Source organism: Delphinus delphis, chromosome 1 (genome assembly GCF_949987515.2).
Source record: "Delphinus delphis chromosome 1, mDelDel1.2, whole genome shotgun sequence".
In the NCBI taxonomy this organism is placed as follows: Eukaryota; Metazoa; Chordata; class Mammalia; order Artiodactyla; family Delphinidae; genus Delphinus; species Delphinus delphis.
In genome coordinates, this window is record NC_082683.1 from 32172312 (window position 1) to 32454830 (window position 282519).

General features: G+C 41.2%; 5 protein-coding genes and 1 pseudogene across 6 annotated transcripts; 4 read left to right on the forward strand and 2 right to left on the reverse strand.

Annotated features, from left to right (window-relative positions):
* The first annotated feature begins 12448 nt into the window (after window positions 1-12448).
* On the forward strand, window positions 12449-95508 carry RLF (RLF zinc finger). Of its 2 annotated transcripts, none has more exons than XM_060020079.1 (8): window positions 12449-12682; window positions 44552-44706; window positions 45637-45718; window positions 49386-49518; window positions 55676-55878; window positions 79720-79856; window positions 85619-85760; window positions 90401-95508. In XM_060020079.1, the coding sequence occupies exons 1-8, from the start codon at window positions 12449-12451 to the stop codon at window positions 95048-95050; spliced, it is 5736 nt and encodes a 1911-aa protein (XP_059876062.1). In that variant the 3' UTR covers window positions 95051-95508. The 2 variants fall into 2 exon arrangements, with proteins under 2 accessions (XP_059876062.1, XP_059876067.1); XM_060020084.1 differs by lacking the exon at window positions 12449-12682 and adding an exon at window positions 43909-43989.
* Window positions 95509-102078: 6570 nt separating this feature from the next.
* TMCO2 (transmembrane and coiled-coil domains 2) lies at window positions 102079-104643 on the forward strand. Its single transcript, XM_060004002.1, has 2 exons — window positions 102079-102300; window positions 104329-104643. Exons 1-2 carry the CDS (start codon window positions 102079-102081, stop codon window positions 104641-104643), a joined length of 537 nt encoding a protein of 178 aa, XP_059859985.1.
* Window positions 104644-112661: 8018 nt separating this feature from the next.
* ZMPSTE24 (zinc metallopeptidase STE24) lies at window positions 112662-161558 on the forward strand. The gene is made up of 10 exons (XM_060020090.1): window positions 112662-112818; window positions 114790-114936; window positions 122108-122194; window positions 133295-133411; window positions 133792-133944; window positions 135285-135426; window positions 140303-140487; window positions 153829-153933; window positions 155702-155845; window positions 158614-161558. The coding sequence occupies exons 1-10, from the start codon at window positions 112696-112698 to the stop codon at window positions 158836-158838; spliced, it is 1428 nt and encodes a 475-aa protein (XP_059876073.1). The 5' UTR covers window positions 112662-112695; the 3' UTR covers window positions 158839-161558.
* Window positions 161559-166779: 5221 nt separating this feature from the next.
* On the reverse strand, window positions 166780-181873 carry COL9A2 (collagen type IX alpha 2 chain). The gene is made up of 32 exons (XM_060004015.1): window positions 181743-181873; window positions 180413-180496; window positions 179163-179198; window positions 179016-179078; window positions 177943-177996; window positions 177783-177818; window positions 177667-177690; window positions 177305-177358; window positions 176900-176953; window positions 176732-176779; window positions 176419-176475; window positions 176274-176327; window positions 175886-175939; window positions 175433-175486; window positions 175282-175335; window positions 175107-175160; window positions 173894-173947; window positions 173477-173530; window positions 173213-173266; window positions 172224-172268; window positions 171794-171847; window positions 171125-171178; window positions 170788-170841; window positions 170631-170702; window positions 170324-170359; window positions 170148-170192; window positions 170039-170071; window positions 169702-169848; window positions 169366-169420; window positions 168846-169034; window positions 167996-168073; window positions 166780-167550 (listed from the first exon to the last, which is right to left on the reverse strand). Exons 1-32 carry the CDS (start codon window positions 181812-181814, stop codon window positions 167351-167353), a joined length of 2076 nt encoding a protein of 691 aa, XP_059859998.1. The 5' UTR covers window positions 181815-181873; the 3' UTR covers window positions 166780-167350.
* Window positions 181874-218781: 36908 nt separating this feature from the next.
* On the forward strand, window positions 218782-266431 carry SMAP2 (small ArfGAP2). The gene is made up of 10 exons (XM_060020098.1): window positions 218782-219277; window positions 248818-248951; window positions 250203-250288; window positions 251273-251351; window positions 257907-257993; window positions 259037-259118; window positions 260164-260273; window positions 261304-261460; window positions 261918-262234; window positions 265515-266431. Exons 1-10 carry the CDS (start codon window positions 219175-219177, stop codon window positions 265638-265640), a joined length of 1281 nt encoding a protein of 426 aa, XP_059876081.1. The 5' UTR covers window positions 218782-219174; the 3' UTR covers window positions 265641-266431.
* On the reverse strand, window positions 255798-257403 carry LOC132425278 (polypeptide N-acetylgalactosaminyltransferase 1 pseudogene; annotated as a pseudogene).
* Window positions 266432-282519: the final 16088 nt, after the last annotated feature.

The following is a 282519-nucleotide window of genomic DNA, read 5'->3' on the forward strand; positions in this document are numbered from 1 at the left end:
ATCAAGAACCACTAAACTCCTCATAGCTCTGAAAATGTCTTTGGAACAAACACCAATGACAGATAAGCTCTCTTTTTGTTGTAATAGCCTTGGGGAAAGTGGACCTGGAGGGTTATTGAGGCTGATGTCTTATGGGTAGAAACAGGGATGGGAGATCTCATAAAATACTGTCTTGGGCTTTTCAACATTCTTTGTTACAGGGATCCAGTACCACTAAGGTGTGTCTCAAAAGGGTCCCTAACTTCATGTGTGTGGCTAGTCACGAGCTTTCTAAGGAGACTCTTGAATTATAAGAATGTGTACCAGAGAATACCCTGGCGGTCCAGTGGTTAGGACTCGGTGCTTTCACTGCCATTGCCTGCCTAGGTTTGATCCCTGGTTGGGGAACCAAGGTCCTGCAAGCTGTGTGGCATGGCAAAAAAAAAAAAAAAAGGACTCCCCTGGTGGTCCTGTGGCTAAGATTCTGAGCTCCCAATGCAGGGGGCCCAGGTGTGATCCCTGGTCAGGGAACTAGATCCCACATGTCTCAACTAAGAGTTCATGTGCCTCAACTATAGATTCCTGCATGCCACAACTAAAGGTCCTGCATGCTGCAGCTAAGACCCAGCACAGCCAAATAAATAAATAAATAAATATTTAAAAATAAAGAATGTGTACCATTTCTTTCCATAGAAAAATATTTTTTTGATTTTTTTTTTTATGTAAAAAAATCATCCTGGGGACTTCCCTGGTGGCAGTGGTTAAGAATCCGCCTGCCAGTGCAGGGGACACAGGTTCGAGCCCTGGTCCGGGCAGATCCCACATGCTGCGAAGCAACTAAGCCCGTGTGCCACAACTACCGAGCCTGCACTCTAGAGCCTGTGAGCCACAACTACTGAGCCTGCAAGCCACAGCTACTGAAGCCCATGCACCTAGAGCCCATGCTCCACAACAAGAGAAACCACCACAATGAGAAGCCTGTGCACTGCAGCGAAGAGTAACCCCAGCTCGCCACAACTAGAGAAAGCCTGTGTGCAGCAACAAAGACCCAACGCAGCCAAAATTTTTTTTTAAACTAATAATTAATTAACTAATTTAAAAATCATCCTGAAATTCATATAGAATCTCAAGGAATCCCCAATAGCTAAAACAATCTTGAAAAAGAAGAACAAAGTTGTAGGGCTCACAGTTCCTGATTTCAAAGCTAATCCAAAGCTACAGTAATCAAAAGAGTGTGGTACTGGCATAAAGACAGACATATGGGCCAATGGACAAGAATAGAGTGCCCCCCAAAAAACCCTTGCATATATGGTCAAATGATTTTTGATAAGAATGGCAAGTCCACTGGATGGGGAGAGGTCATGCTGGAGGCTCTAGGGGAGAATCTGTTCCTTACCTCTTCCAGCTTCTGGTGGCTGCTGATATTCCTTGCCTTGTGGTTACACCCCTCCAGTCTCTCCATCCTGCCTTGTCATCTTCTTCCGTGTTATCCTTCTCCACCTCTTTCTTAAAAGGACACTTGTGATTGCATTTACGCTCCACCTAGGTAACCCAGGATAATCTCCCTATCTCAAGATCCATAACTTAATCACATCTGCAAAGGTCTTTTTTCCATATACAGTAACATTTACAGGTTCCAAAGATTAGAACCTGATATCTGTGGGGGCCATTATTTAGCTTACTACCTCCTCATTCTTTGACCACTTCCTTTCTTTAATGAGGAACCAGTAACATGCTTTACTGCCCCAGTCATGGGATCAGCCGTTTCTCCAGAAGTTTTTGTTCCTTTTTAGTGAAGAATGATATTTGAAAGTCAAAATGTAGATGGTAGGTGGGCTTATTGCTACTAGGGTGTCATTCTTGTACATCCTTTCACTAGGACTAGGAAATAGGACACCAACTAGGAAATAACGTATGGGTACACACACACATATACGCACACATACACACATACATTTTGCGTGCATTCTGAAGTGTTGGGCTGGAGTCAGCTTGTATGGGCTTGCAAAAGCCAATAGTTATATATTCAGGAATTCTGTGAGTGACTGTTAAACTAATGGCAGTTTGAATAAGCTATGGTGGGAATATTTACACCATGGAAATCAGCAAACATTACAAATCAGTGGGTTTTTTTCTTATTTCTTTAAAATCAATGTTTTTTTAAAATGAGAAAGCCACTTTACCAGCACACTACTACATATGTATCACACACACATACCCTCTCTCTCTCTCTTTATACATAATATTTGATATTATATACATAAGTATACACAAACACACAGATACACACACACACACACATACATACACCCATTGGGCTCACACCTCTACCTCTAATTCTAGTCCAACATCACACAGTTTGTTCTAGTCTTTCCTGTTTCTATATTTGTAACTATCTTCTCCAGTAGTAAGAAACCTGACTCCCATTATTCTCAATATATTGACTGACTTACTCACTTTCCTGACTGCATGAACCATCTCCTTGGCCCTGTCTCCGCTGACCCTGACCAAGAGAACTGCCTTCTTTGCCCTGAACATGAGGGCCATTTATCTGGCCCTGGACCTACTGGTCCTGATAGACCTTTCAAGCTATACCTAAGCCCCAGCCCTGCCGGCCCAGGCCATCGGAATTGCCTCCTTGGCCTGGGCCCCACCTGCCCTAAACTCAACAGCCAAATCTTGACCTTAGCTCCTCATATTTCCTTCTTTGTCTACCCTTCCCATTAAAAATGCTTATTTCCCTATTCTTTTTAAGTGCGTGGTGACAAGCCATCAATTTGACTCAGTCATGTGGGTTGCCATCTGGGACATGCTTGTAAATAATAAAACATTATTTATTATTTATCTGAACTGGAAATCTAACTGATGTCCTGCATTTTTATTTGCCAAAATCTGGCAATCCTAGTTAGAGAGAACTATACAAATAAGCTTCCTTTAATCCTGAAACACCATCTATAACTCAAGACTTCCCTGCCCACGCTGGGCTCCTAGCTCTTCCTGTACTGAGTTCTTTCCACCTCACACTTCTGCTTCAAAGGCACAAGGTGTGCCCCTTTCTACGCTTACTTTCTGTACCACACCTTTTCTCTGCCCTTGACCTGCACATATTGCTTTTGTTCCCCTCCAAAGAGCTGTCAGAGTTACAGACAGTTGCACGCAGTTTAGTCTACAACTAGAGAGTTTAGTTTACTAATTAGTTCATGTGTTTTTATCTCGGAATACTCATAAAGGAGATGCCATCCTCCAGAAAGCTTTACATAGTTAGCCAGTAATTTGTACACCCACAGCATTCTTTTCATTCCTCTACCAGTATTTTTATCTTCTGTTAACCAAAATTTTAGAAACAAAGACCTGATTGAAATGAAAAGGTGTTTATTTGTGGTTTGTTAGGACTGCAGCCCAGGAGACACAGATTCAAGAAGCACTTGAATTGTGTTCCACCGGACTACAAAATGAGGGAGGCTTATAAAAGCCAAAACTGCAAGGTTACAGTTAGTTACATGAGTTGTTTATCAAGAATTATAATTGGAGCTGGCAGGCAGTAAGGGTGCTTGTTAAGTAAGGATTGGTTGGGATCAGAAATGGTTGCATAGTTACAAGGGAGACCTTGAGACCATAAGGTTGCAGCTGGCAGGTGTTGTTCAGAATACAGCTGGTAGTGTTCTTGGGTCTAGTATGGTTCAAAGAAAGTTCACGTTCTCAGTGATGCAGAGAGGTGTCTGAGACCAGATCCTCAATGGTCACCTGACTTCATTTTTGTATGCCTGAACTGTGATTACCCCCATTATAATTTCAATTTGTCATCACTTCTTATATTGAAAACTATCTATTTTATATGTTTGTTGTGGAATTATCTCCAGAGTAGACTGTTCAGTGAAAAAATAAAATAAAATAAGGAGAAGAACTAGAATAAAGGGAATAAAGCTACTGTATACAAAGCTGTGAATAAAGTATCTCTGAAGGGATAAAAATAAACTGTTTTGCAGCGGTGACTTTCAAGGAGGGAAACTATGAGACTGAGATACAGGGATGTGAGGGAGACACTTTTACTATCTATTCGTTTGTACTAATTTAAAAAACTAAGTGCATATTTTAATTATTCAAAAATATTTAATTTGGCGGGGTGGCAGGGGGGGAATTCCCTGGCCATCCAGTAGTTGGGACTCCTCACTTCCACTGCAGGGGACATGGGTTTGATCCCTGGCTAGGGAACTAAGGTCGCGCATGCCGCGTGGTGAGGCCAAAAAAGAGAGAAAAATATAATTTTTTAAAGGCGAAATTATCTGCTTATGTAGGTATGCCCCTCCTTAGACAGTAAGCTATTGCTTGAGGTCAGGGACCACATCCATTTCAATTTGTACTCCAAGAGCCCAGCACTGTGTCCAGGTCAGAGCCATAATTTTGGCTCTTTATACATATATAAAAATAGCCTTCCCCCCACTGATTCATTTCCATTGCTATTACTGATATTACCTCAGTTAAATTAAACTGTATTAAATTCTTTAATGTCAAACATAAAAATTAATGAATAATAAAAATGATAAATTTCAAATTCAATTATTAAACTAATTTAAATGAGATAAATGTTAAAATAATAAAGCCTATAAAAACACTGGAATTTTTAAAAAATTAACTCTGTTGAGGAATAGTACACAAACAATAAAACACCCATTTAAGTGGGTTTGATGAATTCTGACAAACGTATGTACACATGTAATGACCACAATCAAGAGATAAAAAATTTCTGTTACCCCAAAAAGTTCTAGGTCCCCCCTTCTCAATCAATTTTAACCTCCCACCCTTGGCCACTGGCAACCACTAAATAATCACATTACCATCTATTAATAGATTTCAAATATATTTAACTACACACATTTAATTTATTAACAGAAAGTCTGTATTTTGCTATTAAATCAAAAAGCAAATGCTGGCCCACAAAAAAAAAAGTGCATAGTTTGACCATGTTCTTGTTTCAATTCATCTTTTTTTCTCATTCTTTATGAGAGAGTAAATTTGTCATGTGGCATAAGAAGGAAAAGTGGAGGGGCTTCCCTGGTGGCGCAGTGGTTGAGAGTCCGCCTGCCAATGCAGGGGACACGGGTTCGTGCCCCGGTCCGGGAAGATCCCACATGCCGCAGAGTGGCTGAGCCTGTGAGCCACGGCTGTGGAACCTGTGCGTCCGGAGCCTGTGATTCTTACAGGAAGAAGGTAACATTACATTGAACCTCTACAATTCTTCATACACTGTGCAATTTTCAAATAAAGTACTAAGCAATTAAAAAAAAAAGAAGGAAAAGTGGAAAGACTGCTGTATTTTCAAGAGCAATACTAGCAATTGCCATTTATTGAGCATCTAATATGCACCAGGCACCATACTGACCCTTTACATGAATCCATTTTCTCATTCCATTTTCACAGCCACCCCAACAGCTGGGTGTTCATTATTAAAATCATTTTGCGTGTGGCTTAGAAGTACCCCTGACCTCAACTAAGTATGGTTAACACAAATGCATCACACATTTAACAATACCCCAAATCTCCAAGCTCTAAACAACCCACCACATACTTAAGTAGCAGTAAATCCTGTTAAACCAGGTGCCCTCCCTAGTTCTCAGAAATAACCAGAACTACCACTGTCACTCTGTGGCTCAAGGATCGCTGATCTTGTCCAAGTCTGTGCTGCCCTTTCCTTGACGAGTGAACGTTTCACCTCTGGCCCAGTGTCTACTCTGGAGCCAACTCCCACAGGGCTGTCCTGGAGCCCTCCTCCCTCTCCAGGGTGTGAGGGTTGCTCACAAAGATTCTCCAGTAGTCCTGGGATTCTGAATTCACTATTCCAGAAACAAAGGTCTTCTAGGGGGCAGTGTAGATTTACTCCTTGGGCTGACCTAAGGAGGTAGCTCTGCACAAGTTGAAATTCAAGTTACACGTAAAAGATGAAGCTTGAGACTCAGAGAAGTTAAAAATCTTGGTCAAGATCACCAGCTGGTCAGCAACAGAATTAGGATTCAATCTCAGTCTGTCTGACTTCCAAACAACGACTGCTTTTCACTTTATTGGGCTATCTTCCTGACCATTCTTTAGACTAAAGGGAAAAGGACATAGCAAGTAAGGAGTAATTAAATAAATATATGCGGAGCAACTGCTCTGTGCCAGGCCCCAATCTATGACATGAACAAAAGAGAAAAGACAGAACTTGTGAGGAGAAATGTTCTTTGGGGAGAACCAGGTCTCAGTTAAAGCAGAGAGGAGACTGATGCTCTCGGGGATTTTGCTGATGAAAAATTACAAGTTCCATGCATTGTAACCCATGCAATCGCTCATGAAATATTCAAGCTCACAAGGGCCTGGGGCTGCGTTAGGTGCTGAAATGGAGTGGGGAACAAACAGATATGAACACTGTCTGCAAGTTTACAATCTCATGGAGGGGGAGGGATAAACAAATAAATGAACACTCACATGTATAATTACAGATTGTGGTAAGTGCTATGAAGGGAAAAGAACAGCTTGCTAGAAGAGAGAAAAGAAAGGAACCTACTTTAAAAGAAGAACCCCAAAGATTGAGAAGGCACTGGACAGGTGAAGAATGTTTCAGAGAGAACAGCAAGTACAAAGGCCCTGAAGTAATAAAAAAATGAGGGCTTGGGCTTCCCTGGTGGCGCAGTGGTTGAGAGTCCGCCTGCCGATGCAGGGGACACGGGTTCATGTCCCGGTCCGGGAAGATCCCACATGCCGCGGAGCGCCTGGGCCCGTGAGCCATGGCTGCTGAGCCTGCGCGTCCAGAGCCTGTGATCCGCAACGGGAGAGGCCACAACAGTGAGAGGCCCGCATACCGCAAAAAAAACAACAACACAAAAACAACAAAGAAACAAAACAAAACAAAAAAATGAGGGCTTGAGGAGTTGAAGGAAGGCCAGTGTAGCTGGGGCCGCTCAACTATCACTGGATGATACTGTGTCTCAATTCCATTTAGTGCAAGTGGGAGGGAGTTCCAGAAAGAGGTGACAGATTGAGCAAAGACACAGAGGCAGGAAAACTATAAAGTGCGGCGGAGGGGTGACATGTTTGGGGAGCTAACAAGCAACTCTGTGCTCTTAGGAGTAGCAAGCGGTTGAACTTAAAAGCCAGGTTGAGTATTTGTATTCTATTTGAAGCAAGAAGGGGCTAACATGTTTAAACAATGGAGGTAAATTTAGGAAGATGGCCAGGGAGTAAGTGGATGACCTGGAAACAGCGATATCCTTGGAGCGCTCTTGCAATAGCCCAAGCAAGAGGAAAGTAAGACTTGCCTAAGGGTAGGTGGTACAATGAAGGAACTGCCCCTTCCTTATAACCAACAGATATAAAATTCCCCAAAAGGAAGAGCAAAGAAGAGTTGTCCAGGGGAAATCTCTGGCAGGAGGGAAAAGGTTGAAACAGTGTCTGTGAGGTTTTCAGAGTTTCCACCTCCTTTGGGGGTTCTCTACCTTTGAGGCCCCTGACTCTTCATCAAAACACAGCAACAAAGCCTCCTAGCAAGGAATACCTAAGTTCCTGGGGTTCCCGTGAGCTGATGAGAGCAAGTCCAAAGGAGAGGGCCTGGGAAGGAGTGGTGACAGTCATGGGGGATAATCACTCAAAAGGAGGTTCTAGGGTATAAATACTGCTACATCATGTGGCAGCTACTCCCTCCCACCAAGCTCTTCTTAGACCTTTAGAAGATATGTTCTCTTTCCCTGGGCATGGCTAAGTGGAAATAGGTCAGACATGGGTGGAAGAAAATTTCCTAAGGACAAATTGATAGGATTTGGCATCTAACCTGATTAGATTTTGAGGAAAGGAAAGAGAGAATAGAAAATAATTATGAGAGAAGCCTGGGTGTTGGAACAGGGGTGATTTAAGATCTTTTAGCTGCCTTTACACGACTCTTACCCTCCGTAAGCAACCTTCTGATGCTAATATTTTTCCCAAGCCAACTTTTCTATAGGTATGCCATTATATTTCTTAGGATAAATTAGTAAATTGGGCTTTTGTGATTTAATCACCACCTAGGTGAAATGACACAATCAAGTTCTTGAATTTGCAAGTTAGAAATCCTAGCCTGGGACTTCCCTGGTGGCGCAGTGGTTAAGAGTTCGCCTGCCTGTGTGGCGGACGTGGGTTTGATCCCTGGTCCAGGAAGATCCCACATGCCACGGAGCAACTAAGCCCGTGCACCACAACTACTGAGCCCGTGCGTCACAACTACTGAAGCCTGCACACCTAGAGCTTGTGCTCCGCAGCAAGAGAAGCCACCACAATGAGAAGCCTGCACGCTGCAACGAAAAGTAGCCCCCACTCGCCACAACTAGAGAAAGCACAAGTGCAGCAACCTCATATCCCCTTATAGCACAACCCCATTTTTATGCCCTTTTTCACAGAAAAATCTTCTCAAAGGGGTTAATTCTCCCCACCCTATCCCTTTGCTTTTCACTTCTTCTTGAATTAATTCTTCAACCCTCTCTAGTCAGGGTCCATACCAGACAGCCACAGAAACTTCTGTAGTTAAGGTTATCAACAATACTCATGATGTCGTATCAAATGATCACTTTCTGTCCTCATCTTACCCAAACTCTTGTTAATGGTCTACACCACTGACTATTCTCTTCCTGCTACTTTATTCTTTTGTCCTCAGAAATATCACATTCTTCTGGTTTTCCCTCCACCTCTTTGGTTGCTTCTTCTCAACATTCTTTGCTGGCTGGATCCTATTCTTCTGACATGTTGATCTTGGAGTGGTCCAGGACTCTCCTCTTTTTTCTGTTTGAGGTCACAAACTGTCAACTCATCACCCAAACTGAACTCACATGTGGGTATTATATGTCTTGCAGTTTTTACAATGCGAAATTGTGTTTAAAAAAAAAACAAGCCCATACTTCCAATTTCTCTTGGAGAATTAGATCTAGCAAAATAGGGTTTGCATTCTCACACTGCTGTAATTTGCTGGAGCTGAGTACCTTCTGCCTGGGTCATTTCTTTTTGTGTGTGTGGTTTAAACAGCAGAAATTTATTTTCTCACAGTTATAGAGTCTTTAAACCCAAGATCCAGATGTCAGCAGGATTGGTTTCTTCTGAGGCCTCTCTCCTGGGCTTCCAGATGGTCACCTTCTCACTGTGTCCTCACATGGTCTTTCGTCTGTGCACATGGAACCCTGGTGGCTGTGCATCCAAATTTCCTCTTCTTATAAAGACACTGGTCAGATTGGGTTAATATCATGCTTTGTAACAGTCAGATTGAATTAGTACCCTAACAACCTCACTTTAACTTAATTGTCTTTTTAAAGGCTCTGTCTTCAAAAACAGTAACATTCTGAGTTACTGGGGGTTAGGGTTTCAACATTATCAATTTTCGGGGGCAAAATTCATCCCATAACATCTTTATGATCTTTGTTGATTATAAAAGTAATCTATGCTTTTTTAAAATCAAATTATACAGAAATGTGTAAGTAGAAAGTCAAAGTCTCCTGTCATCTCACTTCTCATGACAATATCTCCCAACAGTTAGGCGTAATCAGTGTTTCTTGAAAGAATGAGTGAGTGAGCATGGGGTGGGCTTCATATTACACCTGAAAAAAGTGAGGCACCAAAGAGGCTAAGCAACCTTTTCTAGGTTATAAAACTAGTTAATGAAAAGAGAACCAGGACTTCCCTGGTGGCGCAGTGGTTAAGAATCCACCTGCTGATTCAGGGGACAGGGTTCGAGCCCTAGTCTGGGACATCCCACATGCCACAGAGCAACTAAGCCCATTCGCCACAACTACTGAAGCCTGCACACCTAGAACCTGTGCTCCACAACAAGAGAAGCCACCGCAATGAGAAGCTCATGCACTGCAACAAAGAGTAGCCCCTGCTTGCCACAACTAGAGAAAGCCCACGCACAGCAATGAAGACCCAACACAGCCAAAAAATAACTAAATAAAATAAATTTTTAAAAAGTGAACCATACCCAGTTCTACTAATTTCTCATCCAACGTTCCTTCTACTATCTTATGCTACTCCTTTTTTATATTTGTTGTAATTTTTGAATAAAGACGTGTTCCTCATTTTTAATGTTAAAGTGGGTAAGTTGAAGATTTTATATTTCTCTTTATAAGTTACCAAACCTGGGAATTCCCTGGCGTGCCTGGGTCATTCCTTAACCAGTTCGCTACTTCCAAACATCTAATATCCAGCCAGCTTTACTCATTTAGGTCACCTGTCTAAGTCACGTAGGAATATGAGTTTATGACGCCTGATTTACCTTTCCCCAGGTAATCTCATCTAGTCCCACTTAAATACCATAAACTTTTACATTTTCTTCTTTTGTTTAACAAATATGGATTGCCCACATGCCAGGAACTACCTTACCAGACACTAGGGATATAGCATTGAGTAAAATAAGTCACCCTACTTTCAAAGAATTTACCTTCTAGCAGGTGAGACACACAAAATAGTGATAATGTAAAGCCAATTAATATGAACAAAATGAAAAGACAGCAAGGGATAGAGAAGGCTATTTTAGACAGGGTCATCTGCCCCTGTGAGGTCATACTTGAACCTGAACGAAATGAAAAAAGGAAGGATTCCCCAGAGAGAGGAAACAATAAGTACAAAAGTCATGGAGATTGTCTGTCTTGTTTAAGAATGGCAAGGTCAGTGTGGCTGGAGCCCAATGAGTGAGATGAAGTGGTGGGAAGAGCATTTGGAGAGGTAACAGGGCAAATACAGATAGGACTTTGTAGGCTCTGGTAAGGATGAGGGGGAGCCACTAGAATGTTCTGAGCAGGGGGGAGTGATGTGATCTGAACTATGTTTTGTTTTGTTTTTAATTTATTTTGGTTGCGCCAGGTCTTAGTTGTGTCTGGCGGGCTCCTTAGTTGTGGCTCACCAGCTCCTTTAGTTGTGGCATGTGTGCTCCTTAGTTGAGGCTCGTGGGTTCCTTAGTTGTGGCATGCAAACTCTTAGTTGCAGCATGCATGTGGGATCTAGTTCCCTGACCGGGGATCGAACTCGTATCCTGTGTATTGGAAGGTGGATTCTTCACCACTGCATCACCAGGGAAGTCCCTGAACTATGTTTTAAAAGGAGTTATGTGGCTATCCTGTGGAGAACTGACTGGAGGAGGGCAAGAATAGAAATAGCTAGTTTACTGAAAAGGCGTGCGGGCTTCAGTAGTTGTGGCACGTAGGCTCAGTAGTTGTGGCTCGCAGACTCTAGAGCACAGGCTCAGTAGTTGTGGCGCATGGGCTTAGTTGCCCCGCGGCATGTGGGATCTTCCCGGACCAGGGCTCGAACTCGTGTCCCCTGCATTGGCAGGTGGATTCTTAACCATGGAGTCACCAGGGAAGTCCATGTGCATCTTTAATTTTACTAAGTGTTACACATTCTTCTCCTAAATGATGTACCAATTTATACTTCCACCAGCAGTACATAAGTTCCATTTTCCTAACTCCTAACACATGGTACTAATTTAAAATTTCTGCCAATCTGATGGGTATGAAATTATATCTCACTGTTGTTTTAATTTGTACTTTGATAGTTACAGTAAAGTTAAATATCTTGTCATGGGTTTATTGGCCATTTGGGTTTCTTTTTTTGGTGATCTACCTCAATATCCTTTCTCTACTTTTCTATTGGATTGTTTGCTTTTTTCCTTTTGATTTTGGGAACTTCTTGGGATATTAATCCTTTGATGGCTATATATATGGTGAATATTGTCTAATCTTTCGCTTGTTGTGTGCCATCTTTTAAAACTTCTCTTATTACAGAATTAACAAATTTTAATGCAGTAAAGCTAACAATATTTTGCCTTATGGTGTGTGTTTTTTGGATCTTATTTAAGAAAGTCTTCTCTATTTTGCTAACATAAAGATATTTATATTTTCTTTACTCCATCCAGCATTTAATTTTTGGATATGCTCTGAGGTAAAAATCCAATTTAACTTTTTCTTCCCCCTTTTGGAAAAAAATGTTCCAGCGCCATTTATTGAAAAGTTCACCCTTTACCTACCGACTTGTAATGCCCTCTCTATTATAAACCACGTTCCCATGGGCTAGTCTTCATTTCGGCCTCACAACCTCCACTGGCTTGCTTATTTTTCTTCTACTGGGGATGCTTTCCTTTATCGCTCTTCTCAGGGCTGCATCTCTCTCGTTCTTCAGATCGCAGCTCAAATGTCATTCCTCCATATCTAGATTATATCTACAGGTATGTCCGTCTCGGGGACCCCACGACTCCAAAAGGTCTGGAAGGACTGCAGTGGGCAGGAGCTACTGCTCAGCTGTTGCCAGGCCGTTGCCCGGGCGGCTATCGGGGAGGCCGCAGAGGGGAGGAACATCCCGAGTTCGAGTGACGGAATCCAGCGGGCGCCAGAGTCGCCCAGGGGTGCGTCACAGAGCGCGGTCGACCGGGGGCGGGGCCAGGTCTGAGTCACGTGGCTTGGTTGCCTACGCGCTGCTGGGCCGTGGGAAGATGGCGGACGGAAAGGGAGACGCCGCCGTCGCCGGGGCTGGGGCTGAGGCTCCGGCGGGAGTCGGAGCCGGAGACGGAACCGAGACAGAGTCCATGGCTCGGGGTCATAGCCCTGCATCTCCGGTGCCGGGAGCCTCAGGGCTGCGACCTTGTCTGTGGCAGCTGGAGACAGAGCTGAGGGAGCAGGAGGTGTCGGAGGTCTCATCTTTGAACTACTGCCGGAGCTTCTGCCAGGTGAGGGGCGGACTGGCTGGCTGAGGGCGGCAGGGCGGGGAGGCCAGGGGAAGAGGCCCCGGACCCGTTGCTGCAGCCGGGGCCGGACTGAAAGGCGCCACCTCCATGTCTTGCCGCGCCCCCGGGCCGGGAAGGCCCAGTTCGGAAGCCCGACCGCTGGCCCCCCTCAGCCACTGCCCGACTTCGGCCACCGCCAGGGCGGGTTGCGCTGGGTTAGACTGAGAGCCCGAAGGGCGCCGGCAGCTCCCTGGAAGGGCCGTGCCCTGTCGTCGTTGCCTGTCCCCCCGGCTGGTGGTTGGAGCGCCATTGCCTCCTGAGGGATTGATTGCTCGCTCGTTCCTTCCCGGAGATGCTTTTTTGAGTAGAGTGCAGATCTCCAAATTGTAAAACCTGGGTTTTCCTAAATAATCCGGAGATATATGTTGGGGCCAGAGACTTATGTTTGGAGTCAACGTCTTCTGGGCCCCTAAAAGGTATGACAGTTGGCTTTGAAAGACGTCTAGGGCTTTCTGCTTAAGGATTGTGGAGCTGGTTGGCTGTTTGGTTTTTGCTGCCTTTTTTGGGGGGGGCATCAAAGCTGTTCTTTCGCCTCTTCTATATTCCTTTGAGAATTGTGCTGCCAGAAATGAGGCTCGTGATCCTTGTAGTGGTTATTAGGCTCTTTGAGTAGAAGAGGATTGGGAAAGATGAGGAGTGTGGTCTCTCTTGGCAGTTCTGTGACCATTTCTGTGCCGTAGTAGGTCCTAAACCTATGATTACATATTTCTTGGTATGCTTAGTTTCGTTTCCAGGATCACGCCGAGATTTTTCTTTATAAATTTAAAGATGTGCCATTATTATTTCTACGTCTGCTTGTTTGTTCTAATCAGGTTTTGGAGCCGCCCCTCTGCTTCTCACCTGGTGCACCTTAGAAAATGCAAAATAATCGTTGGCACTTGGGCTCTTAATGAGTAGTTGAGTGTGCTGAATAAATTGCGGTGTTCCACAGTTACAATTTTGAGGGACAATTTGCTCTGTTGGTCCGGAGAAGAATCAAAAATTGACTTGATTGAATGTCTTTCTCCCTCCTCTCTGCTGAGCCAGAAGCACTTCATCTCTAAATGGGTTTTGTCCTTGCTAATCTTTTCCATACGTTGTATCACTCCAGTTTTTATGTCTACAACCGTCAGCCTTTCCCTGAACTCTGAAGTACTAAGGTGTTCTTTGCTTCTTCACTAGCAGTGAACATTCTTAGTACACATATTTACTTTACAAACTTTTACTGACTCCATAGGATGGTGCCAAACACTTTACCAAGTGCTGAGGAAACGTAAATAAGACTGCACTTACCCTTGATGAGCTTACGGTTGGGAGGCGGTAGTAGAAATAACAGTATTGTCAATGCAGTTTTGGTAATGATGGAAGAGGAGGCGTTGTAGAAATACTGGGAGAGGCCAGTTTAGATGGGGTGGCCTGGGAAGGCCCTATGGCTGAAGGGATGAAAATGAGTCTTGAATATCGGGGAAGGGGGTGGTATTCCAGAGTCAAAGGTAGAGATGAGAAGGAAAACAGTGCTTTGGGAGAAGAGGGAGCTAATTGGACCCGGATTAGTGAGGAGGAGAGCAGAAAAACTGTTGGTTTTGGGTAAGCCTCCTAAGCTTGCGTTGTCTTCCTAGAAGAATAGCAAGAATGGATATAACCCATCAAATTGAAGCTTGTCAGAGGATAACATATATATATATATTCTGCTTTATGCCTACTGCTGGCAGCTCTGATTTTATTTTAACTGAATTTTAATGTATTGAGTCTTAGTGATACTTAGATATGTGAGGGCACAGAAGAATTTTAAAAAGGAAGTACTTTTGTAATTTGTCTTTCTTATGAAGTTCTTTTTTTTGGCCTGAAGTTTTCCCAAAACAATGTTTTGCAGTAACAAAATAAAAGGAGTATCTGTGACGGTATGTTGTAATAGAAAGCACATTGGATTGCGAGTTAGTTGGGTCCTAATTATGACTTTACCACTTACTAGTTAATAACCTGGGGCAAACTATGACTGTGAGATTGTTTTGTTTTCTGACCTTTATCTTGTAGTGCTTTATACGAACAGCAGACAGAAAGTTTATATTCAACCCTTCACAGTATTTATCACAATATTTTTGTTACATTTTCCCCATAGCCCAGATAAAATCAGTAGAGTATCCTTTCTTACCAGATACAGAAAAGTTTTTTAAAATTTTATGATGAAGTAGGAATAATTTCACTATCCAAATTTGGTTGAATAGCTTTTGGTTTCACATTTGAAAGGCAGAATAAAATTTATTCATCTACTGATTGTGTGTGTGCGCCTGACATTGCATTAAGTGCTGGAGATAGGAGCCTGCTCTGCAGGAGCACCTAATGAATGTGTAGAGAGATGTAGTTGTATTACATTATCATAAAGGCCTGACCTGTGCTCTCTGGGATGCTTAACTGCCACAAAATTATTTCCATCATGTGTTTACTTTAGAGATATTGTCTTAAGGACTTATACTGTGCCAAGTAGATCCCTCCTGCAACAGGCTGGGACTGTATTCTCTCTAGCTCTTGCAGCACTTAAAAGAAATGGCTCTGTCTTTGGAATTGCACCAAATCAAGAAATGAACTAACATATGAAAGGATAGAGAAGCTTGTTTCATTCTGGGCATGTTTTCAATTTTCAGAAGTTTGTGAAGATGATCAAAATGAAACTTCAGAAGTAATAGTTACTAAGAAAATGATATTTAGATGAAGTTGTAGTTCGTGAAAATTTGTTTTCAGTGATTATGGGGTGTGTGTGTGTGTGTGTGTGTGCGTGCGTGTGTGTTTTCCCCTTCCCTCAGTTCCTTTTCTGAAAACATTGTCTGCCAGACAGTCAGTGTGGATAAGATTAACTCCAGAAAACAGTCTTTCTTTGTTTTGCTGAAAAATTGATGATATCCTCTCAAATTCTTGCTATATTTTGGGAACCCAGATTCCTGAAGTTTTCCAACTGGCTGTTGTATTTGTAACACAAATTTTGAACACTTTTTTAAAGTAGACTTCATTAATAACTTGAAATTATACTTTGAGACTATCAAGCAGAGTAGTTTTATGAGTAAACCTTGTTTATGAGACACTTTGAGTTCTGGAACTAACAGTGACTTTGTAGATTTTTAAATGTTAAATTAGGTAAGTACTGAATATTTCATTTTCCCTTAGATTAGTGATTGAGTTCAAAGGGCCTAAATCAGATGGGCATACTGGCTTTACCATTTAAACTAGCTGTGTAACCTTGGCGCATGTTATTTTCTTTAAACCTTAGTTTTCTCATTTGCAAATGGAATGATAACAGTACTTACTGTTCTCTATGTAAATACACTGTTGTGTGGACTAAATAAAACAATCTCTGTAAAAAACAATGGCCCCAGAATTATCTGAGTTATCCAGATTTCTTGGAATAAAAAGTCAACAGTCTTGCCCCCAGCTTACTTTTCAGCTCTTACCTAGCCTTTCCCATCACCCCAGTTCTACTGTTACTTATTCAGGAGTACTTGGAGTTCATGGATCAAACTGGGATCTCAGTTACTCCTATGATTAAAATTTTACCTGTGAATTTCCAGGTGCATTATTTTGGAAAAGATGACCTTAATTTTCATTGGATTCTTCAAGATCCAAGACACGTTAGGTTTTCAGTAAATATTTCCCAAGTGACTGATCTACAAAAGGATGGAATTACTCCTTTAACAAAAACTCAGCTCATTAAGCATTTTTATGTCTTTCCCTTTCATTGTGCTGTTCTATCCTTTTCTCTCATTTTCTGCATGACAAGTTTTCCTTCTCTAGGGCCCAGTGCAAATGTTACCTTGTCTGTGAAGCTTTCTTTGATTTTACTAGATAGATTTCCTCTTAGTTGTTTGTGTTCTTTTGACACTTTGCACATACCTATGGTTTTAACTCCTTTCCTTGCTGTCACCGTCTTAGTTCAGGCTTCACAATGTCCTTTTGCAGCAACTCTTCACTAATCTTTCTTGCCTTCTTACTGGCCTTATCAGCAATGCATTTTGATGTTCCTTTTAAATTATAAACATAATCTTGTTGGTCACTTTATTCCCTAAAATTCTTCAATGGTTTTTTCCCCAAAGGCAAGATAAAATTCACACTTATCAGCCTGGCATGCAGAGTCTTTTAGGATCTGGACTTGCTCCACCCCTTACACCCAACTTTTTTTTTTTTTGTCTACCTTCATCCCAGTGTTCATCTCTCAGTCCACTTGATTAACCCCAGGGTCACCCCTTCCTCATCTGCTTATTTATCCTTTAAGACGTGACTCAAATAATAAGTTTTTTAGAGCATTTTCTGATTTCAGCAGACAGAATGAGGTGATTCTTTCACTTAGAATATGGACTCCAGTAGCATCTTGTACATCGGCACGGTACCTCAATGTTTTTGTCCATGTTTATCTCTTCTATTGACTAGTAAACCAACGAGTCTTTGTTGTATACCTGGTACCTAGCAATTAATACAATGCCTGGCCCACAAAACTAATCTGTTGAATGAATTATATTGTAGGAACTTCATAATATACTCAAGAGATGAGTACTTCAAAAAAAACACCTAATGTAAAATCTAGTATGTTAAAAGGCAGTTCTACCATAAGAAATTCCTGTAAAGGAACAGGATAGGAGATTTTGGTCCTTTCTTAGAGACAATACTTGTCAACTTAGCTTACATTAATATAATAAATATAATAAAATACACATTTACATGTGTGGGTTGAGGACTAGTGTTGATGAAGGGAGAAAATAGGAGGCATTATATAGTATTGAGGAAGAGTTACCAGTCTAATAGGACAACAGTTTGGAGATGTTGAGAGAGGGAGGATCAGTCTTCCTAACTCATTGAGGTTGGTGGCCGTGAAGACTCTTGAGCATTACCTCTTTCATTTATTTTTACCTTTTTTCAATTATTTATTTTAAAGGGCTTTTATTAAATGCATTAGCTTTTCTTCTTGTGCTGCCTTCTCCTGGGAGATGTCTAAATAGGAACTAAATGACAGTTATAACAGCAAAAGCTAGCTTTTCAGTGTGTGTAACCAAAACATATTATAAATGTGACCTGTGAAGCAGTGAGAACTTTGGGTGCTGTTATTTACTGTGGTACCACCCAGTCTCTTGTACTGTGGTCCCTAGTGACTTCTGTGTCTACCTGTGGATCATGCTCTTCTGAACAATGTTAGTTAAAAAGTCTAGATAGAACACACCGCTTATTTCAAGACCGCAAAGGCATTGGCAAACTAAAATGTGCTTTGTTTTCATTCAGTTGTAGACATCTGTCATCTCTCCCAGAGGTCTTCTTTGACTATCTTATCTAAAACAGCACTTCCCCATCTTCTTTACACTGCTTTATATTTCTTTTGATCACTGACTCTGTCTGATATGTGTATTTGTCTGTATCCCCACCTGGAATGTAAGCATCATGAGGGTGTTTGTATTGTTTACCCAGTGCCTAGATAGTCCCTGGCACTTAATGGCTATTCAATCAGTATTTATTGATCTTTTATCTCCTTCCTTCCATAAATCCCTGACTAGACTTCTTAAGAGTAACAAGCAAGACTTAGCTTATCTTTATCAAGAAATAGGAACTTTTCTTGTCAGCAGGTTTATGCTGCTTCCTAGTAGGGATCAGGTTTTATTGTTCTTTGTATCTTGATTAACTAAGAGTAGAACCTCATTTTAATTTTATTTATATTTTCTAAGAACTTCCCCTGGTTGCTTATATTCCACAAATATTTAAAGTAATGAATTTTTCAGCAAACTTTCTTAGCCAGATTGAAGCATTTATTTTGGATATGATTGACACCATACTTTACAACCCAAACATAGATTGCAAGATGGTATAAAAAATAGATTCCTAAAACTTTCATTGCTGACATAAGCAACATAGAAACCATATGAAAAAATAGAGGGATATTTAATTTATTGAGCATCTTTTGTGTGCCAGGCACTTGGGTAGGTGGTGGTATTTTCCTTTTACGGTAGAAAACAGACCCAGGGAAATTACGAAACTTTCCCAGGATCACACAGCTGTGGCGAAGTCTTTGACTCCAGAGCCCATGCTGTTTTTCTTATATCAGCATTTCCTAAATTATGTTTTGTTCCATGAAATATACGTATGCATAAGCACTTCTTGAAATAAGGATTATTTGTTCATATAAGTTGGGAAAATGTTGGGATAAACGTTTTTTGTTGTTGTTGTGTTCTGTTTTGTTTTGTTTTGTTTTTGCGGTACGTGGGCCTCTCACTGTTGTGGCCTCTCCCGTTGCGGAGCACAGGCTCTGGACGCGCAGGCCCAGCGGCCATGGCTCACGGGCCCAGGCGCTCCGCGGCATGTGGGATCTTCCCGGACCGGGGCACGAACCCGTGTCCCCTGCATCGGCAGGCGGACTCTCAACCATTGCGCCACCAGGGAAGCCCAGTGTTGTTGTTGTTTTTTAATTAATTAATTAATTTTTGGCTGCTTTGGATCCTTGTTGCTGCGCACAGTCCCCCTCTAGCTGCGGTGTCTTTGCCGCAGTGCGTGGGCCTCTCAGTGCGGTGGCTTCTCCCGTTACGGAGCACGGGCTCCAGGCAAGTGGGCTCAGTAGTCGTGGCTCGTGGGCTCTAGAGCGCAGGCTCAGTAGTTGTGGTGCACGGGCCCAGCTGCTCCGCGGCACGTGGGATCTTCCCGGACCAGGAACCGAACCCGTGTCCCCTGCATTAGCAGGCGGACTCTCAACCACTGCGCCACCAGAGCAGTCCCTAAACATTTTTTTAATATGACACATTGTGACTCTTCTAGAGAGACATTTAAGTATTGTACAACATTTGCCAAAATTAAGGTGTCTAAAACATTTAACATTTGGGAGATTGGGATTGACACATATACACTATTTATACCATGTATAAAATAGATAACTAATGAGAACATACTGTATAGCCCAGGGAACTCTACTTAATGCACTGTGGTGATCTAAATGGGAAGGAAATCCAAAAAAGAAGGGATATGTGTATATGTATAGCTGATTCATTTTGCTGTACAGTGGAAACTAACACAACATTGTAAAGCAACTATACTCCAATAAAAATTAATTTAAAAAAATAAATGAAACATTTTGCCATGTTCTAAACCTTATGTCAGCCCCCAAATCACATGCTTTACTTTCATTATAGTAAGGCAAATTAGTGTGGTGAGGAGTTGATTGCTTTATGTTTCTGCACACCACCGAGTTTTGATTTCCTGTTGTTAGCCTAAACATGACTGTGAGCTTTTTTTTTCCTTTTTGCCTGCATTGGGTCTTTGTTGCTGCGCGTGGACTTTCTCTAGTTGCGGCGAGCAGAGGCTACTCTTTGTTGCAGTGTGCGAGCTTCTCATTGCGGTGGCTTCTCTTGTTGTGGAGCACAGGCTCTAGGCACGTGGGCTTCAGTAGTTGTGGCACGTGGGCTCAGTAGTTGTGGCACGCGGGCTCAGTAGTTGCGGCTCATGGGCTCTAGAGTGCAGGCTCAGTAGTTGTGATGCACAGGCTTAGTTGCCCTGTGGCATGTGGGATCTTCCTTGACCAGGGATTGAACCCGTGTCTCCTGCATTGGCAGGTGGATTCTTAACCACTCTGCCACCAGGGAAGTCCTGACTGTGAGCATTTTATAAAACCAATTTCCCTCCAAAGTCTTCGCAGGTGTTAGATTATACTTATTGTCCCAAATGAAAAATATTTTAATGTATTATAATTTTTTGGAAGTTGAGAATGAATTACATTTCAGACATATTTTGAGTTCAAGTTTATTTATTCATCTAGGTTTACCTATATTTCTGCACATAGCAAGCTTGGGAACTACTGATGTATTTGTCTTTTCTCCTCACTTTTGTGCTGCGCCTGATTTCGCTAATGTGTTTTTTAGAGGACTTTTCTTATTCTTTTTTGGGGGGATCTAGTAGCTTATTGTGCTGACATTTGATCTCATTGTATTTTTACTCTCAAAGAAATAACCTGAGTGTGTCACATTAGCCAGTACAGTAATGCCTTCTAATATGGACACTTATAAGAATTATTACCAGATATGATAGAATGAATGACTTAGCTTGGGAATTGTATTTTTATGATATATGGTTGTGTAAAACAGGCATATTTTCATTTGGGATTTCATTTTCTTTTTTCCATATGTATGTTTAAAATATATAAGGTATCCTGGGCTTCCCTGATGGCACAGTGGTTGAGAGTCCGCCTGCCAATGCAGGGGACACGGGTTCGTGCCCCGGTCTGGGAAGATCCCACATGCCGCGGAGCGGCTAGGCCCGTGAGCCATGGCTGCTGAGCCTGCGCGTCCTGAGCCTGTACTCCACAACGGGAGAGGCCACAACAGTGAGTGGCCCGCGTACCGCCAAAAAAAAATATATATGTATATATATAAGGTATCTTAAAGAAATAAAACTAATTATATATAGTTTTTGTTTTTTGTGACTCCAAACTGATACATGCACATTCTAGAAGCTTAAGACAAGATGTGTAAATGCATAAAGTAAAAAGTGAAAGTACCATGTAGCCTCACTGTTAATAACTTGATGTATTATTCTGATTTTTGGAAAAGCACATATAGTATATGTGTGTATATAAATATTAAAACTTTTAGTTGCCCAAGCAACTCATGAACACATTCTAATTGTAAAAACTTAGAATAATGTAAAAGAAGAGAAAGTTAAGATGAAAACTACCATATACTCCCTATACTTCAGTACTACATTTTCTTAGGTTAACAGTTTGGGAATGTACACTTACAGAATTTTTCCATATGATATGTATTATTTTTAGAAAAATACTGTCAAGTTTATATACTAAAACTTGCTTATTTCATTTAATATATTGTAGATATCTTTTCACATGGAACACACACATATTAACTACATTAAAAAAACTGCATAGTATTCCATTGAAAACTGCATTGATTTTATTTTTATTTTTTAATTAATTTATTTTTGGCTGCGTTGGGTCTTTATTGCTGTGCACGGGTCTTTCTCTAGTTGCGGTGAGCGGGGGCTGAGCGGGGGCTACTCTTCATCGCTGTGCGTGGGCTTCTCATTGCGGTGGCTTCTCTTGTTGTGGAGCGTGGGCTCTAGGTTCATGGGCTTCAGTAGTTGTGGCTCGCGGGCTCTAGAGCTCAGGCTCAGTAGTTGTGGCTCACGGGCTTAGTTTCTCCACGGCATGTGGGATCTTCCTGGATCAGGGCTTGAACCCATGTCCCCTGCATTGGCAGGCGGATTCTTAACCACTGTGCCACCAGGGAAGTCCAAAACTGCATTGATTTTAAATTATGCAAGTAGCAAAACCTTCAACACTCTTTTTTTTTTCTAATTTATATTTATTTATTTATTTGGCTGCGTTGGGTCTTCGCTGCTGTGTGCAGACTTTCTCTAGTTGCAGTGAGCAGGGCCTGCTCTTCGTTGCAGTGCGCGGGCTTCTCATTGTTGTGGCTTCTCTTGCTGTGGAGCATGGGCTCTAGGTGTGCAGGCTTCAGTAGTTGTGGCTCATGGGTTCTAGAGCGCAGGCTCAGTAGTTGTGGCACATGTGCTTAGTTGTTCCGCAGCATGTGGGATCTTCCCGGACCAGGGCTTGAACCTATGTCCTGTGTACTGGCAGGCAGATTCTTTTTTTTTTTTTGCGGTACGTGGGCCTCTCACTGTTGTGGCCTCTCCTGTTGCAGAGCACAGGCTCCGGATGCGCAGGCTCAGCGGCCATGGCTCACGGGCCAAGCTGCTCCGCGGCATGTGGGATCTTCCTGGACCGGGGCACGAACCCGCGTCCCCTGCATCGGCAGGCGGACTCTCAACCACTGCGCCACCAGGGAAGCCCACTGGCAGGCAGATTCTTAACCACTGTGCCATCAGGGAAGTCCCAAAACCTTCAACACTCTTAATTTAAAAATTTTTAAAACTGTAAAAGCTATGCTCAAGGCAGAATATATGAAGCTACAGAAAGGTTTTAGGAAAAAGTAGAAGCCCTTTCTTGCCTTCAGTTCCTCCAGTCACTCCCCACAGCAGTTAACGGTGTCTTATGTGTTCTTAAAAATTAAAATGCACACTCTTCTGCAATTTATATTTTAATTAATTAATTTTTGAAAAGAGTTATTATTTTTTTAATTTATTTTTGGCTGCGTCGGGTCATAGTTGTAGCACTTGGGATCTTCCTTGAGGCATGCGGGATCTTTTGTTGCGGCGCATGGGCTCTTCGTTGTAGTGCACAAGCTTCTCTCTAGTTGTGGTGTGCGGGTTTTCTTTTCTCTAGTTGTGGCGCGCAGTCTCCAGGGCGCATGGGCTCTGTAGTTTGCAGCACGCAGGCTCTAGTTGAGGCGCACGAGCTCGGTAGTTGTGGCGCACGGGCTTAGTTGCCCCGCGGCGTGTGGGATCTTAGCTCCCTGACTAGGGATAGAACTCGCATCCCCTGCATTGATTGTAAGGCGGATTCTTTATCACTGGACCACTAGGGAAGTCCCTACATTTTTATTTAATATACTGAGGACAACTTTCTGTATCAGTACACGTTGAACATTACCATAATTAAATAATTTGTATTCTTTTTTGTTGTTACCGCAAATAATGTTGAAGTGAACAACCTTAAACATTAAGCATTAGTTATTTATATCCATAGCATAAATTCCTGGCATTGACATTACAGTACTGGACTAAAGAGAATGTTTTTTTAAAATTTTGATAGATACTGGCCTACGAGAAGTTGAGTATGTACTTCCACCAATAGTGTTATGGAGTCCCTGTTTCACTATATCCTTGCCAACCCTGGTATTACTAAACTTTTTAATATTTGCCCATCTGATAGTGGCAGATAATTGCTATCACACTATTAATTTGTATTTTAACAGCATTAAAAAAATTTATATATTCATTTATTTTGGCTGCGCCGGGTCTTAGTTGTGGCACACGGGATCTTCGTTGTGGCACACGGGATCTTTGTTGTGGCATGCGGGATCTTTAGTTGTGGCATGTTGGCTTCGTAGTTGCGGCATACATGCTTCTTAGTTGCAGCATGTGAACACGTAGTTGCGGCGTGCATGCGGGATCTAGTTCCCCAACCAGGAATTGAACCTGGACCCCTGCATTGGGAGCACGGAGTCTTACCCACTGGACCACCAGGGAAGTCCTTGTTATTTTTTCATGTGTATTAGATATTTACTTTTTTTTCCTGTGAGGTTTGTCTTTACCTTTTTTTTTTTTTAACATACTTCTGTTTTAAAATGTTATTATTTAAAAGTCATTAAAATTTGGTTGTGTCTAATGATCGAGTGTGACCTTGTAATCTTAAGATTCCATGCTGCTTTGAGGTTCTCAAGAAGCAGAACATACTACAGAGAGTTAGTTGCAGCCTAACCTGAGGCCATCAGAATGTATCATACAATTTAGTGATTGATTGTTGTTGTGAGAGATTTGTCAGTGTACTTATTTCCAACAAACATTTATTGATCATTACTACTTTGGGGAGATTTGGGAATCTTTGGGAAGACTGAGTCATAGCTGAATAAATGGAAAGACCCTAGTGCATTACATTAGCTAACTCTTTCTTATGTTGTTATCTTTATATGTTTTCAGATAAAGTGTCACTGAATGGATGTATTATTACCTTGCACCAAATCAGTTTGTTATGGGGCCTCAAATTGCTGCTTAAATGAGATGGCCTTTTAGGTGTGATTCTCCTCTAAAACTACATAAGTCTACTGGGAAACATTTGCTAAGGATTATTTTCTAAGTCACCTCCAAACATTTGCCTTGTGTATCCTTATTGAAATAAATAAATTTTAAATGTTCTATTTATGCAGTACCAATATATAAATTACAAGCAAACACAGAAGTATAAAAGGGATGAGACTTTTAAAACTAATTTAAATAAAAGTTTCAATATTATATTTCTGCCCCTTGATGGGTTATCATTTACACCTTTAGGGTAAGTGCCCATCCCAGTGGAAACCACTCTACTAATTTGAGCTGAAATTATTTGTTTACATTAGTTGTTATGCTCACTATCCTTATTTGACTCTTTCCTTCATAATGAAAGCTTGATTTTGGTAAATGAAAATGTTAATCCTAGAGCAAATTATCCAATGAAGTTCTAACAGTAAATGTGGGTAAAACATCATGTTTCGTCAATATTACGTTTTATTGTCTTATGAAATGGAGAACATATACAATAGAAAGTACATTTTAAGTTTGAAGTTAAGAGGTTTCGGTTTAAATCCTCATTCCAACACTTTTGTGATCTTAAACCTTGCCGTGAGTCTATATTCTTGTCTATAAAATTGGGGGTAATAGAAAGCTACCCCATAGGTTGTTGTGAGGATCAAATGGGACAATATTACAGTACCCGTAGCATAGTTTTTGGTAGCAGCAGATAGGTACCCAGCGTGTCTGTCTCCTTATTTTGTTTCTATACTGAATATTGTTTTTTTTTTGGTTGGTTTTTTTTTTGTTTTTTTTTTCCGGTACGCGGGCCTCTCACTGCTGTGGCCTCTCCCTCTGCAGATGCACAGGCCCAGCGGCCATGGCTCACGGGCCCAGCCACTCCGCGGCATGTGGGATCTTCCCGGACTGGGGCACGAACCTGTGTTCCCTGCATCGGCAGGCGGACTCTCAAAGAAGTATTTCATGTAGCGTGGTTTTCCTCCATTTTCCTGTCAATGTAGAGCTCACTGAAAGAAAAAAGTTACCTAAATGCTTTCAGAGCATTTGCTGACATAGTTTTAGATTCAGAGAGCCTATGATGAGTTTTGTAGACTGGAAGTGTAATTTACAGTAACTTTCTATTACATTGAAGCAATATGGATGCCTTTTGGGGTTTATAGTAGGTATAATGCGTTTGATGTGTTGCAACTAATAGTTTGTTCTATATGAAATATTTTTTATTCATTTGGCTGTTGGCTTTAACTTGGTTTATTGTTTGGTATTTAAATTTTGTGTTTCACTTTATTGAAATGTGCATATATCGAAAGTGATTTGACTTTGTAACGTGGATTTGAGTTCTTGGGAAAAAGTTGGCCATGTTTTCATAAAATTGTAGAATCTTATGTTTGGGGGAAGAACTTTGGAGGTTTTCTGCCCCATTCCCTTTCCAGTTTAAAACTTGTAAGTTAGAAACTCCCTCTCAGTCGAGGATGTTAGCCGAGGATCAGAATAATTATATCAATATTGTGTGATATTATATAACAGCTGTAATATCAATAAAGTTCTGAACTTTGACATATCTATTTACTATCAAGCAAAATTGATTATCATTGTAATCTGATGTGAGCACCTTTCTAAAAAATACTGTGATCTTAAGCATTTTCTTTTTAAAATTCCCACAAGTGCAGTTTGGTCAATATTATGCTGCTCTCCTCCTTTACAGGGTTTGAAGGAAGCAGTGAGAATTTGGGAGTTCAATCTACTTAGTTGAATTTGTTTTAGTATACAGGCATATTTCATGCTAATCAAAGATATGTATCGGAAAAATTGTCTTAATCGAACTTCAAAAATAAGTTAGCATATCCTTTAATAATTGGGCAAAGAATCAAAAGCAAATAATTACAAAATACGTGTTATGTGCTACTTGGGGTTCTGGTCTGCAGTGAGCTTATTGTCTAGTGGAGAAGATAAATATTAAGCAGTTTTTCCTGTTACATATGCTTATTGGTACAAAAGAGCAGTAGTCAGTGTTTGACGGTTATATGTATTTATCTACCTTCCAACTAGTTTGTCCTTAGGTAACACGAACATAAGCAAAACAATTCCCTTGCTTAACTATTACATAATAATTTTTAGGTCTAACATAAATGGTTTTGAGTAAGCAACATTATTGCTCTTTCCAATTGGTATAGATTATAAAGAAATGATTTTCCGTGCCACTTTTCTATAATCGGCTTCAGTAGTGTTTGTTGCCAAACTGAAAATTTGAAGCAAGTGTATGGTTAAGAAGGGAAGACCCTACTAATTTAAGGGAGTGCAGGAATGCCAGGAATCCGTCTTGGACTAGATGAGGGCTTTTATAAGATATTTTAGATTTGGAAATGCCAAAAAATAAGTACCCTTTGAACACCCCAGAGCCATAAAACATTTGAGCACTGGAGATTATTACAAAGAATTAGAAAGCTTTTGTTTATGTATATAAGGCATATGTACCAAATTGTATTTATTGGGGTTATTTGGCGATAGAGAGTAGTGGTAGAATTAGATGGCACTGGTGTGATCTTTCACTTCTTTGTTGCGTAGAAAATTTTAAAGTGGGGGAATTATGAGTGGATTTTCCCTTTTTGGTGTATTTCAGTATTTTTCAAATTAAATTTAAACAGGCAAAAAGGTAGTACTATATGTATTGGTATGAAAGGGTATCCAAGATCTGTTGTTTTAGAAACAGAAAACTATATAGTATCCCATTTCATAAAGCAATGATGTATAGAAAAAGTTTTGAAAGACAGTTAAAGTGTTATCATTTGTTGCATTTCAGTGAAGAATAAGTGGGACGTTCACTTTATGTTTCTTGTGTTTTTGTACGGTTTATACTTATATATTACCCTTTTTAATTAATTTTCATTTTATCAACTATTGTTTCAGTACTTGTCTTTGCTTCTTTCCTTTGTTAGATACTGTTTCCTAGCCCTCCTGTCTTTGTCTTGTTTTACTCCCCTGTTTGGGATGTGAGGAGTTACCCTCCAGTAGCTTCCTGAGGAGGTTTCCCCTCTCTTTTGTGTTAGTTAGGCTGGGTGTAGGAATCTAGGTTGAAAATCAGTTTTGCTCAGAACTTTGAATGGTATGTTACTTTTCAAAAAAATCAAATATTTCCAGGATACAGGTAGTAAAGTGCATACTAAAATGAACACAACCTAAGAAATAAAATAATTGAAGCTACCTATGTACCCTGTCACAGACATCATCTCCCTCCCACCATCATCCTGATTTTGCTATTTAATCTCTCCTCCATCTCTTTACTTTGTATTTGTGTATTTTAATATAATGTGTAATATTATTTCTTATATTTTTCAGCTTTGCTTAAATGATGTACTGTATGTATTCTGAAGCTTTTTGAATTCAACATAATGTGTCTAAGGTGTATCTAGTGTGTATGTATAGTTTTTGGTATGTATAGTCTTGATACTTTCATTTTTCACTGGTGTGTAGTATTTCATTATGTAAATATATCAGTTCATTTGTCCATTCTTTTACTGATGGATTTAGAGGCATTTACATTAACTGCTGGGGTAGATATCTTTTCCTTATATGTTTATACATGGCTGCAAGAATTTCTTTTAGGGTATATGCTTACAGTGGAATTGCTAGCTTCATATATAAGCCTATCTTCAACTATAATAAATACTGCCAAGTTACTCTCCAAAGTATTTGTAGCAGTTTATGCAGTTATCAGTGTATGAAAGTTACCATTGCCCTTCATTCTTGCCAATACTTTGTATAGTCGACAGTTTAATTGTAGCCGTTCTGATGGATAGACTGTGGTATCTCATTGTGGTTTTAATTTTTTTTTCTGTTTACTTGTGAGGAGTTGCTTATCTTTTTGGTTATATTTATTGCTATTCAGATTTCCTCTTTTCTGAATTACTTTTTCCTATTTTTTGCTCATTTTTCATTTGGGTTTTCTTAACAGTTTTTATGAAATTATATTCTAGATATGAATTTTTTGTTGGTCATTACTTTGGAATTATCTTTTCTTCTGTTTATCTTTTCACTTTTTATATCATTATTTTTAACGTAATTTTTAAACTTTTTTTAACATTTCATTTATTTTTGGCTGCATTGGTCTTCATTGCTGCACGTGGGCTTTCTCTGGTTGCGGCGAGTGGGGGCTATTCATTGCGATGCAGTGACTTCCCTTGTGGAGCACGGGCTCTAGGCATGTGGGCTTCAGTAGTTGTAGCACGCAGGCTCAGGAGGTGTGACTCCCGGGCTTAGTTGCTCCACGGCATGTGGGATCTTCCCAGACCAGGGCTTGAACCCATGTCCCCTGCATTGGCAGGAGGATTCTTAATCACTGTGCCACCAGGGAAGTCCCTTATATTATTTTTATGCACAGAATTTTTACACTTTATTGCAGTAAAAATAGTAAATCTGACAATTGAAATGTAAAATTTATTTAAATTCCTTTTATGATTTTGTGCATTTTGTGGAGCATTGTGTTTTTTTAAAAAAAGCTTTATTGAGGTATAATTGACATACAGTAAACTGCTCATATTTAAAATGAACAATTTGATAAGCTTTGGCATATCTGTATACCCATGAAACCACAATCAAGATAACAAATATATCCGTCACTCCTAGAACTTTCTTTCTACTCCCATTGTATTTCCTCTTTCTTACTTTCCTCCCGTACATAACCATAACATCCTCACTCAGCTATGCTGCTTTCTCTATATATAGATTATATTGCATTTTTAGAATTTTACATAAATAAACCTGTAAGTCTCTTTTTGGTTTCTTGCAGTATAATTATTTTGAAATTCGTTTATGATGTTGTATATATTAATAATTAATTCCTTTCATTGCTGAGTATTCATTCTATGGCTTTATCATGATTTGTTTATTCACCTGTTGGTATATTTGGCTTGTTTCCAGTTTTTAGCTAATACAGACAAAGCTGCTATGAACATTCATGTGTAAGTCTTTGTGTGAACAAACGCCTTCTCTTTCTCTTGGGTAAATAACTGGAATGGCTGGGTCACATGTCAGGTTTTTGAGAGTAGTTGTATCATTTTACATTCCTACCAACAATGTATGAGAGTTCTAGTTTTCCACCTCCTGATCAGCACTTGGTGTGGCCAGTCTTTTTAGCTTTAGCCATTTTAAAATTAGTGGCAGCTCATTGTGGTTCTCATTTGCCTTTCCCTAATGACTTCTGTTGAGTATCTTTTCATGTGCTTAGTTACCAACCATGTATCTTCTTTGGGAATGTATATTTTCAACTCTTGCTCATTTGAAAAAATTGGATTGTCTCTTTTCTTACTGTTGAGTTTTGAGGGGTGTATGTGTGTGTTTTTGGACCCAAGTCCTTTATGCAATATATTCTTCTTTTTTTCCTTCTTTAAATGTTGTGACTTAGGTGGCAAAGGGTAGACAGATTGGGGATGGTGATTTGTATCACTTTTAAGTTACACACATTCTGCCTCTGGTTCACTTGGGATCTCTGGAGGGAACACCCTTGGCTGTGACACAGATTCCATGGTGTTGATGTGGGCATGGAGAAAGCCTGAGGTGCTCTCTACCAGCTTAGAAGGAGCAGATCATGACAAGGATGAACTGAGGCAGAACAACATGGTGGCAGACACACATTGTGGACAGAACTGTTCTAAACGCATGAGAGACACTATCAAGAACTTCAGAGAAAAACTGGGTGAGACACTAACAGGAACGAAATGTCCTGCATTACTAGATGGGCATAAGAGCAGCCAAGCCATGGCTTGCTTGTTGGCATGTATTCTCCTAGGCTGTGGTTTGCCTTTTTATTCTCTTAACAGTGTCTTTTGAAGGACACAAGTTCTTAATTTTGATAAAGCTCAGTTTATTAACTTGTTCTTTTATTTATTTTTATTAATTAATTAATATTATTTATTTCTGGCTGTGTTGGGTCTTCGTTGCTGTGCGCGGGCTTTCTCTAGTTGTGGTGAGCAGGGGCTACTCTTTGTTGCGGTGCACAGGCTTCTCATTGAGGTGGCTTCTCTTGTTGCAGAGCACGGGCTCTAGGGCGCGCGGGCTTCAGTAGTTGTGGCTCGCGGGCCCTAGAGCACGGGCTCAGTAGTTGTGGCACACGGACTTAGTTTCTCTGTGGCATGTGGGATCTTCCCGGACCAGGGCTCGAACCCGTGTCTCCTGCATTGGCAGGCCTATTCTTAACCACTGAGCTACCAGGGAAGCCCAACTTGTTCTTTTATTGATTGTATTTTTCATGTTATGTCTGAGAAATCTGCCTAACCCAAGAGCACAAAAGCTTTCTATGTTCTCTTCTATAAATGTTACTGTTTTAGGTTTTACATTTAGATCTGTGATCCATTTGGAGTTAATTTTTGTGTATTGTGTGAGTGATGGGTGGAAGTCATTTTTCTAAAAATATGAACATCTCAATGTTACAGAATCATTTGTTGAAAAGACTGCTTTCCCATTGAATTGAGAAATTGCCTTTGCGCTTTGCTGAAAATCAATTAGCCATATGTATGTAGGTCTGTTTCTGGACTTTATTCGGTTCTGTTGATCTATTTGTATACCCTGATGCCGTTACCACACTCTTGTGTTGCTTTTTTCAAACAGAAAATACAATGTTATGAAAGCTATGTTACACATAGAGACAGGAAGTAGAATGGTGATTGCCAGGGGCTGGAGGGAAGGGGAAATGAGGAGTTATTGTTTAATGGGTAAGTTTCAGTTTTGCAAGGTGAAACAAGTTCTGTGGATGGATGTTGGTGATGGTAGCACGGCCGTGTAAATGTACTTAATGTCACAGAACTGTACACTTAAAAAAATGGTTAAGGTAGTAAGTTTTGTTACGTGTATTTTGCCACAGTTTTTTAAGCTGTATTGTGCAATGTCTGGTGCAAAATGAGTACTCGGTCATTTCAGTTAAGTGATTTTTAAAAATCAAGACCCAGAGAGGTTAGCTGGCAAATGATGGGGGGTAGAGGTTTGAATCCACAGCCGAAAGGCATGTTATTTCACTCTATTACACAACTGCCTCAGAATTGTGATCCTCTTCCCCCGTGTGATAAAGCTTGGATTTAAAAATCTCAAGATTTAAGAGGTATTCTAGATCAATCTCTTTAGTACTAGTGACTTACTAAAACAGAAATGTGGGGTATTTGAATTTATCCTTCTCTTTCCCCAGTCTTCCTAATCATGCTTATGCACTTCTGTTTCTTGAAAATTGCTCTTCTTAAATCTTAAGACATAAAGTTAACTTTTTTGGGTATTTTTTTATATTGTAGTAAAGTATGCATAATATAAAATTTTTCACTTTAGCTATTTTTAAGCATACAGTTCACAGTGGCATTAAGTATGTTATGTTGTTATGCAACTGTCACCACCATTCATCTTCAGAACATTTTCATCTTCCCACACTGAACCTCTGAACTCATCAGACATTAATCCCCCATTCGTCCCTCTCCCCTGCCTCTGGTAACCACCATTCTGCTTTCTGCCTCTATGAATTTGACTATGGTGCATTTTTATAAGTGGAAACCTATGTCTCTTCGTGACTTGCTTATTTCACTTAGCGTAATGGCTTTAAGATTCATCGAGGTTGTAGCATGTGTCAAATTTCCTTTCTTTTTAAGGCTGAATAATATGCCACTGTTATACCACAATTTGTTCATCTATCCCTTGATGGATTCTTGGATTGCGTCCACCTATTGTAAATAATGCTGCTATGAACATGGGAACAAATAGCTCTTCAGGTCACTGCTTTCAGTTCTTTTGGGTGTATATCCAGAAGTGAAATTACTAGATCATATGGTAATTCTGTTTAATTTTTGGAGAAACCATCATACTTTTGCACAGTGGCTGAACCATTTTACATTCCCACCAACAATGCACAGGGGTTCCAAATTCTCCACATTTTTGCAAACAATTGTTATTTTCTGTTTGTTTTTGATAATAACTATCCTAATGAGTGTGAAATGGTATCTCACTGTGATTTTGATTTGCATTTCCTACTTACTGATGTTGAACATTTTTTCATGTGCTTATTGGCCATTTGTGTATCTTCTTTGGAGAAATGTCTGTTTAAGTCCTTTGCCCATTATTAATTGGGTTTTGTTGTTGTTGAGTTTTAAAGCTTTATATATTTTGGATATTAATCCATTAACAGATAGATGACTTGCAGATATTTTCACCTGTTTTGCAGGTTTTCTTTTTACCACATGGATAGTATCCAAATTTCGGGGTACAAAAGTTTTTAATTTTGATATAGCTCAGTTTATCTGTTTATACTTTTGTTACGTGTGCTCTCAGTATCATGACTAAGAAATCATTTCCAAGTCCAATATCAGGAAGCTTTTCCACTGTTTTCTTCCAAGCGTTTTATGATTTTTAGCTCTTAGATCTATTTTTTCCCTTTTTCTTTTCTTTTTTTAATTGAAGTGTAGTTGATTTACAATATTGTGTTAGCTTCCGGTGTACAGTAAAATTATTATACATATATTTTTCAGATTATTTTCCATTATAGGTTATTACAAGATATTGCATATAGTTTCCTGTGATATACAGTAAATCCTTGCTGCTTATCTGTTTTTTTTGTTTTGTTTTTTATTTATTTAATTTATTTATTTTTGGCTGCATTGGGTCTTCATTGCGGTGCGCAGGCTTCTCATTGCGGTGGCTTCTCTTGTTGTGGAGCCCGGGCTCTAAGCGCATGGGCTTCAGTAGTTGTGGCTCGCAGGGTCTAGAGTGCAGGCTTAGTAGTTGTGGCGCACAGGCTTACTTGCCTCGCGGCATGTGGGATCTTCCTGCACCAGGGCTCAAACCAGTGTCCCCTGCATTGGCAGGGGGATTCTTAACCACTGTGCCACCAGGGAAGCCCTGCTTATCTGTTTTATATGTAGCAGTTTGTATCTGTTAATCCCATAGTACTCCTAATTTATCCCTCCCTTCCCCTTTGGTAACCATAAGTTTGTTTTCTGTGTCTGTTTCGTATATAGATTCATTTTTATTATTTTTTAGATTCCCCATATAAGTGATATCAATGTGATATTTGTCTTTCTCTGACTGACTTCATTTAGTATGATATTCTCTAGGTCCATCCATGTTGCTGCAAATGGCAATATTTCATTCTATTTTATGACTGTAATATTCTGTTGTTGTGGGGGGGGGTGTGTGTGTGTGTGTGTGTGTATGTATACACACACACACATACCACATCTTCTTAAGCCAGTTGTCTCTTGGTGGGCGCTTGGGTTGTTTCCATCTTGGGTATTGTGAATAATGCTGCTATGAACATTGGGGTACATGTATCTTTTCAAATCAGAGTTTTTGTCTTTTCAGGATATATGCCCAGAGGTGGAATTGCTGGATGGTATGGTAGCTTTATTTTTAGTTTTTAAAGGAATCTTCACGCTTTTTTCCATAGTGGCTGCACCAGTTTACGTTCCCACCAACAGTGTAGTAGGGTTCCTTTTTCTCCACATTCTGTCCAGCATTTGTTATTTGTAGACTTTTTGATGCTAGCCATTCTGACTGATGTGAGGTGATATCTCATTGTGGTTTTGATTTGCATTTCTCTGATAATTAGTGACGTTGAGTATCTTTTCATGTGCCTGTTGGTCATCTGTGTGTCTTTTTGGAGAGATGTCTGTTGAGGTCTTCTGCCCATTGTTTGATTGGGTTGTTTGGTTTTTTGATACTGAGTTGTAGGAGTTGTTGGTATATTTTGGATATTAACCCTTTGTCAGTCACATCATTTGCAAATATTTTCTCCTGTTCCATAGGTTGTCTTTTCATTTTGTTGATGGTTTTGTTTGCTGTGCAAAAGTTTTTAAGTTTCATTAGGTCCCATTTGTTTATTTTTGCTTTTATTTCTTTTGCCTTTGCAGTCTGATCTTAGATCTATTTTGAGCTAATTTATGGTATAAGGTAAGAGTCTAATTCTTTTGCATATGGATATTCAATTTTCCCAACACTGTTTGTTGAAAAGACTGTCCTTTCCCGCACTGAATGGTCTTGGCACCCTGGAAAATCATTTGACCATATATGCGAGGGTTTATTTCTGGACTCCTCTATTTCATTGGTCTGTGTGTCCGTCTTTACTTGAGTACACACTGCTTTGATTACTGTAGCTTTGTAGTAAATTTTGAAATCAGAAAGTATCAGATTTACAACTTCATTTTCTTTTTCAAGTTTGTTTTGGCAGTTCAAGGTCCCTTGAGATTCTATGTTAATTTTAGGATGGATTTTTCTATTTCTACCCCCCCAAAAAAAGTCACTGGGATTTTGATAGGGATTGCATTGAATCTGTGGGTTGCTTTGTATAGTATTGACATCTTAACAATATTGTATTTCAATCCATGGACATTTTCATGACATGTCTTGCCATTTATTTGTGTCTTCTTTAATATCTCTCTTCAAGTTTTTTTAATATATAAATTTATTTATTGATTGATTGCTGCTGCACTGGGTCTTCGTGGCTGTGCGCGGGCTTTCTCTAGTTGCTGTGAGCGGGGGCTACTCTTCATTGTGGTGTGCTGGCTTCTCCTTGCAGTGGCTTCTGTTGTTGTGGAGCACATGCTCTAGGCACGCGGGCTTCAGTAGTTGTGGCACTCAGGCTCAGTAGTTGTGGCTCGTGGACTCTAGAGCGCAGGCTCAGTAGTTGTGGCGCATGGGCTTAGTTGCTTCGCGGCATGTGGGATCTTCCCGGACCAGGGCTCGAACCCGTATCCCCTGCATTGGCAGGCGGATTCTTAACCACTGTGCCACTAGGGAAGCCCTCTCATCAAGTTCTAATAGTTTTCAGTGTGCAAGTCTTTCACTTCCTTGGTTTATTCCTGTTTTTTTGATGTGATTGTAAATGGAATAGTTAACTTCCTTTTCAGATTATTTATTGTTAGTGTATAAAACCACAACTGAGGGAATTCCCTGGCAGTCCAGTTGTTAGGACTGTGTGGTTTCACTGCTGTGGACCCGGGTTTGATCCCTGGTTGTGGAACTAAATCCTGCAAGCTGTGCGGCGTGGCCAAGAACAAAAAACACAACTGGTTTTTGTATGTTGATTTTATATCCTGCAACTTTGCTGAACTTGTTTATATGAATAGTTTTTTTGGTGTGGAATATTTAATATATGTAAAATCATGTCATCTGCAAACAGTGATACTGTATTTTTCTTTCCAATTTGGATGCCTTTTATTTCTTTTTCTTGCCTAATTGCTCTCACTAGGACTTCCAGTACTGTATTGAATAGAAGTGGTGAATGTGGATATCCTTCTTCCTGACCTTAAAGGAAAAGCTTTTAGTCTTTCACCATTGAATATAATGTTAGGGTTTTTCATTCATGGTCTATATTATGTGGAGGTAATTTTCTTCTACTCCTAGTTCGTTGAGTGTTTTTTTTTTTTAATCATGCATGAAAGATTGTTGAATTTTTCAAACACTCTTCATCAGTGGAGGTGATCATGTGAGGTTTTTTCCCTTCATGCTCTTAACGTGGTGTAGTGCACTAATTGATTTTTATATGCTTTACCATCCTTGCATTCCAGGAATAAATCCCACTTGGTCATAGTGTATAATCCATTTTAATATGACATTGAATTCAGTTTGCTAGTATTTTGTTGATGATTTTTGTATCATTGTTCATAAGGCCTATGGATCTGTAGTTTTCTTTACTTGTAGTCTTTGTCTGGCTTTTGTATCAAGGTAATGCTGGCCTCATAGAATGAGCTAGGATGTATTACCTCTTCAGTTTTTTGGGAACATTAACTGTTGATGCTGTTCTCATCCAAGCTCTCTTCCTTACTGTTATTGATAACTGAAATGAAGATACCATATGGGTGCTGTAAAGGAAACATGAAAATTTTCATTCAACCACAGTAGTAATGAAAAGATGATAAATTGAATAAACAAAATAATGTATTTCCCTTATCCAGTTGACCCTCAAAAAGTTGTATTTAGGTTGTAATGTACAATAATTGTGACAGTTCCTCAGTCTGTTACTATCTTACATAAATAATAGGAATGTAAATTGGAACAAATTTTCTGGTGCAGAATTTGGCACTATGTAGTCTTAAGAATTATGCATCCTTTGACCCAGCAATTGCATTTATAGAACATTGTCCTAAATATTATATATAATAATGCAGAGTTAGAAACCATCATGCCCAGAAACAGGGACTTGAGTAATAAACTGTGATACACACATGAACTATAAAAATACTGATGTTGAAGAAAATTTTACAAAACAATGTATAGTTTGAGTCCATTAAAATACTGCTATTTAGGCATTAAAAAGCCCTCAAACTTAATATTACCTGTTAACAGTGGTCTACTTTTGGGTAGTGATAGTGTAGATTGTTGACATTTTTATTTTTACTTCTCTGTTGATCCATATTTCTTAAACAATAAAGGATATTAATTTTATGAAAAAACAGCAAAAGATATTTTTGAAAATGAAATGAAGTTAGAAAGCATAGTTAAATCCCATGACAGAATTACTATCTAAAAATAATCGTGGTAGGCTGGGATGATGAACTGAATCCAGGATAGATGAATAGGTAGGTAGATAGAGTAATAAGTAAGTAATATTTCTAGATTTTAAAAAAACAACTGTAACCAATATAGAAAGTGTGAGGTGGGGCCTAATAGCAACATATGTAAAAGACTTAAAAGTTGTAATTTACTCTGGCCACTTTTTGAATGTAAGCAGCCAGCTGTTCTCTTCCCATTCCATCTCACATCCAGCTTAGTCTCTTCTAGGGAAACCTCCCGTGCTTCCTCACCAACGGATGTAAAGTCTTGTCACTGTTTGCCCTATCTGTTCTATTGGTGTTTTCTGACTTTGTTCAAGTTACTGTCTACTTGGAATCCTGTTCCCCTCACTTTTGAATTTTCAAACTTGACCCGTACCTCAGAAATCCAGCTCAAGTGCTCTCCCCTGCTGAAAGCCTGTCTGTCATAGTGCAATCACATTTTACTCAAATTTATGTAATTCTGGGAATTTCACGAGTTGAGAAATTAAAATCAGTAAGATTTCTCGTTTTATGTGCAAAATTTGAAATAATGAAAATCCTCCTCTATTAAAAGTCACATAATTTCCTGTTGCCATAGGACATGCAGCTTTAACAAGTACCAGATATTTTTTGTCATTTCTTTGTGAACCACCAGCATTCTGAACTGTGGAGTATTAATCAGCATTATTGCTGGAAAACTTTCCCCAGAAGCAGTCATTTTAAATGGAAATTAAATGTTGTAAACTCTCAGGAAGAAGGCCAAATGATGACCATGATACTACTTGCTGTAAAAGATTAAAGTTAACACCTGGTGGGGAAAGTAGAGTTTTAAAACATATCTAAAATAGTTGTAGAATTGTGCATTCTGAAAAGTCTTGTAGCACAGTAATTAAGTGTGGGCTCTGGAGTCAGATGACACTAGTTCAAATCCTAACATTTAATACCAGGTGTCTTTTGGAAAATAACTTAATCTCTCTGTGCTTTGGTTTCCCCATTTTAAAAATGAGCTGATGCCACAGCAATCAGAGAAGAAAAGGAAATAAAAGGAATCCAAATCGGAAAAGAAGAAATAAAGCTGTCACTGTTTGCACGTGACATGATACTATACATAGGGGATCCTAAAGATGCTACCAGAAAACTACTAGAGCTAATCAATGAATTTGGTAAAGTAGCAGGATACAAAATTAATGCACAGAAATCTCTGGCATTCCTATACACTAATGATGAAAAATCTGAAAGTGAAATCAAGAAAACACTCCCATTTACCATTGCAACAAAAAGAATAAAATATCTAGGAATAAACCTACCTAAGGAGACGAAAGACCTGTATGCAGAAAATTATAAGACACTGATGAAAGAAATTAAAGATGATACAAATAGATGGAAAGATATACCATGTTGTTGGATTGGAAGAATAAACATTGTGAAAATGACTCTACTACCCAAAACAATCTACAGATTCAGTGCAATCCCTATCAAACTACCACTGGCATTTTTCACAGAACTAGAACAAAAAATTTCATAATTTGTATGGAAACACAAAAGACCCTGAATAGCCAAAGCAATCTTGAGAATGAAAAATGAAGCTGGAGGAATCAGGCTCTCTGACTTCAGACTATACTACAAAGCTACAGTAATCAAGACAGTATGGTACTGGCACAAAACCAGAAAGATAGATCAATGGAACAGGATAGAAAGCCCAGAGATAAACCCATGCACATATGGTCACCTTATCTTTGATAAAGGAGGCAGGAATGTACAGTGGAGAAAGGACAGCCTCTTCAGTAAGTGGTGCTGGGAAAACTGGACAGGTACATGTAAAAGTATGAGATTAGATCACTCCCTAACACCATACACAGAAATAAGCTCAAAATGGATTAAACACCTAAATGTAAGGCCAGAAACTATCAAACTCTTAGAGGAAAACATAGGCAGAACACTCTATGACATAAATCACAGCAAGATCCTTTTTTGACCCACCTCCTAGAGAAATGGAAATTAAAAACAAAAATAAACAAATGGGACCTAACGAAACTGCAAAGCTTTTGCACAGCAAAGGAAATCATAAACAAGACCAAAAGACAGCCCTCAGAATGGGAGAAAATATTTGCAAATGAAGCAACTGACAAATGATTAATCTCCAAAGTTTACAAGCAGTTCATGCAGCTCAATAACAAAAAAACAAACAACCCAATCCAAAAACGGGCAGAAGACCTAAATAGACATTTCTCCAAAGAAGATATACAGACTGCCAACAAACACATGAAAGAATGCTCAACATCATTAATCATTAGAGAAATGCAAATCAAAACTACAATGAGATACCATCTCACACCAGTCAGAATGGCCATCATCAAAAAATCTAGAAACAATAAATGCTGGAGAGGGTGTGGAGAAGAGGGAACACTCTTGCACTGCTGGTGGGAGTGTGAATTAGTACAGCCACTATGGAGAACAGTATGGAGATTCCTTAAAAAACTACAAATAGAACTACCATATGACCCAGCAATCCCACTATTGGGTATATACCCTGAGAAAACCATAATTCAAAAAGAGTCATGTACCAAAATGTTCATTGCAGCTCTATTTACAATAGCCAGGACATGGAAACAACCTAAGTGTCCATCATCGGATGAATGGATAAAGAAGATGTGGCACATATATACAATGGAATATTACTTAGCCATAAAAAGAAACGAAATTGAGCTATTTGTAGTGAGGTGGATGGACCTAGAGTCTGTCATACAGAGTGAAGTAAGTCAGAAAGAGAAAGACAAATACCGTATGCTAACACATATATATGGAATTTAAGGGAAAAAAATGTCATGAAGAACCTAGGGTAAGACAGGGATAAAGACACAGACCTACTAGAGAATGGACTTGAGGATATGGGGAGGGGAAAGGGTAAGCTGTGACAAAGTGAGAGAGTGGCATGGACATATATACACTACCAAACGTAAAATAGATAGCTAGTGGGAAGCAGCCGCATAGCACAGGGAGATCAGCTCGGTGCTTTGTGACCACATAGAGGGGTGGCATAGGGAGGGTAGGAGGAGGGGAGATGCAAGAGGGAAGAGATATGGGAACATATGTATATGTATAACTGATTCACTTTGTTATAAAGCAGAAACTAACACACCATTGTAAAGCAATTATACTCCAATAAAGATGTAAAAAAAAAATGAGCTGATGATAAATCACCTAGCTCTTCAGGTTGTTGTATTAAATGTTCGTAGCATGTAAAGCTCTTAGGAAGATACCTAGTGCATACTGTGTGCTCAAAAACAATAACTATGGTTATTCCACCGGAAAAATTAGTCTTGAACCATTTGAGTTTTAAATTGGAATGCATCCCTGCATAAAATATGACCATCATGAAGAAAAGAATTCTCCTTCCTTGATAGTTTCAGAGAATAGGATGCTACCAGTCTCTTTGAAACCATGTAGTAAGGAATGTATGAAACCATGTAGTGAGGAATATAGATAGAATTGGGATAGGGAAGAGATTCTTTCCTTCACTGTAAACATAATACTTATTAAAGAAAATTTGGGAAGAATTTCAGAAAATTATAAAAATGATAGAAAATTGTTTATAATCCTACTACTACTCCAGTGCTAATAACCGTATTAGCTGAGTTCCTTCTAGTTATTTTCCCTGTGCATTAATTTTTTGGGGTACAAATACGTTATGACTACAACACATACACAGAACTGGAGGATATTTAGCCTAGAGAAGTAAACTGTTGTAGCATTCCAGGTGAGGGATGTTGGGGGCCTGGTCTAGGTTACTGTCTGTAGAAATAAAGCATAAGATCACAGACAAAGGTACTTCTGCAGTTGAATCAGCAAACTTTGGTGTGGTGGTTTCAAGGACAGGTTTTTTTAGCTCTGGCTCCTGAAAAGAAGCAGATGGAACATAGGAGGAAGAACATATTTGCTGGGGAAGATGTTTGTTTTCAACATGTTGAATTTTAGATTTGACTAGGACATCCAGATGGAAATGTCTAACAGGCATTTGAGGTATATAGCAAGGACTTGGATATGAATGAGAGCACCCCAGTAAGAATGTTTAAAATAATCAAAGATGGTACCTGATTGGGCTAATTTATCTGACCTCTCAGTGTATTTAGTTCTTTAAGGGCAGGATAAGAGTCTTCATCTCTAGTACCCAGCACAGTATTGCCACATAGTAAGCTTTTGTAGCGTAAATGCATTTACTGAAACAAAGAGAAGAGGCCATTAATTTGGTCTCTGAAGAATGCCAGTGAACTTGAGGGAGTCATAGTTATCATTTATTGCCCCTTTCTTATTCAGTTTTGTTGGTGTCTAAAATTTAAATGTCTAAAGAAAAATAAGAGACTTCCATTTTTCTTTTCTGCTTCTGATGGAATTTTGTTTACATGAGGTACTTAAAATGTCATTTGGATGGCTGTAATTCATTCAGTTTCATCTTGCATTTTTAAAAAAGATGATAATGAAGATTGTTCCAGTGATTCTTCCAATGTCCAGAGTATGCTCATAGTGGACATGTCAAGGACACCTCCTTAATGTGATTAACATGTAAGGGGGGAAAACATTTAGGAATATAAAAAATATATAAATCAGTATAGGGAAAAACGTAAACATAAATAGTCATGGGGTATTGAATCTTTGAAATTGTGTAACTTGTTGGGAGTCTTATTGGATTGTCTGTGTCAGAAGTTACTAGATTGGTGGCAGGAGCTTCTGAGTGGGAAGGTGGACTGTGGAAAGAATAACCTCATCTGTATGCACTATGCCCTTCTGTTTGCATACTTTAGCCAGTAGTTGGTTAATTTGCATGTGTGGTTTCAACTATCATGCTGTGTTGACTCATTCTGAAAGCTCCACGAGGATAGGCCCCCATCTCTTTCCCCCCAGTACCTAACTCCTTACTAGAGTAGGCGCTCAAAAAAATTTGTCAAATGAATAGAATGATGAGTTTATTCAGTAAAATGGTAAATTTATTCAGTAAACATTTAATGAGACTTGAATGTCCTATGGAGATGGAAGGGGGTAGAAGAGTGTTAGGCCTGTAAAGATTGATAAGATAAATCTGACCTCCGGAGCATAAAATCTGCTACTGAATATAAATTTGTAAAGCCCTCTGGTTTTCAGATTAACCAATGCAGACAGTAAGTAATTTGCTGATCTAAAACAATCTCTTTCTGACATAGATTTTAATAAATTTCTTCAGAGAGATTATGTGAAATCTTTTTTATGTAACTGATAAGCACATGATTCTGCATTCCTTCTCTTCACTGTTTTAGCTAGAAAGGATTGTTGTGGGGTCAGTTTTATGATCCTGTTATTATTTTTTTTTCTTATTTTACTAAAATTTGGGATTTGATTAGATGGGGACATAATGCTTTTCTGAAAATACAGAAAGAGCCCACTTCTCTAAAGTGACTGTGATAAAGCAGCAAGATACTGAATTGAAATGGGTGTACTAAAATAGCTTAACTGGCTTGATCAGTCAAGTATGCAAAGATCAGATAATCCAGTGTGTTAGTTAAGAGAGCTTTTACTGTATGTGGTATAATGGTTGATCATATATTTCCCTGTTAAGTTTGTTTGTTTGTTTTAAATAATCAAGACTAGTCAGTTCTTAATTATCAGAACAGATATAGGGGCTGTTATTGTGAAAACTGCAGAAAAAACTGCAGAAGATCAGTGGAATCCTGCAGTGCCACCACAGCTATTGGTAGTTTGCTAAGCAGAAAAATCAGAAGACAGGAAAAAACTGCAGAAGATCAGTGGAATCCTGCAGTGCCACCACAGCTATTGGTAGTTTGCTAAGCAGAAAAATCAGAAGACAGGAAGTTAGAAGAAATTATTATTGAAGTAGCCTTAACTCCCTAGCCCAGTCAGAATGTGTGTTCTAGGGGGGGAAAACTTGCACAATTCAAGTCTTAACCTAACGAGATGTATCAGTTAAGCATAAGCAAAACCTATTCAGTTGTTAGAGGAAAGAAATATATTAATAGTAGGGAGAGCAACTTTGTGGAACCTAGAAAGAGAGACCCCAAACCAGAATTTGGCAGATTTTCCACACTGTCCAAAGAGAACAGAAGCCAGCTTTCTGTCGTCATTTGAACACATGTAATTTATCAGGCTTTATTGTGGTTTTCCTTTTTTTAGATTTTAAACTCACCAGATAACCTCTTATGTCAAAGTATGGGGAATGGGGACCATAGGTGGTAATATGACTGTCCCCCATTGTAAACAAATGAACTGGCATTTGGCATATATATTAGTTTTTGAAATAAACTTCATTAAAAATAAAAACCTCAACCTTTTATAAATTGGTAAGTATAAATTAAGCCTAATAAGTTCTACGTGTGTAGAAAAAAGAGCTGAGAGGGCTACACTCAGCAATAAGTCTCTTGTGTAAGTCAGGGATCATATTCTTATCCTTGTATACCCAGTGTATTGGCACATGGTTGGTGTTCAATTTAATGTTGTATTAATGAAACGCTACTGAATTTCAGAGATGGTAACTCCAGACCTCTAGTGAGAACAACTATAGGCGTTTTATGGCTTTATTCTTAGATTTATTCTCATGTCAAAAGAGCAGTCTGCCTTTTCTTTAACTCAGCAGAAACAATTCATTAAGTGATGAAAATAGAATCCTCTAAACAAACCAGATGCGAATCAAAACTGCAATGAGATATCATCTCACACCGGTCAGAATGGCCATCATCAAAAAAATCTACAAACAGTAAATGCTGGAGAGGGTGTGGAGAAAAGGGAACACTGTTGCACTGTTGGTGGGTATGTAAATTGATACAGCCACTATGGAGAACAGTATGGAGATTCCTTAAAAAACTACAAATAGAACTACCATACGACCCAGCAATCCCACTACTGGGTATATACCCTGAGAAAACCATAATTCAAAAAGAGTCATGTACCAATATGTTCATTGCAGCTCTATTTACAATAGCCAGGACATGGAAGCAACCTAAGTGTCCATCAACAGATGAATGGATAAAGAAGATGTGGCACATATATACAATGGAATATTACTCAGCCATAAAAAGAAATGAAATTGAGCTATTTGTAATGAGGTGGATGGACCTAGAGTCTGTCATACAGAGTGAAGTAAGTCAGAAAGAGAAAAACAAATACCTTATGCTAACACATATATATGGAATCTAAGGGGAAAAAAAAAGGTCATGAAGAACCTAGGGGTAAGATGGGAATAAAGACACAGACCTACTAGAGAATGAACTTGAGGATATGGGGAGGGGGAAGGGTAAACTGTGACAAAGTGAGAGAGTGGCATGGACATATATACACTACCAAACGTAAAATAGATAGCTAGTGGGAAGCAGCCGCATAGCACAGGGAGATCAGCTCGGTGCTTTGTGACCACCTAGAGGGGTGGGATAGGGAGGGTGGGAGGGAGGGAGACGCAAGAGGGAAGAGATATGGGAACATGTGTATATGTATAACTGATTCACTTCGTTATAAAGCAGAAACTAATACCATTGTAAAGCAATTATACTCCAATAAAGATGTTAAAAAAACAAAAAGGCAAATAAAAGGTGTAGGCATCTGTTAGACAAAAAGGAAGGGGTAGTGCATTTGAGAACAAATAGTCTTGTTTGTTTCATTGTCTTTATTTTTTTTTAATAATTAAAACTCTAACTTTATTTTTTAGACCTTATTGCAATATGCAAGCAGCAAGAATGCATCAGAACATATTGTGTATCTTCTGGAGGTATATCGACTTGCCATCCAAAGCTTTGCCAGTGCTCGCCCATATTTAACTACTGAATGCGAAGATGTCCTCTTAGTGCTTGGCAGATTAGTACTGTAAGTTTAAGAACTTAAATCCCTCTTAAAATTGAGTATTTTTGGTTGTAATGTTTGCCTGACTTCTCTTTACTATGGCATCACATTGTTCAAAGCAACATCAGGGTCATACCTTTGAATGAAATTTCCTTAGCTCTGAGCCTTTATATTCACGTTTTCAGGAGATAAAGTATAAGTGAAGGTCCAGCCAAGCAACATAATCTTTAATTGCCTCGAGTCTCTTTTCCTACTCAGGCTTAGAATGATGCATTTTCTCTCTGTCCTTAGGAATAGATCAAGTGAAGTGACAAGAGTATCTGGAAGCTGTGGTGGTCTTTGAGGAACACTTTGGGGGGAAACGCTGTGAAATTCTGCAATACAATTATATTATTTGAACTAAGAATTATACTAGCAGAAAATATCAGGGTACAGTATAAGATTACCATCCCAAGGGTCCATGATAATCTAGCTGCTGTTTTAATATTTGGCTGCCTAATAGCAGACAGAGTTACACCTTTAATGTATTTATTTGCAAATTGAAAAAATACAATGGCTGTTAGTTTTTAGTTGTGGAATCACCTTGATTCAGTTTGCAGATTGTTTGGTGGGATAAATTCTAGTCTGGGTGGTCCATTTTATTTTTCTCTGGTCTTACCTGTTTTCCTTCCTATTTTCCCAAACCCCAAACCTCTAACTTTATACTTTTTTTTTGCCACATAAACATTCCTGGTTTTATAATCCCATTATTCCTCCTCTAAAGCCTCATAGTTTTTCTTTTTTCTCTTTTTTGAAGTTGAAAATATAACAATGTTGAATGAAAATTTGAAGAGTGAAAAACAAATTTAAAATAGTCTAAATAAATGTAAAATGTATATTCAGTATCACTGTCATACTGTACTTGATTATGACTATAACCACCGTTATATACTGACTTAGTTATTCATATTCTAGGAGTTGCTTTGAATTACTGCTTTCAGTGTCTGAAAGTGAACTGCCATGTGAAGCCTGGGTACTCTTTCTTCAGTCTTTACAGGTGAGTTGATGTGGCCTCAAAAAAGGTCTCTGTTTAGGTATTCAAGACATGTAGTTAATTTCTCCCAGCAAACTAAAATTGGAAACTTAGAACAAAAACAAATTCATTATATATTGGTAGTAAGTTCATGAAATGAGGAGGCCTTCCAGATGAAGGGAGTGTGCTAAAAGTTTCTTTTTTCCTTATCATTTGGTTTTGTTAGCCTTTACATAGCTTAGAAACAACACAAAAAGTTTTCATTCTTCAGACACAAAGTTTTAGGCAGAATAAAGCTATTAAAAATGTAAAATTGTATATGTTTATAAGGTAGCAGTATTTGCTTCATTGATAGTACACTTATCTAGTAATTTCCCCCTAACACTTCAGGGACTTACAGTGCTAAGTCTCTTAAACCGTCAAAATAGTCATCAGAGATTCTGTGCATGCATTTTCAACAGGAGAGCTACGTTGGCTCTTATATTGGCTTGATTATCAGAATTCTTAGATGAGCAGATCAGAAAGTAGCAAGTTGGGGAGGGGAGAGTAAGGTAGGAGGAAAAACAATAGGAAGCAAATTTGCCTGTTACCAGTAGAGATAGAAAAACTATTTAAAGAAAATAGACATAATTAAGTAAATAGCTACCATTCATTTATTATCATTAATTATGTACCAAACAGTACTCTACATTGTTTTTACATTTTGTATCTTTTAATCAAATTGCAAACCTTATACCATAGAGATCATTTGAATCTCCATTTATAAATGGGGAGACAGGCATAGAGAGGTGAATTAGCTTGCCCAAAGTTACACCTAGATTAATACCTAGAGCTTGCTTTGTTTAACTGCTTCCTCGAGGACACAAACTCCATAGTAGCTTGCACTTGTTTCATGAAGGCATAAGTAAAGATTTGCATGTTAACAGACACACCTCGTTATCTGGAAGTTTCTTTCCTCTAGGATAAAAAATCCAAAATGAAATGATATAATGTTAATCTAGATTTTCTGTTTGAGGAGAAGAATTCTTTGTCATGCTCTTGGCCTGATTTAATCCCTGTAATGTCCTAACTCTTCACATATTCATACAGCTGCTGTTAAAATCATCTTTCATACAGAGCATATTGATTTTGTCATTCTGCCTGCCAGTAGTTTTGTCCTGGCATACGACATTCTAGAAGGGCAAGTGTACTTATTTTTATTAAGGCTGTTACTATTATTATTAGTAGTATCCTTTGAAGAGAGAATACTCTCATATTTCTTCATTCTTTTCTTAGATTGTATGCCTGAATAAAATAGTTGCCTTCCCTCCGACCTGTGTAACTTTGCCCGATATTTATCAGACATTTAGGATATATATATTCACATTTCTGAATATGTGTTTAATAAATGCAGTAGAGGTACAGATAAATATAAGACATGGTCCCTGTAGAAATCTGAAACATAAAACCTTGAGGTTTTCTTATTTTAGGTGATAAATGGGTAAGGCAGCAGGTAGTTTTGAGGATACTTTTGGTAAGAGAATAGTTTTACAAGAGCAGGCCACAGAGAGCATTCTCAACCACTGTTTATAGCTGTGTAACCCTTCCAGACCTTTTCATTATGGATATAAAAATACGTTCTGAAATGAAATTTTAAATAAAGAAAAATGAAATCCTGTTTTTTTGCAACTTTTTTTAACTTAATGATTTTAACATGGACATGTATCTAGGATTGCATATGTAGTTCTCCCTTGATGACTGCCTGGGATTCTGTTATGTGGTTGCACCATAAATTATTTGGCCAAATCTCTTTGCTGTTTATTGTAAACAGTGGTAGAGTGAACATCTTGTGCTAGTATTTCTGTATTGTAGATTTCAAGATACGGATAGTTTTACCTTAAAAAAGAAACAAATCTAAGTTTTTTAATTACTTTTAAAATTCCACCATAGTTTTTAAGGACTCTATTTAATGTTATTTTTTATTTTTTTAAAGTGCCTGCCTCCCTGCCTCCCTCCCTTCCTTCATTCCTTCCTTCTTCTCTCTTCATTCATTCATTCATTTATTCATTCATTGGCTACACTGTGAGGCTTGTGGGATCTTACTTCCCTGACCAGGGGTTGAACCCATGCCCCCTGCAGTGGAAACGCAGAGTCCTAACCACTGGACCACCTAATGTTATTTTTTAAAAGTAACTTTGCTATAATATATATATGTGTATGTGTATATATATGTAATAAAGGATTACACATCATTCTTACTCAGAATAAACTGTATTTTGAACAGATGAAAAATTAGAAAATTGTTTTTGTTTTTAACCCAAACAGTGGCTTTTTATTTTAGTTGCTATGTATCATGGGGGTGACAGTGTTCTGCTAAAGTGTAATGGTATAGGGCTGTTAGGTATTACAAATATGTTAACCAGACACAGCACATTCTGACATAGAATCTTCATCTTCACTGCAAAGTAAATGCCTGTTGTCCTAAGTTAAGGAAAAAGAAGCCTGAGGACAGGTCAAGCCATTAAAGGAAAATTATAGCATTTAAATATTGCTGTTAGTTAACTGTTATTTGGAAATATCACTTTCAGTGTCAGTTTTAAAACCTTTCTTAGCAGAAGATAACTCAGTATATGGTGCGTGTGTGTGTGTGTGTGTGTGTGTGTGTGTGTATTAAAACCCTGTCGTTCTGACATGAAAATTAAGGGGAAAAAAGCGAACTTTATTTTTTATATTTCATTTAGGTGAATATAAGATTATAGTCTTAGGTCTGTGAACATTTTTAACCTATATTTTATTTTCCAAAGAAATACTGCTACCAGTGAAAGCTTATGTTCCTTGAGAATTTCAGCAGTCTAAAATAAGGGAAAACAAGTTAAAATTTTAGAATATGGAAACAACCAATAATCCTCACTAGTAATAAAGGACAGTGAGATATATGCTTAATTATTTACGTCAAGTTAAATTTCTGACCCCTTACCTCCCCGCCCTTTGTGTATATAAGTATTTTAAAGAATAAACTTGACAATTATATTTTGTTTGTTTTCTGAGGAGATAGAATGACAGCTAATAACTTGCATTTCCATGACTTTTAGCTAGAGCCATCTGTCATTTTTCTGTGTACTTTTTAAATTTTTTGGCTGCGCAGCATGTGAGATCACAGTTCCCCCACCAGGGATTGAACCTGCGGCCCCTGCATTGGTAGCACAGAGTCCCAACTGCTGGACCTCCAGGGAAGTCCCTGGAGCCATCTATCATTTTAAAAGTCCTTTGATAGAAGAATTTAAACAATTAAAAAGATATATAACAATAGATGTCATTAAGTCATACTTCTGTTAGAAGGAATAGGTTGCCTGTGTGAATACTGCAGAATCTTTTTTAAAAAAAAGAAATCTGTGCCAGTGGCCTTAAAATAATTGAGTAATTCAAGGATGGAAATTGAATTGTGATCATTTTACCTAGGAGAATTCAGGAAAACATTTTAAAGGTACTCTTTAACTTAGTGAAAATGCCCTAGTTTCATTTTTTAAAAAGCAGCAACAGAATTTCACAAAACTTTGAGGATAGTTTTTTTTCTGCTTATTTATTTTTAGGAAATCCAAGATATAGGTCTTTTCATAGACATTCAGATATATTGAAAGGGCAAAATGACTTTTTATATTGTTTATATTGCCTGTTTTCTGGATATGCTTTTTTTTTCTTCTTTTTTTTAAAGGAGTCACATGATGCATTATTGGAATTTGGGAATAATAACCTACAAATACTGGTTCACGTTACCAAGGAGGGGGTGTGGAAAAACCCTGTTCTTCTTAAAATTCTGTCTCAACAGCCAGTAGAAACAGAAGAAGGTAAGCTTAAAACTATACTGACTATTGAAGGAGGATTTAGTTCTAAGAGAATTAAAATTTTTTTCTCTGTTAAAATTTTGTGAATTTCACCTGTGTATCTATAACCAATCGTTCTCTTATCCTTTGAATAGTAAAAACTAACCATTAGCACTTAATGTTTTGCGTAAGGATTCTTGAATATTTATGTAGTGTTTTAAAAGTATCCCTTTATACTTGTTTTTAAATGTTGCATTGACTGACAATGTTTATGCAGAGTTCCTGAGATAGAAATTAATAATCTGCTTCCAGTCCTTGGTATATAGTAGAGCTTTGCTTATAATGATATTTTGTTTACTGGTTACTACAGCTGAGGATTATGAAAAAAAATTACTTCTTATTTTAAATTTATGAAACATTGGAATTTAGCGTTTTTATAGAGATATGCAAAGAAAGAAAATTCTTACAAAGTTGTCAGTTTAAGTCCAGAAGATTTATGGGTTTGAGTTGACATAGTTGACATTTGCATTTTAGACACACAAAATATCTCATTTTATATGTCCAACAATTATGATTTCATTTGCTTTAAGTTAGTGGAAAGTTAAAAAAAAGGATCACATTCTGTTAAGTATGTTTCTGGGATAAGAATGAGTTTCAGAACAGTTTTTATTTACACTTTAGATAGATCTTTTTTAATTTTTATTTTATTAAAAAATTTTTTTTAAATTTATTTTTGGCTGCATTGGATCTTTGTTGCTGCGCGCGGGCTTTCTCTAGTTGCGGCGAGCAGGGGCTACTCTTCTTTACGGTGCATGGGCTTCTCATTGTGGTGGCTTCTCTTGTTGCAGAGCACAGGCTCTAGGCATGCGGGCTTCAGTAGTTGCGGCACGGAGGCTCAGCAGTTGTGGCTCGCGAGCTCTAGAGCACAGGCTCAGTAGTTGTGGTGCACGGGCTTAGTTGCTCCACGGCATGTGGGATCTTCCCAGACCAGGGCTCGAACTTGTGTCCCCTGCATTGGCAGGTGGATTCTTAACCACTGCGCCACCAGGGACGTCCCATTTTTTATAGATCTTTAGTTCAGTTCTCAGGACAGGCCTTTTGAATGTTGATATCTTAAAATATTACAGTTAGCTTATTCATTCACCAAGTTTGATCACCTATTATTGTATACATGCTGTTTGGGTTTTTCTGTATAGTCAGAAGATTGATAATAAGAGTGTTTAGATTTTCTCTTGGTCCCTTTCCTCTGATAATTCTACTGCTTATCAGTTACACGGACAAGAAAAAAAATGCATAAGGAGAATAGCTGTTAAATAGAAAATAGATTGCTATTTATTGTTTTCTGTTGAGGTTCCCAGTAAATGGCATCCTTTTGTAAATATAGGCAGGTGGAGGCTAAATTATTGCCTTTATTATTATTAAAAGTTGTTAGAGGACAGGGCCAAATAGTTGCAAAAGGATCCCAGAATTAGGCAGATCCCACTCCAGATAAGGCTCCAGGAGTGAAGAATGCATGACCTTTGTAGATAGGCCCAAGCCCCAGAGGGAAAAGATGGAGTTGCATTAAATGTCCCCAATTTATTTTCCCCAACGTACTAATCAAATATATCCCTCCCACCCCAGGAGTTAACAGTACTCAATTTCTTTTCACATAGAAAAAAATCAAGAAATGGGGAGAAGCACTGTTTACCTAATATCCCATGGTATCCTATATATTCAATAAAGATTAAGTTAAGTACCCACTATCTATAAACTGAATGGGTATAGGTTACCTACATATGTAAGGAATTTTTCTGAGAACCACAGCATAAGTTGTGGGCAGCCTGTTGCCTGCTTACTTCTGCAACTGGCCCTTACTAATTTCAGGTCAACAGATTTAGAAAGCCTCCTTTATAGCTCCATTGCCCTTGCAGCCCAGATATCAACATATTTGATGCTAGAAAGCAGTGACTATCATTTCATTAATTGCCTTTTTTCAATAACATAGTAATCAGAAGCATAAAAGTACAAAGTGTTTAGCCTCCCAAGTAACTCAATAAATGCTTTTTGGTTTAGTTTTTTGAATTAAAAAAAAAGTGTATAAGAATTTTATTTTTCCTGCCACAAATTCTTGAATTTTGTAACCCCGTCCCCACCAAAAAACAGTTATTACTGAAGTACGTAATAAGTGCCAATTGTTGACACTTCTGCCTGCCATGATCGTCAGGGAAATGAGCAGGTCCTCCCACCCAGGTATCAAACACCTTTCTACCTCAGGTCACCCCAGCAGCCTACCACAAAACATAGGGCTGGCAAGACCAAGCCCAGCCCCACTGATGGTTCCTGACTTGAGCCCCAGTGCCCACAAACCACCCCTGGTTCCAACGGTGATGGCAGCAGCCCACAGCCCTAAAGACCTCAGGCCCATCAACCTTGGAGACCCCCCTTCCACTGTACTAGAGTGGTTCCAACTAGAGGAAACCCAGAGCTACCATCTGGTATCTGCTAGTTTTTCCAGCTGACCTGTGCCCTACCCAGCACCCTCCTTCCCCCCTTAATTCATGACATCAAAGCACTGGCTTTTCCCCATTTTTCTTGAGACTCAGGAGGGCCAAAGCAGCAGCCTTTTGTTCTTTTTTTTCTCTCCCCTACCAAGGGTTGAAGGCAGAGATCCATCCTAATTGTTCAGAGGTACTAACTTCCTCCCCTAAATCAAGCTGAGAAGGAACCAGCCAGCTCTTACTTCTTCCTGGTGGTTTTTCTTTCCCACCCCAGTTCATTTTTTCCCTTCTACTACCTACCTCCGAAGCCATTTTATGAATTATCATGTGCCACCTGAGCCTTCAGTAAAAACAAAAACACTCTCTTCTGTTAAAAAAGAAAACAAAATTTTTAGCTGGACCTTAAATGTTACCATTTTTTACATGTTGAAGTATATATGAGGTAAACTGTCATGATGTTTGCACCTTACTTTTAAGTGGCTGAGAAAAAGAAAAGCTAGATAAAGAAATATGGCAAAACAGTTCAATTGTTGAACCTAGATGGAGGAGAGGGTATATGATTAAACATTTTTTTTGTATTAAAATGTTTAGAAAAAATAATATACAGAAGGGATCACAGTTGGGAGTGAGACATCTTAGTGTACACTTCATTGTGTCATTTTAAATATTGAAATGTATGTATGGATTTCCTTTTTAAAAATACAGTTAAGTATTGATTTTAACATACCTTAAAATGATTTTTAAAATGCAAGTCTGATCTGTGTGTTAAAAATTGATATAGTGGTTTAACTGTGGCTGTAATATGTTGAGTAAAATAGTTTTACCTCATAGAAATAATAGCTGCAATTTATAGAGTGCCTGCTATGTGATGGGCACAGTATTAGTGTTTTCTATCTCCTGTAATCCATTAAACAGGCAAGAGATTACACATGCCCAAGGCCGTGTAGTTAAAACTGTGGAGGCAGGATCTGGGCCCAGATGAGGAGATATCTAAAAGTTTTTGATTGACTAAAGTGATAACCATTGGTTGCTAAATACATGGTTTTATTAAACATCTGTAATATATAAAGCATTGTGCTTAGCGCTGTAGGGAATACAAAAGTTAACAAGGCATGGTATTTGTACACAAATTGCTGACAGTGTAATAAGGGGGATATCAGGGACAAATAATAGCAAGTAGTATTGAGCATTTACTCTGCACTGGCCCTGTGCTTCGTGTCTTACTTGCATTCCGGTATTTCATTTATGATTCTTTCATCTCTTTGGGGTAGATATTACTAACCTTTTCATAGATGAAGAAACTTGAGGCTCAGACAGGTCTACTAATTTCCAAGGGCTTCACAGCTAGTATATGTGAGAGTCATGATTCAGCCTCAGTTTTGTGATTCCACAACCTGAGATCTTAACCTTCATACACTCTAATCATTTATTATTGTACTTAAAGAGAAAACTAAGTGTGGCAAAAGAAGTAAAATGCTGTGGGAATTTAGAAGGGAGTGGCTTGTATAGATAACGTGCCTGTTTTCAGGTGTGAGATTTGTGAAAATGCATACAAGTTGGTAGAGCAGATAAATAGAGCATAATCTGATATTAGGCAGTTTAGGATGTAGGGGACAGATGTGGCAGGAAATAATATGGAGGAACTAGGTTGGAGAGAATTTTAAAAAGAATTGCTAGGACACAGTAACTAAGTTGATTTCCTTAGGAAAGGAGTTGGCAAGGAAGGATAATGCCAAAATTTCATTTCTTTATGATTGAGAGAATACCATTACTGAAAATAGAAGTAAGGAACAAGGAGCTATTTGAGATATGATTGTGAGTTCATTTTGTGGGATTTAGTGCTTGTGGGACTAAAATAGAGAAAAGTCCAAATGCAAATGATCTATTTTCTGTCCATGCCTTTTGACCTTGACTGTGTATTAGAGTATCTATGGAATTTAAAACCAAAACACACACACACACCCCCAAGGTCCAGGCACTACCTGCTAAATCAAAATCTCCAGGGTTGGAGCTCTGGAATACAGACCTTTTTGAAGTGCCACAGGAAACAGGCACCTTCCACCTATAAGTGCTGGGAGTGTAAATTGGTACAATCTCTGGAGATTAATTTGGCAGTAATTTCACTTCTAGGAATTTTTGCTATAGATACAGTCGTGCATGTGTGAAATGGCCTTTGTACAGGACTGTAGATTGTAGCATTATTGACAGTTGTCAAAGATTGGAAACAACTTGCAAGTGTATCAGGAGGGGATTGGTTAAATTAAGTATATCTCTACAGTGGAACAATGCTTATTTGTTAAAAGTATTGAGGTAGCTCTCAATGTACAGTGATGTGATAGAATGACCTGTATGATATAGTAAGTGGGAAAAGAAATACGTCTTCTGTACTAAGAATGTTTCTGGAAGGATAAACAAAAAATGGGAAATGATTATTGTTTCAATCTCTACAGTTGATTCTGATGTGTAGTTAAGATTGGGCCAGTGGTCTCTCCCTCCCCTCCCCACCGTCCTGGTGGTTTATCATTAATATTAATGATTTCTATTCCACATGTGGCCTGTAGACCTAGTAGCATGGCTATTACCTGAGAGGCTTATTAGAAAAGCACAGTCTCAGGTCCCATCCCAGACCTACTGAATTAGCATCTGCATTCTACTACAATTCCCCTGGTGATTCAGAAGGCACTTTTGAGTTTAAGGAACACCGTTTTAGGTGAACCACCTAAAGCAGTTTGTTTGCTTGCCACTCATCTTGACATGTATATTCCCACCTCTGTTCTTTAAATAATACTGTGTAACGATGCCACACACTTGTTAAGTATTTACTATTTGTAAATCGAGGGCTTGTCCAGAACACTGTACAAATCTGTGTTCAGGTGCTTAATATTGAGTACTGCTCAGAGCAGCATTTTCCAAAGTGTGTACTGAACCAGGAACGTAGATTTTACGTTGTGCTAATGATATGTGTAAAAGGGTTCTCTGGTCAAATCAGTTTGGGAAACCTTGGGTTAAATAAAAGTGAACAGTTTTCTTCATTGCAGGACTGTTCAGAGATTTGACCAAGGAATCCTTTTTTTTTCTAGGACTATCTCTCAGGTCTTTTGGTCGGTGGAACACACTTTGAGAAATGCCTGGTTTAGAGGAAAGACCACCACTGGCTTTGGAATCCTTGGCAAGTTACCTAATTTCTCTGAGTATTAATTTTCCTAACCTTAAACTGGGGATAACAATACTTGCCTTGGTGGTGGTGTGAAGAATAAATGAGAGGTATATAAAAACAGTCAGCTTAAAGCTTGGTACCTCGTAAGTGTACAAGTGGTAGTTGTTAATATTACACAGGATACTTGCCTTTTTGCCTTGTACTTAAGTTTATAGTTCATTTCATTGTTCCTTACTATCCTTATAAGAAAGTGAGGGAGGAGAAGGTGAAAGAATGAATTTTGATGAAATGTTAGTAGTAGCTTTTTTAAAAGGTATGGTGTTCAAAATAAAACTACTAAGTAATGTGGGAATAATTAGCAACATTAATTTTGCTCTTTGCTCTGTTAGATGAGTACTGAGATCAGAATAAACTTCCAGTTATATCAGCTGACTTTTTGTCCACTAAAAATAAGCAACAACAGAAGATATCGAACTTTCATCTTTACAACCTTGACATGTAATGTGGTATGTTATCAAACTGTTTTATTTTTCCTTTTTTCTAGTCAATAAATTGATTGCACAAGAAGGACCTTTCTTTCTGCAAATGCGAATAAAACATTTGTTGAAATCTAACTGCATCCCCCAGGCTACTGCTTTATCAAAACTATGTGCAGAATCTAAAGAAATTTCAAATGTGTCATCTTTTCAGCAAGCCTATATGACGTGCTTATGTTCCATTCTTCCTAATGAAGATGCTATTAAGGAGGTAAGTAAAGCAAATAACTGCTGTTGTCATTCACACTAACTATGAATTTAATAGATTTTAATAATTGTTGTATGCCAGGCTGAAATTCCCAAGACTCATTTTCTTTCAGGCTATGAAAAGTACCATTTTAATTGTATATTTAACTGTTCAACAGATTGGATATAAAGTTATGTCTTGTAGGTGGATTTGAAAAGTAGATAATTAAAGAATATGCAGATGAATGTTTATATATTTGGGTGATGGTTTGCTTTGAAATCTTTAAATATGAAAGTTGCTTTTTCTTCTTAAACTAATGATTTCTCTCTGGGAAATGTGGAAATTATTAATACTGGTGTCAAGAGATAAACTAAAGAGAATGGCAGTTAACTTTATTTAAGTTAGTTTATATATTTAACTCTAAGCAGAAAGGTGTAGGACTTTAGAAGCCATGAATACATTTTGAACAATGATTAAGCAGACAAACAGGGTTTTTTTTTTTTAACCTGAATCATTGTTTTCCTTAGAAAAGTTGGAATTAGTTTTCTCTAAGAGTTTTTGATAAATTATACAGAGAAAATGAGGAATTCCAAGGCTATATTCCATCATCTACCTTTAATTCTCTTACCTGCCATTCAGGTCTTACATATAGATTCTCATTTTACCTTTACACTGAACTTTCTTATTAAATGTGGGAATCCCAAGGATCTGGTTCTATGCTATAGTAATTCTTAACCTTTTATGACAATTTCAGATGTAAATATCTTACTCTCCAAATGAAACTCTCCACCTTTCCACTTCACTCCCTTTAATATTCAGACTCCACCAGGACCAACAGTCTATCAGTCTGATCAGCTTTTCACTCTCCTTACTCTGCTTTTCCATAGTCAATCATTATTAGCACTCCTTTGCATACACCCTCAATTCCTCTGCTGGTCTCTCCCTTAATTGTACTTCTTTGACTAACCTGTATCCTCATTAACCCTTCATCTCCACCTGTTTTGTATCTTTACCTGCACCAGTGGGGCCAAACTTAGGTGGAGAATAACCTGGCAACTGATTTTACTTTAATTCAGTCACACTGTGTTTCTTGAGTTCATTCACTCTCCTACTCCCTTAGATTACTATTTCATGCTTTTTCCTTTTTCTTTAAACCTATACTACAATACCTTCTGTCCCATCTCTGTCTCCACTGATGAACTTTCTGCCTATTTCTCTGAGGAAACTGGGACAGTTGGAAGAGAATTTCCATGACATCTATTCACCTACCTGCATTTATGCATTTACACGTTCTCTTCTGTTACTAAGGATAAACTATATCTGTTTTCCCCTGCTAAGGCCAACAATCCCCTTGACTTCAGTATCAGATCCCGTCTGCGCTTGCCCCCTCAAGTATAGTGCTGCAGCAGTTTTCCCTTTCTCTACTGCATTTATCAGTTTCCCCCTCTGCTGTCACTATCTCATCAGCATTTATGCTGTTATTTCTTCCATTTTTAAAAGAGAAAGACTTCTTCTTCCAGCTACCACCCCATTTCTCTCCTGCCCTTTCAGTGTAATTTCTTGAACCATCGTCTGAATTTACTGTTTAACATTTTTCTCCTTGAACGTATTCTAATATGGCATTGACTTGTGCCAGTCCACCACATCACTAAATCCACCTGCAAAAGTAGTTCTAAGAGGGAGGTTTATAACATCCTCAGGAAACAAGAAAAATCTCAAATAAACAACCTAACCTTACACCTAAAGGAACTAAAACAAAACCCAACAAAACCCAAAGTTAGTAGTAGGGAAGAAATTGTAAAGAATCAGAGGAGAAATAAATGAGGGACTTCCCTGGTGGCATAGTAGTTAAGAATCTGCCTTCCAATGCAGGGGATGCAGGTTTGATCCCTGGTCAGGGATCTAGATCCCACATGCATGCCGCAACTAAGAGTTCATGTGCTGCAGCTAAGAAGCCCACGAGCTGAAACTGAGGAGCCCACCTGCAGCAACTAAGACCCGGCACAACCAAAATAAAAATAAATAAATAAATGAAATGGAGATTAAAAAAACAATAGAAAAGATCAGTGAAACTTTCAATGAGCTGGTTCTTTGGGGGAAAAAAAACAAAATTGATAACTTGTAGCTAGACTCATCAAGAAAAAAAGAAGGCCCAAATCAGTAAATTCAGATATGGAAAAGAAGTCACAACTGACACCAGAGAAATACAAAAGATCATAAAAAATTACTACAGACAGCTATATGCCAATAAAATGGACAACCTGGAAAAAATGGACAAATTCCTAGAAATTTACCATCTCCCAAGACTGAACCAGGAAGAAATAGAAAACATGAACAGACTAATTACCAGTAATGAAATTGAATCAGTAATTTAAAAAACTCCTAACAAACAAAAGTCCAGGACCAGATGGCTTCACAGTTGAATTTACCAAACATTTAGAGAAGAGTTAACACCTATCCTTCTCAAACTGTTCCAAAAACTTGTAGTGGAAAGAATACTTCAAACTCATTACATGAGGCCAGCATCACCCTGATACTAAAATCAGATAAAGACAGCACAAAAAAAGAAAATTACAGGCTAATACCACTGATGAACATACATGTAAAAATTCCCAACAAAACATTAGCAAACTGAATTCAACAATACATTAAAAGTATCATGCACCATGATCAAGTGGGATTTATCCCAGGGATGCACGTATGGTTCAGTATTCACAAATCAATCAGTGTGACACACCACATTAAATTGAAGAATAAAAATTATATGTTTATCTTAATAGATGCAGAAAAGGCTTTTGGCAGAATGCAACATCCATGTATGATAAAAACTCTAAAAAAGTGTGTATAGAGGGAACATACCTCAACATAACAAGGGCCATATCTGACAAGCCCACAGCTAACATCATACTCAGTGGTGGAAAGCTGAAAGCATTTCCTCTAAGATCACGAATGAGACAAGGATGTTCACTCTCACCACTTTTATTCAACATAGTATTGGAAGTCCTAGCCAAGGCAGTCAGACAAGAAAAAGAAATAAAAAGAATCCAAATTGGAAAGGAAGTAGCAAAACTGTCACTGTTTGCTGATGACATGATATTATATGTAGAAAATCCTAAAGACACCACCAAAAAACTAGAAGAGCTCATCAATGAGTTTGGTAAAGTTGCAGGATACAAAATCTGTTGCACTTCTCTACACTAACGTGAACTATCAGAGAAATTAAGAAAACAATCCCATTTACAATTGCATCAAAAAGAGTAAAGTACCTAGGAATAAATCTAACTATGGAAGAAAATACCTGTACTCAAAAACTGTAAGATACCAGTGAAAGAAATTGAAGATGACACAAACAGGTGGAACGATATACTGTGTTCATGGATTGGAAGAATTAATATTGTTAAAATGACCATATCCAAGGCAATCTACAGATAAAATGCAAACCCTATCAAATGCCAGTGGCACTTTTCATAGGACTAGAACAAAGAATTCTAACATTTGTATGGAAATATGAAAGATCCCGAGTAGCCAAACCAATCTTGAGAAAGAAGAACAAAGCTGGAGGTATCATGTTCCCTGACTTCAGACTATACTACAAAGCCACAGTAATCGAAACAGTGTGGTACTGGCACAAAAAAAGACACCTAAATCAATGGAGCAGAATAGAGAGCCCAGAAATTAACCCACACATATATGGTCAATTAATCTATGACAAAGGAGGCAAAAATATACAGTGGGGAAAAGGCAGCCTCTTCAGTAAATGATGTTGTGGCGCATGGGCTTAGTTGCTCCATGGCATGTGGGATCTTCCCAGACCAGGACTCGAACCCATGTCCCCTGCATTGGCAGTGGATTCTTAACCACTGCACCACCAGGGAAGCCCCATCAGGGAACTTTGAATTGAAACTACAATGAGGTATAACCTCACACCTGTCAGAATGGCTGTTATCAAAAAGACAACAAATAACAAGTGTTGGCGAGGATGTGGAGAAAAGGGAATGGTGGTGGGAATGTAAATTGGCACAGCCACTATGGAGTCAGTGTGGAGGTTCCTCAAAAAAACTAAAAATAGAACTACCTTACGATCCAGCAGTTCTACTCCTGGGTATTTATCTGAAGAAAACCAAAACACTTATTAGAAAAGATATATGCACCTCTATGTTCATAGCAGCATTATTTACAGTAGCCAGGATGTGAAGCAGCCTAAGTTGATGAATGGATAAAGAAGATGTGATATATATATATATATATATATATCTCTCTCTCTCTCTCTCACATTGTGTGTGTATACATATATGCAATGGAATGTTACTCAGCCATAAAAAGGAATGAAATCTTGCCTTTTGCACCATGGATGGACCTAGAGGGTATTATGCTAAGTGAAATAAATCAGACAGAGAAAGACAAATACTGTATGATTTCATTTATATGTGAAGTCTAAATAAACAAAACAAGTGAACAAACTTAAAATAGAAACAGAGTTCTAGATGCAGAGAACAAACAGGTGTTTGCCAGAGGAGAGTGGGCAGGGAGGAGGAAAGAAATAGATGGGTGAGATTAAGAGGTACAAACTTCCAGTTGCAAAATATATGAGTCATGTGTATGAAATATATAGTATGGGGAATATAGTCAATAACCATGTAATATCTTTGTATAGTGACATAGCATAACTAGACTTATTGTGGTGATCAGTTTGAAATGTATAGAAGCATTGAATCACTGTGTTGTGAAACAGGAACTAACATACTGTTGTAGGTCAATTATACTTCAAAAGCAAACAATGTCATAGAAAAAGAGATCAGATTTGTGGTTACCAGAGGTGAGGAGTGGAGTGAAGGGGAGTTGGATGAAAGCAGTCAGAAAGTACAAACTTCTAGTTAATAAGTAAGTACCGGGATTGTAATGTACAACATGATAAATATAGTTAACACTGCTCTGTGTTACATATGAAAGTTGTTAAAAGAGTCAAGCCTAAGAGTTCCCATCACAAGAAAAAAGTTTTTTTTCTGTCTCTTTAATTTTGTGTCTGTACTAGATGATGGATGCTCACTAAACTTATTGTGATAATGGCCTCAAGATGTATGTAAGTCAAATCATTATGCTGTACACCTTAAACTTATACTGTGCTGTATGTCAATATTATCTCAATACAACTGGAAGAAAAAAATGCAATGATGACTTCCCAGTTTTCACCTTACTCCATCTGACTTATTAACTCTGTCTTTTAAACTTTTAACAGATTTTTCCACTTGTCTTCTAGGGTACTATACTCTGTTGGTTTTCTGTCTACCTGGCTGATTGATCTTTCTCATTTCTACTTGCTCTTCCTCCTCCTCCCTCTGATGATTGAATGTTATATTACTCTAGGACTCTTTTTGTGTCCTCTCTTTTCTATTTACACGTATTCCCTTGGTGATCTCATTTAGGCTCACGGTCTTAAATGCCAATTATGGCCTGAATCCCAGATGTTTTATCTCCAGCTCAGTCCTCTCCTCTGAGCTCCAGACTCATATATTCAACTGCCTAATCACCATCTCGACTTGCATGGCTAATGGCATCTTAAACTTAACATGTCCATAACTAAGCTCCTGATATTCCTGGTATTAGGGCTTTGTTTTGTTTTTATGAGCTTTCCTCTAAATGAAGTCAATTGTAAAACAACTATACTCCAATAAAAATTAATTTTAAAAAAAGACAATAGTTAAGAAATAAAAATATAAGAATAAATATAGATGAAGTCAATTGCCTTCCAACTATATTCTCATTGTTGGAGGGGGAGGAGGTGGGTAGAGAATAACCAGCTACCACTTTTTTGAGCTTTTACCATGTATTAGGCACTATGCTAAATGCTATGTATACACTGTCACATTTAGTTCTCACAACTCTTAGGTAGCTCCATTTTGGTAAGGAAGTGAGGCTCAGATTAAGTAATATGTTCATGGTTATAAAACTTAAAGTAGATAAGCTGAGATTCAAACCTGAGTTTGGTGTACTACCACTAATATTATATTAAAGATATGGGATGATAAATACTATACTAGGTGGTGTATACCTAAGTGTCTGTATGTCATATGCTGTCTTAGGCATTGGAGATACAAAGATGAATCTAGAAGCCTTTGAACGGTGTACTTGCTTTTACTCTTGCCTTCTGCATTTTATTTTTCCCCAAAGTAGCCAGAATAATCTCTAAAACGTAAATCAGGCCATGTCACTTCCTTGATCAGAACCACTCAATAGCTTTCTGTCTTGCTCAGAATAAATCCAGAAGTCTTTATATTCTGTGTGCCGTGGCCCCTGGCTACTTGTCTAACCATCTCTGACTATATCGCTTTTTTTTTTTTTTTTTTTTTTTGGCGGTATGCGGGCCTCTCACTGTTGTGGCCTCTCCCATTGCAGAGCACAGGCTCCGGACGCGCAGGCTCAGCGGCCATGGCTCACGGGCCCAGCTGCTCCACGGCATGTGGGATCTTCCTGGACCGGGGCACGAACCCGTGTCCCCTGCATCAGCAGGCAGACTCTCAGCCACTGCACCACCGGGGAAGCCCTCTGACTATATCTTGTACAGCTTAATGCTCACTCCTCTCCAGCCCTCTTGTCTCTACTGTTTTTTGAACAAGCCAAACATATTCCTACCTTAGAGTTTTGCGTTAGATCACTCCCTGGAATGCCCTGCCACAAGATAGTTTGGATAGCTCATTCCCTTACATCATTCACAACTCTCCTTAATATTGCCATATCAGAGAGTCCTTCCTCACTGTCCCACCTAAAATAATACCCTATCTCCCCCTACTCAGTCTTGTTTTTCTTTAATAAATATCTCCTGTCAGTTATTATAAATATATACAAATCCATCTAAAATGGCCCCCATCACTCTCTGCCCCCTTACCTACCTGTTTTTATTTATAGTACATACCACTGTTTCTGGACATAATATTTGCTTATTCTCTGTTTCCCCCCACTAGATTGAAAACATTGTAAGGACAGGGACATAAGTTTGTCCATTGCTGTATCTCTACATCCTAGACAAATACGTAGCCACATAGTAGGGACTAAATATAAGCCTGTAAATTTATTTGTTTGCAATATTGGGAAGGGTAAGGAGATGGGAGACTGCTTACCTCTAATAACAGCTGCAATATCATGTGTTTGGGAAGCTTAACCAGAATAAGATGGAGTAGTGGTTATTCTCAGCACCTGATATATGCCAAAAGAATTCAGAAGAAGCAAAAATGCTAGACCTTGGATTTGATTCCTCTCTCTCTCAACCTTTGTTTATTCAAAACCTATTTTGTTTTTAGCATTGTATTAAGCATTGGCAAATACATAAGGGTGTACATGGTCTAGTTTGGTTGCCAGAAACAGTAATAGGAAGATAAGTACTAAGCCATACGATAGTGCCTCTGAATTCTGTAGAAGTGTAGAGGTAGAGAATATCTTTGTGGACTGGCGTATAAGGCTTTATAAAAATTGATCCTTGAGTTGGACCTTGAAATAATGGTGGGGTTTGGGTGGGTAGAAAGAATGGTTTGGGGATAACTGACTGTGGTAGTAAAGGCACAGAAATGAATATGCACTTTGTAGGGAACCACTAGGGAACACGTTGCCTGGGGCAGAGAGTGGATGTTTAGGTCTTGTGAGAAATAAGACCTGTTGCATAGGGAAAAGTAAGGCCTTGGAAACTCTACTGCATTTGAACTTAGATTCAATGCAGTAGAAATTAGGAAGGTTTTGAAGATAGGAAGTGAAATGACTGAAACAGTGTTTTAGGAAGCATAGACAGAAAGAGTATATACTAGATTTAGGAGAAGAGATTGGAGTTAGCAAGAGGAGAAAGGATGGGACTTGCTGACAGGACAAGAATAAGGGATAATGTGCAGAGATCCCTTTAAGAGACTCTTATAAGACCTGGGAGACTGGAAGAATGGGGTTGCTCTGCTACTGACAAGAATGGCAAAGAAGAAGGGGGTATGGGAGAACAGGGAGGATATGGGATGCTTTGTACAGGATCTTTGCTGGTTTATTAATAACAAATCAAGAAAACAGGATTTCTTCCTGAAGTTATAGAATTAATTCCTTTCAACAGATTTGTGGAGAATGCAAGGAACTGGGTTATTGGAAATGTGATCTGATTTACTGTGGTCTGTGGATCAAATCCACCCAGCTACTTGTTTTTGTAAATAAAGTTCTACTGGAACACAGTCACGCCTATTTGTTTATTGTTTATGACTGGTCTTGCTCTACTATGGCGGAGCTGAATAGCTGTAACCAAGACCATCTGGCCCGCAAAGTTGAAAATATTTTCTGTCTGGGTGTTTACAAAAAATGTTTGCTGACCTTTGCTATGCAAGATTCAGATTTCCTAGTGTATTAAAACCATTAAATATCATTTAGTCTAACCTTCCATGATTTACCAATGGTGAGACTGAGGCCAAGAGGTAATGTTTCCAAGGCCCTACCTTCATTAAGCTAATTATTAAGTCCAAGCCCATGCTAGAACACAGATCTCCTGGCTCCCTGGCCAGCTCTCTTTACACTGTACAGCTTACTTCTAGTTGGTAAACACTGATGAGTCATGTTCTAACAGGAAACATTTTGGTGGTATTTTCATTCCATTCATAGTTATACATTTATGTATAGGTGCAACTTAAAATATTTTTATAATGATTGGGATTCATTTGTTAAATATGTCAATGTGACAACATTGGGCACACATCATAAAATTATTTTAAAAGGAACACCGGTAACATCATAATTAGTCTCTTATCCAGCGATGCTTTCTTTTGCAAGTGAGAGCAGAATTAAAGAAATCTTTAAAAATTTGCTTTGGGAAAGGACCAGTGAATCACTAGATGTTCGTTAATTGGAGTTTAAAATCAGCACATGTTCTAAGGCAGCAAAGTTATACACAACGTTTGCCATCTACTTCAGCTGAGTTCAGGAGAAGAGTCAAATTAACTTGAGTAACAACTGGGAATAAAAGTACTTATATTTTGGCACCTGTGGGTATCACAATAATGGGTGTGTGTAATAGGAAACCTCTGCTGGGGAAGATTTAGCCAAACACGTACAATTAAGATTAATTGATGGGGTCAGCTTGAAAGCCAGAATTCAGAACCCCAAATTTAGAACTCCATGGAATCCTCAAGTTCTAGGTTGTAAATACCTTATTTAGAATTGGATGAGATGACACTGTTATTCACTTTACATATGAAAGGATTTTTTAAAAAATATTTATTTATTCATTCATTTGGCTGCACCAGGTCTTAGCCGTGGCACAGGCGATCTTTGTTGCCGCACGAGGGATCTTTATTGTGGTGTGTGGGATCCCCAGCTGCAGTGTGCCAGCTCCTAGTTGCGGCATGCGGGATCTAGTTCCCTGACCAGGGATCGATCCCGGGCCCCCTGCATTGGGAGTGTGGAGTCTTTAACCACTGACCGCCAGGGAAGTCCCTACATATGAAAGGATTTTAAGGAAAGTTACAGACTTGGCCATGGCCTAGTGTCGCAAGTGGATGTTTCCTATGTGTATATTTTTTATTACTGAAAGAGGAAATCTTTGCAAAGGTCAAGTTTCCCACATATAGTATAAAGGATAATGATGTTTTAGACATGAAGCACTTCTCTTATTATGAAGAGCAAGAAATCTGTCTGCAGAGTTCTTGGCACAGATAAAGAAGTGGTTCATTTCAGTCTTGATCCCTGAATGAACTGCATCTTCAGTGTTTGATGTGGTTACAAGGCTTGCTTCTTCTCTTGATGAGGAAAGGAAAAGACAAACAGGACCCGATTTACTCACCAGTCTAACACTGTTGGGAATTGACACAGTCACTAGGTATATAAATGATAAACAGAGCAAAGACACTTAAACAGGACCCATTAGGAATCCAGTTTGGGAGTAGAAGAAACAGTAAACAACAGCATAGAGATTCCAGGTGTACCTTTTTTTACATTTTTATTTATGTATTTATTTTTGGCTGTGTCGGGTCTTCGTTGCTACGCGCGGGCTTCCTCTAGTTGCGGCGAAAGGGGGCTACTACTGTTTATTGCAGTGCACGGGCTTCTCATTGCGGTGGCTTCTCTTGTTGCAGAGCAAGGGCTCTAGGCCTGCAGGCTTCAGTAGTTGTGGTGCACAGGCTTAGTTGCTCTGCGGCATGCGGGATCTTACCAGACCAGAGCTCAAACCCGTGTCCCCTGCATTGGCAGGCGGATTCTTAATCAATGCACCACCAGGGAAGTCCCCAGATGTACCTTAAATAAGAACATTAAGATGGATCCTGAACAAGGAATAATAAAGTGTATAATTAAAATTAAAATCGATAATATTACTTTATGTATCCTTATGGTCATATGGTGAATGAGATGTACTTTCAGAAAATACACTAAAGGTAAAAGCCTTTATGAAGAAGTGGAAGATTTGCCTATTTAAATATTTTATCTCCGAAAGCAGAGTTCTTTTAAAAAGCTTTGAAGAGACATCTTCCTAAAACTTAGTATATATTTGGATCTCATCTCTGCTGTTACTTTCATGGGTTATGTGTGGGTGTTTTGGTTGATATATGATTATATTGGAGGGGTCATCATGGAGAGTTAGTCAGACACAGTCATTTTCAAGAATTCAGTAGGACAATTCAGGCTTCTCTCAGATACTCAGAGTCATAGGATTTAACTAGAAGCATCAGTGACCATTTATATCTTTAGGAAACATACAAGTGACCGCTCAATATCATAGTGTTGGTCTGTGGTATTGCTGCAGTTTAAAAGAAACTTGGTTTTTAGAAGCACAACCTTTTTTCCAGGTGATGTCTTTGAACCTAACAGGGATGATTCTCTCCAAAGTAGACCCAGGGTTACATGAAATGGAGGCTTGCTAACTGACTCCACCCTTTCTCCTACTCAGGGATGCAAGTGAGAGAAATCTTATTATGTGGATAACTTCCACTTTGATTCCTTTTTGAAAAAACCATTTACCAGCTTGTTTTTTAAAATCCATTATTAGGAACAAATTATTTGCATTATACCCCGGAACTGATCAGGAAAATAATAGATTGAAAACCATAGTTCTAGAGAAAGATAAATGTTAAAATATTCCAGTAATGGCACTGGCCAGAATACTAGTTTACCTTGGTTAGCCTAAGCATGAAGATAACTTAAGAAGACAAATAAGCCATCTCTACCCACCTTCTCTTATGCCAGTTGGCTACCTGTCATACCATTGCTGTTTAATTCGCTGATTATTGTGAAAGCCTTCTAACTGCATCTGTTCTTGTCCCCAAAATTCATTCTCTGCAATAGCTGAGGTGATCTTTTTTCTTTTTTAAATGAAATTAGGCATTTTATTTTGAGATAATATTAGATTTGGATGTTATTGTAAGAAATAATACAGTCATGCCTTCCAGTCATTTAATATATATTCACTGGAGACTGTGTTAGGCACTGGGAATACAGAGGTGAAAAGACACAAAGGAGAGCAACAGCAGACAGTATTCACACAATGTGAGGCTTGGGGAAAGGCCTGTGCTAGAAATTGAGTTCCAAGTTATCAGCATTTGAAACCAGAGAGTGGAGGGCATTAACTTTGTAGAACTCTGGAAATTAACTAAAGGCTTACCATAATCCTGGAAGTTTTATTCAAGAAAAACGCATGAATCTCAGAACAGTGAGCTTGGTGGCATTTTAACTTGCTCTACTTCTCATTTCCCTCTCCCTAGCTTCACAGTAACCTTGAAAACCAGCAGCCTAGCAGCCACCCGAGGAAGCAGAATGGTTTTGGAACTCTGCAAAAGCCCATCCCCACAGAATTGTCACTATTTGACCTACTTGGCAACTTTCTGAAAAGCTATGTTCTCAGGATTTGTCTTTATTTGACTCAGAGTTCACTCTACCAAAAGTTCTGTCCCGGGGCATTTATCAAAAATAATGATTGGTAATTGTTTAACATGACAGTTGTCTGAGGAGGAATTACCAGTTGGGCTTAACAAGACTGACAAAAAAAATTAAAAAGAAAAACTGGGATATAAGATGTCCATAGAGGACTTAGAAAACCTCTGATATATTCCTAGTACTCTGGCAGGTAACACAAATGTATAGTGCTGTATGTCTGTCAAGGAATGACCCGAGAAGGCTCTAATCCCTCACCTCTTGGTTACCTTGAGGCTTCACACAAGTAGGAAATGAAGGGCAGGTTAGAGCTTTAAACTGCCTTCTGAAATATTGAAAGGATTCCCCAACACACACACACAGCTGCTTGGCAAAAGCAGAGAGACTTGCTTGTTCAAGGCATTTAAGCAACATATTCAGCATCTTGAATTAAGCTAACCAAGCAGACTGTAGTGGCCACACATGACAAAGAATACAGGCTTTACAGAATTATTCCAAAAAAGTCACTAAACAAACAGTAACAATAATAAACCCCAAAGAGGTGAAAGATTCTGATTTCCAGAGTTGCCACAATATATTATTTAAAATATCCACTTATCATTATAAAGAAATATGGTAGTCCATACACAGGGAAAAAGGCAGCCAACAGAAACTTAGGATGCCCAGGTGCTGGACTTGCTAGAAAGGGAACTTTAAATCAGTTGTTGCAAATACACTCAATTTGTGGTAGTTATGTTCTATATAGTCACTGCAAACACTGCATTAGCTTATATTGAATCCATTCCTCCTAGGGGAAATACAAGGTTAGGTTCCTGCAAGCCTCTCGTCACATATGATCAATACATAACCTTGTTATATGTGTGCTTCCATTTAAAGATACCTTATTTAATTTATATTATTGATTTATTAACATTGAACTCATAGCCAACAGCAGTGTAACTCATGCCTGCATGAAACTTTTGCTGTACGCAGACCTCTCACCGTTGTGGCCTCTCCCGTTGCGGAGCACAGGCTCCAGATGCGCGGGCTCAGCGGCCATGGCTCACAGGCCCAGCTGCTCCGCGGCATGTGGGATCTTCCCAGACCGGGGCACAAACCCGTGTCCCCTGCATCAGCAGGTGGACTCCCAATCACTGCGCCACCAGGGAAGCCCCCTGAAACTTATTTAACACATGTATTTTCTCCATAAGGCACATCACAGTCTCTTGCACTTAGGAAATTAGGCAGCACTTTGGCACTACAACTAGGGGCTATTCTAAACAGTGAAATCACCAGTGAAAAATACAAAAACATTAAAGAGTGGCACTAAATAGAACATGAAAAAGATACTTGTTACAGTATGAGAACTGAAACAAAAAGGCAGAGCAACACCTTGTTTGACCTTAGCTGGGAACATGCTCAAGAGAGGATTCAAATTTTTTGCCATTATATGCATGTTAGTGAATGACTGTGATAGCACTGTGAGTATTGAACTTGGGGGTTAAAAATAAATTTCATCAAGTAGGCTAATTTATAAGTACAGAATCTGCAAATAATGAAGATTAACTGTATATTCAAAGAACTAAAGCAACTAAAGAAAAGTATGAGAAAAATGTCTCAAGACGTAGACAGTAGCAGTAAAGAAATAGAAAAAAAGAACCAAATAGAGACTGCGGAGTGAAAAAGTACAATAATTGAAATTAATTCACTGAAGAGGCTCAACGTCAGATTTGAATTAGCAGAAGAAGGAATTAGCAAACTTAAGAGAAAGAAGTCAATCGAGATTACTCAGTCTGAGGAACAGAAGAGCCCCAAAATACATGAGCTGGCAGCGTTGAAGGGGGAAATAGACAATTCAAATATAGTAGTTGGAGACTTTAATACCCCACTTTCAGTAGTGGATAAACCAACTAGACAACAAGGAAATGGAAGGCTTGAGCAGTACTATAAACCAACTAGACCTAGCAGACATTTATAGAATATCCAAGAGCAGCAGAATATACATTCTTCTCAAATGCACGTGGATCGTTCTCCAGCATAGACATATGTTAGGCCATAAAACAAACTTTGATAAATTTAAAAGGATTGAAATCATACAAAGTATGTTTTTTGGCCACAGTGGAATGAAATTAGAAATCAGTAGCAGAAGGAAATTTGGGAAAGTCACAGATCTGTGGAGATTAAACAACACCTCAAAATAAGCAGTTGATCAAAGAAAAAAAACGGGAAGTTAGAAAACACATTGGGATGAACGATGAAAACACAACATATTGAAATTTATCGGATGCAACTAAAGCAGCACTTAGGGGAAATTTACGGTTGTACAATGTCAATCTTAAAAAGAAGGATCTTGGGAGTTCCCTGGTGGCCTAGTGGTTAAGATTCTGGGCTTTTACTGCTGTGGCCCAGGTTCAATCCTTGGTCGGAGAACTAAGATCCCCCTGCAAGCTGCGCAAGTGTGGCCAAAAAAAAAGATCTCAAATTAATAACTTAACCATCTGCCCTAAAAGACTAGAAAGAAGAGCAAACTAAACCCAAAGCTAGCAGAAGGAAGGAGATAATAATGATTAGAGTACAAATAAATGAAATAGAGAATACAAAATCAATAGCAAAAAGTAATAAAAGTTTGTTTTTAAAGATCAACAAAATTGATAAACTTTTAGTTAGACTGAACATGAAAAAAAGAATACTCAAATTACTAAAATCAGGAATAAAAGGACATGACTAATGATATTACAGGAATAAAAAGGATTATAAGAGCATACCATGAACAACTATACACCAAAATGTTAGATTTACTTAGATGAAATGGACAAATCTTAGAATGAAACAAACTACTGAAATTAACTCACAAAGAAATTGAATATACTTATGACTAGTAAAGAGATCGAGTAGGTAATTTAAAAACTTCCCACAAAGAGAAGCCCACACCAACATGGCTTCACTGATCAATTGTACAAAACATACAGAAGAATTTACACCAGTCCCTCGCAAAGTCTTCTAGAAAATAAAAGAGGACGGAATCCTTCCAAACTCATGCAGTGAGGCCATTATTATCCGATAACCACAACCAGACTAAGATAACAAGAGAAAGAGAGGTACAGACCAATATCTGTAACAAATATGGATGCAAAAATCCTCAACAAAATCCAGCAAAACAAATCCAGCAGTATAGAAAAAGGAGTACTGTCTGCCCTCTGTATCCATGGGTTCCACCTCCAACTGTGGATTGAAAATCTTCAGGGGAAGTTTCCAGAAAGTTCCAGAAAGCAAAACTTGAATTTGCCCCCTCCAACAACTATTTCTATAGCATTTACATTGTATTAGGTATTATAAGTATTCTTGAAGTAATTTAAAGTATACAGAAGGATGTGCGTAGGTTATATGTAAATGCTGTGCCATAGAATAAAAGACAAAAGCTACATGTTTGTCACAAGAGACAGAAAAAGCATTTAACTAGATCCTACACCCTTTCGTGTTAAAAACACTCAGCAAACTAGGAATAAGCTGGAAACTTCCTCACCCTGATAAAGAGCATTTGTGGAAACCCACGGCTGACATAATACTTAGTGATGAAAGATTGAGTGGTTTTCCCCAAAGATCAGGGACAAAACAAGAATGTCTGCTTTTGACACTTCTATTCAATATTGTGCTGGAAGCTTTAGCCAGAGCAGTTAGGCAAGAAAATAGTTAAAAGGCATCTAGATTGGAAAGGAAGATGTATGAGTATTTCTAAATTGCATATATCACGATCTTGTATATAAATGATCCTAATAAGATCAATATACAAAAATCATTTTTATTTATGTACATCTAACAATGAACAGTACAAAAAATGTAATTAAGGAAACAATTCCATGTACAATAGCATCAAAAAGAATAAAATATTTAGAATAATTTTTTTTTTTTTTTTTTTTGTGGTACGCGGGCCTCTCACTGTTGTGGCCTCTCCTGTTGCGGAGCACAGGCTCCGGGCGCGCAAGCTCAGCGGCCATGGCTCACGGGCCCAGCTGCTCCGCGGCATGTGGGATCTTCCCAGACCGGGGCACGAACCCGTGTCCCCTGCATCGGCAGGCGGACTCTCAACCACTGCGCCACCAGGGAAGTCCAGAATAAATTTTTTAAAAGAAGTACAAGACTTGTTTGTATACCGAAGACTTTTTTTTTTTTCTTGCGGTACACGGGCCTCTCACTGTTGTGGCCTCTCCCGTTGCGGAGCACAGGCTCCGGACGCGCAGGCTCAGCGGCCATGGCTCACGGGCCCAGTCGCTCCGCGGCATGTGGGATCTTCCCGCACCGGGGCACGAACCCGAGTCCCCTGCATCGGCAGGCGGACTCTCAGGCACTAGCGCCACCAGGGAAGCCCAGAATAATTTTTTTAAAAGAAGTACAAGACTTGTTTGTATACTGAAGACTTATTTTTATTTTTTATTTTTTTGCGGTACACGGGCCTCTCACTGTTGTGGCCTCTCCCGTTGCGGAGCACAGGCTCCAGACGCGCAGGCTCAGCGGCCATGGCTCATGGGCCCAGCCGCTCCGCGGCATGAGGGATCTTCCCGCACCGGGGCACGAACCTGAGTCCCCTGCTTCGGCAGGCGAACTCTCAACTACTAGCGCCACCAGGGAAGGCCCTGTATACTGAAGACTTTAAAACGTTGTTGAAAGAAGCTAAGTATATGGAACAACATCCCATGTTGTTGGGCCAGAAGATAGTATTGTTAAGATGGAAGTGTTCCTCAAAATGATCCTCAGATTCAGTGCTATCTCTGTCAAAATTCTGCCTTCCTCTCTTGCAGAAATTGATAAGATGATCCTAAAATTCATGTGGAAATTCAAGGGACCCTGGATAGCCAAAACAATCTTGTAAAAAGAACAAAGTAGGAGGACTCACTTCTTTATTTCAGAGCTCACTAAAAATTTTCAGTAATCAAGCCGGTGTTTTCCCGGCAAAAGGGTAGGCGAAAAGATCAATGGACTAAAATTGAAAGTCCAGAAATAGAACTCCCTTGGTGGTCCAGTGGTTAAGACTCTGTGCTTCCAATGCAGGGGCATGGGTTTGATCCCTGGTCGGGGAAGTTCCGCATACTGTGTGGTGCAGCCAAAGAAAAAAAGAGAGAGTCCAGAAATAAGCCCTCACACTTACAGCCAATTGATTTTCTACATGGATGCCAAGATAATTCAATGGGGGAAAGGATAATCTTTTCAGTAGTTCGTTCTTTAACAAATGGGTATCTACTTGTAACAGAATGAAGTTTGACCCTTGATACCACACGTAGAGATTAACTCCAAATGACCTATAGACTTAAATGTAATAGCTAAAACTGTAACATGTTAGAAGAAAATATAGGAATAAATCTTTAAGACCCTGGATTAGGCAGTTGTTTCTTATATGTGACACCAAAAACACAGGTGACAAAAGGAAAAGTAAATAGGACTTCATCCAACTTTGTCACAGTCAAGAAAGTGAAAAGTTGATCCACGGAAGGGGAGAAAATATTTGCAAACCATATATATGTAATATAATCTGATAAAGGACTTGAGCCCAGAATACATGTAGAACTCTTTAATAATCAGTAATCAAAAGACAATTTAATTTTTTAAATGATCAAAGGGTTTTTTTAATCGTTAGATTTTTTTTTTGAGCAGTTTTAGGTTTACAGAAAAATTGAGTGGAAAGTACAGAGTTCCCATATGTTTTCCCTCACCCCCAGAGTCGCCTATTGACGTCTTGCAGCTGGTGTGTTAGATTTATTACAGTAGGTGAGCCAGTACATTATTATTTACTAAAATGCGTAGTTTACATTAGGCTTCACTCTTGGTGTTGTACATTCTATGGCTTTTGACAAACGTATAATGACATGTATCTACCATCACAGAATCATATAGAATAGTGTCACTGCCCTAAAGATTTCCTATACTCTACCTATTCATCCCTCACTCTCTCCTCTCAGGCCCCTGGCAACCACTGATTTTTTTACTGCTTCCATAGTTTTACCTTTTCCGGAATATTACGTAGTTGGAATCATATAGTATGTAGCCTTTTCAGATTGGCTTCAGATTGGCATTGAAGGTTCTTCCATGTTTTTGTCTCTGTCTCTCTTTTTCCCGAGTTATTATCAAACTCATATTGCCCTTATTTAATTTTTTTTTAACCAACCAAAGTCCATGGTTAGGGTTCAGTCTTTGTGCTGTGCATTCTGTAATCTGCAATTCTCAGGCGTCTGATCTTGCTGTTTATTGTATGTGCTGACATTTTCTGGAGTGGCTTGTTTATTTGTGCTTTGTATAGTTTGGGATTGTGAGCCTCAGTTTTGGCGGGTTGAGTGGGGGTAGGGAATACTTTATGTCTTAGAATTCTCATAGGCCTTAGTTAGCATATATCTGTATAAATCATGTTTATGTTTGCTTCTGCCGGGTGATTTAAAGATATTACCAGCCAGAATCTTCTTTTTATTTTATTTGTTTTTCTCAGTTTGGGTTTTTTAGACAATAGTATTATATCAGACTCCAAGTTTGAACGAGGAAAGATTATAAATTCTCAAAATTTTTTTGATCCCACAAGAACCCAGGTTGAGGTGGACAAATACATTTTCCTGTTATATCCCTGCCCCCCCCCCCCGCCCACCTTTTTTTAGTCTACACTTTCTCTGAGTTTTTAGTTCTTCAGGGGTTCCAACTTTATGCCAAAGGGCTCAGTGCCAACTTCTCAGGTTCAGGCTTTATCATCTCCTAACCACGACTTGTAAAACCCAAGCCTCTTAGTGAAATTATCTATAACCCAGCAAGTTAAGGCAGTTGTCCATTCACACTTAAACTTCTTTCTTGAGTTTTCAGCTATGTATTTAGGAAACATATTTGTTGTGTTTTATCCAGGATTTCTAAGTGCTTTGTCACAGGAGAATTTTAAGCCATTATTCTTTTTTTTTTTTTTTTTTTGTGATATGTGGACCTCTCACCGTTGTGGCCTCTCCCGTTGCGGAGCACAGGCTCAACGGCCATGGCTCACGGACCTAGCCACTCCGCGGCATGTGGGATCTTCCCGGACCGGGACACGAACCCGTGTCCCCTGCATCAGCAGGTGGACTCTCAACCACTGTGCCACCAGGGGAGCCCTTAAGCCATTATTCTTGTTAAGTCCAACTCTTTGTTTTTATTCCTTATTCAGCACCAGGGCTGGCAGGAAAGTATGTAACCATTATATATAAAATTCATAGGGTGGGGCTTCCCTGGTGGCGCAGTGGTTGAGAGTCTGCCTGCCGATGCAGGGGACACGGGTTCGTGCCCCAGTCCGGGAAGATCCCACATGCCGCGGAGCGGCTGGGCCCCTGAGCCATGGCCGCTGAGCCTGCGCGTCCGGAGCCTGTGTTCCTGAACAGGAGAGGCCACAACAGTGAGAGGCCCGCGTACCGCAAAAAAAAAAAAATTCATAGGGTAAGGTGATATGTTTTCATCTTTGACACCTGAGTTCCCAGCATTAGCCACTTCTTGTCTGTATCCTAAAAATTTTTGATTCTGGTGAATTCCAATGTCATTGATAGTGCTTACACATGATTTATATTTTTGTATCATTAAGTTTATCAGACTTTCGTTATGAGGTAGACCTTGATAAGGAAAGATCTGAGGGGACTGGTGAGGATTTGAAAGAGGCTTAAGGTGAGAACATGGTGTGGAATGAATGAGCCTGAATAGTCTTTCACATGCTTCTGAGTTCTTGGCTGGTTCTGCTCACTATCCATTCATTTTGATTCAGTAAATGTTTATTGACTACCCTTGGACATAGAACAGTCACCATATTCCAAGCCTTCAAAGAGCACACAGTAATAAGGTATTATCATTTCCACTGTTAAAGCATCTCACTGTAGCATAGTGGCTAAGAGTATGGACTCTGGAGCCAGATTATCTGGGGTAGATCTGGGGATGTTTATGTGAATTTGTAGAACAGTACCTGACATATAGTAATGCTGTATAAGATGTAGAAGTATTATTATCATTATTATTACTTTTTCACTGCCTTTTTTTTTTTTTTTTTTTTTTTGCGGTACGCGGGCCTCTCACTGTTGCGGCCTCTCCTGTTGCGGAGCACAGGCTCCGGACGCGCAGGCTCAGTGGCCATGGCTCATGGGCCTAGCCGCTCCGCGGCATGTGGGATCTTCCCGGACCGGGGCACGAACCCGTGTCCCCTGCACTGGCAGGCGGACTCTCAACCACTGTGCCACGAGGGAGGCCCCATCACTGCCTTTTTTTTTTTCTTCTTCACATCTCCTTATTGCTCTCTTTGCCTCGACAATCCACTTACCCTCTCCTGTCTATCTTGTGGACTGATAAAAACTCTTGCTTAAGTCACACCAGAATATTAGGGTAAAATAACAGGTATACAATCAACACAATCCCACCTTTCTTTAAAATAGGTACATATTTGCAGTAGTCATATATTGTTTGCTATACAGTTAGTGTGTATAGACAGAATACTGGAGTAAAACTCACATTGGTTATTATTGAGTTGTAAGATCTAAGGCTAATTTTTATTCTCTATATTTTTCAGGTTTTCTATTATAAACATTTTTATAATCAGGAGAAATCTAATAAATAGAAGCTAATCAAACTAAAAACTATACTGATTTCAAGTCATTTCTTTCAGATATATATCCAGAAAGCCTTGCCAGTCTTACAGATCTTACCATGTTGATAAAATGAGAAAATACAATAAAAGTTATTTGAAATGGATAAAAAATATTCTAGAAGTATAAGTTGTGTGTTATTTCCATTCTGATTTATATGTCTGGCATAGAGAGCTGCTCATGCTATTTCTCAGCTTGGAGATGTTATATTGCTGCCAAAATTGAATTTTAGAATTCTTGGTTTTCAGCAGGAGCTTTAACATGCTGTGGATGGTAGGTGGTGTTTGTTCTGGAACAGCTGGTTTTACTTGCTGTGAATTCTCACTTTGGTCCTTCAGTCAGTACAATTTGAAGTGGCTCTGTGGTGAGCATTTCCTCTCTGCATGACCCTTCTGATTCATTCAGCTATGGATGAGGATATGGTTGTTTAGGGCATCAGTATAATTCCATCTTCATAATGTATGATGTTATTCTTTTCCCTGAAACCTGAGCTTAACTTTAATTATGTTTAGGCTTTAACAACTTAACTTTCCCTCCCAATACTCGTTAGATACAAATTTACATCGAGTGATTTTGCATCTGAGAGTGATCTTTTGAAATACTTTCTAGTATTCTTTTTTTTTTTTTTTTGGCGGTACGCAGGCCTCTCACTGCCATGGCCTCTCCCGCTGCGGAGCATAGGCTCCGGATGCGCAGGCCCAGCGGCCATGGCTCACGGGCCCAGCCGTTCCACAGCATGTGGGATCTTCCTGGACTGGGGCACGAACCCGTGTCCCCTGCATCGGCAGGTGGACTCTCAACCACTGCACCACCAGGGAAGCCCACTTTCTAGTATTCTTAAGGTTCACTTTCTTTTTTATTTTTTCTTTTTAAAATTTATATATTTTGTGAAAACAATTTTTTTGTCTAGCATTTTATTTATTACTTTTAATGAAAACAATTTTCTTTTTTTTTTGCGGTACGCAGGCCTCTCACTGTGTGGCCTTTCTCGTTGCGGAGCACAGGCTGCAGCCGCACAGGCTCAGCGGCCATGGCTCACGGGCCCAGCCGCTCCGCGGCATGTGGGATCTTCCCAGTCCGGGGCACGAACCCGTGTCCCCTGTATCGGCAGGCGGACTCTCAACCACTGTGCCACCAGGGAAGCCCAATGAAAACAATTTTTAACAGCACTTTTAAAGTGCTTCCTTTTTGCCAATCCCTTTTTTTTTTAATTTAATTTTATTTATTTTTGGCTGTGCTGGGTCTTTGTTGCTGCGCGCGGACTTTCTCTAGTAGCAGCGAGCGGGGGCTACTCTTCGTTGTGGTGCGCCAGCTTCTCACTGCGCTGGCTTCTCTTGTTGTGGAACGTGGGCTCTAGGCGCGTGGGCTTCAGTAGTTGTGGCTCGCGGACTCTAGAGCGCAGGCTCAGTAGTTGTGGCGCACGGGCTTAGTTGCTCCACGGCATGTGGGATCATCCCGGACCAGGGCTGGAACCCGTGTCCCCTGCATTGGCAGGCGGATTCTTAACCACTGCACCACTAGGGAAGCCCTGCCAATCCCTTTTAAAACATATATATTTTTTAAATTTAGCTCTAATAGGTACACATAGCACATTTTTAGAAATTGAGGTATAATTGACATATATTAGTTTTAGGTGTGCATCGTGATTCAGTACTTGTATATATTGTGAAATGATCATCACAATAAAGCTAGATAACATCTGTCACCATACATAGTTACAAAAAATTTTTTTCTTGTGATGAGAACTTTTAAGATAAACTCGGCAACTTTCAGATATGCAATATGGTATTATTAACTATAGTCACTGTGCTGTACTGAAACATGTTAAAAATTCTTATAATAACTATGAGGAAGGTTCTGTTATTCCCATTTTAAAGATGAGGAAACTGAGGCACTAAGTTACTGAGAAGTTACGTAACTTATCCAGGATCACACAGCTAGTAGCTATAGAGCTGGGAAGAGAATGTATATATAGTCTGGTTCTACAATAATTGCTTTTAACCACTGCACTACACTGCTTATTATGTCATTGCATTGTCTTTCCAAAGATTAGAAAACACAGTATTAAATAAGTTTCACTTTTTAAACATGAACTTTTTACCTTTAAATTAAACGTGATTCATTTATTCCATTTATCAGCACGTATTTACTGAGTGTCTTCTATGTTCCAGACACTGTGATAAGTGCTGAGTTTTGAACAAGATGTACATAATCCTGACCACATGGATTTTATATTCTAGCAGAGAAGACATGCTAATAAGTTGTTCAACTAATGATTGAATTGCAGCTGTGGTAAATGCTACAAAGGAAAATTTGAGAGTAGAGTTTTTGCCAGGGATTCAAACGTGCTTTTAGCAGTTAGGGAAGGATTCAGTGAGAAAATGGCATTTGAGCTAAGCTGAGAAAGAAGCCTTTCTTTGCCTACCTGAGGGTGTAACTAAAATTAGAGACTTAGAACCACCAGAGTGGTTCTGCATAGCACTCTGGAAGGAGATGAGCTAAACTCTGTATGCCTCATTTGCCCTGATACACACTTCATTTGTCCTGAAAGTATCACTGTTTTGTATATTTGGTGCCTAGTATAATTGACATTTATAATGCTGACACAGTCATGAAATAGACTCTGTTCTTCATATTCTGTTTATTAAGACAGGGAAATGATAAAATAGAGAGTGAGAAAGGGTCTTCAGAAGTCTTAATCTACTGTTTTACCACTATACAAAAAGAGCCCCGGAAAATTCTACTGATTTGCCCAGAGGTTGGTTGTTTTTGTTTTTTTTTTAAGATTCCTATAAATAGTGTAAATGAAAAAGATGTGTTTCGAAAAGTGTTTTAGTTGTGTGAAAAACTCAGTTATACGAAATAGTTTTTCCTTAATTACATGAGAAAATGATATGTTGATATAGTATTTATATTTAAAAGTTTCTCAGCTGGCCTCCTTTAGCCCTACTGGGAATAAGGGTAAGCTTGTTATTTTTCTGTATAACTAGAGGGACTTGAATTAAATTGAAAAAGAAAGAAAAAACAGGGGAAAAAAAGTTGATGGTACTAAAGGTGAAAATAACCTGAAGTTATACATGATTTGATTCTTTTATATAGTAACAATGTTCATGAGTAATTTTTTTAACTGTACAAAAATGTTTTATCTGTGTTGGGACTGCAGTGAAACTTCCTCATAGCATCTGTTCTCTTCTCTGTTTAATAATTTCTTATATGAAATTTTTATTCCAGAAGACTCAGCTATTAGTTAGTAGAAGAAAATTATATCTCCCTTAATTCTTGCCTCATCAATTACCAAAGATAGAAAATGTTACAAAGAAGCTTCATGTTATATAACAAAGTTTACAGAAAAGTCACCATTTTCTTTTTGACTTAGTCATCTCATTTTTGATAGATTGCAAAGGTCGACTGCAAGGAGGTACTAGACATCATATGTAATCTGGAATCCGAGGGTCAGGATAACACAGCATTTGTTCTTTGTACGACTTACCTTACCCAGCAGCTCCAAACTGCAAGTGTATATTGTTCTTGGTAAGTATATTTAGTTTTTATTCCCTTTATTTGTTAGTACATAGTATATAGCATTTAGGGTTTATGTAAAATGTTGGTTTATTTCAAACTTGAAGACTAAGCAGATTAAATGATGACATGAGAATTAAATCTTTCTTAAAAGCTAAACCATTCAATTAAAAATATTATTGGTTTAATCTTTTCCAGGAGAGTCCAAAAATAAAGAAAGAGTAAAAAGTCTGAGCTCCTCTTGATTATTCCATGGAGAGTTGTCTGTTAACTTCAATATATATCTTCTTCTTTGAAGATAAAATTATGGCCGTGTAAACCAAATTGGCGTTAGGTTGTTTTCCTTTACATTTATTACATCTTCTGATAGTCACTTTTCCCGTCTTATTTGGAAACTCACTAATTATCTAGGTTTCTAGGTCAAACTTGCACTAGAGAAGGAAACCCATTTGAATTGTAATCTTTTTTTGCAACTTTGGTACTATTTAGCACAATTGCATTATTTGGTTTTAATTCAATTTATATCTTGTTTGCCTACAGAGTACTTAGTTGCTAAAAAGGTCACAGTAAGTGTAACCCTTGGTTCTTTCATCCTAACTGTATTGAAACTATTTAGGACAGCAGGACAAATGTGGTACACAGGAAACCTCTAAAATGCAAGACTCTATGGATAAGTATCAGATTAGTGGTACAGAAAACACTGTAAGAGATTAGAGAAGGGTGCTCACTGTACACCAGTGTTTAAGGAAGGTGTCAGGGAGGAGGTAGTATTTGAGCTTTAATTCAAAGAATGGGTTGGATTTGCATAACCTTGATTAGAGGAGCTTCTAAGAATGGCTTGAAGTTGGAAGTAAGCATTTTGTATATAGGAAAACCTAATAAAACCTTTCATATACTTCAGCCCTTATTGATCTTCCTTTGGAGCATCTGTGTATATCTATAAAGTTTTATAATTATTAGTATTTTTTATGTTGCTGTATTTCTTTTTATTTACTAATTTTTATACAAATACTATTTGAGTTCCTTAAATTATCTCTCCCAATCCTCCTAATAATCATTGTACAGATAAGGCAGTGGAGGATCAACAGGATCTGAGAAGTCTTATAATTGCCCACAGTCTCAGAGCTAAAGTGGTAGAGAGAGAGTAAAGCCCAGGCGTTTTGACCCCTAATACAGTGCTTTTCTTCTGTGCAGTTGTTTTCTTGGCACAGGGACAGAATTCACATCGCAGTCTTCTGCTAAGTCCTCTGTGCCAGACTTATATCTCCTCTGAGAAAGGAGATACTGGGATAGGGGCTTAAATATCATTGTGGGCATTTTGTTAGCTAACCAAAAAAAAAAAAAAGGTGCTATAAGTAAAAAGAATTTTAGCAGAGCAGTGAGATTTTTGATCATTATCAAGTAGAAGAATTTGTTTTTCATTCATTAGAGATTTAACCTCAGTAAAGCAGATGTATTTACTTGTGGAATAACCCCTATTTTTTCTTTTTACAGTTGTTTTCTTTGCCTATAATGAAAAAAATATCTGCTAGCTATAGCGAGGTTTTTAGTGCAAAGAATACATTAAATCACATATGGGATGTGTTACAGATTATAAAGTGTTTTTCAAACTATAGTCACACAGTTCTTTTAATATTCTTGATATAGCTTCCCTTTTTTTTAGTGAGTCTAGGATTAATGCTGTTCTCCTGCAGCAGGAAGGGATTAAAAGGGATTTCCCTCTTATTGGCCTCCTGAGGAGCTATAATGAGTAAAGGAGAGGAAAGAAAATCTTAAATCACTTCACACTTTGTTAAAAGTAAGCTTCTTCCAAGCAATTCAGAGGGAAATAGAATATAAAATTTTAGAATTTTAAAACATTTTTTTTGCCCTTCTGTTGTTTTCAAAGGCTTTGGGGGTGGGTGGGTGGGGAGGCGGTGGTAGTGGGATATTGGAGTTAGCATAGCCATAACATAAAAACAGTGAATTTTACTAAGGAAAATGAGTCCCAGGAATTCTGTTCAAATAGGATAGATTCTTTTGTTGTGCTAGAGGTGTCCTGTGTTGAAGATAGTAGGCTATTTGGGAGTATTTGTCTAGAAAAGAAAAAAATTTTTTATTAATTGGTATTTTATTGATGACAGTAAAGTTGGAATATGATAATAAAAGCAGGCACTTATTTTAAATACACATATTAGAATTTATTAAGTGTCATTCTCGAATTTGGTCACCATTGAAGATATTTGAAAGGGAAACTATGTAACTATCACCCAAAACAGTTTTTTATTCTTTTAAATTTCCTTCAGAGATATTTACAAATTACAATAAAATATATCATTACTTTATAGCAATTACCATATTACTGATCTCAAAATGTATATCACTCAGCTTATTCATTAAGCTTAACCCCGAAAGATTTTTGGCTATTTGCAAAAATCAAAGAAGTGCTGGAGGAATGAGTTCCCTATATTTGTCTAGCAATGGTAACATAATTAGAGTAGCCATGCAAGTGAGAAAGATAACCCTTTTGAATGGGACAGTGTATATACAGATGTGTAATTGCTGCTGCTTCTTTAAAATAAAATGATACAGTTGAACCTTAAACCTCTACACTAAGCTTTCAGTGAGTATTTGATAGGTTGACCTTTGGTTTCTGTAACACCTCTGAGCTTTAAATCTTTTATGTTGTATGTTTGTGTTTCTTCAGATGTAATTTCGTGTCGCTTCTCTCCCAACTAGACTGTGATATACCAGGGTCGTCATGTATGTTGTCTAATTTACAATTCAGTCCCCAGCACCTGGCGAAGACCAGATCCAGATATCCATTCATGTTTTATTTAACTGAATTTTTTAGAGGAAAAATAAAGTCATGAGAATCATCTGTATTTGCAGGAGCCCTCTTTAGGGAGTGGTCATTCCTTAATTCCACGAAGTTTTCTTTGCCTCATTTCTAAAATACCTAAATTCTAGATCACAGTTTGACATTGTGGGCCTCCTGCTTTGCAGAAACAGTGCAGTTTAAGGTTCTTGCTTGGTAGCTAGATGTCTACCAAAATGTGTTTCCTACTATTAATAGAACTAAATTTCCTCTCCAATTTTTATGAATTTGTATATAATTTGTTGTCTTGAGGTAGGCGGTGGGCTAATTTGAGGGTGCAGTAAATCATCTGAAGCATCCATATAGTAGAATCATTTTCAATACATTCTTTAATGGTGGTCCATTTTTTAAAAAATCACATCATTGTAGTGGTTGAAGAAGTATTGTCCTAGTGCATGTATGATCCAGGAGGCTATAAGTTGCTGTTGGTGGTTTCATTGTTCCAGTGTGCAGATTTGAATGGATGATTAAAGTGACATCTTGGCATTCTCACTAGTAATCCACCGGTTTTCATGGTGTCAGGCATGTTTGTATGTTTGGGTGGGTAATAGTAGTTTTAGTTTGTTTTGGTAATAGTTTTAAATCGCTCAGTTGTAACTGTGGAAATAAGTGTACAAATATAAAACACGTGATAGAAATGTTCTTTTTTGATCGTGGTTATTTGGAGTTAACTAGAGTTTGAAATATTAAATTTGGAATAAATCAAGCCCTAGACATTCTGATTTTTTTTAAAAAAATCATTTTGAGAGACTTTAATTCTCAACCTGCCTTTTATCACTTTATCAGATTTGCCTAACTTTAAACTTGTAGCTAGCTGGTGAATTTTAGATAGTAGATATCCTTTACCCTTTTATCTTCATAATCAGGTTTTACTAGCTTTGATAATTTTGTTCTTTTCAGATAGCATAGATTTCACATATATTTTGGTAGGTACTTACTTTATCTGAGAGCATATGTAATTCTCCATTTCCTTTGTTATTCAGAATTTTGCATTATTCTCTAAAGTTTTATAAGTAACATGCTTACATGTGAATGAAGCAGTCTTCTAAGTTTAAAAATGAACAGTCACCCCAGTTACTTGCCTGCCTGGTAGCTGTTCTCAGTTTTTACTTTTTCTGGTTAGGAAAGCAATTCTAGTCACCAAACACAAATATTTAAAGGCATTTTAAGTTAATTTTACTTGTTATATATAGCTCAAATTTTCCATCATTAAATATTATAAGCTTTAATCATATATGTCTTGAGACATATTTATTTCAATCTTTGAAGCAAGTTTTATATCTACGTAAGAATTTTACCATATGAGAATCCCAGTTACCTCCTTAAAAATGTAAGAAAATACGTTCTGTTAAACATGTTTGTTTTTAAATCTATTATAAAAAGAGGTGTATTCATTTCTTAAGCTTTGGGTTTGTATCGTTTCCTGGAATAGTCTGTGTTAATAGCAATAATAGGATATTAGTGTTCTAAAACAGGCTCATGAAAATAATATTATTTTTTAATGGAAATCATTTAACAAATACACAGTATCCATTGAGGTTGTACAGAAAAGAGTCACGTTAAAACTTTTTTTTTTAAATAAATTTATTTATTTATTTTTGGCTGTGTTGGGTCTTCGTTTCTGTGCGAGGGCTTTCTCCACTTGCGGCGAACGGGGGCCACTCTTCATCGCGGTGCGTGGGCCTCTCACTGTCACGGCCTCTCTAGGCTCCAGACGCGCAGGCTCAGTAGTTGCGGCACACGGGCTTAGTTGCTCCGCGGCATGTGGTATCTTCCCAGATCAGGTCTCGAACCCGTGTCCCCTGCATTGGCAGGCAGATTCTTAACCACTGCGCCACCAGGGAAGCCCTAAAAATTTTTTTAAAATAAATTTATTTATTTTATTTTTGGCTACGTTGGGTCTTCGTTGCTGCACAAGGGCTTTCTCTAGTTGCAGCAAACAGGGGCTACTCTTGGCTGCAGTGCGCGGGCTTCTCGTTGCATTGGCTTCTCTTGTTGCGGAGCACGGGCTCTAGGTGTGCAGGCTTCAGTAGTTGCGGCGCACAAGCTTGGTTGCTCCGTGGCATGTGGGATCTTCCCGGACCAGGGCTCGAACCCGTGTCACCTTCATTGGCAGGTGGATTCTTAACCACTGCCCCACCAGGGAAGTCCCCAGTCACGTTTTTTAAAGTGATAGCATTCTCTTCTGTTTTGCTAAGGAACTTTCCTTGAATTCACATTTCATATTAACATTAGCATTTCTATTCTGGGCATTTGTTGAGTTTCTAGTGCTTTTTTCCTTTAGAGTTTTCTCTTAGCCCATTCAGTACTTTTATTTAACTTATTCTTTTCAAGCTTTTCTTAGTTTTCATAATGAATATTTGTGGGATTCTTGTATTTTAGCCATTTCCAAAAGTGCCATTTTAATAATTTTATTAGTAATATTTAAGATATTATCATTCCAAGATACAGGCCTAAGTAGCATCATGACATTTTAGAGATGTAAAGGGCCCATGAGATTAACGTGGTGAAGTACTATACCATTAGAATATTTCATAGTTGTATACACTTTGTTGGCAGCGTATTGATGTCTGATGATCCTTGCGCACTAGGACAGGGCTTAATTCAGTCAGTATAATTACCAGTGTAAGGGGTAAAACCTTTTGGAACAAGATGGGATCTAAGTAAGTCTTTGAAAATGTCAGCATAAAGGAAGTAGTCTTTTGTTGTTTTTATTTTTGCGCAGGTACAAAGAAGAAAGAAGTGGGGGAATTTTCAAGGAGGATTCTTCTTAATAATTTTACTAGTTTGAGAGGAAGCAGAATATAGAGTTTTTTTCTTCTAGGTTTTACTTACTGTCACTTTTTCACAAACCAAAAAATTGGGGTAGCAAATACCAGTTGCTTTAAATGTTTTACCATAATCTTTCTTTTTATAGGGAATTGACTCTCTTTTGGAGTAAACTGCAAAGAAGAATCGATCCTTCTATAGACACTTTTTTGGAGCGCTGTCGTCAGTTTGGTGTCATAGCTAAAACACAGCAGCATTTATTTTGCCTGATTAGAGTTATACAAACTGAAGTGAGTAATTTATGCTTTTTATGCTGATTGTTGTGGAGGGAAGAAATGAGTGGGGAGATAACTTCTCAGGAAACTCCTTTTAAATAAGGGAAAATGAGAAATAATGGGGTTTAATAAGGTTATGGAATGGGACATATCTAGCTGTTTCTACAGACTTACTTCCTAGGAATCTACAATTTTTTTTCATGGGAAATAGTGATTGACTTGACAGACCACTGGAGGAGGGAAAGATTATGTTTCTTGGTTGTCACCTCAACCACCCTATATCTCCTTTTCCTAGAACAGTGTTCTGTATTTTATACAGGCATGTTTGTTTGCAAATTAACATAGTAATTATAAAGAAAGAAAGTAAAATTGTATTTTTCAGCTCCTTCAGGATGGAGTGATAGATTCTAGGTTTTAGACTAACAGAACATTTCCAGAATCGACTGTACACAAATTATAAACTGTGCAAATTAGGAAACAAGTTAGGTTTTTTTCGTTTTTTGTTTTTCTTAAAGAAATAAATATTTCCTAAAATGAAATGAAGTGCCTTGTTTTTTTAGTTCAGCCCCATAAATGTATGCTAAGACTGCCAGCCTGGAGATTTGAGATGATTCTTATGCTATGTTCTGTTTCTGTTTTGTTTTTAATACCTACTCATGACTGAGATCTCTATATACCCATATCTATAATGGTTTATGCGTATGTTTTATGGGTTACATCTTTGACAACATCCAGGGATTGTTTATACTAAAGTCAAGGCACAGTTGTATCTTTGATACCTCCCATCTCCTTTAATGTAACCTTCCATATCCTATACTTTATTTGAAATACGTGTATCTAGTCTTCTCCGGTGAAGACAGGAAAAGGTAAAAGTTGTCTGAAGCAAATTCATGGTCAGATAAGCTAGGTGATAATTATTTCTAATCACTGCAAATGAAGTTGTGTCTCCTATCTCATAGAGAACATGTTCAAGTAATTACAGAACTTGCCTTGTTTAAAAAAAATTAGTGGTACAACTGGCCTTTAAAAAGTTGTTGTTTTTTTCCCAATCTTTAAGGGAAGTATGAATTTTCTGTTGCTGCATAACAGATTACCACAACTTAGCACTTCAGTTAACACCCATTTATTAGCTCACAGTTTTGTAGGGCAGAAGTCCAGCACAGTGTGGCATGGTTCACTGCTCAGTATCACAAGGCTGAAAATGAGGTGTTGGCCAGGCTGAGTTTTTATCTGGAGGCTCTGTGGAAAATCCACTTCTAAGCTCATTTTTATTGTTGACAGAATTCAGTTCCTTTCAGTTATAGGGCTGAAGTCCTCATTTTCTTGCTGGCTGTCAGCCACAGTCTGTTTTCAGCTCCTAGAAGCCACCCTCATGCCATTCCTTCATTTTCAATCCAGCAAAGGCACTAGGAGTTCTTCAAATCTGACCTCCTCTACCTCTGACTTCCAGATCTAGATTTAAAGGGCTTGAGTGATTAGGTCAGGTCTAGGTAATCCACTTGTCTTAAGATCAGTGGATTTGAGGCTTTAATTACATCTGCAAAGTCCCTTTTGCCATGTAACGTAACATAATTATAGGAATGATATTTATAGGTTCTGCTTATACTCAAAGCAAGGAGATTATACAAAAGTGAAGGTCAGTGGGGGTCATCTTAGATTTCTGTTTACCTCAAGGAACCACAAAAAATGGGAAAGATGCTAGAGGATTAGGGAAGGTGGGCTTCTGACACAGACCAAGGAATTTGCTGTCCATTTGTATAACCAAAACCCATTTCTTTTTCATCTCAGTCTAGGACATTTTCCACTGTAATCCTTGTTTATATTTGTCCTGAAGGGTAGGAAAGTTATGGACTGGTAGGTGGAAGGGGAGTGAATGTGGAATTCTTTTCAAATTGAGAGACTTAACCTCTAGCTTTTTAAAAGAGAGGTGATCTAACCTGTATCAGTTGGGATGTAGTTCTGCTGTGAATGGTAGATATCCCACAGTGATAGCGGTGTAAAGAAGATAGAAGTTTCTCCCTCTCCTATACAGGTAGATAACCCAGGTAGACAGGCCAGGGTTGCTCTCATGGCTCCACATATCAGAAACCCAGGTTCCTTTTATCTGCTGTTAACACTTAGCTTCCATCTCATATTCCAATCCCAGCTATAATGTCTCCATTCCAGATAGCGAGAAGTGGAGTGGAGAGCAAACCACACTATGACACACCTTTTCCCCCACTCCTTCCAACACACACACACACACACACACACACACACACACACACACACACAGACACACAGACACACACACACACAGACACGGTTACATCTAGCTGCAGGGGAAAGCTAGGAGATATATTGATTATTTGATTATTCCAGGTGACTTTGTAACCAGATAAAACCAGGTGTTCTGTTTTTGTAAAAGAAGAGGTGAAATGATATTAGCACAGCTAGCAACCTTGCGAAGGAAAAGGTTAATGATGCTGAAAAGCTTTTGTGGGCGTTGGGTCTCTTGCGGAAGGAGGGCCTTGTAATAGAACCTCCTTATGTTCTGGGCTTCAGTTTTCTGTAAACAAAGAGCTTAAACCAAATGATCAATTAAAAGTGCTCAGAGTTGTTAAATTTTGATTCTGTGACTTGAGAAAGTCATATTGGAAGGGATGACTTTAGAGAATCCAGGGTCTCTCTCAAGACTTCAAAAGTAGTATGACAGAAGAAAGGATGTGGATGTGGTTATATTTGAAGTAGAAGGCATAAGAAGAGGGATAATCTTGAAGCCAGTTTATTTGGCCTTAGGGCCCTTTTTGGTGGAACATATAAGTAGTACTGTTTTGCAAAACATGACTTTATTTAGTTTAATCCTTTCTCTTTAGTAATAAAGAAGCTGAAAATTAGAGATGCATGACTTTTGGAGAAAGTCTGTTAAGTTTTAAAATCATAGGTTCTTAACAAGTTACTTAACCCCTTTGGAAGACTGTGAGATAAACAGCAAAGAATGTGTGTTGTTTCTTAAACAGCCTAATGTAGTTGAAATGGTAAAATTTGTGAAATCATTAAGAACACTTTTCAAAAAAAAAATAACTACCATTATACATTCTGAACAGATATACCAAGAAGTTACTTGTTAAAGGAGTGATGAATAAATTAGAATTAGGATATGGAATGTGGAGCTGAATTTTGAAGAAACTGATAGATATGAATAATTTGTTAGGTTTTAAACCAGGAAGCTGAAGAAGTGCCTTGGCGTATTGTATCAAGGGCACATGGGATATCGCCAAGTCAATTAACTTTGGAGTTGGTATAGAGTGTAAAGTGGTTAAGACTCAGACGCTGGGAAAAGATGCTTTAAGTTTAAATTCTTGCTCCTCTGCTCACTAGCTGGTGACATTGGCAACTAATTTTCTGAGCCTTGGTTCCTTCATCTATAAAATGAGGATGATGTATGCAAAAAGTTTATTTAGAATAGTGGCTAGGATGTAGTAAAAGTTTATTTAGAGTAGTGCCTAGGATGTAGTAAGGAGTCTGTAACTTGATGGTAATTATTTCTTTGTGTTCTCAGCATTTAGAATGGTGCCCAATGAGAATAATTGCTTAGCAAATTGATGTTTGAACAGTGGAATTTATCCTCAAATATTTTATGGGGTTCTGTTGAATATTTACTATGTTCCAACATTGTAATACTCATTTTGTGTTACCTTATTTCATTTTTATAACAGCATTAGGAGGAAAATCCAATACTGCCACTATAATTATCATTGTACAGATGAGGAAACTGAGGCTTAGAGGAGTTAAAAACTTCTCACTGTAGTGAAGCTGGGGTTCAAAGTCAGTCAGAGTCATACTCAAAATTCTGTGCTCTTAAGTACTGTATTTTAAACCACTCTGCCATAAGATCCTCCTTTTCTTGGTTTATATTATTTTCACGCACGCTTTCAGCCTCTCACATGAAAGAATCATCTTAAATGCACTTACCTTTTATCATATACAACCAGATCTTTTTTGTGATTTTTTGACTGATTTCTGAGAACCTCCTGCTATAGAGAAATTTTCTGTTGTTTTTCCATGGGAAACTGAGATTTCAGTACACCTGTAACTATAGAGTATTAATTCTTTTAGGAGGAAATGGAAAGGATCGTTTATTCTAAGCCTTGAGGTTTTGAAAACACCCAATTGTTCATGACATAGACATATGAGTTTTTTAAATTTAATTCAATCTTAGACCCACTTTTATGCATGTGTTTCCTCTTGCACCCATTTATTTAAGCCCTATCCTTCCTGCCCAGCTTGAGACAATTCTTTTTTGAATCCTTCAGTGACCTTATTTATCCTGACTGAGCTCCTTTGCATTTATGTGCTTTTATACATTTGGCACACAGATAAATTCCTTGAGGGTTAAGGACTGCTTTAATATGCAGTGCCTTATAAAGTTGGATACTCTATAAATGTACATTGTTGTTGTTCATGGTTGTAACATCTAATCCAGTCCTTTGCATGTTGAAAGAAGGAGGATCTAAATGTAACTTGCAGGAAGAAAGATTTCAGAACTTTAAGTTTTAAGAAGTAAGTGTGTGTGTGTGTGTGTGTGTGTGTGTGTGTGTGTCTTATCAGTGAAAGTTATGTAATGTTTCCAAACTGGGGAAAAAAAACCTTTTCTTCCCTATTTTTCTTAACAGGCACAAGATGCTGGTCTTGGGGTGTCGATTTTACTATGTGTCAGAGCTCTTCAACTCAGATCAAGTGAGGATGAAGAAATGAAGGCATCAGTTTGTAAAACAATTGCTTGTCTTTTACCAGAAGATTTAGAAGTTAGACGAGCCTGTCAGCTTACAGAATTCTTAATTGAACCCAGTTTGGATGGATTTAATATGTTGGAAGAACTGTATTCTCAACCAGATCAAAAATTTGATGAAGAAAATGCACCAGTTCCGAATTCTCTCCGATGTGAGCTTTTACTAGCTTTAAAAGCCCACTGGCCATTTGATCCTGAATTTTGGGACTGGAAAACTTTAAAACGACACTGCCACCAACTTCTGGGACAAGAAGCCTCAGATTCTGATGATGACCTAAGTGGCTATGAACTGTCTATTAATGACACAGATGTTTTAGAGTCATTTCTTAGTGATTATGAGGAAAGTAAAGAAGATAAACAATATAGAAGAAGAGATTTGACAGATCACCAAAAGGAGAAAAGAGACAAAAAACCCATTGGTTCTTCTGAAAGATACCAGAGATGGCTTCAGTATAAATTTTTCTGTTTGTTATGTAAGCGGGAATGTATAGAGGCCAGGATTCTTCATCATTCTAAGATGCATATGGAAGATGGAATTTACACCTGTCCGGTTTGTATTAAAAAATTCAAGAGAAAAGAAATATTTGTTCCTCATGTGATGGAACATGTTAAAATGCCACCAAGCAGAAGGGACCGCTCTAGAAAGAAGTTACTGTTGAAAGGCTCTCAGAAGGGAGTTTGTCCCAAGAGCCCTTCTGCAACCCTAGAGCAAGGTCAGTCATTGAATGAACAAGCCAAAGGAGAGTCACATGAGTATGTCACATTCAGCAAATTAGAAGATTGCCACCTGCAAGACAGAGATTTGTACCCATGTCCTGGCACAGACTGTTCCCGTGTGTTTAAGCAGTTTAAATACTTAAGTGTGCATCTTAAAGCTGAACACCAAAATAATGATGAAAATGCCAAGCACTACTTAGATATGAAAAATAGAAGAGAGAAGTGTACTTACTGTCGACGACATTTCATGTCTGCTTTTCACCTGCGAGAGCATGAACAAGTGCATTGTGGTCCTCAGCCTTATATGTGTGTATCTATAGATTGCTATGCTAGGTTTGGATCAGTGAATGAACTGCTTAACCATAAACAAAAACATGATGATCTGCGTTATAAATGTGAATTAAATGGCTGTAATATTGTTTTCAGTGACTTGGGACAGCTTTACCACCATGAAGCACAACACTTTAGGGATGCGTCTTACACATGCAACTTCGTTGGCTGTAAAAAGTTCTATTATTCCAAAATTGAATACCAGAATCACCTCTCAATGCATAATGTTGAAAGTTCAAATGGAGATGTGAAGAAATCAGTGAAACTTGAGCCTGCAGCAGGTGAAAAGCAAGATTGTATTGATCAGCCCCATCTACTTGACCAAACTGATAAATCACATTTACCAGAGGATCTTCTTTTCTGTGCAGGATCAGCTAGTTCTCAAATAGAAACTGCAGAAAATCTGAAAGAAAACAGTGACAGTAATTCTAGTGATCAGTTAAGTCACAGCTCTTCAGCTTCCATGAACGAAGAGTTAATTGACACACTGGATCACTCTGAAACCATGCAGGATATATTATTGTCTCACGAGAAAGTCTTTGTGCCCTCCGGTTTAAAAGAAAAATGTTCCAATGTGGCAGTTTGTTTTGATGGGACTAAGTTTACCTGTGGTTTTGATGGCTGTGGTTCCACGTACAAAAACGCAAGAGGCATGCAGAAGCATCTAAGGAAGGTTCATCCATACCATTTCAAACCCAAAAAGGTAAAGACAAAAGATCTCTTTCCCTGTTTGGGTAATGAACATAATCCAGCAACTGAAAAGTTTGATACAGAACCTAAACCTAGCTCAGATACAAACAGTGACTCCCCAGATGAAGGTCTAGATCACAATATTCATACTAAATGTAAACGAGAACATCAGGGTTATTCCTCAGAAGCCACCATTTGTGCTTCTAAAAGGCCGTGTACAGAGGATACCATGTTGGAACTTCTGTTACGCTTGAAGCATTTAAGCTTGAAAAACTCAATAACACATGGATCTTTCTCAGGGTCATTGCAGGGGTACCCATCCAGTGGTGCTAAGTCTCTTCAAGCGGTGTCACCTACAATCTCAGACCTTAATTTTCAGAATCAAGATGAAAATATGCCAAGTCAGTACCTGGCACAGCTGGCAGCCAAGCCTTTTTTCTGTGAGCTTCAAGGATGCAAATATGAATTTGTGACCAGAGAGGCTTTGTTAATGCATTATCTTAAGAAACATAATTACTCAAAAGAAAAAGTCCTTCAGCTAACCATGTTTCAACATCGGTATTCCCCGTTCCAGTGTCATATCTGCCAAAGGTCATTTACAAGAAAAACACACCTTAGGATTCATTATAAAAATAAACATCAAATTGGCAGTGACAGAGTAACTCAAAAACTATTAGATAATGAAAAATGTGATCATGAAGGTCCATGCTCAGTAGACAGGTTGAAAGGTGATTGTTCCGTGGAACTTGGAGGTGATCCCAGCAGTAACTCTGAGAAGCCACACTGTCATTCTAAAAAGGATGAATGCAGTTCAGAAACAGATTTGGAGTCATCGTGCGAAGAAACAGAAAGTAAAACATCTGATATATCATCACCAATAGGTAGCCATAGAGAAGAAGGAGAAGGAAGAGAGGGGAGAGGTAGCAGGAGAACTGTTGCTAAAGGAAATCTCTGCTATATTTTGAATAAATACCACAAACCATTCCATTGTATCCATAAAACTTGCAACTCCTCATTCACCAATCTAAAAGGCTTGATTCGCCATTACAGGACTGTACATCAATACAACAAAGAACAGTTATGTTTAGAGAAAGATAAAGCGAGAACCAAAAGGGAACTTGTCAAATGCAAAAAGATATTTGCTTGCAAATATAAGGAATGTAACAAGCGTTTCCTGTGTTCTAAAGCTCTTGCTAAGCACTGTAGTGACTCTCATAACCTAGACCACATTGAAGAGCCGAAAGTGCTTTCTGAAGCAGAGTCAGTGGCCAGGTTTTCCTGTAACCAGCCTCAGTGCCCGGCTGTTTTTTATACATTCAGCAAGTTGAAGCACCACTTGATGGAACAGCATAATATTGAAGGAGAAATACATTCAGATTATGAAATTCATTGTGATCTTAACGGCTGTGGCCAGATTTTCACCCATCGCAGTAATTATTCTCAACATGTATATTATCGACATAAGGACTATTATGATGATCTGTTTAGAAGCCAGAAAGTGGCAAATGAAAGGCTACTAAGGAGTGAAAAGGTGTGTCAAAAAACTCACCCTCAGGGGCATGAACATCAGACTACCAGGAGATCGTTTAATGCTAAGGCTAAAAAGTGTGGCTTAATCAAAGAAAAGAAAGCTCCGATTAGTTTTAAAACAAGAGCTGAAGCCCTCCATATGTGTGTGGAGCATTCTGAGCACACGCAGTACCCTTGCATGGTTCAAGGATGCTTATCTGTGGTGAAGTTGGAGAGCAGCATAGTGAGGCATTACAAACGTACCCATCAGATGAGTAGTGCCTATTTAGAGCAACAGATGGAAAATCTTGTCGTTTGTGTTAAGTACGGTACCAAAATTAAGGAGGAGCCCCCTTCTGAAGCAGAGCCCTGTATAAAGAAAGAAGAAGATAGAAGCTGTGAATCAGAGCTCACAAAGCACAGCCATTCCCCAGGTGACAGTAGCATACCTGTCCAGACCGCCGATTCCCTTTATCCAGGTGAAAGGGATGGAGGTCAGAAAGGATGTACAGAAAGCAACCCAGTTTTTGATGCAGATACTCTGCTCTACAGAGGAACTTTGAAATGTAACCATAGTTCAGAAACCACTTCTTTGGAACAGTGTAATACAGTTCAGCCGCCTCCTTGTAAGATAGAAAATTCCATACCTAATCCTGATGGGACTGAAAGTGGGACTTATTTCACAAGTTTCCAGCTGCCTTTACCAAGGATCAAAGACTCAGAAACCGGGCAGCAAAGTTCAGGGCAAGAAAACACTGTAAAAAATTCAACCCATGTCCCAAAAGAGAATTTTAGGAAGCATCCACATCCCAGATCATTTGATTTGAAGACTTACAAACCCATGGGATTTGAATCTTCATTTCTGAAATTTATTCAGGAAAGTGAAGAGAAAGAAGATGATTTTGATGATTGGGAGCCTTCAGAGCACTTACCATTAAGTAATTCTTCACAACCCAGTAATGACTTAACAGGGAGTGTTATGGCAAATAATATGGTGAATGACAATGACCCTGAAGTTGACATACCTCATTCTTCCAGTGACTCTGCAATTCATGAGAACCTGACTGCAATCCCACCTTTAATAGTAGCTGAGACGACAACAGTTCCTCCCTTGGAAAACCTGAGGGTCGTATTGGACAAAGCATTAACAGACTGTGGAGAACTTGCCTTAAAACAGCTTCATTATCTTCGGCCAGTGGTTGTCCTTGAAAGATCTAAGTTTTCCACACCAATTTTAGAGTTGTTTCCAACAAAAAAGACAGATGAGCTTTGTGTAGGAAGTTCCTAAATAGCAATTTTGTTTTAGAAACAGACTGGCTCCAACACTGCAACATGGGGACAATTGCCAACTCGAACAAAGGCTGAGAACCAGCCACACCATTGTTTAGGGTAGAATAGGCTGTGTATTTACATGAATGTATAATATCTATGTCAGCAGTATTGGCTGAGTCCATTAGCTCTCCAGTTGGTTTATTGATTGGTTTTTTTTTGTTTGTTTATTAAAAAAAATGGAACTGTATTCTTGTTTGGTGCTAATTAATACATCAAAATATATTGGGGCTTCCTTTTTCAAATTAAGTGTGCATGATTGTATATGGAACAAATACTAAGATCCCAGGGTGGGAGGGCTAGGGAAAGGGATATGTTCTTACTTGACTTGAATGTGCACCTGAGGGTGCTCTGTGTAATATATTGTACACTACAGCATCTTATATTTTTTGAGTTGAGTTTCAATAAATTACAATTTTTCACCCATTTTTTGTTTAGTGATAATGAGTTTTCATGCCACACATAAATTGGAATTGCACTTATATTTTCTGGAATGTGCACTTATATTTTACCCCAGTAGTTTTTTGTTTCTTATTAACCAAACCATTCAGATGAAGCTTCCTTTTGAATGACGATTGTCTTAAAATTTTTGTGGAAAGAAAATTCCGAGATAGGATAATTAACTCTGGGAGTCAAGATAGCTCCCAGAAGAGGATGTCCAGGAGTTGTCCAGGTAGAAAGGAGAGCGTATGCTGAACATAATGTGAAGGGCACAGCAAATTCAGAGATGTAAAGTCATGTTTCCAGGCAACTACAAATAATTTGATAGGCTGTCAGTAAAAGGGGAGCACTGGAGCGGATGAGATTATTGTAGAGATAGGCAGGAACCAAACCATGAACACTAAGGACTTTGGACTTGAGTCCATAGGCAGCTGAGAGCCTTTGAGGAATTTTAAACAAAACATTCATGTTAATAATCTGTAGATCACTTGAAATGAGTGTGATTTGAGGGGCGGAGAATGGAAACAGTAGATATTAAGATTGTTGAAGTAATTGAGGCAAACTTGGTGAGAGTCAGTACTGACAACTGCAGCAGAGGGATGAGTAGACGAAATTGAAAAATTCAAGAGGATTATTGGATGTTGGAGGGTGAAGAAAACGTTTTGAGGAAAACTTAAGGTTCAGTAGTGATACAACCAATTGAGGTGGGACTACGAAAGGAAGAAATGGATTTGGGGGAAGAGGATGGAAGGTATTCTTATAAATACAGCAGCTTTATTCTCTGTTCCTTTTAAAGTTTGCAGCCACTTTCATTAGCTAGCAATGGAACGACTCATACTCCTAATATCCGTTTCTTATGCCTCTGGTTAAGATTTTAAGATCTTTTCTCTAACCCTTAAACCTTGTTTTATCAGCTCTTCAGGGATTTCATTCTGCCACCTCCTCACCCTAAGAGTCTAAAGCACCCCCCAAGCCCAAGTCATTTCTTGGCTCAGGTCGTAGTAGGTAACAGGATTCTCAAACAAGATTCTGTTGAAAGAAAAAGTGACAGAGTAGAACATCTTAGAGGTTGAGGTCACTCCTGACTCCTTTGGGATCTTTGGCTAATTTCTTCTGTGGGCTTCAGTTTCCTCACTTACGAAGTGAGGCGGTGTAGGTGATGATTTTGAAAGGTCCTTATCTGTGATCTGAGCATGAGAAATAACCAGTGGCCTCATTTAAAAAATTCCTAATACTAGAGATTTTTAGATCAGACCAAGAGAAAGCTGCTAATTTGTTTAAGACTCAACTATATCCAGCCAAAAAAAAAAATTGTAAAAATTTAAAAATAAAGGGGAGGGCTTCCCTGGTGGCACAATGGTTAAGAATCCGCCTGCCAGTTCAGGGGACATGGGTTCGAGCCCTGGTCCAGGAAGATCCCACATGCCGTGGAGCAACTAAGCCAGTGAGCCACAACTACAGAGCCTGCGCCCTAGAGCCTGCGAGCCACAACTACTGAGCCCATGCAGCACAACTACTGAAGCCTGCATACCTGGAGCCCATGCTCCACAACGAGAAGCCCGTGCACTGCAACGAAGAGTAGCCTCGGCTCGCTGCAACTACAGAAAGCCTGCACGCAGCAATGAAGACTCAACGCAGCCAAAAATAAAATAAATTTTTAAAATAAATAAAAATAAAGGGGAATTCCCTGGTCGTCCAGTGGGTAGGGCTCTGCACTCCCACTGCAGGGGGCAGTTTCGATCCCTGGTCAGGGAACTAAGATCCCACATGCCGCCCAGTTCGGCCAAAATAAAATACACTCAACTATATCCATTCAACCACCTCTAACTCCTACCTCCTGGAAGGACCAAGTGAGTCCATTTGCAGTGGAACCAAACCCTAATTTTCAGAACCCAGTTGAAGGTTTGCTTTAAGGTGACGCTAAGATCATTTTCTGTTCCAGTTGTAGTGGCTTGCTTCATCTGATCTTTATTGAAGACAATGTTCTGTTAAAAACCAGCATGTGTGATTATATGATAATACAGAAGATCAGAGGGCTATTTTTGAAGTTTTTAGTACTGTCATTTTTACTTGATGTCTCTTTGGGGTTTGTCCCCAACCCCTGACACAGACCTGGAAGCACTGAGTTTGTGCCCCCTAAAATGATATGTGGAAGTCGAGAATGCCAGACACTTTGATTCTTGAATTTTACCCAGAATTCTCTTGCTTCCATGTTTCCCCATGTTCATGAGCATATGTGTGAAAGAGACCAAGTCATTAGTGATTAGCCTTCCTAGGGATTTCATCCCTAACCTATCCTCTTGGTCCCAGGTTACCTACTTTTTTTTTTTTTTTTTAAAGAAGATGTTGGGGGTAGGAGTTTATTAATTAATTAATTTATTTTTGCTGTGTTGGGTCTTCGTTTCTGTGCAAGGGCTTTCTCTAGTTGTAGCAAGCGGGGGCCACTCTTCATCGCGGTGCGTGGGCCTCTCATCTCACTATCGCAGCCTCTCTTGTTGCGGAGCACAGGCTCCAGACGCGCAGGCTCAGTAGTTGTGACTCACAGGCCTAGTTGCTCCACGGCATGTGGGATCCTCCCAGACCAGGGCTCAAACCCGTGTCCCCTGCATTAGCAGGCAGATTCTCAACCACTGCGCCACCAGGGAAGCCTGTCCCAGCTTACCTACTTTTGACCTGCACTGTGAAGGACAGTCACTGGAGAACAGAGTTAGTCATTAGCCAAATATTTAAAGATAATTCCAGATGTTTTGGGAGATAAAAATAACAAAGCAGATTTGTTACAGGATCTGCCATCATGGAGCTTTAATGTGAGAGCCGGGGTAGCTTAAACATTTTAATCAAAGTGTGGTCACAGATCAGCAGCATGGGCATCACCTAGGAGCTTGTTCAAAATGTAGAATGTCAAGTCCAGACCTCCTGGTCCAAAATCTGCATTTCAGTAAGATCTCCAGATGATTTATAGGCACAGAAAAGTTCTAGAAGCAGTGGCCCAGAATACGAAGTGGGAAGTGCTGTGAGAATGCAGGATAATTACACTTTTTTTTTTAGCACTTTACATAAAATTACCTTGTTGAATTTTCATAACTCCATGAAGTCAGTACTGTTAGTATTCTTATTTGACAGATAAAAACTTAAGAGAGGGATGAAGTGTCTTGCCTAGCTGATAAAGCTAGGAAGAGGTGGAGCCCAGTTTCCAATCTCATCTGACTGGAAAATTGTCAGGGAGGGGAACTTAATGTGAAAGAAGAAAGATGGAAAGTGGCAGGTGGTATTTAAAGTACCACAAATACCACAGTTCTGTAATTAAGCTGTATTTTTTGTGAAAGTGAGTAGTGGGAAATAAAGTTTGAAGCATAGGTAAAAGCCAGGTCATGCAGATCCAACTCCAGTCATATGTCCAGTGTTGACAGTTACTCATTTGAGAAAGAGGTGGAAAGGAGAAACTATTGTTTCTGTGAATATCGTGTGACCTATGGAAAAGTCAGTTTTTCTTTCGGAAAGAAACTTCTGAAAATCAGAAAAGTTGCTTGGTGTCCCCTCTTCACCCCCGTGGTAGACTGTGAGGCCTCGCGGCTTTATACTCCTGATTCGGGACACAACCTCCTATTATGTACAGCTGAGTCTGCAAAGAGTGGCCCACTGTGCTAGCAGCCCTGCTTTGTCTACACTTGCAGAAATATAGTCTGTGACGGCCTGCATTTGGAGGCCTGAACCTCTCTGAGGAAGTAACTGGGATAGTCAGGAGATTTAAAACCCTGTCAACCTGTATTTGGCAGGTTTAGCCTGGAAAAGAGAAGACAAGAGGCAATAGGAAAGCTATAGCCAGATATTTACTAAGCACACACCTTCTGCCAGCTTCTGGGGAGAACATTGAACATGACAGGGTAAGTTTCCTGCATCCTGGAGATTAGAGTCTAGTCAGGAAGACAGACATTAAACAAAACACTACAAAAAATTAGTTAAGTAAAAGTGCTACAAAAGATGCCCTGACTGAGGGAACCAAAAAAGAGGACAGGAAAATCTTCCTTAAAGGAAGCAATGTTTAAACCTAAAGAAATAATAGGAGTTAGGATAATCCAATTATGTGCCAAGGCTTTGTGGTACAACAGCTTGGTGTGTTAGTGACATTGACAAATCTTGTAGAGCTATAGAGTTAAGAGAATAAAAGGGAAAGGGGTAGGAGAGAAGATTGGATAGGTCAGCAGGAACCAGGTATTTTAGTGCCTGTCACTATGGTCTGGATTTTGGATTTTGTTTGAAGGACAATGAAGAACCTAGTGAAGCTTTGAAAGTAGGCACTGCATAAATCATAAGTTGCAGTGTAAGTCAAGAAGTCCTAATAGGGCACAATGTGGAAGTGACTGAGGGATGGATGGATGGATGACACTAAAGGTGGGCTGAGATGCCTCGCATGGTGATAAATTCATCACTGGAGGTGTTCTGGTGTCCGAGAGGCGAGTCAAACAATAAATGGGTTTTCAGACTAGATTCTCTTTGAGGAACTTTATACTATTGAGATCCACAATACCTTGCATTTGGTCATAAACATCACTATAAATAATAGTTGCCCTCTTTTACACAAATTATCGAGTTCTCATTACAGTAGCCCTACAAGGTAGGAATTACTCTCACTTTACCAATGAAGATATTGAGCCTCAAGTTAAGTAACCTGCCCAAGGTAACAAAGTTAGTGAATAGTACAGCCTAAATTTGAACCCAGATCCATTATACTCCCAAAGGCCTATCCTCTTAACAGCTACTCTATAAAGCTTCTATAGAAACGAGTATACAAATATGGTAATGGGCACTTGATGATTGAACAGTTTAGGCTATAAGGATATTTGGAATTCTTCTAGGAGACTTTGTATTTACTTAAAAATATTTGAATGCCTGCTAAGTACCAAGCACTAGGGATACAGTAGTCAATAAAATGGACAACCTTGGTCCCTGTCTGCCTTGAGTTTACAATAGTCAGGGAAGATATATTAAACCCAAAATTGCACAAATAACCTTAATCGTGTTAAGTGCTTTGAAAGTAAAGTCTAAGGTGCCATGTAACAGGGGGATCTCATCTAGTATAGGAAGTCTTGGGTAATGATTCGGTTGTCACAACCATATTTTTCTCCAAAAAGTTTTTGGTTATCATTCTTTAATGGTTTCTGACATATGTTTAACTTGTTATAGTAAAATCCCAAGTCTTATCTGAGTAATTTGTATTCCTTTCTAGAAAAGATTCTGGTTGTGGTCAGTCACTAGCAGACTATGGGTTTAACATCATTAGCAGTCGCTCCTAAATCAGTAGGTCATTTTGCCCTGACATGGTACTATATATCCAACAACATTCTAGACTCCGCTTCCTGGATGTGTCCCTGACACCTCAAGCAACTTGCCATACCTCTGATTCCTGCAAGAACAAAACAGTTATTCTTTCTCCACCAGGCTTCCCTATTCATCTTCTTTCTTTCAGTCAACCAGATGAACAAATCAGAATAGCATCAGACAATATTTTTCTAAAAGTTGTCATAACTGACCCTTTCTCTCCTTACTTACCATGCCCCTCCCCTCCTCTTGGTGCAAACCCTCTTTTGGATTCTTGCTGTCTTGGTAAATGATCTCACAATTTATATTATACGCTTGTGTGTGAACTACCTTTTTTTCATGTAAGATTTTTGGGAACAGACCTTATATTTTATACTTCCATACCTCCTTGTTGAGTAGATAGGTACTAGTCAGTAAATAATGGACTTGATAACATGGCATATAGGTTATGGTACAGCATGCTACTGTTTACAAAGTGCTTAGGAAATGATACCATTTGTTCCTAATGTAAATCTTACGAAGGAGATGTAAACAGATGAGCAAAATGAGGCTCAAATATGTCAAAAGCTTTTCCAAAGATCACGATTTCTAAGCAGTAGTGACATATGAAAAAGGAAATGCTACAAAATGATCCAGTAAGAACCTCCCTCCACATTTACCAAGTAAACTACTCGCTCTTTAGGAAAGCCCTTTTTAAATCCTGTCTCCTCTCCTCTCCACTTAACCTCAGTTTTCTCAGTTGAAATGTGAAAATAATTGCTCTCCGTCCCACGGATTATTGGAAATGTTCTATACACTGTTTAAGAGGGTAGCCACTAGCCACATGTGGCTACTTAAATTTACATTTAATAAAATGTAAAATTCAGTTCCTCAGCCACACTGTCCACTTTTCAAGTGACTAGTGGCTTCCATGTTGGACAGAGCAAATATAGAACATTTCCATCATTGCAGAAAGTTCTGTTGGACAGTGCTGTGTTAGAGCTAGGACTTGCCGAAGATTAGAGAGAGTGCTATGACTGAACTGAAAATTCAGACCACTGTCTGCTTGGTTTTGAGTGAGAAGGTTCAGTGGGTGAGTGGGAAACAAGCTGAGCTTCAGAACAGTGATATCACAAAGCACAGCTCACAATGGCTTCAGAACTGGACTCCCAGACAACTCTTCCTAACTCGTATCTAGGTTCCTAAAGCCTGTGCACATGCAGTTCCTGGAGCTGCTGTTATGTTAAAATGTCACCTTTGTCTTCTATCTGGGACATCATCTCTCTGAGCTCGATATGGAATTATCTACAAGCAACTTTTCTGGGAGAGACTAGTGTGTCTCAGCAAACAAGTTTGGGGCTACTAGATAATCTTGCTCCGGCTGTGCAAGTTATCCTGGAGATTTCCTTTTTGATTTTGTTGGGAATAGGAGTATATGCCTTATGGAAACGAAGTGTTCAGTCAATTCAGGTTATACTCTTTCATTACAGAGAAATTTAAATAGTTTTACATTGAAATTTGGTCAGTTCCCTCCCATATTGCTGCCACCCAGTTTTAAGACCATGCATATAAACCAGAGTGAACCTTTGTCTCTGAAGTTGGTTGAAACTACGTTATCCTTAAAAACTTCCATCAGTTATGTTTTTGGCATAAAAATGGTCTTTCTCACAATGATCTTTGGCTTGTCTTATGATAAAACACATTAAAGAAGTTCATAATCTGAGAAGGCAGCCTGACCTCCAAATTTATTTGATCATATATTTGTATTCATCTTTGAGTGTCTAACTGTGTGCCAGACACCATATGGAGTACCTCTTATAGAATAGCACTGCAAGTATAACTGGGATCTTGGGTTTCGCCTTTCTGTTCTTACTGTGCCTTTTGCTCTGTAACTGATGAGGAAGCGTGTATATTGATTTAGTCATCACAATGAATATACAGGGGCTCTTTTGGGGAGTAGGAGTACAATTGGCTGGGATTATGAAAAACATTTAGGATTTTACAAGCATACCTCTGTTTAATTACCAATTATAGCTATATTGACAATATAGTTAAAATGCTTTGAGAATCCCAACAGTTCCATGAAATAGAGGTTATTTTCATATGACGAACTAGGAAACTGAGGTGCACTGAGGTTCAGCCTAAATTTAAGGAAACGGGACTTAAAGAGGGCTTTGTTAAAGGGTGACTGGTTTACTTGGTAAATGCTGAGATAAGTTATTACTGGATTATTTTGTAGCGCTCACTTATTTTCATGTCACTACTGTTGAGAAATCAGTCACATGCATTCTCTTAATCTCTCAAAACCTTGCATGGTAGGCAGGGCAGGGATTATTATCTCCATTTTGTAGGTGAGCGAACTTGGTTATCACTGACCCAAGGTGACATAGATTGTAAAAGCTGAGATTTGAACCCAATTTTTAGGATTCTAAATTAAATTCTTCTCCAAAAATCTCATTTAATATAGTCCAACTGACCTAAATCCCCAACAGGGATTTGTGTGTCTACATATTCATGTACATGTATTTCAATTAGAATATAGAAGAATAGAAGGCAAAACACCAAACTCCTATCTGTACTTCTGGGTTCTGCTCTTGTTTGGTTATTGTTTAATTCAATCAGAAAGATGAATTCACAGCCCTCCAGACACCTCAGCCAAAAAGAGGTAGTATAACAGAGTGGTTAATAAGCTCTGGAGTCAGACTGCGGGGGCTTCTTCATTCTATCACTTGCTGTGTGATGTGAGAGCAGTCACTTAGCCTGTAAACCCCAGTTTCCTTATCTGTGAAATCGGTTTGCTAACAGTGCCTCCCTCAGGGTTTTGGTGAGGATTAAAGGAGATCTTGTATGTATAAAGCTTAGCACACAGTAGTACTCAGTAAGCAGTGCTAGTTATTATAAGGAAAAAAAGTTGATTTTTTCTCTTTTCCTACCAGGACTCTGTCCTAGCACATTAAAAAAAATTTTTTTCTATGACCAGGAAATCCAGTGTTTCAGACCACTGAAACACTGGTCTGAACTGAAAATTCAGGAATATATGGAAATCAGAATTATATGGAATATATGGAAATCAGAATTCCTGGATTCCAGTCCTGGCTCTACCATTTCCAAATATATGACCTTGGACAATGACAGAGTCCGAACTGGAAGGCATCTAAATGGTTATCCAGCTCTGTTTTTTTCTACATAAATAGGTCCTGCATAGGGAAGGAAACTCCTAGCACAGAGCCTTGCATGAGGCAGACTTTCAGCAAACAGTATCTACTATTATTTTTTTAATTATATTAATTATAATAATCCCTGACCTGCCTACCACTCCATTTTGTGATAAAGATCAAAAGACAAAATAGGTGTGAAGATGTTTTGTTAGAAGCCTTGGCATAGGAATGAGGGATTATAATTACTTTTAGAGTCATCTTTTGTTTTTGCATCTACAGTAAACTGTGGCATTTCACATTTATAAACAAGTAACGTTCAACTTCTGTTGTTTTATTTTAGAAAATATTGTTGTTTGCAATCACACTCTACACACTTTACAAGAAAGGCTCAGATTTTTTTCAGGCTTTGCTGGTCAACCCAGAAGGGAATGGTCTCCCATTTCAAGACAATAATATCTTCCTATCTTTGGGTCTGCAAGAGAAAATTCTGGAAAAACTTCAGACAGTGGAAAACAAAATGAAGGACCTGGAAAGGATGATCATTTCCCAAAAACCTGCCACAAAGAGGGATTGCTCCTCTGAGCGCAGCTGCAGCTGCTCTGACTGCCAGAGTCCCTTGCTTACATCAGGGTTTACATCCGCATCTGAAATGTGATGGACTCCAATCTTTTCTAGAAAAGCACTGTTTCCCTCATGTGTGCAGTGGTGTATCAATAAAGACGGAGAACTATATTGAAATTACCCAGCCAGGACTGGCTCTCTATTCAGCAGGGCCCAGCTTCCACTTGTGTGTGTGGTGGGGTTACGTGGGGGATTGTGGTGGTTAAAAATGTCTGAGATTGTGGTGCCCACTTGGCAGGCTGGAGACCCTAAGCAGCCATATAGAAAAGGAATCATGGGAGTGGGAACAGAAGGGAGAGTGGTCAGGGAGGTGGCCTTGAGCTCCATGCTGAAGAGGTTGGATTCGATATAATAAAAACAGCAAGAAAGTGCTGTTAAGGGTGATGCTGTGGACTGTCCTATAGAGAGGGAGGCTGGCTCTTGTGCTGGTTTTTGGCCTAAAGATAAATATGTGGCCTGGAGTCTCCCTGCATTAATTATTCAGAGGTGGGCAAGGGTGGGGCTGGACATAAAGGAGATTGTTTGATTTTATCCAACTTTTACTAATTCTTATTCTGTGCTAAGAAAGCATTGTGATCATCCTTGGGAATCTGTTCTGAGTGCTTCTGGAGCACTCAGTTTGGTTGGTTGGACAGGTCATTTCAGAACAAGGAATTATAAAAATAATACAGGGAATTCCTTGGCGGTCCAGTGGTTAGGACCCCGCGCTTTCACTGCCGAGGTCGTGGGTTCAATCCCTGGTCAGGGAATTAAGATCCCGCAAGCCGTGCGGCCAAAAAAAAAAAAAAAAAAGATAATACAGAACAAGGGTCATATCTTAGCTTAGGTGAATTCTCCTCATGTGAATCCTAGCTTAGCAGGGAGGGAAGAAGGGAAGGAGGCACCTACCTGCCATTCCACTCAATGAGTGTGTCCCCTGCTGAGAAAGATGGTGTACTGGGGAGATGGTGGTAGATGGTTGTCTCAGTGGGTCTCAGATTCCACAAGCCTTATAGTGTGCGCATTTTGCCACAGTAAATGTGATTACAGTCATTGAAACACTTTGTAACCATCTGACACCTAAATGAAATACTTTATAAACAGTGGTTTATTGCCATGCTGGAGGAAAACTGGCTGCCTTGTTCCACAGGACACAACACAGCAGTCTCCCAAGTGATGCCAAGCAGGGCCCTGTGGGGTTCCCGGGCATGGAGGGGTTTTTGTCCCCCATTTCTTGTAGGCAGGACTCCAGCCTCCATGACCTTCCCTGAGTGCCAAAGGGCAGATCTGAACAGTTGCTCATCTAGGGAGGAGCAGCCAGGAAACCACCTGAGGCAGGATTAAAGGGACCAGAGAAGCTCATCAAGATTAGGAGACCACCAGAGACCCTGCACACACCCTAATCCTGTCAGCAGCCCCACCCTTTTGCAATTTTGCTGAAGAAAGAAGAATGTAAGACTGTCGCTGCCTAGATCCTTACCACATACCTCTGACCACTACCCCGGACGAGGGGGGCACAGTTCTTGAGGCACTAGCCTGCGGTGTTCCCTCTCTGCCTGGCAAAGAAATAAAGCCACTCTTTCTTTCTCCTCCATAACTCTGTCTCTGTATTTCTGTTTGGCATCGGTGTACAGAGAACCAAGGTTTTGGCATGACAAGTGACATCTTCCTAAGGGATTTCTGCAGGTAATTCTGGTCATAATTTTTGTCCAGTGCATGGGAGTTAGAATGCAACTCCTGAATAAAGATGAGACTTCACTGTGTAGTGCAAAAACAGGCTGGTGAATACAGGGCGGGGCCAGGAAAGCCTTGGCAGAGGAGGTGACACTGAGTTGTCCCATAAGGGGTTACACAGGCAGACACTGAAATGGAAAGTATTCCTGCTGGTGGGCTTACCACAGAGCCATGTGAGAAAGAGGATGGCTTACTTGGAGGGCAAGGAGAGTTTCAGGGTGACTGAGAACTGCCTATTTCCAGAGCGACAAATGAAGGACTTTGGCTTCAGGGAAGGACACACTAACCTCATCCTCAGATCAGCTTTAATTTCTGATGTGAACAGAACAGACCGGAGTTATCAACAATGTGCATTATCTGACAGTGTAGGTGGGAAGGTTTTGAACTGTGCTGCTGAAGGAGTGCCATGCAATCTTTTAAAGTCAGTGTCTCAATTTTTTGTGCTAAATTTCAGTGTCTTCGTGCATAGTTCCAGTCTTCTTGTCTTGGTTACCACTCTGGGGTATATCAAAGGAAAGTGTCAGAAGAAGGTCTAGAAGAGTAGAGTGATGTCAGGTAATGAAGGGCCTTAAAGTTCATGCCATACTGTTGGGAATGGCCCAGTGAAGGTTTTTAAACAGGGGAGTAACATAGATTTGGTAGTCTGTGTGGGAGACAGGGGATAGAATGAGCTAGATGCAAAAGAAACTGATGGGGTTGAAACAGTAGGGAAGGGGGCAGGGCACAACCTTTAAAAGAATGACATAGCCCAAGGACACGACATAAACTGATTAGAAACAGATAGGTCCAAGATGGCGGACGAGTCGACTTCCACTAGACCTTGAGCCTCAGTATACACTCATTGTAATACAGCGTGCTAAATGACACAGCCAGAGGCACCGTGACCGTTCCAAGGCCAACCATAAAGGTCAAAAAGTGCTCCACAACAAGAGAAGCCACCACAATAAGAAGCCCGCACACCTCAACAAAGTAGGCCCTGCTCACCACAACCAGAGAAAGCCCGCATGCAGCAACGAAGACCCAACGCAGCCAAAAATAAAAAATAATTAATTAATTAATTAATTAAAAAAAGAAACTACAATGAGGTATCGCCTCACACCAGTTAGAATGGGCATCATCAGAAAATCTACAAACAACAAAAGCTGGAGAGGGTGTGGAGAAAAGGGAACCCTCTTGCATTGTTGGTGAGAATGTAAATTGATACAGCCACTATGGAGAACAGTATGGAGGTTCCTTAAAAAACTAAAAATAGAATTACCACATGACCCAGCAATTCCACTACTGGAATTCACAGAGAAAACCATAATTCAAAAACACATGCACCCCAATGTTCATTGCAGCACTATTTACAATAGCCAGGTCATGGAAGCAACCTAAATGCCCATCGACAGACGAATGGATAAAGAAGATGTGGTACGTATATACAATGGAATATTACTCAGCATAAAAAGGAACGAAATTGGGTCATTTGTTGAGACGTGGATGGATCTAGAGACTGTCATACAGAGTGAAGTAAGTCAGAAAGAGAAAAACAAATATTGTATGTTAACGCATATATGTGGAACCTAGAAAAATTGTACAGATGAACCGGTTTGCAGGGCAGAAATAGACACAGATGTAGAGAACAAACGTATGGACACCAAGGAGGGAAACTGGTGTGGGTGGGTGGTGGTGGTGTGATGAATTGGGAGATTGGGATTGACATGTATACACTGATGTGTATAAAATGATGACTAATAAGAACCTGCTGTATAAAAAAATTAAATTAAAAAAAAAAAGTGGGCAGTGGCCCAATTCCTGGAAATCCCCACCCCTTCCCCAAAATAGCTGGAATACTCCTCCCACTCGTTAGCCTACGAAATCACCCACCCTATAACAACTGACAACCCCATACCCTGGGGCCACTCTCACCTTCTGAGATGGCCCACACTGTCTGTGGAGCGTGTTTCTCCCTAAATAAATCCACTTCTTACCTATCACTTTGTCTCTCACTGAATTCTTTCTGTGATGAGACATCAAGAACCTGAGCTTCATTAAGTCCTGAGACCAGGTGTGATCTCAGTTAAAAGACCGTGGGTTCAAGTCCCAATCTGAGTTACACGGTTTTGGGGTCACCTTGTTCCTGGCCCTCAGTTCCCCAGAAAAGATAAATGATTCTCACCACAATCATAAGAGATTGATACCAAGTATTCATTCCTAGTGGGGGGGGGTCATTCTTTTCTTGCGATCAGATCACTTATGTCCAAGGCATCAATTAAGAGATCTTGGATGCTTGGCAAACAGAGAATCAAGGCAAAATAGGAAAAGGGTTTGAGAGCCATTTTATCATTCAGGTTAGATGGGGTAGATGAACTACCTTACACCAGTGGCCACACTCTAGGGAGGAGCATCCGTATCCTCTTCTTTGGCAAAACCCTGACAATAGCCTGTTTGGAGGCTCCCATGTCAGTCTCCACACGGACCAGCCCATCTATTAACACTATCTTTCTGCAAAGGGGAACAAGTTATTACTTTCCATGATTCCCTTCTCCCTCTACCCCTACCACCCTAGTCCAGGCCACCAGCATGTCTCACCTGCATTTATGAACTGGCCTCCTAACTGGACTCCCTGCTTCCATCTGTGTCCCCTTTCAATTTATTCTCTACAGAGTAGCTGAAAAGATCATTTTATTTCTCTGTTCAAAACCTTTCAATGGCTTATTATTTCCCTCTGAGTAAAGGTCAAGTTCTTAACTAAAAGACTTTGCATTACGGCATGATCTGCATACCCCTCCTTCTTATTTTTTCCACTCTTTCCCCACTCTCTTACTGCTCCTCAAATATGCTAAGCATTGTCACACCTCAGGGCCTTTGCTCTTGCTGTTCGCCGTGCATGGCACACTTCTCCCAGACCCACACGCCTTGGCTTCTTCTCTTACTTTCTTTGGGTCTGTACTCAAATGTCAGCTAAACTTGTAAGCAGATAGGGTAGGGGTCCCCAGAGAAAAAGAACCAGGCATGGCTTTCTTGATATAAGAGAAGCCATTTTAGGCCTATGCCATTTTGTGATCTAAGCCTGGCCACAAGGCTTGCCCTTGAACAGGTCTCAGTAATTAATGAGTTTAAGGGAACAAAAAGTCAAGAAACAATAGTTCAAAATATCATATATTAACGCATATTTGTGGAATCTAGAAAAATGGTACAGATGGACTGGTTTGCAAGGCAGAAATAGAGACACAGACGTAGAGAACAAACGTATGGACACCAAGGGGGAAAAGAGAGGTGGGATGAATTGGGAGATTGGGATTGACGTATACACACTAATATGTATAAAACAGATAATTAATGAGAACCTGCTGTATAGCACAGGGAACTCCACTTTGCTGTCCAGTAGAAACTAATACAACATTGTAAAACAACTATACACCAGTAAAAAAAAAAAAAAAGAAAGAAAGAAAAGAAAGAAAGAAAGAAAAGAAACAATAGTTCAGTGCTAAAACAGATTCCTGTAACAATCTGGTACATATCTTTGAGCTGTTCTTCAGGAACTTAAGTCCCCCCCAGGTGAAGGATGGTAACTACATGCAAAGATCCCAAACTGGGTGGAACCAAAGGAATGATGATGTTGACCTTTTCTGATCCTCATGACTTCAGTCAACTAGAGCTTGGGCTCTGGCAACCTTTGCCCCAATTCTATGCTGAATTCTCCTCTGCTCAAGCTCCTTCACGAATATGCTTAAACTTCCCCAATTTTGCTGTTCGGGGAGACGCTGCTTTGGGAAAGATCCTTGGTGTTCTCCTTACTTGCTGCAAGTAGTAAATCCTTCCTTCTCCCACTCTTTGGCTAGGTTGTGTCTTTTGTTTTTGTTTTTGTTTTTTGGCTGTGCCATGCGGCTTGCAATATCTTAGTTCCCCGACTAGGGACTGAACCCAGGCCCTCGGCAGTGAAAGCATGGAGTCCTAACAACTGGACCGCCAGGGAATTCCCATTGGTTGTGTGTTTTGGCTTGATACCCACCAAGAGGTGACCCAGTCTTTGAGTAACAACCTGAGAGGTCTTCCTTGACCATCTTACAGCACCCCTGCCAACACACTACATCCCTCTTTCCCTGCTTTTTCTTCATAGCACTTATCACCTCCTCTGCTTTTACTGTTACGTATATGCTTCTTATCTGTCAACTCCTCATCCACCCTAGCCCACTAAGAATGTTAAGTTTCAGGAGAGGAAGGGGCTTTGGGTCACTGCTATATCCCCAGCACCTAGAACCCTGTCTGGTACTTAGCAGACACACAGTATTTGTTGAATAAATGAGTGAATTCCAGTTTTGACTTTTAGAAACCTCATACCAGCTTCCTGATCCCTTATCTCCTCAGACACATGGTGACAGATCAACTATGGTGCAATTCTCCCAAGTATGGTGAGCTAGTAGCTAATCCTTATTGGACACTTATTCAGAGCCAGACACATGACTAAGAGTTTTATATGATTTTTCTCATTTGATCCTCACAGTGTGAGGGGGTAAATACTATTATTCTCATTTTACTGATGAGGAAGTGATGCACACAGGGGTTAAGCTGTTAATATGTGGTGCAGCTGTGACTAGAACGTAAACAATGACTCTAAACCTGTGCCCTTAGCCACACAGTTTGGGTGGCAGGGGCTTTGTGAGGATTTGGACTAACTGCAGCAGGCTGGGTGGACCCAGACAGGAGAAGACAAGACTGAAGAGGACATAGCAGTGATAGTCCAAGTGAGCATTCTGAAAAAATGTTTATCCCCGCTTATTTTTAAGTTGATATCTAAAAGTTTTCATCATAAATTGAAATAGTTGCAATGGATGTAAATTCTGGCAAATTGTAAATAATGACAATATAAGATAAAACTGTTAAATCTTTCTTCATAGTGTGTCCAACAGAATCTACATAACAATTGAATAACCATCACCCATTTAAAAGTACATGAATGAGCTCTTTAACATTCGATAATTCTACACTGTTCCTTTATAACTTATATTTATGTTCCACTTCCCCATGTTATCCAAATGTAACACTTTTTATGTTTGAAAAACATTTTATAGATCACATCTTTGCAATAAAAATATGTATGTATTAAAGTAAAATTTAATTTTTTTCCTGTAATTGTATGGCTCTACATATTAGAATTCTTCTGAACTGAGTAATTTTACAATTACCTTTAACATGTAGCTGCTCTTTTGACACGATTACAAATTCGATAACACATAAACATAAAAGGTAAAATTCTACTGGAAATGCATCTCTCAGTGAGATAGATGGGGCTTCTCCACCAATTAATTCATGTATCTGAATGACTATTTCTTACTGTTAGATAAGCAGGGTCCACTTTCAATTTTATTTCTTTTTTGTTTTAGTAGATACGGTGCCAAGAAATATTACTCACATTAATGTATGATAATACTTGTAGTTTTGTTAGAATATTAAATCAATTCTTTGGTTTTGTGGACAAAAAAAAAATGCTGCCTGCCATTTCAGTAAACAAAAAATGTTGCCTACGGGACTTCCCTGGCGGTCCAGTGGTTAGGACTCTGGGCTTTCACTACCGCGGCCCCGGGTTCAATCCCTGGTGGGGGAACTAAGACCTGCAAGCTGCACGAGGGGTTCAAAATAAAAACAAAACTCATTACCCACTTTCTAGTATGCCTGAATTCAGAACAGCCCAATATAGGCCAAAACACACTTATAATGCCTAGTCCCGCTCTTAACTTTAGTCTTAAGGTATCCCAGGGATGAATACACCACAGTCCGAGAAGCACCAGTTCAGAGGAATGATTTCTAGAGCCTGGGAAGCCGGCTCCTCTGCTGTTCTTCCCAGCGACCTCAGGGCCGGAGCGGCGGCCCACTCTGTCCGTTCCCGCTTAGCCCGAAGACCAGTGGTCCTGACCGCGGAAAGAACGGCGCAGGCTGCAGCCCAGCCAGGGCAAGCCCCGTAACGAAGAGAAGAAATTGCCACTCGGGAGGCTAGAACGCGGAGAGTCCGCGGCTCTGCCAGGCCCAGGAGGGAAGCCGGACCCTCAGCAGGAACACGCCGTGGAGGAGAGGGGAAAGATTGTTGGTGCAACACAACTCAGGGGAGCAACGGCTGGCGGAGGTCGGAACTCGGACTGTGGGCCGGAAGTGAGGAAGGCGGAGCTTATCCTGTTCCTGTAGACACTAGGCGGCCCTAGGGAGCGTCAGCCGGGGGAAGAGTGTCTGTGTAACACTGCGGGCTGAGCAGAGGGCGTGGGATGGGACGGGTGTCGGTATAGGAGCTCTCGGGAGGGACGGATATCGCTGTGACACTGTGGGGATGCTCTGAGGGGACGGGTGTCGGTGTGGCACCAGTGCTCGCTGAAGGAGCCGGCGGAACGGGGTGGTCATGGGGATGTGGGCGTCGCTGGACGCGGTGTGGGAGATGTCGGCCGAGAAGCGTATCTTCGGGGCCGTGTTGCTCTTCTCCTGGACAGTGTATCTCTGGGAGACCTTCCTAGCACGGCGGCAGGTGAGCCTAGACAGGGCCCACCTGACCCCGACACCCGGCCAGCTCTAGGCCAGCCTCGGTCTCGACTCCAAGTCCCTGGATGATTGCTGCGGCCCCAGCACCGGCCTCGACCTTATGGGTCTCTACTGAGCCTCCTAACTTGGCCCGATGATGGGGTAGGCCTTGAGGGGATCTGGTGCTTCAGGACGTTTTCCGCAACGTGATCATGGGCCCCAGGCCGCTTAGGATCTGGTGAAAGGGAAGGCAGGGCTGCCGCCTTTTCAGGCCTGAGCTCTTGTACCTGCCCCACAGCTTCCTAAGGATTCTCGGGCCCAGACTTACTTCCTTTATTTTTGGCAGCAACTCATAAACCTTCAGAAAGAAGATACTAAAATTTTATAATCACAACTTGCCCACGATATTTGTGTCATGTTCAACCACAGCACTGGGAAGCCATTTTCTGAAAATGAAGATTTCTCAGTCCTTCCAAAGACCTGAACTCTTTTCCCTTTAAAAAATAAAAAAGAAAGAAAAAAAAAGTGTATATTGTTGTTTTTGCCCAAAGAACATTTTCTTAAAGGCTTCTTTATTGTTTTTATTCAAACAATTAAACAATAAAGTAGAAAGTTACTTAATAACAGTTCCCTGGAGATAATCACAATTAACAGTTTGATGGATTAGAGATATGAACTTTATTTATTTATTTTTTGGCCACATCATGTGGCCTGCGGGATCTTAGTTCTCCCACCCTGGCGGGCAGTAGAAGCTCGGAGTCCTAAACACTGAACCACCAGGGAATTTCTGAGATCTGAACTTTTAAATGAGATAGATTTGAAGTTTAATTGACCACTTTATGGCTGTCTTTCACTGCTGGTTTTCTTCTGTGTTGGCACTGAATCAAGTCAACTGTAATGGTTAGGAAAACCTTTCTTTTTTAAACTGCTGGAACCTTTTCCTTGAGCACTACAATCTTTTTCCTCTGCAAATTTCTCCTCTCAGATTACATTCTGTATGAATCTTTAAATTGAAAATTAAAAAATTTTCTATATCTGTCATTGTCTGGGTTATATCTAGATTTCTTTTTTTAGTCCAGGATATTCAAAGAGGTGTTAAGCTGTATAGCACTAGGTTCTCTGACTAGCTCTTAAGACAGCTTCATTAGTACAGAATGCTGTAGGCCTAGAGAAGATCCTTTGCAGAAAGTAAGCACACCGTATGTACTGTCTAAATTGGAGATGGGGTATTGAACATCTACCTACTTGTCTTACTTTAATAATAAGCCTAGTTACAGTAACTACTTTTCAATAATGTCTTCTTTTTTCAGTTATGCTTTCATGTAATGCCCTTTATCAAGGGTTTGGTAAGGTATCCAATAATAAATAGGGAATAGAGATTTATTGTAAAACCATTGTAGAAAATGCTGTCCGTTATATTGTTTGGTATCTGTTCTCTGTATTATGTACCATGGGCTGAAATTACTTTCTAGAATTTGGTATAACGAGAAAGTTTGTCTTTCTTGAAGACCTGATCTGTTTCTGTCGTTCCTCAAATTTCCCTTAATTTGTCTTTTAGAATCAAATTTAATGACTAGCCACATTATCTGTTAAAACTCATGATTAGCATATTTACTTCCTTCTGTCCATGAATTTAGTTTCTATATTATAGGATGTATGCTGTACCTGGAATGAGTAGTACTCTTTGTAATGTTACAATTTTGGTTTACCTCTGCAAACCAAAGTGTGTGACAGCTTTGATTTTAATTTCACCTAGTCAACTAGTTGCAGGTTCTCTCATGCTTTTACTTTCCTGCACGAGTTGTTTTAGTGGTCAGTGTACTTCATCAAACGCAGTATTTGTGTATGTATAAAGCAAATTCAACAGGCTTAAGTGACAAGTTAATGTTATAAACCAAAGTTTGATCGTAAATGACTTGTAATAAGTAATGAGTTAGCTTGACTGTTTCCTTAAGATGTTTTCTTCAAAATATTTCAGAGACGGATATATAAAACAACAACTCATGTACCACTGGAGTTAGGACAGATCATGGATTCAGAAACATTTGAGAAATCTCGACTGTATCAGCTGGATAAAAGTACTTTCAGCTTCTGGTCAGGACTCTATTCAGAGGTTGAAGGCACTGTGAGTAATTTACTTCTTGGGGAGACAGTCTGTCAACTTATTTAATACTTTGGAATGTTTATTTTCATTTTTGTATTTTTGTGACACAAAAGAGGGTACCACACCTACAAATCCCAGAATGCTTTCTTAACCTTTGTTATTGATGGTAATGAGTGTGGAGCAAAACAGGCAGAAACATAACTATTTAGGCAGTTGAAAACTGTAGAATATGATAACTGTCACCCTGAGGCCAGGTATGAAAAAGAACTTTTTTTTTTAATATTTATTTATTTGGCTGCATTGGGGCACGTGGGATCTTCATTGCTGCGTGCCGGGTCTTCCTTGCAACGTGCGAGATCTTTCAGTTGCAGCATGCGAACTCTTAGTTGAGGCATGTGGGATCTAGTTCCCTGACCAGGGATTGTACCTACCTGGGCTCCCTGCATTGGAAACGCAGAGTCTTACACATTGGACCACCAGGGAAGTCTCAAAAACGAACCTTTTGTTGTAAGTTATTCTTGTAGCAATCCCAGCTCCTCTTCCTGCCTCTCAACTCTGTAACCTGTCCTCTACATTGTAGCCCAAGGAATCCTGAAACACGATTCTGATCATGTTATTCTCCTACATAAAACCTTTTGCTGGCCCGCTGTTTCCTTCAGGGTAAAGTCCAAATTTCTTGGCACGCTTTATGAGGTCCTTTTGACCTGGCAGTTGCTTACTTGAACCTCATCTTTTTATTCCTTCCCCCAAATTCTTTCCGCTTCTTTATTGTCCATCTCGTACCCAGCTTGGTTTCTTATGACCTTGAGTCTTTTCACATGCTGGTATCTCTGTCTGGGGTGCCCTTCCTCTCCCACTTTGTCTCCACTCTCTCACTGGGCCTGATAAATCCCTACTGTTCCATTAGGATCCAGCTGAGACATCATCTCTTCTAAGAAACCGTTTGAAACTTCCCCATCTCTCAAGTCTGGATAAAGTAGCATCCCATTATTATTCCTATCAGAGTGCTTAGCATATTGTATTGAATTTGCCTGTTTAGCTGACAGACTGGTAGTTCCCTAAAGATAGGGTACTTTAAAGTCTTGTTCATCATTTTATACCTAGTACCTGACATATAATAAGCACATAATTCATATGTATTGAATGAAATAATGAGTGACAGATAATTTTTACTTAGTACAACAGGGCCAGTCTTCCCCCATGCTAAAAGAAGAGAGGCTGTAAAGTACAGAGCCATGTTTCTCAGTCTTCTTTTCATGATCTCCCCTGGCCCCTGACCCTGGTACCTTTTTAGCCAATTTTCCTAGTTGCCCCTCCATGAAATTTTAATACCAGAGATATACTGTATGTTTGTTTCTGTACTGTATGTATACATATATATATGTGTGTGTGTGTGTGTGTGTGTGTGTGTGTGCTTTACACATAAAATGAGTAAGACTCCTCCTGCCACCACAGACCAGTTCTTGGTTTTCTACCCCTAAGAACAACTGAAAGTGCATGGCGTTGAGGTTGAGAGCTGACTCTGAATTCAGGTGGCTTGCGTTTGAGTCTCAGCTGTACCATACCAGCTATGAGACCTCAGTCAAGTCACTCAACATTTCTGTGCCTCGGTTTTCTGTTAAAATCATATGGTAATAATAGTTCTTCATTCATAGTGTTGGTGAGAGGATTGAAAATTAGTTAATGTATGTAGGACGCTTAGAATAGTGCTGGATCTGCAGTAAGTGCTCCAGAAGCATTGGCTATTGTGTTTTTATTTATTTATTTATTTTTGGCTGCATTGGGTCTTCGTTGCTGTGCGGGCTTTCTCTCGTTGGGGCGAACGGGGACTACTCTTCGTTGCGGTGCGCGGGCCTCTCATTGTGGTGGCTCCTCTTGCCGCGGAACACAGGCTGTAGGCGTGCAGGCTTCCGTAGTTGTGGCTCGCGGGCTCTAGAGCACAGGCTCAGTAGTTGTGGTGCACGGGCTTAGTTGCTCCTTGGCACGTGGGATCTTCCTGGACCAGGGCTCGAACCCGTGTCCCCTGCCTTGGCAGGTGGACTCCCAACCACTGTGCCACCAGGGAAATCCCTTGTTGAAATTTTTAAGGGCTACAAAATAGTGCAATATAAAGTGATATAAACATGAATAGAATCCAGAAGTTTATATTAATGAAAAATGGGTATATATTCTTTTTAAAAAATAAACTATTTTTTAGAGCAGTTTTAGGTTGACAGCAAATTTGAGCAGAAAGTACAGAGCGTTCCCATACACCCCATGCCCCCACATATGCGCAGAACTCTCCCACTGTCAATGTCCCGAGTCACAGTGGTACATTTGTTAGAATAGATGAACCTACACTGACACATCATTATAACTCAAAATCCATAGTTTACATTACCATCGCCTTTGGCATTTTCCATTCTATAGGTTTGGACAAAAATATAATGACTTGTATTCACCATTACAGTGCCATACAGAATAGCTTCACTGTCCTAAAAATCCTCTGTGCTCTGTCTATTCATCCCTGCCTCCCCGCTAATCCTCGGCGTCAACTCACCTTTCTGTCATTCCCATAGTTTTGCCTTTTCCAAAATGTTATATAGTTGGAATCATATAGTTTATAGCCTTTTCAAATTGGCTTCTTTCACTTAGAAATATGCACTTAAGAGTCTCCCATGTCTTTGCATGGCTTGACTTTATATTCTTTTTGAAAAAATGCTCTGTCATAATTCCTCCAGAACTCTTTTAGGTCCCTCAGTACCACTAAGAGAAAGATTCCTAAATTGATAATAAGGTTTAGGTACTTTCACTGTAAGCATGTTTGCTGTAGACAGCTTTGCTGTAAGCATTTTCACCACATAACCGATTGACTGTAAGGCAATTTTGCAGTAAAAGATAAAATAATGAAAAATAAAAGAGGGACATTAAAAAGGACATAAACACGTAAAATGAATAACAAAATTAAAAAGACTATTGCAAAATACAAAACATTTGAATACATTTAAAATGTGTGTGGATTCATGACAATACTGCACAAATAACTGATTTTATTTTGTGAATTGTACCTAAGCACTTGTCTTCCAAGTCTTCTGTTCATAGTATTTTATACAGTTTTTTTCTTGTTGATTTGTCTCATCGTTCAGCATTGCACTTTTTCTTTTTTGCTAAAACTTCTTCCTTTGTTAAGAGAAGTATCAGTTTTCAAATACTAAGAGGCATATTTGTAACTGAGTTCTGTATTGCGTTGTGAAAGCCTCTATACCATAGTTCGTTCTTGGTATGTAGTCAGATGTCCACTGATAGATGTTCCGAAGCTCTATGGGAAATGTGGGTTCAACTTTGCACCTTGGAGACCTCTTTCTCCTCCAAAGTAGTGTGTTTCAAAGTAAGAAACCAACTCTTGGGGCAAATCATCTGTCAGCTCAATAAAGCCATCAATAACATCGCTAACTGGAGGATATACTAACCAGTTGAAACCAAACTGTCAACCCCAAAACTGTCAACCAGTTATTTTATCTTTCACAGCAAAATTTCCTTACAGCCGTTTGGTTATGCAGCAAAAATGTTTGCAGCAAGGTATTTAAGGCAAAGAAGCTTATGGCAAAGATACAGACATGTAAAAATAATTGAGATTGGCTACCATAATTGCTTCCTCACTTAAAGAGAAGAAACTGGCTGTTTGTAGCTTTGTTAAATGATTACAAAATTGTCTAGTTAGTCACAAAATTTGCATTGACAAATATTGAATACTAAGACTAATGTGGTTAAAGCAAAGACTCAGAGAAATTAAATGGCTTGCCCATATAATGTCCAGGTGACACTCACTGCTAAATGGGAGAACTGAATTTCAAACTCTGCTCTTCTGAGTCTTTAAAATTACACAGAAGAAACCATTTTTGATACTCTAGGGACTGCAACATGAAGGTGCTAAATTTATCCTTGGGGAATTAGTAAACTACATTTTTTCCATTAGATAGGAAGTATTTTGTGTTACTTTGAAATCCTGTTCTGTTTGAAAACAATTTCATTAATTCCTATTTTGTGTTGATTAAAATTAATTGGTTTGTAAGCTTTGGTCACAAAGAACAAGTGCAAAGATTAACTTAGACTTTTTTTTTGCCATGGTACTTTCTACCTGAGGGAACATAAGAGGCCCTTGTGACAAATTACAGATGCCACCGTTCACACAAATGTGACAGAGCACCCAGAGATAAAATGTCCCCCCTTTCTGAGACAAACTTTCCTGATATCTCATAGGTGTCAATAAAGAGCCCTCTCAAGAAATGGAATGACTGGGGAGTAGAGTCGGGCAGAGTGGAAAAGCTCAAATTACAGCTTCTCCAATTTCTGCTTGTTTCTGAGTCAGCAGTTTAGCCTCTTTGAGTCTCATTTTTTCTCCTCTTTAAGATGAGAAGAAGATAGATATTAAACCATATTTCATATGTTTTGTGGCAGGGACTGAGTAAGATAATGTAATGAAGCAATTAGTATAGTACTCAACACATAGCAATTACTTAGTCACTGGGTTTCTCTGGGCAAGTTACTTTAACATTTCTGAGTTTCAGTTGCCTTATCTGTAAAATCGAGATGACTATGCTCCCTGCCCTGCCTGCTTCTCAAGACGTTAGTGAAATAATATATGTGGAAGCACAGGACTTGTTTTCGCAGGCATCATTAGTTCTTTTTACAGGACATCCTATCAATACAGAGAAACTTTACTGTTCACCGTGTTTTGTTTTTTATTCCCCAAAGCATGCTAAGCAAGTTTGCAATAGCAGTTTCCAAATGCATTCAAAGTTCATATTAAAGGTACCCTTGATACTTACTTAAAAGCTGGACTTTTGGAACTTCCCTGGTGGCGCAGTGGTTAAGAATCCACCTGCCAATGCAGGGGACATGGGTTCAAGCCCTGGTCCGGGAAGATCCCACATGCCGCGGAGCAGCTAAGCCCGTGCGCCACAACTACTGAGCCTGTACTCTAGAGCCCGCGAGCCACAACTACTGAAGCCTGAGTGCCTAGAGCCCGTGCTCTGCAACAAGAGAAGCCACCGCAATGAGAAGCCCGCACACCACAACGAAGAGTAGCCCCCACTCGCTGCAACTAGAGAAAACCCACGTGCAGCAAAGAAGACCCAACGCAGCCAAAAAAAAAAAAAAAAAGCTGGACTTTCAATAGTAGGTGTTCCAGCCTTTCCCCCAAAGCATTATAAATCCTTAATTCTGCATTATTTATTAGTATTGAGAATAGGATGAAGGAAATGCCATCCCAAGTCAATTAGTTCAACAAGTGGAGCATATACCACATACAGTGGTGCCAAAGCATGTCTTCTGGGAAAACAGTTTATATCCAAGATTGAGTTAAGCTGGATGTAGAGTTAAGGGGCCTTTAAAAAGGCAGTCTATTAAAACAGTGATTTTCAAACTTTGGTGTACATCACATTTAACTGGAGACTGACTCTTAGGCCCCACTTCCAGTTTCTGATTCAGTAGTTCTGGAGTGGAGGCCGAGACTTTTCATTTCTAGCATGTTCCCAGCAACGCTGATGCTGCTGTCCAGAGACCACATTTGCGACCCATGGTATTGTATCAATCCCCTGCATACTGGTAAAAGTCTAAGAGATGAATAGCATCAAATATGAGTGTGATTGTGGGGAAATAAGAATGCTCAAGTATGGCTAATGGGAGTGTAAATTGATGTAAACACTTTAAAGAAAAAGCTGATAATACCAAATAGAGTTAAAACTCACCATATATTGGTCTAAAAAGGTGTAGAGTGTAAAAAGTAAGTTGTAGAATGATAGATACAATAAGATGTCATTTATATGTGTATATATATATATTCTTTTTAAAAAAAATTTTTTTAATAAATTTATTTATTTATTTATTTTTGGCTGCGTTGGGTCTTCGTTGCTGTGTGCGGGCTTTCTCTAGTTGCGGCGAGCAGGGGCTACTCTTTATTGTGGTGCACAGGCTTCTCATTGCAGTGGCTTCTCTTGTTACGGAGCACGGGCTCTAGGTGCTCGGGCTTCAGTAGTTGTGGCATGCAGGCTCAGTAGTTGTGGCTCGTGGGCTGAGAGTGCAGGCTCAGTAGTTGTGGCGCACAGGCTTAGTTGCTCCGCGACATGTGGGATCTTCCCGGACCAGGGCTCAAACCCATGTCCCCTGCATTGGCAGACTGATTCTTAACCACTGCGCCACCAGGGAAGTCCGTGTGTGTGTGTGTGTGTGTGTGTGTGTGTGTGTGTGTGTGTGTGTGTGTGTGTGTGTGTGTGTGTGTGTATACATATATATATTCTTAAAAAGCATATGTAAACCACTTTATTATTTATGGATACATATATAAAAATGGAAAGTAGATTGGAAGGACACCTAAGAAATATATGATAGTGCCCAAACCCCTCAAAGCCACAAGGAACCATGTCTGAACGGATGGGAATATTGTGCTTCTAACCAAGGAGTGTGATCACACTCCGGGGCTCCACAAGTGAAGAAACAGTACGTTGACTCCTCTGGGCAAAATGATTCCACGAACTTGGTATCTGTTGTGAGAAGTCGTGTTTTGTAAGCATGTATTCTTTTCACATTTTAAGAGCTGCGCTGTTGTTCATATGTCTTATTGGTTTGGTGAATATCTGTGTTCGCTTTATCTGCCCAAGACAAAGGGTGGTGCTGAGAAAGTGCCTTACTCCTATGATACCCTGACTCCTACCTCAGGATTCACTTTTTCCTGACCCAGAGAAGGCTCTGATAGCTCATTCTGTCCCCCAACATGGTAGGTGGACATGACTCTGTACTTATATCGATACTAATACTTTGTCCTAACCAAGAGGCTATTTCCTTTCAAGGAAAAGCCAGCTATGGAGCCATAAAGCCTGGCTCAAATTCCGTTTCTTTCACTTGTTAGCTGTGGGATTTTCGACACGTTGCTTAGCCTTTCTAAGCTTAGTTCCTGATTATTAAGGTCTTTTGACAAAAGTTTTTTTTTTCTCTAAACAGCTTTATTGAGGTAAATTAACAAATCATACAGTTCATCCGTATAAAGTGTACAGGCAAAAACCTTTTAACAGTGTAAACTTAGTATCTCAATTGGTTTGTATCTGTCTAAATGCATATTTTATCCTAAATAAGATCTCTCTTTTTTTTTAACATACTTTCGTATGATAGTTTCTAGTACTGCTTCAATGTGACCAACATGTGCTTTGTTTTATAGCTTATTCTTCTCTTTGGAGGAATCCCTTATCTCTGGAGACTCTCTGGGCGGTTCTGTGGCTATGCTGGCTTTGGACCAGAATATGAGGTATGTCATTCATTAGCATATATTTGTCAGTCTTTCTTTTTCCTTGACCAGCTTTCTACTAAAGTTAATTTTTTGGCTTCTACCGTTATTAGGCTTCTCTGTCTCTGCAGTCCTTGTTGACCTGTGTTAGCATAATGCAAGTTACTGTAGCAAACCCCAGAATTTCAATGGCTTATTACAGTAGTTTATTTCTTAATCACATAATAACCCAGTGTGAGTATTTTGGGTGTCAGCAGGTGACATCTTTTATGTGGTAAGTCAGAGACCCAGTCTCTTCTTATATGGCTCTGCCATTCCCTAAGTGCCCCTAAGTTCTCTGCATCCAACAGGCAGATGGAATGAGAGGGTGAAGAAAGTACATCCCCTTCTTAACTCCCTTGGCTCCGAAGTGATACCTGTCCTTTGCATTCACATTTCATTGGTGAGCCAGTCATTTAGTCTCAGATGCAAGAGAGCTGAGTAATGTAGTCTCTGGTAGGCAGCTGCTTCTTGGGAACAACTCTATGAAAGGGGAAGCATGAATTATGTTGAACTCACGCTAAGCAGATACCCTGTGCCACACATGCTTAGCAGATACTTTCAACAGAGACAGAGAGTATACCTCTTAGAATCTCCACTGAGCTGCTTGAGTTGACTGCCCACTCTTCCAGGAATTCCAGTTATTGGAATCAAAGCCTTCGACCTGAGACTTTCTGCCTGTAACGGATGCTGGGACACTGCTTTTGATTCTTTCTTGGAAATTGCCAAGTCTGTTCTCTCCTTCCTGATTGTTTATTTGAAATGTTGGGTCTTATCTATACATGTAGGTACCTTGGACTTTAATTCAGCTCATCCTGTATCCCTTTTCTGTGTACCGTTTTCTAAAGGAGCCAAACTCTTTAAGACCTCTTCTTCCTGTGATATCTCTGTATCTTTATAGACTCTGTCCTGACCTGCTATATGCGCTGTTAGAGTTTAACTGCATGTTCTCTGTATTGTTTCATAAAAAATTTAAGGTGGTTTTGTATAAACATGACTGGCTCCTATTTTAGTTCCCATCTTCAATGTCACTTTCTCAGAGAGGCCTTCTCTGACCACTCTCATCTAGAATAGCATCCCTCTGTCACTCTTCTTTTTTTTTTTTTCCCCAGCCGAGCCATGTGGCTTGTGGGATCTTAGTTCCTTAACCAGGGATTGAACCCAGGTCCTTGGCAGTGATGGCGCACAGTCCTAACCACTGGACTGCCGGGGGATTCCCCCTCTGTCACTCTTTAGTGAAGCATATCACCTTATTTTATTTTCTTTATAGAGGCACTTACCACTATTTGCATTTATCTTACTGTTTATTCGTTTACTTTTTATCTGTCACCCTGACAAGACTTTTAAGCTCCAAGGGGACAGAGACCTTACATATTTTCTTCACTGCTGTGACTTGTGCCTAGAACAATGCCAATCATGGTGTAGGTATTCCATAAGTATTTGTTGAACGAATAAACCCAATTTATATACATACATATAAAAATATTCCTTACGTTAATGGGACATATTTTATATAATGTTCTGAGACGTTATTTTTGTATTTAACAATGCTTTAGAGATCTCTTCCTGTCTGTTTATATAGATCTTTGTTTTCTTTAATGGCTGCATGGTACTGGCAGTCCTCACTCTGCACAGTTCTGATATACACACATTTCACTTACCATGGTTTAGTTAGTAACACCAGTCCCTCAGCAGGTTTAAATTTCAGTTACCACAGTATGTTACAGGCATAAAGTACAAGTTCCCTGCTAGCTCTTCAGTTCACAGATCACTGTGCAAATAACAGATGCTCATGCAGTGACCAATCATGTCAGTCTTTTCAAATTCTGCTGGTGACTGGTCACTGCACATCTGCTATTCAGTGATTCAGAGCGTGCAGTCGTCTTGCCTCCTGGTCTCCCGGCTATACATCCACATGACATTTTACAAAGATGGATCACTGAAAGAGGGAATTGGCCAACAAGGATGAAAGTGTAGCAAAGAAATAGAAGATGATAACACTGGAATTGAAATTCAAATCTAGGAACTTCCCTGGCAGTCCAGTGGTTAAGACTCCACGCTTCCACTCAGGGGGCATGGGTTCAATCCCTAGCTGATGTACTAAGATCCTGCATGCTGTGCGGCGCGGCCAAAAAAAAGAAAAAGAAATTCAAATCTAATGTACATGGTACAGAGGAAACAGCTGACCACATTCCCACCTGAAACAAGCTTTTTTGGGTTTTGTTGTTTCATAATGTATGAAGCACTAAAATACCCTTTCCCTGGATCCTCACCAGTACTTATTATATACATGATTTTTAACTTTTGCCAGTCAGGGAAAAAATGTTATTGTGCTGTTATTTTATACAACTTATTGAATGGAACTTGTTGAATGGAAAAGTCACTTATGAAGCAACATAAGTAAGTAAAAGTGTGTGTGAATATCCATACAGATTTTTAATATAACTAGTGTCCTGATGATGAACATTTAGATTGGTTCAATCTTCCTTCCTCCCTCCCTCCCTCCCTCTCTGCCTTCCTTCCTTCCTTTCTTCCTCTGCCCGCCTCCCCCAGCTCCCTTCCTTCCTATGTTGGGTCTTCGTTGCTGCATGCGGGCTTTCTCTAGTTGTGGCGAGCGGGGGCTACTCTTCATTGCAGTGCATGGGCTTCTCATTGCAGTGGCTTCTCTTGTTGCGGAGCACAGGCTCTAGGTGCTTGGGCTTCAGTAGTTGTGGCACACGGGCTTAGTAGTTGTGGCACACAGGCTTAGTTGCTCCGCAGCATGTGGGACCTTACTGGACCAGGGATCGAACCCGTGTCCCCTGCATTGACAGGTGGACTCTTAACCACTGCGCCACCAGGGAAGTACAGTTCAATTTTTCTTAATTGTATACACTCGTGCCCATCCTTGTACACATGTCGTTGTGCACATATTCCACATCTATAAGAAGTCTGAAATAGTATATACCAAAATTCCAAAAGTGGTTTTCTCGGGAGAGAATTTTGGCAATTTTTATTTCCTTATTTTTGCTTATCTCTTAAGAAAATTCATCAATGAACATCTACTTCTCATATAATTAAAACCAATTTCTTCACTAGAAAAAGAAGAAGAAAACTAAGTGGACCTCAGCTTATCCTTAGGCATAGGCAGTGTGTCTTTTGGCAGGACTTTCTGCTTTCCAAACTACCAACAAATGGTCTTATAATCAGTGTCCTTATTTTTTGACAGTGATATTTGGCCCAGCCTTTTTCAGCAGGTAATCAACTTAATGACTCAGGATGCTCCAGAGTTCTGTTGCCACATTATACATATAAGATGGAATGAATAGGTTCATCTCAAACAAGAGGTGAACTGTGCCATCAGGATGTTTTGGTCTGGATCACTCTGCCCTCATGGCGCAGCACTTTATAATGTTCTGTGTCCTGGAGTCTTCAAGTGTTCACTGATAGGGCTAGAGCCCAGATCTTGTTGCCTTTGAGAAGCTATGAGTCAAAACCCCTTCCCCTCACTGCCCAGTAGATCTTATTCCTAGGATATTTTCTCCTTCCTGAATTAGAATTAGAGATCTTCTGAGAAAAACTCCTGGAGGTTTGTGTATTCTCCAACTTCCCCAGTGTGACTGTCACAACTCCTTTTTTTCAGATAGAATATCTTCCTTAACTCAGTCACCTGTCTAAACTCCAGCTCACAGTTGTCTGTTAGGAGTAGAAGGGTCTTAGAGAAGAGTAGTGAAAAGTAGCATTTTGGGGTTGGATTATGAAAATCTTTAAAAGTATAATGAGTTTGCAGTCTTATAGAGCAGTGGTCCCCAACCTTTTTGGCACCAGGGACCGGTTTCATGGAAGACAATTTTTCCATGGATGGGGTGGGGGGACAATGGGGAATGGTTTCAGGATGATTCAGGAGCATTACATTTTTTAAAAAAAATTAATTTATTTATTTAGATTATGTTGGGTGTTCGTTGCTGCGCATGGGCTTTCTCTAGTTCTGGCGAGCCGGGGCTACTCTTTGTTGTGGTGCGCGGGCTTCTCATTGTGGTGGCTTCTCTTGTTGCGGAGTACAGGCTCTAAGCACATGGGCTCAGTAGTTGTGGCTTGTGGGCTCTAGGGCGCAGGCTCAGTAGTTGTGGCGCACGGGCTTAGTTGCTCCTTGGCATGTGGGATCTTCCTGGACCAGGGCTCGAACCCATGTCCCCTGCATTGGCAGGCGGATTCTTAACCACATTACGTTTATTGTGTACTTTATTTCTATTGTTATTACATTGTAAAACATAATGAAATAATTATACAAGTCACCATAATGCAGAAACAGTGGGAGCCCTGAGCTTGTTTTCCTGCAACTACATGATCCCATCTGGGGGTGACAGGAGACAGTGACACCCGAAGTGTGTTGCTTATGTCTCTGTGGTCTCGTTTTGGTTGCTGTCACTGCAGAAAACCCTGCTTCACAAAGACAGGATGTTGGAAATGGAAGCAGGCTTTTCAGTGCTTTTGTGTCAATCTCAGGATATTCCACCTTGATTTTCATCCAGAATGTATGGATATTTGAAGTTGTCTTAAACACACTTTTAAGGCCACTGTCACTTACGATCTCAAGCAGTTGATCCTCTTCTAGCACAGACAAAGTTAGTTCACCTGGCTTATTCACAAATGGGTCACAGATCCATTCCTTGCCAGTTCGGGGGTCTTTTGTGGTTGGGCAGTAATGCTCAAACTCTTTTGAAAGCTGAGATAGGTGATCATGCACCAGCTGGGAGAAAGAAGGCCCTCGCTCAGTCTCTTTCAAAATCTCTGCTAATGTTTGAAACATGTCAGAAATCCCAGTGTTCACTTGTCGACCCCATAATTCCAGTTTGGCTCTGAATGCCGCCACTTTATCTGTCGACTTGAGCACAGTTGTTCTCCCCTGAAGTGACAGATCGAGTTCGTTGAGCAGGTTGAATATGTCACACAAGTAAGCAAGTTTTGTGACCCATTCTGTGTCAGTGAAATGTGCTGCCAGTGGTGACTGTTTTTCTAAAAGAAATTTCTGGAGCGGCTCTCGTTACCTCAAAAACTCTGGCCAGTGATCTACCTTTAGAAAGCCATCTCACTTCTGTGTATAAGGGAAGACATGGGACTTCCTTGGTAGGCTAGTGGTTAAGAATCCACCTTCCAGGGCTTCCCTGGTGGCGCAGTGGTTGAGAATCAGCCTGCCAATGCAGGGGACATGGGTTCGAGCCCTGGTCTGGGAAGATCCCACATGCCGCGGAGCAACTGGACCCGTGAGCCACAATTACTGAGCCTGTGCATCTGGAGCCTGTGCTCCGCAACGAGAGAGGCCGCTATAGTGAGAGGCCCACGCATTGCGATGAAGAGTGGCCCCCTCTTGCCACAACTAGAGAAAGCCCTTGCACAGAAACGAAGACCCAACACAGCCATAAATAAACAAATTTAAATAAATCATATATTTAAAAAAAAAAGAATCCACCTTCCAATGCAGGGGACGCGGGTTTGCTCCCCAGTCAGGGAACTAAGATCCCACATGCCACAGGGCAACTGAGCCCTTGCACTGTGGATCCCATGTGCCACAACTAGAGAGAAGCCCACACGCCGCAACTAAGACCCAACTCAGCCAAATAAATAAAGAAAAAAATATATATATATTTTTTAAAAAGGAGAAGACGTGTGTGCTCTGCGTCCATCTCCTCACAGAGCTGCACGAACAGATGTGAGTTAAGGGCATGTACTTTAATGTGGTTGATAATTTTAATCACATCCTGCAAAATGTTGTTAAGTTCAGGTGACATTTTTCGGCTAGCCAGCAGTTCTCTGTGGATGACACAGTGCGCAGACTCACATTCAGAAGTGACCTCTTTGACCCGAGTAGTGAAACCAGAAAGCCGTCCAGCCGTGGCAGCCGCCCTGTCCGTGCATATACCGACACAAAATGACCAATTCAGTTTTCCTGACATGTAATTGTTCAAAGACTTGAATAGTTCCGCAGCTGTGGTGCTGGTTGGCAACAAAAGTGCACATAACATATCCTCATGCACAGCTTCCTGAAAAATATATCGCACAAAAACAAGCATTGTTGCCTTGTTGTCAACATCGGTAGACTCATCAACCTGGATTGCATACCGTGGTGACTCATTAATCCTCTCTAACAATTGTGCCTCAATATCCTCTGCTATTTCATCAGTTCGTCTAGTTATGGTGCTAGCTGAAAGAGGAACACGTGTCACCTTTTGAACTGCAGTCTCCTAAAAGTTCATGACAAATGTCCTCAGCAGCAGGCAGGATCAGCTCTTCACCAGTAGTGAAGGGCTTCTTAGCTTTAGCCATGCGGTTAGCCACTGAGAATGATGCTCTCAGTGCAGACACATTTGATGAAGTGGTGGCCTTCAATAATTGCTTCTGTTCTTCGTGTTCATGGTTTTTTTCCTTTGAAAAACTCCAAAGGCTTGTCTTTCAATGCAGGTGCTTGGTCTCCATGTGGCGAAGCAGTTTTGAAGGTTTCGTGGCTTCATTGGATAGCCGGTAGCCACATATTATATAAAGCAGGCTTGGAGAATGTGAATCCCCTGTTGCAATGAACCCATAATTTAAGTAGGACTCTTGGTATTTTCTTTTAAATGTTGCTTTCTTTTTGTTGGCAGTCTTAGAGTCTTCTGCTGTCTCATCACTGGGTCTTTCCCCCTTTCCAAAGAAGCTCTCCAATGACGTTTGTTTTTTTACTCATCCTGGCTAGGGTTAGCTTGTGGGCTTACCAAAACGGTGGCTGAGACAAGTGTGCAGTGTGGGAAAGAGGCACGGATGGAAGTAGATAAATTAATGGGCGGGCCACACGCAGACTAAAACGTGTCGGATTCTGACTTAAAGCCTGCCACTAGGTGCAGCTGTACAATTGATGTACATCAACTCACTTGCCACAATGAAGCCTGCCACCAGATGCTTAATTGTTGCTTGCCACTCACTGATAGGGTTTTGATATGAGTCTGCAAGCAATTGATTTATCATGGTCTCTGTGCAGTCAAACCTCTCTGCTAATGATAATCTATATGTGCCGTTGTTCTCCACTGCTAGCATCACTGCCTCAGCTCCACCTCAGATTATCAGGCATTAGATTCTCATAAGGAGTGCACAACCTAGAGCCCTCACATGCGTAGTTCACAGTAGGGTTCGCTGCTCTGGGAATCTAGTGCTGCAGCTGATCTGAACAGGAGGCGGAGCTCAGGCAGTAATGCGAGCAATGGGGAGCGGCTGTAAATACAGATGAAGCTTCGCTCGCTCCCCCGCTGCTCACCTCCTGCTGTGTGGTCTGGTTCCTAACAGGACACAGACCAGTACCGGTCTGTGGCCCCGGGGTTGGGGACCCCTGTTATAGTGCCATTACGAGCTTTTAAAGTTGAGAAGTGGAGTTTTAGATTCATCTGGTGTGTATGTAGGATGGATCGAAAGGGGAGGGATTGATATTAGGCGGGGGGACCATTTAAGAGGCTATTTTACTGTTTAAGGCAAAATAATTTACAATGCTCTTGGAATCTTAGTGTTTTAAGGAGGAAATAAGCCTACTGATTGGGGAATTAGACTTACTGTTCATCTTCTTTAAGAAGAAAAATGGTTTATTGATAGAATTATTCATTTTAAGTGGTATTTATGCATAAGATAAGTGAGATTAAGAAGAAGTCAAGTTATCTTAAATTAATTCAAGGCTCCATACGTAGATGATTTATATGTTAGTGTGCAGAAGGAACTTGAACTTATGGCATATGTTGATAAACTAGGGAGAATGGAGAATGTTTCAGAAGACTACAGGTGAGCAAAATCTAGACTTTCAAAAGGAGAAAATGGTACATTCTGTGCAGAATGCTAAACTTGATAATCAGTGCCTTATCACAATTCTTCAGTGAATTATTAAAGAAGAGATGTATAAACTTTAAAAAAAAGAGTAGAGGGACTTCCCTGGTGGTCCAGTGGTAGAGAATCCACCTTCCAATGCAGGCGATGCAAGTTCAATCCCTGGTCGGGGAACTAAGATCCCACATCCTGCAGGGCAACTAAGCCCGGGCGCCACAACTACTGAGCCCCCGCACCTCAACTAGAGAGCCTGCGTGCCATAGACTACAGAGCCCACGTGCTCTGGAGCCTGTGCCACAACTAGAGAGAGAAAACCCACACGCCACAACTACAGAGAAGCCTGCACACCACAACTAGAAAGAAGCCCTCATGCCTCAACGAAGAGCCTGCGTGCCACAACTAAGACCCGATGCAGCCAAAAAAAAAAAAGAATAGAGCCCAGGTATAATCCCAGAGCAGCTTGTGAAGGGCACATGATAAAACATTTTATAGTTAATCTGAAAGACTAAAGACAGAGAAATAGCCAGAAAGATTCTGAATAAGTAAAATAATGAGTGGTAACTTTTAGATATTAAAATGTATCATAAATTTTAAATAGTGTATTGGTACCAGAAACAGGCCTAACTAAGTATATGTAATCTTGGTATATGATAAAGGTGGCATTTCAGATTGGTGAGGAATATATAGGTTATAAATTTTCTTAGGACAACTGAGAAAAAAATAAATTCCAATTTTATATCCTCCAAGAAAAAGAAAGACTTAGTTGAATTGAGTATTTAAATATAAACAAAGATACATTGACAATACTTAAACAAAAAAAATATAATTTTTTTTAACTTTTTATTTATTATTGGAATATAGCCGATTAACAATGTTGGGATAGTTTCAGGTGCATAGAAAAGGGACTCAGCCATACATATGCATGTATCCATTCTCCCCTAAATTCCACTCCCATCCAGCCTGCCACATAACACTGAGCAGAGTTCCCTGTGCTGTACAGTAGGTCCTGGTTATCCATTTTAAATATAGCAGTGTGTACATGTCAATCCCAAACTCCCTGACTATCCCTTCCCCACTTCATTCCCCCTGGTAACCATAAGTTCGTTCTCTAAGTCTGTGAGTCTGAAGAAACTATAAATTTTAATATGATCTAGAGTTTTTAATTAATTAATTAATTAGTTAGGCTGTGTTGGGTCTTCGTTGCTGTGCACGGGCTTTCTCTAGTTGCGGTGAGCGGGGGCTACTCTTCATCGCAGTGCACGGGCTTCTTATTGTGGCGGCTTTTTTGCTGTGGAGCACAGCCTCTAGGCACGCAGGCTTCAGTAGTTGTGGCTTGCGGGCTTTAGAGCGCAGGCTCAGTAGTTGTGGCGCAGGGGCTTAGTTGCTCTGCGGCATGTGGGATCCTCCCGGACCGGGGCTCAACCCTGTGTCCCCTGCATGGGCAGGCAGATTCTTAACCATTATGCCAACAGGGAAGTCCCGAAAGAACACTTTAGAAAAAATTGAGTACCTCAACACAAAAATGGGCAAAGGAAGAAATTCGTATGATCATAAAATACATGAAAAATATAAATCCATACTGACAATCAAAGAAATGTGTTTTAGTACAACAATGAAGAATCGAGGAGTTGTGCTTCTTTCTTTGTTTTGACCTATCATATCATATTGGGTAAAAAACAGTTAAAAGAATCATAGGACAGAATTGTTGAGGGATAGGGAACTAGTCTCATGGTGCTGTCAGACTGAAAACTAGTATAGTTTTTCTAGAGGACACCTTGGCAGTTTGTATCAAAAATCTTTTAAAAGTTTGACACCAGGGCTTTCCTGGTGGCGCGGTGGTTGGGAGTCCACCTGCTGATGCAGGGGACACGGTTTCGTGCCCCGGTCCAGGAGGATCCCACATGCCGCGGAGCGGCTGGGCCCGTGAGCCACGGCCACTGGGCCTGCGCGTCCGGAGCCTGTGCTCCGCAACGGGAGAGGCCACGGCAGTGAGAGGTCCGCGTACCGCAAAAAAAAAAAAAAAAAGAGTCTGACATCAGACATTTCACTTTTACAAATTTATGGGGAATGAATGAAACGGGTTCATTGTAGCCTTGGAATGAATGCTACATACATAATGGAAATATATGTAATGGAGCCGTTAGCAATGAAGTAGATCTATATTTATTGATATAGAAAGATGTTTGTGATATGTTAAATGAGTAAAGCAGGTATTCAAACAATCTATACAATATGGTTGTATTTTTTGAAGATGGGATTCCGATTCAGTAATTTTGAGGAAGGTCCTGGAATCTACTTTTAAAAAATTTCTCATTTCCCATTTGGGGACAGATGCTGGCATAAACCACCCTGCATGTTGTAGGCAGACAAACCTCCTCTTTTCCTCTTCCCTTCTCCCTCTTCCTATGTTTAGAAACATAGTGGCTGCATCTTTACTACCAAGTCAAATATGCTTTGGTGGTGTACTCACACTTAAAAGAATTCAGTTTTACACTGGGGAGTAAGAGGGAGAGTGATGGTGTGGTGGGAGGGAGAGCGAGGGTTTTATTTGCTTCATTGCCTTCCCCTCCCCCCAAGTCCCTTCATACCAATTAGCCCTCATCCTCCACTGTCATAGGAAAAGATATTTGTAAAGAAAAATGAGGCAGTTCTTGGCTTTTGATCTCCTAAGGACCTGTTGTTAAGGCAATTAAAGGAGTTCTAGAGGGTTATTTTCTCTCTTGAGTTTTGGCTCTGTTAAAACTTCAGCACACTCTGCCCCACCTGCCCTGGCCCAGCTTTCCTGATGCTCCATTATGTTTCTCTGCCTGGTCCCAACTAGGCCCATCATCTTGTCATCTTTCACCTTTAAGGTGCTCTTTTCTTTCTCCTTGCTTTTGCAAATTGTGTGGAACTCCTCCTTGCCTCTTCTGTCCCACTAATTTATCTCTTTCTTCAGAGTAGCATTCCATTTCTCATCAGTGTTGTAAGCCTTTCTTGAATTCACCAGCATATGTGGCTGAATTTAAGTTCTTTTAACCTTTTTGTCTCTATGACTTCAATTAACTTTCATATGGTGCCCGTGTAATAAAAGGAAGTGTTTTAGTGCCTCCCTGTCTTGCAAATAAACTCTGAGGGTAGCAGTGATGTTTCAGGCCCGTAGAATCAAGCACATTGCTTGAGTTATAGTAAGTACTCAGCAAATACTCGTTGATTGGTTCCCTAATATTTCATTTGAAGAATGACTTAATATTAAAAAACTGCCTCTTTTTTTCTTGTGTTTAGATCACTCAGTCCTTGGTGTTTCTGCTGTTGGCTACACTTTTCAGTGCATTGACTGGTTTGCCGTGGAGTCTTTATAATACTTTTGTGATAGAAGAAAAACATGGTTTCAATCAGCAGGTAAAATAGAGAATGCAAATGTTCTCTCTTGTGCTTTTGTCCTCTGCTGGGAATAATTAAAACGTAATTTGCTATTTTAGAGCATGAATTAATTGAGGGAAAAGGAACTGAAGATACGGTAAAGATCATAGTTTAAGGTCTTGCCATAAACTCTTCTAGCACTAATGTCTAGTGTTTTTTCAGCTAATAACATTTAAATGAGTTTATTTTAAACTATAAAATGCAAGACATTGACTTATTGTCTTAGGCTACCTGTTGTCATGTAGTCTCACTGCCTTTTAATTTTTAAAATTGCTTTAATAATGTATCCTTGCTATTCACTTATTTGTTATTTTAAAAGCAGTTTCTTAGTTTCTCATGATGACCTTTTATTTTTTCAGACTTTGGGGTTCTTCATGAAAGATGCAATCAAGAAGTTTATTGTGACTCAGTGCATTTTATTACCCGTGTCTTCACTTCTACTTTACATTATTAAAATTGGGGGAGACTATTTTTTTATTTATGCCTGGCTGTTCACACTAGTTGTGTCTCTGGTAAGTGAAATCTTTGTTTCGATTTTCTTTTACAAAATGTTCCTTGGTGAGATAACTGTCATTTAATCTTCATTAGCATTTAAATGATTCTTAAGAAGCAGAAGAAATATAAATAGGTGCTCATATAAATTCCCCTTCTGTTTTCTGCTTTTAGCTATAGAAATGGGAGAGTTGACTCTGACCATAGATTTTCTTCTCCTTATACTGGCTCTTATAGATTCTAGAAGCTAGTTGTTAGTTACCTTTAATGATGCAGTTGTCAAGCAGTTTGGGGCTGTGCATTTGTGAGTTGCCACCAGAGTGATGACTAAGTTTGACAATTTGATGACTCTTGACTGAGCTCCAGTGTCTAAAAACCATGGATATTTTGGAGAGAGAATAGATGTAAGCGGGATAAGAAAAAGAAAGCATAAACGTGTCTGCTTTCTCCTGCCCTCCTTCCCCTGCCTTTCCCTTCCTCCTCTCCCCTTTGCCCTTTACCCCTTCTTCTCTGTCCCTTGCCCCCTCCTCCTGCCCCTCCCCCTCACCCTGCCTCTTCCCTTTTCCCCCCTTCTTCCCTCTCTTCCTTCTCCCTCCTTTTTCCTCTCTCCGCTTCCCATTGTCCCTTCTTCACATCTTCTTTTCCTCTTCTCTTTCCGATATTCCAAACTGCTTCACAGCACAAACACTACAACACAATCAAAATGGCCTGTTAACAGCCCCCAGAAAATACGTCCTATCAGCTCTTCAGCTGCACTGATGGTGAGGTTTCTTTTAGTCTGAATTACCATGATGCTTATTGCTTCACCTCCTGCTGGTGGGATCATGACTGGAAAATGGGTGCTAATTGGACTTACAAATATATGTTGTATGGCAAATTGAAGTGACAGGAGAGAGAGCAGAGGAAATGCTCCCAAAATGCTTAAGGAAGTACTGTTTCAACCAGTGTGTATAGTTATGAACTGCAGGTCAGTAATATTAGCAGGCAAACCAAATAATAGCACACAGTCAAGCTCTAGTAGTTCTTTTTTTAGCAAACACTTCAAGTCTATTATGATTACCTTGAAAGACAGAATTCGAAGTTATGATGGGCTCATGAAGTGTCAGAAATCCCCAAGATAGTTTTGAATGGACCATTTGGCTTTTCAGTTATTACCATATAGAGACTATTCATTTTGATTTAATTCATCAAACAGATATTGAATGCTGTACTGGTACTATTTCGGGCTGGGAATACCAGAGCAAATAAGATAAGGTCCCTGTTCTCAGGGCTGGGATCACATAGTTTTAATACTGAATCTGTATAGAGTAGTTTCTCTTTAAGGACATATTCATAGGTTGTTCTCATATTTGCGTTTCAGGTGCTTGTCACCATCTATGCTGATTACATTGCCCCTTTATTTGACAAATTCACACCTCTTCCTGAGGGAAAGCTTAAACAAGAAATTGAAATCATGGCAAAGAGTATTGACTTCCCTTTGACTAAGGTGTATGTTGTTCAAGGTAAGGCTCCCTGGGGTAAGAAGATTTTATTTGAGTGATTTGTTTTATTTGATTAGTTTATTCTTAAAACTTTAATAAAAGAACAAATCAGTTGGTTTGGGGTTTTGTTTGTTTGTTTGTTTTTGTTATTTAAAGATTAGGATTTTACATTTTGGCTTTTGAAGATTTATAAGAATTGATGACATAGTCCAGGGATAGAAACTGGTGGCCTGATGCCAAGTCCTGCTCTTGCCTGCAGCTATGTTTGGTTGGTTTTATTGTTTTTAATTCTGCACCAAGGCCTTTATCACTCCCTGCTATGTCATAATATTAGACTGATTTTTTCACTTCTATTACCTGCCTGGCTCCTATATGTAACTGAGTTGGACTCTTGCTTAGTTTCCATTTGGCAGTGGTTTGGGGGCTCAAAAACAAAACCAATGTTATTGGCTTTGTCTCCACCAAGAAAACTTCCAGTGTTCTGCAGGACTCTGATTTCACCTGCAGATTACCCAAGATTGGTGCCACTTGGTATTTTGGATTAGTTATACTCTGCTTTTCTGATGATTGCTTTTGAAAATTAAACTATCTATCTGTTAGCTTGTGTAAGACTACTAAAGTCTCAAGGAAACCTACAAATGCAAAGAAAAACTGTGTGGTACCATGACTTTCAGAATCTGTAAATTAAAATCCATGTAAATGAATGAGTGTAGTTCTGCCTCTGCCACTTACCAGCTGTGGGATCTTGGACAAGTCACTTTGCATCTCTGGGTTTCAGTTTTGCTTCCTCTGAACTGTGGTCTGGCAAATGCTTTCTGTAAAGGGCTAGACGGTAATTATTTTAGGCTTTGCAGGTCACATGGTCTCTGTTGCAGCTATTCAACTCTGCCATGATAGTACAAAAGCAGCCATAGTAATACATAAAGAAACAAGCATGGCTGTTTTCTAATAAAACTTTATTTATAAAAATAAGTGGCAGGTTTGATTTGACCTGCAAGCCATAGTTTGCCCATTCCTCCTCTAAAGTAAAAATCACCATTGAGAAGTAGCTATGGCAGATGAAGGAGTAGAAACTGAGAAGTAATTGCAGGGTCCAGGAGGACAGAGATGGTCACAACTGGAAAGAATGAATTAACAGCAACGAGAAGAGTATAGAAATCTCAGGCATTTGGCAGCCAACTAAAGGCACAATTAGAACATGTCTATGGGGAAATAGTAGAAAAAGAAGCCAATTCATGCTACTGCTTTGGCCTCTGAGATTACTAGTCTTTTAATAATATTAAACTAGTAGCACAATGATCAGTATAGTAGAACAATCTCTGAGGCGCTTTTACTGAAGGGGCAACCTAAGTTGCCGATCACTTATAATCAGATAACGTGAATGCTAATGCTATGCCAGTAGAGGTAGTCGAGAAGATATGTGATCTATACCATCAGTGCTATATGATTTTAGCTGAAATAGTCAGGGAAGGCTTTATGGAGGGTTATAACATAAGCTGGGACTTTGTGGAAAATCAAGATTTGAGTAGGTGGAGGGTAGCATTTCAGAGGTCAGGCTGTGGAGCCAATAGGTTTGCGTTTAAATTCTAGTTCTAGCACAGATTCCCCGTGTGACTTTGGACAACTTACCTCTGCTAAACAGAAGTTACTCATCTGCAATGCATGTTTCTGTTGTTGTTAATAATGTTGTCAAAAATATTTTGAGTAAATGAATGTTGTTAATAACAATAACAACACACATGATGGATTTGTAAATTGAAAGGAAAAACCGAGTGAAAAACCAAGAGTCTTGCTCTCAGAAAATATCAGATAGTAAGTACTGTGCAGAGAATTAAACTGATGTGAAGTGATAAAGAATGGCTGAGTAGATACTTTCGATTAGGTCATCAGACAAGACATCTCTGAGCAAATGAATTTAAGCTGAGATCTGAAGGAAGGAGCCATCCGTGCCAAGATCAATGGAGAGACCCTCCAGAGCTTTGTATCTTCAAGAAACAGAAAAAAGTCCAGTGTGGCTACCTCATGGCAGGAAAGTGTTATGACATGAAATCTGAGACATAGGCGAGAGTCAGACCACATAGGCCTTTGTAAATCAGAGTAAGGAGCTTGGATTTTATTTTAAGTCTAGGGTTAAAGCTATTGAAGGTTTTAGGCAGGAAAGTGACATGGCCTAGTTTGTAATTTCTACCTATTTTATGTTGCTATATAGAGAATAGACGGTAGGGGAGGCAAGAGTAGAAGCAGGGAGAGCAGTTAGGAGGCCAGTGCTGTTCAGGAGGAGATAATGTGGCTTAGACTAGAATAGTAGTAATTGATGGAGAGAAGTGGATATACTGGGGATGTGTTTTACAGGTAGAGTTGATGGAATTTGCCGGTAGATGACATGTAAAGGAATAAGAGAGAAAGAGGCATCAAAGATAACGACCTAGATTTTTGGACTAAGCAGTTGGATAAATGGTAGGTTACTGAGATGTGAAAAAACTGGGAGAAGAGCAGGTCTGTGAGGGTTTAAGTTCTGATGGGTGTGTTATATACCTATTGAACATTGTACTAGAGTTCTACAAGCAGTAGTTAGTTGCATGCCAGCCATAGAAACCAACTATAGCTGATTTAACCAGAGAAATTCCTTATTGAAACAATATTTGATAACTCACAAAGTCACCAGGAAAGTTAAATTTACCAAACTTGGGAAGTGGACTCTCCATCGGGAGACCAGGAACTCAGAATCGTCCTGCAGAACCAGTCTGGGGAGGACACTGCTAGTGGCTCCTGATGTTGGAGTCAGCAGTGTGTATCCCTAACATCCCTTCCACTAGCACCTGCAGAATTCATTCCTCACTGCCCTGCTTCTTTATGTAATTAGCTAACTGTTTCAGAGTCCCCAGTGGGTGCATCTGACTGACTGAGCCAGGGCACTGGGCTAGCTGCCAGGAGTGCTTGGGGAAGCAGATAGCTAGCTTTTTAGATTTCTCAAATGAGAAGCAGTCTCTCACAAGACTTGCATGATGTGAAATTCCCTAAACTCTGCAAGGGAATTCTAATACTGGTCAGGGAAAAAACTATGCTTGAGAATATAAACAACAGATAGGCACTTTAGCCATCCATGTGGAGATGTAGGCCTGTCAAATAAGCAGCTACATATATAAATCCAGAGTTCTAGGGAGAGGTCAGGTCTAGAAATAGTGATATGGAAGTACCTGTATCTGGCATGTAGATACCTCCTTGGATGAGGGCACTTAGAGAAGAGAACGGGGCTCAGGTCAGAGTCAGCAGAGGAGGAAGAGCCAGCAAAGGAGGCTGAAGAAGAGAGACCACTGAGGTAGGAAGAAAACCAGGAGAAGATGGTGTTTCTCTTGAGATAGGAGAGGAAAGTGTTTCAAGGAGGGAGTGGTCAACGGTATCAAATGCTGCCAAGAAGTTGATTAAGATAAGACATCACAAACGAAAGATGAAGAGACAGCTGGCCATGCCTTACAATCTCATAGAACGTTTTGGTTTTCAGAGTTCCCAAATACATTACTTCATACCTCAAGTGGTACGATAAATCCATTCAGTAAACAAGCATTATTGAATAAATACTACATGCAAGGCATAGTGGTACAAAAAGCTTATGGTCTAGTGCAGGGACTCTTAAAACTTCAGTGAATATAAGAATTCCCTGGAGAGTTTGTTTAAAGATTCCTCGGCTCCATTCTCAGATATTGGGTGTTTCTAGTATTTACGTCTAACAAGTACCCGTAGGTGATTTTGGTGTAGGCATTCTTTGGGCCACACTTTGAGATACTTAGACCAGTGGGAGATACTAAGACATTCATTTTGTTTTATTTATCTGCCTACTTCCATAGGTAACTTCAGGTAGCTTCTAAGAAATATTTTTAAATTAATTTAAAAATTAGAATCAGAGAAGATAGAAATGAGATAGAAGTATAAGACCTAGATACCCAGCTTTCCAGATCCTAAGGTCCTATATTATTGATAAAATTGGACCACATATTTGGCTCTTAACTTCCAGGCAACCAAACCAAAAAAGTCCTCTCCTCATATCATAAATGGGAAAATAAAGCTTAAAGAAATTAAGAAAGTTTCTTACATTTACACAACTAATACATGGCAGAGCCAAGATTTGAACCTAAAGTCATTCTTAACCACTAAATTCACTGCACATGCTAGAACATAAAATATAAAGAAAATAAAGTATAGAAAATAAAGAAAATTATGAAGAAGAAGATAAAAATCAACCATAGTTCAGCTACTGTTAGCCACTGTTAAAAATTTAGGGGTTTTTTTTTCAGTCTTTTTAAGATAGTTTTAATTTTTTCTGATTAAATAAGTATACTGACTTTAAAAGCCTTGGAACAGAGCAAAGTGTAAGGGAGGGAACAAAAATCCATATTTCTAGAAGCCAGTGATAAACACTTCAATATTTTAATGTATTTCTTAATAGGTTTGTGTTTCTGCTTTTCTATTTACATGTACATTTTTTCATGACAATAATGGAATTTTATATACATGAAGTTTTACATCCTTTTCAGTTATGTTGGTGAGCTTTTTCCTATCTTGTTAAAATATTTCAAAAGTATACTTTTTATCTGGCTGCTTAAAATTCCATTTCATAGCTTTACCATAATTTAATCATTCCATGACTGTTGGATATTTAGGCTTTATTTATTTACTTATTGCTATAAAGCTGCAATGAGCATAAATATTTGTTGTCAAGACTGCAAAGAAACAGGCACTTTCCACTGCTGGTGGTGATTTATGTTGATATAATATTCTTCAGGTGTTAAACAATTTGAAAATGTTAATGTCCTTTCCAGTAATTCAGTTTCTAGGCGTCTCTCCAAAAAACCCCATACTTTTTAATTATTTTCCATGCTTTGAACTGTCTTTTCCTTAGGATCTAAACGCTCTTCCCACAGCAATGCTTATTTTTATGGCTTCTTCAAGAACAAGCGAATAGTTTTGTTTGACACTCTACTAGAAGAGTATTCTGTACTAAACAAAGACATCCAGGAGGAGTCTGGCATGGAACCCTGCAATGATGGAGAAGGGGACAGTGAAGAAATAAAAGCTAAAGTTAAAGTGAGTTCTTCTCTTCCTAAGAGACCCTGGCTTAGTTTTTATGAACAGTTCCTGTGACAACTCAAAATAACATTAATTTCTATGTAGTGAGTGTTGAATTCAGGGAGACTATCAAATAAAAACACACTGGCCCCTTTATAACTGTGGTATTTGGGAGAGATTATCACTATCGTTACATGCTAACTACCTTGCAAGCTTTCACAGAATGTACACAAGTATAAGGTAGGAAAATTCTTATGATTATAAGCTGTCTTTAAAACACGGACTTTATATATAATTCCTGACATGTTTATGATTGAAGAATTCCCACAGGCAAGATAAAAAGGTGATAAACATCTCATTTTTAGCTTCATTGAGATATAGTAACTATAGGCTTTGGCAGTGGAGAGACTTGAATTTGAATCCTGGTTCTGTCATTTAGTAGCTGTGCATTCTTGGGTATACTATGTAACTTGGTCAGTTTTCTTTTGTTTGTTTAACAAATATTTATGAAATGTAAACTCTGTGCTGAGATACTTTCCTTGGCACTAGGAATACAAAAATAAAGAGGCAAACCTTGCTCTTAAGGAGTTTATAGTCTAAAGGGGAGAAAGTCATACAAGCACAGTACAATATGGTAGTTGCTGCATTGAAGCTGTAAATACTGGATGCAGTGAGAGCACAAGAGAAGACGTTTGTTAAATCTGACCTTTTAGTCTGAGAAAGCTTTTTCTGAATCTTCTCCTGGATGAGGTCAGCTAATGCTGACTAGCAAAATCTAAAGTATACCAAGACTAAATGGGGAGGGGAAACACTGATAAGAAAACAGTACATATTTCATCAGAAACAGTCTCCAGTAGTTGTGTGTGTGATGGAATGTGCCATTGGCTTTGGTGTCATTCAGAGATGATTTGGGATCTGTGTAACTCTGGGCAAGTAACTTAAGCTCTCTAAATCTTTGAGTTCTTAACTGAAAGACAATGCCATCAGGGTTTCTCATCTTGGCACTATTGACATCTTGGACCGGGCAATTTTTCATCATGGAAGGCTATCTTGTGCATCATAAGATGTTGAGCAGCATCTCTGGCCTCTCCCTTTAGATGCCAGTATCAATCCCTCCTTTCCCAACAACTGTGACAATGAAAAATGTCACTGGACGTTGCCAGATGTCCGCAGGGTTGGGGGGTGCTGGAAGGAGGGGGCAAGATCACTCCTAGTTGAAAAACACTGGGATAAAGATGCCTACCTTTTAGGGTTGTTAAGATTAAATGAAATAATATATGTGAATAACCTTGTACTCTGTGTACTTTAAGTACCAGAAAATAACTTTTATCACTGAGCATCTCTTTTGACTCTAAAGAGATGGTCTAATAGAGTGCCTAGCCTGTTATAAATATGTAGATGGAACAAAATTCTGTGAAGGGGTTAAACAGTATTGGGTGAAGGTTAACTCCTTTGATTATATTTATTTTTAAGTGGGTTTATCAGATTTCCCCGGCGGTCCAGTGGTTAAGACTCCACGCTCCAAATGCAGGGTGCATGGGTTCGATCCCTGGTTGGGGAGCTAAGACCCCACATGCCGCATGGTGGGGCCAAAAAAAAAAGGGAAACAAGTGGGTTTATCCTGTCCAGATATTGTAATAAAAGTCATTTTGGTCTGACCAAGAGTCATAGGATTTTAAGCTAGGAAGAGCTCTTAAGGTCATCTTATAGACAGGAAAACTGAAGTCCAAAAAGAGTAACCAGGTGACAACAGTGGCGAATCATACAAGTTCAGCAAGTCAACCTGCTGAAGAGGTATCCACATGCAGGGTGGATTACTTTATAGCCAAACCTGGGTGTTAGATAGTGGTCTGCTGATTTCAGTAATGAAATAACTGACCTTTAGTATCTGTGAGAACAGTATTCTTTGGCTTAAATCTTAGAAAAGATTAGTCTTTTGAACCACGTTGAATGGAGTTTGAGTTATTTTGTTGGCTTCTTGAAGAGTAGCTGCAAATATTTTAGCATCTATGTATAAGTTACATAGTCCTACCCTAGAGAACCTGTAGTAGAGGAGAGTAGATATGTATACAAATAGCTCATAGTTTAAGGCAGAGGGTGGTAAGTGAGTGGCTGAAATAGTGTGGCTTTTAGAAATTAAGAAATTAATGCAGATGCTAATGGTCAGACAGGTTTCTTAAAAGAGAGGATATCTGAACTAGGCAAAATTTTGACTTGGGGATGGAGCTTTTCAGGTTGAAGATATGGAATGAATAAAGCTATAAAGACAACTACACAATGGCTATTCTGAGACTAATGAATAAACGGATTCTTGTAGAAGGGGATAGAAAGGTAGGCCAGGACGAGTTTGTAAAGTACTTCTTCCTGAAGACATTGAGTGGTTGTTTTCAGTGGCCTGGAAAGTTTGGATTGATTTGGGTAGAGGCCAAAGCTTGTTTTAGGAAGTTTAAAATTTGGTGGCAACATATATGATAGAGCAAAGATTAGAGGCAAGGGGGACTTCTAGGGGCCTATTGCATCAAGATAACCAAGATAAGCATGAAATAAGGGCCTACACTAGAGTGAGAGGTGAGAGTAAGTGTGGAGTCATAATAAAAGATGGATTTAAAGTACTTGGGTGATTGCTATTATGGGGAGTAAAGGAGGAAATCAAAGATTGACGCAGAACGCCAGTGCATGTACCACAGGTGAGGTGATTTTAGGTAGTATATCAGTATTTGAAATTTGAATGGCTATATGTGTATTAATGTATATTAGGAAAAAGATAAAACTAGCTTATCATGATTTCATGAAAATTGTCATTTAGGATAAGGTTAAGTTTTAAAAAGTGAATTGATTTTTTTAAAAGATATTAAATAATCACACAGAGAATACACAGGTGTGGCAGAAGTTTAGGAAATAGTGGTTTGTTCAGCACCTGCTACTGAACACCTACTATGTACAACACAGTGGGGGATGCAAAAATGGTTTTAAGTCTGGATCACATAGAAAGGATGAAGTGTTTCATTTTGAACAGAAGAAAACTAAAGTTATCTGAAATCCCTCCTCTTAGAGATAACTACTATTAACATTTTGATGAATATCTCCATACTGGCTATTCACATTTTATAAGATGACTAGGAAACTTACTCTCTGCAGTTTTATCCTTCAGAAGACAAATTCGATCATTGGAACAACCTGTCTCAAAAGCAGTTTAAGTAAAAGGAAAACTTTTAATATATAAAAGCTGTACTTTTATAGAAGAAAACAAGTATTTCCCCAGCAAGTGCTAGGGTCATGTGAAAGTATTCCCAGTTGATAAGTATAGTAGAGGACAAGATCCAGAGATGTGGGTTTGGCTTTTACCCACTACTTATTAGCAAGATGGTCTTAAGACATTTTAACTTCTTGGTGTCCTTTATCTCTAAAATGAAGATATTACTTCCCATCTTGTGCAGCTTGGTGTTGTGAGGATCAAATGAATCAGCATATGAATTTTATGAAAAGTGCTATAGAAAAGTGAAAGATATGTGGTACTTATTTTTGTTATTGTATGTGAAAGTTGCATGGGAAGAAAAGAAAATCCAGTTTTGTCTAAGAATCTACCACCAATAAACAAGTCTCCTTTCTGCAGAAAGTGACCCTTATTTAAGCTCTTTTCATTCCATATCTTTGAATGTGACTCCATGCAGTTCTGAATAGCTTCCTAAACCCAGACATCAAACCAAGAGACAAGAGCCTATGTTATCTAATAGAGACCTGCTTGTTTTATAAAAGAATTAATTCATAGTTCATACTGGGAGGCAGGTAACTAGTGAAACTAGAAGCCTAAAGACTGTGTACTTTATATAAAATGATGATAATGATAGCTGCCTTGTAGTAGTGGAGATTAACAAACTGTATGTAAAATATCTAATAATACAGTGTCTAGTACATAGACCATTTAATGAGTGGGAGCTGTTATCATTATTATTAAACAAAGCAGCCTATTTTGCTTATTATTAAACTAATAGACAAATTAGAAAACATGAATAATCCAACTAACCGTAAACATCTTACTATATATATTTCTAATCTTTTTAAATCATCATTTTTTAAAATCATTCTCCTCGGGACTTCCCTGATGGCACAGTGGTTAGAATCTGCCTACCAATGCAGGGGACACGGGTTTGAGCCCTGGTCTGGGAAGGTCCCACGGGAAGGTCCCACATGTCGTGGAGCAACTAAGCCCATGTACCACAACTACCGAGCCTGTGCTCTAGAGCCCACGTACCACAACTACTGAAGCCTGCGCACCTAGAGCCTGTGCTCCGCAAAAAGAGAAACCACTGCAATGAGAAGCTCGCATGCTGCAACGAAGAGTAGCCCCCGCTCGCGGCAACTAGAGAAAGCCTGCACACAGCAACGAAGACCCAAAGCAGCCAAAAATAAATAAAAAAATAAATTAGTTAATTAATAAAATAAAATCATTCTCCTCTTATTGGGTGTATGGGTTGTTTCCAGTTTTTTGCTGTTAAAACTATTCTTGCAATGAATATTTTTGTATATAAATCTTCAGTTGCACCTCTTTATTTCCCCCTTAGAATACATGTCCATTAATTGGTGCTTTGTTCGTTATTCCCTCTTGATGGCCATTCCCTGAAGGTACAGGTACACATGTCTCTTAGCCATTTAAGAAACTAGGCTAGTTATCTCATTCTTCACTTTCTCTACCAAATGTATTCTGACGTAAATACTGATGTTTAAAAGGAAAAGAGATAATAAATGTAAATGCTATCTTGCCAGTCATTTTAATCTGTCCCTCTACCCAGCCTCATTTTGAAGTGGTCATTTTCCTTCAAAATGAGGAATTGGTGAAGGAGTGGAAAAGTGGTAGAATATCTAGATTCCAGTATCTTGCTGCCTGTGTTTCCATTAGGTTGCATTTTTCTAAGGTCTATAAAACAAAATAAATTCCCTTTTTGTCTATTTTTTTTTTTGTACGTCACTCTTTTAAGTAGCTGGAGTTTATTTCAAAACCGTTAGCCTTCACTTTCTAGGGTATATATTGTGTAATTGTTGCGGGATAGATATGTGTCCCATAGATGAAGCTTTTTTATTATTTTGTTTATTTTTTTAAAAACAAGAATATTTTTTAAATATTTATTTTTAAATAACAACATACTTTATTTTTTTAATTAATTAGTTAATTAATTTTTGGCTGCGTTGGGTCTTAGTTGCTGCGCGCAGGCTTTCTCTAGTTGCAGTCAGCAGTAGCTACTCTTCATTGCAGTGTGTGGGCTTCTCATTGAGGTGGCTTCTCTCGTTGGGAGCACCGGCTCTAGGCACGCGGGCTTCAGTAGTTGTGGCTTGCGGGCTCTAGGGCACAGGCTCAGTAGTTGTGGCGCAGGGGCTTAGTTTCTCTATGGCATGTGGGATCTTCCCGGACCAGGGCTCGAACCCGTGTCCCTGCATTGACAGGCGGATTCTTAACCACTGAGCCACCAGGGAAGTCCCGAAAAATATTTACTTTTTAACTTTTTTATTTTGGCTGCTCCAGGTCTTAGTTGCGTCATGCGGGCTTCTTAGTTGCGGCATGCAAACTCTTAGTTGTGGCATGCGTGTGGCATCTAGTTCCCTGACCAAGAATTGAACCCGGGCCTGCTGCACTGGGAGCATGGAGTCTTATCCACTGCACTACCAGGGAAGTCCCTGATGTGGACCATTTTTAAAAAATCTTTATTGAATTTGTTACAATATTGCTTCTGTTTTATGTTTTGGTTAAGTGTGCAGTTCAGTGGTTTTTAGTATATAATGTGCAACCATCACCATATCACATTCATCCTTTTACTTTTAACCTTACAGTTTTTATATTTTAGATGTCTCATACATAGATAGACTTTGTTGTTACGGTTGCTTTTAAATCCAATCTAACACTCACTGTCTTTTTTTTTTGACAAGCTTTATTTATTCATGTATATTGTGATTACTGATATATTTGGAATTATTTTTACCATATTATTTTATGCCTTTTTTCCCCTCTATCCTTTTCATATCACCCCCACCTCCACCCCAAACATATACACACACATCCTCCTCTTGCTTTATTTTTAGAACTTATTGAAGGTTTTTAAAAAATGATATTTGGGTTGTCATTAATGTTTCAAGGTTCATATATGACTATTCTTTTAATGGTTGCTGTTAAAAATAAATCATGCCCATATAACCTAAAATCTTAATATATACAGTATCTTCACTGCTTCCTGAACAATCCAGGAACCTTAAATAAACACTTTGATCTAATTATACCCCCTTCATATTATATTTTAGTTTTATCTTGTTTATTTTTTACCCCTAAAATTAGCATTATTATTATTTTATACAGTCATTATTTAAGTTTACCTATGTGCTTACCTGTGTCTTTGCTTACCATTCCGTATTCATCTCACACCTTCCTTTTAGAAATTACCTTGCTTCTTCCAGAGTATATGCTTTAGAAGTTTCTTTGGAAAGTTGTTTTTGTTTTATTTATTTATTTATTTATTTATTTACTTACTTACTTATTGGCTGCGTTAGGTCTTCATTGCTGCGCGTGGGCTTTCTCTAGTTGCGGCGAGCGGGGGCTACTCTCCGTTGTGGTGTGCGGCCTTCTCATTGCAGTGGCTTCTCTTGTTGTGGAGCACAGGCTCTAGGTGCATGGGCTTCAGTAGTTGTGGCACGCAGGCTCAGTAGTTGTGGCTCGCAGGTCCTAGAGCGCAGGCTCTGTAGTTGTGACGCACTGGCTTAGTAGCTCCGCGGCATGTGGGATCTTCCCCGACCAGGGCTTGAACCCATGTCCCCTGCATTGGCAGGCGGATTTTTAACCACTGTGCCACCAGGGAAGTTGTCCCTGTTTTTGTTTTTATATCACTCTCATTCTAGATATCAATTCAAGATTGACCGCTATTTATCCTAGCATCCTAATATTTGTTTATTTTTTTCTATTCTGTTCTGATTTCCTTTGTTCCTGTTGAAAAAGTCAGCTCTGTGAGAATTCCCTGGTGGTCCAGTGCTTAGGACTCTGTGCTTCCCCTGCAGGGGCCATGGGTTCGATCCCTGGTCGGGGAACTAAGGTCCTGCCTGCAGCATGGCCAAAAAAAAATTCTTCTCTGAGCTTATTGGGTTTTTTTTGTTTGTTTTGGTTTTTTTTTTTTTAGTTCTTTCTGGTTATTCTTAAGATTTCTCTTCGATTTTCGTGTTGTGAAAGTATGGACTTCTTTATCCCAGTCCTGTTTGGGATATACTGTGGTTCCTAAATCTAGGGACTCATGTCTTTCCTGAAGTTTAAAAAATTCTTTGCCATTATCTAAAGTATTCCTTCTTTCCCGTTCTCCCTAGTCTATCTTTCTGGAATTCCAATTAGATGAATGTTATACCATCTCATTCTGTCTCCCATGGGTGCTAACCGCTCTTCTATATTTGTCTCTTGGAGCTGCATTCTGTAATTTTTCAGCTCTACACTCCAGTTCATGGATTCTTCCTTTAGCTATATTTAATCTGTTCTTTAACCAGTCCATTGTGTTTTAAAGTTCTAATTGGTTCTTTTTCAAATCAGTCATTTCTGGTAGTCTCTTATTCCTTCCTCATGTTTTTAGTTCCCTTGTTTGTATAAAACATGCTTCTTTTTATTCTGTATCTGATAATTCCAGTATCTGAAGTCTTAAGGAGCTAATACAGCTAGCTCCATATTGTTTCTGCTAACTCTTACTCATTGTGGCTTGTTTTCTGAAGTATTTGGTAATTTTTATTGTGAGTTCATAATAGGTCAATGATCTTAATCTTCGGGAATCTTGAAGTGTCTGAGTTTAGGGTACATTCCTCAATAGAGGATTTGTATTTGCTTCTATCAGTTGGCCCCAGTGCTACCAAGCCAGAAGCACTTTAATATCTCATCTTGGGGTTTTCTGGACCATGCAGATAATGTTTTTGAATTTTAATGGAGACTTTTCTTTTTTTTCCACTTTAGATGAGCTTGACACAGTTGGGCTACTTCACCAGCATTTTTTTTTTTTTTTCTGGCTCACTCTTTGACTCAGAGTATACCCCTTCATGGGATTAGGCAAGGGATGTTAATTTCAACTCCTCACCTTTGGCTTTTTCTTACTTTAAAATAAACTAAACTGTATGTTTAAAGATATTTGTTTTACCTTATTAAGCAGGTTTTTTTTTTAAAAGATATTGGGGATAGGAGTTTATTAATTAATTAATATATTTTTGCTGTGTTGCGTCTTCGTTTCTGTGCAAGGGCTTTCTCTAGTTGTGGCAAGCGGGGGCCACTCTTCATCGTGGTTATTAAGCATTTTTAGATGTTTTTCAGAGTATGTGTGTGTTGGTGAGTGAATGTGGGTATGCACATGTGAGAGTGTGTGTATAAGATTAAATTGTTCATTGTGTCTTGGCACTATTTAAATTTAATCTGGAAAGTTTATAAACAGTGAGAATTTTATTTGGCTTTGTAAACATTATATTTTATCATTCATATGACCACCTACCATTTAGGTTTAGTTATTTTATTTAATTAATTTATTTTTATGCGGCGTGCAGGAACTTAGTTCCCAGACCAGGGATCGAACCTGTGCCCCCTGCAGTGGAAGCATGGAGTCCTAACCACTGGACCACCAGGGAATTCCCTATGTTTAGTTATTTTAAAACCAGTACTATAATAATATGCAAATGATTACATATCTGTTGACTAAAAAATTGTTTATTAGATAAATGTTGAATAATTTACTTTTATAGTTATAGCTGTGTGAAAGTTGAAAGCACAGGTCTCTGGCATCAGACTACTTGGCTTCACATCCCAGGTTTTCTGTTTATTGGCTGTGTGGCCATAGGAAAATTAGTTAATTTCTCTGTACCTAGATTTTCTCATCTTTATATTTTTATTTTTTTAATTAATTTTTATTAATTAATTGCTTTACAATGTTGTGTTAGCCGCCACTGCACAAGAAAATGAATCAGCCATACACATACAGATATCCCCTCCCTTTTGGACCTCCCTCCCATTTAGGTTACCACAGTGCATTAGGTAGAGTTCCCTATGCTATACAGTATGTTCCCATCAGTTGTCTAGATTTTCTCATCTTTAAAGGGCAGTAATAAGTGTACTTATCTAATATGGTGATTATGATGTATAAATGAGTTATAATACAGTATTTAGCACAGAGGACCTGGTACATAGTCACTGTTTAATAAATGTTAGCAACTTTGTTGTTACTTTTTTAATCTTTCCTGGCCTATTCTTCATATGTGTTGAAGGAAAAAAAAATATGTATGCATGTGTATGTATATATTTTTGTGTGTATATGTGTGTGTGTGTATTTACATATATATTTGTAATGTTGGTTTAAGAGGCTATCATAAAGTTAGGGAAGCAGAACTCCAATAAATTTTAACATTAAATTTTACTTTATTAAAGTAACACAAACATACTGTTTAGAAGTTCAGAGTACAAAAAAAGCATATAATAAAATATAGCAGTTTCATGTTTCTCGCTTCTCTGTGCTGCTCACGTGCTGCCAGGGCCCTTTCCCCACAGACTGCAACTCTTTTAGCTTCTTCTGACATTTACACATATCATTTTCTATATTGTATGTGTACTATTATTTATTGACCCTATCTCTTTTTTTTTTTTTTTCCTGCACCGCATGGCATGTGACATCTTAGTTTCCCCAGCCAGGGATCCACCCCGCGCCCCCTGCAGTGGAAGCACAGAGTCTTAACCACTGGGCCGCCAGCGAAGTCCCTGACACTATTATCTCTTGACTTTCACTTACGGTAGATGAGGATTTAGCTCTTGTCCTAACATCCGCTCTGCTCCTCCCTTCCCTCAATTCTTCCAATATAGTCCTGTTACAGTTCTTGGTTTAATCAGTATCAAAACATTTTTGTAAACATTATTGTAAAACAGTGTTGTACCTATTCACTGCTGAGCATGCCTTACCTTTTTTCCCTCTTGCTTAATAATTGCTTTTTTTTTAAGTGTGCTTAGTTTTCCTTTTATCTTTTTGCTAATTCTTCTCACAACTTCTGCTGTCCTTCAGTATAATTTCCTACAAGTTTAATTGCATCATTAACCTTATTAGTTTTAGTCCCCCTCATCCCTGCCACACCCCAAAAGAGATCTCTATTTTCTTTCTTTGGGGTGGTTTCTCTGAAGCCCTGCTCTTCAGTTCTCATACTGGACTTCCCTTGTGCTCATCCTTGATTCCAAGTTGATTTGCTGTGTTCTCTTGATAGTGTACATCCTCTACTAGTTTCATCAGGTTAAAAAGATGGTATGGTGACTGAGAGTGTGATCATGGCAGCCCTTAACAGATTTTCTTTCGAGTCACACTGTTCAAATCTGGATGGGTTACGCTCTCTAGCTGGTGTATAGATGTCATTCTGGGGTTGCCCTTTACCATTAGAGATTTCCTTCACTTCTCTCCTACATTGGGTCTCCTGTGTTCTGTATTCCATGACTTTTTGTTCCTTAATTTACTCCTTCATTTTGGTAAAGAACATCCTCAATCCAGTACCTTCCTGAGAAAGACTGCATAGTAAAGTTTTTGAGTCCTGGCATCAAAATGCCTTCACTTTTCTGTCACATTCTTTTCTGTCACTTTGACTGGGGTTTAGATTTCTAGATTGGAAATACTTTTCCTTCAAGATCGTGAAGGCATTGTTCCATCGTCTTTTTTTTTTAATTGCTTTATTTTAAAAAATTAATTAATTAATTTTTTGGCCGCACCACACAGCTTGTGGGATCTCAGTTCCCCTACCAGGGATAGAACTTGGGCTGCAACAGTGAAAGCCCGGAATCCTAACCATTAGGCCACCAGGGAACTCTCTCCATTGTCTTCTTGATTTCAACATTGCTGGTGAGGTGTCTGAAACCATTCAGTTTACTTATCCTTAGTATGTTACCTTAATTTTTATGCTTCTAGGAAATTGTTGGCTCCTTTCTCTGTGTTCTGAAATTTCACATGCCTTGGTGTGAGCCTTGTTTTTAAATTGAAGTATAGTTGATTTGCAATATTATATTAGTTTCTAATGGACAACATAGTGGGTCTGTTTTTACCCATTGTGCTGGGTATGCATTGGGCCCTTTTAATTTGGAAGTTGAGGTTCTTTGGTACTAGGAAACTTTCTGGAATTGTTTTGTTGATGATTTTCTCCTCTCCATTTTTTTATTCTCTCTTTTCAGAGTTCCTATTATTTGAATGTTGGCTTCCTTATATTGAACTTTCTTAGCTTTTCTCTCCTGCTTTTCCATTTCTTTATTTCTTCTATTTTCTGGGAGATTCCATCATCTCCCAACCTTTTTCTTTTTTAAATAAATTTATTTATTTATTTTTGGCTGCATTGGGTCTTCCTTGCTGTGCGTGGGCTTCTCATTGTGGTGGCTTCTCTTGCTGCGGAGCACGGGCTCTAGGCGCGTGGGCTCAGTAGTTGTGGCTCGCGGGCTCTAGAGTGTAGACTCATTAGTTGTGGCGCAAAGGCTTAGTTGCTCCACAGCATGTGAAATCTTCCCAGACTAGGGCTCGAATCCGTGTCCCTTGCATTGGCAGGCGGATTCTTAACCACTGTGCCACCAGGGAAGTCCTTCCAATCATTCTATTAAGCTTTAATTTCCAAGATTTATTTTTCTCTGAATTTCCCATTTTTACACTATCCTCTGTTTTTCCACGAATATAATATCTTATCTCTGAATTTTCTCCTTCTATAATTTCTGTTTCTTCCATACTGCATTTTTTTCTGTATCTGGTCTTCCATCTTAACAGCTTACTTACCTTGTATACCTGATAATCCTTGTTCGTGTACTCCTTAGTAAAGGAATGGGACTGAAAACCTGATTGGAATCTCTGAGCCTGTAGATAAGGCTTATCAACTTTGAGCTTCACTGTAGCTTGGCTTGGATGTGCTTGTAGTTGAGGAATACCTGCTGTTAGTATCTTCAGGTCTTTCCTGGTAGAATGGTCAGTTCCCAGGGAGTACTCTTCTAGTCTTTTGCCTGGTGGGTAGTTATCTGGGAGCCAGGTATGGGGAGAGGACTAGTTTGGGAGAGGGTTCAGTGTACCATACCATTAGGTAAGCAAACACATGGTCTGTTGCTAGTGTACCCAGGCCCTCAACTATGTCGAACTCCCAGTTGAAGTGTCCTATTCTTTTGCCCTATCCAGGGAGAATGAGCTTTCAGGCTTTTGCCAGAACGAGGAGGAGCACTTGCCTTTTGGTGTGGAGTTGGAGAAGAAATCTGGAGCTTTAACCATTTCTCACACAGCTCTCAATTCTTATTTCAGCCACCACCTCCTGTTCCCCAGTTCCAGAATTACCTGGTACTGTTAGTTCTCGAGCCCTTTAAAGACTGTCAGTGTTACTCAGTGTTCTCAGCCAGTGTAAATCAGGCTGGTTCTCTTTTCTCCACTGCTAGCTTATGATGTAACTTCCTTTGGCCTGCCTAGTCTATTATCATTTGTCTGTCTGCTTTCCTGCTTCCAAAATGTTGTTGCTCTTGCCACCTCACCTGTTTTCCCTATCCTTGTGGGTTTATATCTTAAAAAAAAACAACTCTTGATTGTAGTTTTACTGGAGTTTTTAGAGGGAATAAAATTAGATGTGAATGTTCCCTCTGCCATCTTAGCTTGGAAGTCTCAGTTTTTTAAAGAGCATTTCCTGGTGTTTTTGGGGGTCATAAGTGACATGTCCTTATTAGCAGATAATTTGGAAAATAGGAAAGATATGAAATAAACATCACTGTAATTCTACCATATAGAAAAACTATTGTTGACATTTCGATATACTTTCAGTCTGTTTTCTATATTTGTGTATTTTTACATACACATTTGCATTTTTTCATAATTGGAATCATACTATATATTTTTAGTTTTGTTTCCTGCTTTCTTCACCTAATGAGCCATTTTCCCATGTCAGAACATAATCTTTGAAAACATCTAGTGGATAGTCATCTAGTGGATGTATAACATAAATGTTATTTGGCACTATCATGAGCAGTTTCCCATGTTGCAACATAATCTTTGAAAGCAAAATTTCTAATGGGTTTATAATATGGCTGTCACATGACTGTGTCATGATTTATTTAACTATTGTCCTATTGATAAAGATTTATATTTTTTTTAATCTAAAGTAGACTCATGAAGTCAGAATATGTCTGTCTTGTTCATGATTCTGTGTTCAAGCTTAACCCGGTGTTTAATGTGGAGTGGTTCAGGGAATGTTTTGTTAAGTGAATGAACAGTTCTGCACAAAAGTCCGATTGTTTTCTTAAGTTAGAATCTAAGAAGGTCTCTTTCTGGGTTAAAAGGTATAAACTTTTTGAAGTTTGTTGATAATTTATTTTCAATTTGTTCTTCGATTCAGAATAAGAAACAAGGATGTAAAAATGAGGAAGTGCTTGCTGTGCTAGGCCATGAACTGGGGCACTGGAAGTTGGGACACACAGTCAAAAATATCATTATTAGCCAGGTAAGTTTGGAGTGACAGTTCTCTTTTTATGACAGGATAGTCAAATCATAAATATAGCAGGCATGAGAGTTCATATAGTAGAGAGGTTAATACAGACTCTGTAGCCAGGCTTCACATCACGGCTCCCTGACTTGCTACCTGTGTGACCTCAGGCAAGTTCCTGAGCCTCTCTCTGCCTCCATTCCCTTATTGAGTGATGATATCTCATAGGACTGATGTAACAATTAAATGAGTTAATATACATAAAGAATTTGGAGTAGTACCTGGAATATGGTAAGTACTATAGAATATTTATTGTTGTTATCATCATCGTCATCGTCACCACCTCCTGAGTCACTCAGCTAAGGAGCTGTGAAGATCAAAAGGAGTGGGCCCAGATAACTTGGGTATTAAAATACTTTTTTTTTTTTTTTTTTTTTTGCGGTACGTGGGCCTCTGACTGTTGCGGCCTCTCCCGTTGCGGAGCACAGGCTCCAGACGCGCAGGCTCAGCGGCCATGGCTCACGGGCCCAGCCGCTCCGCGGCATGTGGGATCTTCCTGACCGGGGCACGAACCTGTGTCCCCTGCATCGGCAGGTGGACTCTCAACCACTGCGCCACCGGGGAAGCCCTAAAATACTTTTTAAAGAACATTTTTTCTCTTTTAAAAAAGTCATTATAGGGGCTTCCCTGGAGCGGAAAAAAGTCATTCTATACCCATAGAAAAAAAATTGGAAAAGGTAGTAAATATAAAGCACATAATAGTTTCTGTAATATTCCTCTTCTGGGTATTAATACCACTAAACCAACAGAGTGACCACAGTTTTAAGGCTCTAAGTGAAGTAGCACTGTGTTTTGTTGACCGGTTCTGAGCATATATGGCCTCAACTGAGACTTAAATGGGTCTTTGTACCTTTCTAAAAGGCTAGCTGGTTCTGGGTGATGGATTATATGGGAAGACTTGTGTACCCCTGTACGTACCTTCCTGTTGCCTTACATCTATAGGTATAAAAATGAATTCCTTGGCGGGAAGCTATGTTGTACAGATACATGGCAGTGAGTAAGACATTAAATAAGTCCAAATCCAAGTTTAATGTAAGTTATTCAGTTTAATAAGGAAAATCACTGCTGCTTTCATGAAGGAAGGGGTCCAATAGAATCAGCCTACCATGAGGGTGGTGGACTGGTCCCTGAGGTACCTCATCAGGGCCGGGGTTGATTGCCTCTTCTGAAAAATTGTACACTCAGCAAGAGCCAGTGGGGGGATGTCTGAGTTGCTGATTAATGCATTCATTCCATCCCTATCACCATGGCCACTCTGTTCATGAGCCCTTGACCAAGTCCTAGAGTGGCTAAGGAAAGAAGCTGGCTAACATCCACAGAACAGATATCTTCTCCACCTGATCATTGAGAGGGCCTCCTCTACCGTGGAACGCTTTTGGTGAACATTCACGTTAGACCTAAGTATTATCATACTCTGCGCTAATTTTGGAAGTTTTACCACATACGCCTTTCCAGATCTTCTTGTTAGCCATCCACTAGTTTGTTCCAAGGTCCTAGTCATCCAGCTAAACCATTATTTGTCCACTAACATGAATTAGTGTATATATCCTCAGCTCAGGCCCTCTCTCCTTCTAGAATAAAAGTAAAACTGTAAAACTACCTAAATAACTTTTTCTGTGATTACACTAACATCATTCTTAAAATCACATCATGATGTCTTGTTCTACTGATCCCACAGTGAAATCAGCTTAGAAATAACTTAGAAATTTTGTATCCTTCTTTCTAGATGAATTCTTTCCTGTGTTTTTTCTTGTTTGCTGTATTAATTGGTCGAAAGGAGCTTTTTGTTGCATTTGGTTTTTATGACAGCCAACCCACTCTAATTGGACTATTGATCATCTTCCAGTTTATTTTTTCACCTTACAATGAGGTAACGTATACTCTTTAAAATTATCTCACATATGCCCTTGTCTATTTCAAATCTAGAACCTTTAGGGTAGTGAAAAAACAAAACAAACCTATAGTTTTAACAAGCAGATGAAACAAAGTTTTAGTCGCTTGATTTACTAGCTAGTATAAGAAAGTAGCAGAAAAACCCAATCCCAAATAATAAGTGCTTGCATACTGTTAGGGGAAAAAAAAAGTGGAGAATTAGACTTTAGTGGTGAAAACCTTGATATAACAGGTACCTAGAGACTTGGTAGATGGAGATTAACTATTGGAATGCTATGTCCTAAACCACATATTCACCAGTGCTTGGGTGAAAACCTTCTGTGTGTGAAGGGACAAAGCAAATATAATTGAGTGTAAGTATGACTGGATAAGGGAGGCTGTATGACAGTGTTCCTCTGATTGTATTCCCTGACCACCTGATACATAATAGCCTTAGCATCCCACCCCAGACCCTCTGAATCAGAATTGGGTGTTTTATGATAAGTGTAGTTTAAGAACCACTCAATAGGGGGACTCCGTATATGTGATAAGACATAGATTAATGAGACTGTATATGAATAAATCCAGTGATGGCAACATGTCCTGATACTAATTGATTAGACTTCCACATTAAGCCAAGAAATAGTATCGGGGATCTCGAGGTGTCTCCATTCAGAAGAATTCTTTCTTGGGACAGGTTGTAGAGTTAAGGTTTTAACTTTCTCCGTAAAAGGTGGGGCTGGGCTGGGGTGTAAGGCACCAGCAAAGAAAAATGGAGAGGAATAGATCATGTTTGTATAGCGTTGTCCTCAGAATCTACATTCATTTTCCAGAGAACTGAGATTTATTATCTTTAAACTCTAAATGTTTTAATTTTTTATTTTACCTTTTGCTGAGAGTATAAAATGCTGTATATAGACTGTTACTTCTTAAAGAGGTTATAGAACACCTTATAGTGGTAATTGTCATTTCTGTCTTCAGTCACAATTCAGGAATGCCTTAAGGACACTGAGTTATGTATATGAAATGCCCCAGACTGCTTTGCTCTTTAAGCAGTTATGCTGTTTGTTTGTTTATTTATTTGTTTAACTAATTTTCTTATCTCTTCGCTCACTGTCAGGCTGATAATCCTTGCTAATATCAGTGTAACTTTCTGTTATGGTCATTATCTGTTTATAATTTTCTTCTTCAACCAATCATAGACTGGGAAATCAGATAAACTCATTAAGTAAAAGTTACTAGATTTTGACTGAGTATAAGTGTCCTCTTATAAGGAAGGCACCAGTAACGTTAGTGGTTCTCCTTTGGGCATCTAATTTGGCCTCTCAGTTTTTGTCTTTGTCTCCTTATATTGAGTAGTTGCGTTCACTTCAAAAAATGTCTAAGTAAATGTGGGGTATTAGAGTAATTTGAAATGTGAGATATTAGCAACTGTTGTAAAAACTTTGGTGAGCCCAGGAGATTCATTTCAAAAAGACTAAGTATTTAAACAGAAAATCTTATGTTTAATGTCAGCATTTAAGAGGTCATTATAGGAAAGACATATTTTCCCAGAAACTGGGGAAATTGCCCCATCAAGAAGAGCTTGGAAACCTACAGCAGAGTAGGTAGGTATAGGTTATATCTGCTTATGTTTCTATTTATGTCTTACAGTGAGATTCAAGGAACAGTTAGCCTGGGACACTTGAAATCAGGAGATAGATACATAGATAGATAGATAGATAGATAGATAGATAGATAGATAGATACTAGTTAATGATTCTGTCCCAAAAAGTACATTCAAGATTTGGAAAGAAATTTCAGGTAGAATTCAGATATTAGCTTTGAACATATCTAAGAAGGTATCAGGAACTCCCAGCCTTTATGTTGAAACTCTATATCTGCTAGTGGCAATAAGGGGTACAGAGGAGAGACTTTTTAAACTTTTTTTTTTATTGCTGACATATTTTAAGGTAAGAAATAGACATCATGTCATTCAACCTGTAATACTTCAATATGCAAATAAATTACTTTTCCCTCAAAATTTATATTTTCGGATGAAATTTGTCCTCTTCATAGTTGTCACCTTCAGGGACTGAACATTTATTCTGATGAAGCTACCATAGCTCAGAACGCTTTAGAAAATTCTATTTTGAGATTGTCATTAGTGGCTATAATATATATATACGTGTGTGTGTGCGTGTACACACACATATATATATATTAGAATGTCCTCAGTTATCATTTAAAGGTGGATAAGTGAGCAAGAATTTTTTTAAAAAAGAAAAAGAAGAGTCTGAATATAAATCACCACATCTTACCTGTATCTGAGGAAGGTAGTGTCCATGGGCTTTGGAATCATCAAGAATTTCAGCACTGCCACCTTCTAGCAGTGTGACTACAAGCAAGTTACCTCACCTCTCTGAGATACACCTTCCTCATCCGTAAAACAGGAATAAGAGTAATTACCTTGTAGGATTGTTGGAGAATATGTAAAGTGTCAATTCAGTGCCCAGCACATGGCAGGTTCTCAAATGTTAGTATTTCCTTGTTAAGACTGACATTCCTTTGGACATATGTCTGTTTCTGGTCTGTTGGCTTGCTGGGGAAAAGGCTCAATTTTTAATAATTCCCCCACCCTAGGTCCCCTAAATATGAGTGATCTTTCTTTTGGCCTGCTGTTTCTCTTATCCTGAGCCAAACTTCCTCTACAGTTTTGGCTCATGAAACCTTTAGTGACAACAAAGAGGGGAGCAGTGGTTAAAACACTTTTATTTACTTTTTCAGGTTCTTTCTTTTTGCCTAACAGTCCTAAGCCGCAGATTTGAATTTCAAGCTGATGCGTTTGCCAAGAAACTTGGGAAGGCTAAAGACTTATATTCTGCTTTAATCAAACTAAACAAAGATAACTTGGGTTTCCCTGTTTCTGACTGGTTGTTCTCTATGTGGCATTATTCTCATCCTCCGCTACTAGAGAGACTCCAGGCTTTGAAAAATTCAAAACAAGACTGAGTTGCCCAGGGTCTGCAACTGAAGACGTTTCTGATCATTTCTGTCCTGGCAGCATGTTCTGGCTCTTGATGTTTTTAAACTTTTTTTTTTTTAAGAAAAATTATTAAGTATGGAAAAGCCAAGATTTAAATACATTTAATATCTCATTTCAAAAATGATTTTAATAATCCATTTCTTAAAGAAAACACTGGATGAAATTTTGAGGCTTAATGTTTTTAAAGGCTTAGTTTTATCTTTAAAATCTAGTTTACCGTCAACTTGTAAAATTACTTGAGAAAATACAGAACTTGTTTTATTTACATGCTTATATGGAACCTGCATATAAGGCGTTTGGGGGCGTATGTTTAAAAGGGAACACACCTCTGAATCCTCTCTGTAAGGCAGAAACAGTGGTCCTGAATCACTGTGCTCATACCTAAGTTGAGACTTATTTTTACTTTCATGCTGTTATGATTTAAGCTGGCCAATCAATGTTTTAAATAAGGAAGAAAGCTAATAATTGGTAAGGCTGATGTTTTGTAAATGAAAGTAGTTAGAAATATGCTCTCTCCTGTTCTATCAAATTTCTCTGTTCCCTCTCTTGCTATACACTGTTCAGGAGTTTCTAATAATGCTTTGAAATTAGGAATTATGTACAGAATGTTTTAAATCACTGGGTTTTGTTTTTGTTTTTAAGAAAGTCTTTCTCTTTCTTTCCACCTGGTGGGTATGATCCCATTAGGGGTAAACGAGTATTTTTCTAAACATTCAGCTTTTTCTCATTCATACTCTTGTATTCAATAAATAGTGCATCCTTTTACTTAGCAAAAATTGCCATGTTGAACAGGCTTTGCTCTTTTAAAAGTGGGAGAATGTGGAAAGAAGAAGAAATGACATTTTAAGAGATGTAAGATTGAAATACTGATGATTCTCTTATGATGTTACAGGGAAAAAATATAATTTTCTATTTCTTTCAAGGACAGAAGAGTTTTCGTTTTTATTTTTCTAATTTTTGTCAGTAAGTCTTAAGTGCTATTTAATCAGGCCTGATTCCATTTTAGAAAATTATAGTTCTTGATATGCTGACAAGTTTTATTTTCAAAACAAATGTCATGAAAGATTTCCAGTTTTTGAAGCTGCATGTTTGACTGATTCAAATCTCTGTCCACTTTATGAATGAGACCCAACTTTGTGCCTGGAGCTCCCACCCGCTGGTGATGTGTTCCTTCTGGGCATTTATTCCAAAGTGGGATCAACTGTGCGTGCTTGGTATCTGGCCAGAAAGTCTCTTGCTCAGCTGATATTTGGGTGATGTCTTTACATGGAAATATAATAAAAATAAACATCTAGTTTAGTACCGTATTATTTATTTTCCTAAGGCTGAAGAGGAACAGTGCTATGATTTGATCCAGCATCTTTCATCTGTGAATTCATGCTGTGATAACTGCCTTTCCTTCCTTCCGTGCCTTTAAATACAAATTTCAGCTCTGCACAAGTGAAACATTAAAAATTGCCAGTGCATATTGATGTTCTTTGTCTTTAATTTGACAAAATTTGTCTGTCATTTGTTACCTAGTAGATATATGTTTATTACCCTAGAGGAACCAAGTGCTAGTACTGGGTTGGCCAAAAAGTGCCTTCGGTTTTTAAGTAAAAATAAAAGACACATTTTTCATTTTCACCAAGAACCTCTTATTGAAAAATGTATTCGCCCTTTTGTTCCACTACCTTCTACCATTTTTCAGGCAACTTCATAATTCCATCTTCCCAAAACATTTTATCTTTTTGAGCAAAGAACTGTTCCAGGTGCCTTTTACAGTCTTCCAGGGAATTGAAATTTTTTCCATTAAGAGAATTTTGTAAAGACCAAAATAAATGGAAATCTGAAGGTGCAATGTCTGGTGAATATGGTGGATGAATCAGAACTTCCCATCCAAGCTATAACAGTTTTGCCTGGTCATCAAGGAAACACGTGGCCTTGTGTCATCCTGATCGAAGGTTATGCGTTTTCTGTTGACTAATTCTGTACACTTTTCTCATCGAGTGCTGCTTTCAGTTGGTCTAATTGGGAGCAGTACTTGTTGGAATTAATCGTTTGGTTTTCTGAAAGGAGCTCTTAATAGAGGACTCCTCTCCAATCCCACCATATACACAACATCACCTTCTTTGGCTGAAGACCGGCCTTTGGTGTGGTTGGTGGTGGTTCATTTCCCTTGCCCCACGATCTCTTCCATTCCACGTTCTCGTACAGTATCCACTTTTCATCGCCCATCACAATTTGTTTTAAAAATGGAACTTTTCGTTACATTTAAGTAGAGAATCGCATGTGGAAATATGATCGAGAAGGTTTATTTCGCTTAACTTATGTGGAACCCAAGCATCAAAGCGATGAACATAACCAAGGTGGTGCAGATGATTTTCAACGCTTGATTTGGATATTTTGAGTATGTCGGCTATCTCCCGCGTGGTATAACGTTGATTGTTCTCAATTAATGTCTCGATTTGATCGCTGTCAACTTCAACTGGTCTACACGACTGTGGAACCTCGTCCACCGAGAAATCTCCAGCACGAAACCTCGCAAACCACTTTTGACACGTTCGATCAGTCACAGCACCTTCTCCACGCACTGCACAAATTTTTTTTTTTTTTTGCATTTCGGTTGCGTTTTTACCTATCTTGAAATAATAAAGCATAATATGCTGAAAATGTTGCTCTTTTCTTCCGTCTTCGATATTAAAATGGCTACATAAAAATTCACCAACTTTGATAAGTCTTTTTTTAAATGCACACTGATATGACAGCTGTCACGTACAGTCTAACAAAATTGTTTTGAATGAAGTTAAAGACAACTAAGTGCTACTAGAGCCATCTGACGGAAAAAACAGAACGAACCTTTTGGCCAACCCACTACGTGAAGAGTAGTGTGAAGGAGCGGCCTGAGTGCCGAGTGGCAGCAGGACCATCACTGCACCTCACTCGGAGTCCTCTTCAGTGCTCCACTCCAGAGTGCCACTTGCTGGTGTTTTCTCAGAAGTGTCATTCAGAACCATTCCTTCTCCATTCCCATAACCTCTCATTGTCTTAGGCCTGTTTGGTCTGCTCCAGCTGCCTCTTTAGTCTTCCTTTCATGCGGCAGCAGTAACTAGCTTTTTTCGGGGGGGCATACCCCGTGCCATGCAGGATCTTAGTTCCCTGACCAGGGATCGAACCCGCGGCCCTTGCAGTGGAAGCGCAGAGTCTTAACCACTGGATCACCAGGGAAGTCCCAGTAACTAGCTTTTTAATATGTGATTGTTTTGACCTGGTCACCTACAGTTTATGGGAGGTGTAGGGATGGCCAGAGGATACTGGTAGGTTCCTGAGGTATTGACCAATCAGGGGAAGGAGTAAAGAGGCCAGCCAAGGAGGGAAAGAGGTGGCAGTCTGCACCCTAATATTTGGTGGGTGTGCAGGGGGCAGAGTGAAGTAGATCAAGGCCTCAGATTAAATGGCGTGACCTCAGCAGGGTTTATCTCTGAATCTAAGGCAGAGTCCTTGTTGTGTGTACATACTGCCTTTATCTGACTTGGCTTTTTGCTGAAGTCTGAGAGCTGCTAGTAAGTCCTACCTCTGTTTAGGATAGGAGCTGGGATTAAATCAACGACTTTAGTATCAATGGTGGTTCCAGCTTGCCCTTGACCTGTATATTCTCACGCTCACCCCTAATCCTTTATGTGGTACTTCCCCTCCCTGAGGACTCGTTCTTCCACTTGGTCTTTGTCATCAATATTTTGGATTCGTTTGTACATATATACTTTATGTAGCTTTGGCTGTTTTGAGTTTTCTATCATCATTTGCAGAAAAGCTTTACCTTAGCAGAAAGCTTACCTCGAGGGCCTTCAGTTCTGTCATAGATGCTATACAAAGAAAAGTACAGAGAACTGCTTTCCAGAAACTCCTGATTCAAGATCATGATGATGTGAGCAAGTAACTCTTGTGTCAGGCTATGTACAGTTTGGTGGAAAAGCAGGAATAATGCATAGTGGGATGGTATGGCCCTATTCAGACAATATGGATAGGGAAACCTCTGGCTCTTCTCTTATTATCCAGGATAGTTTCCAGGGAGGAGGGTTTGCCAAACAATATGACCAGAGACAGATAGGAAGATACCTCCATGTGTTCTAAAAACCTGTGAAACCAGGACTGTTCTTACCCAGCGAGCAGGATGAAGCTGGCATCTCAGTTAACAAATAACCTGTGCCTTCAGGTCAGAGCTCCCCTCTGGCTCTCTGCCTGATGATTGACAAACAGGGAAGCATAACTTAGGGTTAAGATCCAGGGCAGGGCTCTAGAATGCAGCACACCACTTACTGTGAAGACCTCGGGTAAGGAACTTGACTGAGCCTTTATTTCTCCATCTGTCATTTAGTCAGCAAATACTGTGCCCACGTGCTGTACCAAGCTCTGCTCCAGGTGCTAGGGAACACGTTAGTAAGTAAACGATAGAAAATCCCCGCCTCGTGGAGTTTACATTCTAGTGTGGGAAATAGACGGTCAGAATACACAAAACAGGTATCAAATGGTGACACATGTCTTAGAGAAAAAGGAGGACCTGAGGTGTCTGTGGGTTGGGGGGAGGAGGGGAGTTGATAAAAGGTGTCACTGAAGGTAATGTTTGAACAAAGACCTGGAGAGAGTGAGTGGGTGATCTCTGCAGGTGTTTGGGGAAAGAGCATTCCAGGAAGAGCGAACAGCAAGTGTAAAGGCCTTGATGTGGGAGCAGGCCTGCTGTTTGAGGAACACCAGAAGGCCAGAGAGGCTGGGGTGGGATGTTCTAGGAAGAAATGGTGGGAGATAAAGTCTGACAGGTAGGGATGCAGCAGATTTACAGGGTCTTGTAGGCCATTGAAGGGACTCAGGCTTTTATTAGACTACAGTGGAAGTCATTGGAGGGTTTTGGGCCAGGGAGTGACATGGTCTAAGTTTTAACAGGATCACTGGCTGCTATGTTGAGGAGCAAGGGTACAAGCAGGGGACTAGTTGGGAGTCTCTTGCAATACTTCCACAAGGGACTTCCCTGGTGACACAGTAGATAAGATTCTGCACTCCCAAGGGCAGGAGGCCCAGGTTTGATCCCTGGTCAGGGAACTAGATCCCACATGCATCCCACAACATTCTACTTGAGACAACAGCGCTCACAGAACGAATGAATATTTGCTAAACAAATGAGTGAAAAGGTGGAGATTGGAGATGAATTAGCAAGAACAGGTGAAGGCAGAAGGAGTTAAAGGTGATGCAAGTTTCAGGCCTGGGTACCGGGTAGATGGTAGAACTAGTTACTGAGATAGGAGACCCTGAAGGAACAGGTTAGGGGCAGGGAGTGACCAGTTTGGGATGAGTTGAGTTTGAGGTGCTTATCAGAGAGGGTGTGCAAAGGGGCAAAGGACACATTTCTTCTCATCCACTTGACTTTAGTTGGTTGTAACCTCATGAACAGCAGGACAGAGGCCCATTAACCAGGACAACTGGCTATGGGTCCTGTCACCAATGGAAGCCTTCCTTTACAGGTAAGATACAAGCCCACCATTTATCCTGGGGAAATTTCTGCGCCTACCAGGATCTTTTGGATTAGCCTTTCTACTGCTGCTCCACTGCTCTTGCCAGTGCTTACCCGGCCGAGGGTTTGTCAGCTTCTAAGCCCACCTGGTGCCATCATATGGTTCCCATTCCTGGCGGAGGAGGGAATAACCCGGATGCTCTGGGTCGTCTTGGAAAATGCCTCAGCCACACACAAGCTGAGACCAAATCCCTTCCTTCCTGGTTTGACGATTGGTGGGGTCTTCTTTGAGCACCCTGAACATATTATTCATTCACTTAACAACTATTTTATTGAGCACCTGCTATGTGCCAGGCACCGTTTTGAGGTTTTGTTTTTGAAACTTTCTTTTGTTTTCTCTTCTCTTTTCAAATGACTTTTTTCTTATGTACAGAGGTACGTATGTATATATCTCTGGTGAAACATTTAAGTTCTACCCTCTTAGCAAATTTCAATTATATAGTCTTATCAACCAGAGTCACTTACGTTTTACCAGGCACTGGTTTACGTGCTGGGGAATGGAGTGGCAAACAAGACCACAGTTTCTGCCATTATGGAGCTTATATGTTGTATGTTGAATAGTGATAAGTGCTAAGGAGAAATAGTGAAACCCAAGGTGGGTATCAATATTGGGGTAGGGGTGAGCAGGTCACTTTTGAGTAGAGACCTGACGTGAGGTTGCTGACCGTGATATTTTGAAAAAGAACATTCCAGGTAGAGAGCATAAATAGCATGTGTGTTGGCGCAGCATGTTTGAGGAGCAGCACAGGGGCTGGAGTGGCTGGAATGGAATGTACCAGGGTCCAAGCGTGGACCTGAGGTCAGAGAGGCTTCTGGGAGAATTGTAAGATCAAAGTAAGGACGTGTGTTTTTCCTGAGTGAATCACCCTCCAGGAAGTATCAGAAAGGCTACCAGCCACTAGTTCCTAGGAATCAGCCCCCTTTTGGCTCCTTCAAATGCCTGAGTCATAAGGAATGAGGTGTAACTCTGCATAAGATCTGTGAATCGTGTAATTGAAATCCTCCAGTGGAACTACTCTCAGGGAAAGTCACGGAGAAGGAGAAGGAAAGAGGCCAGGGCCAGCGCATGAGGAAACCTCAAGGAATAGACTGGCTCTCTAAGCCCAAAGTTTCAGGCACCGGGACAAGTGAAGTGACATGGCCTGGGGAAGGAGAGCCCTCCCCCAGCAGGTAGGAGATGCCTGAGAGCCTGCTGCTCAGGGCCAGGGTTCAGCTGCCTCCTGTAGCCCTCACCCTCTCCCCTGCACTGAGCTCTAGATGCCGCATTCCAACAGCTCCCCTGGCAGCCACAGCAGCAGCGGGGCCTTCGGAGGGGCCTGGGATGCTGTGACTCCGGATTTGCCAAAGCTCTGAGGGTGAAGCCACCTCTGTGGCCCTTAGGGCTACCCTGCCTTCTCCTTCCTGTCTGTCCCTGGATTGAGGTAAGGGGGCTGAGAGGTCACCCATGGGGTATATGTGTGTGTGTGTATTGGGGCAGGGGAGGCTACTGAGGGCAGTTCTCAGCATCTGCTGGCCAGAGGAAGAGAAGCCTGCTCCAGCGTAAGTGGAGACTTACAGGCAAGTTTAGGGTGAGGTGTAAGAGAGACCAAGCTTCACAAATGCTGGGACCTCAGGCCAGAGTCCTGTGTCTCCAGGAGGAAGCTGGCAGAATGCTTCATTTGGGGGAATAAATGCCCAAATCAATAATGGCGCAAAGGGATTGGTCACTCCCTGAATTTCAAAAGCTCCCATCATTGCATGGGTCAGAGGTACCTGCCACGCCCTTTCCTGCTGCTGCTGCTTGGAGTGGCCTTGCTGGCCTACACGGCTATGAGGCTGGGAGCCCTCAGGCTGACACATCAGATCTGAGTCAGTCTCCCCTAGATGTTCCCTCAGTGAAAGTGGCATGAGTGAATGTCACTTCTGCCCTCATCATCCAGGTCCAGGTCTGTTTTTCTCACAGGCCTAGAAGCCCCTGGAAGGCAAGAGCCAGGTCTTCCAGTCTTGGCTGCCAGCTCCTGCCCCAGGGCCAGCACACGGTGGGTGCCAAAGCTCACAGAGGACCTCCTGTGTGTCAGGCCCTGGCAAGACATTGGGTGCGCCCTACTGAATAAATGAGGCAAGGCCAAGTCCTTGCCCAGCTGTACAAGGGCTGGGAAGGATCTGCCCAAAGTTAGACAGAGGGTCACCATCCTAACTCTACCTGCAGGTTCATCCCACAGGTGTTCCTCAAATATGCTGTACCGTCCTCATAATTCAGGATGTGCCCAGAGGCAGGTACCCCGCCCTCCACCCTCCCCTTCTGGAGCCCTTGACCATCCTGCTTAGGTCGTGGAGGCCCACCCCTAATCCACAAGAAATTAAGCCCAACATTTGCATCCTGGTTTGTACCCAAGTCAGGGGCTTTTATTTACAGAAAGGCCTGGGCGGATCTAGCGGTTTGGTGGGAGAAGGTGATGCCAGAAAGGGAAGGGAGATGGGTGTTTAAATATCCAGATGGGAGGAATGCAGGGAGGAAGTAGTGGACTGGCTTAAGGATGGCCACCTCTGGGCAGTCACCCAGTAAGCCCAGGGGGTGAAAATGGAATCAGGAACCAGCAAAGGGGTCAGTCCACTTGCCCCAAGGACAAGATGGCCAGTGGAGGATAGTGTAAATTAAGGAGACATTTGTTTTGGTGACATCTGAGCGGTGCTCCGGGAAGGAAAGCCACCCCACCCTCTGGGCCTCGCACTCTCCGGTGCCACTTGCCCTGTGTTAGCCTCACCTTTTCACTCCGATGTCCTCCCTTCCCTTCCCCCATGTTTTAGAATTTCCTTTTCCTCAAGACTCCTGGGTCCCAGACAGAGGTCCCGGGAAAGCTAGTTTCCTGGGCAGAGGAATGGGATGCATGTCCACCCAGAGGACATCCAGTCCTTTCCCCCCAGGATGCCCACTGGGCTCCATCTTGGCCTGATGCTCATGGCCCCTTGATGGATCCAGGCTCTGTGAGGCGTGCAGACGTGTAGGCTGAGGCTGCAAGGCAGGCCGCAGGCTCACAGAATCCTGGCAGCCCCATGGGGCCTGGCAGGCCCGGTCGGCCTGCCTCTCCTGGGGCCCCTGCGACCCCTCGATCTCCATCTTTGCCGTTGATCGCCTGGCCAGACCGGCCAGGCAGTCCTGTGAGAGGGAGAAGGTCAAGACATCAAGGCCTTCTCCTGTCTCAGCTTTAGATTTCCTGTCTCACTTTTCAGGTGGGGAAAATGAAGCCAAGGACCCCACAGAGAGAAGGGACTCTGCCCCAGTCACAGAGGTTCTGAGAGTCGTGTCTGATTGTCCTTTCCTCCCAACTCCCAATCAGTGTCCGTGGGGAGCACATGCCCCTTCCTTTCCCTCCACGAAGCAGATTTTTGTGCAACCCAGGAAGTCCTCAGAATCCCAGCTGCCCAGTTCTCAGCCAGACCCCGCCCAGAGGCTCCTGGGTGCTCCAAAAGTATCAAAAACCGGCTGTGTGGGACTGAGTTGGCCGAGCATGAGGCCTCCATGGAAGAGACCCAGTTGTCTCTGGATCATTAATCCCAGAGCTGAGGGACACAACTGCCACTGGGCAGTGCCAAAATCTTACCTGGGATCCCTGGGGGCCCAGGCATCCCGGGATGCCCTCGTCCAACTTCTCCCCTATCACCCTTCTCTCCACGTTTTCCTGCAGAGAAAGAATGAAGCCTTAGTTTTTCAGAAGAGGAAAATGCTTTTTTTCTACTCGGCTTGCTACTTAATTTCTATTTCACACACAACAATTATTTGTTTTGTGCTAGTTCATAATAGGGGAAAGTTGGAAATGACTGCAGAACTGATTAAATAAAGGCAAGTCCAAAGGATGGAAGGCTATACAGCTGGTAAAGTTCTTTACAGGAAAGTGTCTAATAATCACAATAGTTGGCATTTACTATGTGCCAACTCTATGTAAGTTACCTATAAATGTAATCTTCATGACAACTACGAGGTTGTTGCTATTAATATCCCCATTTTACAGATGATAAATCTAAGGCCCAGGAAGATAAACAGGTAACTTGTTCAGGAGCCACAGTGAGAAAGTGGCAGAGTCTGGACTCACACCTGTCTTGTGACTCGAGCTTGCCTTCTTGAGTATTTTGTTAATCTGCCTCCCCACTTTTAGAGACGTGGAAGGAGGTTTATGGAGTACCACTAAGTAAATTTAAAACAAACAAAACCCCCCAAAAAACCCAATCTGTAAAACAGTACATTCATTTCTATCAATTTGCTACTGAAAAAGCAAGCGCAGGAGTCACATGTGGGAGAAATGGGTGCACGTGTCTATACCTCACCCTGGGAAGGGGAATGATGAAAGACAAAACAGGAGGCAGGGCAATCAACTCAGTAACTGAGGACCCCCCCAGGGGCTGGTCTTGGCCAAACCCCCATCCCCTGGCCACCACAGACAGAATAGCACTCACCCTTGGGCCCGATGTTGCCAATCTGACCCACGGCTCCCACGATGCCAGGAATGCCCCGAGGGCCAGGGTGCCCAATGGGTCCCTGTTTGCCTGGGTACCCAGGAGGCCCAGGGGGTCCTGGGAGACCCATCATCCCAGTCGCACCCAGAGCCTCCCGCTTGGCACTCACAGCTATCTCTGCCAGTTGCTCTGGAGGGAGGGAGGGAGACAGAGAAGTCTGTAAGCTGGGTGTCAGCTCAGTAAAACTGGGGAAGGCAGAGCATCCTGGCCCCTGGCCCCTGGTCCCTACGTGTGCACGCAGAATAGCCTGGGGGTTAACCTCCACCTTCCTCAGGCTATTGTACGGATGTCAAAGGTCCTGAGAGGGCAGGGATGTAGGTAAGGTCCCCAGCCCCTTGGAGGCAGAGCTGGAATGGCCGCCCCTGACTCCAGACACTCCAACAAGGCCACTTGAAGAGGCTCCTGAAGGATGGCGATGCCCTGGCTTGTGAGCAGGAGTTGTTGCCCCTCCGCCCCTCACCTTGCAGCATCTTCAGCACCACATCCTCAATGTGCTGGTCACTGGCATCTCGGCCCTGAAAGCAGAGGAGGTCTTTCAGGAAGAAGCCCCTGGCTGCCAGGGCTGACCGCTCCAGCGCGATGACCCCCTCCTGTTCCCGTTTTCTCACCAGAAGTATTTTCAGCATCTGACTGAAATCCCTCCTGCACCCACACCCATCCTCTCTGACCCTGAGGTTTGGAACCAGCCTCAGGGAAGCCAGCTTCCTCTGGGAATTCCCAGCCTTTGGAGCGATAAGCAGCAACCCAAAGAGATGTCCTTCCAAAGAGATGACTCCTGCCCTGGAGGCCAACTTACCGCCACGCCCTGCCTCCCAGGCTGTCCGGGCAAGCCTCGGTTTCCAACCAGTCCTCGAGGGCCCGGGAGCCCGGGGTAGCCCTGCACCCCCGGGGCGCCTGCATCCCCGCTGGGGCCCGGATAGCCGGCTTCTCCGCGGACTCCTTGCTGCCGAGTGGGGTCGGGGCAGAGCCGGGGTCAGAGGACGCACGCGCTGGGAGCAGCGGGGGTCGGGGTCGGGGAAGGATGGGATGGAGGGGAGGGAAGCCTGGGGAGCCGCGGTCCTGGTCCCCAGCGGCGCCGAGGGAAGGGGGGTGGCGGGAGAGGGGGAAGGTGGTGTCGCGGCTGCAGGACTCACCTGTCCCTTGGGCCCCGGCTCGCCAGACTCGCCCTGCAAGCACAAGGAAGCGCGGTCACGAGGCTGTGGGGTCCCAGGGCCCGCCCGTCGCCCCCCGCAGCCGGCTCACCTTCTCGCCTTTCTCTCCTGGGAGGCCAGCCACCCCCGGGTCGCCCTGCAGATTGAGACCGAGTCAGACCGCGGTGGCCCCGCGTGGCGTGGGAGCAGGGGCGGGGCGGCTGTGCTGGCTTGTGACACCCGCGTCCCCCGCCCCGACGCGGGGGAAGGGGACATGCTGGCACTCACCACTCCGCCGCGGGGCCCGGTCTTCCCTGGGAAGCCCTGGAGAAAGCGGGGAGTCCAGGGCTTGGTGAGCTCGGGTCCAGGGGAGGCTGGGTCCACAGGGTCCCCCCAACCCTGGCTCCTGGCCACACGCCCCTCTGCAGCTCTGCCTCTCACCGCCACCCCCCACACCCCGGGGTCCCTTGGGACCCGCAGGGAGAACTTTTCCCACGAAGATTTGCGGTGCTCAAGGATCTCACTGCCCTCCACCGACTCCTCCCGCAGAGTCTTAAGGCGTCTTTCCCTGGTATTTTCCAGCCCCATTTGGTACCTTGTCTCCCTTGATGCCTGGCAAGCCTTGGGGCCCTGGAATTCCGGGGGGACCCTGTTCCCCCTTGGGGCCCTGAGGAGAAAAGAAACCAGAGGAATAAGTCAGATGAGGTGCCCAGACAGGCTCCCCATGCCCATCCCAGCCACCCTGCACTTACCTGTCGGCCTTGAGGGCCTGGCTGCCCCACTGGCCCCCTCTCACCGTGGTCACCCTGAAATGGAAAGTGAACGTCACATCCTGGCTCTCAGCAGGGGCAGCCTCTCCCTGCCAGATACCAGAGCCTGTGGTCAGGGTGCCCTCCATTCCTGCTGTCACCACCGTGGAGGTCCTGGGCTCCACTTCAGACCTGCAGACTGAGGCCCTGACTGGGAGGCCTCATGCAGGCTGGGCAGGATGGGCGGGCACTGGACCCTTGAGAGGACCCAGATCCTGGGTCCAGCAGTGCCAGCTGTTGCAGAGGACCCCAGGGAGGGGCCGCTGTGCCAGGCACTTACCTTCTGCCCCATGATGCCCGGGGGACCGATTTCTCCTCGAGGCCCTGGCTCTCCCTGGGGGACAGAGAAATCAGAGGTGAGCAATAGCCTGGAGGATCCCTCCCTTCCGCACCTGGCCAGCCCCTACCCACCCTTGGGGCTCAGCTAATTTGCTTCATCAGGAAGACTTCCTTCACCTCCTCATCTTCCGGTCCCTGTACTTTTCCTTCATAGGACCAAATACAGTTGTAGTCATCATGCGATCATTTATTTAATTTAATGTCTGTCTCTCCCACGAAACCGTAAGCTCCATGTGAGTAGAAGACTGTCTATCTCAGCGTCTAGCGGGTTGCAGATATTTGGTGAATGTTTATGGAATGAATGAATGAATGACTTCCTGCTGGATTCTCAGCCCCAGTCAGCTGGGCCATCTGGAGAGGTCCTACCCCAGGACAGAAGCAGCTCCCACCCTCTCTGCATTGTACACAGGGAAACCGGTGCCCAGAGAGAGAAGAGAGCTTCCCTGCGTCAGTGGCAGAGCCTCGACTGGCACCGAGGGCACCCCTAGGCTAGGGCTCCACCTCACAGTCTCACTCAGGCCCCATACAATGTGTGCAGGGTCCTCAGGCCTGGGGGAGCGGGGGAAGGGAGCAAAGCAAGAGGCCTTGTGTCAGAAGAGGGGACACTCACCTCCTTCCCAGGGGAACCAGAGACTCCTGGGAAGCCTTGCCGGCCTGGCTCACCCTGCAGGAAAACAGAGTTCTGAGGTCAGTCTGTGTAGCCCAGTCAGGCCCTTGGCCTTGGAGAAGCCCAGGGAACCTTAAAAAGACTCTGGAACCAAATGAGCTGGGGAGAGGAGAGGGTTCTTGGTGAAGTCCTCTGGACTCCATTGATCTTCCTGTTTCTCATCTAGATATGCAGCCATGCCATCCTGTCTCCTCTAGCCAGGATGAGGGTGGGAGGGAGGTGACAGGAGGGAGGTGGTTAGGCCCAAAGGACTTGTGTCCAGGCCAAGTCTCTGAGCTTGGCCTGAGGATGGCGCCTTGCAGTCTTTAAGCCGTGTCCCTGGTCCCTGCCCCCAGGCTCGCTTGCTCAGATGAAGCCAACTCTGCCCTCTTACCTTGTCTCCAGGGCCTCCTTTTGTCCCAGGCTGGCCGGGCACACCCTGTAGAAGGAAGCTGATGTCAGTTTCTCCCCTGGCAGGGGGAGCCCTGTGCACCTACTGCTTTGCCTCCCGGATTCCTCCCCTGCCTTATGGGAGCTGAACAGCAGAAGGCCCAGCCATGAACTTGACTGTGCCTAGCCGCGAATCCCTGGTGAGAGAGGAGATGGGTACAGAAGGGCCTGCCTACAAGTGCCTGTGGTCCATGGGGAGAAGAGGGCCACATGTGAGTGCGCACAGGAACGCAGTCTGCACGTGGACATGTTAGCAGGCCTCGGCCTCAGTACCTCTGGCAGGGAGGGACGGGGGTTCCCAGAAGGTGTGGGCTGGAGGTGGGCCTGACAGTGAGAAGGCACAGAGAGATGGGAAGGGCATTCCAAGCTGAGGGACCAGTACAGGCTTGAATGTGTGGAGGCAGAAAAGCCAAGGCCATGTTGAGAAGGGAGAGGATGAAGAGAGGCAGTGGCTGATGAGGCAGAGGGATAGGCTGGGGTCAGATTATGGTGGTCCTGAGATGCTAAGATGAGCTGTGACGACGTGGAGTGTAGCTGTCCTGTTCGTAACTTTCCCTGCCACTTACTGTACCTCAGTAACTCTATTGAATGACTGGACAGAGTGACTTTCCTGGAGGCAGCAGGGGAGGGGGAGCACGGAAGGTGTTTAGCAGGGAAATGGTCAGATTCCACTTAGCCAACATGGACGGTTGGAACGGTCAAAGAGAAAGCCGGAACAACTGTCCAAATGACGAAGCCTAGGCCAGGCCAGACTTGGTGAGGAGGCCTGAGCTGGGTGGGGACAAGGACTAGAGCACAGCCCTGGCTGTGTGACTTCCATCTCATCAGTCACTCACACCACCTTGGGGAGGTGGGCCACAGAGTGCCTGGACTCCTGGAGGAGGATAAGCAACTGGCTGTGTGGCAGCCCCCATGGCTCCGCCCCATACTCACCACTAGGCCCTGGTGGCCCGGGTTTCCTGGCCGCCCCGCCTGACCTGCACTGCCCTGCAAGAGACAGAACCAGAGACACAGATGAGTCTCCCACCCGAGTGGAGGCAGGGAAACTGAGGCCCCGAGGCAACCAGGAATGTGTCCGTGACATGTGTGAGGATCCCAGGCTCCTAGGCCTCCAGGCTCAGTGTGACGGGACTCAGAGCCTCAGCTGGAAAGGCCCCTGACCCTTGCCCCAATCCCACCAGCCGTCCCCCCTCCTACCTTCGTGCCAGGTGTGCCTGGGGTCCCGTCCTTGCCGTCAATGCCTGGTGGGCCCTGCTCAGGAGGAAAGTGAAGGGACACTCACAATGGGGAGATGCCTAGGGTCAGGCCACCCACCCGTGTCCCTGTGTGGGTCGGGTCACCTTGGGAAGCCCCACCAGCTAATTGGGGGTGGGAGAGTGGAAGTGGGGAGGGATATCGTGGAATGGACCACAGTCCTTCCCTTGTGTGGGTGATGAGTGTCCCGGGACCTCTCCTACATCACCACCCTATTTACAGGTGAAAAAACTAAGGCGCAGAAAGAGGGCATTTCCCGAGGTGACAGCCCACCGGCAACAGAGTTCAGTCTAGAATCCCAGGCTCCTCCTCCTCTGGGGGCTTGCAGAGCTGCCTGGACCCCGCCCTCTGTCCACTTACGGTTGCTCCCTTTGGGCCTGTTATTCCCTGGGGTCCTCGGATACCTTGGCTACCCTGCAAAGCAGACAGAGATCAGATCAGCTTCAGGAGGCTGAACTCCTGTCTGGCTGTTCAGAGAAGGGAACAGCTAAGAACAGTGGCCTCCGGGTCCCAGGGTCCCTGTGGCACAGGCCATGCTGTGCAGGGGCTGGAGGAGAGGGGCCTAGTTGTATGAGTTCGCCCTGGACCTAGTGGGAGGGAGTAGAGGTCAGCACCAAGCAGGCTGGGCTGGAGCAGGACAGGGGAGGAGCCAGCGCTCCTGAGACCCACCAAGGCCCTGAGTGACACTGATGTGAAGAAACACAACTAAAGACAATGTGTGGACTTGGTTTGGGTCTTGCTTTGAACAAGAACCCTGAAAAGACATTTTTGATATCACTGGGAAAAATTGACTACAAGCTGATGATTAGATGATGTTCAGGAATAATTGATAATTTTGTTGGAGGGATAATGATATCGTGGTTATGTGAGGAAAGAGCCTTATTTGTAAGAGATACATTCGGAAGTGGGTAACATGACGTAATGTTAAGAATTTGCTCGAAAATATCAGCAAAGCAATGAAGTGAGGAAAAGAAAGGAAGAAGAGGATGGATGAAGTGAGAGCGGTAAAAGGTTAATTTGGGGAGGTGGGTACATAAGGGATCACTATATTATTCTCCCTACTTTTGCGTTTGTTAAAAAACTTGCACAATAAAAAAACTAACAAAAAGAAAAACAACCCTAACTTTACTTTCTGCTCAATTTTTCTGTAAACTCAGAACTGCTCAAAAGAGATAGTCTTTTACTTTAAAAAAAAAAGAGAGAGTTAAGAGAACTGGGATCTGGACCAAATCCCATTAGCCCCATGACTGATTCCCTGGAATTTCATTGTCTGGCCCCAGTGACCGTGGGACTGCATTACACGGTTCTCCCGAAGTCTGAATTTGATCAGCAACAGGCTGGGCTTGGAGGAGGGGGCTGGCTGGGCTCTGGGCACAGACGTTCCTCCCTCACATCAGTCACCCACACGCACAGACACGCAGAATAACATATGCACACACACACACACACACACACACACACACACACACACACACACACACACGTTTGTGCGCGCACGTGAGCCTTGGGTGGAGCTGAGTCCACCCAGTTCTCCCCAGGGGCCGTGACTGGACAGGAGTGCCTGAGGACTCACCACGTCACCCTTCTCCCCAGCTCGGCCTGGTGGCCCCTGAGGACCTTCCTCACCCTGGCAAGAAGGACAAACAGAAATGCAAGTTATGTGGGCTCAGGGGGAGCCGCAGCCCTCCGCAGCCCTAGGAGCTGTGTCTGGAGGAGGTGGGTGTGGGCGGAAGCAGGAGCAGACTCACTGGTGACCCGGCGGCGCCGATGGAGCCCACCATGCCTTTGTACCCTTGAGGACCCTGGGGAGAGCAGAGGTCGCGGGTCAGTCTTGGCTGGACCCCAGAGGCCAGGGGGCTGGTTCCAGCAGCTCTTGCAGGACACCCCAAACCCACTCACCGTCTCTCCTTTGGGTCCCGCCATGCCCGGGTAGCCCCTGACGCCCTGGGGACCCTGTCAAGACAGAAGAATGACAGCGATGGCAACTAGAAGGCCCACTTCGTGACACCTTCCCTGACCCCCACCCAATTTTCTCAGTGCCTCTCTGAGGCAGGCACGGAGTCCCTATCACAGATGGTCACTGATGCTCGGAGATGGGAGAGACTCGCCAGGGTCACTCAAAAGGGACAGTGGCCGAACCTGGGCCTCAGGTGAGTCTTCTGGCTGACAGCCTTTGTTCCTGTCCCCCAGCCTCTCACAGTCAGCCTCAGCCTCCCTCCCCCCCCCCCCCACCCAGAGACACACCAGCTGGACACAGGTGTCTCTTTCACAAGTTAGAACCCAGAGCACGAGAATGACTCCACTAAGGTCTCCCAGGAGAGGTGAGGAGGGCCCTTGGAAAGTGTTCCTTACCGGCGGTCCAGGGATGCCTTGCTCTCCAGAGGCACCCACATCTCCCTTGGGACCCTAAGGGGCAGGAAAGAGCAGTCAGATAGGCAGGCAGATCGAGAGACAAACAGACAACCAAAGACACCATCCTCTTCCCAGCAAAAGCAGACAGGAAGCCCTCCTAGAAACCATACGGTCCCATGTGACGAACGGATGGGGAAATGGAAGCACAGCAAGGAGAACGGACTTGCCCAGGGACACATTGACCTAGAATCTAGGCCTCTTGCCTCCCAGCTCAAGGCTTTATCCCCAGAGCCCCACAGGGGAAGGGGAAGGGAGAAGGATGGGGGGCAGGCTCCTGTAGGCCCCTCTCCACACACACCCTCCCAGGGCCCTCAGCCCTCACACTCACCGGCTTCCCCTGGCGGCCGGAATCTCCCAGATGCCCGCGCTTGCCAGGATGCCCCTGCAGGGAAGGAGAGAGCTCAGAGTAGGTCCCTCCCCCCCCCACGCCCCCCACCCCCCCCCGGCCCCCAAGACTTGGGCCAGGAGCTCACCTTCACTCCCTGCAGCCCCGGGGGCCCTTTCACGCCCGCTGGACAGTTGGTTGGACACTGGAAAGGAAATCCCGCAGGGCTCTGTGGTCACTGGCCAGCCCCAGGCCAACTGGGCCTTGCTTCCCCATCTTGCCAGCTCCGATTCCCCCCTCCCACCGCACCTGGCTGCACCTCTCAGCTGCAGCCCCTCCCCATCTCCCTCTGACCCTACCTCCTGAAGGAACCTATCTCCTTGCCCGCCCCTCTCAAGATGACCCGCCCCTTCCCCGGATTAGCCCCGCCCCAGGCCCCCCCAACCCCCGCCGCCTCTCACCAGGAAGTCCGCGCTGCCTTCCAGACCCTGAATGGTTCCCGGGCGGCCCTGAGAAAAGATGTATGGAGACGGAGTCTGAAGCAAACTGTCCCCACCCCAGGCTGGCGCCAAGGACTCTTGTCCTTCCCCGGCCACACACTGCCATGTGGGAGGTCTGAGGACACTTACCGGTTTCCCAGGGGGCCCTGGGGGCCCTGCTGGTCCGTCTGGTCCAGGATCCCCCTGGAAGCAAGAAGGACCCAAATCATACCCTTGTCCAGTCCTGCCTAGGTCACCCCTGCCCCCTCCTCCAGTTCCTGCTACTGCACTGTCCACCCTGCCCTCCAGGTCACCTCCTGAGATCTGGGCTCTTGGGGAGATCAAGGCCTGATCTTCGGGGGATGGCCCCAGCCCTTGGCCTCCCTGGAAGACCTACCACAGGGTGGGCTCAGCAGGAGGGGTTTCTGCCCCAGAACTGCAGGAGCTCCCTTGTGGCCAGAGGCAGACTCAGGAAATCCTGGAGAGATACTGAACTTGCCAGCTTGAAGGCAGAGGGCAGGAGGCAGGGTGAGCAGAGGGCTAGCTGGGGCTCACCTTGGGGCCCGTGAGTCCCATCTCACCAGGGAGGCCAACAGGTCCGGCTGGTCCCTAGGGACAGAGACATCAGTGGCTGGGATGCCTCAGAGGGTCAGCCCAGTCCTGGCACAGAGGGACCCAGAGCCCTCTTCCCCACTTTCACTTTGCAACCAACACCAGAGAAGCTGACAGATTAGGACTTTAAGGGCCAGAGAATCTCAGAGCCAGTGGATACTCCCAGAGTTCTCTGACAAGTCTGCCCATTTCCAACACCATCACAGAATGCTGGCCCCTCCCCATGCTGGTCGGTCCCCTGGAAGCCCTCTGTACCCTCCTTCCCAGAGAGTCCCAGGAACTCTGCCCCATTCCTGCAGACTTACAGGAGGTCCGGCAAAGCCAGGGCCCTGGAACAGAAGAAGAGATTAGGTTCATGGCATCTTTTACAAGTCCCTCTCCCCACAAAGGGTCCTTTAAAGCCCTTGCCAGTTATACTCACCGGCAGGCCGGGGGGACCTGGGAGCCCAGGCTGCCCCTGCAAGAGCAATGGGAGAGGCTCAGAGGCTAGGGTCTCCTGGGTCCCTGCTCCTGTCTGCCAAAGCCCCTCCCAAACTCTGGCGCTAGATTGCCCCTGCTGAGGCCCCCAGCAGGCTACTTACCTTGACTCCAGGGATCCCCATGGGACCAGGCTCCCCCTTGGCTCCAGTTAGACCCTGGCGAAGAAAGAGAAGGTACATCCGTGAGGGGCGAACCTGCTCCCTGACCCGCGGGGCAGGGCGGGTCCAGAGGTCTCTCCTGGGTGGGCCCAGGCTGCCTTTCACCACACTCCATGAAGGCCTAAGGGCGGCTACACCTCACTTTCCCTTCCCCCAGTTCCCACCATAGTCCTTGACGATTATTGTCTTTTGGAAGATGAGAAACCAAGGCCCAAAGATTTGTCAGCCCAGACCTCATGCCTCCAGTCTAGGAGTCTAGAAAACCTAGATAGACATAGGTCTGGATTAGCCATTTTCTTGATGTCTGGCCCTTGGCAACTTTTTCTGAGCCTTAGTTTTCTCATCTGCAAAATGGATTAATAATCATGCTTGCTTCTCTGGGTGGCTATGAAAACCAATGTGGAAGGCAATATATTTTGTAACCGTGGACGAGTTGGAACGGCCCTGGTGGCTGGTCACAGCCCTAATGGGCACCTCTTGCACCAACAGGGCAAAGGCAACTCACGGGGGCCTCTTCTTCCTCCCATCTTTCAGTGACTGACTCAAATGTATGCCCCAACAAGAAGACTTCCCATTGCCCCTGGCTGTGTCCAGGAGCCTGTGACCTTGGGGTCCCCGGGAACTCTGTGCTATCAGCCAAATACCGTTCCTCTCCTGAGTGGTGCCTGGGGCTGTGACGGGTGGAGTGGGGAAGGGAAAAGGAGAGGAAGGGAGAGGGAGCATAAGGACAGCTCTGCCCAGAGTATTCAGTTTGATACTTAGGGCCAGAAATGTGAGACTAAACTCTGGCTGCTGCCGATGACCAGAACCCCTCTCTGGACCCCCATTTGCTTGTGATTCAATGCTCCTGGGGTGGGTGTGAGGCCACAATCTCATATGAAGGTGAGGGGGGCTCACAGCTGTAGAGTCTCCATCTTGCTCTGAATAGCAGATCAGGGAAGATGCCAGAATTGGGCTCTGGAAGTCAGTGGGTGGAGCCCTCACCTGCCCTACCTGACGCTCAGGTAGGTACTCACGTCAATCCCGGGCTTGCCGGCTGGCCCATCTGGCCCCGCTTTGCCAGGCTCTCCCTTAGGTCCCTTGAAAACAGAAGTGGAGCAAACATGAGACACAGGAGGGCAAGACCTGGAAGGGTCAGAGGTCAAGGAGGAAAAAGTACTCACCGGAGGGCCAGCTTTCCCAGGGGGCCCCTTGTCACCCTGCAAGATACAAGTTGTTGAGACAGCACACTATGGCTCGTGCTCCCCCAGATGGGCACACAAGCCCTGGCTGGCCCGTCCCACGTGCTCCTCTCCTCACTCTCCTCTCTTCTGTCCTGGGTCCTCTCAAGCCTTGTGCTTTTTAGGAAAATAGCTCCCTTTCCCTCAAGAAAACCATAGGTGGGTTGACACCAATCCCAGACAGGCTGGAGAGGGTGATAACAGCATGCGAGTGGGTTCTAGTCATGCCAGTGTTGGTAAGGGGCCAGTTAGGAGACCTGCGAACAGGGTTGTTGGCTCCAGGTTACCTTGGAGAGCAGGTGCCTCTTGGATTTGAGCAAGTGTGGGGAGAAACGTGGGGCTTTTAGGAAAACATGAAGGGGAGGTAAGTGAAGGGGGCAGTGGCGGCCTTCTGGGTTAGGGTCAGGAAAACGAGATGGGGCAGGGGCAAGGACCAAGGGGACAGATTCAATGTGTCACCAAGGCAAGAAGGACCTCCTTCCCCTATGACAAAGGATCCTTGGTGGAGGACAGATATGGGCTGTGGAATCACATTCAGCCCCAGAGAGGCTTCCAGGCATTTCAGAGCCTGTGGCGGCCAGAGAGCCTGGCAGGGACCCTTCACCCTGTGTTTGGAGGGTGGGGCACCAGGTTGAATAGAAGGCTGTCGAGATGGGTAAACATGGGGCTGACCTCCTGGGGGAGCATCCAGAATGAGCTATTTAACCCTCACTGTGGTAGGGAGAGCAGGGAACGAGACCAGCTAAAATCGGGGAGAAAAATGCAAAGGGAAGAGACCGGAGTCTGGCCCTAGCGGGTTAGCGGTCTGGCCAAGGCTTCCAAGCTACCCTGAAGAAGCATCCAGACGTGCCAGGGGGCAGGGAGAGGAGGCAGGGCGTCTCCCACCCGAAAAAAGAAGGGAGGAGGGGGCGAGGGATAAGGAATCGCTGTGAGCTGTGGCGGGCAGACAGAACAGCAGCTCCTTGTCCACCGGCGGCTATAAGGGGCTCTGCCTCTCGGGGCTGGTTTGAGGTTTTTGTAGAACAAACGGTCTCCTTGTGGTGCAGGCTGGCGTCGCCTACTGGCAACAGGGGGCACTGCATCTCCAGGCGTCAACCTCACCGCCCCGCCCCCCGCCCCCCACTCCCAGGGCTCACAAAGTTCCCCTTTGTCCGCCGCCTCTCTCCCCCTCCCTTCCCAGGTTAGAGACTCACGTCGATTCCGTCGGATCCAGGCACTCCCGGTGGCCCCGGTGGCCCCGGTGGCCCCGGTGGCCCCCGCTCTCCTGGTGGACCTCTCTGAAAACACATACAGGGGTGCAGCCCTCAGATAGTGCAGGGAACTGGGCATCCAGGAGTGCACCCCTCCCTAAGGAAAGGGAGCTCCTCAGGGAGCCGCGAACTCCCCGTTTATTGAGAACCCACTGTGTACCATATACTGTACACCATTACATATATTATCTTCTTGAATGCTCAGAACTGTGAGGCCGAAACTAGCAAGCCCCAGTTTGCAGTTGAGGAAACAGGCTCAGAAAGATGAAGGGGTCCGTGATCGCCGGAAGTAAGCGGTGGAGCCAGAATTCCGTCCTCGGTCTGCCCACCTCCTTCCACTGTACCATGTTGCCCTTGCGCTGTCGTGGGTGAGAACAGATGGAGATGCTGATGGCTCAAATAAATAACCGATGGTAAGGAAGATGGTGCCTAGAGACGCTTGGTCCTCAATGGACGGTTGCTCGCATTATTTTTAGGTGAACAACAGATACTGAAGGTGAGTAGGTACCCCTTCCTCTCCCCCCGGTGCGGATAAAGTCCGACGGGACAGCTGGGGAGGCGCAGAGAGACGGGGCGTGAGGGAACCCAGGGAAGGGAAGCGTGTTCTCTCCTCCTAACTCAGAGCACCCCTCTCGCAGCAACGCTCCTCCGTCCTCCCTTAGGTGGCTCTCTTACGGGGCCACCCCCGACTCGGGTGGGGGTCCCCCGCCTGCCAGGTGCCCGCGCCCTCCCCAGGCCGAGAAGTGCCAGGCTGGCGCCCGGGCCCTGCTCCTCCGCGCCCGCGTCCCGTTAGGCCCCCCTCCCCCCAGCCGGCCCTCGAAAGTGAGACGCGAGCGGGCGAGCCCGGCAGAGAGGCAGCAGCCAGCGAGAGCGGCGTCTGGCTGGAGCCGGCGCCCCCTGGGAGGCGGCGGGGGCGGAGAATCCGGAGCCCCGTGAATGGGCACCATTGTGTCCCCCGCCACCTGGGCTCTCCGGGCTGCCAGGACCCGGCGCCAGCTCTCGCCGCACGCTGCCCGTCCCAGGCAGGGCCGAGCATCTCGGGACAGGGTCCCTCTGGCTCCCCGGCTTATCCACCTCCTTTCACTGTGCCGAGACGCCCCCCGTTTGTGCCCCTCCTAAGGGGACGTGCACCGCGGGACTGTTCGAAGCTGCCCCTCGCGCTAGGGAGTGTCAGCAGAGGGTGGAGATCAGGCAGAGGGAGCCCTTGACTAGACCGCGGGATCCTGAACCCCGGACCCAGACCCCGCACTCCGGACCCCGGCGCGGGACTTACGATCTGCGCCAGGGCGAGCCCGAGCACCTGCAGGAGAACCAGGAGGCTGCGGCGGGCGGCCTCAGGGGCCATGGCGGGCGGCGGACTCGAGGAGGATGGGTGCCGGCTCCACGCACGCACCGACCGCTGAGGCTCCGGCGCGGCCGCGCTAGCTGCTCTCGGACGGGGCGGGTCCGGCCTCCTGAATATGCGGCGGGGCGGGGCAGGGGACCCGCGGGGGTCTGTCACCTGAGAGGACCCGGGGAAGGAGGCCGGCGCCGTCGGCCCAGCTCCGCCCCGCTCCGTCTAGCCGCCAGCGCCCACCCTCCATCCTCGCCTCGGGCTTCCCCGAGGCATCGGCCGGGTAATCCAAAGAGCCGCCAGGGTGCGGGACGGGGACCAAGCCTCCGTTTCTCTCTGAGGAGGCAGAGGGCCTTCCCAGGTTCCTGTCCAGCCTGATCTCCAGGACCCAGCCCCTTTCCCCGACCCACAGTCTGCGTCCCATCCCCTGAGCCATTTCTTCGGCCACTTCTGCCTGCGAGCCCCGGCCTGGGTGCTCTACGCCAGGGCCCAGGCCCAGGGTGCCTCAGGTTCTGCAGACCTTGGAGCAGGCTCTGCCCCTCCCCACCCACCTCGTCCCTCTCCACAAACAATCAATCAGGCCTCTTCCGTATTAAAACATACCCTTCCTGGATCAGCCATCCTGTGAATACCCACTCCGCCTCCTCCCTCTGGCTTCACTAGCGCTTCTAAACTTCCTCATCTTCCTCTCATCTCCCTGCTTCTGCCCCTGCTGGAGGTCACCAGTGAGGCTTAACCCCTCTTCAGTCCTCCGGTCATGAAGCTATTGGCACCTGGGTCTGCCTTGGCCATTCCATTCTTGAAGACTTCCCTGTCCAGGTGTCCACCATCCAGCCCTTCTTCTATTGCTTTTTCTTCTCTGCAGCTCCCTTAAGCACCAGAGTCTGTGGGATTGGCCAGCTCTCTCCCTCCAAGTGATCTCCTCCATGATCATGGAAACAACCATCACCTTATTTACCAGAGTTTCCAAAACCAACCTGTCAAGTATAGCCTCTCTCCAGAGTTTCTTACCTTCCCTTTCATTCACGTAAGCAATGTTGGTAGAGTGCTTTGGAATCTGACTCTGTCACTGAGTATGACCACAGGACCTAAAACCATATGAAGTCTCAGTTTGCTCATCTGTAAAAAGAAATAATAATAGTCCCTATCTTACAGGTTTTTGTGAAGACTGAACGGGATGATGCATAGGATGTCCTTACCCTAGCAAGCAGCACATAGTAGGTGCTTGATACACTTCTGCTTTCATTATGATTTATTGAGGACTCTCTGTGTACCAGTCCTGCACCCAATGTGGGGAAAACAACCACAAGCAGGTCAGCTAAAATAGCGAAGGAGAATACTCTCTGGAACCTGGGAAAGTTCAGCTCCATTGGGCATGTTGGCAAAGGGCCTTGGGCTTTGAAAGGGGTTCCTGGAGCTGAGTTTGGGAGAAAGGGCTTGAGAGAACTTAATTGCACTGCCTAACAGAGTGAAGAAGGATTTGGAGTTTGTAGGAAGTAAGATGAGAGGAGGAAGAGGTGAGAGAGGGCTGATGGGCACTGCCTGGGTGTGCGGAACTATTTGTAAAGGACGTCTAAGAAATGGGATGTCCAAAGTTGTTGGTTTTATGTTGTTTATTTCCTCCTCTCTTTGTAGACTAAACACACAAAAGCCTCCGAGGAGTAAGTGTTGTTCTTTTGTGTGTTTGTGAAAAGGGGATGAGCTTCACATTTGGACAGCACACATGAGTGTATTCATGGTTTATTGCAGCATAACAAACCATCTGAAAACTGAGTGGCTTAAAACAACCATTTCTTGGATTGGGAATTCAAGAATGGCTCTGCTGATTGGTTCTGACTTGAGGTCTATTATAAGTTTTCAGTCAGATGGTGACTGGAGTTGGGGTCAGCAGGAGGCTTCTTCACTCATGTTTCTGGTGTGTGTACTGGGAAGCCTTCAATAGGCTGGAACAAATGGAATTTCTTGGGCAGCTCTCTCCTTGATCCCGTTGTGAGCTTGCCACAAGTATCTCCCACATGGCAGCTTCTAGGTAGCTGAACTTCTTACACAGCAGCTCAGTGAGAGCAGGACAACACCAGACTAAAGCAGAATTGCCTCCCAGGACCCAGGCTCGGAAATCACACAGTGTCAACTTCACCACGTTCTTTTGGTGCAGGCAATTACAAAGGTTTGCCCAGTTTCAAGGGGAAGGAACAGAGACCCTCAACTCCTGATGGATGAGTGTCAATGTCACATTTCAAGAAGAGCATGGGGGCCCAAACAAGATGTCAGCCTTCGGGTGAGTACTCCCAGGTATGTTCGCCACCAGCTTTCATGTCCCAAGAGAAGGCCCCCCTCCCACCTCCCCAGGAGACCCTCCAAGACCAGTAGGAAGAAGCAGAGACATGAGGAATGCACATGCATAAAAGAAAGACCGTGTGAAATCACAGCGACAAGGCAGCCACTCGTAAGACAGGGAGAGAGGTCTCAGGAGAAACCAGCCCTGCCAGCACCTTGATCTTGAACTACCAGCCTCCAGAATTGAGAGAAAATAAACTTCTGTTGTTTAAGCCAACAACAACCAAAAAAACAAAACAAAACAACCCCCCCCCAAAAAAAGAAGAAGAAGAGCATGGAGGACGGGACATATATTGGTGCAGCCATCTTTGGAAAGTACAACCTAGCACACTCGGGCTTATAAACTGAACCAGTCCAGTGGAAGCTTAAGCTCAAAGCAGGAGCTGATCAGGAGAAATCTTAGACACAAGACATGGATCAGAGGTTCCAGCCAATCTCATATAGCTGTTAAGGAACAGGGAATAAATGGAGAGTCATATATCCACATTCCTGGAGAGGAAGTCTCAACGTTGCAAAGATGTCAACTTAGTCTATAAATTCCAAGTTAGTTTTATACCGAGTTTAAAATTAGAAAATCTACTAATGTAATTCACCACATTATTAAAGAAGAAAAGTTTAAGATCACCTCAAAATGCCAAAAAAAGAAACTCAAATGTCTGCTCTTGTCTTTCCACCTACCATAGTAATTACCTCTGCAAGAATAAACCTGAAAATGGTGGCCCAAGAAGCCAGGAAGGAAACATTGATCAGAAGGAAACATTGACATCACACCCTACCAACCTCATCTCTCCCAAAGAATGCACAGAGCCTGGATGCAGCATCATTAGTCATTAGGAGAATGCAAATCAAAACCACAATGGGTAGCACTTCACACCCACTGGGGCGGCTATAATAAAAAATCAGGTAATGAGGGCTTCCCTGGTGGTGCAGTGGTTGAGAGTCCGCCTGCCGATGCAGGGGACACGGGTTCGTGCCCCGGTCCGGGAGGATCCCACATGCCGTGGAGTGGCAAGGAAGCCCCCACTAACTTTTAAAGAATTTAGAAAGTAAAAAAAGAAATTCTGGGGCTTCCCTGGTGGCGCAGTGGTTGAGAGTCCGCCTGCTGATGCAGGGAACGCAGGTTCGTGCCCCGGTCCGGGAAGATCCCACATGCCGCGGAGCCGCTGGGCCCGTGAGCCATGGCCACTGAGCCTACGCGTCCGGAGCCTGTGCCCCGCAACGAGAGAGGCCCCAACAGTGAGAGGCCCACGTAACGCAAAAAAAAAAAGAAAGAAAGAAAGAAAAAAAAGAAATTCTGGGGCTTCCCCGTTCAAGGAACTGCCAGGCTGTTTCCAAATCAGCAGTACCATTTTACATTCCTATTAGCAGTGTATGAGGGTTCCAATTTCTCCTCATCCTTGCTAACATTTCATTACCTGATTTTTTTTTTTTTTTTTTGCGGTACGCGGGCCTCTCACTGCTGTGGCCTCTCCCGTTGCAGAGCACAGGCTCCGGACGCGCAGGCCCAGCGGCCGCGGCTCAGGGGCCCAGCCGCTCCGCGGCACGTGGGATCTTCCCGGACCGGGGCACGAACCCGTGTCCCCTGCATCGGCAGGCGGACTCCCAACCACTGCGCCACCAGGGAAGCCCTATCCTTCATTATTGAAGTTTATTTTCACTGATTTTGGGTTGATAGTCTTTTCTTTCAACATTTGAAAAGTGTGCCACTTCCTTCTGGACTTCATGGTTACTGGTGAGAAATCAGCATTCACATTGCTTCTTCCTCCCTTGAGGTAACGTAAGTGTTTTTTCAACTGCTGCTTTCAAGATTTTATAAATGCCAGTTAGGCGAAGTTGACTGGTAGTGTTGTTCAAATTTTCTATATCCTTACTCATGTTTGTTGGTCTATAAATTCTACCAATTATTTTAAAAGAGGTGTTAAAATCTCCTGCTACAATTGCGGATTTGTCTAATTTTCAATTTCACTTTGTCAATTTTTGTCTTGTGTATTTTGTAGTTCTGCTATTAAATGTGTTGATATTTAGGATTGTTATGTATTCTTGATTAATCTGTTTATCATTATAAAATTACCCACTTTATCTTTGGTAATACTCCTCGTCTTGAAGGCTATTTTGTGTGATGTTAATATAGTCACTCCAGCTTTCATGTGTTTAGAGTTTGCATGACACCATTTTTTTTGGCTGCTTTGGGTCTTCATTGCTGCGCGTGGGCTTTCTCTAGTTGCAGCAAGTGGGAGCTACTCTTCATTGCAGTGCGCAGGCTTCGCATTGCGGTGGCTTCTCTTGTTGTGGAGCACAGGGTGTAGGCACGTGGGCTTCAGTAGTTGTGGCACGTGGGCTCAGTAGTTGTGGCTTGCGGGCTCTAGAGCACAGGCTCAGTGGTTGTGGCACATGGGCTTAGTTGCCCCGCGGTATGTGGGATCTTCCCGGACCAGGGATCGAAACTATGTCCCCTGCATCGGCAGGCAGATTCTTAACCACTTCACCACCAGGGAAACCCCTGCATGACATCTTATTTCATCATTTTACTTTAAACCTTTTGTGTCTTTATATTTACATTTCACCTCTTGTAAACAGTACATAGTTGGGTCTTGATTTGTTTTCCAGCCTGATAATCTTTGCCTTTTAATTAGAGTGGCCCACCTACATTTAAAGTAATTATAGACATGATTGGGTTTAATTTTATCAACTTGTTATTTTCTTTTATCTTCTCTCTTGTTTCTTGGTCCCTTCGTTCCTGTCTTCTTTTGGTATAATTGAGTATTTTTTAGCATTTTATTTTATCTCCTCTACTGGCATTTTATTTATTTTTTTTAAAAAAATTATTTATTTATTTTTTATTTTTGGTTGTGTTGGGTCTTTGTCGTTGCGTGTGGGCTTGCCGTGAGTGGGGGCTACTCTTCATTGTGGTGCGCGGGCTTCTCATTGCGGTGGCTTCTCTTGTTGTGGAGCAGGGGCTCTAGGCGCACCGGCTCAGTAGCTGTGGCTCACAGGCTCTAGAGCGTAGGCTCAGTAGTTGTGGCGCACGGGCACAACTACTTAGTTGCTCCACGGCATGTGGGATCCTCCCAGACCAGGGCTCGAACCCATGTCCCCTGCATTGGCAGGCGGATTCTTAACCATTGAGCCACCAGGGAAACCCCTCTACTGGCACCTTAATGATATCTCTTTGTATTCTTTTATTAGTGATTGCTGTGGGGATTTACAATATGCTCCTCTATCTTATCACAGTCTACTTAGAAGTAATATTATACCACCTCATGTATAATGTAAGAACCTTACGACAGTATAATTTCATTGCCACCCGTCCTGTTCATTGTACTGTTTTTGTTGTATATTTTACTTCTACATATGTTATAAACCCCACAATATGTTGTTATTATTTTTTGCTTTAAGAAGTCCATTGACCTTTTGTCCAAGAGAAATAAAAATATTTTATCTTCATAAGAACCTATAACGTTTGTATTTTTAGAATTAAATTCCACAAATAGTTTAGGTACTATCTTCTATTACTGTTTCAACATGGCTGTTCTTGGCTTTGCATTTGCCTGGGGTACCGTGACTTCTTAACTGGTTTCTGAGTTCTCATAAAGGCATTCTGAACTGTATATTGTTGTTAAGTCTGTATCTTTGTTGGGGAGCAAGGTCTGGACTTCCTATTGCACCATCTTGCTGACATCACTCTCCAAAAGTCCACTGACTTTTGTTTTTTTAATTAGTTTATTTATTTATTTATTGGCTGTATTGGTTCTTCCTTGCTGCATGTGGGCTTTTCTCTAGTTGCAGCGAGCAGGGGCTACTCGTTGTTGCCGTGTGTGGGCTTCTCACCATGGTGGCTTCTCTTGTTGCAGCGCATGGACTCTAGGCGCACAGGTTTCAGTAGTTGCAGCACGTGGGCTCAGTAGTTGTGGCTCACGGGCTTTGTTGCTCCGCAGCATGTGGGATCTTCCCAGACCAGGGCTCAAACCCGTGTCCCCTGCATTGGCAGGCAGATTCTTAACCACTGCGCCACCAAGGAAGCCCCCACTGACTTTTAAAGAATTTAGAAAGTAAAAAATAATATATTTCATGTTTATCAACATATTTACCATTTCCAGTGCTCTTCCTTCTTTTGTGTAAATCCAAAGTGACATTTTGTATAATTTCCATTCAAGCTGAAGTCCCTTCTACATCATTTCACACATTTGGGTCTTTGGTGACAAATTCAACTTCAATCTAACTGAAATTTCTTCATTTTGCCTTCATTTTTGAAATATATTTTCATTGGACCTTGAATTCTAGATTTGCAGGGGTCTTTTTGTTTGTTTTGTTTTAGCACTTTAAAGATATTGTTCCAGTGTCATCTGGGATCCACTGTTTCTAGTGACTACTCAGTTGTCATTTTTATCGTTGTTTCCCTGTATGTAATATGTTTTTTGAAAATCTCTGGTCACTTTTAAGTTATTTCTTTATTTTTAAGTTTTCAATAGTTTGACTGTTATGCATTCTGATGTGGTTTGATTTGTACTAATCATACTTTGTGTTTCTGAGCTTCCTGTATATATAGATTGCTACGGGTTTTTTTTAAATTAAATTTAGAAATTTGTTAGCAATATTTCCTCAAAAATTTGTTATTTCTCATAATCTCTCTCTAACCTTTCTGGAACTCTAATTATACATATATTGGACCCTTCAATAGTGTCCCATAGGTCGTGAAATTTGTGATTATTTTTTCCCAATCTTTTATTTTTCTCTATGATTCAGGCTGCTTGATTCCTATTATCTTGTCTTACATGTATGGATTATTTCTTTAGTTGTGTCAAATCTGCTATTAATACATCCAATACATTTTAAAATTTCAGATATTGTATTTTTCATTTCTAGGCTTTCCATTTGGTTCTTTTCTACTGTTTCCAAGTCTCTCCTGAAGTTCCTCATTTTTTTACCTAATATAAAATCCATCTTTTCTTGTAGACTATTAAATGTATATTTTCATGGTTATTTTAAAGTCCTTGGGTGCTAATTCCAATATCTGGATTGTCTATAGCTCTGTTTCTTTCTCTTTTTTTTTGAATTTTATTTATTTTTTATAGAGCAGGTTCTTCTTAGTTATCTATTTTATACATATTAGTGTATATGTGTCAATCCTAATCTCCCAGTTCATCCCACCACCCACCCCTGCCACTTTTCCCCTTTGGTGTCCATATGTTTGTTCTGTACATCTGTGTCCCTATTTCTGTATGGCTCTGTTTCTATTGACTTATTTTTCTATTTGACTATGAATCACATTTTCTTGGTTTATATATATATATATATATATATATATATATATACTGGACATGAATGATGTGCTATAGAGACTCTGAATTTTGTAATATTCCTCTGAAGAGTGTCAGAGTGTCAAAATATTTTTCAGCCAACAGTTAACTTACTGGTGGATCATCCTGAACCTACGGATGTTAGCTTTTTGTTGGGGTAAGTCTACTTTTGGTTCTGCTCCTAGATCTAGGATATATCTCTTAGTTATAGGATATAGAGGTTTTTCCTAAGCTGTGGTTTTTCTGGGATTTTAATAGAATCCTGGGTATTTACCAAGCATTTCTAACCTAGCATAATTTAAACTCCAAACTGTCTTTCTTGCAGTGGACAGCAGCTAAAATCTTTGCTGAGTTCTCTCATCCTTCATTATGGATTTCTCCGTGGGGTACTTGGAGTCTTGTTTGTGCATGTGCAATTCAGAAGTTAGCCAAGGATTAGAAGGCAGTTTATGCACAAATTTTTGGCCATCCCTCCTTTTGGCTCTTTTGTTTCTGGTGTTTTCCCCTAAATTTTTAGTCACTGTGGCAGCTCTGAACTCTGTCCTCTGATTCATCAAACCGATAGGATTCTGGATTTCTGTTTGAATTTTAGTTTCCCTGTGCTGTGAAAATTGAGAAATACCTTTGGCAGAAAATCCACATCTAGCATGGCTCCCTTATTTTAAATGCTGAATCCTCCTTCAGTTTGTGCCTGCTTTTGGTCACTTTCCTGTTCCATAATTCAGTTTTTTTGTTGAATATTTTGACAACTTCCTCCACTGTTACCAGAACTGGAACTCAGCCCAATTTAGGAATTTAACAACTATTTAGTGAACACCTGCTTTATACTGGGTAGGTATAACTTTGAATAAGGTAGATGCTTCACAGAGCTCACACTTGGGGGTGGGGGGGTCAGATAAAAAAGAAGCATGCTGTAGGCTGTGTTATAGGAAACTTGGAGGACTATGGGGGCCAAGGGTATATTGATGTCAACTCTCTAACAAGGATTTTGCTAGGGGTCCTATTTGTAGTTCCTTCTCAGATATGCTTAGCTCAACCAAAAAACTTCCTTGAATTTTTCTTTCTTTTTGCTCTTCCTCCCTCATTTCCTTCCCTCCACTCATCTTCTTTCCCTTCCTTCTTTCTAAAATATTCGCTGCACATTTTTTTCTATACCCGGGCACTGTTCTGTGTACTACAGAGGGTGTGGTTATCCTTAGCTGTTCCTTAAAGACTCCCCCCTCCAGAAAGTCTTCCTAGCCTCTACAACCTGGATTAGCCAAGAGCACATGACTGAAATTCATTAAAAAAATTTTTTTTCCACTATTATTTCCCACGGACCTACTTACTATGTTTCAGGCCTATAGTGTGAAGAATTAATTGACAAAATCATAAAAAGGATAGCTAAAAACTACTGTTTATTAGGAACATTTATCATTTATATATTTGTATTATTATAATATAATTATATATTTATAATAATACATATTGAGCACTTGCTAGATGACAAATATTGTACTAGTGTGTTATGTGCATTTGGTTGTTAAGTCCTCACAGCCCCTCGATGAGGTGGGTCCCTTGATTATTCCCATTTTATGACAAGAAGACAGACTTAGAGGAATGAAGTGATTTCCCCTTGAGCTCTGCACAAAAGTGGGTGACAGAGCAGGGAGTGGAATGAAATCCAGCCCCGCCACAAGCCTGCCATCGCTTTTATTTTGCTGCTCCTAGCCCTTCTTTTTTTAAATTAATTAATTTATTTATTTGTGTATTTATTTTTGGCTGCATTGGGTCTTCGTTGCTGCGCGAGGGCTTTCTCTAGTTGCAGAGAGCGGTGGCTACTCTTCGTTGCGGTGCGCGGGCTTCTCATTGCGGTGGCTTCTCTCGTTGGGAGCACCGGCTCTAGGCGTGCGGGTTCCAGTATTTGTGGCACTCGGGCTCCAGTAGTTGTGGCTCACGGGCTCTAGAGCACAGGCTCAGTTCTTGTGGCACACGGGGTTAGTTTCTCCGCGGCATGTAGGATCTTCCCCGAAGAGGTCTCGAACCTGTGTCCCCTGCATCGGCAGGTGGACTCTTAACCACTGAGCCACCAGGGAAATTCCTCTTAGTGAATTCTTAGACTTGAGGCCTGTGCCACTCCAGTTTACAATACTCGGATCTCTAATCTCTAATCTTCCAATCCCTGATCCTTTCTCTGCAATTCTGATGGGAAGGAGATGTGGACCTGGGTCACGAATAAAAGGTCACGCCCCCTTCCCCACCCATTCCTCCCTCTCTGTGAGAGTCCAACTCCTGGCCTGCAGAAAATCAGGGTTCTGGTCCTCTGGTGTCACCTAGTGGTTCTCTGCCGCATAACACCATGCTGAAAACTTCACAAGGTGAATAAAAGCCTTTTTCTCAGGTGGAAAAGTTCCTAGGGAGGTGGAATGGAGAGAGAAGATAAAACACGGTGGGAAGTCACTGAGGGAGAGATCACAGCTTCTGGGGAATTACAGCTTAGAAATTGTATTCAGCTAAACTTGGGTCCTGACTCTACCACAAACTAATTGTGTGACCTTGGGCAAGTCACTTTACCTCTTTGAACCTCAGTTTCCTCATTTGTAAAACAGAGGCAACACTAATGCCTCTTGATGTCCATGAAGTGCTTAGCACGATGCCCTGCAAGCTTTGGATATTTATTTTAGGTAGAAGGAACTTTGTAAGTAAAGACAGGGAACAGGACGAATGTTCAGAGCACAGGGTAGATAACAAGAGCCCTCCTCCCTGCTGGAATGGGGTGGGGGTAGCGGAGCACGGGTCTCTTAGCCACAGCACAGTGAGAGGAGCTAGAAGCCCTTCTTGGAACCAGCTGCCCATTCTAAGCAGAGCCCCAGCCTTAAGTAGGTTTGCTCCCCTGGACTCTGGCTGCTGTCATATGCCTAGCAGAAAATGCCAACCACCATGCTTCCTTCTCAAGCCAGAGCAGAGCTCCTCCAGACTCCTGTGAACTGCCCAATCCTGGTCTTGGTTCCATATTCCCCCCTATTTCTTGCATCTGATTCTTTCCCAGTTCTGGTACAACATTGGTAAACCCCAGTGCTGGCTTCCATGAGTTATATTCTCCTTGTTTTCCTCCTGCTTTTCTATAGGTGTCCCTTCTCAAGCTCCTTTGTGGGTTTCTTTTCTCTGCATACCCTTATTTACCACTCCAAAGGGTCCTGTCTTGTCCTTTTCTTCTTAATGCATATGTTCTTCTTGGGCCACCTAACCCACTCCACTGACTTTAGCTATCACTTAAGTTTTCCCCAGAGCCTCAAAGTACTTATCCAACTGCTTCTTGGATGTTCCCCAGGTACCACCAACTTGATATGTCCAAAATGAAATGATCCGCTTGCCCCCAAGCTTGCTCTTCTTCCTGTGTGGCCTACACAGCCAATGGTTCCTTTGCCCTGTTGCTTAAGCCAAAAATCTGGGTGTCAGCCTGGACTCTTCCCTCTCTTCTCCCCCAGAAGTATTATCACCATGTTCCAGTCACAATACCTCATATATGTTTATCAATCCATCCCCACTGCAACTCTGGACTCCAGCCTCTTTTGCTTGGATTACAACCTCCTCTGAATTTGACTCTTTGCCTCAGTTTTGCCCCTTGTTTGTTTGTTGTGTTCCCTTCTGGAGGCTCTATGGGAGAGTCCATTTCCTAGCCTTTTCCACATTCTAGAGGCTTCCCACATTCCTTGGTTCATGATTCCCATCCTCCATCTTCAAAGCCAGAAGAATTACATCTCTCTGACCATTCGTTCAGAGTCAGAAAAATTACATCTCTCTGACCATTCGTTCAGAGTCAAATTTCTCTATGCTTCTCTCTTCTGTTTTCCTCTAATTAAAAAAAAAATCACATTTCCTTGTGATTGCATTTGGACCCACGTATAATCTGGGGTAATCTCTCCATCTCAAGATCCTTAACTTCATTATATCTACAAAGATCCTCCTACAAATTCACAGATTCTGGGGATTAGGATGTGGACACGAGAGCTCTTATTTTACCCACCATAGTCATCTCTCTGCCCTCCAAGTATGTCTGTCTTACATGAAAAATACATTCACCTCATTCCAAAAAGTTCCCCCAAAGTCTCAACCCACTAAAGTATCTACTCAAAGTCCAAAATCTCATCAGCTCAAAAGTCTCAAGTCTCACCACGGAAATTGTCTGTGTTTGTTAGGTATTGGATGACACTCAGTATAATCTAGTGAAGTTTCTCTCCATCTGTGGACCTGTAAGCTCTCTGCTCCCCAAATAGAATGGTGCTACTGGCATAAGGTAACAGTTATAGATATTCGTGTACAAAAAGAGAGAAAAAGAAGAGATAAAGGAATCACCAGTCCCAAGTAATTTCAAAGTTAAGTTGGACAAACTCCAGTAAGTTTCAAGGCCTAGGAATAATACACTGTAGCTCAAGGCTCAGCTCTCCAGGCCCACAGATCTGCCTCCTGAGTCATTTTTCTTTTTTCTTGAAAGATAGCAGCTGTTTCAAGGCTAGTTTTATCAGCCTGTTTCTTGCCTGTAGAATTTTGGGAGTCATGTAATCTTCTTTCATTTCATCCTCTCTGTCCCTTTCAGTCCAAGTTCCACTGTTTCTCCTGGTATAAAATTCTCAAGAACCTTGTAGGTCTCTCATGTAAGTCCCAAGAATTCACTCCATTAGACAAGAGGCTCCTCCACAGATCTTCCCTAGATCGTTTCATTTCTATTTTTGGCTTCTGTTGAGATAGCTGAGGGGAATCTCTGGGTCACATACTTAATCTCTCCAAAAAGCCTTTATGTGGCTGAATGCGCAAATCTTTGGATCTTTCAGAGAAATTAACAAAAGATTGTCCAGCACATCCTCAGCTTTTCCCCTCAAGCAGCTTTCCTGGCTGTGAATCTCTTCATTTTAATATCATGTGCAATTTAGATAGGCTGAGAATTCCCCAAATCATCAAGTCCTGGTTCTTTTTTGTTGGTCAGTTCTTCTTTCAATTTATGTTTCCCCTCTCATTTTACCGTAAGTGGCAAGAAACCAGGCCACACCCTTCAACTCTTTGCTTGGAAATCTCCTCAGCTAAATATCCAAGTTCATTGTTGATAAGTTCTGCTTTCCACAGAACTGCAGGGCACACAGTCCTAAGGTTTGGGGGTTTTTTGTTTGGTTTTTTTTTTGGCCACTGGGTATCACCCTTTCCTCCAGTTTCCAATGACATGTTCCTCATCTCCTTCTGAGCCTGAGGCCTCACAGGCAGCACCTCTAGCATTCATGTTGCTACCAAGTCTGTTCATGCTGATTTAGGTATCCTGCAAGTCGATTTATGTTTTCTCTGCCATGCTTCTTTCTGAGTCCTCACTGGCAGAGTCATTAGTCTCCATATTTCTACTAAGGTCTGTTCAAGGTGATCTCGGTTTTTTTCGTTCATACCCCTCAGAGTTTCTCCCGCCTCTTCCCACAGTCCAATTCCAAAGTCACTTCCACTTATTCAGATATCTGTTACAGCAGCCCCAAATCTGTATTATTAGTTCTTATTGCTGTTGTAACAAATTACCTCAAACGTAGTGGTCTAAAACCACACAAGTCTGTGCTCTCAAAGTTCTGTGGGTCAGAAGTCCGACACTGGGCTAAAATCAAGATGTGAGCATGGCCGTCTTCCTTTCCAGAGACTCTAGAGGAGAGTCTATTTCCTTTACTTTTCTACCTTCTAAAGACTTCCTAGGACTTCCCTGGTAGCACAGTGGTTAAGAATCCGCCTGCCAATGGAGGGGACACGGGTTCGATCCCTGGTCCGGGAATATCCCACATGCTGCGGAACAACTAAGCCCGTGCGCCACAGCTACTGAGCCTCCACTCTAGAACCCGTGAGCCACAACTACTGAGCCTGCGTGCCACAACTACTGAAGCCTGCATGCCTATAGCCTGTGCTCTGCAGCAAGAGAAGCCACCACAATAAGTCCTCTGTACCCCACTAAAGAGTAGCTAAATAAATAAATAGGACCCAATTCATTATTTAATAAATAAATAAATAAATAAATAAATAAATAAATAAATAAATAAAGGCTTCCTATATTCCTTGGCTCATGGCCCTCCTTTTCCATTTTTCACAGCCAGCCATGATACATCTTTCTTATCATTCTTCCATAGCAAATCTCCTCTGCCTCTTCCTCCTGCCCTCCCCCCACTTCCATAGAGCCCATCGGCTAATCTAGGATCATCTCCTCATCTCAAGAGCATTAATTTAATCATGCCTGCAAAATCCCTTTGGCCACGTAATGTAACATATTCACAGGTTCCAGAGGTTAGGATGTGGAAATCTTTGGGAAGCCATTATTCTGCCTACCACGCCCCTGCAAATTTTAGCCAGTGTGGTCTCTCCAAACAAATTCAGTCATGTTAGTTCCCTGCTTAAGATTCTTCCTTTTTTTTTTTTTTTGCGGTATGTGGGCCTCTCACTGTTGTGGCCTCTCCAGTTGCGGAGCACAGACTCCGGATGCACAGGCTCAACGGCCATGGCTCACGGGCCTAGCTGCTCCGTGGCATGTGGGATCTTCCCAGACCGGGGCACGAACCTGTGTCCCCTGCATTGGCATGCAGACTTTCAACCACTGCGCCACCAGGGAAGCCCCAAGATTCTTATTTTTTTAATTAAAAAAAATTTTTTTTTAATTTAAAAAATAATTATTTATTTTTTGGCTGCATTGGGTCTTCGTTGTGGTGCGCGGGCTTCTCATTGCAGTGGCTTCTCCTATTGTGGAGCACGGGCTCGAGGCGCACAGGCTTCAGTAGTTACAGCACGCAGGCTCAGTAGTGGTGGCTCACGGGCTTAGTTGCTCCGTGGCATGTAGGATATTCCCGGACCAGGAATCGAACCCGTGTCCCCTCCATTGGCAGGCGGATTCTTAACCACTGCGCCACCTGGGAAGTCCACTGCTTAAAATTCTTAAATGAGTTTTGTCTTGGGGGAAAACATATCATGTTGTACACCTGAAATTAATATAATGTTATATGTCAATTATACCTCAATTAAAAAACTGAAAAAACAAACCTAAAATGAATCTTGAATGGCTCCCCATGGACTTCAGGATACAGACCAAATTCCTATTGTAGCTGTTATAAAGCAACTTTTGTGGTCTGGCCGTCCTTACCCACTGGACAGTCTCTCACCGTCCCCTGCAGTCCTGCCTCAAGCACCCTGCAATACAGCCTCATGCAGCCACATAGTTCCCATGCTGCCATCAAGGTCATTGTTCATTGAGTTCAATATCGAGTTTAGTTGAGCATCATCCTCTCTTGAAAGCCTTCCCTGTGTTAGGTGTTTCCCTCCAACACCTTCCAGCACGTTTCTCAAGGCAGGGTGTGTCCTATGGCATTGGAATGACCTGTGGACTTTTCAGTCTCCCCCACTAGATTGTAAACTCCATGAGGGCAGGGAATGTGTCTGCCCCATTGCTGTGTCCTCTATGTGTGCCCCGCAAGGGTCCACTATGAAATAGGCTCTTCATGAGTTTGCTTTGAGAAGTAATGGACACGATTCCTTCCAGCTCACACATTCTGTTCTGTGAACTCTCACTGCAGGATGTGCTGGAGGATTTTGGCAGAGGTGTCCAAGGCAATCATCATGCTCGTGGGAGTGATGCTGAGCTGTGAATGACAGAGGCAGAAGTGAGAGCCTTGAGTGGCCAGACCGTTGCCTCGCTAATAGTTTCTGCTGATTCCCAGCTCAGAAGGCAACACTTCTAGACCCAACTGTCACACCCCAGGGTAGTCAAGGAGTTTCCCTTCTGTTGATGGAAAGGAGACTCCTCAGCTTTAAAGGTTCATGTTTGCTTTTATTTTTTATTGTTTTCTGTGAAAAACAAAATAGTAAGTAGCATCCAGACTCCCACCTCTTAAAAATGCTTTCTCTCTCAAGCTCTCTCTCTCTCCCCACCACCATACACCCAATCTGCTTTTCTTCAACATATCAACGTATCATGGATTTCTTTGATCAGTACATAAAGACTCTTCTTTTTTTAAATAAGTTTATTTATTTATTCATTCATTCATTTATTTTGGCTGCGTTGGGCTTTCTCTAGTTGCAGTGAGCGGAGGCTACTCTTCGTTGCAGTGCGCGGGCTTCTCATTGCACTTGCTTCTCTTGTTGTAGAGCATGGGCTCTAGGCACGTGAGCTTCCGTAGTTGTGGCTCGCGGGCTCTAGAGCGCAGGCTCAGTAGTTGCGGCACACAGGCTTAGTTGCTCCGCGGCATGTGGGATCTTGCCAGACCAGGGCTCGAACCCGTGTCCCCTGAGTTGGCAGGCGGATTCTTAACCACTGCGCCACCAGGGAAGTCCTTTTCCATTATAGTTTATTACAAGATACTGGATATAGTTCCTTGTGCTGTGCAGTAAATCCCTGTTGTTTATCTGTTTTATATACAGTAGCGTGCATCTGTTAATCTCATACTCCTAATTTATCTCTCCAACTCCCCTCCCCCTTTGGTAACCATAAGTTTGTTTTCTATGTCTGTGAGTCTGTTTCTGTTTTGTACATAAGTTCATGTTATTGTTTTTTTTCAGATTCTACATATAAGCAATATCATATGTTATTTGTCTTTGTCTGGCTTACTTCACTTAGTATGATGATCTCTAGGTCCATCCATGATTGCTGAACATCTTTTAATGTGACTCCATGTGAAGACTGGACTGCCTTGGATGTGTTAGGATTACATAAACAGTGGATGACACTGAATACGCATCTTAAGGTGCTTTTGCTATTATTTCTGCAGGATCCATCCCCAGAAGAGGAGTCCTTTGTTCAGTAATATGTGCATTTAAATACCACTCCAACTATGTATCAAACCACTTTCTGAGAAGTTTGTAACCTCTTTTATGCTCCCACCATGGTTTGTGAGCCTGCCATTTTTCTACACCCTCACTAATACCAGACCTTACCTATATTTCATGTGTTTGCGATCGTGATAGGAAAAACATGCGCTAGCCAAGTAATTCCTTTTCTTTTTATTAGTAGGGAGGTTGTGCCAGACATTTTGATAACACCATTTTGATCTGGTTGACATTTTCACTCTATGTTTATGAATATAAATGTTTTAATCAGAATTGTACCCGGTATTTTACAGACCTAATATTTTCAACACCTCTACTGTTCCAATGAGTTACCCAAAGGTATACCACAAGTGGCAGAACTAGGTTCAGAAATCAGCTCTCTTAAACTCTAATTCGAAAAGATACATGATCCCTAATGTTCACAGCAGCACTATTTACAATAGCCAAGACATGGAAGCAACCTAAATGTCCACTGACAGGTGAATGGATAAAGAAGATGTGGTACATATATACAATGGAATACTACTCAGCCATAAGAAAGAATGAAATAATGCCACTTGCAACAACATGGATGGACCTAGAGATTATCATACTAAGTGAAGTAAGTTAGACAAAGAAAGACAAATATCAAATGATATCAGTTATATGTGAAATCTAAAATATGATACAAATGAACTTATTTACAAAACAGAAACACACTCACAGGCATAGAAAACAAACTTATGGTTACCAAAGGGGAAAGGGGGTGGGGGAGGGATAAATTAGGAGTATGGGATTAACAGATATACTGTTTATACTATATATAAAATAGATAAATAACAAGGTCATACTGTATAGCACAGGGAACTGTATTCAATTTCCTTAAATAAGCCATAATGGAAAAGAATATGAAAAAGAATATATATATGTATGTATAACTGAATCACTTTGCTGTACACCAGAAACTAACACAACATTGTAAATCAACTATGCTTCAATTTAAAAAAAAGAAAGAAAATCAGCTCTCTTGAATCCCAGTTCCACACTATTTCCTCTAGCTCATGCCCACACACCATGGCAGGAAGCAGCTGCATGAAAACAGAAAACCCCAGGTTACAAACATGGGCTTATTTCACAGTTTTCTTTCTCTGGTTCCGAGTTTAAGCTTCTCTGAAAGAACCAGTCATGTCACTATTCTACTCCATCACATAATCTATTCATTCTATAATTTTTTTTGAGTGCTCAGAACTGAGAAAATGATGTTTAGGCAACAACCTGCAGATGAGCAGAAACACGCTAGATGATCCCTTGAGTGTTTTGGGCAGAACACTAATTTGTCACCCACTTAAGCCAATAGTCTTTAACTATTCATTCAAAATGTATTCAACTGAGAGCAGAATACTGTATAAGGGAAGGTTGGAGAGGGAGACCTATTGAGGGAAGTATTCTTTTACTCCTCCATTATCCTAAGCAATTCAACTCTAGCCCAAACTTGCAAAACAAAAGCCCTACTTTTAACCAAATCCACCTATCCTCTCTAAAGGCAGTTGCTGGAACACACGCTAGTAGGTTTCAAACCCTCCATCCCACCCAACAGTAGTACACATTATTCTTGAAAGGAGTTTGTTTGGTTTGGTTTTTTAATATAACCAGTCTTTATGTTTCCAGGGTTTCCTCTTATGATTTGGGGTCTGGATATGTGTGGGAGCTAGCCAAGTGAAGAGGAGGGATGGAGTGGGGATGAGGGGTGTGGAGTAAGGCATGGTCTTCCGAGCAGCGGGACCAGCCAATGGAGATCCAGAGGGGAAAAGAATCCTGACCTAGAAGGACCAAAATTATGTCAGGCTGGAGGGGAAAGGAGTGGGGGAAAGTCTGACATCAGAGTTTTTTCCTTCTCTTCTACATACTATATTAGAAAAATATCTTCAAATCTGTTATTTCTATCACATGTCATACTTTTCAACTCATTTTTATATCTCTCAGTATATTTTTGTATTTGTTATATCATTTTTATATCAAATCATTTATATCTGTTATATTTGTGGTGTCTTCTAGAATATGCATCAAGGAGCTAGATGATGAGATCAATGCCAATGGTCCCCTTACTCTCACCCTCCGCCCCTACAGAAATACGTTACTTAACCAGTCTCTATGTTTGCAAAAATAGTAATGCTGGGAAGAAAGTTACAATACATAATTAATTGTGGATTTACCGGATTGTCTCCTTTGTACAGTGCTAGAATGGGAGCTCAAGGTCTGATTTTTTGGGGAATTCCCTGGTGGTCCAGTGATTAGGGCTCCGAGCTTTCACTGCCGAGGGTTCAGTCCCTGGTCAGGGAAGTAAGATCACACAAGCTGCATGGTGACTAAGATCCCGCAAGCAGCGCAGCTCGGCCAAAAAAAGTCTGATTTTTTAAAGTATTTAATATACTGCTGGTGGTTTTCCAGAAGAAAAAATTAAACCAATTTAAATTTCTAACAATAGTAAATGAAAATGCATAGTCCCTTATATCTTTAACAATGCTGGTATTATAATTAAACTTCTTTTGCTAACCTGGTAAGTTTTTAAAAACCTCGTTTACATATGCATTTCTTTCATTACTAATAAGGCTAAATATTTTTCTTATGTTTATTAACCATTTGTACATTTTCTGTGAATTGTCTTTGAATGATTCTTTGTCCATTTTTCTATTGGAGGGCATTTTATTCATTTATAGTGTAGTATTAGGATATTATCATTTTGTCAGTTTTGTAATACATATTTTTCCAGCTTGTTGCTTGCTTTTATATATAATTTATGATTTTTATAGCATATAGATTTACATTTTTTGTACATGTGAAATCTTCTATGGTTTTCAGACTTAGATAATTCCATGGAAACAGCCTCTAAATAGTCACCTTTATAAAACTCATTTTGAGGGCTTCCCTGGTGGTGCAGTGGTTGAGAATCCGCCTGCCAATGGGAAGGGACACGGGTTTGAGCCCCGGTCCGGGAAGATCCCACATGCTGTGGAGCAACTATGCCTGTGCGCCACAACTACTGAGCCTGCGTGCCTAGAGCCCATGTTCCACAACGAGAGAAACCACCACAATGAGAAGCCCACAACGCAGACCCAACACAGCCAAAAATAAATTAAATAAATAAATAAATAAAACTGATTTAATGTGTTATAAATTGTGCTTAAAGATATCCTTGCATTCAACTATATTATTCCTTTTGAATAAATTCATTAAAGTGGAATTATCATGACTGAACATGCAATATTCTAAGACATTTAATATATATTTCTGAATTGTTCCCCAGAATTGTGTTAACAAATCTGTACCCCTCCCCACAGCAGTATACAGGATTACTGGTTTTCTACCTCCTAGACCAAATGAGGGTATCATAATTTTAAAAGCTTTGCCAATATAACAGGTGAAACCAATTTTATTATTCTATTAATTTGTATTTATTTCTAGTGAGAGCAAATTTTTTTCATATGTTTATTGATCATTTTGTTTTTTAGTGGAAGTCCCTGCACATATCACCTACCCTATTTTTCTATTGGGACATTTAATGTATTAAATGCTCCCACAATTGCATTTCTCTGAATTTTTCTTAGATTACTATTTTTGCCTCTTGTTGGTGCTATGTTATTTAATGCATGAAGTTTTGTGACTTCAGTTATAAAGTGGGGTCAAAAAATAGGCCTGCTGCTCATAGTTAATAATAAGGATAGGCCCCCTTTGTTGGGACTTCCCTGGCAGCGCAGTGGTTAAGAATCTGCCTGCCAATGCAGGGGAAACGGGTTCAAGCCCTGATCCGGGAAGATCCCACATGCCACGGAGCAACTAAGCCCCTGCACCACAACTACTGAGCCTGCGCTCTAGAGCCCGTGAACCACAACTACTGAGCCTGTGCACCACAACTACTGTGAACCACAACTACTGAGCCTGTGCACTACTGAAGCCCATGTGCCTAGAGCCCGTGCTATACTACAGAGAAGCCACCGCAATGAGAAGCCTGCACACCGCAACCAAAAGTAGCCCCCGCCCCCATTCGCCGCAACTAGAGAAAAGTCTGCGTGCAGCAACGAAGACCCAACGCAGCCAAAAATAAATAAAATATATAAATTTTATTTTTTTAAAAAAAGGATAGGCCCCCCCTTTGTTAAATACCTACAATATCCCAGATACTTCTTAGGTACTTCTCATATATTATTTCAAATGTTCATAACCACCACTTTAATCCCATGTTAGAGATAAGAACACCGAGGCACATGAAGGTTAAGTAGGTTGAGGTCACATAGAGAGCAAGTGGAGAGCTCTTCATTATTTCTAATCCTCATGACAACTTGTGTGGTGTTATTTTCTCTGCATTCCAAGCACCCATTTTCCATTCTTTCTAAGGTCACTCACAGGAGCCCCTTGTCCAATATGGTATCCTGTAGGTGGTTTTTGGAAACAGCAGAGGGCTGGTGAGTCAGATAGACAGCAAGAACTGTCTCCAGCCTTTTCAGAGGGCAAAGGTTGGTGGAGTGGACAGTACTCTCCAGCCCTCTCAGAGGCTGTGCAGGTAAATCCCCCACCAGTAACGAGGAGCAGGTGTGTGGCCATGTGATCTCTGTCTCAAGAAGCCATGGAGTGGCTGCCCAGCTGGGTTCAGTACCACAGACCAGGCCAGAGGAGCCAGGGGAGAAGTCACGAGCTTCTCCAGCCACGACCTTCAGCAGGGTACCCAAACAGAACCAGCCGTACCTCAGGGTACATTAGCACCAGATATGTAGGGATCAGATCAGACCCATCACACCGTTTTGGAGATTAGCAAAAGGCACAGAAGACAATGTACAAACCTGAGGTCCCTACTCCATGACACCATAAGAGCATGACCAGAAGAGGTCCAGGAATCAATGAGGACTTCAAGAACGGAGGAAAGTGGGCTTCAAGAATGGGTGATACACCTGTTTCCTGGTAAGAGACAAATCCAAGAGAAAGACTGTATTATTGGTGAAAAACTGAATTTGTGTGGCAATTTGCAAATCTGGGCTATGTCCTGTTCAGGCACTAGTTGTATAATATATTTGGGTAATAGGGTCCCACCTTGCTGGATCAAGGGAAATTCCTTACTCGAGGGTACTGACAAAGTTATTTGGAGGTCTGTTGAGTCTACCTGGATGAATATTCCAAGTATATGGTACTTAAAGGGCTGAGAACCTAAAAGCCTTCTTAAACTCAGGAACTTATTGGAAAGAACCAAAAGAACACCATTGTCGAATAGGTTTAGTCATGTGAAGAACATTTCTGTATCATCTTCTAAAACATTTTTTTATAAAGTCATTTCTCTTTAAGAAAAATAAGCAATAATATTCTGTCCTACTATGCTTGTTCATTCATTACAAATAATGGTTGCAAGCCTCCAGAGTTGAGAGACTTCTGAAGACACAAAGTAGGGAACAGATCCAACTGATCCTACACTTTACCAGGAATCACAGGGACAAGTCATAGATGAGGAGTTCCTTTGCACTTGTCCCACTCTCCTTGGAAATATCCACTCCTGTTCCATTTTTCTGGTGACTTCTTGGTGCAGGGAGTGCCATTCTGGAGTGTCCCAGCTTTGGTGGAGAGCAGTGGTTCTTGCATCATAGATGTCCCATCTCCTCCCTTCCCATCATTTGGAAGAGGTGATAGAGGGCAGGACTGAGAGGTTTATGGAGAGAGGAGGAACTCTATGACCTCGCAAATGTTTCACACACACTGGAGCAGTACCCATCTCTCTCTTGGCATTTGTTGGAGATTGCCCATTTCAGAGATTTCACAGGAAAGGGCTCTGGACAGGAAAACAGAACCCTGGTTCTAGTCTGAGCCCTGTCCTTTTCTAGTTAACCTGGAGCTAGAATCTGGTTGGAGTCTGCATTTATTCTGGTGATACATACAAAATTTAATGACTAATTCTTTGATTCCTCAAAGAAGTGATTCTTAACCTTGTTTGGGTTATGCATATTTTTCAAATCTAGGACCCACTCCTCAGAAGAGTGAACACACCCACACATCCATGAAATTTGTCTTATAATTTCAGAGGGTTGACAAGGCACTAAAGTCCACCTATGGACCCAGGTTAAGATACCCTCCAAGCTTTAATGATATTAGGAACATTGTGAAGTTCAACCTCCTCAGCACAGCAGACAAGGTCCTTTATAATATGGCCCTTTGTTCCTTCTCCAGCTTTTCCTAACACTCATCACATGTACCCTTTCTAACAATTCACAGTTCTCCTTTTCCACTTCTGCCTTTTCATGAATACGTATATCTCTGCCTGGAATGTCCTCCTGCTTGATTGCCTGGAAACTTACTCTATTAAGACAGAGTTAAGCACTTCTTTTTGTGTGTTATAGGTACCAAAACAGGGTATTTTGATGGGCTGTTTGATCAATGGTATCAAACAGTCACTATGTCAAATCTCCATGTTAACATGTAAAAACGGTGTTTCTTTCAGCCAGTGTGACTGGAGAGGATTTTCTGTCCCCTCTTTCCTCTATTCCTTCCCCTGCTTATTTCTAATGGAAAGGGATTCTTTCAGCATAATGAATTATGATCAGAACCACCATTCCATGAGAGGCAGATAATATTAATAAGAATTCGATTTCTGTGTCTTGTAGATTCTCCCATCTGAAGAATTCGCAAGTTCTAAGGCTACTTTTGCAGAAGAGTGACAAAATCTTCTGCTGCTTTTCCAGGATGGGGTCAGGAATGATGTTATCTATGACTCTGACCATCATAAACCCTGTGGCAGATGCTGTCTGCTGGCTGTCCACAGCCATTCCCAGCCCCCTTCTCTACTGTTGCTTTCCAGTATAGGACCTGGAAAACCAGTCACACACTTTCCCCACCACCTTTGTAGTTAGGGGTTGAGTCATGCAGCCTGGTTCTGGCTAAGGAGCCTTAAAGGAAAGTCTGCTGGGAGGTTCTGGGGAAAACTTTGCTTTCTTGATAAAAGGGATTGAAGGCATTCTTTCTTCCTCTTTCTGTCTTCAAAGATGATGTGATATTTGGAGCTGTGGCAACTATTTTGTGACCATGAGGTGATTAGCATGAGCAGTGGTTCTCAAACTTGAGTGTGCAGCAGAATCATGCAGAGGGCTTCTTAAAACACAGACTGCTGGGACCTATTCCAGAGTTTCTGATTCCTAGGTCTGAAGTGGGCCTGGGAATTTGCACTGCTAACAAATTTTCATGTGATGCTGATGTTGCTGGGCTGGGGACCACTCTTTGAGACCCACTGAATGTGAGAGTGGGAATCCAATAGCCTAATGAGGGCAAAGCAGAATGATAGAGTCTGGGTGATGATGGCCTTGTCAGGTAGCTTAATCAATGTAAATAACTGCCCTGCCTGTGGATTTCTTGTTCTGTGAGAAAATAAACCACTGTTTGTTTAAGCCATGGTTATTTGGCTTTCTTATGACTCACATTCAAAAGCATTCAGAACTTACAGAGAGCTGGACTCTGTGGGGAGGGCAGATGGAGAGAAAAATCCAGAAGGATGCTTATTTGAGGCTAACTTAGCATGGAGTAAAAACCGCCTCAACAGGAAATATTTTGAAACATTTCTCAGAGTCCATGGGTATGATTATAGTAAAATTGTGGTTTTTAAAAAATGTTAGGTTAACTAAAATTTTTTTTATCAAACTAAAATGTTACAATATATTAAAAGTCTAATTATGCAAGGCTTATAATGACAAATGATAATGACCTGCCCTACCCCTACCCACCCTGCTCCTACTCCTCTGAGGCAACTGTTTTCAGGGGGTTTTTTGGGGTTTTTTTTATCTTTTTTTTTTTTTTTGGCAAGCATTTTTTTTAATAAATTTATTTATTTTAGTTATTTATTTTTGGCTGCGTTGGGTCTTCATTGCTGCGCGTGGGCTTTCTCTAGTTGCTGTGAGCAGGGGCTACTCTTCATTGCGGTGCGTGGGCTTCTCATTGAGTGGCTTCTCTTGGTGTGGAGCACAGGCTCTAGGCGTGCGGGCTTCAGTAGTTGTGGCTCGCGGGCTCTAGAGCACAGGCTCAGTAGTTGTGGCACACGGGCTTAGTTGCTCCGTGGCATGTGGGGTCTTCCCAGACGAGGGCTTGAACCCGTGTCCCCTGCATTGGCAGGCGGATTCTTAACCACTGCACCACCAGGGAAGTCCCTGGCAATCGTTTACAATGCCTCTTGTTTCTTCTGGAATTTACAAATTTACCTAAATGACATGCTAATACTACCATTATATATCTTTTTGGCTTTGTTTATTCGTGTCCTGCTATGGAAGATGAGCATTTAGATTTCTTTTTCTATATCCTTCCCCCCCACACACACCACCTACTTCCTGTCCCACATCTTCCCAATATAGTTAAATAACAATATTTTGCTCAATTAATACTCAATGTCTCTCATATTATGACTAAATATTATTGACTGCTGAGCCTTGTATTCACTGATTACATTTTTTCTGGCTAAACTTTTTTTTCCTCTGGAGTCAATAATTGCTCCATTTTTTATTTGCTTAATTCTCTATGAATCTATGATTAATTCATACCCCTTATCCTCTGACAGAAGAGAATTTCCTCTTGGTTCCAACACATCACCTAATCTATAAATTTCATTTTTCTTGGCACTGGCCATTCTACTGCTCCAATCTGGGGTAGCTACTCTGCTATATAACTGTCACCCTGGAATTTCCCTTCTCCATCACACTGGGAATAACCTCTATCTTTTTCCTGTTGAATTCTCTCTTTTTTGGATTTGGTGTTTCCCTTTTCCTTGATTTACTCTGTCATTTTGGACAAAGTATGCATGGGAGGTGAATCAGTTAGGTTCCAACAGGAAGCATATGGCCAACACAAAGAGGGCAATTGAAAAGAGTTTAAAGAAGGGACCATTTTACAAAATGTGGGCAGGGTTAAAAAAATTCAAGGGGCATGATGTACCTCGGGGCTAGCAACAGCCGAAAGCTGCTACCCTCAAAGCTGAAAGGGGCAAAAGGAGCTGGTGTTCCCAGAAGGTGGTGAGAGCCACAGCCACAGGAGAGGGCCACCCCATAGGCACTCTGGCTGTCACTTAGGAATGTGGTGGTTCTGCCAGCAGGGAGAAAGCAGGGAAAATAAATAATTCAACTTCTATTCACTCCTGCCCTCTGATATCCCACTCATGCCTCCAACTGGCTGAATTCAACCAGAAGCCAGTGTGCAGGGGAGCTGAGCTGATACCATACACAGAGGTTGCCTCTTCGGGCACAGAGCAGGGTGAAGGGTGGAGAGTGGATATGGGGGGTGGGTGCAGTGGAGCACAGCCAGCATAGGAGGTAAAATTTTGAAATCTAGTGTATCTGAAAGTGTCTTTACTCAGTGCTGCCTCTAGAGCAATAGTTCTGCTGGTATAGAATTCTGGGCTGGCAACTCTTTTTTTTTTTTTTGCTTTTTGAAAACATTCTTATTGGAGTATAGTTGATTTACAATGTTGTGTTAGTTTCTGCTATACAGCAAAGTGAATCAGCTATACATATACATATATCCACTCTTTTTTAGATTCTTTCCCCATATAGGGCATTACAGAGTACTGAGTAGAGTTCCCTGTGTTATACAGTAGGTCCTTAATAGTTATGCATTTTATATATAGTAGTGTGTATATGTCATTCCCAATCTCCCAATTTATCCCTCCCCCACCTTTCCCCCTTGGTAACCATAAGTTTGTTTTTTACATCTGTGACTCTATTTCTGTTTTGTGAATAAATTCTCTTGTACCATTGTTTTAGATTCCACATATAAGCAGTATCATATTTGTCTGTGTCTGAATTCACTCAATATGACAATCTCTAGGTCCATCCGTGTTGCTGCATGTGGCATTACTGCATCCTTTTTTATGGTTGAGTAATATTCCATTGTATATATGTACCACATCTTTTTTTTCTTTTTGAATTTTATCTATTTTTTATACAGCAGGTTCTTATTACTTACCTATTTTATACATATTAGTGTATATATGTCAATCTCAATCTCCCAATTCATACCACCACCACCACCCCCGCCACTTTCCCCCCTTGGTGTCCATACGTTTGTTCTCTACATCTGTGTGTCTATTTCTGCCCTGCAAACCGGTTCATCTGTACCATTTTTCTAGGTTCCACATATATGCATTAATATACGATATTTGTTTTTCTCTTTCTGACTTACTTTACTCTGTATGACAGTCTCTAGATCCATCCACGTCTCTACAAATGACCCAATTTCATTCCTTTTTATGGTTGAGTAATATTCCATTGTATATATGTACCACATCTTCTTTATCCATTCATCTGTCGATGGGCATTTAGGTTGTTTCCATGACCTGGCTATTGTAAATAGAGCTGCAATGATATTGGGGTACATGTGTCTTTTTGAATTATGGTTTTCTCTGGCTGTATGCCCAGTAGTGGGATTGCTGGGTCTTATGGTAGTTCTATTTTTAGTTTTTTAAGGAACCTCCATACTGTTCTCCATAGTGGCTGTATCAATTTACATTCCCACCAACAGCGCAAGAGGGTTCCCTTTTCTCCACACCCTCACCAGCATTTGTTGTTTGTAGATTTTCTGATGATCCCCATTCTAACTGGTGTGAGGTGATACCTCATTGTAGTTTTGATTTGCATTTCTCTAATAATTAGTAACGTTGAGCAGCTTTTCATGTGCTTCTTGGCCATCTGTGTGTCTTCTTTGGAGAAATGTCTATTTAGGTCTTCTGCCCATTTTTGGATTGGGTTGTTTGTTTTTTTAATATTGAGCTGCATGAGCTGTTTATATACTTTGGAGATTAATCCTTTGTCCACTGATTCGTTTGCAAATATTTTCTCCCATTCTGAGGGTTGTCTTTTCGTCTTGTTTGTAGTTTCCTTTGCTTTGCAAAAGCTTTTAAGTTTCATTAGTTCCCATTTGTTTATTTTTGTTTTTACTTCCATTACTCTAGGAGGTGGATCAAAAAAAATCTTGCTGTGATTTATGTCAAAGAGTGTTCTTCCTATGTTTTCCTCTAAGAGTTTTACAGTGTCCGGTCTTACTTTTAGGTCTCTAATCCATTTTTTAAAATTTATTTATTTTTATTTTTGGCTGCATTGGGTCTTTGTTGCTGTGTGCGGGCTTTCTCTGGTTGCAGTGAGCAGGGGCTACTCTTCGTTGTGGTGCGCGGGCTTCTCATTGCAGTGGCTTCTCTTGTTGTGGAGCACAGGCTCTAGGCGTGTGGGCTCAGTAGCGTGGCACATGAGCTCTAGAGCACAGGCTCAGTAGTTGTGGCACACGGGCTTAGTTGCTCCGCAGCATGTGGGATCTTCCCGGGCCAGGGCTCGAACCCATGTCCCCTGCATTGGCAGGCGGATTCTTAACCACTGTGCCACCAGACAAGCCCCTCTAATCCATTTTGAGTTTATTTTTGTACATGGTGTTAGGGAGTGTTCTAATTTCATTCTTTTATATGTAGCTGTCCAGTTTTCCCAGCACCACTTATTGAAGAGACTGTCTTTTCTCCATTCTATATCCTTGCCTCCTTTGTCATAGATTTTCACAGTACTGATTCTTCCAATCCAAGAACATGGTATATCTCTCCATTTGTTTGTTTCATCTTTGATTTCTTTCATCAGTGTCTTATAGTTTTCTGAGTACAGGTCTTTTATCTCCTTAGGTAGGTTTATTCCTAGGTATTTTATTCTTTTTGTTGCAGTGGTGAATGGGACTGTTTCCTTAATTTCTCTTTCTGATATTTCATTGTTAGTGTATAGGAATGCAAGAGATTTTTGTGCATTAATTTTGTATCCTGCAACTTTACCAAAGTCATTGATTATCTCTAGTAGTTTTCTGGCAGCATCTTTAGGATTCTCTCTATATAGTATCACGTCATCTGCAAACAGTGACAGTTTTACTTCTTCTTTTCCAATTTGTATTCCTTTTATTTCTTTTTCTTCTCTGATTGCCGTGGCTAGGACTTCCAAAACTATGTTGAATAATAGTGGTAAGAGTGGACATCCTTGTCTTGTTCCAGATCTTAGAGGAAATACTTTCAGTTTTTCACCATTGAGAATGATGTTTGCTGTGGGTTTGTTGTATATGGCCTTTATTATATTGAGGTAAGCTCCCTTTATGCCCACTTTCTGGAGAGTTTTTATCTAAATGGGTGTTGAATTTTGTCAAAAGCTTTTTCTGCATCTATTGAGATGATCATATGGTTTTTATTCTTCAATTTGTTAATATGGTTGATTTGCATATATTGAAGAATCCTTGCATCTCTGGGATAAATCCCACTTGACCATGGTGTATGATCCTTTTAATGTGTTGTTGAATTCTGTTTGCTAGTATTTTGTTGAGGATTTTTGCATCTATATTCATCAGTGATATTGCTCTATAATTTTCTTTTTTTGTAGTATCTTTGTCTGGTTTTGGTATCAGGGTGATGGTGGCCTCATAAAATGAGTTTGGGAGTGTTCCTTCCTCTGCAATTTTTTGGAAGAGTTGAGAAGGATGGGTGTTAGCTCTTCTCTAAATGTTTGATAGAATTCACCTGTGAAGCCATCTGGTCCTGGACTTCTGTTTGTTGGAAGATTTTTAATCACAGTTTCAATTTCAGTGCTTGTGATTGGTCTGTTCATATTTTCTATTGCTTCCTGGTTCAGTCTTGGTAGGTTATACCTTTCTAAGAATTTGTCCATTTCTTCCAGGTTGTCCATTTTATTGGCATAGAGTTGCTTGCAGTAGTCTCTTATGATGCTTTGTATTTCTGTGGTGTCCATTGTAACTTCTCCTTTTTCATTTCTAATTTTACTGATTTGAGTCCTCTCCCTCTTTTTCTTGATGAGTCTGGCTAAAGGTTTATCAATTTTGTTTACCTTCTCAAAGAACCAGCTTTTAGTTCTATTGATCTTTGCTATTGTTTATTTTGTTTCTAATTTCATTTCTTTCTGCTCTGATCTTTATGATTTTTTTCCTTCTACTAACTTTGGGTTTTGTTTGTTCTTCTTTCTCTAGTTCCTTTTGGTGTAAGGCTAGATTGTTTATTTGAGATTTTTCTTGTTTCTTGAGGTAGGCTTGTATTGCCAAAAACTTCCCTCTCAGAACTGCTTTTGCTGCATTCCATAAGTTTTGGATCATCGTGTTTTTGTTGTAATTTATCTCTAGGTATTTTTTTATTTCTTCAGTGATCTCTTGGTTATTTAGTAATGCATTGTTTAGTGTCCATGTGTTTGTGCTTTTTGCGGTTTTTTTCCCTGTAATTGATTTCTAATCTCATAGCATTGTGGTTGGAAAAGATGCTTGATATGATTTCAATTTTCTTAAATTTACCAAGGCTTGATTTGTGACCCAAGATGTGATCTATCCTGGAGAATGTTCCATGTGCACTTGAGAAGAAAGTGTAATCTGCTGTTTTTGGATGGAATGTCCTATAAATATCAATTAAATCTATCTGGTCTATCGTGTCATTTAAAGCTTGTGTTTCCTTATTAATTTTCTGTCTGGATGATTTGTCCATTGGTATAAGTGAGGTGCTGAAGTCCTCCATTATTATTGTGTTACTGTCGATTTCCTGTTTTTTTTTTTTGCGGTACGTGGGCCTCTCACTGTGTGGCCTCTCCCGTTGCAGAGCACAGGCTCCAGACACGCAGGCTTAGGGGCAATGGCTCACAGGCCCAGCCGCTCCGTGGCATGTGGGATCTTCCCAGACCGGGGCATGAACCCGTGTCCCCTGCATCGGCAGGCAGACTTTCAACCACTGCGCCACCAGGGAAGCCCAATTTCCTGTTTTATAGCTGTTAGCAGATGCCTTATGTACTGAGGTGCTCCTATGCTGGATGTGTATATATTTATAATTGTTATATCTTCTTCTTGGATTGATCCCTTGATCATTATCTAGTGTCCTTCCTTGCCTCTTGTAACAGTACTTTAAAGTCTATTTTATCTGATATGAGTATTGCTACTCTAGCTTTCTTAGATTTCCATTTGCATGGAGTATCTTTTTCCATCCCTTCACTTTCAGTCTGTATGTGTCCCTAGGTCTGAAGTGGGTCTCTTGTAGACAGCATATATATGGGTCTTGTTTTTGTATCCATTCAGCGAGCCTGTGTCTTTTGGTTTGGAGCATTTAATCCATTCATGTTTAAGGTAATTATCAATATGTATGTTCCTATTATCATTTTCTTAATTGTTATGGGTTTGGTTTTGTAGGTCTTTTTCTTCTCTTGTGTTTCCCACTTAAAGAAGTTCCTTTAGCATTTGTTGTAGAGCTGGTTTGGTGGTGCTGAATTCTCTTAGCTTTTGCTTGTCTGTAAAGCTTTTGATTTCTCCATCGAATCTGAATGAGATCCTTCCCGGGTAGAGTAATCTTGGTTGTAGGTTCTTCCTTTTCATCACTTTAGGTATATCGTGCCACTCCCTTCTGGCTTGTAGAATTTCTGCTGAGAAATCAGCTGTTACCCTTATGGGAATTCCCTTGTATGTTATTTGTTGTTTTTCCCTTGTTGCTTTCAATAATTTTTCTTTGTCTTTAATTTTTGTCAGTTTGATTACTATGTGTCTCTGCATGTTTCTCCTTGAGTTTATCCTGCCTGGGACTCTCTGAACTTCCTGGACTTGGGTGGCTATTTCCTTTCCCATGTTAGGGAAGTTTTCGACTATAATCCCTTCAAATATTTTCTCGGGTCCTTTCTCTCTCTCTTCTCTTTCTGGGACTCCTATAATGCGAATGTTGTTGCATTTAGTTGTCCCAGAGGTCTCTTAGGCTGTCTTCATTTCTTTTCATTCTTTTTTCTTTATTCTGTTCCACAGCACTGAATTCCACCCTTCTGTCTTCCAGGTCACTTATCCATTCTTCTGCCTCAGTTATTCTGCTATTGATTCCTTCTAGTGTATTTTTCATTTCAGTTATTGTATTGTTCATCTCTGTTTGTTTGTTCTTTAATACTTCTAGGTGTTTGTTCTTTAATTCTTCTAGGTCTTTGTTAAATATTTCTGGCATCTTCTTGATTTTTGCCTCCATTCTTTTTTTGAGGTCCTGTGTCATCTTTAGTTGTTTTTCTGGGGTTTTATCCTGTTCCTTCATCTGGTACAAAGTCCTCTCCTTTTCATTTTGTCTATCTCTTTGTGAGTGTGGTTTTCCTTCCACAGGCTGCAGAATTGTAGTTCTTGCTTCTGCTGTCTGCCCTCTGGTGGATCTGGGCTGTCAACTCCTTTTCCTTGGGAATTTGGAGGCAATTTCCATTGTTCCCTGTCAGAGTTGCTGTTGAGAACTCTGTGCCATCCTGATTCTTGATCCTTTTTATGTGACATGTTTTTCCTTTCTGGAAACTTATGATCTTCTCTTTGCCCCAGTGTTCTGCTATTTGATGAGGGGTAAGTTTCTGTTATTATACAACAGGGTCCACAGAGTAGGCCAGGCCAGGTATACTTGCTGGATCCCTCCTAGGCCTTGAAAATGCAAGAAATATGAATATCTGTGCCCACTCCCCTGCATCATTACATAGTTGCAATGCAACTGCTCACATGTGATGTCTGGTCACTGTTATGCACCTGCAGGCAACATAGCATGATTGTAGTGATGGTGAGTTAGGCTGGGATTCAGACACTGCTAGTACAGACAACTCTGCCTCCCCTCCCAGATTCGTACTGGTTGATAGTCATGGGAGGTTTTATTGCGAAACTAAGAGAGAGAAGGGAGAACAGAGATGTTTAGTAGCAGTAGGGAGCTCAAGTTGTCTTGAGGAAAATGGTGAGTTTATATGGCATTGAAGTCTGTTCCCCTCAGACTCTTCAGGTCCCTGGGCAATGGGCCTGAGCCCTTAGGTTAGAGGGAGAGGTTCAAAGCTAAGCTGCCTTTAAGAAAGACTTTGTGAGGACTTCCCTGGTGATGCAGTGGTTAAGAATCCGCCTGCCAATGCAGGGGACATGGGTTCAAGCCCTGCTCCAGGAAGATCCCACATGTTGCGGAGCAACTAAGCCCGTGTGCCACAACTACTGATCCCGCACTCTAGAGCCCACAATCCACAACTACTGAGCCTGCATGCTGCAACTACTGAAGCCCGCGAGCCTAGAGCCCGTGCTCTGCAACAAGAGAAGCCACCACAGTGAGAAGCCTGTGCACCGCAACGAAGAGTAGCCCCAGCTCGCTGCAACCAGAGAAAGCCCGCATGCAGCAACGAAGACCCGACGCAACCAAACATAAATAAATAAATAAATTTTAAAAAAAGAAAAGAAAGACTTTGTGAGACTGCACACCAGTCATATGGGGCCCAGATGAAAATGTGTGACGGAGCTGGGGAGAGGCCATCCTCTCTGTCCTTGCAAGGAACCACCACTGATCACCTGGAGTCCTGAGAAATGCTATGGACAGCAAGACATAGTGCTGTTGACAGAGACACAGCTTTCTCACAGTGCGCTCCATCAGCAATGGAAAATCGAGGCTCTTCCTAAAGTCTCAGGTTGTGGAAATAGACAAATGGGAAGTGGAGCAGGAGAGGAGGGGCGTGTAGCTCAGCCTCAGAGCTCAAAGAGTTGGCTTATGGAGCAGATATACATTTGCAAGGCAGTGGATCTGCAATCCACTGCAAGGCAGGGGAAGCTTTTAAATAATCACAAGTTCTCTATACTGAGAAAAAAAATTGAGAGTTGGCTGAAGAGAGTTATTGAATAGACTATGAGTTCACTTGAGACCCTTAGTTCATTTACATGTGACAAATAGTACAGAGCTAGCAATAAAATGGAGAACCTAATTATCCAGCTTTTTTTTTCAATTTTTATTTTACATTGGAGTATAGTTGATTTACAATGTTGTGTTAGTTTCAGGTGTACAGAAAAGTGATTTCATTTTACATATACATATATCTATTTTTTTTCAGATTCTTTTCCCATATAGGTTATTATAAAGTATTGAGTAGAGTTCCCTGTGGTGTACTGTAGGTCCTTTTGGTTATCTCAGCTTTCTTGATGAAAGTCATTTATTGAGTATTACCCTGAATTGGTAAAGTGTCTGACCAGTGGATTAGAAACTACTTTATTTCAATATGTGACTCAGAAGATGTGATCTCTTAGCAAGAAGATATACTAATGATATTCTCCCATAGCAACAGTCCCAAAATATTCACCATACCATTTTTTTGGTAGTATTCTGGGCGTTTTACCACAGTGACTATTCTAATATAACAGTTTAAAAACAAGTTTCTATTTTGTACTTTTATTTATGTGAGTTGGGGTTTCAAAATATTCTGATATAAAGATCAAGAAGAGAAATCACCTGGCAGTTGAATATATGTGGTGTCAGGTCTCTTCAATTCATCCCAATTTTCTGAATTCCATAGGTATAATGCAACCAAACTGTATCCAGTAGCCACTGAGACAGAGAGGGAACTCTTCTCTCTGGCAGTAGCTAATGTGAAATAGTTTTATAACAAGATAACACAGTCAGATTATGGAATAGAGGGAACATTTTTGCAAGAATTGTCAAGGAAAAATTCAAGACTTCAAAAACAAATATATGTCCTTGGGGAGAGAAGAAGTTTGCTTTGGCCATATTCTCAGACCCTGGGATATGCATTCACTTTCCTCTGCTTTTTTTTTTTTGCCACGCCACCTAGGATCTTAATTCCCCGATCAGGGATCGAACCCATGCACCCTGTAATGGAAGCATGGAGTCCTAACCACTGGACTGCCAGGGAATTCTCTCCTCTGTTATTAATAATAATAATAATAGCAGCTAATACTTGATGTATCAGTTGGGATAGGCTCCGTTATGCCTGGGGGTAAACAAAATTCAGTGGCTTAACACAAAGAAAGCTAATTTCTTGCTCATGCTACATATCCTTTATGGGTTGGCAGCGGGCTCTCACTTATTAGCTACTCAGGAATTTAGGATAATAGAGCAACCACTGTTATGGACTGAATGTTTAAGTCCATAATTCCCCAAATTCATATGTTGAGATCTTGTCCCCTAACATGATTGTGTTAGGAAGTTCAGCCTTTGGAAATTGATTAGGTCATAAGGGTGGAGTCCTCATGAATGGGATTAGTGCCTTTATGAAGGGACCCCAGAGAGCTCTATAGCCCCTTCCACCATGTGAAGACACAGTGCTAAGTCCCCTGCTGTGAACCAGGAAGCGGGCTCTCACAGAATCTTTTGGTGCCTTGATCTTGTACTTCCCAGTCTCCAGAACTGTGAGAAATAAATTTCTGTTTATAAGCCACCCAGTCTATGGTATTCTGTTATGGTACTAAGACAACCACCATCTTGAACGTTGATGGTTTCCATGCCAGAGGGAAAAAGAATCTGAGACGTCTCAAAGCAGTAAATAAATGCTTCAGGCATGAAGTGACACATATCCTTTCTGCTCAAACTCATTGGCCACATCCAACCTTAAGAGGGCCATGAAATAAAACCCTACCACGCACCCAGAAGGCAGAAAGCCAGAGATACTTAGTGAAGAGCATTAATTGTCTATTGCTCACTGAGTGCCAAGAGCTATTCTAAATATATTACAGGCATTACCTCAGTTCAGCTTCACAAAAATCCTATGAAATAGGTGGATTTAATATCATTATCATACACATTTTACACAGAGAGGTTAAGTTACATGATAAAAGTCATACAGATAGTAAGTGGTAAAGCTCTTTTAAAGCTTTAAAAGATTTAAATCCAGTCATTCTGGTCCCATAGTCTGTGTGCTTAACCACCAGACTAGGCAATCTCTCTCTAGATGGGAAATTTTGAGAAGGATTGTCATAGATCATGGAGAGCCACTAAAGGGTTTTTAATCAGGAGAGCTAGTCAACCAGATTTGCCATTTAGAAAGCTCTCTCCAAAAAGTGGGGTCAAGGATCAAATTAACTAAGGTTAGACTATAAGGCAAGAAGGCTATTTGCATAGTGCAGGGATGAAGATGAGAATTTGAACAAAGGCACAATGATCACAATTAACTGGGTAATCTTGAGCCTTTCTTTCATCAACTTGAGACTCTGTTATATCATTTTTTGAAAAATGATTATGTTAATACCTATCCTGATGGGGTTTTCTGAGGATTATAATATATAACATAAGCAAAAACTCTGATAGTACTAAGGCTCTTGAATCATAGAGATCTAGGTTAAAAATCCCAGCTCTACTACTCCCTAGATGAAGGAGTTTATTTTTCTAACTCTCAGTTAGCTCATTTGTAAAATATGTGTTAAAATAAGAAAATTTAAGTAAGTTAAAGTAAGAAAAATTATTACAAATGGGATATAGGTTGAGAAAATTAGCTTAGGAGGAAGGCAGAATTCCTTCTAGAGAAAGAACTGAGAGTTTGTTTAGGAAAAATACCTTAATGAACTTTTTTGTTTATGAAAGTCAAATCTCCTCAGGCATGGCTTAGAAGGAAAGAGCTTTAGACAGAGAATCAAATTGTTTTGATTGATAAAGTAATAGAAAATTTTAGTTTTTCTCTGATGAAAGTTTTCAGGGCATCCTGATGTTTGGGGGAAAGTAAAGAGATGGAGGAGAGTTTGCCTAGAGATAAGATAACTCTGAGCATCTGGTCTTACCAGCTTCCCTGAACCATTCTTCCCATAACAGCAGTGACCTTTTAAAACCACTAATTGAATCATGTTATTCCCCTTCCCCCCAGGACAGTGCCTGATACTTAGAAGTTTCTCAGTAACAATCTGCTAAGCGAATGAATGAATGGAATGAGTGAACAAAAACATTTGCCAGATGGCAGGTGGGTCCCTAAAGAAAAGGACAGCCATTGAGAAATTCTGTACTTACTACACTCTGTAGTGAGGGTGGCTTTGGACAATGGTGTTTAATAATCATTTTAAAGTAGTTACCTCTTCTTTTACTGTAATTACCCCTCCTCTCCACCCCACCTCCCCAAATAACCTTCAGTAAAGGTCTGCTGCACAAAACTGCACTATTTTGGGAGGACTGAGGAATGAAACAAGAAAGTATCTAGGCACCAGGCAAAACAATGCCCAAAGATGTCAGTAATCACAAGAGGAGACCTAATGAATAGGGGGACCAGGAATTCGGCAGGAGCATGCATTCCAAGTGAGAGGTAACCAGAATCCTCTGAAAAGCTGGGGAGGTTGTGATGTCCTCTTATCCTGGGTTAGGAGGTTGGGCCCTTCTATTTGGCTGTTGAAGGAAAGAATAAGCTGGAGGACTTTGGAGTATTCACAACCACCACGTTACATAAGGATGGTAAATATTTAACTCGTAGAGAGGTTTTGGGATTATATTGGGATAATGCATATAAGGCGCTTAGCACAGCGCCTGGCACATAGTAAGAGCTCAGCTAATGTTAATTGTTGTTTCCCTTCGCTTGCCTCTACTCTCTCCACTCGCTTTCCTCCGGCTCCATTCATTCTTTTCCAAGGACATGCAGGGGCGGGCCCACTTCCCCCTCCGCCCCACCCAAGCTCCGCCCCTCACTTCTGCCCCGATTGGTTCCTGAGAGGCGGAGCGGAGGGAAGAGCCCAGTCCGAAGCGGTGGGGGCGGGGCGCATGCGCGGGCTGGGAGGGGTGGAGGAGGAGAGGAAGAGCTGCCGGAAGTAGGCGGCAGAGGTGGTGGCAGGGCTGGCAGCAGCTGCCAGGGAAACCGAGGCGCGGGACGCACGGCTCACAGACAGGCAGGCCTGGGAGTCGTCTCTGCGCCCGGCACGCAGGAGGCCTGAGCGCCCCCCTTGCCTGGGCTGAGGGTCCCTGCCTGGTCCGGCAGCGTCGTCGGGACCCGGGTCTTTCCCTAAGCCCGCCAGGGGGCGCCGCGCTGAGGGGCTGCAGAGTGGGGGGCGGGCGCGGCTGACCCGAGAAGGGGTGCCGGACCGGGCGGTGGGAGAGGGCTCTTCCCCGCTCAGGAGGCGCCCCTGGGCGGGGGACCAGGAGTCCTCACCTCTGGACTGAGGCAGGGGTTTCTGGGGGCGAGGAGGGCGCGTCGCCCTCTGCCCCCGCCGGCACCCTGGCCATGACGGGCAAATCGGTGAAGGACGTGGATCGGTACCAGGCGGTCCTAGCCAACCTGCTGCTGGAGGAGGATAACAAGTTTTGTGCGGACTGCCAGTCTAAAGGTAGCGCATCCCTCCTGGCGGGCGAGGGGTCCAGCCTCCGGGCAGCGCGGGGGAGGCGGCCTGTGTGGTGAGGGGGCGGTCTCTGGAGCTTAGGTGGCCCGAATCATCTAAATGGTAACGCGTGCTACCGTTGCTGATGAGGCTGCTAGGTGTTCTGCCGCGCCGGGATTGGTGTGGGGAGAGGTTGGGAGGGCGAGTGTGTGTGGTTGGGGGGTGGGGCGGTGGTGGTGTGGGTGGAAGTGGCGTGGTGTGTGCAGGTGAGAATGTCTGTATTTCAGGGCTCTGAATGAGTTCTGGGCCGACTGTCAGTCCAGAGGCAGCCCAGAGCTCGCAGCCTTCCGCTTGCGAAGCTGGGGGCGAACTGCGGTGGTGCGCGCTAGGGTGGGGGTGGGGGCGGGGAGAAGCGAGATGACGGGGAGGAAAACTGCTTAAATGATTTTTAAAGGTGGTGAGCGTCGCTGCCTGCTATTTGGTTAGTAGTTCCATCTGTCATTTTACAGCCTTGCTGAGATCTGACAGAGCGCTTAGGTGGCTTTCCTCTTTCTGGATGTGTGGAGGGGGAACTGCCTTATGCAGTGACACAGTGCGGACTTCTAGACAGCCTAGCCCTGGCTTGTGGAGTGTGTTGGAGGCCTGATGTGTGTGTGGTGGCAGAAACTAGCAGACTGTGTCTGTAGTGCAGGATTGGTTTAATCAGTGCGGAGGAGGAAGCAAGGGATACATCGAATTTGTTGCTTTCATGGCCATCACCCTTCTAAAGGTGAAATATGACCATTGTAGATTGGCAGAGCCATTTAGTCTTTGTTTTCTGTGCCCTCAAAGATTCATGATTTGATACAATTACAAATCAGTATGCTACGAAAGCTTGGTTATTAGTGAAATATTTGCACTCGAAATTGATAGATTATAAATATTTTGTTTCCTTATTTTCTTTCTGAATTCTTTGGAATATAAATTGGAGAAGTTGGGAAAATTCTTTTCCTTTTTGGTTTGGGTAGAAAGGGATATATTTTGGGAGCTATTGTTAATTTACTTTTGTTCATAATGCAGTGAATTTGCCTGGATTGTTTGCCATATAGCGTGTTGGGCGTATAGTACACAACAAAGGTTCAATTGTATTTATCAGTATCGAGAAAGGAAGTACATGCTTAATTGTACTTAATTACCTTTTATTTTAGAGAAGTAAGGTTTTGTTTTTATTTTTTGTTTTTATTTTTGGCTTAATTACCTTTTATTTTAATTCACTTAATTACCTTTTATTTTAGAGAAGTAAGGTTTTGTTTTTATTTTTTGTTTTTATTTTTGGCTGCGTTGGGTCTTCGTTGCTGCACGCGGGCTTTTCTCCGGTTGCGGCAAGCTGGGGCTACTCTTCGTTGCGGTGTGCGGGCTTCTCATTGTGGTGGCTTCTCTTGCTGGGAGCACGTTCTCTAGGCACGTGAGCTTCAGTAGTTGTGGCACACGGGCTCAGCATTTGTGGCTCGCGGGCTCTAGAGCGCAGCCTCAGTAGTTGTGGTGCACAGGCTTAGTTGCTCCATGGCATGTGGGATCTTCCCAGACCAGGGCTCGAACCCGTGTCCCCTGCATTGGCAGGCGGATTCTTAACCACTGCGCCACCAGGGAAGTCCGAGAAGTAACGTTATTTAAGGAGAACAGGAGACAGATACTTTAATTTGGACACCTCGTAGGATATTTTAGTACCTTTACCAATGGATAAATGACATGTGCCATTAGGAAAGCAGGTCCCCAGACTTCTCTCCTGAATTTTTGCATTGGCAATAATTCATTTTAAAAAGTACTTTAGAATCAATTTACATTGAGTAAGTTAATTTCTTATAGTTGACTCTTGTGAGATCTTGTGCTAGATCTATTGGAAGATTCGGTTTAAAATTTAAGAGTATATCTCTTGGTTTTACTCAAATTCCCTTGTGTCCTCAGTTGACAGATCTTAAGTCACAGTGAAGCAACCCACTGGAGTGAGCATGGCTACATTTGGGGAGTCAGATGCCATTCTGATGATTAGTACCACCCCATCCCCTATTTTGCATACCACTCTTATACTTACTCATATTCCTATAAAATATAACACATGGAAGAGAGGTTGATTCATCACTTCTTCCTCCAAATTTTCCGTTGCTCTTTATCAACAGAATTACTGGGGATCAGGTAATAAAACATTAGTCAATTCATTCTTAATGAGAGCTAGTAACTGCTGGTTTGTAAACTTTATTAACTGCTCTTGATAGTAGAATTCTGGTTTCTGAAACAATTTCTTTTCACAAATTAGCTTTACATTTTGGCTTGGTGGCTTCAGTGACTCGGCCATTGTATTAAAAAGGAGATGACAATGTGTCAGTCAGTCATCTTTCAGTTAAGACATTTGTTGTGGCCTCAGTTTATCCAGTTTGTGAATTAGCTAGCCCCTTCCACTCTTTCAACTCCTTTTACTCATTTTCCATCTCCTTTTTCCTGATTTTAGTTGTTGTAATCATCATGTGGACAAATGTCAGACCATGGAAGGAAGAGACACTTGAATCTGTAGATTAAGTTAGCTGTTAAGCTCTGGTAAAAATAAATAATAATAATACACTTAGTGGGAGGAGGAATTTTAAAGCTGTAAGCTAAAATAAGGTTTGTACTTGAGTATTTATCTGTAGGTCTCATGTCCTTTCTTCCTTAGAAAACTGAGAGCTTAATTGTATAGGACCTGGTGAGTGACTGCTTGCTAATCCATTAATAAAAAATCAGATGATGTAGCCCTGAACTGCAGACCTTTGAGCAGGTATTTTTGTAATGTTCCAAAATAACTCTGGCAATAAATCTTTTTTTAAAAAATCTTAAACTGATTTAAGAATGATATTATCTTTAGATATGTAATTTGAACATCAGAATAGAGAATAAACATGTGTTCTCTTTGTATACTACAAGTTTTGTTGGTCCTGGGGTTTTTTAACTCTCTTGAGCATAAGACTCACCAGTTTCCGGTACCTCTAATGCATTGAAATAATTTCTGTGTGGGAACGGAGGCTGCTTTGGTATTGCCTTTAAAAAAAATGCTGTGACTTGCTTTAGGCTGAAAGATGTGGTTTCATCACCCAAAACCCTTAAGTTATTGTGACCTTTAGGGTAAAATTTTGGACTGACTTAAGTTGTGGAAGAACAGAGGACAAACATACTGGAAATTTCAGATATGTTAATGGTTAATTCCATCTAGTTGAGGCCAGGTCCCGTTTTTGGATAGACCCTTGGTGGGGTTATACTGGTCTAGGGTTTAGTCTTTAGCTCTGCAGTTGCGTATTTTATCAGTGTGCCTGGAATAACCCCTAATCAACCTTGTCAAAGACTGGTTTAGGACTTCCCTGGTGGCACAGTGGTTAAGAATTTGCCTTCCAATGCAGGGGACACGGGTTTGAGCCCTGGTCCAGGAAGATCCCACATGCCGCGGAACAACAAAAGACTTGTTTAAACTGGACACTATCTTATTTACGATGAAAGGATCTACCTTTCTGATGACCTGAATACTTATATACACTGTTGGGACACTCCTTTCTCAGTATCAAGGTTAGTGAAAAATTGAGAGCTGTTTAATGAGCAAAGAATTAGAATGGAAGAAGTTTGATGGTCTTGAGGAATACTTACTTCTAACTGTGAAATACCACACGGAATTCTGGAGTCTGACAAAAACTTTGTAATACCTTTTTACTTCTCTGTTCTTCTGCTACATCCCATTTCTGAAATGTTTCACTTTGAATCACCTAACCATTGCCTTTGTGCCAACTCCCATTATGTATTCTTAAATTTCAATTCACTCTTTGCAAAACCACTTTCATGTGGTTCAAAATTCAAAAAGTTCAAAAGGGAATATGTACAGTGAAAAGTTGTGCTCCTGTCCCTGATCCCTTAGCCATCATTTTCCAGTGCTTCTGCAAGTTACCACTGTTAGTAATTTCTTATGTGACTTTTAAGAGATAGTATATGCATGGACAAAAAAACTACATTTAAATATATTTCTTTTCAGTGTTTTTATGCAAATAGTAGCATGTTACCCACAGTTCATGGCACCTGGCATTTTTCAGTCCACAGTATAACGTGGAGGGCATGGATAGTCCCTCTCCATGCACATTAAAGAGCGTCCCCATTCTTTCAGGGTATTAAGTTGAAAGATATGCGTAAGTGATTTGGAAACGGCTACTCACATTGAAGTCATCTTAGAAAGTGTCCTAGGCCCATCCATAGCACAGGTAGGCTCACCTTTCAGGTGGCAAAGAATCAGAGCTGTAGACTTTTGATGTTGGAACATACAGTTAAACTCCATTACTCTGATTATTTTAGCTTTGTGACCTTCAGCACACTACCTTTCTCAGTTTAATTTTCCTCATTTGAAAAATAAAAATGCGTCGTAAACTAAAGTGTTACACAAATGTAGGCATTATTTATTATTACCATTGCTGAACTTGTTTATTTTATCTTGATTTTATTCATTTCACTTTCAGACTTTATTCCCTTAAATACTCTAGTTACTGGAAGCCACAGTTAGAATGACTCACTGAATAACTCACCAAATAAAAAACCACCTAGTTTTTAAGCCAAAACCATTTCCTATAGGACTTTATGGTACCCTTGAGGATGGTCTCTGGATGTTTCCTGACTCTTCAAAGTTGTATGAAAGGTTAGACCAGGGAATCTTTCTGTAGACATTTTTTTTTAATATTAGTCCCAAATTTTAACTCTGGTAAATTAATCTCTAGCTTTGCTTTACTTTTGTTTTCTGTCAATAGCTAAATCATTGCTTGTTAAATATCATTCCTTAGAAATGAACTTTCCTATCAATTTCTAATTATTTTAGCTGTATCTGTGGCACCTCTTAAGAGGTTTTTTTAAATTGCATCAGATCTGGACAACAGAAGGAATTTTCCTTCCATCTCTAGTTGTTAAATACCCTTCTCCAGCCAAAATCAAATAACTTTCCGACTTTTTATAGTTAATGTACCTTAACTCTGACGGTTGTAGTCAGGTTGACACAGTTTTACTGAAAGTAATTTATAAAAGTCCCCATTAGGTTGTCTTTTTTTTTTTTCCATTTGAAACATGAATTATTTTATTTATATTACTCTTTAGTTCAACAAATTTTAACAATATTTAAAAATTATCTAAATTCATAAAAGTAGTTCATAAATTTCAACATTTAATTATTATGTACATACTAGGTTGTCTTTTAATATTAACTTGTTAAACCTGTTCCCTGGGAGATACTTTCCTATTCGTTCTCCTCGCCATTATCCAGTGGCAGTGGGATAGATAGAGCGTACAAAATGCCTTATCTTTTAAGAACTCTTTGCAAGCCTGAGAGTACAATCCCACACTATATATATTCATTCAGAAAATAGTTCTTAAGCACCTGCTTTGTGTCAGACACTGTACCAAGACATGTAGATTAAAAGATAGGGCCTTTGGTTTCAAGGATTTTATAGTCTAATGGGCAAGCAGATGTGTAAGCAGATACATGATGCAATGTAGTAATTATCATTGTAGGATTGTGTACAGGGAGAAATGAAAGCATTGAAGAAAGCAAGAAAGTCTGCCTAGGAAGTCATGGCTCAGAGAGTCAAGTAGGCTATGTCTTGAATGATAAGCATGACTTTGTCAGGTGAATTTAGGGCATTCCAGGCAGAGGAAGCAGAATGTGCAGTAGGCAAGATGTGCTGTGCCGTGTGTGTGTGTGTGTGTGTGTGTATGTGTATGTGTGTGTGTGAGATTCTTTAGTATATTCTCACTACATGTTGGGGATTGGCAAGGGATAAGGTAGGCAGAGACCCATAAGGTTAAAATCCTAGCTCTGTAGTTGACTTGCTGTATGGCATTGAGATTATGAATATGCTTTAGACTCCCTGTTGTGTAAGAAGCCCCTAGTATTGGAAGCCCACCTGCTACTCAAATGGAATTATAAATATTGCAAACATGCAATGTTCTCTAACTGCTGAGTAGTAAGGAATGTCTGAGTATTGTGCCCACTAGATCTCCATGGAAGTGTACCCTCATGGGTACATTAAACTATCTTAGAGAAGTCTAGTGAAATGTCAGCAGTAGATGTCATGCCATTTCTGGAGTTGATGACGTTGAATTTTGAGGCTGAGCGTGCTCTCATACTCAAGCAGTCTAAGAGTGTTGAATATTCGAGTGTGCCCTTGGTTGTTCAGTGTATAGGATGTGTAAACAGGCAGTTGCAGCCACATCTCTCAGTATACCTTTCAACAAATCTATTGCTTTTAAATAAATCAGAAAATTTCCTTCCTTCTGCATTTTTCATCTGATGTCATTATGGTATGTAGGTGGCAGCTTTCTTGGGCACAGTTGTCTATATTACTGTTCACCACATGAGTCATTGTCGGTTTCTGTTCTGCCTGAAAATTCCATCTTGGAAATAATGTCATGCAGCTGGAGACCACAACACGTTACTCATTATGAACATTGCAGCTGGCTTTGTATGTTATGTTGAAAGCTACCTGTGCCATAAGGAAGAGATAAAGTGACTTATTAAGTGGACTCAGACTCAATTCCTCCAAATGATATCCCCTGTGAAAAAGATGCCCAACAGGAATCTGCATAAAACACAAATGTGTTTTACATTCTAAGCATACAGTGCCTAACTTTTGTCATTGTGTCTGCTTAAATCCTTATCACAGTTATACTTCTGTTTGAGCAAGTGGCCAGTTTAAGTAGATACTAACTTTGAAGAAGTTCTGTGTTGGCCCCTGGAGTGTGACAGTTCAGCATACCACATTGAAAAGGTAGGAACCAAGTCTATGTAGAGTAGAACCCCTTAAAGTTAATTCACTTTTACCAAATTCCTCTATTGTTAAAGAAATATTCCTCTGCTAGTTAACTTCTTAAAATTGTAACTTGCTACAGTTAACACATCCACTAGAATGTAAGCTCCATGAGGGCAGGGGTTTTGTGCCTGTTTTGTTCACTATAGTATTCCTGGCACCTAGAACAATGGTTGGCACAGGTCAGGCTCTCAGTAAGTATTTGTTTGAACAGTATAAATCCTTTGTTTCTTATTAGAAGAAATCCTTTATATGTTATCTGAATGTTTGTGTAATTCTTAGGAAAGCTAAGTTTTAAAATGTATTTTAAAGGTAGGGACCCTTCAGAGAGAAACAGAAAGCACTGTAGGTAGTACAAGCAGAGGGAATTTAATATGGAATAGTTTCCATAGGTGATACAAGAGCCAAGAAGGTCAATGGGGTGGTGAGACAACCCAGAGATTGGCAACACCTGGGAGCTCCTAGGGCCCTAAGGAAATTAGAAGGTGCTGGTGTCACCAAAGGCTAGAAGCCTGAGCCATCTGCTGTGAGCTAGAAGCCTGGAAAGAAGAGCTGTCTGGTGGCAGCTGGAACTCGGACCAAGTAAGATAGAGAGCATTACCCTGGCTTCCCTCCTTCTCCTGCCTTTCCTCATCAGTGCCTCCCATTGGTGGAACTTACTCATAAATCAGTTGGCAAGGGAGCCTGGGGGATGTAGTTCCCTGTGATAGTGTAGAGCAAGGGGAGGATCCAAGCTGAGACAGGCAAAGGCACAAAGGCACTTAAATCTCCAAGATGTAATTCTTTCTCCTTGTAAGTAAACAGTTATTTTGGACAAGCAATAAGAAGGATTTTCAGGCAGATAACCTCTTGTGCTTCAAAAGGATCTAGGATCTTAACTGTTGCCAGAACAGTAATTAGTCCTGGGAAGTAATGTAACTTTGTATAGTCACGTAACAAGTAATGTAAGTTTTATATAGGCATTGCCTATATAATTAGGATGTGCGGATTCTGTGGGATCTGTATTTGACTTTTGGTCTCCACCAGGACAATTTATCGTTTGGTTACTCAGAAAATAAGTTCCCACCCTGTTAATTCTGGGAAGGCTTAAGCATGATGTGTATGCACTGAGCTTGTCCCATCTACAACTAAAAGCTTTGAGTAACAAAGTAACACTTAAGATGTACAAAGAGAGTTTTGAGGATTGCAGCCTTAAAACGTGGTACAGATTAGACTTTCCTTGATAGTTAAGGAAGTTTTCCTTGTGCCACGTATTTTTTTAAATAGTTTGATCGGTTTGCCTGTGCCACCCGCCTCCTGATTCAGTCCAGTTACCACTGGGTGAGAGAGGTAAGATCACTGGACATACTATCTTCTATACTGAACCTGAAAAATAAAAAATATTTTGTCTTATTTGGAAGGTTGCTGCTGCTCCATTTAAAGACAAAGCTTCTCAAGTTATGGCTACTAGTTTTCTCCTTGATTATAAAGTGTTTAATGAGTTACGTGATACAAGTTTAGCACTTTCTAGAAGTGCTTTTTTTGTCAATCAGGTCACCTGCCTTTGGGCGCCTGCCACGTTAATGGAATTGGTGGAACTAGGCCAACAAGGGTTTTCAGTGGAGTGTGAGTATGTTTGCTTTTAGGCTGTTATTTTCCACAGAAGCTATGGATAAGGAACCTTCATTGAGTAAAGTTACCAACGGTAAAAAAAAAAAAAAAAAAAAAAAAATTGCATAGGTTTCATTGTTTTTCTGTTTTCTCCAAAAATTAATTTCCTCTTAGCAGGTACTACTATAATTCACAGATGTGATTGAAATGTAATTTGGTATTGTAAAAAGCGTATCAGCCTGCTTCCCAGTGTACCAGTTGTTCCCATGCAGTCCATTTTACCTTAAGAGGTACATCTATGCGTTTTTGAAGCCTCATGTTTAATAACTACAATATTTCACTACTGTATTTGACTCTTCCATTTTCCAAACTTTCTCCTTCCCTACCCCACTCTTCTGGATCCTATATTTCCCCACAGGCTTTGTGGATGCTGGTCCATTGATGGCTGAACTGCAGGTCCCTTCCCAGTGAAAAACCCCAGAGATGAGCCAAATCTGCCTTCATCTGTGGCCATCCATCAGTGTAAGGTTGCCCTGGAGGTTGTCTTCAGTTTGTCCACCACTCGCCTTGACCCCCATGCTCCCTCCTGTGTGGCTGAAACGCCCTGGAATCCCACCTTTGTAACATATTGCTGGGATTTTATTATTGCTGCTCGTTTTCATTTTCAAGTAATGTTAAGTAGTTTTCTGACCATTTTTGTTGACCGTAGCCCTCTTTTCCCCATTTGTATATTTCCTATGGATATTCTGGTTTGATTTTTACATACCTGTAGGATATGGTTTATTTAGAAAGTACTGGACTTCATAAGCCCACTTGGAAAATGCTCTGTTGATCCTTATTTAATTTCAAGTCAAAACTTTCAAAAAGAAATGTCTTAATCGGAAACAATGAGAACTGGATCCCTCAGGCTTCATGTCATTTCTCCACACCCAAAAAACAAATGTGTAACTTTCTCATTTTATCATGTGTTGAAAATAGTAGAGCAAATACAGGAGGAAGAGAGACCTACTGTCAGCTGTAGCTGATAAGCCTGTCCCAGCACAGAGATGTGAGAAAATAGAGCACCTTTTCTTTTCCTCTATTGCAAATAGCCATACTGTCTTTCACAGCAGTTGCTAGTGATGGGAAGACCATAAATCCCCATGCCTCTGTCTCAGAGCTTATACCTTTAGATGTGAGTTTACATGTTAATCCTACAATGTTACTTCCTGAAGTGCACACGAAGTAAATTTTAACTTCTTCCTCTTTTCTTGTCTTAGTGGAAGTCCCCTCTGTGTGTGTGTGTATTTAGAAATGAGATCTCTAGTGTTTCAAGCCTTGAGTTAAAAACTTTGTCTTAATATTGTTTAGACGGTTTTTGTTCTAATGCCTTTGAAAAATAATTTCGTACAGAATTTTCCATGTGAACTGGTAATATCATATGCTGGTGAGGGAAGAGGCATTGGTGTCTTTTCTTGTTGATACTTTACCACTTGGGTTATAACTGACCCAAGCCCTCTGATGAGAAATAGGAAGGAAATTCCCTGTTCTTATCATGATGCTTGTGTTCAAAATAGCTGGCAACAACGGACCTAATGGAAACCAATTTGTGTGACGGCTGATTTGAAAAAGAAAGAAAGAAAAGATTCAGGCTCTTCTGCTGTGCTGAAAGCATTTTTATTGAAATAATAGCTGTAAGGACTGGGGACTTTGTCTCTCTGAAGGTAGATGTGAGGGGTTGGGTTGGAGAAACTGTTTCAGACCGAGGAGAATTTTGAGCAAAGGTCTTTCGTAGAGTGTGAGTGCTATTATTAACGTTACTAGCTTTTATGTGAGAGAAAGGAAGCATCATTAAATACAACATTGGAATCAGGAAGATTCCAAATCACCTCCTCTGAGCATTCTGACTTGGTGTTGAGCCTAGTCTGTGAATAGGCACCAGGCACAAGTGACTCAAATCAAGGGCAGAGTAGAAATAAGGCTCAGTTTCATTAGACTTCTTATGCATATAAGGGGAAAAAAGGGACTTCCTTGGCGGTTCAGTGGTTAAGACTCTTCGCTTCCACTGCAGGGGGCGGGGGTTTGATCCCCAGTCGTGGAACTAAGATCCCACATGCTGGATGACCAAAAAGAAAAAAGAAAAAAAAAAAATTTGTTACCATAGGAACAGACTCCCAGACCAGTTGTGCTTATTAGCTAAACATCATTAAATGCTTTTCTTTAAAGAACAAAAACTTTATTTTTTCTCATTATGAAAGTTATTCATATTTGTGATGAAAATCATTGGAAAGTATGAAAAAGTATGATGCAGAAGGTATTTCATATAATCCTTATCACCCATTTTTTATTTCAGCTTATACTATTAGAATTTTGTATCATTATTGTTTTGCTTAACATTTATCATAAGCATTTTTCGTGACATTAAAAACATTTAAATGCCTTTATTGTATTCCATTGTTTGAATATATCATTACTTAACTCTTGCCCAATTGTTGGACCCTTGGGTCTTAATTTTTCAGTGTTATAAGATAATGAGACATTGTGAATTTTTGTGCTGCTGTGAGACTAATGGGTTATTTATGTGTTCAGAGTTGAGTAGTTATGTGGGCCCTCTAATTTTAAGGAGTTGTCAGGGAGTCCTCTGGGTTGAGCCCATGTAGGGATGGCCTTGCCGTGGGGGCAATTCATTTTGAACTGCCTCATGGCAGTGGACATTTGAGACAAGGAGCACAGAGAGCTGGGGAGAATCCAGGCTTGACCGTAAGGAACAGATTTATGGGACATGATCACAGCAAGATGGGCCAAGATATATTCTTATATCTCACGTGCAATTTCCACGTTATATACTTGGTATGTGGAAATACCGTTGGGCCGTTGATCAGCATCTTATATTGTTCATACAGGCCTCCTTCACTTAAACTCAGTCCACTGAGAAGGAGGATTAGAAGCCCCACATTGGTAGAAAGGGGAATAACAGCTACTGTGTTTTGTTTTTGTTTTACAAAGCTTTCCTTAGACTGTGAATTCCATGAGGAGAGGGACTGAGTCCCGTGTTTTCCTGTTAGCTAAAGCACAGCATCGGGTACATAGTGTCTGTGTCTCCGTCGTGAACACTATTCTAGTTATGCGTGTTCAGATCATAATCTTGTTTAGTTTTTTGAAAGTCACCCTCATACTCTTAACTCAGAGATTTGAAGCTCTGTGACGTTGCAGGAAGCCGAGCAGGTGAATCTCAAGGTTGCTCCGTGGCAGTTGCTTCTGTGCACCATCTCTTTTGTGTGCTCTGGCATCTGTACCACCTTGAAAGCTGGAGCCAGTCACAGAGCTGGTATTCTGCCCTTTCCGTAGGAGGTCTCAGTGAGACACACCATTTTAGGGGAAATGGAGCAGGGAGTGTAAAACGGGAGGCTGAAATAGCAGTCCTTTAGCCTTTTTGTGGGCTGGGAGTAAATATTTAGACACTGTCCTCAGCTGCCATAGAGATTAATCATAACCTTGCAACACTTTTAGAAGCTCCCCTTGTTCCTGCTGGAACAGGTTTGTCTAATTTGAAGAACCTTACTTTGGCTCTTTTGAAGCCGCGATTTTTTTCCCCAAGAGACCTGCTCTGAGTTCCTCTGCGTAATGTCCCCTTTGCAGGAACTTTCTATCCACACGGCTGGCATCTTTGCGCCACCCACTTGCACCATACCTTCCGACCCGTACCTCATTATACCCAATTCTGAAACACCTGGCTTTTGAAACATGGTGAATATCTTCTTTTGAAAGGGCAAATCTCCACTTTTTGCTCTGCTCCCTTAAGCCAGGGCTGTTTTGATGACTAACATTCTGGGTGTCCCTGGACTAACCATCTGTATTTTGGTCCCAGAATTCATTTCTATTCTGCTGTTTCTGTAGCGATGAAAGTTCTCTAGCTTTTGGATACGGTTGTGATTCAGTTAAACTCTCACTGGTTTGCCATCTGTTTGCCATTGGTTGGGGCTCCTCTGATGTGTTGGGAAAGCTGCACACGGTCGTGGAAGGAAGAAGTTCACATGTCTGTGGTCTTGTACAAGAGTTCATTTGCTGACTCGGAAGGTTTTGTGTAAAGCCTCTCTCTGCCTGTGTGAAAAGCACGAGCTCCCCTTCAAACAAGTGAAAAATGAGTTCTGCCTGGCTTCTTGTTCTTCGCTCTCCTCCACTTCTGGGCTTCCTCTGAGGAAGAGGAACGTGGCTGCGAAGGGGTGTGGATGAGCCTTCACACACAAGCTCAGGCCTTGGGCTTTCCAGCAGCAGCGAATGTGTGTGTGAGAAGAGAAAAGAACCCCTGAAGAATAGGATATCAGTTTAGGGACTATTATTGAGCATCTGCTATGTATAACACACATTTGGGGTGTAGAAAGATGATTCTCATTCCAGTCCAGCTGATGATTTCTTCTATGAACTTGGGTAAATGACTTGACCTCCCCGGGCCTTAGATTCTCCAGCTGTGCTTGGACTAGATAATCCTTAAGGTTCTTTCCAGTTTGGGAATTCTGTATCAAAATGTTTATCTCTTTGTTACAGAACAAGAGAAACGGCTTTTCCACAGGATTGGCATATTCTTATGTCTCACATGCTTCAAACTAAGTGGCTTCAAGATGGTTTCTCAGCACTATTGATGTTTCGGATACTTCTTTGTTGAGAGGTTGTCCTGTGTAGGAGGTAAAGCAGCATCCTTGGCCTCACCTACTAGATGCCAGTAGCACCCCAACTTTCTGCCACTTGTGACAACTAAAAATGTCTCCAGACATTGACATTGCCACTTGTGGGGAAAATTGCTTCAGTTGAGAAGCACAGCTCTAAAGAAAGAAGAGTGGTACTGTTTGAATGTGGCTATTTTTAATATCTATTTTCATATTGGTCCTCTGCTGCTTATTACCTGTCCTGGGGTTGGAGGATGAAGAGCAATCTCATTGGTCAAGAGCTCTATCACCTTTCTTTGGTAGCTTCTTCTAAAGATATGCCTCCCCTCAGTGGGCAGGCTTACTTTGCATCTTCAGTATTTTTTTCAGAATATGAGAAGCTATTGGTTGTTGCAAAGAGGAAGCTAAGGCTTTAACGGGAAGTAACTTAAAAAACATAAAGAACTAAATGTCCCCAGGGAGTGAAGACAATAACTTCTAGAGAATCGAGTTAAACATCTGTTTCCTGAAGTGAGGTCACGAGTGATAGGAAATTAGTTTAATTATAATGTCAAGTTTTGAAATATCAGGTCCACCTGGCCAACTTTGAAATAATTGCCCAGCTGTTAGCTCAGCGATCCATCTCTACACACCTCCAACCCCCAGCCTGATGAAAGCCATTGAGGTAGTGATTGAAATGTTCTAGCTCTCTTATAAGATCTGGGTTTTATCCTTATTGCTTTTGCTACAAAATGTTGGTTTTATTTTATATTAAAATTTTTTTGAAGTATACTTAGTTTACAACATTGTGTTAGTTTCAGGTGTACAGCAAACTGATTCAGTTTTTTATATATATATATATATATATCCTTTCTCAGATTCTTTTCCATTATAGGTTATTAAAAAATATTGAATATAGTTCCCTGTGCTATACAGTAGGTCCTTGTTGTTTATCTATCTTATATATAGTAGTGTGTATATGTTAATCCCAGAGTCCTAATTTATCTCTCCCCCACCCCCAAAATGTTCTTTTTAGGTTGAATTACTTTACATTGTCCCCAGTGTCATCTTTTTCTTTTTTTTTTTTTTTTTGGTCATCATTTTCTCATCTCTTTTCAATCCACATTCTGGACTGGGTTGGGTGCAGAATGATGCTCTTTGCTGATTGGGGTAGAGTGTGTTCTATGAGCATCCTTGCTGGGATGCTCTGGGATCCCAGAGCCATGACTGAGACACTTGAGCCTGTGTCAGTCTCTATCCCTCAGTCCTGGCAGGCTCTGTGTTCTATTCCAGCTGAGCCTTTGCCGGAGTAATTGGCCACATGGAGCCTTCAAGCCAAACAATTGTTTGTACTGAGATAGTCTCACTGTTTGGCTCCTAATGAAATAATCTCCTTCCTGCCCCCAGTGAAAGCAGCTATTTTTTATTTCCTCCCTCCCCTTTTCAGAGAAGCCATGCCTCGGCTACCACTCTTCTCGCTTATTCATGAATGCTTTAAGCAGGGTCTTTGTGCAGAGGAAATTAGCTAGAGACAAAATATCCGAGCTAACCAGGATACAAGGAACATTAAGGACACCCTTCCTCCTAATTTTCTATGTAGGATATTTAAATCACCTTTGTGTGGTTTTCTGAGTAATAAGGGATTCAAACCTCAAGTCCACATAAGAAAAATACTCATTCTAGGTTTTTAAAAAGTATGCTAACTTAGGCAGTTGTTACCTAAAGGAGCTCACAGAATAAAAACAAATATAAAACCCAGCGACAGAACAAGCATAGCTGAGTGCCACCGGAGAATGACACAGTGCTGTGAGAGTCAGAAGAGGAAGGAAAAAAGGCTTGATGGAGACAGCAAGATTTTCACAAAATGAGGTTTTGAAAATGGAAGTAATAGCCCACGTAGAGCTATTTGTGAGCAATATTAAGTTGATCCAGAAAGTATAAGTAGTCCAGTTTTCCTTATTTGTCAAACCTGTGAACCTCCAAAACATGAATTCAGGAAAGAGAATCCACAGGTAGAGATAGAAAGTTGCCCAGGTGGCCCCAGTGTGTCCTGCTTCTCTTTCCCTCTTTGGGTGCTTCTTCTGGCTTTCATCGTATTGCTTGCTGCCTCTGCTCTAAAGCTCTGGCTCATATATAGACACAAATCACTTCCTTTGATTCTTTTCCCTTAGCCCTGTTAACACCATTCAGAACTTTGAGTACAAAGAGGGAACAAAAAAGGGAACTTATCACAAAATATATGAAACTAAAAAACAGCCACCCTTTTCTTTGAAGGTTTAACTTTTGATCCTACCTCGCTCGGCTTGTTCCCAGTCCCTGTTCTGTTTCAGAATCCTGAGGTCACGTGCCTTAGCTTCACAGGACCAGTGTAGATTCTTAGTTACCTTGCTTGATTTTTTTTTTTTTTCAGCACCAGGTCCTCCTGCATGTGAAAGGTACTGTCTAAGGATCCACCACCAGCAATTTTCTCTCTAGAGAACTTGACCCAGAGGATAAAGCCAAACTAGCCTTCTTGTGCTGCTGCGCACTTAGGGCTCTTTTACTCATTTCTCAGTGGATAGGCATCCAGGCCTCTTCCTGAGGTTACTGGCATAATCAGAGACCTCATCCTCCAGGCTGAACTCAAGATTCTCCAGAAAGAGAGGGGCTTCCCACTTGGAGGCCCAGCACTGTGTACCACAACTTTCATACTGATCTCTCATGGGAGCATTTATTTAACAAGAGCTATGAACATACTGGTTTTTTTTAGAAGGGAAAACTTTTATTTTGACTTCATAAAAATTTAAAACATTTAAACAGCAAAGCATTTGCTAAACAAAATAACAGAGGTTAAAGAGAAATTTAAAAACAAGAAACAAAAAATTGCAAAATGTCAATTCCCCTAATCTATGCATTTAGGGCTAAACCAATAAAAATAGTACTGAGATTAGCTGGGGATGTTGTTATTTAGTTTTTGTTTATTTTTAGATTGTTTTTAAAACCAATCAAAATTTATAGGGATAAATATTGTTACTTGTATAGATTTTTAATAACAGCTTGTTGCATTTCCTGTATTGTTTCAAATGCCTCCACCTGGTCACATCAAACTTCAATTGATGCTTTAAGTAATAGAGGATCTTTTATTGCAGCCAACGTATAGCAGGTATGCTGTCTAATTCTAGAGAGTCCAGTGAAGTGGAAATAATATATTCTTAAGCATTATATTAAACCCTATCTTAGGAATTATAGTAAAAGCAAATGTAGCATCAATTGAATAACAGCCATTAACTAAAGAGAGAAATCAAGAGGACGTTTAAAGACAGAAAACATTAGGCAGGTGTCCTACTATGCTTGTGGATATTTAGGAGGTGGCTGCTCTGGAATTAAACCTGGACATGACCCTGGGTCCCTCAGCCCTCACGGTTTGACCTCCTTCTTCCCTGGGAACCTGATGAGGGAGAGGGATTCCCTGACCCTCTTGCTGAATAGCAGGGCAGAGGAGCCCCTGGGGGAAAGCTGGAATTTAAACCCTGCTTTGGCCAATTTTGTCTCCTGTGACGATTTCTTTTCTTAGCTTGTTGAGCTTTCTCTCAGTCAACAGAAATGCCAGCCAACTTTGTTGAGGGTTTTTTCTCATGGGACATGATCCGTCTTTGATAGAAGGAAGTGTTTCTTTCCAATTCTCTCTCTAGGTCTTTGGCCAGCTTTCTGTAGGAGTTGCACTTGGGGAGTACACTGCTGATATTTTCGTACACTTTGGGAAGTTTCTTCTTTACTTCTAAGCAGTAAATTCCCTCCTTGATAAACTTTGTGCAAAGTTTCATTATATGTTCTTGATGTAGTTCAGTCACTATTTGAAGTTTCAGCTGAAGCTTTTGAATTTCACTTTCAAGCTGTGAATATTCAAATTGCAAAGAGGGTTGCTCAGTTTGGAAATTTCTCATTTGACTTGTAAGCTCCTTTTCATTTGATTGTCTTCAATAATTTTTTTTAAATTAATTAATTTATTTGTGGCTGCATTGGGTCTTCATCGCTGCGCCTGGGCTTTCTCTAGTTGCAGTGAGCAGGGGCTGCTCTTCGTTATGGTGTGCGGGCTTCTCATTGTGGTAGCTTCTCTTGTTGCGGAGCATGGGCTCTAGGTGCTCGGCTGCAGTAGTTGTGGCATGCGGGCTTCAGTAGTTGTGGCTCACGGGCTCTAGAGCGCAGGCTCAGTAGTTGTGGCACACGGGCTTAGTTGCTCCGCGTCACGTGGGATCTTCCTGGACCAGGGCGCGAACCCATGTTCTCTGCGTTGGCAGGCGGATTTTTAACCACTGTGCCACCAGGGAAGCCCATCTTCACATAATTTTTAAAATGTTCCTTGCTTTTCTTCTTCGAGCCTTTTTAAGGAAACATTTAAGTAACAGCATGGATGGGTTTCTTTGAATCGACTTCTGACTCATAGTCTAGGTGGTCTCCATTTTCTGATCCATTCTTTTTGTCTAATCCCAAATTGCCGTCATCCACATAATCTCTAAAGAGAGCAGGTAAATTTGTCCTCTCCAGCACAGTTTTTGTCGTAGATCTTTTTAGCTGGCTCTTTTTATGATTTACAACCTATTTCACCCGTGTAATTGAGTTTTCAAGCTTTTTTTTTCTTCACTTCCCACACTCTTTGCCCCCATCCTGCAGCTTCTCGGGAAAGCTATCCTAGGCTTTCCTGAAAATGAGTGTTTTCAACCATACCATCCATTCTTTCCCTCTGAAGTTGTTCTGCATTCTTCTGAGGCGCTTTTAGGGTGTTTTGGCACCAGTCACTAAGGGTTGGAGAGAGTTTGACATATCTTTGAGTAACCATGTATGTCCTTGAAGGCAAGCCACCATTCCTCCATGAAATGAAAGTTTAGGGGCTCACTTCTAGTTATTTTTCAAGAAAATCTACTGTGTTCTCAAGTAAAGAGGTGGACATGTTTAGATTATTACGTTTTGCCATACTCAGGGTTTGTAATGTCAGAGGACTGGCCTCTGCTGCAGGCATCAGCTTGTGTAATCAGTCTAATCTTCTCACTGACTTTATGAGATTCTTCAACCCGGGCAGAAGATGTTTCGGCTAGCTCTTTTCCCCTCTTTAAAATATATCAGCTCTCTACTATGAAAACAATCATAGCATCACATACCAGAACCTCCCAGGGAAACCCCAAGAGACTTGGGCCTCAGGCTTTTAGAGAGCACCGCCAGCAGTACTGCACAGCTGCTGCTCCAGGACTGGCTGGAAAGACACCTCTGTGGCAGTCAGAGGCCCTCTGTGTAGAATCAGGGACTCACCTTGTCCGGGAGTCCCTCAGTCTGCCTCTTGTTCCCAAATCAGAGAAAGGCCTCTGGGTGTCTGTGGGTGAGAGTCACCCTCTCAGATTTCTCTGTGTGGCTGGAACCTAGCAGCTGGCAGCTACACACACCGTTTTAGAGGAAGTGATGTCTTTGTTGGTGTATAGAAGTAAGAAGAGGAATAACAAGAATTGATTCTAGAAAGGCCCACATCATGGAAGAATTTAAGCCACACTTAGTTTGGAGTTCAGTTGACAGTGGGGGTCTAAATTACATGTCTTCAAATGGGGCAGTGACATCGTCAGCACATACCTTGGCAGAATGTCCTTTTCAGAGGCAAAAAAAAAAAAAAAAAAGGTCAAACTAGGACCTGGTCCTTTCCCTTCTGAAGTATTCTGGGAAATAGAGTTGAGTAATAAAGATACAGGTTGTTTGATTTGGCCGTCTTTATTACCAGAAACATCACCTAAGTATACATTAGTTACCGTCCACTGCTGGGATAGCCAGGAAGGAAGAGTTAGAGCCTAACCTGCAATAAATCTTTACCTTCCAATAATAAATAAGGCAAATAAGATTGATGTGGAGCTAAATTTACTAAAAGTTAATTGCCCTTCCTTCAGTCTTTTCAGAGTAGTTTAATTAATTTTAGAGATACAGTTATTATCTTTTAGCCCATAGCTTTGTGGCTAGCAGGGGTCAGGTAAATACCATGAGATATGTACAAGCATGTTACTGGACTAATTCAGAGCAAGTACCGGTTTTCCTAGGATTTAAAGGAAATGAATAGCCAGTGTATAGAGAAACTGAGAAAGCTGCTGCCCCCAGCAGTAGACATGTGCCTTGTTCTAGCGCTGGCCCTTTGGCTGTTTTATTGTTTTAGTTTTATTACTTTCTGTAGGCTTTTTAAAAATTGTATTTAATTTTCTCCACCACCACCCCTGCTCCAGAGCAGAGCAAGGTCAAGGCCAATCCATTGTCTGTAAGCACTGCTAACGGCAAGAGAAAGATTAACAATGTCTCCTCCTTTTTTCCCACTAGCCCCCATTCCACTTCCCTGTTGATTTCCTAGTGTTACAAGCTTTAATGTCATTAGAGAAAGACCATTTTATTTTATTTTAAAAAGAATTTATTTATTTATTGGCTGAGTTGGGTCTTCGTTGCTGCGCGCGGGCTTTCTCTAGTTGCGGCGAGCGGGGGCTACTCTTCATTGTGGTGCGGGGGCTTCTCCTTGCAGTGGCTTCTGTTGTTGCGGAGCACACGCGCTAGGCGCACAGGCTTCAGTAGCTGTGGCACTGGGGCTCAGTAGTTGTGGCACGCGGACCCTAGAGCGCAGGCTCAGTAGTTGTGGTGCACAGGCTTAGTTGCTCCATGGCATGTGGGATCTTCCCAGACCAGGGCTCGAACCCCTGTCCCCTGCACTGGCAGGCAGATTCTTAACCACTGTGCCACCAGGGAAGCCCCAAAGACCATTTTAAGTTATCTGCTGAAATGGGTTTAGATGTAGACTAACTAATTATTTCATCAGTGAGTGCTCAGCAGTGTTCTATTTCACTAACCACCTTTTTCTGGTTACCTGGTAGGAGGATAACGTTGCTTTGCTTTGTCTCCATGGATATCATAGCAGTTTGTTTGCTACATCTGTTCTGTCATTGACCTCCTGGATTAAGTTGGCTCAACTGGCTTGTATTTTAGTTGAGTGTAGAATAGCTGCTCTCTTCTTCTAGAATCTCCAAACCTCTATCTGTATCTTGCATTTTTTGTTATTTTATATAAATATGGGAGTAGTATAGAAGTAGCACCAGGAGGTAAAAATGGTAAGAAGGCAGATTAATGGGACTCAGTGTAAAGAAGGCATCTCTAGTATTCAATGCCATCCAACAGTAGAATGGCCTTCCTTTTGAAATGGTACATAACTGACTTAGTACCAGAGCTGTTTAGGGAGGAACCAGATAAAAGTATCTCAATGACTAATGAGAAGGTTAGACTCACCGACTTCTAATGTTCTTTCCACCTCTGATTTTTCAATTTTAAATTCCTTGGTGTAGTATTTACCTTTATTCTCTAATCAATCTCAGAAATCTTTCAATTTGTTTGGTCTCAAACATTTAAGAAGATAACTTTTAGGGCTTCCCTGGTGGCGCAGTGGTTGAGAGTCCGCCTGCCGATGCAGGGGACACGGGTTCGTGCCCCGGTCCGGGAAGATCCCACATGCCGCGGAGCGGCTGGGCCCGTGAGCCATGGCCGCTGAGCCTGCGCGTCCAGAGCCTGTGCTCCGCAATGGGAGAGGCCACGACAGTGAGAAGCCCGCGTACCGCAAAAAAAACAAAACAAAAAAAGATTGACTTCTGCTTTTTCAAATATACAAACGTGGACAGTGTCTCTTTTTGACAAAAGGAAACAACATTCTTACAAGATGTACCGGATGGAAAGGGACTTACTTCTCTTGCAGAGCGTACTCAGAGCAGAGGTTGATTGAGTAAGCTTTTATTTTGGCCTCATGGTTCCTTAAAATGTTTGTACTTACAGAGGTTCAAAGTTACTGTTTATTGTTATTTTGGAATAGGGAACTAGGTGAATTCTCTTTTGTGTAGATGGAAATAGGCTGATAAACATACCTCTTAGTAGCCCTGCTTAATTTCTCCAAGATGCCACTGGTGTTTATGTGTATTCTTCTTTGTAGTGAATCAAGGGTTGAAGGGATATAATGAGTGGAACTGAGGTACCTAGCGTTAGAATTGTTAAAATAAATACTGCTGCTTCTTTGCTTTGATTCTCGAATTTCATGCTGGAGTTAATGACAGGCCAAGTTCCGGAGAAATTTGCTTCTATTTTCAAATCAGAATGTGTTGATGGAGGTTCTTCCTTATGTGTCTATCACATTTAAACCAGCTTTCAGTGCCAATCATAGGCTCCATGAACTGAATTTGATTTCATGTTTTTAGACTCATCAAGATCTAACATCTTCAGGGAATTCCCTGGAGGTCCAATGGTTAGGGGTCCGTGCTTCCCCTGCAGGGGGCACAGGTTTGATCCCTGGTCAGGGAACTAAGGTCCTTTATGACTCATGATGTGGCCAAAAAAAAAAAAAAAAAAAGACCTAACATCTTCATAGATTATTTCACGTTGTACCTTCAGAACCACTGAATTTCAAGCAGGAAGGGACATGAAAATTTCCTACAAATCAGCCAGTAGAACAATGGTACTAGAAGGGACTTTACAGCTCATGGTTTACCCCACCCACTGTGCAGGGATCATTTCTCCACCATCCCTGAGAGTTGATCATCCAGCCTTTTCTTGAACATTTGCACTTACTGGGATTCCACTGTTTTTGGATATGCTGCATTTGTTTTCACGCAACCTTAATTATGAGTTAGGAAATTCTTCCCCGGAGTGTGCCCAAATCAACTTCTACTCACTGGTGCTAGTTATGCCTTTGGAGCCTCACCAAAGTAACCTAATCCCTTTTCTGGGTAATATCTTTGCCTTGAAAGTGTTTGAAAAGTTCTTCTCCCTTCATTTTACAAGACAGAAAAAAAATTGTATGCTTTTTATCTTGTTAATTGATGACTTCATTTAACAAATACTTACTTTGTATGTACTACTTGCAAGTATGGTGGTAAATGTTTGGGATAAATGATGAAGGGACAAGGTCCTTGCCTTCCAGAGCTGATAGTCTATTTAGGGCAAGAAAGTTTCGTAAGCAACTAATTGTGATAAGATATTAAGTATTGGAAGAGCAAAGCAGGCAATGGACTCTTAGCCATAGCAAAGGTCAAGATTTATTCCCTTGATGGCCTCACAGAAAGAGGTGACATTGGACTAGATTTTGAAGTTTTCGAGCAGGGAATGGAGGAGAAAGCCATTTCAGGTAGGAAGAAGGTGTAGGCAAAGAGGCGTGAGTCATGACATTTTTCAGAATGATGACTTGCTCATCCTGTGTAAAGCACTGGGCTCTTAAAGGGCTTTATTATCATGCTAAGGAGTTTCAACTTATCTTTCAGCCAGTAAGGAGCCATGGATGGCTCTGTTGTTTTGTTTTTAAAATACCTGTACTGTTTTTTCTCATTACAGAAGTAATGCAAGTTCATTGCAAACAATTAGGAGAGTATGTTAAAAAATAGGAAAATAAATATTTCACAGTCCCACTACCCAGAAATAATAGCTTTTAATATTTTACATATATTCTTCTAGACATTTTTTTCTGTGCATACATATATATTTATTCACATTCTTAAACAAAAATGATTTGATTTCTTCTGTTTATACTGTTTAAAATTGTATTTTATAATTAATATAACATGGACATGTTTCTATATTAAATAAAGAGCTACAATTTTCTTTTCCCTAACTGAGTAGTGATATCATAGTTCTTTTATGGAATCTGTTGATGTTTTTTGTTGGAACATTAATATATTACTGAACATTCTTAATATATTTCTTTGTGTACTTGACCTGTTGTTTCCCTGATGAATTCTTACAGCAGGGGTGGGTGGTGTTCAAAGGATTTACTTACTTTCAATTATTATTATTTTTATTTATATTTTTTTGCGGTACGCGGGCCTCTCACTGTTGTGGCCTCTCGCGCTGCGGAGCACAGGCTCCGGACACACAGGCTTAGCGGCCATGGCTCACGGGCCCAGCCGCTCCGCGGCATGTGGGATCTTCCCGGACCGGGGCACGAACCCGTGTCCCCTGCATCGGCAGGCGGACTCTCAACCACTGCGCCACCAGGGAAGCCCTCAATTAATTTTTAAACAAATTTTGCCTCCCTGCTGTGTGCGAGGAACTGTGCTGTGTCCTGGGAATGTAACAGTGAACATCACAGATCTGCCTGCTCTTGTGGCACTTATAGTTTAGTGGAAAAGACATGTTCAGCGATCACATAAATAAATATATGATAAAATATGGTACAACTTAGAAAGAAAAAGTAAAGGGTAAAATAAGTGAAAGTCTATAACCTTTGAAAAGTCCTTATTTTTAGAGGTATATACCAAAGTATATACAGATTGCATGGTATGATATTTGGGATTTGCTTCAAAATATTCCAAGGTTGGGAGTTGAGTGTGTGGGAGTATAGCTGAAGTAAGATTGGCCAGAGGTTGATAATTGCTGAAGCTGCTGGTTAATTATGCTCCGCTTTTGTGTGTTTGAAATTTTCCATAACGAAATGTAAAAACCAGAAGAAAAGATGGAAGAGAGAATATAATCTGGTTTAGATTGGGGGACCAAGGAAAGGCTCCTTTGAGGAAGAAGCTTTTCAGCTGAGACCTTCATGATATATAGGAGTTGACCAGGCTACAAGGGGTGGATAGTGGTTGGGGAAGAAGCTCTTTAGGCAGTGAGAGCAGCGTGTACAAAGGCCAGAAGCCCTAAGTAAAGAACATGTTGGTGTTTTGAGGAAACGAAAGAAGGCTGGCGTGATTGGAGTTGAGAAGCTGGGGAAGTAGCCATGGGCCAGATCATATAAGACCTTGGAGACCACGTTAAGGATTTTGTTCTTTAATCCAACAGTGACAGAAGGCAGGCTTCCCTAGAAAGGTTTTAAGCAGCTGAGTGACAAGGTCACTTTTGCTTCTTTAAGAGCTCAAGCTGACCGTTTTGCAGAGAATGGTTTTGGTTTGGTGTTGGAGGAGAAGGGAATGTAAAAGCGGAGAGAGACATTAATTAGGAGGTTATCGCACTAGTCCAAGAGATCTGGTGCGTTTGGATTAGAGAAATAGTGTTGCAGATGGAGAGAGGAGATACTGATTTGAGAGATATTTGGTCTTGGTGATGGTGTAGATATGGCGATTGAAGAAGAGAGGTATAAAAAGTGATGTATAGGGCTTCCCTGGTGGTGCAGTGGTTGAGAGTCTGCCTGCCGATGCAGGGGACACGGGTTCGTGCCCCAGTCTGGGAAGATCCCACATGCCGCGGAGTGGCTGGGCCCGTGAGCCATGGCCGCTGAGCCTGCGCGTCCGGAGCCTGTGCTCCGCAACGCGAGAGGCCACAACAGTGAGAGGCCCGCGTACCGCAGGAAAAAAAAAAAAAAAAGAAAGAAAATGATGTATAAATTTCTGACTGCTGCGTTTGAACGGATGGAGGTGTAATTGATTAAGATGGAGAAGAATGGAGGAAGAACAGGTTTTGTGGCAAGAGATTGAGAGTTCAGTTTGGAATATGCCATTCAGAAAATTAGCACCAATTTACATTTTCACCTCTATATTTGAGACTACATGAAAAGTTTACATTTGGGGGCCTGATCTGTACAGATTTGTGTTTTGGAGAGATTATTCTGGTGGGAGTTTGTTTAGTTGTTACTCTGTGAGCTCTTTGAAATAGGGGATCTCATCTTTATCGTCTCTGCCTTTGTATTCCTGGTACCTAGCAGGCAGAGTGCTTGGCACATAGTAGGTACTCAATAAATAATATTAAAAGAATGAATGCTTAATACAACATTGTAAATTAACTATATTTCAATAAAAATTTTTAAAGAAGAGCTAACAAAAAAATCTTACGCCCATTTTAAAAAAATGAATGCTTATAGGTGAGCTATGAGAAGGTCTAGGTAGAAATGGATAGATTCTGGGAAAGTTTCCAAGGTAGATTCAACAGGACTTGGATGGAAGATGGAAGAGAATTTCTCTCCCTTTCTTGACCCTTCCTGCTGAAGAGTTTTTCAACAGCTCCAAGATGCTGGCAGGTCTAACTTATGGGTATCCATTGATTTAGCAATGTTTTTTTTTTCCCCCTTAACATTTATTTTTTGGAACTCCATAGGTTAGAGATCAACAAGTTGTAATTATTATAATAGTAGGTTCAAGCTATCTGTAACTCTAGTTCTTTTCTCTCTGCTGATTTCTCAAGCCCAGAACCCTCCTAGGCCTAGTAGCTCTGGTGATGGGGGAAGTTTCAGCAGCAAGAAGAATTTGCAGCTGGGCATCAGTAGTTAACTCGGTTATGCAGAAGCCATCCAGTAGTTGAATGTAAATTGGATTTATTTACATGCTTTCCATTTTACAAATGGAGAAATAAGCCCTGGAGAATCTTGTCAAAAGGCGTGTAACTAGGCAGTATAAGCCCAGATTTCCCTGATACTGGGCTGGTACTTACTAGAGCTGATTTCTTGGCAGATTAGCCAAATCCATATACTTTCTTCATTTTTACTGATCCCTCATTGCAGAGTGATTATTTATTAATTTTAATATTGCTTAATGCTTCCTGAGCCTGCTTGTAGGCCCCTGATGAATATGTTCACTTAGCCATGACCTTGCTCTTATGTTGTGCTAATCACTACCAGTTTATATCGCCGTCTATCATCCTCTTTGCTTTCAGAATGGTTTGAAACATTGCCTCTCAGAGTCTCTTTCCATTTTCAACTTCAAAATGGTATCTTTTATATTTTCTCCCTGGTTGCCATGGCCAATGTGTATGGAACAATTGGATTATCTTTGCATGTATCCCATGTTTAAGTAGGCTGGCCTTGTAGCAACAGTACCAGGTACTGTGGAATCCAGGCACATCAGATGGCTGTCAGCTTCCCACCTTCCTCTGTGTGTGCAGTGGAGGCGTGTATGGACACCAGGGCAGGGTGGGGGCGTATAACAGAAAAGGGGAACAGCTGGGGGTTTAAGTAGTATATTCTCAAGGAATATTTTGAGGGAGATAAAAGAAGCTGCTTAAAATTTCATGTTTTCTAGAAGACTTTGAAATTGTATCAAGGGTAAGTTTCTTTCTGCTCTTCAGTCCGTTGATTTTGATTCTGACGTTTTAGGACTAGAACTCACATTCCTGTCTAACAAGCAGCATTCTGTGGTGTTGCATAGTGTTGGCTTATACATATGAATTCATTAACATGCCCTTTTCGGACTTCCCTGGTGGCGCAGTGGTTAAGAATCCACCTGCCAATGCAGGGGACACGGGTTCGAGACCTGGTCGGGGAAGATCCCACATACCACGGAGCAACTAATCCCGTGCACCACAACTACTGAGCCTGCACTCTAGAGCCCGCGAGCCACAACTACTGAGCCCACATGCCACAACTACTGAAGCCCGCATGCCTAGAGCCTGTGCTCTGCAACAAAGAGAAGCCACTGCAATGAGAAGCCCATGCACCGCAACGAAAAGTAGCCCCCACTCACCGCAACTAGAGAAAGCCTGGGCGCAACAATGAAGACCCAACACAGCCAAAAATAAATTAATTAATTAAAAAACAAAACAAAACATGCTCTTATCATGAAGGAGATGAATGGAAAATGGGTTCCAGTAATCTCATTCTATGCCATGTTTTTATATGTAGCTCTCTTTTATTATTACCCCTCCATATTCTCAGCACTGTGAGGTGAATATTATTGTGCACATTTTGTAGATGAGGAAACGGGTTTAGGAAGCTTAAGTATCTCTCTGAAGGTCACACAGCTAATCATTGATGAAGCTGACCTTCGAAATGTAAGTTTTTTTCTGGCTGCAAAGATTATGCTTTTAATAACAACACCATTTTCCCATATTTTCAGCCATAGAAGTATCTCTCCTGTGTTTTCCCTTTCTCCAATTTCAGAATCCTTTATGGAGCGTGCAGTTATTGATTAATAAATCTAGTGGCTTAAAACTAAAGGAGGCTGAGTGTCTGAGATAGAATTGTCCGTGTTTCACTGGGAAAAGGTTTTAAGAGGGATGTGGGAGGGGGAGCAGAGAAGGCTTCCTCTGACCTTTCATGACCTTTCATTGCCTATGTTTCTATACTGAGGCCTTGTTAGTGGCTCCAGAATATCAGGATTTAGTCTTGTATTCCTCCAAGGCAAAGAGACGTTAAATACTCTGGAACGGGATCTGGAGAAATTCCACAGTTGTGACAGTAGCTTAGATGTTTGGGAATCACCTTCTCCAGACTTAGGGTCAGGAAGCAAATAGCATAACATTCCACAGGTAACTTTTTACTTTTTTAATTTTTAATTTTATTTTTGGCTGCGTTGGGTCTTTGTTGCTGAGCACGGGCTTTCTGTAGTTACAGTGAACAGGGGCTACTCTTCATTGCGGTGCGCGGGCTTCTCACTGCAGTGGCTTCTCTTGTTGTGGAGCATGGGCTCTAGGCGTGTGGCCTTCAGTAGTTGTGGCTCGCGGGCTCTAGAGCGCAGGCTCAGTAGTTGCGGCACACGGGCTTAGTTGCTTCCCGGACCAGGGATCGAACCCATGTCACCTGCATTGGCAGGCAGATTCTTAACCACTGCACCACCAGGGAAGTCCCACAGCTACCTTTTAATTAGTGTTTTTGGCTTCTGATTTTGTTAGCAAGCAAATATAATGTAACTATCTTATGAGTTCTAGAATCTCGAGCAAAGGGAAAATGGTAAAGAAACATGAAATATTAACTTTTGGTCCCATTTTAAATCCTGTATAATTTAGATTTTATCTGAGTTCCTTTATGAAAACTGTAACCCAAAATAGACATACAGCATGCTAAGGAACCTCATTCACATCTATTTAGGTTTTCTGTTTTGTGTTTATGTTAACTCCCACTGGAAGAAGTGTGTGGATCATTTGTGTGTTTATTGGCTACATAGCAGATCTACTGTGCAAATCTGGGGATTTGAAGGGACTGAAGGTCTTTTTAGAAGACAAATCTGAGCCTAGCAAGATTAGAGCAGTAAGAGGGTATTGGGATAAAATTTGAGGCAGAGAACACCACCTGGTGGTTATAAGGAGGACTTGAGCCTTCTGTATTTGTAGTTTTTGCCATAGTATCAGTAATATCTTTGTCCAAAAATTACATTCTTACTTATAGTAATTGCAGATTCAAATTTCTAAGAATAATTTTCTGCCATATGATTTTAGCATTCCCTTATTAAAACTGCTGCCAAAACCCTTAGACCAACCAAACTATTATCTGTGTCCAGCAAAATTGAAACCTCATGTCCTTTGTTGCTCCAAATGCAGGTCCTCTTTATCTCTGTAGAAAATCAATTAGTGTCTTTTCACCTCTTTATCAAAACCTCTAACTTTGACATCATCCTTCTTTATGTGGTAAATTTCTGCTTAGTGGAATGATGGCAGAGGAAATATTAGTGATTTTTCAGCAGGTGTTTGGCAGGCGTCATATAAAAGTAAGTCAGTTTCATCCTGTATAAAAATTATGAAGAAGAGTTTGAAAATTTCCCAGAGTGATTATTAGGGTGAGCAAAGTTGGCAGGGGATGGGAGATTATGTAACAGAATTTTACTGAAATACATATCTGAGATTTCTTTTTTATTGCTATAAGTGTCTTTATTATTTGACAATTGTGAATCTAAATAATTCTGTAGTTGGGTAAAGTAGGGACATCAGCCCGAGGGGAAAGGATCCTAGTAAGTGAATCTGGATGCATATTTTATAGGCCTGGTTGGGAGGGGAAGATAAACAAAGTTTTAAATTTCAGGCTGAGCCTTGAGCTGGCATGGCATGTCTGTATCTTTTTTCCTGGTAGGAAAACTGAATCCAGGTCTCACTACCATTGAAATGTTTCTTGAGGGAGGGCTGTTCGTGTAAGATACTAAATAGAATGTGACATGACTTCCCATTGTTCTCCTGGGATTTTTAAAAACCATGAGTAACAGTATTATAATATTTGCATTTCAACACTTATATTATCAGATACTGTAAAAAGCTGCTCCCTAGTCAAATGCCCACACATTATATAATCCCATTTATATAAATGTCCAGAATTGGCAGATCTACAGAGACAGAAAGTAGATTTGTGGTTGCCTGGGTCTGGGGTGGGGGGAAGTTGGGAGGAAATGGGGACTGCTTGCTAATGGGGTTGAGATTTCTTTTTGGGGTGTACACCATCACCAGAATTAGATAGTGGTGATGGTGTACCACTGTCTGAGAATACTAAAAACCACTGTGTTGTACACTTAAAAAAATTTAAACTTAAAGAAAGCTGATTCTTGGAGGAATGAACAAAACCAGTTTTTTAAAGAAAGGTGATTATGGGAATTCCCTGGCAGTCCAGTGGGTAGGACTCAGCACTTTCACTGCCAGGGCCTAGGTTCAATCCCTGGTTGGGGAACTAAGATCCTGCAAGCTGCACAGCACAGCCAAAAAAATTAAAATAAAATCTAAAAAAAAGTTTTTTAAAGATGATTGTGGTAACAGTTCTCTCACTTATGTTCTAGCAGAAATGTTGTCTGATAACCTAAATATTCCACTTTGGGTCTTGAATGTTGTTTTAACTGGTACTTTATTGCCCTGTTCCTGACCTTCACAGGACCACGATGGGCCTCCTGGAACATTGGTGTGTTCATCTGCATTCGATGTGCTGGAATCCACAGGAATCTCGGGGTGCACATATCCAGGGTAAAATCAGTTAACCTCGACCAGTGGACTCAGGAACAGATCCAGGTATTTACATAGCCCAAGAGTGAGTCAACTGCTCCCATATTTCCATGTAAAAGTAGTTCCGGATGAATTTCAGTCAAACTGGGCATAAAGGTGAAGGTAAAGGACAGTTTAGTTGTTAAACACGTATGTCACATTTAACATTTTTAATCTTTGTATTTAAGACACAGGTTATTCTACTTATATTTTGCTTCCTTCAAAGCACTAATAGTCTATGGACTAGGACCCCATGGATCCGTGAAGGTATAAAGGGGGATCTTTGGATTATTTTCTAAGGGCCTTGGCATTTGCAGATCTAACATTTATAGTTTTAGATACTCACTTAAAAGAAGAAAACCCTCCAACACATAGACTTATAATAGTGTTTTATTGCAGAAATGCATATATGAATCTTGCTTGCTGTTAGGTTGGTGGGCTGGGCATGAGACACTTAAGTTAGTGAGTCCAGCCTGGCCCAAGAGCTGCACCTCGATGTGGCTTCATTGTTCTATATTCTCTTCCTGCATTGAAACTTGTTAAAGTAATTTAAAAAAAAAAATTTTTTTTTTCCTTTGTTTTGGGGGAAAGAAGCTCCAAACAAAACGAGTTGCTAAAGTTGGTGTTAGAAATAAGAGGTTATTCCTAATAGAAAATGGCTTTAGAAGTTACTTTAGATTATTTTTATGGATTCACTAAAGGACTAAAAGGTTAGTTATATTTTCCAGTTACACTTTACTGTATCTTATGAAGGAAATTACATGCCATGGAGGTATTTGGAAATTTGAAGATTTTTTAAAATCTTGGAATTTCTCTCTCACAAGTGTTAAAGAGTCTTTCAAAAGCCTAATGAGAAGCACATTTATTGGTACTACAACGGAATAGGTTAATTACTGCTATAAACTCAGAATTGTAGTTGTTCCTGATTATTGCCTGCCTGATTAGGCACTGATTATTGCCTGCCAAGTAGACATTTTGATTGGCAGCTATGTCTTGGACTTTCACATGGGATCTTGAATTATTATTGAATTAAATGTATCCTGTCAGACAAATCTTTCAATAAAAGGAGGAGGGGTGGCAGGAAAGACAGCTGTGAAAGTAAATGGTTGGGAGTAGAGCAGAGAGAATCATGGATTGGAAACCAGAAGACAGGCTTAAATCTCGGTTCTCCCACTCCCTAGGTTGGTTCTTCAATTGTAAAATGGTACAATTGGGTGAGAAGTTTTTCAGTTCTTTCCTGATGTGACATTCCTTGTTTCCACATCTTTTTTATTGCAGTGCATGCAAGAGATGGGGAATGGAAAGGCAAACCGACTTTATGAAGCCTACCTGCCTGAGACCTTTCGGCGACCTCAAATAGACCCGTATCTTTTCTGGAGCAACTCAGAAGGCTGAGTGGTTTTTTTGGTGTTTTGGGAGAGTCACACAAGACTCAGAACCCATGATCTGACTGGGCCATATTTATATGTGGATTAGTCGAAGTCTGGCTTTTCCTCTCTCCAGCAACCAAGACACACAGGAAGTCCACATATACTGTCTAACGTCAGAATGGTGGTGTCACGTGGGGAAAACTGTTCAGGAATTAAGACTGCAGTGGTTCACTGTGAATTCTTCCATAAAGTGACATCTCTAATAATTTTTGGATCTCTGAAACCATTGTTTGATAAAAAGAATATTTATTGTGCTATGTTGAGTTAGCAAAACAACCATTCATTTTTAACACCCTTTTATGTCCTAGCTCAAAGAATTAACTGTTGTTGACCAGTTAATCCATAACTTTCTTCCCCCATCCCCTCAAAAGGAGATAGCACCCAGCTCACAAAACCAAACCCCCTGAACACAGTGCTTCTCAAAATGTGATTTGTAGACCATCTTGTTAGAGTTTGCTTTTGGTGGGTGCAGGTGGAACCTGTTAAATGCAGATTTGGGGCCCTCAGAGGATCCACTGATCAGAATCTGGCAGTGGGGCACAAGAGGTTATAAGGGGCACTCGGGTGCCTTTGTTTAAGACTTGTTGACTGAAGGACTTTAAAATAGATAACTGACTGCTTTACCTGTATTCTAGAACAGCCACAGGCTCCACTGATGTCAAAATGAAGATTGATCCCATTTTCTGCTATCATTACTCTGAAGGAAAATCCTAGGAAATGGTGATTCCCTGCAGTAACCACGAAGGAGGCATTTAAAGGTTTTGGTCAGGGAAACCCCACGTGAAGAGACAGGAGCCATATGGGGAAACCAGGCAGGAGGGAGAGAGGAGAACAATGTTCCATGAGATACAAATTGACCTTTTATAGTCATTCCATGAGAAAGATTTGTTTGATTTATCCTTAATAAGCTTTTTGCAGAGCTGTCGAGGGATTTATTCGAGATAAATATGAGAAGAAGAAATACATGGACCGAAGTCTGGACATCAATGCCTTTAGGGTTGGTTGTAAATCTTTCAAGTTTTGTTCATAATAAGTAATTTGCTTATTAATCAGCCCAGGTGGGAATTTGAAGAACAGCTACCAAAATACTCTAAGTCCATAAAGAAAAAAAAAAGCCAGCTATAGAATCAAGACCATGAGGTATCATGGAGCAAACTTTTGCCGCAGGGATGGACCAACCACCAGTGAATTCTTTACCATGATTTGGATTTAGGTGTTAGTGATTCCCAGTTCCAAATTCTTCAAATGGACATGTTGGGCATACTAGACCAAACAGAATAATATGTGTGTGTATGTATATACACGTGTGTCTGTGTGTGTGTGTGTGTGTGTGCGTGCATTTTTTTGCTGTAAATGCCGTCAACAAAATTAGGTGTAATTAAAGCACCAGAGTTTCCTTCAGTTTGACCAGCATATTATTTCCAGTGTGTCGACAGACTGCCAATGGGACCCTTGTTCTTGAGAGGGGGTTTTAGGAGACTCCCAGTCGCCAAGTACACTTTTCATCCTAGGCGTGTAGTTAGAATCTGAAATACAGTGTATGATAACTGGACAAGTATAACATATGGGAGGAAATACAACACGGTTTCTGGAAGAAGAAAATATGCCTGACTAATGACAACTAGAGTGGAACCAATCAATATGACTATTTAGACCTTCAAAAAGCCTTTGACAAGACTCTATAGTAAATTTGCCTTGGAATAATTAACTGTTTCTCTAACCAAGGAAGTATGGAGAATATGGGATTCTCCAGTTCTAGCCAAGGACCTATCTAGCTATCCTCTATCTTCTATCTGTTATTTATTTTAATGGAAGATATACTAGCCAGTGAAATCATTAAGTTTACACAGGGCTCTAAGCCCTTCCAGGTAATTTAAAGTCAAGCTAATTGGAATCAGCTCCAGACTGATCTTTTGAGCTTGTGTGAAAAAGGACACTAACTGGGAGGTGAATTTCAGTGTAGGCAAGTGCAGGGTAATACGTGTAGTTAGGTAAAGATAATTCCTTCTCAACTTAGTATGAAGGACTCTTACCTCACAGTCATCCAGAAAAGGGACCTGGAAGTTATTGTAACTGTCCCAAGAAAGAATTAACCCAGTGCACAGCTGTGGCTTGGATGGCATCATCAAAAAGGGTTTGAAACCAAAGCACAAACGTTTCCTTTCACTAGAAAACTATGGTCTGTTTCCTTAGCTCTATTCATTGTACCAGACCATATGAAATCAGACAAGGTCAGAAAAAGGTATCAGATAATTCAGAAGGTGGGAGAAGAGGAAAGAGTAGCCATATGGAGATAGATAGTGTTCATTCGTAATTAGGTTGCTGGTGTACCGTACCCATGAAAGCAGCCTGTTTTACTCACTGAATGTTTTCATTTAGGAAGGAAATATTTCCTATGTGCCAAAGAGCTATTTCAAACTTTTTTATTTGATGTACTTAGATTTTTAAAAAATACTCTTGCAAAGATTTATATGCCAAGAATTAATATTTGCTAAGTGAAGGCATTTATTATCAAATCTAAAAGAAACTGGCTTTGTTAATTAAAGAGTATTCTTTTTAAATGGACAGATAAGACATTTTTAACTTCAAGAAATAGTGTTCTGTATTAAAGCATTACACTATGCATGAAACAGACATAGCTGCATGTGTTCTTCATGATTATAATACCACTTTATAGATAATATGAAAGTTAAAGTGGAAAATCCATGCCTACTCTTATCTTTACTAATGATTATCGTTTTGGTGTGTTCCCCCATTTTCTCCTACTTTTTGGAGGCGTAATTATAATACAGTTATATAGAATGTCTCCTGCTTTCACTCGACTTAACAGATCATTTTTTTTGTAACGTTACTTGTTAATTTTCACAACTTGTAATTGTTGAATCTTATTCAGTGAGTAACTAGATCACAGTTTATTTTACTATTCTCCCCTGTGGCATAAAGGTTAAGTTTTTCTTCAGCATATAAAATTCTGGGATGAAGTTCTTGGTGTATATAACCTTTTCCATGTTTTGGATTATTTTCTTAAGATACATTACAAAATACCGTATTATCTAGGGTAAAGGGTTTCAGTATTTATCTCTTTGTACTTTTGCCAATATACTTTCTAGAAGTTGTGCTATTTTATACTCTCTTCTCAGCATTGGGTAAGAGTGGTAGTTTTACTCAATCCCTACCAATATTAGATATTATCATTAAGATTTTTCTCCCTCAAAAAGTGCTTTTTTTGGCTATGCCTTGCAGCTTGAGGGATCTTAGCTCCCCAACCAGGGATTGAACATGGGCCCTCAGCAATGTAAGCGCAGAGTTCTAACCACTGGACCTCCAGGGAATTCCCCCCAAAATGAATTTTAAATTTCACTTTTCGATCATTAGCAGGGCTGACCATTTTTCATGTGTATGCTATACTTCCTTTTGTTTTTAGTCAAATTTTATTTTTTAAAAAAGCAGCAGATCAACATTACAATTCAAGAACCTAATGTAAATATGCACTTGACAATGAAGCACATCTGAGTATGCAGTGAAAAAAGTTTTCCAAAAAACCATCAAATGTATCATCTCCAAATACCCAAATAATAAATCACTTCTACAGGCCTTTTGTTGAGTGGAATCATAAACAAAGAACAGAAGATTTATTGCTGCGAAAAATCTGTAGTACAGTAGTATGAATCTTGGGTATTAAGCATAATCAGTTGAATCAGGTTAGGAAGTTGAAAATCTAACAAGAAATTTGTGTGTATGAGAGAAGGTCTATAAGCCAGTTGACCCAAGAGCAACTGAGATATCAAACTTGTTCAGTGAGACCAGACGTTATTTTAAATCTCCATATTTTGAAGGCAATTAAAAATTACAATTCCAACAGCCCACAAACTAAGTTAAAAAAACTGTAGAAAGCATTAAAACTATGTTCAAAGAGCCACTTTTTCAGCTCAATTTCAGCACCCCAAGGGAAAAGAAAAGCATCCATGACTATCACAGGTGAAAACAGAATGAATGTCATCGGAATCGGTTATTTTTCCCCACTGAGGTATAAAATCTATATAGAAATTTGATACTATAACAAATTGTACTTCTCATAGTTCTGTTTTAATTTCCTTTAAACCCTGTTTAATACAGTTTTTTAAATTGTTATAAAAATGTTTTCATGATTCTGAATCTGGTTCCAGTTCTTTTTCATTTTTTTATATCAATATTTAATACACTGGCTACCAGTTCTAATCAGAAAAAAAATCTTGAACGTCTCTTCATTATAACAGCATATTCAGCAGAAATTACTGATGTGCAAGCAAACCATAAAAGGTACAGCTCTCTGGAAATCACATTTCGTAGATTGTTTCAGTCTGAATATTCTTTACAATGATTCTTTTTTTTTTTTTTTTTTGTGGTACGCGGGCCTCTCACTGTTGTGGCCTCTCCCGTTGCGGAGCACAGGCTCCGGACGCGCAGGCTCAGCAGCCATGGCTCACGGGCATAGCCACTCCGTGGTACGTGGGACCCTCCCGGACCGGGACACAAACCCGTGTCCCCTGCATCGGCAGGCGGACGCTCAACCACTGCGCCACCAGGGAAGCCCTACAATGATTCTTGATGGAAGACTCTTCCAATCTTGTAAACATCAGTGTGCACAGTCTTGCTACTACGTAGTTTCGTATCCTTGGACAGGAGGGCCGGTTCACAGCTAGTGAAAGCAAGAGCAGTCTAAGTTTTAATGGCTGATAAACCCTACATCCTACAGGAGGAAAGCACTTTTCCTTTTTTGCTACTTAAGAATGTGGCAGAAATGGATGCTGAGGTAGCCCCGTCAATCCTTATTTTTTTCTTTCTTTGTAAATTTGGTCTCAGAATTCTGGAAGGGTGACATTTCAAAGAAGCCACTGCTAGGACTGGCTTCCATTGCAGTCTCTAATGCTGGACACCTGGCTATCCTCTTCTGTGGCTTTATCTAGGCACTGATTACTGTTCGCAGGCTGCAGGGTTAATTTCACCGGGTCATACTTCCAAAGTTGGTTGCCTTTTAGGTGGTAGCATTTGAGCATTGTGACTGGGCCATTAAGTTTGGAGACACCCAAGCAAAGGTCATCTGTTCTAATTTCTTTGTTGGCAGTGTAAGAGAAAACCTGATTACCTCCCATACCATGACAGTTAAAAATTCCAGCTTTTTCATTCTCTTTTCTAGCCATGTTATCCAGACACTGATTTGTTTCCACATTTCGTATCTCTCCCAAAGAGAAATAGTGATGTGGAATCTGAGAATCTGCATAAATATTCTCTAGGTACCAAAAGAAAGGTCTGCATTGGGGTTTGCGTCTTAGACCAAGTCTTGGTGATATATCTCCATAATCTACCTTTGTAACACCTGGATAAATTATATAGAAGAAATGCTTGAATTCATCCATACACACTTCTGCAAGTCATCTGTTATTTTTATTGATAATCTGCCCTGTGCCTCCTGGAAACGTGTAGGGTGTAGCTTTCTGAAACACATGTCCAACATGTGAGCAAGTAACAATCTCCAAAGTTCCTCCACACTGCCAAATCCTAAAGGAAATTTCTAGGTTTTCTCCTCCCCAAATATCCATTCCAGCATCATATGTTCCAATTTCCTGAAAGTAATCTCTGTCTATTGAAAAAAGGCCTCCTGCCATTGTAGGTGTTCTCACAGGAAGAATTCAATCACCTTTCCTTCTGTCCATTTCTCTTTGGGGAACAGGATACCAGCGAAAATTAAGCTTCCAGTTGAATCCGCCATAGGTCATGTCAGAACCCACCTTGTACTCAAAAGTATCATCACTGATCACATCAGTGATAGGATAGTCCACTGTCTTCCTGTCATGTTTGATCCTGGCTAAGAGAGGCTCCAGCCACCCCACTGTACACTCACAGTGAGCATCTTAAAAGGTGATCACTTGGCCTTTAGACACTGCAGCTCCTTTTAACCTAGCTCTGATCAATCCAGAGCATGGCTTCATTCGAATGACATGAACTGGTAATTTAATTTTTTCACATAACTCTCTAGAGGTCTTTTCAAAAAGTCTCTTTCACTGGCCTCATCTACTAGAACAATTTCATCTCGCATGTGTCTTGGTGAGCGATTAATGACACTATGGACAGTTCGCAGAAGTGTGCTCCAAGCCTCATTGTGGGAAACAATCACCACACTCGTTGTGATAATATTCCTTGTATTCAGGAATATTATCTGGATCCACCTTTGTTTTACACCCTTCTAACCTAACATCTGGTAAAGATCTGTTGAGTGCAGTCATCTCACTTGCCGTTAAATTGAACTGATAGATTTTAAACATGTCTTTCATCTTTTCTTGACCCTCTTTAGTAGGAATGACGACTGGTTTCCCCATTTCTCCAGGACTTTCATGAGGCTTTTGTACTGGCTCTAGAACATCCCCAGCAGGAAGTCCTCCCTCTATTTTTTCATCACAGTTGTTGCATTCACTGAAGTAACGCAGCAGGAACATATCCAAGAGCACCCAAATCAAGGAGGTGGCTAGCACCACCTTGCAACACGCAGATTCTCTCACGGCACTTTAAGTCAAATGCAAAATTTTAAAATATATATAAATACACAAAAATCATGAAAATTATTCCAATCCAGTTTCATCAGAAATCACGTTCATAACCTTGGTACGCGCTCGGCGGCGGCGGCGGCGGGCGCTCCTCGGCGCCGGCCCGGGAGGTCGCGGCGCGGTCCCGTGGGCCGCAGCGCGGGCGCTATTTGTCGGGCTGCCGTCCGCCGCTTCGCCTCCTCGACCACTGCCTGCGGCTCGCCCGACGCCAGCCCCGCCTTCGCCGCCTCTACTTCCTTTTATATGCCTGTGTTCTTGTTTACTTTGTGGCTCTGTTATGCATTGAGATTTGATGATAAAAATGTGACCAGTAACGGTATAATCTGTGAAAGTATTATGAAACTGCCTCTGAAAGTAACAAAAACTGAGAAAGACTTTCTAATATTCTGGTTTTGATGTGATTTTTGGTTTTATACAGATGATGCATTCAGGACACCCTAAAAGGGATACTTGAATCCTTTTACTCATTTTTGCCTTATTTTCTTGGTTTTTGTTTTTCTAATCTTTAAGCTTGGTTTATTTTCTTATTTTTAAGAAAGGAGATGAAGTGGGAGAAAACTTCTGATGGAAGTTAGAAAATCACAAAGGCTGTATGCCGAGTAAGATGAACAGTATTCACCCCTGTGCCAAGTTGAGCAAGTTAAACTAGGGTCAAAAGGGGGCAGCAAAACCGGTGAAATGGTTTAACCCCTGTAGATAACCCCATCTGCACACTAGCGGTCATAAGTGTGTTAGACAGAACAAGGAGGGAGGTGCTTAAGAAATTTGAAAGATGCCTCTTGCAGTCTTGAGGCCAGGGTGGAAGAGGCTAACGCTCATGCCCCACACCAAGAAACACCGAGTTTGTCAGACTCCTACATCAGATTCAGTAGGGATATTTGTGTCCTTTTGGGCCATTTGAGGTTATAATTTGTTGAACTGTTAGTCACCATGGGGCCTGTTCTTTGTCTTGTTTTGTTAAATCATCATAGAAAGAAAAAGATGACAAGTGGAAAAGAGGGAGCGAACCAGCTCCGGAGAAAAAAATGGAACCTGTTGTTTTTGAGAAAGTTAAAATGGTAAGTGGGGAAGTATGTGCACTGTGTGGACGGCCTTGTTCACATGGCGTGTTCACATGTGGAGGGGACAGGTGGGGTGGTGTTGATAGCATATCGCACCGTTGCACCTGGGGCTAAAGGGGGGCCACGTTTGGGTTAGATCACCCGCTGACATTTCTGCTGCTTTCTCATTGCCTTGTTGCTGCCTGATCTGCTCTGTAACACTTCTTTTGGGGTCCAGATGGGAGCTTAGGAAATGCATCTGTCCCATCTGAGCAAGAGGCACGTTTCATGGCAGAATGCCAAGGCTCTGTGACACCTTCTGAGCAGAGGCTACATTAGTCCTTCTCTCCTTAGACCTTCTTTACCTCGTTTTCCTGTTGTGGTTAAGGACAGTCCAGAAGCCAGGCTATCCTCATCCATTTTAAACCATCCCTTCTTGTATTCTTTCTCTGTCATATGGAAGTAGACACCTTTCTTTTCCCACAGGACATATTGTGGCAGTGTTAGTAGATGCTCCACTATAGGAGTTTAGATTCTTGGGAAAGAGGACTTTTTACTATTTGCTTAAGGAAGGGTCTTTTATCATCATTCTGAATTGCACTGTCTGCAGAACACATTCCTTAGTGATACTGGCAGAGTGAATTAGGTAACCTTTAACTGAGCTCCTTTTCGGTATTAAAGGTTTTCTAATCACTGGGAGATGTGCTGGCTCTTGTACCGTCGGACACCTGCCTTTATTCTTGGCTTTTCCTGGGACCAGAAACTGCTGCTCCTGTTGGATACCCTGATCTGTGGTTGTCTTGGTTTCAGAAAGGTCTGTCTCTTCAGAAAGCCAAATAAGCACAGATGACAGCTTTGTTTTTCACTTTAGCTTTGATTTCTGCACTGTGCCTCCTGACTTGATTTTTTCACACGATACTTCCTGAGTTGTGTTTCTTTGGTAACTCTCTTTGAATAACAGCAACCATGCCACAAGAATCCCTGTGGCTTTACAGTAGAGAGGAGAATAGAAGGTTCAAAAACACCTGCTTATTTTTTTCTGTAACGTATTTTCACCTTAGCCACAGAAAAAAGAAGATCTACAGCTACCTCGGAAATGTTCCCCGAAATCCACAGCACCTGTCATGGATTTGTTGGGCCTTGGTAAGAGTTAGACTTTTCCACTCCCATAATCATACAAATTTTGATGAATTCTCTGTGATCCTGGGAAGATAGGTAGAGATGGGACTCTTCAGTTGGTGGCTTCGTCACTAAGATTGTTCCCTCGTGTTCTTCCTGTTGTTTTACATCTGAGCAGTTGTTCTAAGAGGTGTTTCATTTTTCACTGTACTGTGAAAAATGTACAGTGATAGAGTAGTGGTTAAGTACAGTAGTGGTGGAGCATGGCCTTTGAAGCCAAAGTCCCAACTCTGCCACTTACTATCTATGTGACCTTGGGTAGCTGACTCAACCTCTAAACATTACTTTCCTAACCTATGTAGTAAGGATGATACGAGTCTACTTCAAAGATGATGTTGGAAAGGTTAAAAGAGATGATGCCTCTAAAACTCTTAGCTCCTTGCCCAGCACAAACTAAGCATTCATTAAACGTTAGCAAGTTTCACTAAACCAGCACCTGTGAGCCCTGCCCCCATCCCTCTCATTTTCCAGGTGCATCCTGTTTCTGAGGCAGCCCATTACCTTGTGATCATGATTTTCCTCCAGACTTTTGAAACCCTGAGCTAGTGGTTCTACCCCTTTCAGAAATAAGAGCCTGTTCTTACCTTTCACAGTATTGATGGCTATACTTTGTGTCAGTCCATTCCTGCTGATTTAGGTTATTGGGTACTTCGGCTTCTAATATCTGTACTTTTCATTTCTCTCTGAAAATGAGTCCTACACAGCTTTGCTCCTCAAATAGCCCGAAAGGAGCCAGCCAGCCCCCTTGTGGTGGTGCTAACATAGCCTTCGAGCCTGGGTTTCTGCTGTCCTTTGCCTGAAAGCTGGACTACAGTCTTCTCCAGACTGTTCTGGGGAATGTGGGGTGAGGCCTCTTGTGAGATGCCCCATCCAAGCTGGGTGGTTCCAGAGCATAGATTTCTGGGTCCATGATGGAGCATGTGGGCCTTCGCTGCTTTGTGTCTAGAATAGAAGGAAGGAATGGGCTTAACGAGCAGTGCTACGTTTTAACTTTGATCTGTCTTTCCAGATGCTCCTGTGTCCTGTTCCATTGCAAACAGTAAGACCAGTAATACCCTAGAGAAGGATTTAGATCTTTTGGCCTCTGTTCCATCTCCCTCTTCTTCGGTTTCCAGAAAGGTGAGTCTTGTAGGTGCCTCAGGATTAAAGGGCATTCTGGAAAGGGTGATTTTGATAACTTAATCATGGAACCAAGTCATGCTTCCTTGGTGGAATTGGACTTTGGTTTTCTTGATTCTTCCCTTAACGCTATCATCTCTGTTACAGCCTAAGATTACTATTCATTCCATGTTGTCTCCTGCCCCAAAAGAGTGGGCCCTTTGAGTGGACTTCTGTTGAAGGTGTGTCAGATTGTAAAGGCTGATTCTCTAGGTCAGCTCCTCAGCCTGAGTTATTGACAGAGAGTTTGTAAGTAGGAAAGACTTGAAACTTTTAATGGCTACCGTGTGTGGAATACCTGCTGTGTACAACAGGCACAGTGCTAGGTGATTTTGTGTCTCATTTTGTATATTTCATTTATGATTTAAAATACTCACCACAGGGCTTCCCTGGTGGCGCAGTGGTTGAGGGTACGCCTGCCGATGCAGGGGACACGGGTTCGTGCCCTGGTCCGGGAAGATCCCACATGCCACGGAGCGGCTGGGCCCGTGAGCCATGGCCACTGAGCTTGCGCGTCTGCAGCCTGTGCTCCGCAACGGGAGAGGCCACAGCAGTGAGAGCCCCGCATACCGCAAAAAAAAAAAAGACTAAAATACTCACCACAACCCTGCAAAATGGATCTTTTATAGATGAGGACATGTTAGTTCAGAAAAGTTAATGTGACTAGTTTCTTGTTGCACAACTAGTAAGTGGTGGCACTGGGATCTTAGTTCAGTTCTCTCTGGATGCATCGGTTGTAGGTCATTTTTATTTGTTTATGTGTTAGTTTTCCACCAAATCACATTGTTTTGCTAAAGAACAAAGAATTGTACCAGAGCTTAACTATCAGGTGTTTCCAGATATTTGTATGGTAAAAGTGTCAGGAAGCTATTAACTCGAGCCACAAATTCCTTTGCAAATGTTAGAAGCGGCAGAGAGGTGCGGGAGGTCCTTACAGAGACCCCCCATGAGGACCATTCCAATCCCCACCCCCCTCCCTCTTTGCCCTAAGGTTGTAGGTTCCATGCCAACCGCGGGGAGTGTTCCCGAAAACCTAAACCTGTTTCCAGAGCCAGGGAGCAAATCAGAAGAAACAGGCAAGAAGCAGCTCTCTAAAGACTCCATCCTTTCACTGTATGGATCCCAGACGCCTCAGATGCCTGCCCAAGGTAGAGTTCATGGGGGTCACGGCAATGTGCCGGACAGAGACGTGAGGCCTTACATGCAGGAATCATTTGTTGTGACAGGGTTAGTTGCTCTGGGGGCCAGGACATCACACTCCAAACAAACCTGAACATGACATTCCTTGTGAAGCTACCAAGTATCAGGAGATAGAGGTTAACGTAACTCAGAGCCGTACTTCTGTGGGGTCTGGCATCACAGCTCTGTGGGGTCTGACCCAGGGTCCGGATCTGGACCCTAAAGGGGAAGTGGCTGGGTCCGCAGCCCACTGGAAGCCATAGCAAGTCCTGTAGGGGCTCTGTCCAACCGTTTTGCTGTGTAAAAGAGCATTCTGAGTTGAGTAATCCTGAGGAATTCTAGCTGGAAAGGAGCAGCCGGTGAGAGTTTGGACTCACCTTGTACGCGTTCCTCTTTAACAGATCTGTATGTATGTTTTCTTGGCAGCAATGTTCATGGCTCCTGCTCAGATGGCATATCCCACAGCCTACCCCAGCTTCCCTGGGGTTACACCTCCTAACAGCCTAATGGGGAGCATGATGCCCCCACCAGTAGGCATGGTAGCTCAGCCAGGAGCTTCTGGTATGGTTGCCCCCATGGCCATGCCTGCAGGCTATATGGGTGGCATGCAGGCATCCATGATGGGTGTGCCAAACGGAATGATGACCACCCAGCAGGCTGGCTACATGGCAGGCATGGCAGCTATGCCCCAGACTATGTATGGGGTTCAGCCAGCTCAGCAGCTGCAGTGGAACCTTACTCAGGTAAGCGGCTCCATTTCACTCAGCACAAGAGTTTTGAGCCTCCCTCAAGTCTGTCTCACTTAGTGTCTCTCCCTTACCCTTTGAATCCTTACAGTGTAAATGAGATATTGCCAGAGACATTCTCGGGTTTGCTTCATTTATTTATTTTTTTAACAGAAGATCTGTCTAACCTCAGACTTTCTAAGGCATTTTGGGTTCCTGTAGAATAAGGGTAACTGCCTAATTCTAAAACTCTCCACACATTCATCAAAACAACCTATACAGAGAAACAATGAGTGCAGATAAAAGCACCCATAACTCACGACTACCGCATCTAATAGAATACTACAAACCTCAAACTACATGACAGTAGGCACATAAACACCGAAATCCAGCAGAGCCAGCATCACAGAGAGACCATGTGAAAAGAGGAGAGGGAGCAGGGGGCTAGAGGTGACAGAGCATAGATAAAATCACCCCCTAGAAAGGGAAGGCCCTGTCCTGATTAGAGACATGCTGAGAAGAGGTCTGAGACATGGTGGAGTAGAACTCCGGTTACTTGGAGAATCAAAAACAAGGGACTTGGGGCTTCCCTGGTGGCGCAGTGGTTGAGAATCCACCTGCCGATGCAGGGGACGCGGGTTCGTGCCCCGATCCGGGAAGATCCCACATGCGGTGGAGCGGCTGGGCCCGTGAGCCATGGCCGCTGAGCCTGCGCGTCCGAAGCCTGTGCTCCGCAACGGGAGAGGCCACAACAGTGAGAGGTCCGCGTACCGCAAAAAAAAAAAAAAAAAAAAAAAAAAAAAAACAAGGGACTTGAAATATATAGGTTTATGGGTGGTAGCTTCGGAAAAGCATGTGTCTAGGAGAGATGAGGATGACCTAGAAGGAGGGGGTGCTCTTTGGAGACCTGGTGGCGAAGGGGAAGTAAGAAATGAGAAGTGGAAAAGAGAATCACAAAATCAGAAGATCCACCATTCTCCTTCACACCAAATAATCATTTCACTATACTAACAGAAGAGGGCGCTCTTGTACTAACAAATCTAGTAGTCTGCCCAGACCCTCTCACTTGTCTGTATTATTGCTGATTTGGAAAAATAGAGCACTACAAACTAAACAGAAAGTGGCAGATGACATTCGTACAAAACTACCGTGAGAAGAAAATGAAAAATCAAAACATTTCAGGAAGTGGAAACTCTTCCCCAAAAGCAGTCACGAAGTAGAAGAAAACTGTTACACAATCCACCAATCTGAATTAAATGTCCTATAACAAACACTTGCAGATAAGACAAAACAGCCTGAATCAGAAATTTAAAAACTTACAAGCAAAATGGACAAAAAGTGGAAGTTGTGAAGTGAAAGTTTACTGAACTCAGGAAACAAATTGAAAAATGACACAATTATTTTAGAAATAGACTGAATTACAAGTTAGTCAAAGGAGAATAGATTCAACTGAAAATATATTTGGCATTGAGGAAAGGCATGAAACAGCTCAGAGAAGAGAACTAAATATAGAGAGCTGTAATAAGAATCAGAGAGAAAGTAATGCAGAAGTTAGGCAAAGAAGACCTAACATAAATATATTTGGAGACTCCCAAAGAAAAAGACAAAATAGTGGAACAGAATTAATATATTTAAAACTATAATACAAAACCATTCTTAGAAATAAAAGACTTGAATATAGTATTGAAAGAACCCACTGTGTATCTGGAAAAATTGACTCAGAATGGTCAACTCTAACATATCCCAGTAAACTTTTAGACTCTGTAGACAAGAAAAAAAATCCATGAGTCCATAGTGATATTTTTTAAAAGTGGGTGTGGGATAGAAGGAGGGAAAGCCTTCTTTGCTGAAGAGTGACAACTAATAATTGTAGAAAGAACAGGGTATTCACACATTCTCAAAGAAATACCCTTCAGATTACTTATTAAGTACAGTGAAAGAACATATGATGGATACAACCTTAGATAAGTGATCAAACATAGAATTATCAACAGTGGGGCACATTAATTTCATGTGCTTCCTGGTATCTTATACTAAGAAGGACACATTATCACTTACATAGAAGTTTTGCCCAAAACATTTAACTTGGATCCAGTCATAAGAAAACATGAGATAAATCTAAATTGAAGTATTTTCTGTAAAATAACCAACCTGGACTCTTAAAACAGTGTCAGGGAAAAATGGAGGGGGAACTCTTCTAGATTAAAGGAGACTAAAGAGATGTAAAATTGAAACGTAATGTATATTAGAATATAGTGTTAATATTAAACATCTTGGACATATTAGTTGTAATGTGGTTCTAGGAAAGTATTCTTTCTTATGAGATGACTCCTGACTTATTAAGGGGTGAAATGTCACGATATGTGCAATTTTCAGTGCCCATCAAAAATTTTAAAAAGCTGACACATATGTATATATCAGAGAGAGAATAAGGCAAAAATGTTAACAATTGGTGAATTTAAGGAGCGATATATGGGTTTCATTGTACTATTCTTTCAACCTTTCTGTAAATTTGAAATTTTCTTTAAAAGCTGGTGGAAGGAAAATAGTTATACCTTCTCCTAAAGGAAAAGAACTTAAACAGAAAATGGACCAGGCTTGGGAAATTTAAGGCATTTTTCTTTGAGAAATAGCTTCTTCTGTTCACTGCCAGAGCCCAGGCTTTCAATTGAATTCATAAAGAGGCCCCAACCCCACCCAGGCCTGATGCCACCGACTCTTTTCTCCCAGCAATTTCCCTTCTCATACACTGAAGTCCTGAAGACATGTTGGTCTTTTTTTTTTTTTTTTTTTTTTTTTTTTTGCCTTCCTTTGTTCATTCTGAATCGTCCAGTTTCCTTTTCTTCTTCTTCTCTCTGCTGGAGTACTTTCCCTGACACTGTCAGTAATGACTCTGCTGGAGATAAGACAGGCGCACCAGCGTGGAGGCTTCTCTTTATACTCTCAGGGTTGGCCACGGCCAGTTCACAACAGGCCCCTTCTTTTCAGGATGAGAGATTGGAAAAGAGAGAGAGACTAACCTCCCATGCCGCTTTTATGTTGACTCGCTCCAGGATTCCCCCTTCCCCTTACTGAGCACTAGTCTCAGACAACATCTCCCTTCTGGAAAGGCCTTCATCTTCGTGGTCTGGTATCCTCGGAATGATCCGAGAGGGTTCAGGGCAGTTATGTACCACGACAGAGCTCCCCTTTGTCTCACTCTCCCCTCCCCGCAGGCGGAAGGACTCCTTCCCTGCCTGTTGCTCTAATTGGCCACAGGCCCACAGCCTGGTCTGAGAGTCTCCTCTCTCCCTTTCAGATGACCCAGCAGATGGCTGGGATGAACTTCTGTGGCGCCAACGGCATGCTGAGCTATGGACAGTCCATGAACGGCGGGAACGGACAGGCAGCAAATCAGACTCTCAGCCCTCAGATGTGGAAATAAACACAACGCACCTGGATGACTACCACTCTCCTCAGCCGCCTCTCTCCCCGTTTCCTCTTTCCCCAGCTGCTCCCCCACCCCCATCCCCTTTCCTACCTCTCTCTGTTTGGTTTAGAAACTGCTCAATCCGTCACTTGGGACTTGGCATTCTGCCCAGCCCAGCCACATCCCAAACACGCGGACCTCTCTGTTGTTTTCTGTCGTGCCTGTCCCCTAGCTCTCCTGACTCCCTCCCCAGCCTCAGCCCTGGTCCTCTCCTCGTACCAGCACCTTAGCAACTGTTGGCAGAAGGCACTTAGAGCAGGATCAATGTGCACACCTTTGAGCACCTTTCCCACCAGGTGAAACCTCCTATCAGACTCAGAAAGGTCTGATAAGCTATTTCCATATGTTTAAATTTGAGGTGAAAACAGAGGCATCAGCTCCCCTGACTTACGGGAATGAAGAAAGTAATGAAATCAAATTAAATATTCCTTGAGTCTTAGAGCAGGTTGGCCCTAGCCCTGGCATGAGGCAAACGCCCTCCTACGAGGACGAGCAAAAATATGACTCTACTTTGCCCTGAATTGCTTTCTGGATCTGAGGCTTCAGGACTTGCTGCTTCGGCCAGCCTTTATTAACACCAAAGACTCTATGAAGGTTCCCCACAAAAACACACACCCATTTCCCTGCCTCCATCCTGCCTTCAGTAGGATCTGACTTTGTGGCTGGAGGACCAACCCCTCCCGTGGGAATGCAGAGCTTAACATGTGTACTGCTTGTGTGTGTGTGTGTGTGTGTGTGTGTGTGTATTCCACCTCCCACTCCCTCCCCATCTGCTCTGGGTATTTTTGGTTTTGTTTTTTTAGTTTTAGGTTTGCAACAGAGAGGAGTTAATTTAACAACAGCCTAAAACTGTTGCCAGTTTTTCTTTAGTTAAAAAAAGGTACAATCTCATTGGTAGCTCCCGTCCTCCTTTCCCCTCTCCGCCCTGCCAGTTGCTCTCTCCTGCCGGTGTGTCCAGGCTGCTCTGTGTCCCCACCTGTCCAGGTGTATGAGGCAGAGTGCCTGGGCAGCTTTCCTCTTAGTCATCGTTCACCCTACTTGAAAATTAAAACAAGAAAACTTTGCTTAAAAGATTTCATCTTTGGGAATCACAACTCCTGGTTGCCTTTCTCCTGTGTATGTGTAAATTCCTTAATAAATATTGCAGGGAAGGACCGCTCGCTTGCTCTCACTGTGTCCCTCTTGGAGGAGGGTGAGTTCCACGCAGGTTTTCTGCTTTCCAGGGGCAGTTCCCTCACTTTCCGTATTTTTGAAAACTATTACATTTAGGATGGATAAGCAACATAATGGAAAAGAATATAAAAAAAGAATGTATATATGTATATAACTGAGTCACTTTGCTATACAGCAGAGATTAGCACAACATTGTAAGTCAACTGTGTTTCCATTAAAAAACAAAAAACTTTGTACAGAACATACCCAGGGGCCAGGACCAGGCCCAGGCAGTCAGAAAGGGGGCCTTTCTCCAGGGGTGTCTAGAGTTGTGAGGGAGGGAACTCTGGATTTCTGTACCTACTGGAGTCCCAGAACATCAGAACTAGAAGCACTCCCCCCCAGCCCCCAGCCAATAAAAAGCTGAGCCCACACCCACCCTTCCTTGGAGTACACCTTTTGAATACTTCCAGGTGTAAGTGAGAGGATAGCACAGTGGCTAAGAAAGTCAGCTCTGGATCAGACTGCCAGTGTTCATATCCCTTCTTACTCTGTGACCTGGGCAAGCTACTCAGCCCCTGGGTCTCAGTGTAAAATGGGACTCATGGTAATACTTAAGGTAAAATGAAGCAATTCCTGTGGTGCATTTAGCACACAGGGCACTTTGCACTCAAATGTTAGCACATATTGTGTGCCATTATGTGTTAGGTATTAATTCATTCAACAAATATTTAACAAGTGCTTACAATGTGCCAAGCACTGTCTTAGGCTCTGGAATGAAGCACTGAATCAAAACTCCCTGATCTCATGGGGTAGAGTGGTAGGAGAGATGGACAATAAACAAGTAACTAAATTATTTGATTTCAGGTAGTAATAATACAAGGGAAGACAAGTTTAGAGGGTGGATATGGGACCGTTTGGATGGAACAGTCAGAAGGAGGTTACATTGGAACTGAGACCTGAATAAGGAGCCAATTGTGTGGAGATCTGGAAAAAAATGAGAGCAAAGGTAGGCGTCTGCGTTGGAAATCGTTCGGTGGAGGTATTGGTTTGGGAGTCATCAGGGTGTGGATGGTATGTAAAGCCATGAGACCAGATGAAATCGCCTAAGGAGAGAGCATGAAGAGAAGAGGACTGAGCCTTGGGGGCCATCAGCTTTTAGAATTTGGGAAGAAGAGATAAGAAAAAAATGAATCTGACGTAGTCCCTGCTCTCAAGAAGCTTACAGAATCATGGGGCAACAGACTTAGAATCTCTTTTACATGTTTTATGGGAGCTAGGAAGGTCAGGGAAGCCTTCCTAAGGTCAGAGGCATTTGAGCTGAGTCCTGGGGGCCAGGGAGGAGTTAACCAGTGGGTGAGGTGGGGGTGAGGAGAAGAGTCGTCCAGACAGTACCATGTGAAGGAAGAGACAGAAACCTGCAAGAGCACAGAACATTCCAGGAAGCACAAGCAGTTCTGTTTCTAAGATGTGATGTGAGTCAAGGTGTGGTGAGAGGTGAGACTCAAGTGGGTTTGGGCCAGATCATGGGGGGCTTCCTTCACCCTAGGAAGGAGTTTAGCCTAAAGCATTGTAAACAGTGGAGTGACATGGTCAGATCTGAGTATCAGGCGGCTCACTCTTGGATTGCTGACAACAGTGTGTTTGAGAGAACAAGACCAGGTCTAGGGAACCAGAGCAGGGCAAGAGCTGAATGAGAGCCTTGGTAGTGGAGGTGGGGAGACTGGAGCTGCTTGGAGGAGCATTTCACGAACAGCTTATGAGGCACGCGGGGTGCTAAAAGGGTAACACAAAAATGCTAAAATAAGTTTGGAAAAGACTGCATGTTGTATCACTTCTTGTACTGACAGATCTAGAGTATAATATCCAAAAAAAAAAAAAAAAGGAATTCTCTGGCAGACCAATGGTTAGGACTCGGTGCTTTCACTGCACCTGGTTGTCCTGGGTCTATCCGTGGTCGGGGAACTAAGATCCTGCAAGCTGTGCAGCGCGCACCAAACCAAAACAAAACAAAAGCAAATAGTAATGGCTCCAAAAAGTCCTGTGGTAAAACTATTTAAAACAATTAACAACTATATTTTTTAGAGTGGTTTTAGGTTCACGACGAAATTGAGCAGAAAGTACAGAGAGTTCCCATATGCCCCTGTCCCCCACCTAGCCTCCTCCGCTTGTGACATCCTGCACCGGAGCTGTACATTTATTACAAACAATGAACCTACACCAACAGGTCATTTTCATAATTTACATTATGGTTCATTTCGGTGTTGTATATTCTATGGGTTTTGACGAAAGTACAATGACATGTATTCACCATTAGTATAATACAGAATAGTTTCACTGTCTTGAAAACCCTCTGTGCTCTGCATATCCATCCCTTGCTCTCACATAACTCCTGGAAACTAATGATTTTTTTTTTTTTTACTGTCTCCATAGTTTTGCCTTTTCCAGAATGTCATAGAACTGGAATCATACAGTTTGTAACCTTTTCAGATTGACTTCTTTTACTTACTAATATGCATTTTTGTCTTTTCATGGCTTGTTAGCTCATTTCTTTTTAGTGCTGAATAGTATTTCAGAGCCTGAATGTGCCACAGTTTATTTTATCTATTCACTTACTGAAGGACATCTCGGTTGCTTCCAAGTTTTGGCAATTATAAATAAAGTTGCTATAAATATCTGTGTGCAGGTTTTTGTGTAGACATAAATTTCCAGTCCATTTGAGTTATTACCAAGGAGCATGATCATATGATAAGAGTATATTTAGTTTTGTAAGAAATTGCCAAGTGTCTTCCAAAGTGGCTGAACCATTTTGCATTCCTACCAGTGATGAATGAGAGTTCCTATTGCTCCACATCCTTGCTAGCATTTGGTGTTGTCAGTGTTTTTGGATTTAGGCCATTCTAATAGGTGTGTAGTAGTACCTCACTCCTGTTTTAATTTGCAGTCACCTAATATGTAGTGTTGAATATCTTTTCAAATGTTTGTTTGCCATCTGTATACTTTGATTAGATTAAATTTAAGAACTGTTTATCAAAAGATTCCATTAACAGAGTAGAAAGGCTTACCACAGAGTAAGGGAAAATATTTGAAACACATGATAAAGGGCTTGTATTCAGAATATATGAAGAACTGCAAAACGAGAAAAAGGCAAGCTAATGGAAAAAGACAATGTGGACCTGACTAGGCACTTCAAGAGGCTACCTAAATGACTAACAAACATATGAAGGGATGCCCAATCTCATTAGTAATTGGGGAAATACAAATAAAAACCACAATGAGACATCGCTAAACACCTACTAGAATGGCTAAAATGAAAAAAGATAATCCAAGTGTTGGCAAATATGTGGAGCAATGGGAACACACAACTGGTAGGAGCATAAATTGATACAACTACTTTGGAAAATGGTTTAGTATTATCTACTAATGTTGCTACATAGATATACCTATAATTCAGTAATTCTGCTCCTAGGTATACACCAAATAGAAATGCATGCACATGAGCATAAGAATGTTCATCATTATTCATGATATCACCAAACCAGAGACAATCCAGATGTCCATCAGCAGAAAAATGGGTAAAGAAATTGTAGTATATTTATGTAATAGAATACTAAACAGCAATAGAAATTGCCAAACCAGAGTTATATACAACCACATAGAGAAATCTCACAAACTTAATGTTGAAAACATTTTTCACTGTGTCGTTTGAAAGTATGTTGCAGACATAATGATACTTCACCATTAAATATTTGAGCATGCACCTTCTAAGAGTGATATATTCTTCTATATAACCACCATACCATTTTCATACCAATGAAGATTAACAATAATTCAATACCACCTAAAATTCTGTCCATTTTTAATTTTTGCCAGTTATCCCAAGAATGTCTTCTGTTCCTTTTTTTTTTTTAACCAAGATCCAATTTAGGTTTATGCATTGCATTTGGTTATTATGTCTATTCAGTTTCTTTTCATTTGGAACAATGTCTCTACCTTTTTTCCCCATGACATTGACTTTTTGAAGCCAATTCATAGAAAGTTCTACAATTTTCATCTACCTGGAAACTAGAAAGTATGTCTAGATTCACATTAAATATTTTGACAAGAATATCTCATAGTTTATCTGGAGTACATCATATCACATCAGGGAGCAAATAATACCTGGAAGAAGGGACTTACACAGTCATTGGCAAAAATATGAGGAATCCATATGAAAATATTGAGTGTTCGATCAAGAAGACCAAGATGTAATTTAGGGTCAGGTGGTATGTATTGGCATGCATGCACGTACCACAGATCTTAGATTTAATGTCCTGGATGCAGCATCTGGGCATATTTAAAATAGATAAACATTATATTGGCCAATCCTAAAAGCTGGGAAGACAGAAATTCCTTTGTATAATGTAGAGAAAAGATTCCAAAACTCAAGGAATTCTGGAATGAATTACCAAATATGTCATCCCTTTTCCCAACCTGTCCCTGGTAGAACCCTGAAGGCATTCCCTTTACCCAGTGGCTTGAGACATACTTTCTTATAGGAGTTTTAGAATCCTTAAAACATGACTTAGCAGGTGTTCTCTAGAGGCCAAGAATGCTAAAGTGTACTCCCTATCTTCAGTGGAGTTGGGACGTTTCCAATAGTAGCCTTTAACAGTGGCCCACCTGCAATTTATGGTAATCAGAATGGATACCAAGATCTTTGGAGGTGATTAATTGAGGATAGGAACCCAGATAAGTAGCAGCTCACTAAAGCCCTGCTTGATCTGCATAGCCAAAATTTCTCCAGGTTTGGAGACAGATGTCATCAAGATAAAAATGTAGCCCTGTATTCTATTGCTAGACCTGAGCTAGTTCAAAGACCTAGAGCCGATGGAAAAATGCAGAGTCCAGGTGTCCTTGAGGAGGGAGCTTATAAAAGCCCCATAAGTGTACAATGTGTATCTTACTTCTGGCTTTCCCCAAAGGGACCCGTTACCATTTTACCTGGGTCAATACGCTAGGGAAACTACACAAACACTTTGGCAACAGTTGGACACTAACTGTTAGCTATCAGTATGTCCTTAGTACCCATAATGTTGGCCACTTGTCAGAATGGAAGCATATAGAGATCAGGTAATGATGGAGTTTTGAACTAATTCAGTCTCACCATAGGCCCGAAGGAACCTTAAACCCCTCCCGTAGTAGTTTCCCCATTTCTGAGTGTCTAGTTGGAAAAGATGCCCTTAGCAATTGAAAGATTCTCACGTTGGCTTGCTGACCAGTGAAGTAAGGACTGTTGAGAAAAGAGTGGAGAAGAGGAAGCTCCTGGAGCTCTTCCCTATCAAAATAATAAATCAGTAGCAGTATTACATCTCTGGGAGAATTTAAGAACCACATGTCCATTTAACTTCAGTCTAGCTGGTGCAAAAGATGGATGGGTTTGGGAGAAATACAGTAAATTACCATTAACTTCTTCAGGTTAATACCTCCAAACTCGGTGATACTCATTACAGGTGCTTTTCCAGAAGTTATTTCCTTACTGAATCTAATCAGGATAGTGTTTGACACATGGTATATGTCTATTAACATTATAATTTTGGAGAGGGAATTTATCCTGATAAACAAAAATATCAGAAGGAATTTGCTTTCCCTTGGTAGAACAGCAGTGTGAGTTTACCACCCCATCTGAGGAATATGACACCTCTTAGATCTATGCAATTGTTCAATCTGTAGAGGCTTTGGCTCTCTCACCACAGTAGATTGTATTTTCCAAGACGGCTCCCACCAACATATACCCCATCCCACACTGGCATTCTTCCATTGAAAGGTGGGATCTATTTTCTCTCCCTTTGAACATGAGTAGTCCTTTATAACTGCCTCAACCAATAGAATGCAGCAGATATGACACTGTGTGACTTCTCAGGCTAGGTTATAAAAGGGCAATACATATGTCTTCTTCCTGGCTCGCTCTCTCTGTCTCGGGACTCTTGCCCTTCATACCAAGGCAACAGATTTTGAGAAAGCCCAGGCCACATAGAGAAGTCATATGTGGGTTTCTGGCCAACAGCCCTGGCCAGGCCTACATGACAGTAAATAACCTTCAGATGATTCCAGCTCTTTGCCTTTTTTTTTTTTTAACATCTTTATTGGAGTATAATTGCTTTACAATGGTGTGTTAGTTTCTGCTTTATAACAAAGTGCATCAGTTATACATATGTTCCCATATCTCTTCCCTCTTGCGTCTCCCTCCCTCCCACCCTCCCTATCCCACCCCTCTAGGTGGTCACAAAGCACCGACCAGCTCTTTGCCTTTGAGTCTTTCAGTTAGGCTCCCAACATAATGGCACAAAGACAAGCTGTCTGCACTGTGCCCTGTCTGTATTTCTGACTTATGGGAACTGTGAGAGATAATAAATGATTATTATTGTTTTAAGCAGGAAGTAATAGGCAATCTATCATGTAATCTAATCTACAAGGAGTCCTGCCACATCAATGAATTATTTGAGGCATGTTGGGCTGATTCTTTTATTTTTTTTATTTTTTGGCCACACCGTGACCAGTGATCAAACTCGTGGCCCCTGCATTGGGGGCGTGGAGTCTTAACCACTGGACCACCAGGGAAGTCCCCGGGCTGACCCTTTTAAAGGAAAGAACACGATGCTGAACTTGCTACCCTCTGTATTAAAAAAGAAGTACTGCACTTGATGAGTCCCTTTGGATTTGTAAAGCAAATATACCATAGTTGGCTGTGTTGACACAACGGATTTTGGAGGTGACCTGAAAAACTGCCTACTTCAAGTGGAGTCCAGAGTGACAAATGTTCCTGTTGTTCAGGCTACAGGTACTTCTTCCCTCAGTCCGCATGATTCAGTAGATCAGTAGCAGATCAGGATACTGTTTGGACACTCTTATAAGCCCCAATTAAAGAATCACCAAGAAGGCAATTATGGTTTTCAAAGCTATGCCCTCTTTGGCAAGTAACTATTTCCCCACCTGGCCTTGGTGGGGATTGAATCCCAGATCATGAGACCCTAGGTGCCATGGGACCAGAGCTGCCCATAATGAACTGGGTAGTGGTCTGCCTGGGCCATATCTTTGGAGAAGCTTCCATGTCAGTATCTTTAGATCTTTTTCTCTTGGGCCGATTGGAGTCACTGGAGAAGTGTTTTCACATTTGCTACCCAGGGAGTATAGACCTGTGTGGAAGCATTCTGGGAAGAAGACTGGGAGTCTCAAGTTCAGTGTGCAAATTTTCATGTATCCTTGCCCCATTCCCTCCTCCATTTCCAGCATAGTACCCTGCCCTCAACTGTGCCTCGTGTACTTCAGTTCAGAGACCCCTCTGTTTTATCTTCTCCTTAAACTACTCCTCCAGTCTCCCACAGAGAGATAAAGGACAGTCACCTGACTGTGGAGTACTGTAGAGATGTTGGAAATCTAACTGCTTCTAACAGATTTGCAACCAATATTCTATGTTTAACATTGCTTTCACTCCCCATTTCCAGAAGTACCCCAGGCAACCAGTTTGTTTGCTTTTGGGGATTCCGTAATGCAAATCAGGTTGCTTCTTGGCTTTCCCCACTGCTCACTTAGGATTCAGCCTTTTAAGAACTCATAAAGCTATCATCATTCATCCATTTCTTGTCTTCTGGATTTATGCTTTTGGTTTTAAATCCCGTTTTTCTGCAGTTATGATGGGATTTTGTGAGGGAGCGGAGCTAAGTACATGTGTTCCATCTGCTCCCTTTAACTAGAACTTAAGACCACAAGACAAGGGCTAATAAGGCAGAAAGGCCAGAGGATGGGACCCTTCTTTTGGAAAGGGGTACAGTTTTCCCAGGGAAGAGAGTTATGGACTGAGAGCCTCAAGGACAATAACACCTGTGGGATGAGGGTTGTGACTACAGTCGTTGTGAAGTCCAAAGTGTCAAGTACTTTCTTTCTAAGAGAGTTTAAGTTCATTATGATTGTAATTCTGAATTTCCCTGACTCTCCCATAAAAGTTTTCATAAGACTGTTCAGTCTGGTTTATGAATATTGTGGGAGTTTAAGGAAAGCAAGAAGGTGGCTTTAATCTCTCCCATTGTCTCCCAGGATGGAGAAGGGGCATTAGCTTTGAGTGCCCACCACCTAGTGAAACCAGTGGACCCCGGAGGATTGTTCCAGAGAGGACAAGAGAAGAAAGAGTAACCATCTGTTAACTCTCATGTGTTAGTGAAGGTTGTTCCTTTGAGGAGAAAGGACTCCAGCAAAATTCTGGATTTTTTAAGTAGAGTGGCAAGATGATTTATAAACTGAATGAATTCACTGGAAGCAGAAGCTCAGAACCAGGGGTGACTTTCAGACAATTTTATTTTTTATTTTTATTTTTAATTGAAGTATAGTTGATTTAAACTGTTGTGTTCATTTTTGCTGCACAGAAAAGTGACCCAGTTATACAAATATATACATTCCTTTTTATATTCTTTTCCATTATGGTTTATCTCAGGACATTGAATATAGTTCTGTAGGGCGCGGTCAGCTAACTGCTACGCGGCAGGAAGCTGAAATAAGCTGAGTCATCCTTCCTGTGGCCACTGCGCTTGCGCTAAGTATACTAATGAGGTTTTAAAGTAGCGACCTATCCGATGCTGGCTCACAAATCGCACCATCGGCGAAAGCCAATCACAGAGCGACACATGTTCTTAATCCCTATATAAGCAGACTGCTATAGGATTGCGGGGTCTTCCTTCCATCTTTCTTCAACCAAGCTGTGCTCCAATAAAGTGTGATACGAGAAAAATCTTGTGTGTGGCGGCTCGTTATTCTGCTGGTCGGAAACGGCCCGCCGCAAGTGGTGCCGAAACCCGGGAACTTCGCGCCCTGCATGGAGGACCGATTCAGAACTCGACACACGGAGTGAACCGTCGGATCAAGATCCGATCTGGGTGCCATCAAGACTGACGAGAATTGTTGAAGAAAACTTCGGAGAAGATGCTGAGCTGGATGTTCCTGATGATTCTTAATCGAAGTCTTTGTATTAGTTGGAATTCCACAAAGGATTATTCAGATTGTGCAACTGAGTGCTGCCGGGCTGGAGCCCGTTGCCTTTGGAGATTTTGCCTCTTGGCTCTCTTCTGCCTTTTCCTTCTTTGGGGAGTGGGTGGGGGTAGGAATCTTTGGAGTCTGCTGTGTATTTGGGATTATGCTGTGTCTCTGGTTGGTCTGTCGTGTGCGCATCAGGGCACATCGAGATAGGGTCCTGCTCACTCAGGCACTTCTGGCTATTAATGAAGGAGATTCTCCCGCAGCCTGGCTCTCCGCCCTGAATAATTCGAAATGATTGCCCTTGCACAGAGAGGCCTTGTTGCCATTGCACCTCTATAGGGAGTCATCCATTGTCCTGATTGCCCTTGCACAGAGAGGCCTTGTTGCCATTGCACCTCTATAGGGAGTCCTGATTGCCCTTGCACAGAGAGGCCTTGTCGCCATCGCACCTCTATAGGGAATCAGCCATTATTCTGAGGCAGCCCTTGCACCCTGCGGCCCTTGTTGGCATTGCACGCAGGAGGGTGCCTCAGACATGCCAACAGAAAACTGCCCTCGTACGGGCTATGTTCTGCTTGGTGTTCTAATAAATAAAAAAGGGGGAGATGTAGGGCGCGGTCAGCTAACTGCTACGCGGCAGGAAGCTGAAATAAGCTGAGTCATCCTTCCTGTGGCCACTGCGCTTGCGCTAAGTATACTAATGAGGTTTTAAAGTAGCGACCTATCCGATGCTGGCTCACAAATCGCACCATCGGTGAAAGCCAATCACAGAGCGACACATGTTCTTAATCCCTATATAAGCAGACTGCTATAGGATTGCGGGGTCTTCCTTTCATCTTTCTTCAACCAAGCTGTGCTCCAATAAAGTGTGATACGAGAAGAATCTTGCGTGTGGCGGCTTGTTATTCTGCTGGTCGGAAACGGCCCGCCGCATAGTTCCCTGTGCTATACAGTAAGACCTTGTTGTTCCTCCATTCTATATGTTATAGTTTGCATCTACTAATCCCAAACTCCCAGTCCATCCCTCCCCCACCGCCCTCCCCCTTGGCAACCACAAGTCTGTTCTCTATGTGAAAGACAATTTTAATTGCTACATATTTATCTTTTTAACTGTTTAATTGAAGTATATCTTACATATAGGAAAGTATACAAACTATACATGTATAGCTTGATGAATTTTCTATGTATTTATTTTTAATGTGTATTAGAAGAAATATAATTGGTACATTAAATATGGAATTTCAAGGATATTATTGCTTGGGATTAGAGTAGTGTAGGCTGGTAAGGCACTCACCTTACAAGGACTGCATGACTTGTAGGATCATTGTTCACACATTCAGTGACTGATTTGGGTTCTCTCGGAAACACATCCTGACAAAGGGTTGGGCACAAGTAGTTTATTTGGGAAATACCAATAGGGGGTGGGGGAAATGAGACAGGGAAAAGAAGATAGCCAGTAAAGGATACACTATTAAGCTAGTTATCTCTGTAGGAGACTGGAGCTTAATCACACTGAAACTCTGGGAAACTGCATAATACAAATCTCAGAATCATTCCACCTAGTGGTGAGCAGACGGGGTATTGTCAAGCCAACCGGCAAGAGTCATCGGTTGAGCCCCGGTGGTGGATGTAGTGGGAGGGTTATCAGTGTTAATTCCTTGCCCAACCACAGAGATGCAGATACTGGCAGCTGGCATCGCTGAAGCACACTGGGAAGTCTGAAGGGTATGCACAGGACACAAACAGCGTCGGCGACTATAACTAAACTTACCATCATAAGCATGGATAGTATAGATAGTATAGTATAGATGATTCTGAGTGCTAGCACAGTTCCTCCTGCTGGAAGTTGACAATCATTTGTGATGGAAAATATGTAGAAGTTTATATAATTGTAAATTGAATTGGGCCTCACTCTGTCACTAATCATAATGTTAATTTCCTTTTGACCCTATCATGAATCAGTGGTGAAAATGGTATTTCTAAAGGATAAGGCTGAAAATTGTAATAGAAATGTGAACAGTAGTGGTGATTTGAATAAAATTTACCAATTATGCATAGGGAGAACCTGGGCATGAAGTTTTAAGATAAATACCTAACAAAGTTAAGATTATCAGTTCTATAAGAGAGGGTCACTGAATTCTCCCATTTTCTCAGATCCATGAAGAGATGGGCAATGATTTCAAACACGTTCTGTTTCATTCAGAAGCTCATTGGTTCTGAATGAAACCACTGAAGAGCAGCATCTCTTCAAGATGCTAAAATGACTTCATCTTTCTGGATCACATTTGTAAGAGCATGTTCCTAACTGGCACTGGCTCCAGATAGATTTATCCTTTGAACAATCTAAATGCAGTCCTGCAAGGCAAGGTTTAAACCAGTTTTCCGCTTGAAAGATCAAAATCATTGAAAAACAACGTTGTGTAACTGGAGCCGTGGGGTGGACCTCTTTAAAATGGTGAGTTGGGGGACTTCCCTGGTGGTCCAGTGGTTGGGACTCAGCACTTTCACTGCCATGGACCTGGGCTCAATCCCTGGTGGGGGAATTAAGATCCCACAAGCCGTGCAGCGTGTCCAAAAATAAATAATTTTTTTAAATTAAAAAAAAAAGTTCTTTTATCTATAAAAATAAAATAAAATGGTGAGTTGGGTTCCTTTTGTTTGGATGATATGCTGATTAACTCATCTGAACTACTCTCTGATACTATATTTTGAAGATTATGAAGAGACACTTGAAAGACTTGCTAAAATGTCTTCGTAGGGATTTTCTGAATCTGGTGGCAGAGATGAATAGACAAGGAGCCCTCTCTCCAGTATCTCCGATCTTTAATCAAACAACTTGACACATTTTGAAGATCAAATTCTAGATATTGTATTAGATGTCCTATTGAAATAATTATCAAACAAAAATTTCTCATAATTTTGGTTAGTTTCTAACTCCATCAGAAATGCAGTTATCTTGTCCTTATATACCATGCATGCAAGTGAATTAGGATTTCCAGTGCTGGCTCATATCAAATCTGAAAAGTGGAAACATTAATGTAGAAGCCCATCTTTTTTTTTTTTTTTTCAGTGACATCAATCCAAATATCTCTCCCTACTTTTAAATTGATAAACAATTCCATTCTTTGCATTGAGAAACTTATTTTCAGATATGTACTTTTGTAAATTGACTGAGTTATTATTTCTTCTTTTCATTGTTTTATTTAAAATTTTAATTTCTTGGATTCAGTATTTTTATTTATTTTGTGGCATGTAATGCTTTCCTATTTACAGTAGAAAAATTTGTTCTCTTTTTCAACACATTTATTGAAATAAAGGGAGTTGAGAGCTTCAATATAATGCAGCCAGCATCATTTGGCATAAATCCCCAGTTCAAGCACAGTGTTACAATGATCTGCTTTAGGATCATGTTATGTTCCTTTTGTTTAATTTGTGCATGTTAACAGTGTAGCATGTATTTTTCTCTACATTCAGATACTCTGCACCAATGTAAGTATGCATATAATAAGTAGTATATTTACATACACACATATACCTGTATATATACACACAAATATACATATTTGGGGGATAATTATTAGTCTGAATCATATATTGCCTTTTTGTATGTCAAAACTGATCAAATATTAAGAAATTCACATGATTTAATTTAATACTTTCTCACTTAAAAATATCTCATGGAAATCCCACCAAGTGATGGTATAGCTCCAACTGATTCATTTATAAGGCCTTTTTAAAGTTCTTGGTGTGGGCCAATCATCATTTATTCAGCAGTTTCCATAGTGGTGGGCATTTACTTTCCTATCTTCTGCCGGTAAAACCAGTTCTGCAATAACAATTCTTGTACAGTTGTCCTTTGTAACAACACTATTTTTTCCAAGGGATAGATTCTCAAAGTAGGAATGATTTGTAAAAAGAGTATGTATTTTTTATTTTAAGAGATGTTTCCAGATTACTTTCCAGAAAGACAGGTGTCCACTTCTATAATCAACGTATGGGAGTAATCTCTCCCTGCATTCCCACTTGCAATAGCTGTTATAGTTCTTATTTTTGCCCAGTTTGGGTGTAAAGTGATGTCTCATTATTACTTTTAATTTGCATGTTTGGCTATCTTTTCATATGCTTGTTGACTATTTGGATTTCTCTTCTGTGAATTGTCTAATCATCATGTTCTTTGCCCAGTTTCTCACTGGATTATTTTTTTTCTCCCCCCCACCTCCACTTATTTTACAGGGATGAAGTTGACTTGAAATCAGTAGTTGAGGTATTGTTGTTATTGACTGTCAGTGCCCAAGCATTGGTTAAGTTATGTGCATTGTTGGTACTGGAACTGTTGCGTTTAATTACTATGTTAAATGTCGTAAGTTACAGAGTGGTTTGGCATTACAATGAAAAAATTATGATGTACATAAAAAGGCACAGAAACAGAGCAGCATGAGATGTAACGAAAATCCATGCCAAGAATCCATGCCAGTCTGGCTGAAAGAGCTCCTTCATTAAGTATAAAATAAAATTCTACACTGTAAAAAACTGTGTATTAATTTAATTGCAACATTTTTCTTTATTAGTAGTACATAAATAATGGTGTATTTAAAATAAATGATATTTTACAGTCAAATACATATTTTTGTCTATCTGCATTGCAAATATTTTTTTCAGATGTCATCTGTATATTGACTTTGTTTGAGTGATCTTTTGCCTACAAGAGTTTTAAATTTTTATCTAGTCAAGTATGTTGATCAAGTTTTCAGACTTTTTGTTAAAAACGTTTCTCCCACTAATAGATTGCATACGTACTTTTTTTCAACATTTTTATTGGGGTATAATTGATATACGAGAAAACTGCAAGTATTTAATGTCTACACTTGATGAGTTTGGACATGTGCATGGACCCATGAAACCATCACCACAATTAAGAAAGCAGAATCTATATAGAATCTATTTTCACCTCCAAAAGTTTCCTTGAGTCCTTCTTATTTTTGTGTGTGTGATGAGAACACATAACATGAGATCTACTCTCAACAAATTTCTAAGTGTGCGATACAGTATCGTTAACTATAGGCACAATATTGTACAGTGGGTCTTTAGAACTTATCTTGCAGAACTGAAACCTTATAGCAATTGAACAACTCCCATTTTCTTCTCTCCCCAGCCCCTGGTAACTACTGTTCTATTTGTATATGTACTCTTTTGGATTTTCTTGCAAGATTTTTGTTCTGTTATTACATGTAAGAGTTTAATACAACTGGAATATTTCTGAATATGGTTTAAGATAGGGATCTGTTTTTATTTTCTTCCAGATTGGTAAGTACTAAAATTCCATAGGCTTCACTTATTAAACAATTCACCCATTTCCTTCTGAATTGAGCTACCATCTTTGTCATTTAATAAATTCTCATATATACTAGAATCTATTTTTCGATTCCCTAGTCTGTTCCATTGGTTTATTTGTCATTTTTCACACCAGTATCATAATTATATGGCTATGATGACCCAAAGACACTCTAGAATCCTTTCAATAATCATCACCATCATCATCATCATCACCATCATCATCATCCTTTGAACTTAGAAAGCAATTCTGGTGAACTTGTTCCTTGCAAATAAAAGAGACTTAATCACAAAACTATGCATAGAATCACCTTTCTTTGAACATTTTAGTAGTTTACTTTAATAACTTTCCAGAAATTATATGATGTGTAACATGTACAGTAGAAACCCAACTTGATTTGTTCCTGTTGTGGACTGAATGTTTGTGTCCCTGCCCAATTCAAATTCAGTTTGAAGCCCTAATATGACTGTACTTGGAGATAAGATCTTAGGTTAAATGAGGTCTTAAGTAAAGGATTTGTGTCTTTATAAGAAAAAACACCAAAGAGCTCACTCTCTCTTCGTATATGCCTACAAGAAGAGGTCATGTGAGACCTCACATGAGGTCTCACACACAGCAAGATGGCAGCTACCTACAAGTCAAGAGAAGAGTCCTCAGAATGTAATCTACCTTGCCAGCACCTTGATCTTGGACTCCCCACCCTCCAGAACTGTAAAAAAAAAAAAAAGTTCTGCTGTTTAAGCTATCCAGTCTATGGTATTTAGTTGTAGCAGCCCAAGCAGACTAATTCAGTTCCCTAAATGGCTAACTAGTTGTCCTAATGACACTTACTGAATAATTCATCATCACTCCACTAATTTGTAATGCCACTTTTATAATATTTTAAATTTAAGTAAATTACCAAGTCTGTTTCGGGGGTCCCAATTTCATTTCATTAATTTATGAGTATATTTTGGCACTAGTTTTATCTTATTTTGATTATTGTGCCTTATATTATATTGGTAAAACAATTTATACCAATTATATTGGTAGGTCAAGTCTGACATCATTATTTTTGGAAAATTTTACTGGCCATTCTGGAATACTTACCATTCCAGGTAAACTTTAGAATCATTTAATTTAATAAAAGGAAAAGTTGAGCTTTTGATTGTGGAGCATTAAAGGAGGAAAAGTGACATATTTAGAATGTTTTATTCCAATCCATGAACATGGTGTACATCATTATTCTCTCCATTTAAATCAGTAACTTTTGTGGTTTTATTTATAATGTCCTGCATAACTCTTGTTGTTCGTTCTTAGCAATATTTTTCCAATATTTTAGTATGAAAATATTCAAACATACAG

Excerpts from the sequence above, each read along its gene's own strand:
- RLF (XM_060020079.1), top strand. The coding sequence starts at position 12,449 with ATGGCGGACGGAAAGGGAGACGCCGCCGTCGCCGGGGCTGGGGCTGAG. Across the intron at positions 79,857-85,618 it reads GCAAGTGTATATTGTTCTTG|GGAATTGACTCTCTTTTGGA; the intron begins GTAAGTATATTT and ends TTCTTTTTATAG. Across the intron at positions 85,761-90,400 it reads TTAGAGTTATACAAACTGAA|GCACAAGATGCTGGTCTTGG; the intron begins GTGAGTAATTTA and ends TTTTCTTAACAG.
- TMCO2 (XM_060004002.1), top strand. The coding sequence starts at position 102,079 with ATGTCACCTTTGTCTTCTATCTGGGACATCATCTCTCTGAGCTCGATA. Across the intron at positions 102,301-104,328 it reads GAAGTGTTCAGTCAATTCAG|AAAATATTGTTGTTTGCAAT; the intron begins GTTATACTCTTT and ends GTTTTATTTTAG.
- ZMPSTE24 (XM_060020090.1), top strand. The coding sequence starts at position 112,696 with ATGGGGATGTGGGCGTCGCTGGACGCGGTGTGGGAGATGTCGGCCGAG. Across the intron at positions 133,412-133,791 it reads AACATGGTTTCAATCAGCAG|ACTTTGGGGTTCTTCATGAA; the intron begins GTAAAATAGAGA and ends TTATTTTTTCAG. Across the intron at positions 140,488-153,828 it reads AAATAAAAGCTAAAGTTAAA|AATAAGAAACAAGGATGTAA; the intron begins GTGAGTTCTTCT and ends TCTTCGATTCAG.
- COL9A2 (XM_060004015.1), bottom strand. The coding sequence starts at position 181,814 with ATGGCCCCTGAGGCCGCCCGCCGCAGCCTCCTGGTTCTCCTGCAGGTG. Across the intron at positions 176,780-176,899 it reads CAGGGCCCCCTGGGAAACCG|GGCCGCCCGGGAACCATTCA; the intron begins GTAAGTGTCCTC and ends ATCTTTTCTCAG. Across the intron at positions 170,703-170,787 it reads CAGGCCCTCAAGGCCGACAG|GGCCCCAAGGGGGAACAGGG; the intron begins GTAAGTGCAGGG and ends TTTTCTCCTCAG.
- SMAP2 (XM_060020098.1), top strand. The coding sequence starts at position 219,175 with ATGACGGGCAAATCGGTGAAGGACGTGGATCGGTACCAGGCGGTCCTA. Across the intron at positions 257,994-259,036 it reads TTTTTGAGAAAGTTAAAATG|CCACAGAAAAAAGAAGATCT; the intron begins GTAAGTGGGGAA and ends TTTTCACCTTAG. Across the intron at positions 260,274-261,303 it reads CTTCTTCGGTTTCCAGAAAG|GTTGTAGGTTCCATGCCAAC; the intron begins GTGAGTCTTGTA and ends CTTTGCCCTAAG.